This window comes from Trachypithecus francoisi, unplaced genomic scaffold (assembly GCF_009764315.1).
Source record: "Trachypithecus francoisi isolate TF-2019V2 unplaced genomic scaffold, Tfra_2.0 Lachesis_group5, whole genome shotgun sequence".
Classification (NCBI taxonomy): Eukaryota; Metazoa; Chordata; class Mammalia; order Primates; family Cercopithecidae; genus Trachypithecus; species Trachypithecus francoisi.
The window spans coordinates 41973422-42261779 of NW_022681470.1; the positions used below are offsets into that span (position 1 = coordinate 41973422).

Here is a 288358-nt window from a genome sequence, read left to right on the forward strand (position 1 = left end):
AATAGAGGGCAACTTCAACTTGACAAACAGCATCTACAAAAAAACCTATGGCTAACATTATATTTAATTGTGAAACACTTCAGTTCTCCCTGTGATTGTGAACAAGTATGCTGTCATTACTTATTCATCATGGAAATTCTAAACAAGAGAATAAAGAAAGAAAAAAAGAAAATGCATACAGATCAAAAAGGAAAAAACTATCCCTATTTGCAGATAGTTTTGTCTACATATAAAATCAGAAATTTGTAGAAACACTTCTAGAACTAATAAGTAAATTCAGCAAGGTTGAAAGATACTAGATAAACATAGAAAAAATAGTATTTCTATATATTAGTGATTAACACATGGACACTGAAATTTTAAAATATTACATAGCTTTTTTTTTTTTTTAAAGACTTCTTTGTAAATATACAAGTTAAAAGAAAAAAAAAAAGTAGCTTTTATCCCAGGAATGCAAGGTTGGTTCAACAAACAAATCAACTGATGTAATATACCAATAAAGTACAAAACTGACATAATCGTCCATTACAGATCCAGAAAAGCATTTGAAAAAAAACTTCAACCTTTTGTGACTAAAAAAAAACCTCAACAAAAGAGGAATAAAAGGAAACGTACTAAAAAAGGCATTTAAGAAAAAACACACAGCTAATTTCATACTTAATGGTGGTAGAATGAATGTTTATACCCTATCTTAATTTTCCAAGGTTTTCATAACAAATTATTCCAAACTTGGTGGCTTAAATTTGTTCTCACAGTTCTGGAGGCCAGAAATCTGAAATCAAGGTGTCAGTAGGGTGGATTTCTTATGGAAGCTGTGAGGGAGAATCCATTCCATTACACTGTCCTAGCTTCTTGTGGCTACTGGCAATTTGTGGCATTCCTTAACTTTTGGATGTATCATTCCAGTCTTTGCCTCCATTCTTTTTTTTTTTTTTTTTTTTTTAAGATGGAGTGTTGCTCTGTTGCTCAGGCTGGAGTGCAGTGGCGTAATCTCGGCTCACTGCAGCCTCTGCCTCCCAGGTTCAAGCAATTCTCCTGCCTCAGCCTCCTGAGTAGTTGAGACTACAGGCATGTGCCACCATGCCCAGCTAATTTTTTGTACTTTTAGTAGAGATGGGGTTTCACCATGTTGGCCAGGCTGGTCTCAAACTCCTGACCTCAGGTGATCCACCAGCCTCAGCCTCCCAAAGTGCTGGGATTACAGGCATGAGCCACCATGCCCAGACTTTGCCTTCATCTTCACGTGGCCTTCCCCTCTGTGTCTGTGTCTTCTTTTCTAAGGACCCCTGTCATTGGATTTAGGACCCACCTTAATCCAGGATGATTTCATCTCAAGATCCTTAATTACATTTGTAAAGACCCTTATTCTGAATAAGGTCATTCTGAAGTCTGAGTAGGCATGTCTTTTGAGGGCCACTATTCAAGTTGTTATAGTACACTCTCAGATCCCTCAAAATTCAAGTCTGTCCCACATGCAAAATACCTTCATTCAATCCAACATCCCCCTTAATCAACCTATTCCAGCATCAACCTGTACATCTAATACTTCTTGTAAATATTTTTAACCCACAAAGCCCCAAATCTTATCTAAATCAGGTACGGGTGATACTCTTGGGTATGATCCATCCTAGGGCATAATTCCTTTCTATCTGTAGACCTGTGGACTAGAAAACCAACTATCTGCTCCCTAAATACAATGGTGGGACAAGCATTGGATAGCCAGTCCCATTCCCAAAGGGAGGAGGAGGAATGAATAAAGGTATCACAGATCCCAAAGAAGTTCAAAACCCAGCAGAGAAAATTCCATTAGGTTTGACAGCTTGAGAATTACCCTCTGCAGCTTAATGCTCTGCTCTCCGGAGTCATAGTGTTCCACACTCTGGGTCTATGGAGGCTCCTTTGGCTCTCCAGAGGGGGCCACCTGTCTGCCCTCTGCTTCTGCACCTGTGCCTCTGCTTTTGGAGTCATTCTTCTTTTCTCTCAAAAGGTAGCACATGTTTGCAGTTGAGTAGCCCTATCAGCCTGTTCCCTGCCTGTAGAATTTTGAGAATCCAACAACCTTTTGCATTTTGTATAGTCTCTGTCCCTTTCATTCTAAGCCGGGCAATGTTTCTGCTGCTATAACATTCTCAAAATCCTTGTCTGTCTCCCATGTCTCATCCCATGGAGGTCCTTGCCATTAGACAAGAGAGATCTTGTCTTGATAGATAGACCTATCTCTTGATAGATCCTTCCTGGATAACCCCATCTCTATTTCTGGCTTTTGCTAAGACAGTTGATTACATCCACGAGTCACACACCTAATTTCTTCAGCAAAAGGTTGTCCAGCCGCTCCCTTGGCCCTCTCTCCACAGCATGCCTTTCCAACAGTATATTTGTTACTTAGCATCCTCTGCAATCAGGATAGGATGAGACTCTCGAAAATCTTCAAGTGCTGGTTGCTTTTTGCCTAATAGTTACCTCCTCAATTTATCTCTTTCCTCTAACATTTTATTCTAAGCAGCAAGGAGAAATCAGGCTGAGTCTTCAACACTTGTTACTTGAAAATCTCAGTTAAATATCCAAGTTTGTGGCTTATAATTTCTAATTTTTAACCAACAGTAAAACATAACTTAGTGGGTTGACACGGAGTCTCGCTCTGTCACCCAGGCTAGAGTGCAGTGGCATGATCTCAGCTCACTGCAACCTCTGCATCCTGGGTTCAAACAATTCTCCTGCCTCTGCCTCCCAAGTAGCTGGGACTATAGGTGCACAGAACCACACCCGGCTAATTTTTTGTATTTTAGTAGAGACAGGGAGAGCTCAGGCAATCTCCCGCCTCGGCCTCCCAAAGTGCTGGGATTACAGACGTGAGCCACCATGCCCGGCCCTGTTTTTTTTTTGGTTTTTTTTTTTAAAGAGGGTCTCACTATGGTCTCTCTTAACTATAACTCCTGTGCAGTAGCTATTCACAGGCATGATCATGGCACACTGCAGCCTCAAACTCCTGGGCTCAAGTGATCCTCCTGCCTCAGTCTTCTGAGTAGCTGGGATACAGGTGCATACCATCATGGCCCACTAATACAGCCAAGTTTTATGCCACTTTATATCAAGGATTGCCTTTTCTCCAGTTTCCACTGTTAGGTTCTTCATCAAAGACCTCACCAGAAGCATTTATTAATATTCATATTTCTACCAACATTCTGTTCATGAGAATATATTCTCTTAAGACAAAAGCTTTCTATAACATGTACTTCACTTCCTTTTTAGCCCTCTCAAGAGTCACATTTAACATCCATATTCCAATTTTTTCTGTCTTCAAGGCAATGTAGGTGGGAATTCAAGTCCAGACTGAGCAACATAGTGATACCCTGTTTCTACAAAAAATAAAAAATTTAGCCATATATGGTGGTGCACACCTATAGTTCTAGAACAAAAGCAAGCAAAACTCAAAATGGATTCAAGACTTAAGACCTGAAACTATAAAACTGAACTGAACTACCTGAAACTGTAAAACTAGTAAAAATAAAACACAGGGAAAAAGTTTTTTGACACTGCTCTGGGCAATTATTTTGTTTGATATGACCTCAAAAGCACAGGCAACAAAAGTGAAAATAGACAAATGTGATTGCATCAAACTAAAATGCTTCTGATACAGCAAAGGAAACAATCCACAGAGTGAAAAGACAACCTACAGAATGGGAGAAAATATCTGCAAACCACACATCTAACAAGGAGTCAATATCCAAAACATACAAGGAATTCGAAAAACTCAAAAGCAAGCAAACAATCTGATTAAAAAATGGGCAAAGGACTTGAATAGACATTTCTCAAAAGAATACATACAAGTGGGCAATAGGTATATGAAAAAATGCTGAATATTACTAATCAGGAAAATGCAAATGAGATCACCTCACATTTGTTAGAATGGCTATTGTGCAAAAGAGATAAATATGGGCAAGGGTATGGAGAAGGAACCCTTGTACACTGTTAGTGGGAATGTAAATTAGTATAACCCTTATGGAAAACAATATGGAGGTTCCCTAAAAAATAACAATAAAGCTGGGTTTGGTGGCTCATGCCTGTAATCTCAGAACTTTGGGAGGCTGAGGCAGGAGGACTGCTTGAGGCCAGAAGTTCGACGCAACAGTGAATCATGATTGTGCCCCTTCATCCCAGCCTGAATGACAGAGCGAGACCCTATCTCTAACAAAACTATATGATCCAGCAACTTCACTCTTGGTATTTATCCAAAGAAAATGAAATCATCCTGTCAAAGAGATATCTGCACTCCTATGTTTATTGCAGCCACTCCAATTTTGTTGCAGCATTATTCACAATAACTAAGATATGAAATCAACATAAGTGTCCAATGATGGATGACTGGATTAAGAAAATGTGTATATATACAACGGAACACTATTCAGCCATTTGAAAGGGGAATTCTGTCATTTGTGACAACGTGGATGAAACTGAAGAACATTATGCTAAGTGAAATAGGCCAGACATAAACGAATACTACATGTTCTCACTTACATGTGAAATATGAAACAGTCAAACTCATAGAATCAGAAGAACAGTGGTTGCCTGGGGCTAGGGGTTGAGTATAGAGAGGGATTGGGAGATGCTGTCAAAGGGTATAATTAAAAATTTTTTTAAAAACAAAGATGCAAAGATGAAAGAGATAATGCAATGCCATGGACTAAATGTTTGTGTTCCCCCAAATTCCTATGTGAAAATCTAAGCTCCAATATGACAGTATTTGGAGTTGGGGGCCTCTGGGAAGTGATTACACATTGTATATACATGTATCAAAATATCCCATGTACCCCCAAAATACGTACAATTATGATATATCAATTAAAAAATACAAAATAACCCTAACAGAAGTACTAGAATGTAATGTGAAATGTATATCACAGAAAGTAATAAAGGCCAGGTGTGGTGGCTCACGCCTATAATCCTAGCATTTTGGAAGGCTGAGTCAGGAAGACTGCTTGAGCCCAGGAGTTCAAGACCAGCCTAGGCAACATAGGGAGACCTCATCTCTACAAAAAATTTAAAAATTAGCCAAGTGTGGTGACTCAGGCCTGTGGTCCCAGCTACTCAGGACGCTGAGGTGGGAGGATCACCTGAGCCCGGAAAATCAAGGCTGCAGTGAGCTGTGATTGCACCACTGCACTCCAGCCTGGGAGACAGAGCAAGACTTCATGTCAAAAAAAAAAAAAAAAGTAATAAAAAGATGGAAATAGAGTAAAAAATAATAATTAAACAAATCTACCCAGAAGGTCTGAAATCTGAAGGTTTCAGGAAGAGAAAGATGGAATGAAGGAAAGAAAATTATTAAACAATGTAAGAAAATTACTCTGAAGTGAAGGACTTGAATTTCTTAATTTCTTTTCTTTTCTCTTTTCTTTTTTTTTTTTTTTTTGGAGAGGGAGTCTCGCTCTGTCACCCAGGCTGGAGTGCAATGGTGCAATCTTGGCTCACTACAACCTCTGCCTCCGGGGTTCAACCTCCACCTTCAGGATTCTCCTGCCTCAGCCTCCCAAGTAGCTGGGACTACAGGCACGTGCCACCACACCTGGCTAATTTTTTGTATTTTTAGTAGAGACGGGGTTTCACTGTGTTAGCCAGGATGGTCTCGATCTCCTGACTTCGTGATCCGTCTGCCTTGGCCTCCCAAAGTGCTGGGATTACAGGTGTGAGCCACCACGCCTGGCCAGGACTTGAACTTCTAAAGAACCCAGGGAATGCCTAGCACAAATAATTTTTTTAAAAGATGCACATCAAGCATAATATAGGATAAAAAGATACTAAAATTTCCAGAAAGTGCACGCGCGCGCACACACACACACACACACACATACACTCACACTCCCTCTCTTCTGTCAAAAAGATCAGAAAATCATAGAATGGATGTCTCAAAAATTGTTTAAGAAAATTAAATCATCTGTATCTTCTGTAGATTTTTTTTTTTTTTTTTTTGAGACAGAATTTTGCTCGTTACCCAGGCTGCAGTGCAGTTGCACAATTTCGGCTCACTGCAACTTATGCCTCCCAGGTTCAAGAGATTCTCCTTCCTCAGCCTTCCCAGTAGCTGGGATTACAGGCATGTGCCATCATGCCTGGCTAATTTTTGTACTTTATTAGTAGAGATGGGGTTTCACCATGTTGGTCAGGCTGGTCTTGAACTCCTGACCTCAGGTGATCCACCCGCCTTGGCCTCCCAAAGTGCTGGGATTACAAGCGTGAGCCACTGTGCCTGGCCTTCTGTAGTTAGAATTTAATAGATAATGCCTAAAATGGAATACAGGAATACTATTGAATACTATTGGTATATTATTTTCTTTTGCTTTTTTTTTTTTTTTTTTTAAGAGAACGGAGTCTCATTCTGTTGCCCAGGCTGAAGTGCAGTGGCGTGATCCGGGCTCACTGCACCCTCCGTCTCCCGGGTTCTAGCAATTCTCCTGCCTTAGCCTCCCATGTAGCTGGGATTTCAGGCACATGCTGCCATGTCCAGCTAATTTTTTGTATTTTAGTAGAGATGGGGTTTCACCGTGTTGCCCAGGCTGGTCTTGAACCCCTGAGGTCAGGCAATCCACCTGCCTCTGCCTCCCAAAGCGTTAGGATTACAGGCGTGAGACATCGCGCCCAGCCTGGTATATTATTTTCAAATAGTAAGTAGATTCTTAGTTTACCTCTTTCACTCCTAAGAATTAACTGGACTTGCTAAATAATGTATATATATTGCTTTGGCAAAACTAAACCAAAACTAGATGAAAATAAAACACTTGCACTCTTGGCTCATTTCTGTACCTAAATATGGTGTAATCTTGGCCAAATATCTTAGTTCTTTAACCCCATTAGCAGTGTTTTCTCTGATGGAGGGGTTGATGTTGTCTATGGTTCTTTCTATCTGTAAAACATGAATTGCTTTATCTTTGAAAGTACAGCAGGTCCTCAAAAAAATGTTTTGTTAAAATGTTGATGACCAAAAAATAATCACTTCCCTGGTGGCACCGCTGTCTGTGTGGAGTCTGCCTGCTCTCCCCACATCTATGTGGGGTTTCTCCTGGTGCTCCAACTTCCTCCGACGTCTCAAAGATGCCCATATTGGGTCACTGATGTGTCTACATGTGCCAGTGTGAATAAGTGTGAGTGTGTGTGTGAGTGCACCTTGCCGTGGGATGGGCATCCTGTCTAGGGCTGGTTCCTGCCTTGTGCCCTGAGCTGCTGGGACAGGCTCTGGCCATCTGCTACCCTGAACTGGAATAAGCAGGTTGGAAAATGAGTAAATGAACACAAATTCTTGTAAAATAAAAATTTGTGAAGTAAATAATAATCATAAAGGTGTCTATGACAAAAAAAAAAGATGCAGTACAACAGTGCTCAGCGAGCCCACCATATTTGTTATTGTGTTTGAACTGTGCAGTGGTAGGAAGTGCTCCTTATAATTTTTGCTTTGTAAACATTTATTACTCAATGTAAACCCCCCACCATTACAATTGCTGTCACTCAGATTTACCAAAACTTGGGTAAATAATTATGTTGTTTTTATTGATCTTTCTTAGATCTATGCATGACTCACATGTATTTCAGTGTTTAGTATTAGAAGTGTTTGGGGTCTCTACTTAGAAGTTTGGTGATGTTTTTGTGACCAGGAATGTGGTGTAGGAACTTAATTCTTTTTTGTATTAATTATCCTATGGTTAAGTTGGTTTCATTATAAGTCATTTTGTTTAAAGCCACGTTTCCAAGAGCCTATCAGCAGCAGTGAGTGAGACTTACTGTATGTAACAAAATCTTTACGGATTTGGACTTCAGAGAGTAGATTCTCACCAAATGTACTGAGATTTTCAAGTTGTAACTGATTATTGAGAGAGATCTGGAGTTCAATGGGCTTTTATCTTTTAGCTTCAAAAGGTTGAATTTGCAGTGATTTTTCTATTAATCTAAAACGAAAGCTCTGGAACAATACTGACCATAGGAAATGAGAAGGAAGTTGAGGACAGTGTTTTCTATGTAGGCATAGATTATAAAGTATAGTGGTTAAGAGGTTTTAGAAATGGAAAATGTACAGTAGGGCAGTGGTTAACTATTCTTTTGTAATTCTGTTCCATAAGTTTCTACCAGACTGCCTTTGGCCAAATAAGTATGAATCTTCTATTTTACATACATCTTTATGTTGTTATTCAGTAAAGGAAGATTACCAAGTGGCTAAAGCATGAGCTCTGAAGTTGGCCTGGGATTGGATCCTGGCTCTTTTACTAGCCAGTTTTAGAGTGGCACTGGATAAATAAGTTAATCTTGTTTAGCTTGAGTTTCTTTTTCTATGAAGTGGGGATGATCCTAACTACTGCTATGGATTTTATAATCTATGTAAAGACAGCACTGTGTAGTACTAAGTCTCATATAAATATAAGCTATTACAATTACTATTCCAATTCCTAGGGAATGTTTTTCCTAGGATTCTGCAAGCTGGCAGAATCCCTATCTTGTTGGGTCTTACAAGAGTAGGGAAACTGGTCAGGAAAAAGTTGTATTCTGAGAATAAGAGTTTTGGGAAGACTTCGATGAGTTGAGTATCCTAAATCCCAAACTCCCCACTTGAAGATGAAGGAACCCCTTAGATATGCTTGTTACCTTGGCCGACCAATCCCTTAATAACCTCACTTAAAGGAGTTAGTTACCTTGCACAAAGAAGCCCATATGCCCTATCCCTACAACCCCTCATTCTTTCCAGGACACAGTTTGAGTCAGATCCCAGCATGTCCCAGGGAGACAAATACTGAGTGTGGTCTGAAAGAGTCTTGTTTTGGATCTTAATATTGATAGGTGGAGAATATCTGTGGAAATAGATTCTGAGTATGTAGGACCTTGAAAGAAAGGACATAAATTGGGTCAAATGATTATTATGGGTAAACCTATAGCAGAGATTTTGGCTCAGTCTATCAGACTGAACAGCTTGAAGTAGTCCTTTTTACTTGGTGGAAAGGTATTTTGACTCAGCAGTGGCTCATCTAAATTAGAGATGATATGCCAGAAACTCCTTGATATGATGTAGAGAAAAGAAATCAAAGAAGAGGAGCCATGTTGGGGAGGATTTCATATGAGTGATCCTCTAACTGTATCCCTCAGAAGAGTCTAGTCAACTCTCTTTACCAAGGCATTGAGAAAAACACTTGGTGAGCAGATCACCAGCACTCCTGAAAAGCTGTCTAGTCTGTCTGTAGGCCAGAGATGCCACTGGGAGATGCCTCAGTGGAAATGCACTCCATGATTCAATGCGCATTTTCAAGACTGTATTGTGTCAGAGACAAAGTAGTGCATTTCATTGCTAGACGAGAAAGGTGGGCATGGTTACTGTAATAGCAGGAACCACAGGATAATCAGTATAGTCTAACATGAGGTCTGGCTTTGGCTTAAGGATCATGTAATCTAAAGAACGAAAATGGATAGTCCTATTTGGTTTATGTTACTAAAAACTGTCTGACTTGAGCCACTATAGTAATCATGAGCCCTTATCTAATTTTCAGGTCTGATTTAATTCAATTTCTGGAGGCCTTGGAGAAAGGACTCTGATATATCACAAGTATGTATTATGTATCTCTTAGCATTCTCCAGAGTAATCTGGGGCCATTTACCAGAGCAGTTATACAGTGCAGAAAGAAATTCCTGGACCTTTTGGGCACACCAAATGTGTTGAATTAGTTCTAATTTTGGGCAACCAGAATATCACACATTTATTCAGAGTGGAGTCTTGTGGAAGTCAGTATAAGTGGAGTTTTGCCCCAAGTTCACCACAGTGACCCCCAAACCCATCCCTTGGTTACCTCTCCCATTTCCTGAGTGTATGGCTAGAGAATTAACATTAGCAACTAGCAGAGTCAACACACTGGTTTCCTTAACTGGTTCTTTTGTTTATCAAGTTTTAATGAAAGGATACAACTGATGTAACTTTACAACGTGATAAACATTTGCAGTGTCCCAAATTACTACTATTGTTATGAGAATAAGATTGCTCAGGTTGCTAAATGGAATTTTTAAAGTATTTCCTCTTTTGGTTGATGTAGTACCCGCTCACAGAGTTCTAAACTACCTCCTATCAAATTTTTCTTTGAAAAATCTGCCTTTATATGTGAAATTAATATACACATATTTTAGATAACAGTAATTTACAGGTTTTTAAAATTAGGATCTTTGCATTAAGCCCTACTCATCATTGATCAACATATATCATACTGATAAGCATTTAGCAAAATTTGGGACTGATACTCAATAATATGTATTAAATCAGATAATCTGAGTGCTAGGATAGTTTGCCTCCTGGATTTATACTAATTTTTATTTTTAATAATATGAACAAAAAACCCATTCTGCTCTTTTGTAGGTTATAATTTTAACTGGCAAGAATTACAGAGCAGAATGTTTTTAATGGTCATTATAGAAACTAGCTTGCATTTCACCTATTTCTTGATTTTACTGAAATTTATGACCACATTAATTGGAGAAAGGAAAATAAACTGTCTTGGGAATATGCTGTAATAGCACAGAGATTTTCCTTCATTTCTGCAAAATTAATATTCTATATTCATCTAATGCCCATCCACCAGATTTTTTTTGTATATGTCACAGAAGTGCTTTTTTCTTAGGTAGTATATTTAAACCTTTCAGTTATAATAATTACCACCCCCTCCTCCCCCTACCCCTGACTTAATGTTTGTAAAAAGTTACATCCCTTAAGAAATATTTATGGATAAATATGGATTAAATCCCGAGACAAAAACCCAAACTTTAAACCAAATCCTTTCATCCAAAATCTTATATTCAAATGAAGTGAGAATTCCATTAAGGAAACAATATATTTTTTTCAACTAATTTTTATAGTTACATCATCAGCCTGGGCTAATTATACAAAAAATTTATACAAATACAAAACCAAAAATACCAAACCAAACAACAACAAAAAAACAATCCCCAAACCCAAAAACTCTCACTCCATAAGGTGACAAATTTTACTTCTGAGAGGTAGTACAACCAACCAAATGAATACTGTACGTGCATTAACTGAGGCACTTAAGATCACCCAACCTGTTTAATTTATAACCAAATCTCCCCTCTTCAGGATTTCAGTGCTCATGAACAGGTATTAGAACAATGGTCTCAATTTATTTTGACAAAATCTTACTTTGAAGTTTATTCATTTAGACCCTAAAGTTATAAAAATAAAGTATTTCTATCTCAGGCAAGTATTTAATTTCTCAAAAGCTAGTAAGAAATGAAAAGATCAATGTGGGGAGAAGTATGATTTCTTAAAAATGGGTACACATTTTAGTTTTCTAATTGTGAAAAACATTTATGACCTGTAACAACATTGTTCCTCCTATTCTATTCAGGGTCATTTTAATATGTGAGCCTTCACCTTCATTTTGTACACTACAAACAGGAAAACATAAATATCATGAATCAGTTTAAGCAGAGATGTGAGTAAGAATTGTAAAAGATGGCTTTCATACATACATAAAATTCCAAACACTTTGCATGTGAAGATTTTCCGAATTATTAAGCAGTAGGGTGATCTCAGTGAGACTTGGCTTCATATGAAATGTTTCCATTAAAATTTTAAGTTTGCCTTAAAACAAAAAGAACTTGGAAAGCAAAGCTCCCAAACCAGCTAAGTTAGAAACTGCTCAGTTTCTGAATGAAAATGACAGTTTTTTTTTTTATTTTTACTCTACTGAATTGAAAGAATAGAAAAAGAACTACAGTTGGTATAGAGAACTATTAGGCCATCTATACAGACACCTGAGAACCAACTCTTCTCTACGTTTACCATCTTCTGCAGCCACTTGCTTCTGCTTTGTCATTCACTGACATTTCAACTCTTTCAGTTACTGTATCTTCAGATGCTGACTGGACAAGGCTTTCTGACTGTCCTCCAGTGTAGGTGGGGGTGCTGTACTTTAAAAGGATAGATTTAAACTGCATCAGAGGTGCATCTGTGCGTACACCCATTGGGTCAAAATGAGTTCGGCTTACTCGAAAGCCTGCTTGAGATAAATAGCACAAAAACTTCTTTAACCTGCAACAAGGAAAGAAAAGAAAAAATAATCACGTTTTTGTATTTTTATTTAAATCACAATATTATTAAAATATAAAATATATACTTGGTCATTCACTGGGTGTCTTACTTTGGCATATTCATTCCTTTAATGCTGTGTCTGTGAATGTTGTAATAAAAGGGAGGATGTTCAGTACTGACATCAGTCTTCTGCTTCTTGCCTAAATTTGTGATCATTTCATTACTTTTTCTCTTTCCTGCAACATACACGTACAAAGTTAGCATGCTCTTAAAAAATTACAAGCCAAATACTTTTATAACTGTATATTTGTCTCAAGTCTAAATCCTGACACATTATTTCAACCTGTATATTTGTCTCAAGTCTAAATCCTGACACATTATTTCAACCTGTCTCTCCAATCTTAATTCTTATATTCTATTTTCACTGTCCTTCACTTATTCACTTATGTAATTTTCTTTTTTTTTTTTTTTGAGACGGAGTCTCGCTCTGTCGCCCAGGCTGGAGTGCAGTGGCGCTATCTCGGCTCACTGCAAACTCCACCTCCCGGGTTCACGCCATTCTCCTGCCTCAGCCTCCCGAGTAGCTGGGACTACAGGCGCCCGCCACTGCGCCCGGCCAATTTTTTGTATTTTTTTAGTAGAGACGGGGTTTCACCGTGGTCTCGACCTCCTGATCTCGTGATCCACCCACCTCGGCCTCCCAAAGTGCTGGGATTACAGGCGTGAGCCACCACACCTGGCGTAATTTTCATATTTAACTGTCTGCTGAATCAGAACTTGCTTTCTATCTTCTTCAACTTCAAGTCACACTCTATTTTGTTTCCTGTAGGAAGCCATCTGTGAATTTGGGGCCAGTCCCTTCACAGATTTCATTGTTGGTTATACTACACTACACTACTCAGAGTTTGATTAAGTTCTGTCATTTTTTTCTTTTCTTATAGTTCCTTAATATGTGTAAAAGTCCTTTCTCCCCAAGTTATATTCTAAGTTCTTAAGGACAATGTCTTTCATTTTTATACCTGTATTTCTACTGAGTGCTCAGTATTGGATACATAGTGGGTCTTCAGTAATCACAAAACAAAGAAAAACAACACAGTCTTCTTCAGAGCTTGGACACAGAAACTGATAAAAGGTCAATGTTATTATCTCATTGCCTATTTCTCATCACAGCACTTAGTTTTTTCATTTTGAATGAATGGAAGCCAGCAAGTAAGATTTTAGAACTGTATCCTTCCAAAAATCACAACATGAAAACAACTGAGATAGATATCCAATATTATAATGAGATTTTGCCTGGTGTTCAATCCTTGATTATTTATATATGAATGTTACGGTCAAACCGTAGCTCCTCTGGGAAAGTAATTAACATCTGCGTAAGGAAAATATTAGAAGGTGCCAGGGGCATTGACCTACACCTGTAGTCCCAGCTACTTGGGAGGCTGATGTGGCAGGATCGCTTGAGCCCAGGAGTTTGAGTCTAGCCTGGGCAACATAACAACACCCTGTCTCTTAAAAAAAAAAAGTATTAAAAAGGCAAAGTTGATACATAAAATGATAAATTACATTCAAAATAAATATAAATTATTGCTGAATTGTTGCCTTTTTACATAAAAACATAAAGCAAAAAGGACAACCTGGGATCCATCCATCAAATCAGAATTATAATTTGAAATCTAAAATTTGAAATTGCATGAAATCTAATGAGGCACCTAGTCAAAGGATAGATACCCAGATTTAGTACAAGTTTTAGGAGCATCTGAGGCAAAAAATCTGATGTAATACCTTAATAGTGACTATCATCAGCAGTATACAGATTATTTTTTTTTGGCCCAGTAATTTCTTCCTTTTTAAAAAATAATTTCAACTTTCCTTATCAATTAAAGGGTATATCTGTAGGTTTGTTACATGGGTAAACTGTGTAACGCTGGGGCTTGGAGTCCCAACACCAGCACCCAGGCAGTGGGCATAATACCCAGCAGGTGGTTCTTCAGTCCAGGCCCCAACCCATCCCTCCTCCATTTAGTAGTCCCCAGTGTCTATTATTCCCATCTGATGTCCATGAGTACCCAAAGTTTAGCTCCCACTTATAAGTGAGAGCATGGGGCTTTGGTTTTCTGTTCTTGCATTAGTTTTATTAAGATAATAGCCTAGAGCTCCATCCATGTTGCTGCAAAGAGCATGATTTTGTTCTTTTTTATGGCTGCATAGTATTCCATAGTACATATGTACATTTTCTTTATCCAGTCCATTGATGATGGGCACTTAGGTTGATTCTATGTCTTTGCTATTGCGAATAGCACTGCAATCAACATATCTTTGACAGAATGAATTATTTTCCTTTGAGTTTGCATAGTACTATCATTTTAAGATTTTATGTGTTGACCAGTGGCCTTAGAATACCCATATAATTTAAGAGTTATAGAAGAGCCCACAAAAATTAGTCTAATTTCCTTAATTTATATACGAGAAAGGCTCACAGATTAAAAATATACATATATATTTTTTAAAGATGGAGTCTGGCTATGTTGCCCAGGCTCACACAATCCTCACACTATCCTCCCACTTCAGCCTCCTGAGTAGCTGAGATTACAGGTGTGTGCTACTGTGCTTTGGCTTTTGAAAATATTTTTAAAGCTTATTTGTTTTACTTTATCCTAAAAAGGATTTAAGACAATTTTGCTGGAGGGGAGGGACCTGGCTGAGTTTATATAACAGCGCCTGCAGTAGGATAATAATCTTAAATCTAATTTTTTTTTTTTTTTTCAGATAGTCTTGATCTGTCACCCAGGCTAGAGTGCAGTGGTGCAATCTTGGCTCACTGCAGCCTCTGCCTCCCAAGTTCAAGCAATTTTCCCACCTCAGCCTCTCAAGTAGCTTGGATTACAGGCTTGCACCGACACACCTGGCTAATTTTTGTGTTTTCAGTAGAGACGGGGTTTCACCATGTTGGCAAGGCTGGTCTTGAACTCTGACCTCAAGTGATCTGCCCATCTCGACCTCCCAAAGTGCTGGGATTATAGGCATGAGCCACTATGCCCAGCAAATCTAATATTCTTTACAGTGTATCATAATGCTTCTTTGTCTTCCCTCCACCAGAGAAATTAGGTAGAATATATCAATTTAAGTTATCAAATTAGTTGAAGATGCCAAATGAACATGGCTGTTGGAAAGAGTATGCAGTAGTTATTTAAACTATACACTATTAAAAGGAATTTAAGTTTCCTTTCTTTGAAGGTCAACACTAAACTGTTGAGCAACTAATAAAAAATTACAGCTTATAACTAAAGGCCACCGCTCTTTCAAACTTAACACTCTACAGTCTTCATCTGTATTCAAAAACACATCTGGAATCTAAAGTTTTTTAAAAAGCAAAACAAAACCTTAGACATTAAGGCACTGATATTTTAAATCTTAACGTCCTTTTAATATGAATTTACAGTGCCTAACACAGTTATATTTAAAGTATACACATATCCGAAATTATATGAAAGGCCATATAATAAATTCTTTTGGCTGGAGAATGAGGTCTTCTGGTTAAATGGAATTGCTATAAATCATATATTAATCAGCAATTTTAAAAAGAATTAGAATAAAATTTTATCTTAACTATAAAATTATATATAACTTTATCATATCTAATTTGATCTTATTTTATTCACATGGTTCAAGATCATACAGTTCGTGCAAAGGGATAACCATATATTACAGATGTGAACAAAGCATATGTTAACAGTAATTTCCAATGTGTGAATGTTGATAAACAAGTTTTACTACAGTTTTGTTGTCATAAAATATGAAATGTATTTTTAAGTAGGCTACCATGGCAATCTCTTTTCTTCCTACCCTTTTGCTATATGCCGTTTTGACCTGATATGTACAAATGTACACACATATATGCATACATACCTTGTGCAATGTAATTATCTGTTGCGGTGTCATCTGTAGTTTTAATAAATACACCATTTTCTTCTAAAAAAAAAAGCAAATGGGAAAAGAAAATATTTTATAGAATGACATAAAGCAACTCAACTCAAAGTTTAAATAAAACTTTATGAAATTCCATCCACACTGTTTTCATGAATAGGCAAGAGATTCTGTGGCCAAACTGAACTGCAAAAATTACATTATTTAACCCTCTATAATAGCAGCTTCTAATTATTTATGAGAACACTAGGATATTCAATAGGCTCACCTTATATAAATAGTCAAGATACAACTACAAAATTGGCTGTTTGTACTAAAGAGAAAAAAACACATAGCTTTACTGAATGAGAAGTATAAATCTAGTTTCTGTGTCTCCATAGATATTATAATTTTTGGCCACATCACTTCTAAAATTACCTAAAGTTTCTTTTTCTAGAAAGCAGATCTAGGGTAATAAAAATCCAAGGAACTTTAGGTTTTTTTTTTTTCTTAATTCTTTTTAAAAAATCTAGTAAAATTAAAAATACACAAAAAAGGGAGGTTATCTTAAAAAAAATTGTCAGCGCATGGTGGTTCATGCCTGTAATCCCAGCCACTTTGGGAGGCCAAGGTGGGAGGATTGCTTGAGCCCAGAAGTTTGAGATCAGCCTGGACAATACGGTGAGACCCCATCTCTACAAAATTATTAGCCAGGTGTGGTGGTGCATGCTTGTGGTTCCAGCTACACAGGAGGTTGAGGCTGAGGCAAGAGGATTGCCTGAGTCCAGGAGGTTGAGACTGCAGTGAGCCATGTTTGTGCCACTTGCATTCCAGCTTGGGTGAAAAAGTGAGACCCAGTATCCAAAAAAAACGCAACAAAACCAACAACACTATTCATCATTCATCTATTCATCTCAGGCCTGATTATAAGCCTGAAGAAAACTATCTAATTTAAAAAAACCTTAACCAGATTATGATTAGACTCATTAGAGAGGATTTACTAAAAACATACTATAATTATATTGCTTTTATTATAACATCAAATACAATTGAAAAAGATACAGTATTTTTGGTAAGTAAATTAAAGCTAGTAAGCTAGTATTCAATTAGTCACCTTGCTTGTTGAGATTTGAAGGTGTATGAATTGAAAACTGACTTTGAGGCGTACACTCTGATTCAAAGATTAATGTCTTTATTAGGGTCTGAATGTCATCCAAACCATGGTGAAGAGATTCAAATAGCATTCTTTTGAGGAATCCAGTATTGAAAAGGGAACTTGACCTGAAAAGAAAAGAACATACAGAGAGAACTGGGTTTGAGAAATATTTCTCTTTAAAAAAAAAGTCTTCACAATTTAAGTAAGACATATAATTAATTATATGACAGAGTAATACTTAAAAAATAATTTATGATTTAATTTAAAACTGTTTATTATTATTATTATTATTATTTTTGAGAGTCCCCTCCTGTTGCCTAGGCTGGAGTATTTTTTTATTTTTTAATAGAGATGGGGTCTCATCATGTTGCCCAGGCTGATCTCAAACTACTGAGCTCAAGGGATCCTCCTACCTTGGCTTCCCAAAATGCTGGGATTACAGGTGTGAGATACCACATGCCTGGCCTAAAACTTTTTATTTTCTATTTGCCACTCATTTTATCATATCAGTTCTCTAAACTAGTAGCATTAGTCAAGGAAACTTAAGTCAGTAAGAATCTATTAAGGCTGGGAAGGGGAGAAGGGAAAGGGTGATGAAGAGGGGTAAAAGAATATAAATGTATTTATTATCATTGAAGTATATAGTTAAAAATGGTAAAGAAGGAAAATGTTATATGTGTATGTTACCTTAATAAAAAAAATAATTTATTGAGCTTTCATAAGGTATATAGTACTGTGGTACATAAAAGGTGTGTGGAGGATATACCAAAATAAAATATACAATGTTGACCTTACAAAAGCCTATAAATCTAGACAGGAAAATAGAGCAATGAAAAGGTTTTCACAATGCACATTCTAGTCACTAATAGAAAATCTTAATTCTGGTGTGTTTATGGTGGCAGGGTGGGGCAGGACAGGGCAGGGGAGCACATATATGAGAATTATATGTGGTGATGGTATGGTTCAAAAATGGTCTGGGGTGAATCTGATATGCTTCCCATTTGAGAATCACAGGTATAATGGACAAAATATGATATTCTGAGTAAGATAAACTGGATTCCAATCCTGGCTCCACTACTTACTAGTTATGTAATCTTTTTAGTAAGAGACAGGGTCTCACTATGCTGCCCAGGCTGAACTTGAATTCCTGGGCTCAAGGGATCCTCCTGCCTCAGCCTCCTGAGTAGGTGGGACTATAGATGTGTGCAACTGTGCTGGGCTAGCTATATAATCTTGAGTAATTACTACTTTTGAGTCTTATATTCCTCATCATGAAATGTAAAATAAAACTTCTTTTTCTTTTTTGAGACAGAGTCTCGCTCTGTTGCCCAGGCTAGAGTGCAGTGATGCAATCTTGGCCCACTGCAAACTCTGCCTCCTGGGTTCACGCCACTCTCCTGCCTCAGCCTCCCAAAGTGCTGAGATTACAGGCATGAGCCACCGTGCCTGGCCAAAAATAACACTTCTCTATATATCCTCAATGTATGGTAGTTACTATTGTTAGGGTTAGCAAATATATATGAAAGAATATATGATCTTAAATTATCAAATATGTGATCAATAGAAGATATACTAAAGGGAATTTAGAGATTATATTGGGTTGAAGCACTAAGGAGAGACTTCAAAAAGAAAGTACAATTTGAATTGGAGGTGGTAGAGAGGGGGAAGGTATTCTCATGAGTGTAAAGACATGAACGCAATAGCTTTCATGTGGAAATCATAAGGTTTTATTTAGAATTCAGGCTGGGCGTGGTGGCTGACGCCTGTAATCCCAGCACTTCAGGAGGCTGAGGTGGGCGGAGTCAGGAGTTCAAGACCAGCCTGGCCAACATAGTGAAACCCCATCTCTATTAAAAATACAAAAATTAGCTGGGTGCAGTGGCACACGCCTGTAGTCCCAGCTACTCGGGAGGCTGAGTCAGGAGAATCGCTTGAACCCAAAAGGCGGAGGTTGCAGTAAGCCAAGATCACGCCATTGTACTTCAGCCTGGGCAACAAAGTGGGGCTCTGGGGACTCTGTCTCAAAAATAAAAAATAAAAAAAGAATTCAGTCCTGGGAGTCAGAAAACCTAAGTTCTAGCCTTGGCTGTGGTACGAATTTTTTTGGTCAGTTTTAGCAAGCACTTAAAAAATAGTTTCCTCATATATAAAATAAGGCAGTTAGGCTAGAAATCTTCCTTCTGGATCCAGTAACCTGCTATTTTTAATTTCCTCAGTTCTGAATCAGTGAGTAGGATCAATGTAGCAGATGCTATAGGTGAGAACTAGTTTTAGAAGAACTAGAAGGTAGGGTTGGCTAGGTCTTTCTTAATCTATGAGTATTTAATAAGATGAAGATAAAATAATGAGCATCAGCACAAAGACATTTACCATTTGGGTCGATTTCTAGGTTTAGTAGGTGCTTAAGCCTTGATCTTATAAAGTAATGAGAAGAAATTTGCAATTCTTGTCACAATGTTGTTAGGAATCTTGAATTTCTGTAAGAATCTTGGCCGGGTGCGGTAGCTCATGCCTGTAATCCCCAGCACTTTGGGAGGCCAAGGCAGGTGGATCACTTGAGGTTGGGAGTTCGATATCAACCTGACCAACATGGAGAAACCTGGTCTCTACTAAAAAAATAAAAAATTAGCTGGGCATGGTGGCACATGCCTGTACCTGGCTACTCAGGAGGCTGAGGTAGGAAAATTGCTTGAACCTGGGAGGCAGTGGTTGCGGTGAGCCGAGATAGCGCCATTGCACTCCAGCCTGGGCAACAAGAGCGAAACTGTCCCAAAAAAAAAAAAAAAAAAAGAATCTCTAGTAACAAACTTAAGGTAAGGATTGTGATTAAAAATAATTCGGCCGAGTGTGGTGGCTCACACCTGTAATCCTAGTACTTTGGGAGGCCGAGGCAGGCAGACCACCTGAGATCAGGAGTTGGAGAAAAGCCTGGCAAACATGGCGAAACCCAGTCTCTAATAAAAGTACAAAAATTAGCCAGGTATGGTGGCGGGTGCCTGTAATCCCAGCTACTCAGGAGGCTGAGGCAGGAAAATCGCTTTAACCTGGGAGGGGGAGGTTGCAGTGAGTTGAGATTGTGCCACTGCACTCCAGCCTGGGAAACGAGCGAGACTCTGTCTCAAACAAACAAAAAAAACCCAATTCAACTTTAAGGTACAATTAGCTGTTACCAATGATGCAAAAGCATATACACATTAAATATTTCCAATTGTGTACCATTTAAATAACTTTACCTAAAACAAAGGCAGACACTTTCACATGCCTTTCTCACTTAAAATTAATTCTTCTAGGACCTTTTACATGAGTTGGCTCTTCTATAAAAAGTTATTGTGATCATTTAAAAATCACATGCTAGATCTACAATGATCAATTTTAAAAAGCTTCTTTCTTACTATTCAGAAATGAATTATCTAGTTTCCAGATCATCCAGGCTTCTCTTTTATCTCCATTGCCTCTTAGTTCTGTCACAAACTAGAGAGAATAATGGTAGAGAAAAATCTCAAAATATTAAACACCTCGGGTTCATAGGAGGAGAAGAGTCATAATTATTTGCCTAGATTTAACAATTGAATTTAAATGTGTTTTTTACCACACATAAATCAGCAATTTATCAGTCAATAAATCAAATTTTAGTATGTTCTTATGGCTGGTTACATACCACAGAGGTCCAAGTTCTATTGCTGTCTTTCCAGGCATGCTTCCATGACAGTTACAAGGCAGCTGTCTATATGGGTTTTCTGTAAAAAGATAATAAAAGGAGAAGTCAAAGGAGAAGTGACTAATACAAATAGTAGTAATTGTTATATTAATATATTAATAATAATTTGCAGCTACTATATACTGAGGATCTACTATGTGCCAGGTATTATGCTAAGTATTTTATGTATGCATATATATGTATGTACATATATATACACGCACACACATATATATTTTTATATATTTTATGTATGCATATATATGTACATATATATACGCACATACACATATATATATTTTTTAATTTAAGTCCTTACAACTCTCTGAAGTAGGTATGTTAAAATCTCAATTATACAGATCAGAGGATTAAAGCTTGAGAGAGGTTGTGGAAATCCATGTCAAATGGCTTATTAGAGGCGTAACTGATATTTACTTACTATACTACATGAAATAATATAAAGAAGGAAAGTCTTACAAAGTTTACAAGAGATTCATATTTCAAAACTAACTGATTAAGATATAATTTATGTGCAATAAAATATGTATTTTTTATATAAAATGGCTGATGAGTTTTAACAAATATATACACCCACATAACCAACATCCCAATCAAAATGTAGATATTTCTCGTAAGTTAACTCTTCTGAATTTGGAAAGAAAATGAATTACTCTATTCCTTATGCTTGATTCATATTCAGCCTTCAAATGTAGGCTAGAATCTAATTTGGTTTAAAAAGCAATGAATGAGAGGCCTGATATAATCACAAGGAAATTGGGGAGATACTAGCACTATTCTTAGTTTTCAAAATGGGCTAATATTTGACTATGGAACTTTTAAATGCACTCAAGGCTCACACAGTCATTTTATATCAGAAATTCTCCAACTAATTTCCTCCACTCCAGGCCACTCCTGGGTTGATCATGCACTTTCTTGGAATGAACTGATCTAATCAATCAGTCCCAGATATATTCAGAACCAAAGAACAGTGGCAGGAACACAGGTCAATAGCCTCTTGCTAGCTGATAATATCACTCTGCTATTCAATACAATTATTGGTATAATGCATAGTTATGAGATCTTATTTTACATTTACTTAAAAGTGTCCTTCACTGCTCCTAGGTCTACTTTTCAGTATTATTTAACTCTAAGCCTTGATGAAAGGGTGTGGTTAGCACTGATCTAAGTTTTGTTGAGAACTATGGTCCTCAAATATGAGTACACTTAAGAAGTCTTCTCTTGAACCATTACATCACTAAACTACAAATACTTATAAGCAGGCATCATCCAATTCAAGATGGCAATTTATACTATAGTTGTCAGCTACACTCACTTACCGCAGGCAGACAGCATAAATGAATTATTAATCAGCTTGTATCTTCATGCACTTTGCAAAATAATCTTATCATACAAACCTGTCTTTTCCCAAGCCTCTTTGCTAGGATTTCTCAGATCTAAATTAGCATCAGCAAATTTCCTCTCTGAGGGCCAAGGCTATCAATTCAAGTTACCAGCAGCAAATAATGAAGCGGTAAAGAAGAAAGAAAACTAATATTTCCATGTTACCGGTATATAAGCGAGGATGGCAATACCAGATGAGGAATTAAAAAGTATTCGGAGACTTTTATTTAAATGCAATAGATTAAACATGCACTCTATCTCTGCTGTTTCTTAACGCTTAAATGACAGCAAGGAACAAAAATTAAACTACAAGAATAAATAAGAATAAATAAAATGGGAGAGGAGGTAACAAAAGATAAGAGATGCCAATAAAATTTCAGAAGCAGGTATCACATACACAATGGGGTAACTGATTATCAGACCAGAAAAATCTAAAGCGTAAGCCTGAAATGGATAGATGGGCAACCAACAAAACACAAAGTTCCTTAGTGTTGTGGGACCCTGCAACTGTTTGAAAACGGAGGGTAATGACTGTCTCTGAAGATGACTGTAGAGAGGTATTGCAAAAAAGAGGTCTGGTTACAACTTTTTTAAGGGTTCAGTTAAAACTCCAGATCTTCTTTAATACAATCAAGCTTCTGTGTCTTCCACATTCCAAAAGATGAAGTTAATCTTTGGTGAGTCTAAGCTACTGAGGATATGAAACCATTAGTTTTAGTTACAGTTGAGAGTGAGATGTCCGAAAACAGAGGGATTCAGTAAAAATCTGCTTTCCAGTCTCTGTCCCCAGTGTGGCTCCCCCAGGGCTGCTAAAAGATTGGTTGATTCCTCTCTGGAAAAATTTACCAATCCAAGAGAAAAGATTTATATATACTTGTTGGCATTTGGGGGTGTTTTACTAAAAAAAGCAGACTGGTATCTTATCACAGTAAAATCCATTGGTTTATTTTTATTTTTATTTTGAGACGGAGTCTCCCTCTGTCACCTAGGTTGGAGTGGAGTGGTGCGATCTCGGCTTACTGCAAGCTCCGCCCTCCCGGGTTCACTCCAGTCTCCTGCCTCAGCCTCCTGAGTAGCTGGGACTACAGGCGCCCGCCACTATGCCCGGCTAATTTTTTGTATTTTTAGTACAGACGGGGTTTCACCGTGTAGCCGGGATGGTCTCGATCTCCTGACCTCACGATCTGCCTGCCTCAGCCTCCCAAAGTGCTGGGATTACAGGCATGAGCCACTATGCCTGGCCAAATCTGTTGGTTTATAAGCTCTGCCCCAAGTGCTTCAAAACAATTTTTCACTGTGGACAACCGAAGACCACAAGACATTTGAGATCTATCATAACAGAGAACAAAACTACAAAACAGAAAAAGAAAGTTAAAAAACAGGCAAACTGAACAACAGCAGCAACAATATAAAACAAACAAAAAACCCCTATTCTCCCCTAAATATAAAATATACCCAAGTATAATCAATTCTTAGAAAGGTAAGAAATTTTGTATCCCTGAAACAATAATATGACACTATTAAAAAAGGAACAATAATCACTTGACTAGCCTAAATAAAAAAAAAGGAACAGTGAAAAAAATATAAAATAACTCTTAGAAATGAACAAAATATGACAGAAATTTAAATAAGAGTTGGAAAATAAAAATTAAGGAAAAAGTATAAAGTAGAAACTAGAACTTTGTCAAAGAGATGAACAGTATAGATATTTTTAAAAATTAGAGGATTAATTTAGAAGATCCAAAATATAAACTAAACAGAGTTCCTGAAAGAGACAACAGATACAATTTGAAAGGCAAAACTTGTCAAAGAAGTAACACCCCTCCAGGGCCAGGTGTGGTGGCTCATGCCTGTAATCCTAGCACTTTGGGGAGATGAGGTAGGCCTCATCTCAAGATCACTTGAGGTCAGGAGATTGAGACCAGCCTGACAAAACATGCTGAAACCCTGTCACTACTAAACATACAAAAATTAGCTGGGAGTGGTGGCACAGGCCTGTAGTCCCAGCCACTCAGTAAGCTGAGGCAGGAGAATCGCTTGAACCTGGGAGGCAGAGGTTACAGTGAGCCAAGATTGCACCATTGCACTCCAGCCTGGACAACAGAGCGAGACTCCGTCTTAAAAAAAAGAAACAGAAAAAGAAAAAATTACCTCCCTTGACCCCAAAATTTATCAGAGCTGAAGAGCTCAAGTTTCTGACTTAAAAGAACTCAGAGGCTAGGTGCAATGGTTCATGCCTGTAATCCCAGCACTTTGGGAGGCCAAGGAGGGTGGATCACTTGAGGTCAGGAGTTCGAGACCAGCCTGGCCAACATGGTGAGAGCCTGTCTCTACTAAAAAATACAAAAGTTAGCTGAGCGTGGTGGCATGTGCCTGTAATCCCAGCTACTCAGGAGGCTGAGTCACGAGAACTGCTTGAACCTAGGAGGTGAAGGTTGCAGTGAGTTGAGATCGTGCCACTGCACTCCAGCCTGGGTGACTGAGTGAGATTCCACCTCAAATAAATAAATAAATAAATAGAACTCAGAGATTATCCAGTAAAATGAATTTAAAAAGATGAATTCATACACATATTATCTCAAAATTATTTTGGAATATTGGGTTTTCTTAGAAGAGATATTTTAAGAGCATTCGGAGAAAAAAAAATATAACAGACTAGACAAAAACAGCAGCAGACTTCTCACTGGAAACTAGAAGACAATGGAATAATACCTTGAACATTTTGAGGAAAAAATGATTTCCATCCTAGAATTCTGTACTTAGCCATGCAACACTTCTCCGCAGTCTATAGGAAAAAGTGTCCACTCAAAATGAAGAAGTAAACAAGGAAAGTGGGAAAATACAAAGGATCTGTGATACGAGATTTATCACAAAAAGAAAGTCAAAGACAATTTCCAGGATGATGGTTAAATAGAAGCCCTTGGACAACAGATTTCAGCAGATACAGAAAACAAACAATCCAAACTACAACACGAGGGCTGTCTCCAGGGGAGTGAAATTTATAGCCAAAGATTACCTAATGTGCTTAACTATGCTGAAAGAAGCATTGAAAATGTAGCAAAGAGTTTAGGGATGGATTATAAAAAGTATTTTTTTAAAAAAGGTAACAGGCATAGTAAGTATTAATTCCAGAGTTACCAAAGAATTGTATAAGAAAGGAAACATTATTATAGCATATTATATGAATCAGCTTTTATTTTTATTTTTGTAGAGACAGGGTCTTGCTATGTTGCTCAGGCTGGTCTTGAACTCCTGACCTCAGGCAATCCTACCTTGGCTCCTGAAGTGCTGGGATTACAGGTATGAGCCACCATGCTCAGATTCATATGGTTTATCTGTGCTGTAGCAGCCTTCCAAAATGATCAGCAATAATCCCTGCCTCTTGGTATTCATACCCTTATGTAATACCCTTCCCCTGAGTACCCACTGGTTTTAGAGACAAATTTCTAACAACTAGAATATGGCAAAAGTAATGGAGTATTACTTTGAGATTAGGTTACAAAAGACCTCTTCTATCTTGCTGGCACTCACTCACTCTCTGGTTCTTCTGACTTGCTTTTTTTTTTTTTTTTTTAAGAGATGGCATCTTGGTCTGTCACCCAGGCAGCTCACTGCAGCCTGAACTACTGGGTTCAAGTGATCCTCCTGCCTCAGCCTCCCAAGTAGCTGGGACTAAGGGCACACACCACTGACCAACACCTTGATCTGTGGCCTTGTGAGAGACCCCAAGCTAGTGGACCCAGCTAAGCCATGCCTAGATTCTTGACTCATAGAAACTATGGGATAGTAAATGTTGTTTAAAGCCAATAATTTTGGAGTGATTTGTTACACAGCAATAGATAGCAAATAAAATTTGCAAACAATATTTATCTATTTATAAAAATGCAAACATTAAATATTGATGTAGTCCAAAGTGGAGAGGGGAAAAGCATGCATGTGACTGGATTGGTTTAAAAAGTCAAATACTCTTTTTCCATGGAAGGAAGTTAGATGCATTATAAACAAGTTATTTAGAAATATGAATGTAAGCATTAGAAGAAACAGCTGTGAGATTTTAACTGTTTAGGGAGTCAGGCAGAGATTATTATTTTTATTAATAAGACTTATGGAACTATTTGACTTTTCTTTCTTTTTTTGAGATGGAGTCTTGCTCTGTCACCCAGGCTGGAGTGCAGTGGCATGATCTCAGCTCACTGCAACCTCTGCCTCCTGGGTTCAAGTGGTGATTCTCCTGCCTCAGCCTCCTGAGTAGCCAGGATTACAGGTGCCTGCCACCATGCCCAGCTAATTTTTGTACTTTTAGTAGAGACAGGGTTTCACCATGTTGGTCAGTTTCGAACTCCTGACCTCAGGTGGTCCGTCCACCCTAGCCTCCCAAAGTGCTGGGATTTACAGGCGTGAGCCACTGCACCCAGCTATTTGACTTTTTAAACTATGTATTACAAATTGATAAAAATTCTGAATGAGATGACTTCTTTGTAGGACATACTTGTTTATTCTAAGTTCTGTATGATTCCAAATAAAATGCAAAAATAAATCATTGCTTTATAGTTATCACTTATCAAGTCAAATATTCTTTAAAATGTTTGATTAATGTCACATATATAAGAAGGAAAAATTATAAGAACTATAAGGCACTCAAATTCTTTAGACTCTTTAAGTATACAGGCTATTGGACATGCTTTGGGGAAAGAAAAGCTTTGAACATGAAGGAAACAAAGTAGTATTTTTCTCATGAGCTCTACTGAGTAAACTGAGAAAGTTAAATTTAACCAAATAAGAGATGACTATAGAAATTACGGCAAAAAGAATGATGACATACACATAATATTTTTATATGTAGAGATTAATCTGGCAAAACAGAATGTTAAGTGTTACACATTCTAATAACATAGAGACGGTATAACAAACAAAAATTAGGAAGGGAAAAATGGAAAACAGGAAGCTAATTATCATTTGTGGTATCAAGGAGCCAAAGGATATTACTTAGAACTGATAAATCCAAATTACAGAAGTATATACATATTTACTACTAAAAGTAGACATTAAGAAAAATAAACAGGCTGCGCGCGATGGCTCACGCTTGTAATCCCAGCGCTTTGGGAGGCCAAGGTGGGCGGATTGCCTGAGCTCAGGAGTTTGCGACCAGCCTGGGCAACATGGTGAAACCTTGTCTCTACTAAAATAGAAAAAATTAGCCAGGCGTGGTGCCGTGCGCCTGTAGTCACAGCTACTTGGGAGGCCGAGGCAGGAAAACTGCTTGAACCCGAGAGACGGAAGTTGCAGTAAGCCGAGATCGCGCCACTGCACTCCAGCCTGGGAGACAGAAAGAGACTCTGTCACACACACACACACAAAAGAAAGCAAACAATTACAATAAAATATATAAACTAGCCTCTTATCTAGTCAAGAAAAATGGAAGAAAGAATAAATAAATGAAAGTATATAAGGGGACTATGACCACAGGAACTAAGGAGATTAAAAGGAATTATTAGACAACACTTAGCTCAACCCTATGTAAATAAAACAGAAATGCTGGGTGAATATTACTAAACCTTTAAGGAACACATAATTCCAATACTAGTTAAACTAGTTCTTAAGAACTAGTTTTTTAAAAAAAAAATCAGTTTTCAATTCCAAGAATTGAAAAAAGGGAAGCATTCCAAATTATTTTTGAAGGGAGTGTAAAGTGATAGATCAAAGCCCACCTAAAATTATGCTACAAAACTATATACCATCTCATTTATAAATACTGAAACAAAAAATCCTTTAAAAATTAGCAAATAAAATATAGCAACATATTAAAAAAATACTACCTGACAACAGTTTATTCTACAAAATCCAGTTTGGTTCTATATTGGAATCTTCTATTACAATTAATCAAATTAGTAAACCTAAAGAGAAAAACCATATAATCATCTCCACAGATGCTGAAAATGCATTATGACAAAATTCAACATCTTGACAAAATACAATAAAAATGGAAATGAAGTATTCTTCCTTAATGTGATAAATCATACGTATTGCAGATGAAAAGCCAGTATTATGCTTGAATCAGAAAGCACTAGAGGTTGGGTGCAGAGGCTCAGGCCTGTAATCCCAGCACTTTGGGAGGATGAGGTGGGCAGATTACTAGAGGTCAGGAGTTTCAGACCAGCCAGCAAACATGGTGAAACCTTGTCTCTACTAAAAATGCAAAAAGTAGCTGGGTGTGGTGGTGTACGCCTGTAGTCCCAGGTACTTGGGAGGCTGAGGCAGGAGAACTACTTGAGCCTGGGAGGCAGAGGTTGCAGTGGGCCGAGATCGCACAACTGAACTCCAGCCTGAGTAACAGAGCAAGACTCCATCGGAAAAAAAATAAAAAAAATAAAAAGCACTAGAGGAAACCAAAAGTAAGGCACATGACAGAATGCCCTCTATTACCACTACCAGTTAACATTATACTAAAGTACTTGAACAAATGAAAAGCATATTATATTTGTAGGAAGCTTCAAAAATCACAGTATCTATTCTCCCCAATTTAATGTGATCAAAATAATATGCCAACTGGGTTATTATTTACTTTTATATTTAAGGGGTTAACAAAAGATCAATACAGGAACACTGAAAACAAAGAGCTCTGAGTAGGGATTGCCATCACAGATATTAAACGACACTGAAAAGCCTCTGTAGTCAAAACAGTATGATAGACGTGTATGAATAAATATCCAACCACTGGAACAGAATAGAAAATCTAGAAACAAACTCAAATACATGTGGAATTTTAGTATAACATAAAGAAGGTATTCTCAAATCAGTGGAGGAAAGGTGTACTATTCAATACAACCTAATCTACTTTGAATAGTCTAGGAATAGGAAAGCTCTTTCTAACTACAGGCGAAATCCAGACTATATAAACATTCAATTAACAATGAAAAACTTCTGCAAGACAGATTTAAAAAAAAAATTTTGACAAAATGAGAAAAAAATCTGCAACTTAACATAGTAAGTGCTAAACTCAAAAATTCTTATTAAAAAATACCAAGAACCTAACACAAAACAATGAGCAACTGTTTCCATGTCCCAGAACTGAAACAAACAGAAACAGCTTTACGAAGGCATAAACTACAGCTTTTTCCTTGTTTTCCCATCCCCAGGCCTGGCATATAGTAGAGGCTCAATAAATGTTTATTGAATGCATTTTATAACTGATGGCTTTTATACACAGCCAGAAACATGAAAAATTATTATTATTATTATTATTTTTCTTTTTTTTTTTTTGAGACAGAGTCTGGCTCTGTCGCCCAGGCTGGAGTGCAGTGGCCGGATCTCAGCTCACTGCAAGCTCCGCCTCCCGGGTTTACGCCATTCTCCTGGCTCAGCCTCCCGAGTAGCTGGGACTACAGGCGCCGCCACCTCGCCCGGCTAGTTTTTTGTATTTTTAGTAGAGACGAGGTTTCACCGTGTTACCCAGGATGGTCTCGATCTCCTGACCTCGTGATCCACCCGTCTCGGCCTCCCAAAGTGCTGGGATTACAGGCTTGAGCCACCGCGCCCGGCCGAAAAATTATTTTTATAAAATTAATGATTTGTAACAGTCTGGAAAAAAGGAAATCTGACTTACGTTCCTAAAATTAGTTGAGAGTGGAAACTAAGTTATTTCTAGATGTTTCGATAGAAGGCAGAGCTAGAAAGCATACATTGTACAGCATGAGTAAATAACTTTAATAAACTCACACGAATGTCTTGTCTGTTGACGAAAGGAAATCCAGTATGGGAAATAACAAAGTTAGCACTGTAATCTTTAAAATCAAAGGACAATAATATGTATAATTAGGGATGTGATAAAGGCTTATTCAGTGGAGGATTATAGATAAATTAAACATAATATATAACTTGAATTTACCTTCTACCATATTACCATCCTTCTGAAAAATTCTCTCTTCACACCACTGACAATGGATCAGGTACTGAATCTTCTTGGCTGTTTCATCTGCTGAAGTAGGTCCCCTCAAAACTCTCACAACTACCAACACAAAATGTTCCAGAGCCACTGCAAACAGTACTTCTATGCCTTTGTTGCATCGGGCTGCAGCTCTATAATAAATTTTTTAAAGTTATTTTGTGGGCTTATCATTTTCCCTTGTTTGGCATTATACTGACAAATATAAACCTGGACAATAGACTATGGGTAAGTTATGGGACATCAAGAAAAATTCAATTCTCATTAGCAGTGCTTTTAAAAGATCATTACTATAACTTTTACAGAAATTGAAACACAGGAAATAAAAGATGCTTGGGAGGGTCTTCAGTTTCTAGATATTTTCCCTTATGATATCCTCTCAATAGGGCAATATTTTTTGATTTTCAGTCATTTTCACTTTGTTTCTTATCATCACCACCACATTTCTTCCTTTTTATCTATTTTATTTCCTATAAAATCTTCTTCAAAACAGTATGTATTTATTGAGTAATGACTATATGCAGGAGAGTATGCTAGCTACTGAAAATTGAGTGAAAAAAGAATAGTCAAAGTCCTTTCCACCATTAATTTTATAGACTTTTTGGATTAAGCTCGACTATATACCATTTATGTACTCTGCAGTCACATACTAAAATTTAATTTATATATATATTACTCTGAATTTGCTGATATTACATTATAAACATTTTTAAGAATGTGCAGTAAGTCCTTAGCATGCATAAAGTAAACATCAGTTTTCAGGTAATTAGAAACAACCCTGAAGGTCTGTGAAGTCTAATAATCTGTATTTATGCTGAGGTACAAATTTCCACTTAAACGCTCTGAAACTAGTATTAGGGCTGGCAAGTGAGCTAGCTGATCATCCATTATCTATATTCACAATGTCCATTTATATTATATTATTCTAGCATAATCTGCATATAGTAAGTGCTCCAAAAAAGTCACCCTTTCAAAAATAACTGTTTTCAAATTCTGTTTGGAAATCCTGGTGAGAAATGGAGAGAACTTCCCATTTTGTAAGATGATTTTGGAGAATCAAGTTTGTAAGCCATCATTTTATTCAAACTATATAAATAAAGAAGAAAAAATAGAATGGATATAAAAGAAATGACTTTCTTTCTGAGGCAGAGTCTCACTCTGTTGCCCAGGCTGGAGTGCAGTGGAGCAACCTTGGCTCACTGCAGCATCTGGCTCCTGGGTTCAAGTGATTCTAGTGCCTCAACCTGTAATCGTAGCTGCGATTACAGGTGTGTACCACCATGCCCAGCTAATTTTTGTATTTTTAGTAGAGACGAGGTTTCACCATGTTGGCCAGGAGGCTTGTTTCATCCTGGGCAACACGGTGAAAAAACAAAACAAAACAATTTTTGCTTTTCCTTTCATATTGCTATCCTTTATCCTACATTGTTCAAATAAACTGGAAATTAACTTTCACTTTAATCTTTTCTTTCTTACTACTTTATTTCAATAACATTTTAATTGCAGAGTAAACTGAATATTTCAGGCATAAGCTTTTAAATAAAATTACAACAGATACCATGTAAAATTAGAAACCAGTATTACAGATAAGGAATACAGGATTTATATTTTGTGCATGTTTTGAGTAATAAGTACTTCTTGTAATATTATCTCTTTTTATCAAATACTAAAACACACTAAGTACACCGTTGGCGATTTGGTACCTTGCCACTGCAGCTACAACAATTCTGGCTGCTAGTTCCTTGTAATATTCAGTTCGGACAATGTTACATCCGTAGTGACGCCGGGCAACATGCTGTGCCTTGGCATATAAAGAACTGATATCTGTAGAAGTCACTGACACTATGCCAAGGTTTCTTATATTTCTGAATGCAGAATCTAGATAATTCACTGATGTTCCAAAAGGGTCTAGATGTCTAAAATCAGAAAGCATATAGATATATTTTAAAGTCATATTAGTAACAAAAATTATACCATTGTAATTATTTCTAATTATAAAATTCCATGAATTTAAAAGGACATTGCAAATCTATTTTAAGTACATAATTCTGTTTTGAAATTAAGTAATAAAATGATAGTATGATGTATGAGACATGTAAAAATAAATTTGGGTTAGAGGAAAAGTGACATGCCCAGGCATTTTATTTCAAATACTAGAAAATTTTCATACTGCATACCTTAGGCCAAAAAATGGCATTAATTTAAATAAACAAACAACAACAAACTGTCTTAATTTTTAACTACCACTCGTCCCCAAAATTCCAGATAAGTTTAGAAAGTGACATGGCAAGTCTTTTTCTACTTACATGAAATCAAAAGATCTCAAATGCATCAGTACATTGGCATCCATTTTGGTCACCTTAATATTACCAATATTTTTCTCTCCTTCTTCAAGAATATCATCACTCTTTTCCTTTTCCTTACTGTCCACCACCACTTTCAATTTGTTTAAATGACAGTTTTCCTGAATCAATGTCACAGAGTTTTCATTCAAGTCATTGATTGTAACTTTGACTGCATTTCCAAGATGTTTTGCCCACTGTAATCCCATTATCCCTTAGGAAAAATGGGGAAGAAAATGAGTTTTATAATAATAATAATTTTAAAGAATAAAACCAGTATAATGACAACACACAGTTTTATAAGTAACAAATTATTTCAAAATTTAATGTTTTCATGAGTCTTATTCTTTCTTACTACAAAGCTTCTCAAGAAAGGTTATAACTAAAAATATGTCTAACAGATTTTCACTAATACTTCTTATAAACGTTTTTTATGATCCTTGTATAATAAAATATGTATTTTTTTTATTTTGTTGAATAGTGGAAAATGTTTTCTTTTTTGCTTTTTTTCTGACCATGGAATACTTGATACAAATGGGATTACTCTGCTTGAAGGGAGGATAAGAAGTTGGAATTCCTTCTGCTGAAGTTTACCATTATGGACCAAAATATGAAAAACTTTTCTAGACTAACACTTTTCAAACACCGCATAACACTGTTGTGAATTAAAAAAAAAAAAAAAAAATTGTGGCCGGGTGTGATGGCTCACACATGTAATCTCTGCACTTTGGGAGGCTGAGGCGGGTGGATCACCTGAGTCCAGGATTTTGAGACCAGTGTGGGCAACATAGCAAAACCCTATCTCTACAGAAAAACACAAAAATTAGCTGGGCATGGTGGCGCACGCTTGTGGTCCCTGCTGCTTTCTGGAGGATGAGGTGGGAAGATCACCCGAGCCTAGGAGGTCCAGACTGCAGTGAGCCGAGATGGTGCCAAGACCCTATCTCAAAGCTGAGACCCTATCTCAAAAACAAAACAAAACCAAAAAACCAAATTTGTAAGCAAATGATTAGGAAGAATTTCTAATCATCTAAAAGGAAGACCAAAAGTGCCCCTTTTCACAGTTTTTCCCTATCTACTAAAGTCATAAGGGACATTCATTACAAAATGAGAGATGGCAACACAAGCCCAGCCAACACAGATTATTAAACCCCTTATGTATTGGAAATACTGACCATCTTTTCCATACACGTGTCTCAGAAATGGAAAAATACCATGTGTTATGGACTTCATATATATGTATTTTTCATATTTTCACAACACGCTTGTGAGGTAAGTTCTCACATCCTCATTTTAGGAATGGCAAAACATGCACAATGACTGCTCCAGACCTGATCTAAGTTTACAAAGGCACATTAAAAGAAGAGGCTGGAAATATATTCCTTACATATTAGCTTTAATGACTTCAGATTTATAAAAGAGTAAAGAGGCTGGGTGCGGTGGCTCACGCCTATAATCCCAGCACTTTGGGAGGCTGAGGCAGGTGGATCACCTGAGGTCAGGAGTTTGAGACCAGCTTGGCCAACATGGCGAAGTCCTGTCTCTACTAAAAATACAAAAATCAACCAGGCGTGGTGGTAGGCGCCTGTCATCTCAGCTACTCGGGAAGCTGAGGCAGGAGAAGTGCTTGAACCTGGGAGGCAGAGGTTGCAGCGAGCCAAGATAGATGGCACCACTGCACTCCAGCCTGGGTGACAGAGCGAAACTCTTGTCTCAAAAGAGTAAAGTAAAAGGATATGGTGAAAAATACTGAGAAATAAATTTGGACAAGCAGGTTAGAATCAGATACGGAAGATATTAAATGTAGTCTGAGAACTTTGGACTCTAGGCAATAAAGATGAATGACTTTTTTGATTGGTAAGTAACAATGTGGTGCTTCAGAGGAATAGCTGTTTAGCAGTAACAGGCAAGACAAATTGGAGGAGAGAAATGACTGGAAACAAGGGTACTATTTAGAGGCTACTGAAATAGGCTTGCTATGAAATCATTAAATTGGTGGATATGGAATGGAAAATGTGAGTTATATTGGAAAAGAAAAATTAGAACAGACCTAGTGGCTGAGTAGATATGGGAAGAGTAACAGGAAAACAAGGAGTAAAAACATGATTCAAATTTCAAATCCAAGTGACTTGGGAAATAATCAGAAAAATCACCTCATCACTTTTACCACATTTATACTGACACAGTACTAATGCTGATCATCATGGTGGCGGCAGGAGTCTCCTCTTTCAATAGATGAGCAAACTGAGGCAAAATTTCCTGTGGTCATACAATTATCAAGTGATAAAGCTGGGATTTGAAATCAGGCAGTCTGGTTCTGCAGTCCATGCTTTTAACCACTACTTTTCCCTGAGGAGAGTTTAGGAAGGAGAGCTAACTAATGCTTTCACTCTTTTGGCACAAACTCCCCAAAAGTGTATTCCTATAATCTTTATGAAGAAAGACTTGGTTGGGTACGGAGGCTTCTTAGAAATTTTCTACTGTTTCTATTTTCTTTTGTCTACTATAAAGTCTTTTGAGAAAAATATTCTCAATGTTTAAAATTTCACTTTATTCCACTGTCTAAAGGCTAGGCAGTGATCATCACAACACAAAAAAGAGACACAACCAGACATCAGGTGCTGCCTGATTGCAGTAAACAAGTATTACTGCAAAACAAAAAACAAAACAAAACAAAACAAACAAACAAAAAATTGTATTTGAATCTAATCAAATGGCCAATTTACAAAAATACAGGAGATAGAAGAACACGTTATATGAACCATAACAATACAATCAGGAAAAATCTAGACTGCGGGAAACTCTATAGGTCAAAAGACATGTTAAGTCAACAAATAATTATCACACACACAGAAAATGATAGAAGGAACCATAGATTTAAAAGAGACTTAGACATATCAAACAATTGAAATACAGTTTTTGTCTGCATTCTGATTTGATTTTAAAAACATATTATGAGATAATTGGGCATATCTAAACAATTTATATTAAAGAATTATTCTTAATTTTTTAAAGTATGATAGTATAGTGGTTTTATTTTTTAAAAATCTTTACCTTTTAGAGATTCAACTGAAATACAGATGAAACGATGTATCTGTTATTTGTTTCAAATTAATGAATATCAAAAGACTATGACATGAGGTATGAAGACAATGACAAAACGACTGAGCATGAACCACTAATTTTTGAAGTAAGCGATGGATACACAGGACTCACTTACTATAGTCTTTTATATTTAAAATTTTTCACAATAAAAAATTAAAAATTTTGTCTTGGATCTTTACTTTTTTACATCACTACCCATATACATTTTCTAAGAAAAGATACTGTAAAATCGAATAAATAAAATGTGGTTCTAAAAAAGTGTCCTCACTTACCAGTGGCTCCAAAAGCATCTAGACATTCCAAGGGTTTTCGTTCCTCAGCCAAAGCAGCCAATGTACAGAATATTAGCTGCCTAGAAGGAAATCATAATCTGAAATAACTTTACTTTACCATGCTTCACCATCATAGATTTTATTTCATTTAAGAATAGTGAATTGAAGTGCCTAGTTACTTACAAACTATTTCAAAAGGAGATCTAAAAACATATTCCTAATACTATAAGAACTAAAAATACGTGAAATTAAACTATGAATCCAGTTGGATTCTATTAATAAGTATTTATTTATTTATAAACAAAACTTGCTCACAAAAGTACCAGCTTGTTCAGTAATTATATAAAGTTAGGCCTATTTTATTCTCTAATAAAGACACTGGCTTGGTAGAAAAAAAGAAACAATCCTTCTGTGAAAAATGTTAAGATAGATGATTTTTATTCTGCACCTAGTTCTAAATTTTAACATATTAGAACATAAAGGTTAAGAGAAGGTACATTTACAATAATTTGAAACATCCCATAACCCTATTTTCAATTTAGCTTACCGATTTAGTTTCATTTTGGGATTAAAATAGGAATCTGTTTTCTGAGGTATAGAATAGTTGGGACAAACTTGTACATCCGTGTCTGCCTCTTTTAAAATTTCCTTAGGTGGTTTAGCAGTGGAAGCTAAGACAGAAAAAAGAAAAGATTTCCAGGGCAACACAAAATAATTCCAAACAAAAGATTTCCAAGAAAACACAAAATAATTCTAAACATCTAGAACAATATACATTTTGAAAAATAACTTTATATTATTTTGTGTTAATGCAAACGGTTGGGCAGATGTAAAACAACCAAAACCAAAGAACTGATTCATTCAGCACTCTCTGCAAAAGAGTAACACTCAGTTAAACATCTCATTAATGAAAGTTAATTTACTATCTTGACTGTCTAGCACATCAATACATCTGTATTATGATACCTAAGAAAAATCACCCTAGGAAAGCACAAAATCCTAAAACACCTTTGTGTTTCATCAAACACTACATTGTTTGCTACATATATTTTACTATGGTATAATTGTTAGAAAATGAATATCTCCATATGGCTGCATTCCATTAGCTAGCAAGGCTTACTAAGAATCACTCTATTTCCTGAACATGGGAGACTTCAGAATATTTTCTTATAATGATTTCAAGTCACAAATTACATTGAAATGGCTATAATGAAAAAATGATTTTACATTTAATATGTTAGAATCGTTTTGCTATAAACTGATGAAACACTGATGTGTTTATATGCGTATATGTTTTAAATATTTAAGAAATGAGATATGTGATGTGTCAGAGAGTTGAGATCCTTTATGTTTGGATTTCTTGATAACATTACAGTCAGAATGTTAACTAAATGACAACTATATATTTCTTTCTAAAATGCCAAATAATAGTATCTTTCTCTAGCACTGTGTTACATATCCTTTTCTACCCAGTGAGGAGGTATGTCGCATATCTCACAAGATCAGCCTTTCTCAATTTAGGTTCTGTGAGAAAATCAAGCTTTATAGAAATTAATTCAGTGACTATTTTTTTTGCAGTTCTTAAAGGAATGGTACATAGTGCCATTCTAGACATAGAGAAGTTATTCATTACATATAATACATGCTTTGGGCCATTAGTGCTTAATTTAATTCTTGAGAAGGGCTCTCTAAGTAGTAACAAGCTATTAATAATTTCATGTCACTAATAGTCTTTATTTCACTGTATCTTTTTTCTAGTGTTTTCCAACAATACATACATGACAGTTAAGGGTATAAAAGCTGTCACTGGGAAGACAATTCTATAATCTTTCATTAAAATATCTATAGTCACTTGAGTGTCACTTACTTTTTCTACACCATTTATTAAATATATATGTTGAGAATGTTAAAATGTTTTTGGAGACCTTACAGAAAGAAACCAAAATTTGATGTAATGGACTAGTGAATTAAATCATTTGGTTAAATCAGCATTATTTTATCTGCCTGATGTCTGAAAATAATAACTGGACCATTATTTAAGGATTTACACATTAATATGTTAATGAGATTGCTCAACTTACCTGCAATATAACTAGATTTAGTCTCTCCTTTATTCATATGGCGCCTAACATGTCCTAGCATATCAGTTCTTCTGGTGATTGTTGCTGAACAAATGATACAATGATAATGGGCTCCCATTTTACTGGATATCTATCAAACAGAGTATTTAATTTAAATAAGTTACTAAGACAACGAAATAGAAGTTTGCAAATTTAAGTATATTAGTGTCTTGGATTTAATGGTATAGAAGATATTTTTAATTTTGCCATGTGACTTTGAAAGGATCTTAATTTCCTTACCTGTATTTATATATACATTTAAACCTTACTTTACAATAGGCCAGAAATTTAATTTCCTAGCTTTTCCCATTCATTCCAATCAGAAAATAATTGTATTTTCTATAAGTTGCATTTAAAAATGGCGTAATGTTAGGAGTGGTGTGCTGGTAAATGTTTATTAACTGGCTCTCCAGGAAAATAAAGCCCCGATTTGTAGTATTTGCAGATTTCTGTGGCATAAATACTCTGCCATAGCCAATTTCAAGCTACAACTCTCATAGATTTTAAGTTATCAGTGTAACATCACTGAATGTGAATTTAGGAAGAGATGTGCATTATTATACCATTACAGAGCACTGCCACCCAGCAGACATAATAGATGTAAATAACTGTAAGTGCACAGATAATATTAAAATGCAGCAGAACAATGATAAAGGTGAATATTCATTATCTTTGTTTTTCAATATAACTCATTCATTTTTAGGTTTATATAACTTAATTTTTAATGGTGGCCATACTAAACAACCAGCTTGAAAGATTTCTGAAAATTTGAGCCAGCTCCAGTACCCCATTGAATGTTAAGAGACATACTTAGAAGCGTACTTTTCTAAGTAAAAAATTTCTCACTTCATAATTTCTCCTTTAGCTGAGAACAAAAAGACTGCTTCAATGGCTCTTTCCTAGTTTTGATGCCTTTTACTCTTAGTGCTGCTACCTCCTTTTTACTTGGGACCTTACAGCAAATAGAAAACCGTCAAGCACATTACTCAAGGTTCCTTGTGGTACTGTGATTATCATATTCAAATATGGACTTGGACTAGGTTGATGGACCAGAAACTGTTTTGACTACTACTTACAGAATATTTTCCTTTTTGTCAACACTATACTGCTTTTAGTGACTCAAAATAAAATTTAATAATGAGAACTCATTACGCGAATATGCATTCAGGATAGTGTCACTAAAAAATTTTATAGTTTGTATTTCCCTTAGGTCAAATCTACCCTAAAAATAAAACACATGTATTTTTTAAAAAGTTACTAAGATTTCAGAAAGTTTCTTGATTCTCTAAGATTGAACTTAAAAGGAAGGATTTGGGGAAGATGAATGAAATCAAAACACACTAAGATATTTACTAAATCACAGAAATTGAAGCTTCTATTCCATGACCAAAATTTTAAGAGAAAAAACTACTCTCTAAATTTTCCATTCCAAAATTAGTAAATGAGTTAATTTTCATTTTGAACACAAAGAAGCAATTTATCTGACTTAAACTAAAAATTATAAAATGAGAACTTCAATATAGCAATTTTTTTCATACTGTGACAGTTTCACACTATGATAGTTTTCCTATTATGATAATCTGAAAGGACTCAGACACAGAATTTTAGAGTAAACTACACTGCTGAACATACACATTTTAGTTCCATAGTAAGTAAAAATTACGCTTTCTTTAAAAAGGCCTACATTTAAAAATAAAACAATCTAGTATCTGATCACCTGTTCTCCAATAATGTTTGGTTTCACTGGTCGACAAGGTAAGTGACAGATGCACATCCTGTAACCTAGAATAAAGAACAGCTGGTTATCATATCACTATTCATTAAATATTCAATTATCAAAAATTATAAGCAAGTTTTATAAGAATTGGAACTAACCTTATATTCGTAATGTCATAATTATTCAAATGAGATTGCTTTAGTTTATACAATTGTTATGCATGAGATACATGTGTATGTATACATACTTACGTATATGTAACTATATACACACATACAGAGGGATCCAGGTTTGAATTCTGGTTCCACCATGACTATCTGTTGTATCTTGATTAGTCGTTTAGTGTCTCTGGGACTCAGCTTTATCCTATTCTCTGCCACCTTGACTTTTTCTTAGGCTTCATCTTTGCCTCATGCTATTGATAATTTGCCATTATACAGACCCTTCTTCATCTACGACATGGTACTATCTTGGTTTTCTTCCCACCCTTCTTCATCTTCTTTACAGGTCCTCTTCTTTCTCTCATGCCCTAAAATGTAGATATTCCATAGGCTTGGGTGGCTAAGGGACTTTTTTCTCATCTCCTTGGCAACTTAAGCTCCTTTCACGATTCCAATTAAAGGAATCCCAAATTATAGCTCTAGTTACTAATTCACTCCTAAGAGCCAGATCCCTATTTCCAATTGCCTATTAAGGATATGTAACTGGTTATCTAGTCAGCATCTCAAAACCTACTTGTCAAGACTAAACTGATAATTTATCTTACATCAGGTCTCTTTACTTTTTTTAAACGATAATGCCTTACAGTTGCTCTTAACTCAAAGCCTGTAAGTCATCTCTAATGCCTTTTTTCTTTTTTTCTTTTTTTTTTTTTTTTTGAGACGGAGTCTCGCTCTGTCGCCCGGGCTGGAGCGCAGTGGCCGGATCTCAGCTCACTGCAAGCTCCACCTCCCGGGTTTACGCCATTCTCCTGCCTCAGCCTCCTGAGTAGCTGGGACTACAGGCGCCCACCACCTCGCCCGGCTAGTTTTTTGTATTTCTTAGTAGAGACGGGGTTTCACCGTGTTAGCCAGGATGGTCTCGATCTTCTGACCTCGTGATCCGCCCGTCTCGGCCTCCCAAAGTGCTGGGATTACAGGCTTGAGCCACCGCGCCCGGCCTGCCTTTTTTTCTTATACCTCAGATCAGATCATTTCTTACTTGTATATGCTGAAGTGCTCCAAGATTTAGTTCTGGATGACTTCTTTTTTCCATCAATATGTAGTCTTTTAGTTACTTATCTGATCTTATGGCTTTAAATACCATCTGCCTTCTGGCAACTCCCAAATGCATATCTTTTGCCTCATATTCTTCCTGAACTCCAGATTCATATAACCTATGGGCTACCTGACATCTCCACTTAGATGCATCCCATCCTTTAAATTCCAAAATTTCTGGTTCTGGCCTTCTTTCCCACACTTGATCCTAATGCACTCTTCTGCAGCTCAGTAAAGGCCAACTCCATTTCTCTACTTGCTCAAGTCCCAAACCCAAGCATTCTTGGCTCGTTCTCTCACACCTCACATCCATTCCTTTAGCAGATCTTGTTGTTTCTACCTTCAATTATTTGTCAACTACTTTGAAACCTGCTCACCGAGACAAAAAAATTATCATATCTTCACCATCTACCAGATCAATACCATGTGAAAGAACCCAACAGTCTAATGTACATGAGAGACCCACATCCATAAGTAAAGAAATACCACAAGAAACTATTTAAGAAAAGAGAGTAACTTGGAGGAGGGAGACCAAACCTAAAGGCTAAACAATGACCTAAATGAGGCTGGGGGCGGTGGCTCGTGCCTGTAAACCCGGCACTTTCGGGGGCTCGGGTGGGTGGATCACAAGGTCAGGAGTTTGAGACCAGCTTGACCAACATGGTGAAACCCCGTCTCTACTAAATATACAAAAATTAGCCGGGTGTGGTGACACATGCCCGTAATGCCAGTTACTCAGGAGGCTGAGGCAGGAGAACCGCTTGAACCCGGGAGGCTGAGGTTGCGGTGAGTCGAGATTGCACCACTGCACTCCAGCCTGGGCAACACAGCGAGACTCCATCTCAAAAAAACCCACAAAAAACAAACAAAACACACAATAAAATAAGTAAAGAATATGAAAGAGATCCTTTTAATTGAAATGAGAGCTTTTTTTTTCATAAGAAGTCAGTATGGTTTATCATACATTCTTTTTTTTTTTTTTTTTTTGAGACACAGTCTTGCTCTGTCACCCAGGCTGGAGTGCAGTGGCTGGATCTCAGCTCACTGCAAGCCCCGCCTCCCAGGTTTACGCCATTCTCCTGCCTCAGCCTCCCAAGTAGCTGGGACTACAGGCGCCCGCCACCTCACCCGGCTAGTTTTTTGTATTTTTTAGTAGAGATGGGGTTTTACCGCGTTAGCCAGGATGGTCTCGATCTCCTGACCTCGTGATCTGCCCGTCTCGGCCTCCCAAAGTGCTGGGATTATAGGCTTGAGCCACCGCGCCCGGCCGGTTTATCATACATTCTTATATAGAATTAAACTTAAAAGACAGGATGGCCCCCAAATTAGCTCTAATTCCCCTTTCCCTAAATAACTAGTGATAATCTTTTTAGCAGTACTACTAACGAAATAGTTCCAGCATAGTTCTGACTTCTTTTCTGGGTGTTTCTTACTAGCTGCTTTATCAAGGCTGGTTGACACTCCAACCATACTTTACAATTTCTGTGCTCACATAATCATATACAAATATAAACGTATATATGTTTAAGATTGATACTTACGTTTCTTTTGAGGGTGGGACTTTTTGTTTTATCCAAATGGAATATTATAACATCTTCCGTATATATTGCTGTTTTCATTAGTAGTTGACCATGGAAATACTTCTAAGTTACCTGGTATATATCTAATATACTCATTTCAATGGTTACATAATATTTCATGGTATGTACCATAATTTATTCAATCATCTCTTTTAATTCTAAGTTTTTGTTACTAATATTGCAATGAATATCCTTCTACATTTATCCGTGCCTGTTGATTCTTTTACTTCTTCGTCTTTTTTTTGTTAAGAAACAGAGTCTCACTCTGTTGCCCAGGCTGGAGTACAGTGGCACAATTATGGCACTGCAGACTCAAGTTTCTGGACTCAAGCAACCCTACCACCTGAGCCACTCTAGCAGTTGGGACTACAGCTGTCCAAAATACAGAGTGATGCTCTCAGTGGCAGAAAATTTGGCCAGAAGGATATCATACAGTTTATCACTTCTTCAACCTCTTTGTTCCCAGTAACAACAAACACATCAGCTAGCCACAGAGAGGAAAATTTTAGGGTGAAAAAACAACCACTTATCATGTGCTACAACAATTACTGTGAACTATCTCCTGGGTCAAGAGTAATGACTTCTCCCTAAAGTTAACAAAGACTTTAAGGAGGGGGAGACCCCATACAGCCACTTCGCCTGGTTAATTTTTTTACTTTTTATAGAGACAGGGTCTTACTGTGTTGCTCAGGCTGGTCTTGAACTTACGGCCGCAAGTGATCTTCCTGCCTCAGCCTTGCAAAGTGCTCAGATTACAGGTATGAGCCACTGTGTCCAACCTCAATTCTTTTACTTCTAAGGCACTCCTAGCAGAGGAACTGAGTGGTGGACGGATATGTGTATTTTTTATTTTAAAAGATGTTGTCAGATCTTTCCCCAAAAATGCTATAATAATTCACATAATTCACTTAGGAAGCCCTTTAACTTGAAAAGTTCTCGTTTTCTGTCCTTTGATTTTATTCTTTTCATGATGAGTCATCTTGTTGAACTTATTCCCTCAAATTGTGTCATTTTTATCATTATTATAACTGATATATTTGTTTGTTTCCATTTATCTGAAGTAGAAAATGGCTATGATTTCTGAATTATCTTGTATCCCACCACCATTCTGAATTCTCTTAACTCTAGTAGATTTTTTTAAGCCATCGGCAGAAAAAGAGATATTATCTTGTATTTTCCAATATTCACACAAATTATTTTATTTTCTTGTTTTACTATGTACTATACCTTCCAAAATATGTGTAAAATAAAAGGAAAACTTATTAAAACATTGTTCAAGAAGCAAAATGGACTCCCAGGGCCAGAGTACTCAGTATACAACAGATGCATAATAAATGTTTGCTGAACTAAACTGTGTCATATAGATCTCTACTGCCTATAAAGCTATATGGTGTTTTATTAAATACATTAGAAATGAGGGCATTAAACCCCTCACATTTTAAACTGAAAATATTTGATTATATTCATGATAAAATGCCAAAACTGGTAATAAATGTTGAATTTCATATATATTACTTCTTTGCCAGCACAAAAATACTAACCTTCAAATTCAACTGAGACTTTCCAGTGTAAATTCTGGAGGTGACGACGAAGCTTATGGCTATTACAAGCTCTGAATTTTTCCTTAGGGCACAATGGACAAGCCTGTCTGTTGCCTTAAAAAGAAAAAAGAATCAGTAAACCACAGAATATTCTAGTTATTAATGCCTGGATTCAGCTACAAAGAGGTTAATGGGGTCTCCCCCTCCTACTTCTTAAAGTCTTTGTTAACTTTAGGGAGAAGTCATTACTCTTGACCCAGGAGATAGTTCACAGTAATTGTTGTAGCACATGATAAGTGGTTGTTTTTTCACCCTAAAATTTTCCTCTCTGTGGCTAGCTGATGTGTTTGTTGTTACTGGGAACAAAGAGGTTGAAGATGTGATAAACTGTATGATATCCTTCTGGTCAAATTTTCTGCCACTGAAAGCATCACTCTGTATTTTGGACAGCTGAAAGGACGGCAGTTACACTCCCAAAAGGACAGGAATTGGACAAAGAGCAAAAGTATCTGCTGTGGTATTCCTCTACTAAACTGGCAGCAACAAAAACAGTTAATATGTGGAGTTAGAAAAATGGAAGAAGGAAGTGGAAGGAATAGATGGGATCTGATATAACTGCTGTTCTGAGACTGGGCGCATAGTTACAGTCACCGTATCCATTACTGAATTTACAAGTTCTTCCTTGTTTATTAACATATTTTCAAAAAGATTATGTATCATCAAAATGTCTTAATTAGAAATATAATGTATCTCAAATAAAAACTTTGATAGTATAGATGAAAGAATTAAATTTCAAATTCAGGTTTAAAACAATAAAATATACAGCAAGAATCAATATCAACACATTTAGTAATCTTTTTCTTATCATACCTGTCAGCTCATATTAATAATTTTTAACCCAACAAATATCTTTCACATATAGTGTAATACAGTATATGTACAATTTTTATTTTTACACTGCCTACTTTAGAAAAACCAAGTAGTCAGTGATCTTGAGGATGCAAACCAAGCACTGAGGAGAGTAGAGCAGAAAGAGAGCAGTGTGGGGCACTGATAATGCGGGACTCTCACAAGAGCCCTAAATTGCCTATCTTGGGACTTCATTTACCTGGCAGGATATTAACCTTTTAAGACACTGTTTTTTGGGACGTCTGTTACTTGTAGCCAAATGCAATTCCTAACTTGCTGAATAGACAGCCCTTAGACATCTGTGAAACTGTAATTGTCTTGAGGAGTTGTAAAATAACTTATTTCCATAGCAAATTTGCACATAAGCGGCTGACAATTTCCTAAATAAAAAACTGTATTTTACCACTGTCCTAGTTCAGTAAGAATAAACAAGTCTACTCTTACCAAACTTATTTTCGTGAATGCAAAGATGATAAATTATTAGAAATTAAGGAAAAAAAAAAACTCAAACATGGAAATACCTGCATCAAGATTATCTGAGTCCAATGAGCTGGCAGAGTCAAAATTTCCTTCAGTTACAAAAGCTAACTTCTCTAGATCAGGAAGCTGCCTTTGAATTGAGATGTGTCTCTCTGAAAAAAAAAAAAAATGAGAAGATTATGCTTTGTTTGTATTCTAGTTCCATTTTTATTGATCATGTCATATAGAAGTTTATTTCCTATAACACAGTGTTATGGACCTAGATGGGGAATATTGCCACAACTTGGTTTATAAAATAACAAGTGTGCTTCAGAATGAAAAGTTGGGGGGGAACCCCATTGTATAAATTTAGTTTGAAAATTTTATCTAATTAGTCAAAATAATTCTATGAAAAATGTTTCTCTCCTATACAAAATACTGAAGAAGGAAACGTAAGCCATGTTTTCTATCTTCAAAGAACTTTCAGTCAGGTGGGAAAAGTCAATATGTCAACTTCTATCATATGAGATAGGATGAAATGAACACTAGATGTCATATGATGCAGGCATACAGAAGAAGGAACAATTAATTTTAACAAGTAACTCTGAGAATATCTTTATTGAAGTGCCACTTGACTGAGACTTCAGGTATGAATAGAATTTCAGTAAGTAGAGATTTGCTAACTGGCCTCATAAACTGAAGTAACCTCATGAACAAATGCATGTGGTATAAAACATACAACCATGCCACCCCACCCTTGATTGGAATGTGGTACATTTGGGGGGATAGAGTCAGTAGAAATATGTGCAGCCAAAGATGCAGTACAGACCAAGGAGAGCAGAAATTCCATGCAAGTTAGTTTGAAGTTTATTCTTCAGGTAATGGTAAGTCTCTGCAGGTTTTTGAGGAAGTGAATTATACAATCTGAATGAATTTCAGGAGGTTATCTCACCAGTAACACCAAAGATCAGTCACAGAGAAAATTAGCAATTGGAAGAAACAGAATAAAAAGTTAAAAAAAAAAAAAAAAAAGCAACAGAACTTGGGATATGAGACGTAAAGGTGAAGGATAAAATCAAAGATGATTCTAAGATTTTGAGTTTATGTGGTTGAGAATAATGGTACTATTAAGCAAACAAGATAGAAGAAACTCTTTTGGCAGAAAGGAAGAGGAAAAGAGAAAGGAAAATGTAGTTTTTGACATAGTGTGTTTGATGTACTACTGGAACAGTATTCCAGTAATAATGTACAATAGGCAGCTGGCGATTTGTTTTTGGAGCTCAGGAGGAATTCTGGAGATACAAAATCGTTAAGTAACACGTTAGGTGAAACTATGAGAATAAATAAGAAAGCCTAAGAAAAAAAGTGTGAAAAATAGGAGAAAAAGCCACAACCCAATCTTATCCAGTTGACTGATTTCAAACAACTAGGCTATATAAAATTAATTTTAAAACGTGATTTATATTTTAATTCTAATGCATTTCAGATTTCTCAGTCATTACGTATTTGTCCCACTAATGCATTTTCAGGTTTCTCAAGCATTACACACTCTTCAAATTAAAATGCTTGTAAATTTGGAAATAACATGCATAAGTCTAAAATATGTTTAACACGTTCTGATCGGGGTGGGTAGGGGATACATTTCTCAATGTTGCTGAACCCGCTACTGATTATTATAGATAAATAAAATCTGGTAGTGAGGTATGAGAGATGTAGATATTTATAAGAAAAATTAAGTAGAAGGAATCAGGAAAGTAGATTCAGAAAGAATAAATGGTAAGGGGAGTCAAGATAATGCAGAAGCCAAGGCAGAAGAGTCTATAAACACAAAACGTTCAACAAAGTATCACAAACAGTTGTAGAGATCAAGAAAGCAAGTCTGGAGACCTTTAAGAAAGCAGGTTCAGTGAGGTGTTTTGGAGTAGAAACAATTGGAAGGGGAAAGGAAATACAGAAAATTAGGTTTTTCTTTTTTTGAGAAGTTTGATGGTATAAAAAAGGAAATGAATGAGACTGTAACTTGCTTTTTTTTAAAAGTATGGGGAACCTGAATATATGTGCATTCCAAGGGAAAGGAACAATTACAAAGTGGGGACTGAATATATATTAAGATTAGGAGAAACTGATAGGTAAAGAGCCCAAGGAGACAGGAGATGGTGGGATAAACCACAGGGCCCTCTAACATTATGTTATTAGGTTATACAATTTAAAACTTTGAGACTTTAAAATTCAATTCTTGATATTAGCATCATCTTGCCTACTTCTCTCTGAGCTTCACTATCAGTTCATTTGTTTACCCATTTGTATAATTTGTGTCCTTGTTCACTTTCCCCACAAATAAGCAACAGGAAGACAAGGCTTATTTCTTGCTCATCTTTCTGATGGCCAAGTGCCTAATGCAGTAATTTGCAGATAGGCAGCACTAAAGTTTGTTAAACAAGAAGTTAAAAAAATCGTTAGACTTTTTGGATGTAGTAGCACACTGTGTCAATAATTTTGGAATCCAATTCAGCACCATCAGACATTCCTGCTCAAATTTATTAAAGGGCAATTTTTCATATGATTATTATTTAGAGATAGAGTCTTGCTCTGTCACCCAGCCTCCATGGAATGTAGTGGCTCAATCATAGCTCAGTGCAGCCTCAAACTCCTGGGCTCAAGCAGTACTTCTGCCTCAGCCTCCTGAGTATCTGGGGGTATAGGCTTGTGCCTGGTTATTCACTTTATTTTTAAAGCAGCAACAAACAATATTGGTTAATTTTTTATATTAGATACTGGTCAAAAGAGTTATAATGAGATATAATTTCTATAAACGGGTAAAACTTTTTCATCTTTCATAAAAATCTTTTGCTAGGTCAGACAGTAACATTCCAGAAATGAATCCGTGTGTACAAACTAACCTATCTAACTTGTAACCATAAAGGCTTTCAGTTCCAGAGTTCAAAGATCTGAGTACGTGAAACAAGATAAACAGCAATCAATAAAGACGTGCCTATTGAAATTATTCTATTAAATAACACAAAATAAGAGAAAGGAGTTTAAGTTAGAAAACTAAAAATCCTGCGGTCCACTACCAAAGAAACTCTTGGAGATCTAAAAAGTCATGATATGCCTATAAACATCTCTGAAATCACCTTCTGGTTTAAGACAATATGTATCAGACAATCTGTATGCAAAATACTCAATCTGCTTTTTGTAACACACTATTAATCCAGAAGTCAACAGGCAAACCTCTTGTTAAATTAGATGTCTCCAAGATGCGAGGAGGGTCTTTTACAACTTCTTCTATTACTTTTTCCTCAATTTTCAATTCTATTTCGGATAGGTTACCTTCATCTTACCTAGTTATGACTGATTTCAAAGGACTAATTAGACCAACTAAAAATAATTTTTTAAAATGTGATTAATATATGTATTAGTTCTAATGCATTTCAGACTTCTCAATCATTACATATTTGTCCTACTAATGCATTTTCAGTTTCCCATACGGTATGCATTCCTCAAATTACATATTTGTAAATTTTGGAATATATAGGTAAGTCTTTACTATGTTTAATATATTTTTGATGGTGGGGAGGTGGAGAATGCATGCATTTCCTAAAGCTGCTGAACCACTTCTGACTCATATAAACAAATACAACCTGGAAGTGAGGTAGGAGGCTACTTTGGAGACTAGAACCCCCTCAGCTCCCCATACCTCCCCTATCCCTACCCACTGTAGTTGAAGAAACAACTGGCCTTATTTTGTACCTACAAGCTCTGATCTTATATTATGAGAAGGGGCTTACCTGAAGCATCCTGGCTTTGTCTTTCCTGTGATTAGCCCTACTCTGAAATCTATAACAATTTGTATGTTGTTTGAAAACTGCAAAATAATCCTATCTATATCCAATGTTTTATAAATATTAAACTCAAAACTGGCCTAGAAGTAGGAAAAATAATGAATTAAAGATTATTTTAAATTCCAATTCAGAAAGCACATAAAGGTCAATTTATGACCACAAACTAAATGTTAAAATAACTTACATTGTCTTTCTTAGACCTTACATTTTAAAATGTTAGAAGATCCTTAAGAAAGTGTTACTCATCAATCTTTTAAATTCCTATATGGTCCAATAAACCACCACTTAGAAAACATGCAGGCACATTAAGAAGCACAATAATATGGGCCATTAATTCTCAACAGTCTATTTCTGATGGAATGGAGTACAAAACTCAATTGGTATTTATGTATGGGTGAAAACGTCCATAAATTTAGTCCATTCTTTCCTAAACTACTACTCAGCCTCAAAATCTCTTCGGAAGCAAGCTGCCCATAGGGGGAAAAAAACTGAAATGAGAAAAACTCATCTCCTTGTGTATGTCGAAGCAGAAAAGCTAGTTGACAGTAATGGTTTATAAATGTTGGCAGCTAGGATCTACTACCGTAAACAGGTTGCCTCGGTTACTATGTCACATTTGAAAGAACTTACTTAACCACGGTAGACTGGACTGTGGGAAACTACCAAATTATGTGTAACTTCCTATTTTTGTACCTTAAAAAGATTCCCTTTTACGAAAAAGCCCTTAACCTCATTATTTCCTTCTATCTGCAGCATTCCTGCCCTTCGCATATCCCTCACCGTGACATCCTCAAGGCTTATGAAAATGCCGTCTCCCACTCTGTACCCTTGCTTTAGTCGCTACACGGGCCTCTCTTCCCTCCCCTCCATTTTCCTAAACCTGCCTTGCCCCATAAAAACCATCCCGGTGAAGAAGGGTCTCCCCTACTTCCCAGCAAGGCGCACTTTCTCTCTTCTGCGGCAGAAAGATCTGGGCCTCCTGCACTTACTGCTTTTAGCCTCCTCAGGGGCAGAGGCTAGGGACGGGGACAGGGCCGGAGCCTGGGCCAGGGCAGGGGCTGGGGCTGGAGCCGAGGCCGGAGTCGGAGCCGAGTCCAGAGCCGAATCCGGGGCCGGAAGTGGGACCCCAGCCGAGTCCCGGGCCGGGGTCGGGACCTGGACCTGGGCCACCTCCACCTCCTCCTTCTCCAGGGGCAGCAGCTCCTCCTCCGCCATATTCTCCATAGTTACCGCCTCCGTGCCAGGCCCGCCCGGGGACCCGGAGCGGGGCTCACGGCGGGGTCAGAGAACTGACGTGAATGCCCACAGGGCTGGATCCAAGGAGTAGGGAAGCAAGTGGGGAGGGCGGGATGCGTGCAACAGACAAAAGATGAAGAACCAGTGACCAAATCCTGTTAGCAGAAAATAGAAAGCCAGAGGCAGCCACTCCAGATGCCGTCCGCTTCCCTTTCCCCGAGGCGTTACGACGCCACCACAAACTGCGCAGAAGCGTACTGGGGACGGCGTCCAATTGGGTAAGAGGGTTCAGTTTCTACGGTGCGTCTCCTTCCCACCGGCCAACCACCAGACCCAACAAAGACTACAGCACCCAGAGTACACTGCGCAGCCTGGGGGCGGGGCCGGTCAGCAAGCCTTGCAGGAAGTAAATGCAAATCTAAGCAAAAGCTGCGGAGCGGTGGGTAGGCAGTCTGGATCCGGGCGCAGAACTACGTTTCCCAGCGGGCATACGGTTGGTGGGGCGGGGTGTGTCGGGGGAGGGGTGTGGGGGGTCCCTCTCCTTTGGCCTGGGGCTTCGGAGTCGGCACCGCAGCCAGCGCTGGTAAGGTAGGAACCTGGGGGGGGGGGGGTGCGTTGACGTTTTGCTGGGCAGGTTCCCGCTGGTCCCCCGCCCCAAGTATCCCGGCCGGTGGGCGGCCGGCCGGGCTGGGCACTCAGAAGTCACCCGGACCTGGGCGGGGCGACTCTGTGGGCGGATCCGGACGAGCCAGCTCCGTGGAGGGTGTGGTTCTGGCCTGGCTTGCCTCCGGGGCTGCCCCTTGCCCGGTGTTGGGGTCTGGTCGGTTCGTGCGGAGCCCGCGGGCCGCGGCGGTTTACTAGCAGCTGACGAGCTTGCCTGTCCTTCCAGCTGACTTGGAATTAGGGTCTGTTTTTCATTTCGCACCCTCATCTACACCGTGACCTGAACGCTGTTTTCCTTTGTTTTTATTTTTGCTTTAGTCTTCCTGTTGCCAATATCAGCAGTTCTGCGGTGTGGCCAGTGGATAGAAATTAGTTATTTTGCTCTATTTTGCCTTGTTTTCAGGCTTTTAGTAACCAGAGCTCTGAGTGGGTAGAGCTTCGGGGCATTTGATTTTGATGCGTCTCAGATCCCCAAAGCATATGCTAGTGAGTCCCCTGTCCCCCATACTTCTCTCTGCTTCACTCTTAGTGCCTACTTGACATTCGAGGCTGTCTCGTTCCTTTCTTCTGTCCCCCCGATAAATCCACTGGGACAGGAAAGAGAAAAACGTGAACTTTCTGGCTCCTCTGCTTGGATTTGGTCCGAACCTTCTAGGCAGCAGGGCAGGAGAGGGAAGCCCAATTTAGTCTCAAGAACAAGACGCGCGCTTGCAGTTAGCTTTTCTTAGTTAATGAAGTTGATAAACGCCAGTCTTCTTGGTCTATTTGTTACCTACTTGTTTCAGAACCCCGGGGAAGAGAGAGCATCATTTTTTGGCACTTGGAAGCACTAACTGGAAGTTAACTCCTCCCCCCTGTAGTTTAAGAAGTATATATATGGAGGGGTGTGTGTGTGCGTTTAACCTCTCCCCAGTTTAGTGGGAACAGATTATCCCCTTGAAGCTTCTGTGAGTTATAGGCCTAAATCCCTTTTACTGATCTTCCCGCACAGCTTTTATCTAGTATTCCTGAATGTATAGTTGACTTATGGCTCAACAGTCAATTAAAAACGGGATAACACTGACTACAACTTACGGATATGCTAACTATGTCTGTGCATCATCCAATAATTCTTGTTCTCATTTCTTTCTTTCTTTTTTTTTTTTTTACTGTCGTTCATGATGATTTTTTATTTCTAAATGACTAGATGGTTAACTGAAAGCTGGATTCAGTATGTTAATGTCATTTAATACCAGCGGGAAACCAGATTAAAAGGGTTAGATTTTGGTATGTGGATTCTGTGGGAATTTTTGTTAAGAATTTCTAAGCATGGTCTCTGCTTGTAAGACATCCTGAAGAAGGAATCTTCAATGTTTGAAGAATTAAAAAAAAATGTTATTCATCTATTGCTGCTGCATAAGTTATACCAAAACACAGTAGCTTAAAACAACAATAAACATTTGTTACTCCACAGTTTCTGTGGGTCAGGAACTCAGAAACGACTTTCTGGGTTGATCTGGCTTTAGGTCTCATGAGGTTGCAGTGAAGGTGTATGCCAAGGTTGCTGTCATGTCACTTGATTAGGGGTGCAGGATCATCAGCTTCATAGGTAGTGCACTCATGTGCCTGGACGTTAGTTGGTTCTGGTTGTTGGCAAGAGGCCAGTAGTTCTTCTCTTGTGAGCCTTTCCATGGGCTGTTTGAGTGTCCTCATGACACTCTGGCTTTCCCTAGAGTGAGCAGTCCAAGACAGGACAAGGTAGAAGTCATGATGTCTTATGTGATTTAGCCACATACTACTATGTAGCAATATCTTATTGGTTACACAGGTCACCCCTATTCATTGTGGTAGGGGATTACGTAAGTGTGTGATTACCAAGCATCAGGAATCATCAGGAGCCATCCAGCAGGAGACTGGCCAGCACAGGAAGTCTCCCCTCATTTAGTTTATGTTTTGATTTGCATAAAATCAGTAGGAGTTTCACACTAGTACAAATATAAAACATTTGTCTGAATAAGCATAAGTGTTTTTCTGGGATAGCCCACAATACTGTCATCCACTGACAGTATTTACTTGGTCCACAGCAGGGCTGGAAAAATGAGACTGGGATGGGAAGTGAACAGAGGAACTACAGTGAGTGAATTGGAAGTGGTTCAGAATGAAAGAGTTAATATTCCAAGGAAGAAGAATTCACTCATTTATTCACTCAGTAGGCATTTATGAGCACCTAAGTTTTTGGTACAGCATACTCAAGGAGCTCAGGGTCTAGTAGAAAGACAATCATACAAGCAAGTATATATGTAGACCTTACTGTGTACCAACCTATACAAGATGTGTGTGTGTATATATATATATATGTATATTTATGTTTTTTAAATTTTGAGATGGAGTTTTGCACTTGTCACCCAGGCTGGAGTGCCGTGGTGCGATCTCGACTCACTACAACCTCCACCTCCCAGGTTCAAGCGATTCACCTCCCTCAGCCTCTGATTATAGGCATGCACCACCACACCTGGCTAATTTTGTATTTTTAGTAAAGATGAGGTTTCATGATGTTGGCCATGCTGGTGTTGAACTCCTGACTTCAGGTGATCTGCCTGTCTTGGCCTCCCAAAGTGTTGGGATTACAGTGAGCCAAGGTGCCCGGCCACAAGATATGTTTTACATCCGTTGTTTGAGTACCTCAAAAACCCCGTAGAATGGGTTATCTATTTTATGAGTAATGACACCAAGACTCAAAAAAGTGTGTGATTTGCCAAAGTCTTGTGCAATGAATGACTGAAGGTGTTTCAGGAAAATGAAACGTATGACTAATTGGCTTTGAAATGTAGGTGGTGCAGAATACAGCAGTCCTGGAGTCAGTTGAAAATGGTGATCTGATGCTTATGTGAGAAGTCAGGGATCAAGGCATGGTTTGAGACTCCTTCCTGGAAAGGTGATAGATGAAGCTGAAGGAGAGGAATGGGTAATTTTGAAGGAGAATGTAAGTGAAGAAAAGTGGAACAGTGAGAGAATCTTGTCATTTTAGGAATGGTTAAAAAATAGTAATCATAGTGCTGGAAGTGGTGGCTCACACCGGTAATCCCAGCACTTTGGGAGGTGGGCGGATCACAAGGTCAGGAGGTTGAGACCAGCCTGACCAACATGGTGAAACCTCGTCTCTACTAAAAATACAAAAATTAGCAGGGCATGGGGCACATGCCTGTAATCTCAGCTACTCAGGAGACTGAGGCAGGAGAATTGCTTGAACCCGGTAGGCAGAGGTTGCAGTGAGCTGAGATCATGCCACTGCACTTCAGCTTGGGCGACAGAGCGAGACTCCGCCTCAAAAAAAAAAAAGTGATCATTTTGTAAAACTCCAATCTTTATGTAACTGAAAGAAGACAAATTTCTATTTTCTTTTTTATTGCAAAAAAAATACTGTATTTTTAATGTTTATGTTAGCTTTTCAGGATGTCCAGCAAAGAATCCTGTGGGAAAAAAGAGATGTCTCAGAGGAAGGATACCACCACTTCATCACCCAATTTTGGTGAAAAAGTAAGAATTTTGATTTACTGACCTAGAGATACATTTCTTTTTTAACAATTTATTTTTGTTTAATGAAAAAAATACGCCTTACTACTATAATGATTTATGTAAATATTTTGTTCTGCCCGGCTGATCCAGGAAAAGTCATTTGCTTTTCCTGTTTTTTACTTGCATTGTTTTATTTATTCCTCACAACTGTATGAGGTGGGTACTGTTATTTCCAATTACACAGATGAAGAAACTGAGGCTTAGAGAGTAGTTATATAGAGATAAGTAATTTGCTTAGGTATTCCTGACTTCAATTCTAAGCCCCCTCATTCTTAGCAATAACTCAACATTGAACCATTTTCTATGTTTTCTCCTTTTTCAGTTTCCTCACCGTTGGCTAGGATTGCATTCTCATCAGTCAGAATGGTCAGCGCTATGTGGCTGAGGCTAATAGTGGGGAAGACATACTTACCATGTCTTTATTCTCTCAGAAACTACCTTAAGAAGTGTTTTGGGGCTGAGTGTGGTGAATCATACCTGTATGATTTTGGGAGGCGGAGGCAGGAGGACCACTTGAGCCCAGGAGTTTAAGACCAGCCTAGGCAACCGGGTGAGACCCTGTCTCTCAAAAAAAAAAAAAAAAAAAAAAAAAAAAAATCAGACGTGATGGTGTGCACCTGTGTTCTCAGCTACTCAGGAAGCTGAGGTGGGAAGAGAATTGCTTGAGCCACAGAGACCAAGGCTGAAGTGAGCTATGTTCGTACCACTGCACTCCAGTCTGGCTGACAGAGTGAGATCCTGTCTCAAGAAAGAAAAAAAGTAGTAGTGTTTTGGTAGATGAAATTTAGGATATCTCATTAAATGAGCTGGGTATTGTCTCCAGGAAGCAAAAGTGCAAAACAAACAAAAAACCATGTAATCGGTTTTATTATATACTCTCTGAATGGTCTGGATAGTTGATCATCAGTATTAAAGAGTGTTGATGCTGTGTTACATCCAAGATGAGAGACTAATCTGGCAAAGGTGAATATTCACAAAGAAAGTGATTTCTGTGGTAGCAGGTTAGTTCATATGACTTTTTCATGACCTGGATGAAGTTCCAGATAGTGTACTTTTTGGTGTTTGTTCCTTGCTTACTTACTAACTTTCTGATTACTAATTTGGTCTCGTAGGTATAGCAGTAGTTGGAAAGGTAACCCTGAAGCATGGCCATACAGTACTCTGTGTAATTTATATACTTCCCATCTCCATTTGCCGTTATTAACTGGCATGCTGTTTGCAATTAACCCCTCATTCCCTCTTAAACCTACTCTAGTCAGACTTTTTCTATCACTCCTATAGCAGTGGTTTCTGTATTGCTAAATCCATCGGTCATTTCTAAGACCTCATCTGACTTGGCATATCAGCAGTGTTTAATGTAGCTGATTACACCTTCTCCTCGAAACACTTTCATGAAGCTTTTTGTTTTTCTCTGAGTCTGCTTGCTATGGAATTCACCTGGCTTTAGAGGTACCATATTCTCCTGATTTTCCTCCTTATTGGTGACTGCTTCTCAGTGTCCTTTGCTAGTTCCTCCTCATCTTATTAAACTGTAATCTTTCAGGTACCCAGGCTTTGTTTTCCCAGTTTACTAAATTGTGATTCCATTCTTTGAGTTGCTTAGGCTGAAATCCTTGTGATTGTGCTCTACCTGCACCTATCAGCAAATTCTATGAGCTTTGTTTTTATAATAGGCATACCTTGGAGATATTTTGGGTTCAGTTCCAGACCAGTGCAGTAAAGCAAATATTGCAGTAAAGTGAGTCACATGAATTTTTTGTTTTCCCAGTACATATAAAAATTACATTTATACTGTACTGTAGTCTATTAAGTGTACAATGGCATTATGTCTAAAAAAAGTGCATATGTTAATTTAAAAATACTATAGGCTCAAGCAGGAGGATCCCTTGAGCCCAAGAGTTTGAAGCTCAAGGGATCCTCCTGCCTGAGAATTGTGCCACTGCACATCACCCTGAGCAACAGAGCAAGAGCCCATCTCTAAAAGTAGTAATAATAAATTTAAAAAATACTTCATTGCTAAAAAAATGCTAACGATCATTTGAGTCTTCAGTGAGTTATAATCTTTGCTGCTAGAGGGACTTGCCTTGATGTTGATGGCTGCTGACTGATCAGAGTAGTGATTACTGAAGGATGGGGTGCTGTGGATGAAGTTTGCCACATTGACCCTCCTTTAAAAGATTTCTCTGTAGCATGCAATTTGGTTTGACAACATTTTACTCACAGCAGAACTTTCAAAATTGGAGTTAATCTCTCAAACCCTACCACTGCTTTATCAATTAAGTTAATGTAATATTATTCTAATCATTTGTTCTCATTTCAACAGTGTGCACAGCATCTTCACCAGGAGTAGAAATCAATCTCAAGAAACCAGTTTCATTGCTCATTTACAAGAAGCAACTCCTAATCCATTAAAGCTTTTTTTTTTTTTTTCAAACAGAGTCTTACTGTGTCGCGATCTTGGCCCACTGCAACCTCCGCCTCCTGGGTTCAGGCGATTCTCCTGCCTCAGCCTCCCAAGTAGATGGGACTACAGGCACCCGCCACCATGCCTGGCTAACTTTTTTATATTTTTAGTAGAGATGGGGTTTCACTGTTTTGGCCAGGCTGGTCTTGAACTCCTGACCTTGTGATCCGCCCAACTTGGCCTCCCAAAGTGCTGAGATTACAGGCATGAGCGTCCTCACCCGGCCCCCATTAAAGTTTTATCATGAGATAGTAGCAATTCAGGCACATTTTCAACCTCTCCTTCAAATTCTAGTTCTCTTGCAGTTATTTTCTCCGCTGAAGTCTTAATCTGCTCAAAGTCATTCATGAGGTTTGGAATCGACTTTTCCAAACTCCTGTTAATGTTGCTATTTTGACCTACTGCCATGAATCTTGAGTGTTCTAAATGACATCTAGAATGGGGAATCCTTTCTAGAAGGTTTTCAATTTACTTTGTCTGGATCCATCAGAGGAATCACTGTCTATGGCAGCTATATAGCCTTACAAAATGTATTTTTTAAATAATAAGATGTGAAAGTTGAAGTTACTCCTTGATCTATATGGACTGCAGAATAGATGTTGCATTAGCAGGCATGAAAACAACATTCATCTCTTTGTACATCTCCGTCAGAGCTCTTGGATGACCAGATGCATTACCAGTGAGCAGTAATATTTTGAAAGGAATCTTTTTTTTTTTTTTTCCTGAACAGTAGATTTCAGCAGTGAGCTTAAGGTATTCAGTAAATCATGCTGTAAATACATGTACTGTCATCCAGGCTTTGTTGTTTCATTTCTAGAACACAGGCAGAGCAGATTTAACATCATTCTTAAGGTACCTAGGATTTTCTGAATGATGAGTATTGGCTTCAACTGAAAGTTGCCAATTGCATTAGCCCCTAACCAGAGTCAGCCTGTCCGTTGAAGCCAGGCATTGACATCTCCCTAGCTATGAAAGTCCTAAATGGCATCATCTTTCAATATAAGACTGTTTGTCTATGTTGAAAATCTGTTTAGTGTAGCAACCACCTTCATCAATGATCTCAACTAGGTTTTCTTGATAACTTGCTGTAGCTTCTACATTAGCACTTGCTGTTTCACCTTGTACTTTTATGTTACAGAGATTACTTCATTCCTTAAACTTCAGGAACCAACCTCTGCTAGCTTTCAACTTTTCTTCTGAAGCTTCCTCATATCTGTCAGCCTTCATACTGTTGAATAGAGTTAGGGCCTAGCTCTGGATTAGGCTTTGGTTAAAGGGAACATTGTGGCTGGTTTGATTTTCTATCCAAACCACTCAAAACTTGCCCAATATCAGTAATAGGGCTGTTTTGCTTTCTTATCATTTATTTGTTCACTGGAGTAGTGCTTTTAATTTCCTTCAATAACTTTCCCTTTGCATTCATAACTTGTCTAATTGTTTGGCACAAGATTAGCCTTCAGCCTGCGTTGGCTTTTGACATACCTTCCACAGTCAGCATAATCCGTTCTAGCTTTTGATTTAAAGTGAGAGACATATACTTCTTCCTTTCACTTGAACACTTAGAGGTCATTGTTGGGTCGTTAATAGGCTTAATTTCAATATTCTTGTGTCTCTGGGACTAGGAGGCCTGAGGAGAGGGAGAGAGACTGGCGAATGGGTGATTGGTGAAACAGAACACACGCAACATTTATCAGTGAAGTTTGCCATCTCATATGGGCAGTTTGTGGCACCCCAAAGCAACTATAATAATAACATTAAAGATCGTTGAACACAGGTCCCATAGCAATATAACAACAATGAAAACATTTGAAATATTATGAGAATTACCGAAGTGTGACACAGAGACATGAAGTGAGCACATACTGTTGGAGAAATGGTGCTAATGGACTTGCCACAAACCTTCAATTTGTAAATAATGCAATTTTCTTTTTTTTTTTTTTTTATATTGACAATTGGGGTTTTATTTTATTTTATTTTTATTTTTTATTATACTTTAAGTTCTAGGGTACATGTGCATAACGTGCAGGTTTGTTACATATGTATATTTGTGCCATGTTGGTGTGCTGCACCCATCAACTCGTCAGCACCCATCAATTCATCATTTATATCATGTATAATTCCCCAATGCAATCCCTCCCCCCACCCCCCTCCCCATGATAGGCCCCAGTGTGTGATGTTCCCCTTCCCGAGTCCAAGTGATCTCATTGTTCAGTTCCCACCTATGAGTGAGAACATGCGGTGTTTGGTTTTCTCTTCTTGTGATAGTTTGCTAAGAATGATGGTTTCCAGCTGCATCCATGTCCCTACAAAGGACGCAAACTCATCCTTTTTTATGGCTGCATAGTATTCCATGGTGTATATGTGCCACATTTTCTTAATCCAGTCTGTCACAGATGGATATTTGGGTTGATTCCAAGTCTTTGCTATTGTGAATAGTGCTGCAATAAACATACGTGTGCATGTGTCTTTGTAGTAGAATAATTTATAATCCTTTGGGTATATGCCCAGTATTGGGATGGCTGGGTCATATGGTACATCTAGTTCTAGATCCTTGAGGAATTGCCATACTGTTTTCCATAATGGTTGAACTAGTTTACATTCCCACCAACAGTGTAAAAGTGTTCCTATTTCTCCACATCCTCTCCAACAACTGTTGTTTCCTGATTTTTTATTTTATTTTTATTTTTTTTATTTTTTATTTTTTATTTATTTATTTCTTTTATGAGGCAGAGTCTCGCTCTGTCTCCTGGACTGGAGTGCAGTGGCCGGATCTCAGCTCACTGCAAGCTCCGCCTCCCGGGTTTACGCCATTCTCCTGCCTCAGCCTCCCGAGTAGCTGGGACTACAGGCGCCCGCCACCTTGCCCAGCTAGTTTTTTTTTGTATTTTTAGTAGAGATGCGGTTTCACCGTGTTAGCCAGGATGGTCTCGATCTCCTGACCTCGTGATCCGCCCGTCTCGGCCTCCCAAAGTGCTGGGATTACAGGCTTGAGCCACCGCGCCCGGCCGTTTCCTGATTTTTTAATGATTGCCATTCTAACTGGTGTGAGATGATATCTCATTGTGGTTTTGATTTGCATTTCTCTGATGGCGAGTGATGATGAGCATTTTTTCATGTGTCTGTTGGCTCTATGAATGTCTTCTTTTGAGAAATGTCTGTTCATATCCTTTGCCCACTTTTTGATGGGGTTGTTTGTTTTTTTCTTGTATATTTGTTTGAGTTCTTTGTAGATTCTGGATGTTAGCCCTTTGTCAGATGAGTAGATTGCAAAAACGTTCTCCCATTCTGTAGGTTGCCTGTTCACTCTGATGGTAGTTTCTTTTGCTGTGCAGAAGCTCTTTAGTTTAATTAGATCCCATGTGTCAATTTTGGCTTTTGCTGCCGTTGCTTTTGGTGTTTTAGACATGAAGTCCTTGCCCACGCCTATGTCCTGAATGGTACTACCTAGGTTTTCTTCTAGGGTTTTGATGGTATTAGGTCTAACATTTAAGTCTCTAATCCATCTTGAATTAATCTTCGTATAAGGAGTAAGGAAAGGATCCAGTTTCAGCTTTCTACTTATGGCTAGCCAATTTTCCCAGCACCATTTATTAAATAGGGAATCCTTTCCCCATTTCTTGTTTCTCTCAGGTTTGTCAAAGATCAGATGGCTGTAGATGTGTGGTATTATTTCTGAGGACTCTGTTCTGTTCCATTGGTCTATATCTCTGTTTTGGTACCAGTACCATGCTGTTTTGGTTACTGTAGCCTTGTAGTATAGTTTGAAGTCAGGTAGCGTGACGCCTCCAGCTTTGTCCTTTTGACTTAGGATTGTCTTGGCAATGCGGGCTCTTTTTTGGTTCCATATGAACTTTAAAGCCGTTTTTTCCAATTCTGTGAAGAAAGTCATTGGTAGCTTGATGGGGATGGCATTGAATCTATAAATCACCTTGGGCAGTATGGCCATTTTCACGATATTGATTCTTCCTATCATGAGCATGGTATGTTCTTCCATTTGTTTGTGTCCTCTTTGATTTCACTGAGCAGTGGTTTGTAGTTCTCCTTGAAGAGGTCCTTTACATCCCTTGTAAGTTGGATTCCTAGGTATTTTATTCTCTTTGAAGCAATTGTGAATGGAAGTTCATTCATGATTTGGCTCTCTGCTTGTCTGTTACTGGTGTATAAGAATGCTTGTGATTTTTGCACATTAATTTTGTATCCTGATTAAGGAGCTTTTGGGCTGAGACAATGGGGTTTTCTAAATATACAATCATGTCATCTGCAAACAGGGACAATTTGACTTCTTCTTTTCCTAAGTGAATACCCTTGATTTCTTTCTCTTGCCTGATTGCCCTAGCCAGAACTTCCAACACTATGTTGAATAGGAGTGGTGAGAGAGGGCATCCCTGTCTTGTGCCAGTTTTCAAAGGGAATTTTTCCAGTTTTTGCCCATTCAGTATGATATTGGCTGTGGGTTTGTCATAAATAGCTCTTATTATTTTGAGGTACCTTCCATCAATACCGAATTTATTGAGCATTTTTAGCATGAAGGGCTGTTGAATTTTGTCAAAAGCCTTTTCTGCATCTATTGAGATAATCATGTGGTTCTTGACTTTGGTTCTGTTTATATGCTGGATTATGTTTATTGATTTGCGAATGTTGAACCAGCCTTGCATCCCAGGGATGAAGCCCACTTGATCATGGTGGATAAGCTTTTTGATGTGCTGCAGAATCCGGTTTGCCAGTATTTTATTGAGGATTTTTGCATCGATGTTCATCAGGGATATTGGTCTAAAATTCTCTTTTTTTGTTGTGTCTCTGCCAGGCTTTGCTATCAGGATGATGTTGGCCTCATAAAATGAGTTAGGGAGGATTCCCTCTTTTTCTATTGCTTGGAATAGTTTCAGAAGGAATGGTACCAGCTCCTCCTTGTACCTCTGGTAGAATTCAGCTGTGAATCCATCTGGTCCTGGACTTTTTTTGGTGGGTAGGCTATTAATTGTTGCCTCAATTTCAGAGCCTGCTATTGGTCTATTCAGGGATTCAACTTCTTCCTGGTTTAGTCTTGGGAGAGTGTAAGTGTCCAGGAAGTTATCCATTTCTTCTAGATTTTCTAGTTGATTTGCGTAGAGGCATTTATAGTATTCTCTGATGGTAGTTTGTATTTCTGTGGGGTCGGTGGTGATATCCCCTTTATCATTTTTAATTGCGTCTATTTGATTCTTCTCTCTTTTCTTCTTTATTAGTCTTGCTAGCGGTCTGTCAATTTTGTTGATCTTTTCAAAAAACCAACTTCTGGATTCATTGATTTTTTGGAGGGTTTTTTGTGTCTCTATCTCCTTCAGTTCTGCTCTGATCTTAGTTATTTCTTGCCTTCTGCTAGCTTTTGAATGTGTTTGCTCTTGCCTCTCTAGTTCTTTTAATTGTGATGTTAGAGTGTCAATTTTAGATCTTTCCTGCTTTCTCTTGTGGGCATTTAGTGCTATAAATTTCCCTCTACACACTGCTTTAAATGTGTCCCAGAGATTCTGGTATGTTGTATCTTTGTTCTCATTGGTTTCAAAGAACATCTTTATTTCTGCCTTCATTTCTTTATGTACCCAGTAGTCATTCAGGAGCAGGTTGTTCAGTTTCCATGTAGTTGAGCGGTTTTGATTGAGTTTCTTAGTCCTGAGTTCTAGTTTGATTGCACTGTGGTCTGAGAGACAGTTTGTTATAATTTCTGTTCTTGCACATTTGCTGAGGAGTGCTTTACTTCCAATTATGTGGTCAATTTTGGAATAAGTGCGATGTGGTGCTGAGAAGAATGTATATTCTGTTGATTTGGGGTGGAGAGTTCTATAGATGTCTATTAGGTCCGCTTGGTGCAGAGATGAGTTCAATTCCTGGATATCCTTGTTAACTTTCTGTCTCGTTGATCTGTCTAATGTTGACAGTGGAGTGTTGAAGTCTCCCATTATTATTGTATGAGAGTCTAAGTCTCTTTGTAAGTCTCTAAGGACTTGCTTTATGAATCTGGGTGCTCCTGTATTGGGTGCATATATATTTAGGAGAGTTAGCTCTTCCTGATGAATTGATCCCTTTACCATTATGTAATGGCCTTCTTTGTCTCTTTTGATCTTTGATGTTTAAAGTCTGTTTTATCAGAGACTAGGATTGCAACCCCTGCTTTTTTTGTTCTCCATTTGCTTGGTAGATCTTCCTCCATCCCTTTATTTTGAGCCTATGTATGTCTCTGCATGTGAGATGGGTCTCCTGAATACAGCAGACTGATGGGTCTTGACTCTATCCAGTTTGCCAGTCTGTGTCTTTTAATTGGAGCATTTAGTCCATTTACATTTAAGGTTAATATTGTTATGTGTGAACTTGATCCTGCCATTATGATATTAACTGGTTATTTTGCTCGTTAGTTGATGCAGTGTCTTCCTAGCCTCGATGGTCTTTACATTTTGGCATGTTTTTGCAATGGCTGGTACCGGTTGTTCCTTTCCATGTTTAGGGCTTCCTTCAGGGTCTCTTGTAAGGCAGGCCTGGTGGTGACAAAATCTCTAAGCATTTGCTTATCTGTAAAGGATTTTATTTCTCCTTCACTGATGAAACTTAGTTTGGCTGGATATGAAATTCTGGGTTGAAAATTCTTTTCTTTAAGAATGTTGAATATTGGCCCACATTCTCTTCTGGCTTGTAGAGTTTCTGCCGAGAGGTCTGCTGTTAGTCTGATGGGCTTCCCTTTGTGGGTAACCCGACCTTTCTCTCTGGCTGCCCTTAAGATTTTTTCCTTCATTTCAACTTTGGTGAATCTGGCAATTATGTGTCTTGGAGTTGCTCTTCTCGAGGAGTATCTTTGTGGTGTTCTCTGTATTTCCTGAATTTGAATGTTGGCCTGCCCTACTAGGTTGGGGAAGTTCTCCTGGATGATATCCTGAAGAGTGTTTTCCAACTTGGTTCCATTTTCCCCCTCACTTTCAGGCACCCCAATCAGATGTAGATTTGGTCTTTTTACATAATCCCATACTTCTTGCAGACTTTGTTCATTTCTTTTTCTTCTTTTTTCTTTTGGTTTCTCTTCTCACTTCATTTCATTCATTTGATCCTCAATCGCTGATACTCTTTCTTCCAGTTGATCGAGTCGGTTACTGTAGCTTGTGGATTTGTCACGTATTTCTCGTGTCATGGTTTTCATCTCTGTCATTTCGTTTATGACCTTCTCTGCCTTAATTATTCTAGCTATCAATCCTTCCACTCTTTTTTCAAGATTTTTAGTTTCTTTGCGCTGGATACGTAATTCCTCCTTTAGCTCTGAGAAGTTTGATGGACTGAAGCCTTCTTCTCTCATCTCGTCAAAGTCATTCTCTGACCAGCTTTGATCCGTTGCTGGCGATGAGCTGTGCTCCTTTGCAGGGGGAGATGCGCTCTTGTTTTTTGAATTTCCAGCTTTTCTGCCCTGCTTCTTCCCCATCTTTGTGGTTTTATCTGCCTCTGGTCTTTGATGATGGTGACGTACTGATGGGGTTTTGGTATAGGTGTTCTTCCTGTTTGATAGTTTTCCTTCTAATAGTCAGGACCCTCAGCTGTAGGTCTGTTGGAGACTGCTTGAGGTCCACTCCAGACCCTGTTTGCCTGGGTATCAGCAGCAGAGGTTGCAGAAGATAGAATATTGCTGAACAGCGAGCGTACCTGTCTGATTCTTACTTTGGAAGCTTCCTCTCAGGGGTGTACTCCACCCTGTGAGGTGTGGGGTGTCAGACTGCCCCCAGTGGGGGATGTCTCCCAGTTAGGCTACTCAGGGGTCAGGGACCTACTTTAGCAGACAGTCTCTCTGTTCTCAGATCTCAACCTCCGTGTTGGGAGATCCACTGCTCTCTTCAAAGCTGTCAGACAGAGTCGTTCGCGTCTGCACAGGCCTCTTCTGCTTCCCGTATTGTTGTTTAGATGTCCCCTGTCCCCAGAGGTGGAGTCTACAGAGACAGGCAGGTTTCCTTGAGCTGCTGTGAGCTCCACCCAGTTCGAGCTTCCCAGCGGCTTTGTTTACCTACTGAAGCCTCAGCAATGGCGGGTTCCCCTTTCCCAGCCTCACTGCTGCCTTGCTGTTAGATCAGACTGCTGTGCTAGCAATGAGGGAGGCTCCGTGGGCGTGGGACCCTCCCGGCCAGGTGTGGGTATAATTTCCTGGTGTGCCCGTTTGCTTAAAGCACAGTATTGGGGTGGGAATTACCCGATTTTCCAGGTGTTGTGTGTCTCAGTTCCCCTGCCTAGGAAAAGGGATTCCCTTCCCCCTTGCGCTTCCCAGGTGAGGCGATGCCTCGCCCTGCTTCAGCTCTCGCTGGTCGGGCTGCAGCAGCTGACCAGCACTGATTGTCCGGCACTCCCCAGTGAGATGACCCCAGTACCTCAGTTGAAAATGCAGAAATCACCAGTCTTCTGTGTCGCTCGCACTGGGAGTTGGAGACTGGAGCTGTTCCTATTCGGCCATCTTGATTCTTGATCTCCCTCAATATTCTAATGGTTTGTTTCTTCACTTCATTTAGGTCTCCATTCAGATGTCAACTCGTAAGTGGGGTTTGACTACTCTGTTTAAAATGGCGTATCTTCCCCACTCCTGACTCCCAGCCTTGCCTGTTTCCTTTTTCTGCTTTACTGACTCCCAGCCCTTTCTGTTTCCTTTCTCTGCTTTATTTTTTCCATAGCATCACCTGACACACTAAATATATTACTTGTTTATTTGTAAATTCCTGTACTAGATTTTGACCTTCATGAAGAACTGTTACTATTTTTTCATTCATTTCTCTCCACTGTCTAGAATGTCTTTGGTATGTGGTAGGTACTTCAAACAAGTTTGTCCCAGGTCTGTTGAATTCAGAATCCAGTGAAAAATAAGTGCATGTGTGGTTTTGCGTTGTAGAAGACTGACTCTCACCATAGCAGTGCCACCTCACAACAACCTTATCTGAGCTGTCAACGGGCTTCCTGCTCTGACACCTGTATCCTATCTCATCTCTATTTTGTGAGCATTTAGGGGTTCTGACTTCTAGTTGAATCCCCCTTCCTTTTACCAAAGTTTGTGTATCTGTAAACATTGTTCCCCACCAAAGTTCATTATTGAATGTCAATGTTGATTCATAATACTAGTGATGAAATAGTTCTGTGTATACTGTGCTTTATTTTGTGCTTTTTAAAATTTGTTTTCTTTACGGCATTCTTAGGACAAGAAAGAGAGAAAAACCTCAGCAAGTTCTACTAGTTCATCTTCTATAAGATCAGTTTCATCAGAAAAGAGAAAACGGGTGAGTTTTTAGATACCATAACTAACTAAAAGTTATTTGTAGTGAAGTTTTAATTGACAGGGGATTTGTGGTATAAATTCCTCCTATACTTTTTCATAGCCAATAGAAAGTCAGTGTTGTTTTCTTTCTTCTCACCAAACCATTTGTCAAGTTTTTTATTTCTTGTGCTGTTAGGCCCTACCATGTGGGATAAGACAACATGGCTATAAATTTAGACAGTTTTTAAGTCTTCTCACATATATGGTTATATTTGTCTTTTTTTTTTTTTTTTTTTTTTTTTTTTGAGACAGAGTCTTGCTCTGTTGCCCCGGACTGGAGTGCAGTGGTGCCACCTCAGCTCACTGCAACCTCTACCACCCATGTTCAAGCGATTCTCCTGCCTCAGGCTCCTTAATAGCTGGGATTATAGGCGTGCACTGCCACGCCTATCTAATTTTTGTATTTTTAGTAGAGGCAGGGTTTTACCTTGTTGGCCAGGATGGTCTCAAACTCCTGACCTTGAGTGATCCACCTGCCTCAGCCTCCAAAAGGTTATATTTGTCTCCTTTTGAGGTAGCCGAGGCTGATACATTGTTTGCATTTTCAGATTCAGAAACTGAAATCTAGAAGGTTAAGTGACTTTTTCAAGGCCACATAATTGTGTACAGCAACAGAACCAAGTCCAGAGTTCTTTCTCCACTGTCATACAAATAATTAGAAACATTGACGCAGGTTAAATACAATAAACTAATTCATGGGTTAGTGGTAATGTACTTACCACATTCAAGTTGAAGTTACGTACGTATCCAGCTTAGCTACGTAGTTGTGGTGGGTATAAGATAAGGTAGTGGAAGTTCCAGGGATGCAGAATTGTGTTTTAAGAATTTACTTGTTTTCATATAATTAAGCTGGGTTTCTATTTATTTTTGCAGCATTAACCTTCTTAAAACACCGATTTCATCCCATTTCTCCTCTGCTGAAAATCTTTACTCACTGTTTGCCATTCAAATTTGCTCTCTCAAATTTGTTCGTACCTTAACTATCCAGTTTTTTGTTGTTGTTGTTTTCCGTTCTTCCTTGAAAGAGGCCCTCTTTTCTAGGCTTTTTTTTCCTTTCTGCTGAATTTATACCAGTTATCCTCAGTTTCTTAGAATGCCTTCTTCTTTTACCCATCTCTCAAGCTTTATTATTTATGGTTATTTTGTCCACCTGTTTTCCTAGGTACCTTTCCTCTTTAGGTGGTTGATATTTTGAACTGTTTTAGCTCTTTTTGACTCTTCTGCTTTGACACTTAGTTACATCATTGTAGTAGGTTATTTGTACATGTTCGACTTCTCTTGTCTTTATTGTTTTATGTAAAACCATAAGCTCTAAGCTCTTTAGGACATGGATTATATTTTGTGTCTCTCTTATCTTTCTTGTGCTTGGCCCTGTTTCCTCAGAGTACGTAGAGAGACAGGATGGTAGTGCAGAGAGAGTCAGACAGATCTAGTTTCAGATAACTGCTCTGCTGTGGACTTGCTCTGTGACTTTAAGGAAGATACCTACCTCTGTTTGAGTTTTGTGAAATGAGGATGATGATAATATCTGTCTCACCAAAATATTGGAAGGATTAATTAAAAGTATTGTGTCAGCCTATTCACTGTTATAAACTGTGGGAAAAAATATGTACCAGTGCACATTTTATGTTTCCTAAGTGATAGACCTTTTTTTTTAAATTTCAGAAATCAGATCATATAGATGTTCTGTACTGTAATATAAAAAGAAGACAAGAACAGAAAAGGTAAATTTCTTCTTTTTAATTTTACTCTTTTGGTTTAGAATTATGAGACTAAATATTCAGATTAAAAAATTTTTTAATTTACTCTGAAGAGGACTGTTTTGCATGCAAATATCTCTAGCTATATCACTGATTATGATTATAGAATTCTCTTAATATTACTATAAATTTAAGAAAGAGTTGGGTGAAATAAAAGTCTATGAAAACTATTATGTAAATGACATTCAAATGTACATTTTTTATCTCAAGTGATTTGATCTTGGCACATGATTATAAGATGCATAACTTCGTTGCATACGATAGTGAAGTAAGTTATGAGGCTAATTTAGAGATTTTGGATAAATTATTTTCACATATTACCCATGAAGAGAGTATGTATCTTACAGAATTGATATGGCTTTAAAACCATGTTTATTAACCAGTATGTGGTTATAGCTAGAGAAGTTGGGGAATGATGGTCAGAATAATGGAAATTATTATTCTTTAATTTCTGCACTGTTTGAATAAAAATTTCAGTGAAATTTTGATGCAGAAAGTACTTGCTGCTAATGGGGTAAATAAGTATACAAAGTTATAAACGTGCGATAAAACTTGGTAAGATCAAGGTTTCTCCAAAAATAAGAAGTTAAGGGAAAACAAGATAGCATTAAATATTATAAATAAAAGTTCTGCCTCCCAACAGTCTCAGTTAGTGTTTGCTAAAAACAAAAAACAAAAACAAAAAAAATTCAACTCGCCTCTGTTTTTTCTTCAGTTTTTCTTCTGAATCATCTCCTGTTTTTTGGTGATACTTTGCTTCTGTGTTATTCTCTGTTGAAGTATATTCTTGCACTAATTTCATATTTTGTTGACTATCCCCTGCTACATTTTTTGAACTATTTTAAGGCCTTTTACACTGATATCCTCCTTTTTTTAAAATTTTAATTTCTAAAACACTATTTGACTTCAAACTAGTTACCTTTTGTTTAAGGGCACATTTTTTGGCCCTTGATATTATATTGATACGTAAGAGGGTAAAATATAAAATGTTTTGTAGAAATCTCCCTGTTAATTCAACTCTAGAGAAGTTTCTGAAATTGGTGTGCAAATAGTGAAAGCCATAATACAGATGAAAAATTAGAGATAATTTTATCATTGAGAAAGGCAGTTACAGCACACCATTACTGTAATTCCTGTTCCATGGTTTGAATACGTAGAAATGTGTTAGCAATAAAAATAAAAGCAAGAAGGCGGTGCTTGCCGTGAGCGGAGATGGCGCCACTGCACTCCAGCCTGGGGGACACAGCGAGACTCCGTCTCAAAAAAAAAAAAAAAAAAAAATATATATATATATATATGTATATGACCCACTGGGCACAGTGGGTCATACTTGTATTCCCAGCTCTTTGGGAGGCCGAGGTGGGAGGAAGACTTGAGGCCAGGAGTTTGAGACCAGCCTGGGCGATGTAGTGAGACCCCATCTCTACACACACACATTGTGTTTTCCTTTTTTTATTTTTCAGCCCAGGATTAATTTTTTTTACAACTAAACTAAAAATTACTACATGGGAGCGTCAGTGCAACACACAAGTAAAATTTGTAAACTCAAGGCACAAACTTATAGTTAATGATCTTGGTGAGGAACATTGCCAAAGAGCTATTGATGCCTCAGTGAAGTTTAAAAGAAATTGCCTTCTCTGAAGGCAGAGAAGAAATATGCAAGCAATTATGCTTCAAAGAAATTTGCACAGAAAGGGAAAATGCTAGAGCTGTTACCACAAGTGAAATTGTAAAGCCTCAGCATGTTCAACTCAATCCACAAAGCACCAAATGTTAAATTGGAGCCAAGGTAGAATTTGAACATCGAATTTTCAGCTATGCAACTCTCAGAGCACAGCAATTTCAGGTGTGGAAACTAACTGTAGGCAAGCTCTTTTAAAAACATGAATTTTATACACCGTAAATTCTAAAACAGAGCATACACTTCTGCGTTATCGTTCAGATTTCTGAAGGGCACCACAAGCCATCAGGGTCTCTTTCAAAGTCACTCACTGCAACAATTCTGTCTTCCTAACTTTGGTAGCCCCCTCTGGTGGTTCTCTAGCCTCTGCATGCACTGAGGCACACCACTATTTGTACAATGATTTCTGACATTAAATCTAGTCATGGCCTAAGTAGCATGAAGCAACTGTTTCCTGGGCACCTCCTGTCTCCTTGGCATGGGAGGTTTCCCAGTCACTTCTTCGTGCCACCCCATTCAGGAGAGCCTCCAGAGCTCTCAGCCTGAAGGGCCCCTAACTCTGGGCCCCACACTGGAGGCCACATCTGGAAGCTCTAGTCCTCTGGCTCCCTCTGCTGGAAACCAAAGTGACAGTTGGTTGCAAAGACTTGTAGAAACAGATTATGTGTAAATTCATTCTTGTACATATTTACTTAATTTAGAACCTGGGACTTTTCAGTCTCTCTCCAAACCTTTTATGGTGGGTGATGGACTATGCAGCAGTGCTGAAGGAGCACAGTTTCTTTCTTTAGGAAGAAAAGGATTAGCATACATAATTGTGTACATCAAGACAAATTTGTAATAAAAAAATGAAAATAAGATGAAGGGCCCAGAAACCTGCATTTTATTGACACTGTTATTTTCCACAGGGAATCTTAGACAGATGTCACCTGTTTTCTTTTAAGTAATGAGAGAAGCCCACTTGTATTCCTGAATCATTTTTTTTGAGAAAAGCACCAGAGACAATTGACAGTCACACTTTTTAAAATAAAACAGTGACTACCTGCAGCCTACGTCTCCACACCCTTATCTACTGCCCAGTGGTTGTCAGTTCCCTTGAAGTCACCATCTCCTTCTATTCTGGTATTACCATGAGAATTGAAATTTTCAAACAAAAAAAAAATCTAGTTACAAATGAGTGCGTGGCAGCCCAAATGAAGCCCTTTGACTGTGATTTCTAATTTTCTGTTCAATCCATACTGCAGAGATACAAGGATGAACCACCATTTTGGTTCCCAAGTTTTATTCAAGAACTCATATAAAATATTCCACGTAAATGAATTTTAATCCTCATCTTCCTCCTCTTGTTCGTCCTGGTTAATTTGGAAGTAACGTAATTCATAACCCTTTTTGCTGTTAGCAGTTACGCACATCTAATCACGTAGATTGTTCTTCTTCAAATATTTCTTATTTCAAATACCTTTTAGGAAGAGGCATCTCAGAAGTCATGGTGATCTTGCCCTTGCTCCTTTTGATCACAACCCCTCCACCGACATTCCTAACTTTTCTGTTCACTTTGATCCTCTCTTGCAAAAACTGCTCAAAATTGGCAGCATCCATGATTCCATCTTCCATGGGGTGGATGCAATCAAGAGGGAACTTTGGAACCTGCTTCTTTTTTTTTTGGCGCCCCTTTACCACAAGGTTTTTCATGGGTGCCATGGTGGCAGTGAAGGCAGAGAGGGCATTTTTTTTTTTTTTTTTGACACAGGGTCTCACTCTGTTGCCTAGGCTGGAGTGCAGTGGCACAATCTCGGCTCACTGCAGCCTCCAACTCCTGGGCTTAAGTGATCCTCCCACCTCAGCCTCCCAAGTAACTGGGACTACAGTCGCATGCCACCACTGAACTTCAGCCTGGGTGATAGATTGAGACTCTGTCAAACAAGCAAAGACATACTTACATTCATGCGTGCATATATGATGGAAACTCAGGTGAAACTCTTATAAAAACCCTGTTTATGGTTTGCTCTTACATAATTAATTATTTGAGAAGTCACTTGTTAAGTGTATCACTCTTACTGGGCTCTAACCTAATTGAGGGTAAAGACTCTATCTGCTGTGTCCTCTACTGCCTCTTGGGTGCCTGCCAGAGTGATGGCACTGAAAAGGCACAGATTTACTGATATAAATTAATAGATTGTGTTTGATATTTTTCCCCTTTTTTTCTGACTACAAAGTAATATCTACTTTTATTAAGCAGGAAAACATAATTATCACCTCTAGCTATTGCTGTTTCTAACATTTTAGCACCTTTCTCTCTGGCGTTTTTACTACACTTGTTTAAGGTGTTGAGACCATATTATATGTACAGATTTGTATCCTGCTTGTTTTTGATTTTCAATATGTTTTATGTCACAGAAGACTTTTCATAAACATCCTTTTAAAAAAACTATAGTATTCCATCATACGAATATATCACTTTTTAAAGTCATTTCCAAAATTTTAGCAGTTACTTTGTACCTGATTGTTTTGCTGTTATAAGTAATCCTGAATATTTTTTTCATTTCTGGTTTTTTTCACCTTGGTATAAGTTTCTAAAATGGGAATTTCAGACGTAAAAAAATGACCATTTTTGGAATTTTTAGTTTATATTCAGATTTCTTTGTGGGACTGTTATGTTGTTTTACATTTCTACCAGCAACATGTGAGAGTGTCCATTTTACAACCCCTTGTCAGTATTTGATGTTATTATAAAATCTTTGCTAATTTGATAGAAGGAAATGGTATGGGCCAGCTGTGGTGGCTCACACCCAATCCAAGCACTTTGGGAGGCCGAGGTAGGCAGATCACGAGGTCAGATCGAGACCATCCTGGCCAACATGGTGAAACCCCGTCTCTACTAAAATATAAAAAACTAGCCGGGCATGATGGTGTGTGCCTGTAGTCCCAGCTACTTGGGAGGCTGAGGCAGTGGAATCGCTTGAACCTGGGAGGCAGAGGTTGTGGTAAGCCAAGATTGCACCACTGCACCCAGCCTGGTGGCAAAGTGAGACTCTGTCTCAAAAAAAAAAAAAAAAAAAAAAGAAGGAGAAAATGGTATGTTATTGTTATTATTAGCATGTCTGTGATTATTAGAGAAGTCAAACTTTTAAAAAATGTTTATTAGCCATTTTCTTTTATTAATTTTCTGTTTATGCCCTATTCTAGAATCTTAGTAGTTTTGGACAAACTTTTTATTTACTAAGGCTAGTAAGCTTATTAACATATTATTTTGCTAGAAGTTAGTACATCTAACAAATACCATTTCCTAGTTCTTAACATTTTTATTAATTTTTAATATGCTAAGGTTTTAAAGTAAATAGTCACATATTATCAGTGTTTTCCTTTGTTATTTCTCCCACTGTTTTTAAGTTTGGGAAGTTCTCTATTAAGAAATCAGGCTGGGCGTAGTGGCTCATGCCTATAGCCTCAGCACACTGGGGAGGCTAAGGTGGGCAGATCACTTGAGCCCAGGAGTTCGACCAGCCTGGGCAACATGGCAAAACCCTGTCTCTACATTAAAAAAAAAACAAAAATTAGCCAGATGTGGTAGTGTACACCTGTACAGCCCCAGCTACTCAGGGGGCTGAGGCGGGAGGATCTCTTGAGCCTGGTATGTTGAGTTTGGAGTGAGCTGAGATCGCACCACTGCACTCCAGCCTGGGTGACAAAGTGAGATGCTGTCTCAAAAAAAGAAAAAGAGAAATTGGATAGGCCGGGGTACAGTGGCTCACACCTGTAATCCCAGCGCCTTGGGAGGCCAAGGCAAGTGGATCTCTTGGGCCCAGGAGTTCGAGACCAGCCTGGGCAACATAGCAAAACTTTGTCGCTACAAAAAAATTACAAAATTAGCTAGGCATGGTGGCATGCTCCTGTAGTCCCAGTTACGTGGTAGTCTGGGAGATAGGAGGATTGCCTGAGCCTGGGAGGTTGAAGCTGCAGTGAGCCATGTTTGCATCACTGTACTCTAGCCTAGGCAGCAGAGTGAGAACCTGTCTCAAAAAAAAAAAAAAAAAGAAATCAAACATACATTCTGTTTTTACTCACTGATTTTTAAGGGTTTAATATGAAGTACAAAATTATTATGATAATAATAATTATTTTACACTTAAATATTTAATCCATTTGGAATTTATGTTGTTTGGTACTATTTAAAGTTGTAATTTTTTTTGCAAATAGCAAACTAATTATTCTAACACCATTAAGTGAGTAATCTTTTCCACTTCATTCTTAATGTAGCTATTTCTTACTTTTTATGAAGCTTAATGTCAGCCCAATTCTGTTATTCTAACTAAAATGATAGTGTGTAACATTATGTATAATTATAATTAACCTAGGTTTCTGTGCTGCTTTACAGATTGAGTGTAGAAATTGACACTCTCAGAAGGAGACCAAAAATCAGTTCTTCATCCCAAAGACCTGTTAAACTCCAAGAAGCATCATATTCAAATGATAATCAAATTATTTCACAGAGTCCTTCTTCAAATGGAACTAAAAAAGACATACATAAATGTGTAGACTTTAAACATAAAGATATCAAATTGACAAATGCTAGGAGCAAGCTTGACCATGGAATTAAAAGCCTTAGTAGTCCTAAGATTGCCAGTGATATGAAACTTAAAGCCGAAGGCCAGGCAAGTGAAAATAAATGGTCTCATTTACTTGTTCAGAGAGAGAAGATGAAAGAACTCAAGAAAGAAAGAAACAATAAATTTAGAGACAATTCTGAAAAATGTGTCTTAGAGAAATGGAAGAGAAATCAATTTTCTCAGGATTATAACTCCAACAAGATAATGAAGGAACCCTTGGAATCTAGAAGACAGAAGATCAGTTTCAAAGTCCCTATAAAATCTCGTGACACCCTCCAGAAACTTGTAGAGGAAAATGTCTTCAATTTAGATTCTAACAAGTTGAAGACTAAGCAAGAAGAAAAAGAATACCTGGAAAGCTCCCAGGTTTCATTAAATGTAACTAGGCAGAAAACTGAACATTTACTTTCAGATTTCGCATATAAGCGGACTGTTCATGAGTGGAAACGAAAACATCATTATGACCATCAAGAAAGTAATGATTCACATTCTAGTGAAAACCTAACCCAGGTAAGGTGGTAAAAAATGAAGAATATAGGTTTTAACTGAGAGTTTATTAATATAGTTACGTTTTTTCTATATTTCTATATTTTTTCTTTTTTTGTTTTTTGTTTTTGAGACAGGGTCTCACTCTGTTGCCCAAGCTGGAGTGCAGTGGCACGATCCTGGCTTATTGCAGCCTTGACCTCCTGGGTTCAAGCAATCCTCCTGCCTCAGCCTCCCTAGTAGCTGGGACGATAGACACATATCACCACACTGGGCTAACTTTGGTGTTTTTTGTAGAGATGAGGTTTCACCATGTTGCTTAGGCTGGTCTTGAACTCCTGGGCTGAAGCAGTTCACCCCTTGTCAGCCTCCCAAAGTGCAGGGATTACAGACGTGAGCCACTGCACATGGCCTTTTTAGTTGTTTCTATTACTGATGATAATCATAGATGGCTGATTCAAATTTATTCATGAAGATATATGTTGGTTCCTTTATTTTACTCTCTTTAATTCCAACTTTTTTAGACAGATATTTTGGCAGGTATCAAGGATTCATAATAGAAGGGATTGTGTAAAAATGTGGTGAGAAGCAGTTACAGATAGTCCTTTGAAAAAAGCATTGTATGCTGGAGAACACTCAGGGGACAATATCCTGAATAGTCTTTAAACAGATTATTTTTTTCAGTGTCACCATGTACCAGGTACTGCAATAAAATAGCTTGTAAGAGATAACACAGTCTGTTTCCAGGGACTGATTCAAGTGAAGAGAGACACAAGCAATTTCCTTAAATATGATAAGTAAAATACCTATCACTTAAGAGAATACACAGCAGGGGATTAATATAGCTTTAGTACATCATGAAAGAATTAGTTTAGAAAGGTATACTGGAAGGGATTGGGTACAGTGGCTCACGCCTGTAATTCCAGTGTTTTGGGAGGCCCAGGCAGGCAGATTGTCTGAGGCCGGGAATTCAAGACCAGCCTGGGCAACATACCGAGTCGGGTCTCTACAAAAAAATAAAAATTAGCTGGGTGTGGTGGTGTGAGTCTGTGGTCCCAGTTATTCAGGTGACTGAGGTGGGAGGATCACTTGAGCCCAGGAGTTCAAGGTTATGGTGAGCCGATCGTGCAACTGCACTCCAACCTAGATGACAGAAAGAGACCTTGTCTCAAAAAAAAAAAAAAAAGGTTTACTGGAGGCTAGAGGGAGTAACATTTAAACAGACCTAAAGAATGAGTAGAAGTTACTCAGGTGAAGGTGAAGGTGAAGTGAGGTAGAATGGGAGAAGCAGGGATGTTTTAGGCAGAGGGAGCTACATGAGCAGGGATCTAGGCTAGAAAGCTTGGCACATCTATTTTGCTTTAAAATTATGTAATGTAATTGGCATTTATGGACTACTTTGAGAACCTAATCTCTATAATTTTGTTTCTATGGCAAATAAAGTTACTTATCTTCAAGAGAACTTTTAGAACTATGGAACCTTGGAACTTTAGAACTTCAGAAATTCTGATATGTAGAGACCACTGATAAACAGGGATGGGTAAGCCTACCTGCTTTTAGGTATTAAGACTGTGGACTGTGGCCAGGCCCGGTGGCTCACGCCTGTAATCCTAGCACTTTGGGAGGCCGAGGTGGGCACATTACAAGGTCAGGAGATTGAGACCATCCTGGCTAACACAGTGACACCCATCTCTACTAAAAATACAAAAAATTAGCCAGGTGCGGTGGCGGGCGCCTGTAGTCCCAGCTACTTGGGAGGTTGAGACAGAAGAATGGCGTGAACCTGGGAGGCAGCGCTTGCAGTGAGCCGAGATTACACCACTGCACTCCAGCCTGGGTGACAGAGCAAGACTCCGTCTCAAAAAAAAAAAAAAAAGTGTGGATTGCAATGGTAAGCTATTTCTTATGAAAAATGGAGGAATTATAACTAAGGAGGCCAGAAGAGGTTGGGGATGAGTATTTTTAGGTTAAGTGAACTGGAAGGGGCCCCAAGAGGGCAAGAATTGAGTTTGAATTGAGTTTGTTTTCACTGCTTTCTTAAAGGAAAAACCTCCAGTTTTTCTTCTTGTGTTATAACCATTTCTCTAGAGTAGAATGAAAGAAAGGAACTTGAAGTTGCCAGTATGTTCAGTGATCATCATTGTGTCATTGCCTGGTTTTCCTGTTGTGCTATGCATCTAAGGAATAGTATGAGAAATCTCTGCAGTGTGTCATGTAGTTTCTTTTGGTCTCTATGTAGAGTTACTACACAAACCAAAGGAGGTACATAGCAAGAATATTAAGTTGCAGAAGAAGCAGTTTTTGCATAACCACTTTGCAGTTATTGGAATTTAGACTCTTTAAAAACTGTTCTCTGATAGCAGTATTATCAGGCTTAAAGTCATTTAGACACAGAAACAGCAAGTAAATATTATCCTTATCTTGTGTATATTATCTTCAGCATATTATTGACAGCAGATAATCATCTTAATACCCTGTTTGTTTTTATGTTTTACCCACTAATTCCTCAATAGATAATTGTTTTCCTAAAATAATGAGTGTACTTTACAAGGAAAATAATTGTATTTTCTGGATTTAGTAATTCTGTTATGCTTTCTAAAGAAAAAAATAACTTCTTTTGTTTCTTAGGTTTTATAGTTCTTTGATACAGACCCCTCTCAAATTGCAAACCTCCCCCTCATTGAAAATTAATGTCCTAGAGATTTATGGTTTATGGTCTACTTTTAAAAACAACATCACATTTAATTCTTACAAGACTATAAAGTAGGAGTTCATTTATCAAACATCTATTAAAGGTACCTATTATTTTTCTAGGTACTAGGGATTTAGAGATAAGTAAGATGATTGTTAGCCTCAGGAAGTTCCCAGGGAGGCAGACTAGTAAGTACAAAAATATGATTGTACTATAGTGAAGTAAATATCAGAGTCCTAAGAGTTGGGTGTGATGTTAGTACAAATCTGCGGGTGAATTAAAGAAGGGCTCACTAACGTGGTGGTTCTAAAGCCTCATCTTGAAGGACATGTCAGGTGAGGACTAGAAGTGCTGTCCAGCTAGGGTAGAGGGCCAGTGTGTGTAATGGCACGGAGTTGTAAAATTGCATGGAAGGAAGGTACATGAGCACATAGGTTGTCAGTATGACTAAAGTCAAGATGGGTAGAGAATCTGTAGGAAAGCAAGTTGGGAGAGAAAGCCAGGGTCTCTAGACAATGGATGATTTTGTATCATGGGAAAGATTGGTTTTTATCTCATATCTTGTAGATGGAAGACAGCCACTGAACCACAGTCAAGGAAATAATATAATTGTGTTTTCCATTTCTAATCACTTTGGTAGATAGAACCATTATTATCTTCGTTACCATTTTCCCTTTTGTCATCCTCAGGAAAGTCTTTATCCCAACCTATGTATTTAATAAGGCATGGTGGGGGAGGCAAACAGTTAAATGCATGAACTTTTCTGGATTGTTTGGTGGTAGAAAATTCATTGAAGTCACTGTAGGTGGCCCATGAACAGAGAAAGCAAAGGGTAATAGTAACCAAAGGAAGAGAATAAAGAGATGTACAATGTCAAAAACCACAAGAAGTTCTGATAATAATCTCTGGCTTGTTTGGCACTTCTTGTTTTTTTTTTGTTTTTTTGTTTTTTTTTTTTAAGACGGAGTCTGGCTCTGTCACCCAGGCTGGAGTGCAGTGGCCGGATCTCAGCTCACTGCAAGCTCCGCTTCCCGGGTTCATGCCATTCTCCTGCCTCAGCCTCCTGAGTAGCTGGGACTACAGGCGCCCACCACCTCGCCCAGCTAGTTTTTTGTATTTTTTTAGTAGAGACGGGGTTTCACCATGTTAGCCAGGATGGTCTCGATCTCCTGACCTCGTGATCCGCCCGTCTCGGCCTCCCAAAGTGCTGGGATTACAGGCGTGAGCCACCGCGCCTGGCACTGTTTGGCATTTCTTAAAGAGAATTTTAAAGATCAGTAAGATTTAAAGTTATATGGAGAAGGGGATTCTGAATCTCAGGGTCATGAAATAGTAAAACTATGATGAACCTATGTTTGTGAAGTGTGTGTTATTATATCATGTGAAGTTTGATGTTGGGTGGAAGCTGAATTCCCAGTAAAGCATTTAGCTGGAAAGTTAGGGTGGAAGCTGAATTCTCGGTAAAGCATTTTTACATATGATACGACTTAATATTCTTGCTATGTACCTCTTTTGGTTTGTGTAGTAATTCTACATAGAGACCAAAAGAAACTATACGACACGCTGCAGAGATTTCTCATATGATGTACATTTCTACATATGATGTATGTTTGTGTGGGCGCAGTGGCTTGTGCCTATAATCCCAGCACTTTGGGAGGCTCAGGTGGGCAGATCACTTGGGGTCAGGAGTTTGAGACCAGCTTGGCCAACATGGTGAAACTCTGTCTCTACTAAAAATACAAAAATGAGCCGGGTGTGATGGCGGGCACCTGTAGTCCCAGCTACTTGGGAGGCTGAGGCAGAAGAATCTTGAACTGCGGAGGTGGAGGTTGTAGTGACCTGAGATCATGCCACTACAGCCTGGGCAACAGAATGAGACTCTGTCTCAAACAAAGAAAAGAAGAGCGTTTGTAGTTCATAGCAGAAATAGCTTTCCATAAAATACATGTTAGTTTTGCGTTATCTTGGAGAATTCTTAGAAGATTATTTAGTTCAATTGTTCTTTTGCTGAGCTTCCTGTCACCTGTATGTAGAGTCAGGTGGGTCTCATCCACTCGGAAGAAATGCCAGTGGAAAATTGGAATTTGGAGAGAGATTTTTCAAACTTTGTTTGAAGACAAAAAATAAAACACAAACCCCTGGTGCTCTAACTACATATAATATAATTGTGCATTTTTCAGCTTTTCCTTTTTAGCCTTATTTTAATCCTCAAGTTCCTTCTGTTGTTTTATCATGTCACTTGTAGAATTGGCTTAGTTACTCCTGGATGAAAATTTTTCACCACTGAAGGCCAACTTGTTTACTTTTGCATTCATTATTTCCCTTTTTTTAGGGTGGCATGTAATTTTATTCTTAGAATATAGTATTTTTATGAATCTGTATATGAAGAATTCTACCATGTTTCATGACTTGATAGAATGGGGCTTCTCTGTTCTAGGGGCACTTTCTCATCTGGAGGCAATTTTGCCCCTCAGGAGACATTTGGCAATGCCAGGAGACATTTTTGATTGTCCAGATTGAGGGTGGGGATGGCACTGTGGCTCAGGCCTATAATCCCAGCACTTTGGGAAGCTGAGGCGGGTGGATCACTTGAGCTCAGGAGTTTTGAGACCAGACTGGGCAACATGACAAAACCCCATCTTTACAAAATATACAAAAATTAGCCAGGTGTGTTGGTGTGCCTGTGGTCCCAGCTACTCAGGTGGCTGAGGTGGGAGGATCACTTGAGTCCAGGAGGTTGAGGCTGCAGTGAACCGTAATCATGCCATTGAACTCCAGTTTGGGTGACAGAGTGAGACCCTGTCTTTAAAAAAAAAAAAAAAAAAAAGTTTGGGAGTAGGGGTAGGTGGGTAGTACTGCTGACATTCTGGAGGATAGAGGTCACTGATGCTGCTAAACATCCTACAATGCACAGGGCAACCCCTAAAGTGAATTATCTGACCCTCAAGGTTAATAGTGACAAGGTTGAAAAACGCTATTTAGGTTACGCTTTATTCTTAGCTAATGAAATTACTTTCATTTCAGAGTTTTGAAGCACCATGTTCTTCAGTGTCATCTGAAAGTATCCAGGATACAGATCAAGAGGTTACTGATATTCTTATTTACTTTGAAATTTTTAGTGAAATTAAGGCGAACAGTTCCTACTTTTAATAAAAAATAATGACTGTAGAAACCTTGATAATATGAAAATACAATGATGTCTCTATTGAAATCAATATGTAAGGTTTTATGAAGTCATGCAAAACTATTCAGAAAAGTATACTTTAGTACTTTTTACTTTTGTTTCTAGTAAGGTTATCTGTTGTGAACAAAGAGCGTGAAACCAGTGGCCCACAAGTAATCTGAATTTTGATTTAATTTTATGACACTTTCCCTGTTTATGCCTAGGGTTGCCAAAATGCAGTAGGATATTAACATGTTTTTACTTCATTTTAAAAATCGTAAGATGAAAACATTATTCAATGAAAATGAGAGTACATGAGTGTTTACCTAAAAAGGTTGCTTCATTTCCCAACCAGACTCCCCTGACTGATCTTTTTATGTTCACTTGTCCTAAGTTAAGATGAGATTCGTGGAACACTTTGTAATTGTCTATTTAAAGACTTTCAGGCTGGGCACGGTGGCTGAAGCCTGTAATCCCAGCACTTTGGGAGGCCAAAGCGGGAGGATCACCTGAGGTCAGGAGTTTGAGACCAGCCTGGCCAACATGGCGAAACCCTGTCTCTACTAAAAATGCAAAAATTAGCTGGGCGTGGTGGTGCACGCCTATAATCCCAGCTACTCAAGAGGCTGAGGCAGGAGACTTACTTGAGCCTGGGAGATGGAGGTTGCAGTGAGCCAAGATTGTGCCTCTGCACTTCGGCCTGGGTGACAGAGCAAGACTCTGTCTCAAAACAAAACAAAACAAAACAAAAAACTCTCAAACTATATTAATTGATTTTTATTTGTGACAGTCAATTATATTTTTCTGTTTTGAGGTGCTCCTTGATAGAAGAAAGATGTCTCATCTCTGATCTAAAGCTAGACTGTATTTCATTTCTTTGTGTCAAAATAACATCAGAGAAATATTTCTGTGAAGTGAGAATGGTTTTAAGATCTAGATTTCAGTTTATGATGATTCATAAATAATCTTAGAAATCTCAAGAAGAATGCTCACTGTCATGATAAAAAAATTTTGACTCCTAAAATGAAGTGAGAATTGGAGTGAGAATGAACTTACTTTCATGTCTAGGTATTTGACTCTGTGCAAGGAGCTTCACATAGCTTATTTCGTTTGTTCCTCACAAAAATCCTAAAGGAAATAGATATTAAAGATTCCTATTTTGTGAATTAACAAACTGAGATCCAAAGTTGTTAAATAATTTGTTTGCATAAGGTTGCGGAGGTAAGAAGAAAACTGTTTTGAAAACCATGTGTGTGTTTATTAATCTTTATTGTTTTACTATGCTGCCTTCAGAGTTTTATAAAATTTTTCTTTCCATAAACCATCTCAAGTGAATTAAGAATTAATTGCTTTCTTCTCTTGTCAATCTGCAAAGTAACTCAAAATATTTCACTGGGGTCTTTTACAATTTAGATGCAGATAGTAGAAGAGCTTCATGCTGCACGTGTGGGAAAAAGTGTGGATTTACCTGGAGAGTTAATGAGTATGGAAATTGACTTAGAAGATGATGTACATTCTTCCTCTGGTATACCCTATATGTTGATGTTTATGCTCTCCTATGCTTTCCTAAAAATTAATGTGCCAATATTCAGTTTTTATAATATTTAGATGAAAAATGTTAAAATATTCTCACTTGAAATGAATGATAAAGTAATAGTTTATTTTTTTAGCTACAGGAATTAGATCCGATATTTGTCTTATTGGTTTTACATATTTCATATTATTAGATAGTTAGATATATTTTCTCTTTTTCTGTCAAGAGGTAGTAATTAGGATTATGAGTTGTCTTTTTTTCTTGCTGTTATAACTTTAACGGTTTCAGCTATGTAAAGCACTGATCAGAAATAATGCAGAATAGCTGGTACAGTTGCTCACGCCTGTAATTCCAGCATTTTGGAAGGCTGAGATGGGAGGATTGCCCAAACCCAGGAGTTCTGCAAGGCCAGCCTGGGCGACATAGTGAGACTTCGTTCATGTCTACAGAAATTAAAGTTAGCTAGGCGTGATGGCATGCGCCTGTAGTCTCAGCTACTCAGGAGGCTGAGGTGGGAGGATTGCTTGAGCCTGGGAGGTTGAGGCTGCAGTGTGCCAAGATTGCGCCACCGCATTCCAGCCTGGGTGACAGAACAAGACCCTCTCTCAAAAAAAAAAAAAAAAAAAGAAAGAATGCAGATTGCTTGAAGGTATTATATTTATTGATTTCTTGTTCATGTTGTAAAAATTTGATTTTTTTTTTTTTTTGCTACTGGGAGAAGGTAATGATAGAGATTATCCAAAATCTGTCAGTGTACTATTTCAAATTCTGTTTTTAAAAATGGTAATGCTGACCATGCACAGTGGCTCACACCTGTAATCCCAGCACTTTGGGAGGCTGAGGCGAGTGGATCACCTGAGGTCAGGAGTTCGAGACCAGTCTGTCCAACATGGTGAAACCCCATCTCTACTGAAAATATGAAAAAATTAGCTGGGCATGGTGACCCATGCCTGTATTCCCAGATACTCAGGAGGCTGAGACAGGAGAATGGCTTGAACCCGGGAAGCAGAGGTTGCAGTGAGCCAAGATTGAGCTACTGCACTCCAGCCTGGGCACCAACAGCAAAACTCCATCTCAAAAAAAAAAAAAAAAAAAAATAGTAATGCTACCTTTACATTCACATTGCAGTTTTCATCTTTCAAGTGTTTTCCTGTGTGTTAAGTTATCTGAACCTTAAAATGATCCTATGCAATAACAATGCTAGTATTATTATGTATTTTCTTTTTTTGTTTGTTTGTGTTTTTGTTTTTGTTTTTTTTTTTTGAGATGGAGTCTCCCTGTGTCGCCCAGGCTGAAGTGCGTCGGAGCTATCTCTGCTTACTGCAACCTGTGCCTTCTGCATTCAAGCCATTCTCCTGCCTCAGCCTCCCGAGTAGCTGGGACTACAGGCGTGTGTGCCACCATGCCTAGCTAATTTTTGTATTTTCAGTAGAGATGGGGTTTCACTATGTTGGCCAGGCTGATCTTGAACTCTTGACCTCAGGTGATCCGCCCGCCTCGGCGTCCCAAAGTGCTGGGATTACAGGCGTGAGCCACCAAACCTGGCATGTATTTTCTTTTACACATATTTATCTTTCGATTATATTTACTCAGGATATGTTAAAATTAGCGTATAATTACTAAGTGCACAGCTACCAGTGATCCATGACAGAAGTTAGAAACATAATTACTTCCCAGGCTAGTCAGTTCATAATTTAAAATCCACCTACAAGCAATTTATACTGTTCTGCTGGTGGGCGATTAAACATTGATTACTATTCTGTCTCTTAAGAATTGAAGTAAAAGCAATTTTGTTTTTATTATCTAAAGGACTTCTCTTAAGAATGCTATCAAAAACATTCTCCATGACTGGTTTTTCACAGTCTTGGCCCCAGGTTTCCCGTGTATTTCTGCTTTGCCAACCCTTACCTTCTCTGCCCACTTTGACTTAGATGATTCTCCACCCCACTCCCACTCCAAACAGTGGTTGCAGTTCCTATCCAGAGGACCCTTAACTGATTGGGGAGAAATTTACTTGGCAACAAAGATACGGACCAGATAGATAGCAACTTGAGAGTCTAGCCAACTGTGTAAATCTCTGATATAGTTAAGACAAAGAGGCGTTTTAAATTTAATTGAATTTTCAATGCTTCTATGATACCAAAATTTTAGACATTATATAAGTCTATTATCAAATATCATGAAATCTTTGCTCTTTTTCTCTAGCAAATAATACTTCAGACAGAAAACTTCTAATTGTTATTGACACAAATATTCTGATGAATCATCTCAAATTTGTTAGAATTCTGAAGGCAACAGACGTACCAGGTATTTACAGAACATATTTAAAGATTCTGATTTTCTTCCTTGAGTTGATATTTTATATTAACAGTGATGTGGCTTTTTTTCCCATGAATATGTCTCCATTTGGATATGCTATATATTAAGCATGTTCAGTGTTATAAGTTTAAAAAAAGCCTTTACAGGTTAAACTAGCAATCTGAACTCACTCTTTTTTTGATCTCCAAGAGTGCTTATTTTTTTAACATTCTTTTGACACATTATTCTCTTTTTAATTTTTGTTTTTTAATATATTGTCTCTCAATTTATTCTGAATTTCTCAAAGGTAGGGAGGACTGTGTGCTTTAAAACTTTCACCTCTTGGACAGTAATTCGATTTAGTAGCTCAATAAATGTTTGTTAAATTCTAAGAAATCTTTTTATTTTTTAGGTTTTGAAAAACTTATGTTAATAATTCCCTGGGTCGTTATGCAAGAGCTAGATCGTATGAAGGAAGGAAAACTACTAAAACATGCCCAGCACAAAGCTATACCTGCAGTTCATTTCATCAATGAGAGTCTCAGAAATCAAGATAGAAAGCTATGGGGTCAATCAATACAACTTGCATCCCAAAAACATTGTAAGTATTGTTCTTTTAGGGTGCCTCCTGATTAATACTTGTTTGGCTGCAGACTCATTATTGGAGGGAAATGGTATAAAACTTTTAAAACATTTAAACCCATTGGAATGTGAAATGGAAGGGGCATTGTGATGGTTTGTGGCTTAGTTTAGGAGTCTTTGATTTTTATTTTTCTGCTTCTCCTAGACGTTCTTACATTATGTCTATATTTCACAGATAGTGACTATATAGTTGTGTATGCATACTTGTCTACATCACAGAATCTCGGACTCCTTTTTAAAAAATACTGTCGCTGAGTGATGCAGTCTGTAAGTGATCTAGGTTTCTAGTCTGTTAATATCACCGTATGCAGTTAATGTACCATGGAGATGATGATCTTTTCCTGTGGTTTGTCAGAATCAGTAATAATGAATGAGGTGTTTTTACAGTAAAGGTTTATAGATTTTCCCCTCATTGAATTTTTTTCTATGAGGTCATTTAAAAATTGCTTTAGTCTTAGAAGTTAAGTATGTTCTTTATGTTTTATGTAATTTGCTGGAAAAATATCTATATGTAAAGGAACACTTATTTCAGTGGAGTTTATACATATATTTAGAAGATTTATTTTCTTTAAGAATTCATTTCTTCCCAGCTCAGAATTATTTATTTAGGTAAACTTATATTATTTTAAATACCATGGATTTGTACTGTCCACTGTACCCATATTCACTGTAAGATTTGAAAGAATCCATCTTAAGAGGAATCCAATCCAATCCAATTATGGATCCAATCCAATCCAATATTAACTATGAGAAGACTTTAAAAAACATGATTAGATTCATCTTAAGATGAACTACTTTAGTCTAAAATTTTTGTTTAGACTTAAAATTTTGAAGAAAAAGGGTCTCTACCATTCATTCATTATCTAAATAAATATTTATTAGCTCTTAATATGTTCCAGATATAATGCTTATGAATTTTGAGTGAAGATGGTCCATGTCGAGTAGCTTTAGTTGACTATAATTTTAGCCTTGTCCTTAACTATTTCCAAAATTATATTTATTTGATATAGTATTTATCTACTATAGTGAGAGGAACATAGGATTTGAAATATGATCAACCTGGGTTTATAGCATAACCTGGGGAAAGTTAAAGGTGAAGAAACTGAATAAATGAAATGAAATGAAATAACTTCCATGTCATAAAATGGTTATGAAGATTGGTTAATATGTTAAACTACCTAATAGCTTATGGTCAGAATAGGTGATAATTCTCTTGTGCTCATTATATGAAAGGCTCATACAGATTGATAAGACTCATCTCTCATTTTTTAAAAATATCTGATTTATTTTTATCTCTTCTAGGTTTAGAAAGTTACTCTCTCCCAACTCGCTAGGAAGATTCACAGCACTGCACTGCTGTGAGACTATGAATTGGTAACTTTGTAGAAGAGCAATATTTAGCAATGTGCTTGAGTAAGCCTAAGGATAATAACTGTCTTTCTAGAAATGTATCCTAAAAAAAGTGAGAGATGCAGGCAGTGATTTATATAAATAGTGTTCATTATAGCATTATTTATGTAACAAAAAAAGTAGCATCAACCGGTATAACATTTGGAGAAGTTACATTCCTGTAGCCATATGAGGGGACATTATATTTGGAAAAGCATTAATGACATAATTTTAAATAAAAACAAACATAAGATTAAAAAATATGTGAAGTATAATTCTAAATTTATTTAATTATGTATATATACTTATTAGTGATGAATAGAGGTGATATTTACCTGATGGGTTTATCAGTTATTTTGATTTTCTTTATATTTTCTGAATTTTCCAGATTTTTAATTACTTTTGTCTTTTTTTGAGATGGAGTCTCGCTTCCATCACACAGGTTGGAGTGCAATGGCGTGATCTCAGCTCACTGCAACCTCCACCTCCTGGGTTCAAACGATTCTTCCTCAGCCTCCTGAGTAGCTGGGATTACAGGCGTGTGCCACCATGCCTGGCTAATTTTTATATTTTCAGTAGAGACAGAGTTTCACCATGTTGGCCAGGCTGGTCTCTAACTCCTGACCTTAGGTGATCCACCCGCCTTGGCCTCCCAAAGTGCTAAGATTACAGGCATGAGCCACCATGCCTGGCTTTTTTTTTTTTTAAAGACAGAGTCTTGCTTTGTCTCCCAGGCTGGAGTGCAATGGTGTGATCTCAGCTCACTGCAACCTCCATCTCCTACCTCCACCTTCAAGCGCTTCTCGTGCCTCAGCCTCCTAGAGTAGCTAGGATTACAGGTGTGAGCCACCTCGCCCAGCTGAGTTTTGTACTTTTAGTAGAGATGGCATTTGTCATGTTGGCCAGGCTGGTCTTGAACTCCTGACCTCAGGTGATCCACCTGCCTCATCCTCCCTCGGCTCACAGGCGTGAGCCACTGTGCCCGGCCAATAAAATTATATATTTTTTATAATAAGGTAAAAATAATTAAAGGCAACAAATAGTTATCTGCCACTCCCCCAATCAGACATTTGTTCTGTATTTTTATATTTTTCATTGTATTTTTATTGATTCATTTGTTTGCCAAGTATTTGTACCAGACACTGTTCCAAGTGTTGGGCCTGTAACAGTGAATGAGAAAGAGAAACCCTGTTGTTGAGGAGGTTAAATTCTATTAGGTATTAAACATCTTAATAACTATAATTTATATAGAATTTTTTATTCTTTGTGTGAGTAGAAGTCATTGATGTTGAGGTACCATTTAAGCTGACTCTTTAATTTTTTTTTTTTTTTGAGATGGAGTTTTGCTCTTGTTGCCCAGGCTGGAATGCAATGCTGTAATCTCGGCTCACTGCAATCTCTGCCTCCCGGGTTCAAGTGAGCGATTCTCCTGCCTCAGCCTCCTGAGTAACTGGGATTACAAGCGTGTGCCACCATGCCCGGCTAATTTTTAAAAAAAATTTTTTAGAGATGGGGTTTCACCATGTTGGTCAGGCTGGTCTCGATCTCCTGACCTCAAGTGATCTGTCCGCCTCAGCTTCCCAAAGTGCTGGAATTACAGGTGTGAGCCACTGCGCCTGGCCAAGCTAAATCTTAAGTAATAAATACATGGTACTTTTAAGCATTCACTATTGCCATACACTGGACTAAATACTTTATATACGTTCTCATTTACTCCTCATGATTAGAAACTTCGCCCGAGGATACATATCTAGTAAGTGGGAAAACAAGGATTCATACCCAGACTGGTCTGTTTCCAGAGTCTTTATTTTGTTCACTTTTGAACAGTACATGTACAGGTGCTCAAAAGTATTTGTTGAATAACTAAATATTTCATGAATAGTCTTACAGTTTATTTTTCAGCTCCATATATCTTAGAAAAAGTGGCACTACTGATAATCTTGAATTTGATACCTTTAGAACAGTGCACTTACTTTTAAGCCTCGTTTTATCTGCTGAATTGAATTGTTTAAAGTTAACTAATGATTTTGAGTTACACATTTTGCACTATTCATGGCATTTACCCTCTGAATTTAAGGGAAATTGGCTACTGTGATATATTTCTGTCTGGCTCACTGGTCATCAAGAAATTTAATCATATCTTCCTCATACTGATGTCCTGATATAGTTGAGCTCTGTCTAGATTTCACCAATATGAACTCCTAAATAGTTTTTCTTTGCATATCCATCTGGTTAGCATGGGAACCTGGCACAAATTAAGCCCTATGTAAATATTTATTGCATGAATGAATGAGTTTTCTAATTTGAAGGATTCAAGGACTAAGTAATATAGGCCAGAAGTTGAGAGAAAAATGATTATAAACTGGGAAAGAGGTTGAGACTAATTGGCTGGTATGTCTTAAATTTTAATGTATACGAGACAGGCCAAGAGCTTAAATTAGTGTCTGGGTCCAGGCTTCAAAGATTCTTACCCAGAAATATATTTGGGGTGTGGTTCTGTATTCTGTATTATTAATAAGTACTCTAGGGAGTTCTCAGGTAGGTAGTGTATGGACTTGTGGGAAACATTATCTTTGGTCCAATTTCTACACATTGCATTATTATTATTATTATTATTTTGTTCTTAATTTTTTTAGAGACAAGGTCTCATCCTGTCACCCAGACTGGAGTGCAGTGACATGATCATAGCTCACTGTAGACTTGAACTCCTAAGCTCAAGCGATTGTCCCTCCTCAGCCTCCTGAGTAGCTGGAACTACAGGACTACAGGAGTGTGCCACCGAGCCTGGCTAATTTTCTTGTTTTTTTGTAGAGGCAGAGTCTTGCCATGTTGCCCAGGCTGATCTTGAAATGCTGACTTCAAGCGATCCCTCTGCCTCAGCCTCTCAGAATGTTGGGATCGCAGGCACTGACCACCTGGCCTGCATTATTTTTACAAAAACGGAATTTTTGCTACATGTTTTGAGGCTTAGAGAATGCCAGAGGGTACCCTGTCAGCAACTGATTAACAGTTGTTAGGAATTACTTTTCGTGTTACCTTCCTAGGGCCCATATTTCCTTCTCCTGTATATCTCTAATTGTGTTGCTTTAGAGATTAAGGAAGAGCGCACACAGGAAAGTAGTTTAGTTACTGGTAGGACAGTTGCTTATTAGTTCACAGACTTCTTAAGCTGAGAAAATGTTAAGTTACTTATAATCTGTGACTGAATTGATAATAGAATTCATGGTTTTTGGTTTCTAGTCTGACATTTAGCCTTCTGATCACATTTCTTTCCTTTGAGTTTGCTAATAGCCATATCCTAGACCATTTTAATAGTGAACTAACCACATTAAATCCACAACTATATGCTATGTAAATTCTAGATTCAGAGTTTTTTAAAAATTATTTTACTTTCTTGTCTTTTTATTTAAAAAGTTTTCTTTCTTTTATATGCATATATAAAATAAATATATGAAATATATATTTCTTATATATGTTTATTATATATGTATATATTTATACATATATGTATATATACTTTAAAATTTTTTTTTGAGATGGTGTCTCACTCTGTTGTCCAGCGTGGAGTGCAGTGGCACGATCTCAGCTCACTACAACCTCTGCCTCCTGGGTTCAACGGATTCTTCTGCCTCAGATTCCAAGTAGCTGGGATTACAGTCACCTGTCACAACGCCTGGCTAAGTTTTGTATTGTTAATAGGGGTTTTACCTTGTTGGCCAGGCTGGTCTCGAACTCCTGACCTCAAGTGATCTGCCCACCTCGGCGTCCCAAAGTGCTGGGATTATAGGCGTGAGCCACCATGCCCAGCTGAGATATATTTATTAATAGAGTTTTTGAGGGTAGTTTTAGTTTCACGGGAAAATTGCACAAAAGACAACAAGATTTCCCACATACTTCCTGCCCCACACAAGCATAGCTTCCCCATTATCAATATCCTTTGCTGGAGTGGTACCTTTGTTATAGTTGATGAACCTCCATTGACATCATTATCACTCTGAGTACATAGTTTACATTAGGTTCACTCTTGGCTTTGTACACTCTGTGGATTTGGACAAATGTGTAATGACGTGTGTCCACCATCATAGTGTCATACCTTAACTACCTTAAATCTCGTAGATATTTTCATTTTGTAAATACAGCCTAGATTATTTCTGTGGCACCCACATTTCTAGGGTACTTATTGACCGTTGCCTTTACTAAATTTGCAGATGGATTGAGTGATGAGAACAATGATGATCGAGTACTAAAATGCTGTCTCCAGCACCAGGAATTATTCCCTTGTTCTTTTGTTATTCTGTGCACGTGAGTTTCATAGTCATTTTACTTTTTATTTTTAAAAAATAAGCCAACTAATAAAAAAAAACATACTGTATCCAGCATACCAAGGTTCAAAAACATACATAATTTTCCAAATCTGCCAGTAAGCATACCCACTTATATCTGATAGTCTTATAATGTATGAGCTCTAGAGGAATGAGATCTCAACTAGATGAAGTTTCATTTCAATTTAATTTTTATGCAATTCAGAAAACTTGGAAAAAGCAGGGGAAAAGGCACTTAATATCCCTCCAAAATAGTTTAAGAATCAGAATCTGACAGGATGTCTGACAGGATGAGATAAGAAATTTATTTACTTACCTATCGGTGAGGTGAAGATAGGGTGGTTTATGTTGGAGTTGTGTGCTGGGTGCCTGTTACAGAGTTAGACTGCCTGGCTTGGAGTCCTGGATCTATCATTTATCAGCGTTGTGACCCTGGACAAGTTGCCTAACTTAGTTTCGTCATGTGAAATAAACAGGAAGAATAATATTACCTGCCTCATGAGATTATTGTATTTAATCTGTTAATATATGTAAAGGACGTAGAATAGTGCCTAATATATAGTAGGATCTCAGTAAGAGTTTTCTCCCTCCTTCTCCCTTCCCCCTGCTTCTTCCCTCTCTGCTGATATTTCCATAACTTAGTTCAAAGATAAAACTAAGATAATACTAAACAAAATTGTATTCATCATGTATGAGAAAAGGTTCTGAAGGGACAGAAGAGCAATTTTAATTTGCAGTTTTTTGGTTTTTTTTTAATCAGTCTACATGCTTTGAAATTTGCAGTTTTAATCTGTATTTTATTCACTTATGATCATGCTCAAATTCTTTCTGTGAAATGGAGCTATTACAGAAATCAGCAGCCCTAAGATGCTTCTTGCAAACATTCTGGTCGGTGTTATTATTTTAGCTCTCTTCAAAGATAATGTGATTCTTTTTGCTATTAAAGGAAATATTAGAGATTTCTATCTTTAGATTTTAAATTATATTTTGATCTAGGACATATTACTTTGGAGTTTGTTGAAGGCTGAAATAGAATTAATAATATATAAATCATTTTGAATTTGAGATAAATTTGAGAAGTAATTCTTTGTTGTGTAATTATTTTTTTAGTTCAGCTTAGAATGAAAATTAAATTGACGAAACTTTATTGATTCTCCATTATTTATACATGCACTGTTTTTTTGGGATTAACAGATATATTACTTTTTAGTGACTGAAAATTTATAGTCCAACTTTGCTTTTAATTCTGGCATAGTCATGTTCCAAGTGGTGAGCCTGTTTTTCTCTCTCTCTTTTTTTGGTTGGTTTGTTTGCATTTTCTTTAAATAGTGATAATCATGTGTATTGTATAAGTCATACCTACTATCGTGAGGACATATTTATATTACTTAAAATGGATGATGATGATGTCAATTGATAGTGATAGTAATCAGAAAAACTTTTGTAACACTTATATACTATGCATCATTCTAAGTGCTTGCATTTACAATCCTAAGTCTGGGCCAGCAACACAATTAATATCGTCAATTCATATTGCTCTTCTAAACTCCAGGCTAATATATTCAACTATTTATTTGATATCTCTTGGATGTTTCATGGATGTCTGAAACCTATCATCTCCGTAAATGAACTCTTGAGGTTTTCTTTTCAACTCTTCTACACCTGAATAAAAACGGTCACCTCCCACCCATTTGCTAAAGCCAGAAACCAGGGAGTAAATTTTGATGCCTGCCTTTTCTTTATGATCTATATACAGTGAATTAGCCAATTCTGTGTTGTCTTCTTTAATTTTATGTTTTAGAAACAGGGTCTTGCTATGTTGCCCAGGCTGGTGTCAAACTCCTGGGCTCAAGCGATCCTCCTTCCTCAGCCCCCCAAGTAGCTGAGGAAATGCACAAATCTTAACTATACAATGTTGACAAATGGTTGCACTGGTGTAGCTCACATCCTGTCAATATATAGAACACGTCTGTAACTCCTGTTTTTTTTTTTTTTTTTTTTGAGACAGAGTCTCACTCTGTCACCCACGATGGAGTGCAGTGGCGCCATCTTGGCTCACTGCAGTCTCCACCTCTCGGGTTCAAGTGATTCTTCTGTCTCAGCCTCCCAAGAAGCTGGGATTACAAGTAGGTGCCACCACACGTGACTAATTTTTGTATTTTTAGTAGAGATGGGATTTCACCATATTGGTCAGGCTGGTCTCGAACTCCTGACCTCAGATGATCCGGCCCCCTTGGCCTCCCAAAGTGCTGGAATTATAGGTGTGAGCCACCGCACCTGACCCAGAAAGTACTCTCTTGCCCTTTTTGCTCTTTTTTTTCTTGTTTCTTAAGGTGGAAACTTAGATCACTTATTTGTTACTGCTGTGAATGTCCTCTAAGCACTTCTGCAGTTGTGTCCCACAAATTTTAATATGTTGTGTTTTCATTTTCATTCTATTCAATATACTTTATAATTTCCCTTGTGACTCTTTCTCTGACCCAAAGGTTATTTAGACGTTTGTTGCCTGATTGTAAGTATTTGCAAAATTTTCAGATACTTTTTTTTTTTTTTACTGAATTGTAGTTTAATTTCTTTATGAATTGAGAACATAATTTACATGGTTTCTGTTCTTTTAAATTTGTTAAAGTTTGTTTTGTGGCCAAGAATATGGTCTGTTTTAGTGAGTGTTTTCTGTGTATTTGAACAGAATGTGTATTCTGCCCTTATGGGTGGAGTATTCTATAAATTTCAATTAGGTCAAATTGGTTGATAGTGTTCTTCAGGTCTTCTGTAACCTTTGTGGCCTACTTTTTCTTTTCTTTTCTTTTGTTTTTTATTTTTTACTTTTTTTTTTTTGAGATGGAGTCTCACTCTGTCGCCCAGGCTGGAGTACGGTGGTGCAGTCTTGGCTCACTGCACCCTCTGCCTCCCGGGTTCAAGCAGTTCTCCTGCCTCAGTCTCCCAAGTAGCTGGGACTACAGTTGCATGCTGCCACTCCTGGCTAATTTTTGTATTTTTAGTAGAGACAGAGTTTCACCATGTTGGCCAGGATGATCTTGATCTCCTGACCTCGTGATCCTCCCACCTCAGCCTCCCCAAAGTGCTGGGATTACAGGCATTAGCCACCTTGCCCAGGCTGGTTGCCTACTTTTTCTATGATCATTGTGAAAGGAGTATTGAAGTCTCCAACTATAATTGTGGGTTTGTCTATTTCTCCTTTCAGTTCTATTTGTTTTGCTTCATGTATTGTGAAAGCCACTAAAGCTATGGCTTTCTGTTGTGGTAAAGCCATTGATGAATTGGAGAATTCCCTCAGGCCAAAAGATAGAAACTTGTAGTAAGATGCATATACATCTAAGATTCTTTATGCTTGTGTTCTTGAAGAAGTGCTTCTTTTATAATTATATAATGTCCTTTTTGGTTCTGACATTATTCCTGGTTCTAAAGCCTTCTTTGTCTAGTATTAATGCAACTATTCCAACTTTCTTTTGCTTAGTATTTATGTGATATATCTTTTTGTATCATTTTACTTTTAGCCCATCTATGCCTGTATATTTAAAGTAAGTTTCTTGTAGACATCATGTGGTTGGTTCTTTTTTGAACAGTCTGACAATTTCTGTCTTTTAACTGTTAAGTTTAGACCATACGTATTTAATTTGTTGGATTAAAATCTACCATTTTGCAAATTATTTTCTATTTGTTTTGTTCCATCTGTGTGGTTTTTCCTTTTTCTCTTTTCGATTAATTGTTCATTTTTAATGATACCGTTTTGTCTCCATTATTTACTTATTTATACTTTTTTGAAAAAACTTCTTATGGTTGTTTTAGTGTTTACAATATACATCTTTACTTATCAAAGCCTACCTTCAAATATTATACTGCTTCACAGGTAGTATAAGGATATTACTGTTGTATATATTGTCCCATAGCTCTTGGATACTTTTTTTTTTTTTTTAAATCTTTTTATTATCTTTTTGTTTAAGTTTGGGTAATTTCTTTTGACTTCCCTTCGGGTTTGTTGATTCTTTCCTTGCCTTTGTCAAGTCTGTTGACAAGCCTGTTCAAGGCATTCTTCATTTTTGTTACTGTGTTTTTTATTGCTAGGATTTCCATTTTATTCTTATGGTTTTCATCTCTGCAAAACTGCTTGATTTTCCCTTCTTCCACCTTTTCCATTAGAGGCTTTAACATATTAATGAAAATTAGTTTAAATTTGCTGTCAGATAGCTTCAGTATCTGTGTTGTATCCAAGTCTAGTTCTGTTGATTACTTTGACTCTTGGCAGTATGTTGTTTTTCTCTGGGCATACTTTGTATGTAGATTTTTGAGCTCACTTGCTCTGTGGTTTCTTTTATTCAGTTTCTCCTTAACTTTATTATTATTTTTATTAGACTTTAAGTTCTGGGATACATACGCAGAGCGTGCAGGTTTGTTACATTGGTATACACATGCCATGGTGATTTGCTACACCCATCAACCTGTCATCTGCATTAGGTATTTCTCCTAATGCTATCCCTCCCCTATCCCTCAATCCCCCAACAGGCCCTGGTGTGTGGTGTTCCCCTCCCTGTGTCCATGTGTTCTCATTGTTCAACTCCCACTTATGAATGAGGACATGCAGTGTGTGGTTTTCTGTTCCTGTGTTAGTTTGCTGAGGATGATGGCTTCCAGTGTCATCTAGGTCCCTGCAAAGGACATGAACTCATCCTTTTTTATGGCTGGATAGTTTTCGATGGTGTATATGTGCCACATTTTCCTTATCCAGTCTATCATTGATGGACGTTTGGGTTGGTTCCAAGTCTTTGCTATGGTGGATAGTGCTACAGTAAACATACGTGTGCATGTGTCTTTATAGCAGCATGGCTTATAATACTTTGGGTATATACCCAGTAATGGGATTGCTAGGTTAAATGGTATTTCTGGTTCTAGATCTGTGAGGAATCACCACACTGTCTTCCACAGTGGTGAACTAATTTACACTCCCACCGACGGTGTAAAAGTGTTCCTATTTCTCCACATTCTCTCCAGCATCTGTTGTTTCTTGACTTTTTAATGATCGCCATTCTAACTGGCGTGAGATGGTATCTCATTGTAGTTTTGACAGAATCTCACAGCATTTGCTTGTCTGTAAAGGATTTTATTTCTCCTTCCCTTATGAAGCTTAGTTTGGCTGAATATGAAAGTCTGGGTTGAAAATTCTTTTCTTTAAAATTGTTAAATATTGGCCCCTCACTCTCTTCTGGCTTGTAGGGTTTCTGCCGAGAGATCTGCTGTTAGTTTGATGGGCTTCCCTTTGTGGGTAACCCGACCTTTCTTTCTGCCTGCCCTTAACATTTTTTTCCTTCATTTCAATCTTGGTGAATGTGATGATTATGTGTCTTGGGGTTACTCTTCTTGAGGAGTATCTTTGTGATGTTCTCTGTATATTCTGAATTTGAATGTTGACCTTTCTTGCTAGGTTGGGGATGTTCTCCTGGATAATATCCTGAAGTGTGTTTTCCAACTTGGTTCCATTCTCCCTGCCACTTTCAGATAAACCAATCAAATGTAGGTTTGGTCTTTTCACATCGTTCCATATTTCTTGGAGGCTTTGTTCATTCCTTTTCATTCTTTTTTCTCTAATCTTGTCTTCAGGCTTTATTTCATTAAGTTGATCTTCAGTCTATGATATCCTTTCTTTTGCTTGATCGATTTGGCTATTGATACTTGTGTATGCTTTACGAAGTTCTCGTGCTGTGTTTTTCAGCTCCGTTAGGTCATTTATCTTTTTCTCTAAACTGGTTATTCTAGTTAGCAATTCATCTAACCTTTTTTTTTTTCAAGGTTCTTAGCTTCCTTGCATTGAGTTAGAACATGCTTCTTTAGCTCGGAGGAGTTTGTTATTACCCACCTTCTGAAGCCTACTTCTGTCAGTTTGTCAATTCATTCTGTGTCCAGTTTTGTTCCCTTGCTAGTGAGGAGTTGTGATCCTTTGGAGGAGAAAAGGTGTTCTGGTTTTGGAATTATCAGCCTTTTTGGGTTGTTTTTTCCTCATCTTCATGGATTTATCTACGTTTGTTCTTTGATGTTGGTGACCTTCGGATAGGGTTTCTGTGTGGACGCCCTTTTTGTTGATGTTGATGCTATTCATTTCTGTTTGTTGATTTTCCTTCTAGCAGTCAGGCACCTCTGCTGCAGGTCTGCTGGAGTTTGCTGGAGGTCCACTCCAGACCCTGTTTGCCTGGGTATCACCAGCAGAGGCTGCAGAGCAGCAAAGATTGCTGCCTGTTCCTTCTTCTGGAACCTTCATCCCGGAGGGGCACCCGCCAGATGCCAGCTGGAGCTCTCCTGTATGAGAGATCTGTCGACCCCTGTTCGAGGTGTCTCTTAGGGGGCACGAGGGTCAAGGACCCACATGAGGAGGCAGTCTGTCTCTTCTGTCTCTTAGCAGAGCTCAAGCACTGTGCTGGGAGATCCACTGCTCTCTTCAGAGCCGGCAGGCAGGAACGCTTAAGTCTGCTGAAGCTGTGTCCACAGCCACTGCTTCCCCAGGGTTCTCTGCCCCAGGGAGATGAGAGTTTTATCTACAAGTTCCTGATTGGGACTGCTGCCTTTCTTTCAGAGATACCCTGCCCAGAGAGGAGGAATCTAGAGAGTCAATCTGGCTACAGCAGCTTTGGGGTGCTGTGGTGGACTCTGCCGAGTCTAAACTTCCTGGGTGCTTTGTTTACACTGTTAGGGTAAAACCACCTACTCAAGCCTCAGTAATGGCAGATGTCCCTACCCCACTGAGCTCGAGCGTCCCAGGTCGACTTCAGACTGCTGTGCTGGCAGCGAGAATTTCAAGCCAGTGGATCTTAGCTTGCTAGGCTTTGTGGGGCTGGGATCTACTGAGCTAGACCACTTGGCTCCCTGGCTTCAGCCCCCATTCTAGGGGAGTGAATGGTTCTGTCTTGCTGGTGTTCCAGGAGCCACTGGGGTATGAAAAAAACCTCCTGCAGCTAGCTCAGTGTCTGCCTAAATGGCCGCCCAGTTTTGTGCTTGAAACCCAGGGCCCTAGAGATGTAGGCACCTAAGGGAATCTCCTGGTCTGTGGGTTGCGAAGACCATGGGAAAAGTGTAGTATCTGGGCTGGAGTGCACCGTTCCTCAGGGCACAGTCCCTCACAGTGTCCCTTGGCTGGTGGGGGAGTTCCCTGACCTCTTGCACTTCCTGGGTGAGTGGACGCCCCACCCTGCTTCAGCTTGCCTTCCGAGGGCTGCACCCTTTGTCTACCCAGTGCCAGTGAGATGAGTTGGGTACCTCAGTTGGAAATGCAGAAATCACCTGCCTTCTGCGTTGATCTTGCTGGAAGCTGCATACCGGAGCTGTTCCTATTCAGCTGTCTTACCAACCACCGATCCAGAGCACTCTCTCCCTTAACTTTCCAGCTGCTCTGGTCAACCTTGAACATGGTTCTTTGACGTTTCAAGTCACTACTACTTGTCACACTTGATGGATTGGGAAGTACCCTGAGGTAAAAAGAGACTTATAGTTCTCACTATGCATTTTCTGTGTCTTCAGGGTAGATCCCACTCCAGCTTCTGCCTACATTCTGTTGCTCTCTAGTGCCTTCAAATAGTTAATTTTTTTTTTTGGTTTAGATTTTATAATTTCATTCATAGTAGGGTTAGTGTGACCAAACTACTCTGCCATTTACAGAAGTTGGAAGCCTACTGGCCTCTAAAACAATTTAATAAACACAGATAAGATCATGTCATTTCCCCACTGAAGCCCTTAAATTTCCTGTTTTTTAATGCCCTTGTCTTCCTCTGTAACCTCATAAACTGGTCTCATGCACTATGTTCTAATCATATTGATTTCTTTCAGCAAACAGCAAGTTTGTGCTATTTGTCTTATGCTTAATCTGAGTAAATTTGTACTTGTCTGCCCACTGTAAATTATTTCTCATACATAGCTCTCTGTTTCTCTTTGGATAGTCACATTCCTGTATTCAAATCCAGCTCCTACTTACTGGGTATAACTTCGGACAAGTTCCCCATCTGTGGAATGGGAGTAAAGTTAATACTACTCCTACCTCAGAAGTTTGTTGTGAGGATTAAATAGCTTTATATATATATAAAGCACTTTAGAATGGTGCCTAGTACCCAAAGCTCATATTTTTTTAAAAAAAGTTGTTAATCTTTCGTAATGTATTGGCTGAGAATCACCTGCCTCTGACTAGATCTCATGTGTTTTGATTTGCCCTGTGGTTTACCTTATAAAAAAATATTTTTTCCTCCTAATCCCAACCTCCCAACCTTAGGGATGATAGAAACTTAAGAAGCAAAGGCCTAATAAGTGGTGTGAAGTCACTCAGTAAAGAAGAATTGAGTGCAGAGTTATTACACTTATCTCTGAACACAGATGTGTGTCATCAGCCTTGTATTCCTAAGCAACAGTTGAAAGCAGGTAGTATTTTTACTGTAAATAACTAGAGATATATCTTATTTTATACACTAAGATTATTTATAACATTAGAATCGGTAGTAAATTTTTATTTTGTACATTTAAAATAACATCATTTGGAATACTTACTGGCACGTAAATCATTGAATAAATGAAAGTTATGATGGTAATCCAAAAGAAAACATGATTAACATTATTACCTTCCGTATGGACTTTTACAAATTAATTTGATGTTTTTGTCTGCATGCTCACATACGTTTTTACATTATAATCACTGTGTACATGCTAATATGTACCTTGGAGAGTATACCTTTATTTTTCACCTTCATTTTCTTCAAATGAAACAAAGTATTCCTTTTAAATTAATAGCAGTTATAGGAGATATTAATTGACATAGAGATAATTTTTTAGTTTCTTTTTTAAGTTGGCTTTCTATTTATAGCCTTCTATTAATATGGTAAAAACTCAGCTAACAATAGAGAAACTTGTTGGAATCTGGTAATAGTTTTCTTTTTTAAAATTTTAAACTAATAATTAAGAAGTAACAGGCTGGGTACGCTGATTCACGCCTGTAATCCCAGCACTTTGGGAGGCCGAGGTGAGTGGATCACGTGAGGATTTCGAGAGCAGCCTGGCCAACATAGGGAAACCCTGTCTGTACTAAAAATACAAAAAGATTTGCTGGGTGTGGTGGTGGGCGCCTGCAATCCCAGCTATTCGGGAGGCTGAGGCAGGAGAATCACTTGAACCCGGGAGGTGGAGGTTGCAGTGAGCCAAGATTGTGCCATTGTACTTCAGCCTGGGGAACAAGAGCAAAACTCTGTCTCAGAAATAAAAAAAAAAGAAGGGCAATACTATTATTTCATTTTTTTTCCACCAGAATAATCTATTCTGTAGCTTGATATTTGAAGAAATATTATATTAAATCTGACATTATTTATAGGTACATCCCACCTTTTCCCTCTTTGGGGAAAATGATTATTGAAGTCTCTAATATATGTGCATTTTACATATAGTTGTGTAAATAGTCATATATACATATATACTACTTATTTACCCTTTTTGGAAATAATGTTTTTGTCATAATATTCAAAATGGCCTTTGAAGGAATAACAGGATATTCTAGTTTACAGTTTTTCAAGGGTAGTGTGCCTTTAGCTTGTCCACTTTGTAGAGATAAGCCACTTAATATTTTTAATTTTGCCATAAGAAAATTACAGTTGTTTTCAAGTATCTAAAAAGTAATGTTATTGCAATGATAGCACTTAAAATAATAAAAGTTCTGTTTAAAAGAGGAGGGCATGAAGGTAGTTAAGCTGGAAATTTATTGATGTAGGCTGAGTTTAGAAAAATATTCCATTTTTGCCAGCTACTCGGGATGCTGAGGCAAGAGAATCGCTTGAACCCAGGAGACAGAGGTTTCAGTGAGCCGAGATCGTGCCACTGCATTCCAGCCTGGGCGACAGAGCGAGACTGTCTCAAAAGAAAAAAAAAAAAAAAGAAAAATATTCCATTTTTGGGAAAAAACCCATTTTGATCCATAGTTCTTGGTTTTTTGTTGTGAATAAATCTAAGGCATTCTTGTAACTCTTTTTGGAATATAATAAAATTAAATTGTAGTTCAAATATCACATAAATTTCTTACATTTTTATTTGAATAAAAATATTTTATTTTGCCTGTTAAAAAGATAAAACGTTTGTTAAAGTAATATATTTATGTTGCATCTAAAGCAGCTATAGTAGAAATACATGTTTCTAAATATTGTTTTGAAAATAAAGTATTGGTTTGTTTTATATATAATTCAAATATCATATACATAAAATGTTTACTGTATAATATATATATTATACATATAATTGGTATAATATACCAATTATATGTATAATATTTACTGTTAGCATTCTAAATAAAGTCTGTAACTATTTGTTTTAAAGAAACAGCACCCTTGAAAGAGAGCTATAAGGAGGAATCTATAAATTCTGGACTGGCCATTCTACTTGAGAGCATTGTATCTGATCTTGAAAAATCTCTTGGAACAGGTTTATCTTCAATATTAGAAACAGAAATGAAAATTGCTTTTGGAAGCCTTTGGATGGAGGTGATTAGTTGAACTCTTTTAGTTGAAAATTTCTTTTTTATTGCTGAAGATTTGTTATTTTAAGAAATATTACTTGTGTAAAATGCATAAGCTTCATTGAATAATCTGTGTCATGTTACATTTTTCAAGTTTTTGAAATAGTTTTTTGACAGTTAAACGATGAACATTTCTTAAATGTTAAGAATATATGTTATTCTTTTTTTTGAGTCAAGAGGTATTTATTTTCCAGCTGCTGTGTGTCAGATGCACTGTCCCATGGTGCTTAAATTGAATTTTAAAAAAACATCTATTTAATTTGAGTCAAAATGTCTAATATAAGGAATCTCCCTAGCAATATGTATTCAGAAAAAGAAGTATATATTTTTGCTTGTGCCATGTAAATGTAAGCATCAGAGTATAAGTTGATTGTATTAGCAAGATATTCTGAATTTTCTTTGGATTCACACCTTTTCAACAATCAGTAAAACTCCACATTTAACAATAATGGTTTCAGAATTTCAATGTTTGTTTTGTTTTGAGATGGTGTCTCGCTCTTACTGCCCAGGCCTGAGTACAATGGCATGATCTTGGCTCACTGCAACCTCTGCCTCCCAGATTAAAGTGATTCTCCTGCCTTAGCCCCGCAAGCAGCTGGGATTACAGGCATGTGACACCACACCCAGCTAATTTTTGTAATTTTAGTAGAGACGAGGTTTCACCATGTTGGTCAGGCTGGTCTTGAACTGCTGTCCTCAAGTGATCCTTCTGTCTCAGCCTCCCAAAGTGCTGGGATTACAGGCGTGAGCATTTATAGATAGAAGAAACATGATTTCCCATCAATCATAGCTTGTATCTATTCCAGCTATTCAGTGAGATTCTAATATTTGCCAGAACGGTGTATTTGCTACTTGATTATGTTATCAAAGTTGAACCAAAATGATGACGAATTATCAGAAGATACTAGGAGTGTTGATGTATCATAGTAGAGATAAGGCAAGTAATTGTATATATGTGAATGATTCAGAAAGGGAAGTGTTGACATCTTACAGAATTAAATGATCAATGTTTTTAATAGGCATGTCTTCGCAAGAGTGTAGCAACTGACAATTATAATTGACATTTTTTTCTTTTCTTTTCTTTTTTTTTTTGAGATGTAATTTGGCTGGAGTGCAGTTGCGTGATCTTGGCTCACTGCAGCCTCCTCCTTCTGGTTTCAAGTAATTCTCCTGCCTCATCCTCCCAAGTAGCTGGGAATACAGGTGTCTGCCACCACGCCCAGCTAATTTTTGTATTTTTAGTAGATATGGGGTTTCACCGTGTTGGCCAGGCTGGTCTCGAACTCCTGAACTTGTGGTCCACCCGCATCGGTCTCCCAAAGTGCTAGGATTACAGGCATGAGCCACTGGACATCTTTTTTCTATATGGATTATCCCCCAGTTATATGAAATAATTAGATTTTCTTATAAAGATGACTGTTGACACGTAGATTGAAGGACCTTTGCTGATAAAACTATGTTTCCTCTGATTAGAACTATGTTTTCTTTTTTGCACACACAGTTTCTGAAACAATACAGATTAATACTAATATGAATTTTACAAAAGCAATTTGCAGTGGAATTAGCATTTTAATTTTGTTATGATTGACTTTACATCTTTTAATTTAAAAAGAATCCAACTAACTATATTTTGCTTAGAAATATATGTAGGAATTCCTAAATAGGTACTTTTTAATAATAGGAATAATAAATCTAGAGATGTTAATTTTTTTCTACATGCTCTTTAGATCCTGTACCTGAAACCTCCATGGACTCTACTACATTTACTACAGTGCTTTAAAAAACACTGGTTGGCTGTATTTGGATTAGTTATGGAAAAGAACTTGCTTTTAACTATTGAGAGCCTATATAAAAATCTCTGTAAAGGTATGAATCTTTTATTTTTCTCTTTAGCAGTGTGGTATTAAGTTAGACTAGCAGATATATTCCATGGAATGTGAAGATAAATTAATGAAGAATTTGTTAATTAGTTCTTAGTTATACTTCTAATTTCTAAAGGTATATGTGGAAACTGGATGAATAGATGCAGCTCATAGAGCTTGTGACTGTAAATGGTATTGTTGTTGATATTTCAAGATATTGTGAATATATAATTTTTGATGATGTTTACTTTGAAAACTTTTAAAACCATGTTTTATAGTCTATTCAGGTACACCGATAGAATTCATTAGACTTTTTTTATTTCTAATAGTGTGTAACACAAACTTTGAGCACATTTCATTTACTGATTTTCAAAATAGTATGTCAAGGTTTCTATTTAAACTATATGAATAAGGAACAAGAAACCTTTGGCTTTGGTGTATAGTGAATTTTAGAACTGGAAGAGACCACAGTGAACAACTTAGTTGGTTTTTAAGTTATATTGAACAGAACTTTCGACTTCTTGAAGTGCCTCTGCTGCCACAGATGGGTGATGGATAGATTGAAGGGGAGCCCGGTAGGTGGTGCCTTTGGCCCTTAACCCCAACTTTAGCCAGAGCAGCTTTTAAAAATGTCTATATATGGAGGTTCTATATAGGACTTGGAAAAAAGATTATCTGCTATGAGGAAAAAAAATGCGAGAAAAACTGATCTAATGTTATTAAAGCCTGTATTTTATGATCGAGGAAACTAGTCTTGAAACAGTAGGTGACTTGTTTCAAAATCAAATAACTAGATTTGTCTTGTTATGCCTTTAAAAGGCAAAGGCTGGGCATGGTGGCTCATGCCTGTAATCTCAGCACTTTGGGAGGCCAAGGTGGGTGAATTGCTTGACCCCAGGAGTTCAAGGCCAGCCTGGGCAACATGGCAAAACTCCCTTTCTACCAAAAATACAAAAATTAGTCAGGTGTGGTGGTGCATGCCTGTAGACCCAGCTACTTGGGAGGCTGAGGTGGGAGGATCATCTTAGCCTGAGAGGCGGAGGTTGCGGTGAGCCAAGATGGTGCCACTGCATTCCAGCCTGGGCAACAGAATGAGACCCTGTCTCAAAAAACATATAAAAAAGCAAAGTGTGATTATTATTACGGGTTCAGTTGGTACTTTGCTTTTTTCAAACTCCTCACATGAAGTAATGTGTTTATTATTTCATATATTAGTTATATCCAGCCTACTTCTGAAACATAACTGTGATGCCTTAGTACCCTTGTACTTGAGTACAAGAGGGCTGTTAAGTAATTAAATTATTAAAGGCACCAAGGCCAGATAATGAAGACTAGGAGATGATTAATTATGAATCATATGCAAATAATTATTGCAGCACTTGAACCCCGATTTTAACCTTAAAATCGTCATAGAAGCTAGGACAAAAAGGAAAAAATTGCATATTCTACCATAGGTGTACCTTATTCTCTGTCTTTTCCTTGAAGTGTAAACTCTGAAAATGAGTTGTTCTCAGAGGAGTAAAAAGTAGAATAGTGATTACCAGAGGATGGTGAAGGTGCAGTGGTAGGGGATGGTAAGAGATTGATCAATATAAAAAGCTACAGTTAGATAGGAGGAATAAGTTCTGGTGTTCTGCTGCATTGCAGGATGACTAGAATTAACAGTTACGTATTGCATATTTCAAAATAGGTATAAGAGAATGTTCTTATCACAAAGAAATGATAAATGCTTAAGGTCATAGATATGCTAATTACCCTGATTTAATTGTTACACAATTTATATATGTGTCAAAACATCACATCATACTCCATAAGTATGTACAATTATTATGTGTCAACCATAAATAAAATAAGTCAATAAATAAATATTTCCCCTAGGGGATTTAAAGGACCTAGTCATTTCCTTATGTCTCATCCATGGTAGATGTTCGATGAATATCTTTTTTTTCCCGACCTTCTAACGTGATGAATTTACTCAGGAGTAAGGAAAAAGGATTATAATCTAGGATGCATAGCTATGGCAAGCCACAGGTGCACCTGAAGAGGAGAGATGAAGGGAAAGCTTTTATTGGCAAAAAGAAGTTCATACAAGCTGCTTAAAAACAGAGTTTATTGGTTCCTGAGGCTCAAAGCCAGAGTTGGCGTTAGTTCATTGGTGTAGATACTGTTACTGGGCAAATGTTTTTTCAAGAGAGTCTTATCTGAACTGCTGTAGTCCTAAAGAATGTCTAGTGATAAACCCGGTTTAGAAATATGTGCATACATGAAAGACATGGATCATGAAAAGCATAAGATACATGAAGGTTGTGGAGGAATTTCTTGCGGGATTTTTTAAAGAAAATCCTTGAGACAGTTGTTATCTCAGAAATGCAAGCGTGAGCTCCCCTCCTTCATGCTATCCTGGCTCCAATTATTTATTTATTTATTATTAGATGTTAAGCTCTGGGGTACATGTGCAGAACATGCAGGTTTGTTACATAGGTATACATGTGCCATGGTGATTTGCTGCGCCCATCAACCCATCATCTACGTTAGGTATTTCTCCTAATGCTATCCCTCCCCTAGCCCCCCCCCCCCGACAGGCCTTGGTGTGTGATGTTCCCCTCCGTGTCCATGTGTTCTCATTGTTCACCTCCCACTTATGAGTGAGAACATGTGGTGTTTTGTTTTCTGTTCTTGTGTTAGTTTGCTAAGAATGATGGTTTCCACCTTCATCCATGTACCTGTAAAGGAGATGAATTCATCCTTTTTTATGGCTGCATAGTATTCCATGGTGTATATGTGCCACATTTTCTTTACCCACTCTATCATTGATGGGCATTTGGGTTGGTTCCAACTGTTTGCTATTGTGAACAGTGCCGCAGTAAACATACGTGTGCATGTGTCTTTATAGTACAGTGATTTATAATCCTTTGGGTATATACTGAATAATGGGATTGCTGAGTCAAATGGTATTTCTAGCTCTAGATCCTTGAGGAATCACCACACTGTCTTCCGCAATGGTTGAACTAATGAACACTCCCACCAACAGTGTAAAAGTGTTCCTATTTCTCCACATCCTCGCCAGCATCTGTTGTTTCTTGACTTTTTAATGATCGCCATTCTAACTGGCATGAGATGGTATCTCATTGTGCTTTTGATTTGCATTTCTCTAATGACCAATGATGATGAGCTTTCTTTCGTGTGTTTGTTGGCTGCATAAATGTCTTCTTTTGAGACGTGTCTGTTCATATCCCTTGCGCACTTTTTGATGGGGTTGTTTTTTTCTTGTAAATCTATTTAAGTTCTTTGTATATTCTGGATATTAGTCATTTGTCAGATGGATAGATTGCAAAAATTTTCTCCCATTCTGTAGGTTGCCTGTTCACTCCGATGATAGTTTCTTTTACTGTGCAAAGGCACTTTAGTTTAATAGATCCCATTTGTCAATTTTGGCTTTTGCAGCCATTGCTTTTGGTGTTTTAGTCATGAAGTCTTTGCCCATGCCTGTCCTGAATGGTATTGCCTAGGTTTTCTTCTAGGGTTTTTATAGTTTTAGGTGTTATGTTTAAGTCTTTAATTCATCTTGAGTTAATTTTTGTATAAGGTGTAAGGAAGGGATCCAGTTTCAGTTTTCTGCATATGGCTAGACCGTTTTCCTAACACCATTTACTTGGACAAAATTCAACAGCCCTTCAAGCTAAAAACTCTCAAGAAACTAGATATTGATGTAACATATCTCAAAATAAGTAAATAGCTCTTAAGCTGTGTATGACAAACCCAAAGCCAATATCACACTGGGCAAAAGATGGAAGCATTCCCTTTGAAAACCAGCACAGGACAAGAATGCCCTCTCTCACCACTCCTATTGAACATAGTATTGGAAGTTCTGGCCAGGGCAGTCAGACAAGAGAAATAAATAAAGGGTATTAAGTTAGGAAAAGGGGAAGTCAAATTGTCTCTGTTTGCAGATGACATGATCGGTATTTAGAAAACCGCGTCATCTCATCCCCAAATCTCCTTAAGCTGATAAGCAACTTCAGCAAAGTCTCAGGATACAAAATCAATGTGCAAAAATCACAAGCATTCCAATAAACCAGGAACAGACAAACAGCCAAATCATGAGTGAACTCCCATTCACAATTGCTAAACAGACAATAAAATACCTAGGAATACAACTTACAAGGGATGTGAAAGAACTCTTCAAGAACTACAAACCACTGCTCAAGGAAGTAAGAGAGGACACAAACAAATGGAAGAACATTCCATGCTCATGGATGAGAAGAATCAATATTGTGAAAATAATCATACTGTCCAAAGTAATTTATAGATTCCATGATATCCCCATCAAGCTACCATTGACTTTCTTCACAGAATTGGAAAAAACTACTTTAAATTTCATATGGAACCAAAAAAGAGCCCACATAGCCAAGATGATCCTAAGCAAGAAGAACAAAACTGGAAGCATCAGACTACCTGACTTCAAACTATACTACAAGACTACAGTAACAAAAACAGCATGGTACTGGTACTAAAACAAGTATATATATACCAATGGAACTGAACAGAGGCCTCAGAAATAACACCACACATCTACAACCATCTGAATATCTATTTTTAATAAGTTACCAGTTTTTTAAGGTATGACACTTTCCCGTCATTGCCTTTAGTTGTAGAAGTTGCTTATTAGTGATATGAGTATATGAAGGACATGGAACCACATATTGGACATCTCTCCAAAGCAGTTTTATAAAGCATGTAGAACCTTTTTTCGTATCTTTTATCAGGGTCATAATTTAGTCGATCTTTTAAAAGAGAAAGTCTGTAAACTATGTGTAATCTCAAAGTTAGTTTAGTGTAAAAAATGAGGCATCTAGTTACCATCTTCCATCTGTTTTTCCTGGCAGGGGGATCTGCTCTTAGATGCAGCTGAGAGGTGGTAGGTGGCAGCTCTAACTGACAATAAGGAGAGAAGTGAAGATGTGATTACTGTATCTTCTGCTGAAAAATCAGTTTTGCAGTCATTATGTGCATAGTTTCTTGGTCTTTGATGTCAAAGAATCTGATGCCTAACGTTTAATGAGCTAAGAATATGTCATGGGATTATAAAAGTACCTCTTGCCAGGAGTTCATTGCCAGCCTGGCCAACATGGTGAAACCCTATCTTTACTAAAAATACAAAAAAATTAGCTGGGTGTGGTGGTGGGTGCCTATAATCCCAGGTATTCAGGAGGCTGAGGGAGGAGAATCACTTGAACCCGGAAGATGGAGGTTGCAGTGAGCCGAGATTACGCCATTGCACTCCACCCTGGGCAACAAGAGTGAAACTCTGTCTCAAAAAAAAAAAAAAAAAAAGTTCCAGGGCGGAGCAAGATGGCCAAATAGGAACAGCTCCAGTCTCCAACTCCCAGCGTGAGCGACACAGGAGACCGGTGATTTCTGCATTTTCAACTGAGGTACTGGGGTCAGCTCACTAGGAAGGGCCGGACAATGGGTGCTGGTCAGCTGCTGCAGCCTGACCAGCGAGAGCTGAAGCAGGGCGAGGCATCGCCTCACCTGGGAAGCACAAGGGGGAAGGGAATCCCTTTTCCTAGCCAGGGGAACTGAGACACACAACACCTGGAAAATCGGGTAACTCCCACCCCAATACTGCGCTTTAAGCAAACGGGCACACCAGGAGATTATATCCCACACCTGGCCGGGAGGGTCCCATGCCCACGGAGCCTCCCTCGTTGCTAGCACAACAGTCTGCGATCTAACCGCAAGGCAGCAGCGAGGCTGGGGGAGGGGCGCCTGCCATTGCTGAGGCTTAAGTAGGTAAACAAAGCTGCTGGGAAGCTCAAACTGGGTGGAGCTCACAGCAGCTCAAGGAAGCCTGCCTGTCTCTGTAGACTCCACCTCTGGGGACAGGGCACAGCTAAACAACAACAACAACAACAAAAGCAGCAAAAACCTCTGCAGATGCAAATGACTCTGTCTGACAGCTTAGAAGAGAGCAGTGGATCTCCCAACATGGAGGTTGAGATCTGAGAACGGACAGACTGCCTGCTCAAGTGGGTCCCTGACCCTGAGTAGCCTAACTGGGAGACATCCCCCACTAAGGGCAGACTGACACCCCACACCTCACAGGGTGGAGTACGCCCCTGAGAGGAAGCTTCCAAAGTAAGAATCAGACAGATACACTCGCTGTTCAGCAATATTCTATCTTCTGCAGCCTCTGCTGCTGATACCCAGGCAAACAGGGTCTGGAGTGGACCTCAAGCAATCTCCAACAGACCTACAGCTGAGGGTCCTGACTGTTAGAAGGAAAACTATCGAAGAGGAAGGACATCTACACCAAAACCCAATCAGTATGTCACCATCATCAATGACCAGAGGCAGATAAAACCACAAAGATGGGGAAAAAGCAGGGCAGAAAAGCTGGAAATTCAAAACATAAGAACGCATCTCCCCCTGCAAAGGAGCGCAGCTCATCGCCAGCAATGGATCAAAGCTGGACAGAGAATGACTTTGACGAGATGAGAGAAGAAGGCTTCAGTCCATCAAACTTAGAGCTAAAGGAGGAATTACGTACCCAGTGCAAAGAAACTAAAAATCTTGAAAAAAGAGTGGAAGAATTGATAGCTAGAATAATTAAGGCAGAGGAGGTCATAAACAAAATGACAGAGATGAAAACCATGACACGAGAAATACGTGACAAATGCACAAGCTTCAGTAACCGACTCAATCAACTGGAAGAAAGAGTATCAGCGATTGAGGATCAAATGAATGAAATGAAGCGAGAAGAGAAACCAAAAGAAAAAAGAGGAAAAAGAAATGAACAAAGCCTGCAAGAAGTATGGGATTATGTAAAAAGACCAAATCTACGTCTGATTGGGGTGCCTGAAAGTGAGGGGGAAAATGGAACCAAGTTGGAAAACACTCTTCAGGATATCATCCAGGAGAACTTCCCCAACCTAGTAGGGCAGGCCAACATTCAAATTCAGGAAATACAGAGAACGCCACAAAGATACGCCTCGAGGAGAGCAACGCCAAGACACATAATTGCCAGATTCACCAAAGTTGAAATGAAGGAAAAAATCTTAAGGGCAGCCAGAGAGAAAGGTCGGGTTACCCACAAAGGGAAGCCCAACAGACTAACAGCAGATCTCTCGGCAGAAACTCTCCAAGCCAGAAGAGAGTGGGGGCCAATATTCAACATTCTTAAAGAAAAGAATTTTCAACCCAGAATTTCATATCCAGCCAAACTAAGTTTCATCAGTGAAGGAGAAATAAAATCCTTCACAGATAAGCAAATGCTTAGAGATTTTATCACCACCAGGCCTGCCTTACAAGAGACCCTGAAGGAAGCCCTAAACATGGAATGGAACAACCGGTACCAGCCATTGCAAAAACATGCCAAAATGTAAGGACCATCGAGGCTAGGAAGAAACTGCATGAACTAACGAGCAAAATAACCAGTTATTATCAAAATGGCAGGATCAAGTTCACACATAACAATATTAACCTTAAATGTAAATGGACTAAATGCTCCAATTAAAAGACACAGACTGGCAAACTGGATAAAGAGTCAAGACCCATCAGTCTGCTGTATTCAGGAGACCCATCTCACATGCAGAGACATACATAGGCTCAAAATAAAGGGATGGAGGAAGATCTACCAAGCAAATGGAGAACCAAAAAAAGCAGGGGTTGCAATCCTAGTCTCTGATAAAACAGACTTTAAACCATCAAAGATCAAAAGAGACAAAGAAGGCCATTGCATAATGGTAAAGGGATCAATTCAACAGGAAGAGCTAACTCTCCTAAATATATATGCACCCAATACAGGAGCACCCAGATTCATAAAGCAAGTCCTTAGAGACTTACAAAGAGACTTAGACTCCCATACAATAATAATGGGAGACTTCAACACTCCACTGTCAATATTAGATCAACGAGACAGAAAGTTAACAAAGGATATCCAGGAATTGAACTCATCTCTGCACCAAGCGGACCTAATAGACATCTATAGAACTCTCCACCCCAAATCAACAGAATATACATTCTTCTCAGCACCACATCACACTTATTCCAAAATTGACCACATAATTGGAAGTAAAGCACTCCTCAGCAAATGTGCAAGAACAGAAATTATAACAAACTGTCTCTCAGACCACAGTGCAATCAAACTAGAACTCAGGACTAAGAAACTCAATCAAAACCGCTCAACTACATGGAAACTGAACAACCTGCTCCTGAATGACTACTGGGTACATAACGAAATGAAGGCAGAAATAAAGATGTTCTTTGAAACCAATGAGAACAAAGATACAACATACCAGAATCTCTGGGACACATTTAAAGCAGTGTGTAGAGGGAATTTATAGCACTAAATGCCCACAAGAGAAAGCAGGAAAGATCTAAAATTGACACTCTAACATCACAATTAAAAGAACTAGAGAAGCAAGAGCAAACACATTCAAAAGCTAGCAGAAGGCAAGAAATAACTAAGATCGGAGCAGAACTGAAGGAGATAGAGACACAAAAAACCCTCCAAAAAATCAATGAATCCAGGAGTTGGTTTTTTGAAAAGATCAACAAAATTGACAGACCGCTAGCAAGACTAATAAAGAAGAAAAGAGAGAAGAATCAAATAGACGCAATTAAAAATGATAAAGGGGATATCACCACCGACCCCACAGAAATACAAACTACCATCAGAGAATCCTATAAACGCCTCTACGCAAATCAACTAGAAAATCTAGAAGAAATGGATAATTTCCTGGACACTTACACTCTCACAAGACTAAACCAGGAAGAAGTTGAATCCCTGAATAGACCAATAGCAGGCTCTGAACTTGAGGCAATAATTAATAGCCTACCAACCAAAAAAAGTCCAGGACCAGATGGATTCACAGCTGAATTCTACCAGAGGTACAAGGAGGAGCTGGTACCATTCCTTCTGAAACGATTCCAATCAATAGAAAAAGAGGGAATCCTCCCTAACTCATTTTATGAGGCCAACATCATCCTGATACCAAAGCCTGGCAGAGACACAACAAAAAAAGAGAATTTTAGACCAATGTCCCTGATGAACATCGATGCAAAAATCCTCAATAAAATACTGGCAAACCGGATTCAGCAGCACATCAAAAAGCTTATCCACCATGATCAAGTGGGCTTCATCCCTGGGATGCAAGGCTGGTTCAGCATTCGCAAATCAATAAACGTAATCCAGCATATAAACAGAACCAAAGACAAGAACCACATGATTATCTCAATAGATGCAGAAAAGGCCTTTGACAAAATTCAGCAGCCCTTCATCCTAAAAACACTCAATAAATTCGGTATTGATGGACGTACCTCAAAATAATAAGAGCTATTTATGACAAACCCACAGCCAATATCATACTGAATGGGCAAAAACTGGAAAAATTCCCTTTGAAAACTGGCACAAGACAGGGATGCCCTCTCTCACCACTCCTATTCAACATAGTATTTGAAGTTCTGGCTAGGGCAATCAGGCAAGAGAAAGAAATCAAGGGTATTCACTTAGGAAAAGAAGAAGTCAAATTGTCCCTGTTTGCAGATGACATGATTGTATATTTAGAAAACCCCATTGTCTCAGCCCAAAATCTCTTTAAGCTGATAAGCAACTTCAACAAAGTCTCAGGATACAAAATTAGTGTGCAAAAATCACAAGCATTCTTATACACCAGTAACAGACAAACAGAGAGCCAAATCAGGAATGAACTTCCATTCACAATTGCTTCAAAGAGAATAAAATACCTAGGAATCCAACTTGCAAGGGATGTAAAGGAGCTCTTCAAGGAGAACTAGAAACCACTGCTCAGTGAAATAAAAGAGGACACAAACAAATGGAAGAACATACCATGCTCATGGATAGGAAGAATCAATATCGTGAAAATGGCCATACTGCCCAAGGTGATTTATAGATTCAATGCCATCCCCATCAAGCTACCAATGAGTTTCTTCACAGAATTGGAAAAAACGGCTTTAAAGTTCATATGGAACCAAAAAAGAGCCCGCCTTGCCAAGACAATCCTAAGTCAAAAGAACAAAGCTGGAGGCGTCACGCTACCTGACTTCAAACTATACTACAAGGCTACAGTAACCAAAACAGCATGGTACTGGTACCAAAACAGAGCTATAGACCAATGGAACAGAACAGAGTCCTCAGAAATAATACCACACATCTACAGCCATCTGATCTTTGACAAACCTGAGAGAAACAAGAAATGGGGAAAGGATTCCCTATTTTATAAATGGTGCTGGGAAAATTGGCTAGCCATAAGTAGAAAGCTGAAACTGGATCCTTTCCTTACTCCTTATACGAAGATTAATTCAAGATGGATTAGAGACTTAAATGTTAGACCTAATACCATCAAAACCCTAGAAGAAAACCTAGGTAGTACCATTCAGGACATAGGCGTGGGCAAGGACTTCATGTCTAAAACACCAAAAGCAACGGCAGCAAAAGCCAAAATTGACAAGTGGGATCTAATTAAACTAAAGAGCTTCTGCACAGCAAAAGAAACTACCATCAGAGTGAACAGGCAACCTACAGAATGGGAGAACATTTTTACAATCTACTCATCTGTCAAAGGGCTAATATCCAGAACCTACAAAGAGCTCAAACAAATTTACAAGAAAAAAACAAACAACCCCATCAAAAAGTGGGCAAAGGATATGAACAGACATTTCTCAAAAGAAGACATTCATACAGCCAACAGACACATGAAAAAATGCTCATCATCACTGGCCATCAGAGAATGCAAATCAAAACCACAATGAGATACCATCTCACACCAGTTAGAATGGCAATCATTAAAAAGTCAGGAAACAACAGATGCTGGAGAGGATGTGGAGAAATAGGAACACTTTTACACTGTTGGTGGGATTGTAAACTAGTTCAACCATTATGGAAAACAGTATGGCGATTCCTCAAGGATCTAGAACTAGATGTACCATATGACCCAGCCATCCCATTACTGGGCATATACCCAAAGGGTCATAAATCATGCTGCTATAAAGACACATGCACACGTATGTTTATTGCGGCACTATTCACAATAGCAAAGACTTGGAATCAACCCAAATGTCCATCTGTGACAGACTGGATTAAGAAAATGTGGCACATATACACCATGGAATATTATGCAGCCATAAAAAAGGATGAGTTTGTGTCCTTTGTAGGGACATGGATGCAGCTGGAAACCATCATTCTTAGCAAACTATCACAAGAAGAGAAAACCAAACACTGCATGTTCTCACTCATAGGTGTGAACTGAACAATGAGATCACTTGGACTCGGGAAGGGGAACATCACACACCGGGGCCTATCGCGGGGAGAGGGGAGGGATTGCATTGGGAGTTATACCTGATGTAAATGAGGAATTGATGGGTGCTGACGAGTTGATGGGTGCAGCACACCAACATGGCACAAGTATACATATGTGACAAACCTGCACGTTATGCACATGTACCCTAGAACTTAAAGTATAATAATAATTATAATAATAAAAGAAACTTCCAAAATAGGTGAATCTATAGAAAACTGAATTACCAGGGAATAAGAGGGTGAGTGATGGAGAGTAATTGCTTTGTATGTACAGGTGTACAGGGTCACCTTTTAGCACAATAAAAATGTTTTGGAACTTAAAAAAAAAATGCCTCGTTCTCTAAAATAATTTTGAATTAGAAAAATCACAATTTATGTTCTTATTTACTATCTTTTAATAATACCTTCAGCTTTTGAATTATATATTTGTTTAACTTCAGAATACCAAGCATGTATATCCTTAGATTAGTTCATAAAAAATTGTGTGGAAAATGACTAGTAACTTTTATGACTTTGTTACCCATATTAGCTTTAAATAATTATTGGCCTTATATAAGCATTAGACTATTTCATTAATGTAGATTTCCTTTTTTGTTGTGTCTGTGTACTTGATTTATATTCCTCATAACCTTAGGAACTTTTGTAAGACAGAAATAAAATGATTAATTCTTATCTATGAGCATCATTAAACATACCTTACATTGGAAAAGCACCCTTAAAAGAAGTTGTGTCCAATTATATCTTCCTCAGGGGATTTACTAAGTTCATCAAATCTACAGTCTGTCCTGTGTGTAGCATCTCTTATTATCCACAGGAATTTAAACTAGTCATTGGCTTTACAAAGAGGTGAAAGTTTTCCTATAAGGAAATACATTGACTTGCTTTATTATTATTTTTTATATTTTTGGATAAAGGAGAAGCCAGAGGCTTGGCTATAACCATTAGATTAGAGTTTCTGAATATTGTGGAATTAATTATTAAGATACAGTTTTTATTTCACTTGACCCTTCACAATTTCACAAGCAAGTTCTTGTGTAAGAGATACAGAGGAACTCCTTATTGTTTTTTAAACTCATAGTGCCAATGAAAAGCCATGCTGATGTTTCAGAATACAATAGAGTCTCTGAAACTGTGAACATAAAAACAAAAAGTAAACAACAGTGTAGCATGGTTATTTTGAAAACCGTTAGGTAGCATTCTGCTTTAATAATGGAAATATTTTTTCTGTTCTGAGTTTTATGACATTATTACTTCATTTTATTTTTTATTACTTTTGAAATTTTTGAAATTATTGTCACCAGCTTTCCCAACTAGTTTGAGAATTTAATGTAATTAGTTTTAGTTCCTTGAGAGAAAATTGTTATACCTTTAAATTATTGTTTGTAGATTATCTCACTTTTAATTTACAGAAAAAAAATTCTGCAGGCTTCTGCTTCTCACTGTTGCCCAAACTTTTTTTCTCTCCTGAAGTTGTGTTGTACATATAGAGATAACTCATTGTTTTTAGTAAACATAGTATTAAGTTTCATGTAATGGAGTTGAAGATAAATCACTATGTAGATAGATGATTAGAGGTGCCATATGTAGCTGACATGCTTACCAGTACAGTCTGACTCTTCTGAGCTCTCCATAGTACTCTTATGTGAATCACCTCAGCACTGAAATCTGTGGTTTGACTTGTGTCTTTGGTGATTTTCTCTTTTTTCTGAGAAGTGTAATATTCTTTAATTTTATTTTTACTTTGAAGTTGACCGCGCTGAGAGAACTCCTGAAATCTGAATTCAGAATACCAGAATCAACTCAAAGGACTTTATAACTATATCTATTTAATTATTGCTTTTTGTACCAGAGGGATAACTTAGGAGTGGCATATAGGTGTAAATGTATACTCTTCTTAAATTTCAAAATTAATATTAGTGTTCCAAAGACATTTTTATGATGTATACTCATTCTTCCGTATTTTTCTGTCTTAATTTTCTATTACCAGCTAATAAGGCAGTGGATTTTGCAACAGTCAAATTCTTGCTTCAGGATTCTAGAACTTTGTTACATGCTTTCAGTACAAGGTCAAATTATGATGGTATTCTTCCACAGACCTTTGCTCAAGTAAACAAACTCCTTCAGACATTTGCAGAGGTAAGATGCCTTTGGAATGCCAATTAGAGTAGCTAATTATATATGTTCTGAAAATGTGTTTAGCAGACAACAGTAGGTAAAGGGTAATTCTAACTTATTCTAACATACTAGAGGCATTAAGTAAATGTTACGTGAATTGAATAGAGAGTAAGCAACTCTTACAAGTTATAAAACACACATCCTTTTATGGAAGCGGTGTCACAGCAGTTGTTGTTATTTTATATTATTTTCACTTATGGATGGAAGAAAGCTATGCATTGCTATTTGATTGTTCATTTACAGTGCCCTAGGCCAGTGGATCTCACATACATAAAAAATACCTAGAAAATTGTTTTTTTTTTTTTTTTTTTTTTTTTTTTTTTGAGACGGAGTCTTGCTCTGTCGCCCAGGCTGGAGTACAGTGGCCGGATCTCAGCTCACTGCAAGCTCCGCCTCCCAGGTTTACGCCATTCTCCTGCCTCGGCCTCCTGAGTAGCTGGGACTACAGGCGCACGCCACCTCGCCCGGCTAGTTTTTTGTACTTTTTAGTAGAGACGGGGTTTCACCGTGTTAGCCAGGATGGTCTCGATCTCCTGACCTCGTGATCCGCCCGTCTCGGCCTCCCAAAGTGCTGGGATTACAGGCTTGAGCCACCGCGCCCGGCCAGAAAATTGTTTTAAACATACAGATGCCAAGACTCTCTCAAACCCTATTGAATCTATTTTTTGACAGTGTTACTTGGTAATGTTGTCCTTGTTTTACTTTTTATTTTGAAATAATTTCAAACTTATAAAAAGGTTACAAGAACAGTACAGTCAATCCCCATATATATTATTTACCCTGATTCTCCAAATGTTAGTATTTTGTCACGTTTGCTTTATTGTTTTCTTTCTCTACCTACCCACCTGTCTGTCTGTCCATCTATCTACCTATCTATATTTTTTTCTGAACTATTTGATAGTATGTTGCAGATAGTATGTTGCACTTTTTCCCCTAGGTGCCCTTTTTCCCCTGGATATTTCCATCTGCATTTTCTAAAAATAAGGATATCCTATGTAACTACAGTTTTTAGTCAGTTTCATGTAATTCTTATGCAGCCATCTTAGCTGATGCCTTTTTATCTCTTTTGAACTTAACTCTGTAATTTTTGTCCCCAGTATTACAGTCTTCTAATTTTTTATTTTTTTGACACAGGGTTTTACTCTGTCACCCTGGCACGATCAGGGCTCACTGCAACCTCCACCTCCTGGGTTTAAGTGCTTCTCGCACCTCAGCCTCCCGAATAGCTGGGTCTACAGGCATGCAGCACCACACCTGGCTAATTGTTCATATTTTTAGTAGAGGCAGAGTTTTGCCCTAATACCTAGGCTGGTCTTGACTCCTGGACTCAAGCAATCCTCCTGCCTCAGCCTCCCAAAGTGTTGGGAATACAGTTGTGAGGTACTGTGCCTGGCTGTAATTTCAAGTCTAGAAAAATCTGAGAGTTTTATGTAGCATAAACAGCTCAAAAAACTTCAGTTATCACTACTACTAGAAGAGATATTAATGTAACTTTTATCCAGTATAGATATTATGGTCTCTTTTTTCTCGGAGGAACTGAATTGTCCAGGTTTTTCTCATTGATTTTTCATATCAAATAGGTCCCCTACCTATGAAGTAATCAAAGGATTAGATGATACTAACTAACATTAATCATAGTTGATGAGGAAAGCACTTCCTTGCTGAGAGAATACTTCATGGAGTAAAGGAAGCAGCTTTTTAAATAAACTGAGTAGAATTATGTGATCATTCTTGAGGAAAGAATGTATTTGAGGGGTGAAATGATCTTTTGGTTTGGGGTGACCAAAACATTGGTAGTTTTATTTTTTTAATGGCAAGCATGATTTTTATAACTATTAGTAGGAAAGAATGTATTTGAGGGGTGAAATGATCTTTTGGTTTGGGGTGACCAAAACATTGGTAGTTTTATTTTTTTAATGGCAAGCATGATTTTTAGAACTATTAGTAGGAAAAAATGGGCCTAGGGATTTAGAGGGTTATAGCGTGAGTATTGTACCTTGATTGTGTTGGAAAAGATGTGTTCTCCTTTACTGTCACAAAATTGAGTCCTAAATCATATCCTTAGTGAAAAAAATGAAAGATAAAAAGATGGAAAGTGCAGGATACTTAAAGTCTTAACAGTCTTTTAATTAAGATTATTGAGAATAAAACAAAATTTAGGATTAATTGAAATAAAAAAATGTGTAGTTTTTAATCCTTTTCATCAATAAAAACCTACAGATGGGAGGTAACATGAAAATATGATGTTAAAATTTTGTGTTGTTAGATAATGATATGCCTACTGCATATATGTTGCCCATTGCATACATAAAACTATTGACTTGACTGGACGTGGTGACTCATGCCTGTAATCCCAGCACTTTGGGAGGCTGAGGTGGGAGGATCACCTGAGGGCAGGAGTTCAAGACCAGCCTGGCCTAACATGGCAAAACACCGTCTCTGCTAAAAATACAAAAATTAACCAGGCATGGTGGCACATACCTGTAGTCCCAGCTACTCGGGAGGCTGAGGCAGGAGAATCACCTGAACCCAGGAGGCAAAGGTTGCAGTGAGCCGAGATTGTGCCATTGCACTCCAGCCTAGGAGACAGAGCGAGACTCCACTTCAAAAAAACAAAAACAAAAGACCATTGACTTGTTAATAAATTATTTATTTCTGGATCTCGAGTTTCATTTGCTACATTAACAAGAGATTCATGAAGATGAGTAGCAAAGAATCCAGCGTCCTCATGGTGCTTTTCCCTCAACATTTGGCTTTAGTGTGATTACTCGAAACCGTCCATGTTGTTTCCAGGATTAGAACTCTGAAGTGTTGCACCTTTATTTTTGTGTTAGAAACAGTTCATTGTCTGAGTAAACCAAGAACTTTATGATTTAGTATAGTACTTTAAAACAGAGGTCCCCAGCTCCTGGGCCATGACTGGTATTGGCATAGCAGGAGGTGAGCAGCAGGCAAGCAAGCAAACTTAATCTATATTTACCGTCGCTCTCCATCACTCACATTACTGTCTGAGCCCCGCCTTTTGTCAGATCAGCAGTGGGATTAGATTCTTATAGGAGCATGAACCCTGTCGTGAACTGTGCATACAAGGGATCTGGGTTGTATGTTCCTTATGAGAATCTAATGCCTGATGATCTGTCACTGTCTCCCGTCACCCCAGATGGGACTGTCTAGTTGCAGGAAAACAAGGTCAGGGCTCCCACTGATTCTACATTATGGTGAGTTGTATAATTATTTCTTTCCTTCCTTCCTTCCTTCCTTCTTTCTTTTCTTTTCTTTTCCTTTCTTTCTTTTTCTTTTCTTTTCTTTTTTTTTGATAGGGAGTTTCTCTCTTGTTGCCCAGGCTGGAGTGCGATGGCACGATCCCAGCTCACTGCAACCTCCACCTCCCGGGTTCAAGTGATTCTTCTGCCTCAGCCTCCCAAGTAGCTGGGATTACAGGTGCCTGCCACCACAGCTGGCTGATTTTTGTGTTTTTAGTAGAGATGGAGTTTCACCATGTTGACCAGGCTGGTCTCGAACTCCTACCCTCAGGTGATCCACCCACCTCAGCCTCCCAAAGTTCTGGGATTATGGACGTGAGCCACCACACCCAGCCAATTATTTCATTATATATTACAATGTAATGATAATAGAAATAAAGTGCACAATAAATGGACTGTGTTTGAATCATCCTGAAACCCATCTTCCCACTCACCAGTGCATGCAAAAATTATCTTCCGTGAAACCAGTCTTGGTTGCCAAAAAGGTTGGGGACTGATGCTTTAAAATATACTTTTAACAGGAGTTGTTTTATAGAATATATTAGATTTTAGATATGTCTTATATATTTGGTCATGTCTCAGTAACTTGAGCAACAAATAGATTACCTCCAAAGATGCGGTATCTCCTAGTAACTGTAAAAACTACCTAATCTTTATTAAGTGTAGAAAATCAGAAGAAGAGGAACGTTCATTATTTGATTGCTTCTGAGAAACTAAAATGGAGATAAACTATCATTTTTCAGATTTATTTTTGGAGACAGGGTCTCGCTTTGTAGCCCAGGCCTGAGTGCAGAGTTGTGATCATAGCTCTCTCTGACCTTGACCTCGTGTCAAATGATCCTCCAGCCTCAGCCTCCTGAATAGCTGGAACCACAGGCATGCGCCACCATGCTGAGCTAAGTTTTAAATTTTTTTGTAGAGACTACGTCTCACTTTGTTGCCCAGGCTGGTCTTGAACTCTTGGCCTCAAGCAATCTTCCCGCCTCAGCCTCCCAAATTACTAGGATTACAGGCATGAACCATTGTGCCCTGCCTTTTCCAGATTTTCATATAAGAGGGGAGAAATAGGAAAAGGATAGGTGCATTTTTATTTTATGGGCCTTCTAACCACTTAAAAAAAAAAAGGACTTGCTTTTTACTAAGATGATAGAGTAATTAAAATCAATCTTGTTAATAAACTTTAGATTTATGTGCCTTAGGGTCCTGAGTTGTGGTGTTTTTAACCTCTAATTAAACTCTTTGGACCTTATTTCTCTCTTTTGTAAAATGAGTGTAATAATAATGCTGGCCTTAGAATTATCGTGTGAATTAACAAGTTAATATTTGTGGAGACCTTAATGTCTAGCATGTAGTAAGTTCTATGTAGTGTTTGATAAAGAAATCCACTTGCGTAGTGTATATACTACTGTTTAAGAGCTAAAGCAAGAGGCATTAGGTAAATGCTGGGCTGTATTTTAAATATATTTGGTGATAAAAAATTATCTCAGGATAAAATGTCTTTTCATTTTGTCTATTTATTAAGTTCAGAATTTAATGTAAACGGGCAAAAATGGGAAGAATCATCTTTTTAATTTTTATTCTTGCCCAAGAAGGTAAAGAAGGGTAACATTTACTTTTACAGATGGAGAGAGTTCATAACCTCATTCTAGTCAGATTGCTGAAGGTCAAATCCTGTTCATGCCTCTTGTCATCTCTGTGACCTTGGATGAGTTAATTAACCTTTCTATGCCTCAGTTTCCTTGATTATAAAATATGGATCATCATAGTATCTGTTTTATAGGTAGTTGTTAGGATTAAATGAGCTAATAAATATGAAATTCTGAGAAAGTACATAACAAACGCTCAATAAATATTAACTGTTATTACTGATAGTATTGGAAATTGTATTAAAAAAATTTAATATGTATTAAATTAGCAATCCATGGAACTAATCCTTTGAAATCATCATTTTATCAGAGGGAACTTAAGCCTAGAGAAACGGAGTGATTTTATTTAAGTTTACAAAACGTATTTATATGCTTTGTGTATGTATATAGAGCAAAGACCAAAAAACTAAGTTTTTAAACTTACAGTTAAAATGTACATTCTGTTAGGTACTTTTCTTTTCCTGTTTTCCTCCATGTGATATATATATATATATATATATATATTTTTTTTTTTTTTGTTTGTTTGTTTGTTTTAAACTGGAATAAATTGTATATCTCTTATACTATGCTTTAAAATATGCTTAGATCTTTTCCATTCTTAAATACCGTACTTTTCATTGGCCATTCTATTTACTGCACTATCCTTCCATCAACTACCAAACTTCTTAAAAGAGCAATTTATGGCCAGGCATGGTGGCTTATACCTGTAATCCAAGCACTTTGGAAGGCCAAGGTGGGTGGATTGGTTGAGCCACAACCAATCTGGGCAACCAGCCAGCCTGGGCAACATGGCGAAACTCTGTCTCTACAACAAATAACAAAATTAGCTGGGCCTGATGGCTTGCACCTCTGGTCCCAGCTACTGGGGAGGGCAGAGGTGGAAGGATCCCCTGAGTCCTAGAGGCAGAGGTTGCAGTGAGCCGAGATCACGCCACTGCACTCCAACCTGGGTGACAGAGTGATACCCTGTCTCAAAAAAAAAAAAAAAACAAACAAACAAAAAGCAATTTCTAACCATTGTTTTCATTTTTGCACTCTTTTTTTTGTTTGTTTTATTTTCTTGTCTCTTTTTTCTTTTCTTTCTTTCTTTTTTTTTTTTTGCCAACTAAACAAGGCCAGAGCACTCACTTACCCCTTAATCCTTTACAGTAGAATTTTATCTCCACACTCCACTGAAAGAAACCATAGGTTGTCGTTTGCTTACTGATTATCAAACTTACTCTTTTCTCCTTCTTCTCCTCCTCCTCCTTCTCAGTCCTTCTTCAGCACTTGGTGGTGTCTATCCTTTCTTTCCTGAAACTTGACTCCTTTGGCTTCTATTGTTATTGCATACTGATTCTTCCCCTCTTATTTTTGCTAGTTCCTACTTTTCCCCCTTCAGTTTGTCTATTTCATCTCCTAAGGCTTGTCTCCATGAGAATGACCCTCAGCTGTATTTTTAAGCTGCAGATCTACATGTCCAATTACTTGCTAGCTATCTTTACCTGGATAATTTTTTATACCTCAAACTCAACATATACATAAAAAACAAACTTATATTCTCTTCATCCAAAGAAGATTCTTATTTGCAAGCAGCCTCTTTTCTTAGCTTTACAACAAGAGGCCCTGAAATTTGGAAACATAGACAAATACTCACTACAATTTATTGCTACTACACTGTAATACCTGATATGTTTAGTGTATTGTCCATCATTAGCAATGCATAAGTTAATGTGATGTTTAAAATTGCAGTGATTGTGGAACATCAAATAGCATTTCCATCAATTCCTGTATAAAGTATTTGTTTGACGTACTGACTAAAACTGTATACATTCCTCTGCAGAAGTAATCAAGAAGGTTCAACCTACTCAGTGCACGCACACGCACGCGCGCATACACACACACACACACACTTCTAGATTTATGACCACCCTAAGTTCCTATTATTTGTATCATTCTTCTAACTCATCTAGGTTAAAGAATGTCTTAGGGTCTCCCTCACTCCCTGGATCTAGTCTTTGGCCAAATCTTTATATTTCTTGCATGCATTTTATTTTTCTTTTCATTCTGCTGCCTTTTTATAGCTAATCCATGTTCTCAGGACTCTCCTCTTGGATTATTTCAGTAACCTTCTAACCAGTTTTCTTTCCTCCTCTTTCTCCTGTTTTAGTTTATCTTAGAGTGCACTTCTGAGTATATCACTGCCTAAGATAGAAACCTTCAGTGGTTCACCATTACCCATAACCTGAGGTTTAAATTATCTCTTGATTTTTTTAAAACAACCCTTTGCAGCCCCTTACATTTTCTTAATCCTGGATTGTAAGGTGATTCAAGGCTTGATTGTACCTCTATACTTTGTATTCTAGGAGTCCTGTATCTCTTTCAGTACTACATATGTAGAAGTGTTCAAGCAGTATTCTGAAATTGACATTAGCATGTTAACTAAACAAATCATTATAAGTAGATTGGAAATATTGTTTGATTTAAATGGAAAAGGAAAATATCTTTTCTAGCTCTTATGCCTTTCTGAGAATATTATGTACATAATAAAAGAAAAAGAATTGCCACTACTTCTCAGAAAGCTAAAACATTTGTAAGCACAGTTGCCATTCTTTTTTTCTCATCTACAAATGAAGAACTAACTGCATTTTATATAATTCTTATTTTCCCAGGTCAAGACAAAACTTAAGCCAAGTTCTTCAGAAAACACAGTGACTAAAAAGCAGGAAGGTACTTCATTGATGAAGTCTCATAATCAAGAAATCACTGTTTTCTCGAGTTCTCATCTTCCCCAAGCCAGCAGACATCAAGAAATCTGGTCTATCCTAGAGAATGTTTGGATTACAATATATCAGAACAGGTACTAAATTTGGGGGAATTTTTTTTTAATTTATTTTTTTAATTGACATTATAATTGTACATATTTACGGGGTGCATTTAGATGTTTCAATAGATATATGTAATATATAATCAAATCAGGCTAATGAGCATGATGAATACCTCATGCATTTTAAGTGTTAAGTGGAAAAAAAAAAAGCTTTTTTCACTTAACAGGATATTCTCCAGGTTTATGCACGTTGTCACAAATGACAGAATAGCATTCTTTTTTATGGATGAAAAGTATTCCATTGTGTATATGTACCACGTTTCCTTTATGTGTTCATCGTTACTGGACACTTAGTTTGATTTCATATCTTGGCTATTGTAATGCATTTATCATGCATTTTTCATGAGGTATTCATCAGCTCATGCATTTATCATGATCTTCTTTGTGATAAGAACCTTCAGGCCAGGCGTGGTAGCTCACACCCATAATCCCAGCACTTTGGGAGGCAGAAGCGAATGTATCACTTGAGGTCAGTAGTTTGAAACCAGCCTGGCCAACATGGTGAAACCCCATCTCTACTAAAAAAAAAAAAAATACAAAAATAAACTGGGTGTGGTGGCGTGTGCCTGTTGTCCCAGCTGTTCAGGAGGCTGAGGCAGGAGAATCGCTTGAATCTGGGAGGTGGAGGTTGCAGTGAGCTGATTGTAACACTGCACTCCAGCCTGGGTGACAAAGCAGGACTCCATCTCAAAAAAAAAAAAAAAAAACAACATTCAAAAGCCTCTCTTCTAGCTATTTTGTAATGTGCAATACTTTACTTTGAGCCATAGTCACTCTGCTATGCAATAGAACACCAGAACTTATTCCACCTATCTAATTGTAACTTTGTACATGTTGACCAACCTCTCCTCATTCTCCTCTCTCTGTTCTCTAGTGACCACTGTTCTACTCTGCCTCTGTGAGATAAACGTTTTTTGTTTTTGTTTTTGTTTTGATTCTACATATGAGTGAGATCATGCATTGTTAGTATGTCTGGCTTTTTTCACTTAACATGATATTCTCCAGATTTATCCACATTGTCACAAATGACAGAATAGCATTCTTTTTATGGATGAAAAGTATTCCATTGTGTATATGATGTACCACATTTCCTTTATGCATTCATCCATTATTGGACACTTACATTGATTGCATATCTTGGCTATTGTAAATACTGCTACAGCAGACACAGGAGTGCAGGCATCTCTTTGACATACTCATTTCATTTCCTTTGGATGAATAACCAGTAATGGGATTGCTGGATCAGACAGTAGTTCAGTTTTTAATTTTTTGGGGAACCTCTGTACTATTTTACATAATGGCACCAATAATTTACAAATCCCACTAACTGTGTATAAAGTGTTCCCTTTTCTGCACATCATTGCCAACACCGGTTTTTTTGTTTGTTTGGTTTTTTGAGGCAGGGTCTCACTCTGTCACACAGGTGGTAATACAGTGGTATGATCACGGCTCACTGCAGTGACCTCTTGGGCTCAAACGATCCTCCCACCTCATTTTTTTATTATTATTATTTTTTTGTAGAGATGATGTCTCACTGTGTTGCCCAGGTCGGTCTCAAACTCCTGCAAACTCCTGGGCTTAAGCAGTCCTCTTGCCTTGATTTCCCAAAGGGTTACAGGTGTGAGCCATCACACCTGGCCAACACTTTTCTTCTTTTTGATAATAGCCACTCTAACTGGAGTGAGGTGGTGTCTCATTGTGGTTTTGATTTGCATTTCCCTGATGATTAGTGATGTCAAGCATTTTTCATACACCTGGTGGCCATTCAAATGTCTTCTTATGAAAAATTTATGTTAAAGTCTTTTGTCCATTTTTTAAACTTTAAGTTCAGGGGTACATATGCAAGTTTATTTTATCGGTGAACTTGTGTCATGGGAGTTTGTTGGACAGATTATTTCATGACCCAGGCATTAAGCCTAGTACCCATTAATTGTTTTCCCTGATCCTCTCGCTCCTCCCACCTTCCACCCTCCAGTGGGCCCCAGTGTCCATTGTTCCCCTCCTTGTGTCCTTGTGTTCTCATCATTTAGCTCCCACTTATAACTGAGCACATGCGGTATTTGGTTTTTTGTTCCTGCATTAGTTTGCTAAGGATAATGCCCTATATACCCCATGGAGTATTAAGCATCCATAAGAAAGAATGAGTTCATGTCCTTTGCAGGAACATGGATGGAGCTGAAGGCCATTTATCCTTTTGCCCATTTTTAACTGGGTTATCTTGTTTTCTTGCTGTTAGTTTCTTACATATTCTGGATATTAATCCCTTGTAAGATATATAGTTTGTGTATATTTCCTCCCATTCTCTTGGTTGTCTTTTCACTATGTTGTTTCCTTCACTGTGTAAAAACTTTTTAGTTTGATGTAGTTCCATTTGTCTGTTTTTGGTTTTGTTGCCTGTGCTTTTGGAGGTCTTATTAAAATTCTTGCCCAATCCAGTGGCCTGAAGCATTTCCCTTACGTTTTCTTCTAGGAGTGTCATAGTTTTGAGTTTTATACTTAAATCTTCAATTCATTTTGAGTTGGTTTTTCTATATGGTAAGAGGTAGGGGTCTAGTTTCATTCTTCTGCATGTGGATATCCAGTTTTCCCAGCACCATTTATTGAAGAGACTTTTTCCCAACGTGTGTTCTTGGTACCTGTGTCAAAAATCAGATGGCTTAGATGGCTTTGGGTATGTTAATTTATTTCTAGGCTCTCTATTCTGTTCCATTGGTTTATGTGTCTGTCTTATGCCAGCCAGTACCATGCTGTTTTGGTTACTGTAGCTTTGTGGTATATTTTATTGTTTGTTTTTCTCTTGGTTAATTTTTGGTTGTTTGTGGTATATTTTGAAATCAGGTAGTATGATGCCTCCAGCTTTGTTCTTTTTGCTCAGGGATTGCTTTGGCTATTCAAATTTGGCATGCGAAATTTGTGATTTTTTTTTTTTGAAGAGTGACACTGGAATTTTGATAGGGATTGCATTAAATCTGTAGATCACGTTGGAAAGTATGATTATTTTGATGATGTTAATTCTTCCAATACATGAACATGAGACATCTTTCCATTTATTGTATCCCCTTCTATTTCTTTCATCCATGTTTTAGAGTTTTCAGCATAAGATCTTTCACCTCCTTGATTAGGTTTGCTTTTTTGGTAGCTATTATAAATTGAATTGTTTTCTTGTTTTCTTTTTCAGATAGTTCATCATTAGCATATAGAAATACCATTGACTTTTGTATGTTGATTAGTGTCCTGCAACTTTATTGAATTCATTTATTATCTCAAAGAGATTTTTGGTGGAGTCTTAAGGGTTTTCCATATATACGATCATGTTGTCTGCAAACAGGGATAATTTGACTTCCTTCTTTCCAATTTGGATGCCCTTCATTTCTTTTTCTTGCCTAATTGCTCTAATACTTCCAGTACAATGTTGAATACAAGTGGTAAAAGTGGATGTTCTTGTTCCTTCAGTGTGATGTTAGCTATGGGTTTGTCATATATGGCCTTTATTGCATTGAGGTACGCTCCTTCTGTATCTAATTTTTTGGGAGTTTTTAATCATGAAGGGATGTTGAATTTTGTCAAATGCTTTTTCTGCATCTATTGAAATGATCCTATCATTTTTGGTTTTGATTTTGTTAATGTGGTTTATCACATTTATTGATTTGTGTATTTTGAACCATTCTTGCATCCCTGAGATGGATCCCACTTGATCACAGTGAACTTTTTAACGTGTGGTTGGATTCAGTTTGCTAGCATCTTGTTGAGAATTTTCGTACCTATGTTTATCAAGGATATTGGTCTGTAGTTTTCTTTTCTTACCGTGTCCTTGTCTAGTTTTGAAATTGGTAATGTTGGCCTCATATAATGAGTTTGCAAGTATTCCCGCTTCTTCAGTTTTCTAGAATCATTTGAGGAAAATTGGTATTAATTTTTCTTTAAATATTTGTTAGAATTCAGCAATGATGCCATCAGGTCCTGGAATTTTCATTGATGGAAAATTTTATTACTGATTAAATTTCCTCACTTGTTATGGGTTTGTTCAGATTTCCTGTTTCTTCATAATTGAATCCTGGTAGATTGTATGTGTCCAATAATTTATCAGTTTCTTCTGTGTTATCAAACTTGTTATTGTAGTTATTCATTAATGGCTATTCATAATAGTTTCTTATGATTCTTCATATTTCTGTGGTAATGTCCTTTTCATCTCTGATTTGCGTATTCACTCCTCTTTTTTTTGTCTAGCTAAAGTTTTGTCATTTTTTTTTAGCACTTTCATTACAACATTTTGGTCAACAGTGGAATATGTATGACAGTAGTCTCATAAAATTATAATACCGTATCTTTTACTGTACTTTTCCTATGCTTACATATGTTTCAATACCCAAATAGTTAACATTGTGTTACAGCTGCCTGCAGTATTCAGTATAGTAATATCCTGTACCAGTTTGTAGCTAAGGAGCAATAGGCTATACCATACAGCATAGACGTCTAGTAAGTCATACCATCTAGGTTTATGTAAATACCCTCTAAGATGTTTGCATAACAATGAAATTGCCCAGCAGTGCATTTCTCAGAATGTATTCTCATTGTCTTAAGTGATGCATGACTGTGTTACTGTTATTCATTGTAAGATTTTGTTAAAAGAAGATAAATACTTTTGTTTAAAAGGAAGAAATACTTCTAGTACTTTAGTGTACATTAAAGAAACTACTGGCTTTATAACCTGTCACGCTAAAGAAATAACAATAAATGGCATGAGAACTAACAATAATATTTACAAATTTATATTTTCATATAAAGCAAAGGTTTTTTTTGTTTCAATCTTAACGTATTTTTAAGGTTTTGGCTAATCAGACATTCTGGTTAGCAGAAAGTTACCACATAACCCTGACAGGGATTACCACTTTCAAAATAAAATAGATTAAAACTATATCTAAGATATTTTAGCTGTCCTTTCTTAGAGTTCATCTATAATGCACATGAATTTGTGTTGGATACTAGAGAGTTTTGCGTAGTTTCTGGATAATAGACTTTAATAGCATTTCAGCAAGACAAAAATGCTTATATTGCCTTATTAATACATATGTATTTAGGCCTACTTTACTGTTTCTCAAGCCTGGTTATGTACCAGACACATTATAGAAGTTTTTCAACATAATTGTTCATGGGCCTTTCATGTAAAGATGCTTATTTGGAAGTCTGGTAGGATCTGTGCACAATTAGTCATATAAAACTACTAGAGTGAGGCTGGGAACAGTGGCTTATACCTGTAATCCCAGCACTTTGGGAGACTGAGGTGGGAGGATCAGTTGAGGCCAAATGTTTGAGACCAGCCTGGGCAACACAATAAGACCCTCCCTTTAAAAATCAGTTGCAGATTTGTAGCTCATCAGGTCAGGTTTTTGGTGTCTTTTCTACTTACAAGGAATTTGGATAAGTGTTAGATACTACTACTAATTCAAGTTAAAACAAACAAAAACAAACAAACAAAAAAGCAACTTCTCTGCTGTTTCTCATTTAAGCTTCTGAGACTTTTTTTTTTTTTTTGCTATCCGTAAGTGTATTTTCTTTATCTCCAAAATCCTTATAGAAAATTGTTTGGTTTGGCTCTCAGCAGCCTGCTCCTGAGCTCTGAGGAAGCTTGCCTTCTTTTGAGCTATCTGATCTTTCTTCTGAGCAATGGACATTTTGGAACAATTTCACCTCTTCTTCTTCTTTTTTTATTTGTTTAAGTTCTAGGTTACATATGCACAACGTGCAGGTTTGTTACATATGTATCCATGTGCCATGTTGGTTTGCTGCACCCATTAACTCGTCATTTACATTAGGTATATCTCCTAATGCTATCCCTTCCCCCTCCCCCAACCCCATGACAGGCCCCAGTGTGTGATGTTCCCCTTCCTGTGTCCAATTGGTCTCATTGTTCAATTCCCCCCTATGAGTGAGAGCATGCGGTGTTTGGTTTTCTGTTCTTGCGATAGTTTGCTGAGAATGATGGTTTCCAGCTGCATCCATGTCCCTACAAAGGACACAAACTCATCCTTTTTTATGGCTGCATAGTATTCCATGGTATATATGTGCCACATTTTCTTAATTCAGTCTATCATTGATGGACATTTGGGTTGGTTCCAAGTCTTTGCAATTGTGAATAGTGCCACAATAAACATATCTGTGCATGTGTTTTTATAGCAAAATGATTTATAATCCTTTGGGTATATACCCAGTAATGGGATGGCTGGGTCAAATGGTATTTCTAGTTCTAGATCCTTGAGGAATTGCCGCACTGTCTTCCACAATGGTTGAACTAGTTTATAGTCCCACCAACAATGTAAAAGTGTTCCTATTTCTCCATGTCCTCTCTAGCACCTGTTTTTAACTTCTTTCTTGGGCGTCTTTTCATACACTGGATTCTCTTGTATGGCAGCATGAGCTTTCTTATACATCTCCTCCATCATGTCTGGAGTTACATTGTTCTTTATGTATTGAGAGAACTATTTCTTGTAAGCATCATTATCTTCTTCCATTAAGTAGCACATGTAATCTGCAACATTCTGGCCCATAATGTGCTTCCAGTGTACTTCTGCATTAAATTCCTTGCTTTCAGAATCATAACCAGAGAATTGTTTGGTACTGTGAAGGATAGACAAGCCTCCAACCACAGCTCCCATCAGGGTGCCGAAAACTTCATTGCCAGCAGATGTTCTGGCAAGACCTGTGTCCAAATAGCAGTTAAAGGCACCTGGCTGACCATCAATGCTTTCCACATTGTATTCATCGCCAGTCTCCTCCACTTGGCCTTCATAGATCTTGTCCATGCCAAACCTATTGAGTAGCCTGCAGGCCAGCAGCAGGCCAGTACAATATGCTGCAGCATAATTTCTCAGGCCAACCTTCTCCCCATTATTTTGGCAGTTCGTTTGCATATGCTGTACAGAGTATCATATCCCCCTCTATATGAGCAAAAGCAATCTGACGAATGATATCTCTGTTTGTTACGTGAACTATTATCCTGTATTTGGATGTGTTGTATTTATTTTTATCCTATATCCCCAAGCATTTCCAAATATAGTAATCATTTTTACCCTCTCGTCATCTTCTACATTTCACTTGGTATCTCTTAAAGTAGGCCTTACTCTTAACAATTTTAACAAACCCCATCCTGCAGAACAGAGACCTGTGTCCGCGGCTTGACAGAGACCTGCGCCCAGCAGCATTAGTGGGGGGAAAAAGGCGAGACATTTTTAAAAATGTGTATCCTGAGGCCAGGCATGATGGCTCATGCCTATAATCCCAGCACTTTGAGAGGCAGAGGTAGGAGGATCGCTTGAGCTGAGGAGTTTGAGACAAGCCTAGGCAACATGGTGAGATTTTGTCTCTACAAAAAAAAAGTTAAAAATTAGCTGGCCATAGTGGCATGCACCTGTGGTCCCAGCTACTCAGGAGGCTGAAGTGGGACAATCACTTGAGTCCGGGAGGTAGAAGCTGCAGTGAGCTGTAATTGTGCCATTGCACTCCAGCCTGGATGACAGAGTGAGACCCTATCTCAAAAAGAAAGGATATCAAAAAAGTTTGGGAACCTGTGGTAAACATCTTTAAACAGTATGTCACATTAAAATATATATCCACACACTCAGTATGTTTTTCTTCAACCTTAAGATACATTTTCTACCAGATGCAGTGGTTCACTCCCATAATCCCAGCACTTTGGGAGGCTGAGGCAAGAGGATCGTCTGATCTCAGGAGTTTGAGACCAGCCTGGGCAATGTAGCGAGACCTCATCTTTACTAGAAATCAGAAAAGTTGGCCTTGTGTGGTAGCCATCGCCTGTAGTGCCAGCTACTCAGGAGGCTAAAGTGAGAGGATTGCTTGAGCTCAGGAGATCAAGGCTACAGTGAGCTGTGATCGCACCACCATACTCTAGCCTGGGCAATTGAGCAAGACCCTGTCTCAAAAAAAAAATACATTTTCAAGTGAAGGACCTCTAAATTTTAGCCATGGATCCAATAGTTAATACATTCCACAGTGTCTATAAAAGTCTAGAATCAAGGGAAAATGGTGTATTTATTGTATTTTTTTCATACTTTCAGGCACTTGGTAGTAGGTCATTTGATCATGACACCTTAAGAGGAAAGAAGAAATGGAGGAATAGTAACATGGATTTAGGAAGGAGGAGTGGTAGTTACAGTGTTAGAGAGTGTTCAAGAAAACCTTCATTTAAAAAATGACATTTGGGGGGGCGGAGCAAGATGGCCGAATAGGAACAGCTCCAGTCTCCAACTCCCAGCGCGAGCAACACAGAAGACTGGTGATTTCTGCATTTTCAACTGAGGTACTGGGGTCATCTCACTAGGGAGTGCCGGACAATCGGTGCTGGTCAGCTGCTGCAGCCCGACCAGTGAGAGCTGAAGCAGGGCGAGGCATTACCTCACCTGGGAAGCGCAAGGGGGAAGGGAATCCCTTTTCCTAGGCAGGGGAGCTGAGACACACAACACCTGGAAAATCAGGTAATTCCCACCTCAATACTGCACTTTAAGCAAATGGGCACACCAGGAGATTATACCAACACCTGGCCGGGAGGGTCCCACAGCCACGGAGCCTCCCTCATTGCTAGCACAGCAGTCTGCGATCTAACCGCAAGGCAGCAGCGGGGCTGGGGGAGGGGCACCCGCCATTGCTGAGGCTTAAGTAGGTAAACAAAGCCGCTAGGAAGCTCGAACTGGGTGGAGCTCACAGCAGCTCAAGGAAACCTGCCTGTCTCTGTAGACTCCACCTCTGGGGACAGGGCACAGCTAAACAACAACAACATAAAAAGCAGCAGAAACCTGTGCAGATGCAAATGACTCTTGTCTGACAGCTTTGAAGAGAGCAGTGGATCTCCCAACACGGAGGTTGAGATCTGAGAACAGAGAGACTGCCTGCTAAAGTGGGTCCCTGACCCTGAGTAGCCTAACTGGGAGACATCCCCCACTAGGGGCAGTCTGACACCCCACACCTCACAGGGTGGAGTACACCCCTGAGAGGAAGCTTCCAAAGTAAGAACCAGACAGGTACACTCGCTTTCAGCAATATTCTATCTTCTGCAACATCTGCTGCTGATACCCAGGCAAACGGTCTGGAGTGGACCTCAAGCAATATCCAACAGACCTACAGCTGAGGGTCCTGACTATTAGAAGGAAAACTATCAAACAGGAAGAACACCTATACCAAAACCCCATGAGTAGGTCACCATCATCAAAGACCAGAGGCAGATAAAACCACAAAGATGGGGAAAAAGCAGGGCAGAAAAGCTGGAAATTCAAAAAATGAGAATGCATCTCCCCCCTGCAAAGGAGCGCAGCTCATCGCCAGCAATGGATCAAAGCTGGTCAGAGAATGACTTTGACGAGATGAGAGAAGAAGGCTTCAGTCCATCAAACTTCTCAGAGCTAAAGGAGGAATTACGTACCCAGCGCAAAGAAACTAAAAATCTTGAAAAAAGAGTGGAAGAATTGATAGCTAGAATAATTAATGCAGAGAAGGTCATAAACGAAATGACAGAGATGAAAACCATGACACGAGAAATATGTGACAAATGCACAAGCTTCAGTAACTGACTCGATCAACTGGAAGAAAGAGTATGAGCGATTGAGGATCAAATGAATGAAATGAAGCGAGAAGAGAAACCAAAAAAAAAAAAGAAGAAAAAGAAATGAACAAAGCCTGCAAGAAGTACAGGATTATGTAAAAAGACCAAATCTACATCTGATTGGGGTGCCTGAAAGTGAGGGGGAAAATGGAACCAAGTTGGAAAACACTCTTCAGGATATCATCCAGGAGAACTTCCCCAACCTAGTAGGACAGGCCAACATTCAAATTCAGGAAATACAGAGAACACCACAAAGATACTCCTCGAGAAGAGCAACTCCAAGACACATAATTGCCAGATTCACCAAAGTTGAAATGAAGGAAAAAATGTTAAGGGCAGCCAGAGAGAAAGGTCGGGTTACCCACAAAGGGAAGCACATCAGACTAACAGCAGATCTCTCGGCAGAAACTCTCCGAGCCAGAAGAGAGTGGGGGCCAATATTCAACATTCTTAAAGAAAAGAATTTTCAACCCAGAATTTCATATCCAGCCAAACTAAGTTTCATCAGTGAAGGAGAAATAAAATCCTTTACAGATAAGCAAATGCTTAGAGATTTTGTCACCACCAGGCCTGCCTTACAAGAGACCTGAAGGAAACCCTAAACATGGAAAGGAACAACCGGTACCAGCCATTGCAAAAACATGCCAAAATGTAAAGACCATCGAGGCTAGGAAGAAACTGCATCAACTAACGAGCAAAATAACCAGTTAATATCATAATGGCAGGATCAAGTTCACACATAACAATATTAACCTTAAATGTAAATGGACTAAATGCTCCAATTAAAAGACACAGACTGGCAAACTGGATAGAGTCAAGACCCATCAGTCTGCTGTATTCAGGAGACCCTCTCACATGCAGAGACATACATAGGCTCAAAATAAAGGGATGGAGGAAGATCTACCAAGCAAATGGAGAACAAAAAAAAGCAGGGGTTGCAATCCTAGTCTCTGATAAAACAGACTTTAAACCATCAAAGATCAAAAGAGACAAAGAAGGCCATTACATAATGGTAAAGGGATCAATTCAACAGGAAGAGCTAACTCTCCTAAATATATATGCACCCAATACAGGAGCACCCAGATTCATAAAGCAAGTCCTTAGAGACTTACAAAGAGACTTAGACTCCCATACAATAATGGGAGATTTCAACACTCCACTGTCAATATTAGAGCAACGAGACAGTTAACAAGGATATCCAGGAATTGAACTCATCTCTGCACCAAGCGGACCTAATAGACATCTATAGAACTCTCCACCCCAAATCAACAGAATATACATTCTTCTCAGCACCACATCGCACTTATTCCAAAATTGACCACATAATTGGAAGTAAAGCACTCCTCAGCAAATGTGCAAGAACAGAAATTATAACAAACTGTCTCTCAGACCACAGTGCAATCAAACTAGAACTCAGGACTAAGAAACTCAATCAAAACCACTCTACTACATGGAAACTGAACAACCTGCTCCTGAATGACTACTGGGTACATAACGAAATGAAGGCAGAAATAAAGATGTTCTTTGAAACCAATGAGAACAAAGATACAACATACCAGAATCTCTGGGACACATTTAAAGCAGTGTGTAGAGGGAAATTTATAGCACTAAATGCCCACAAGAGAAAGCTGGAAAGATCTAAAATTGATACTCTAACATCACAATTAAAAGAACTGGGGAAGCAAGAGCAAACACATTCAAAAGCTAGCAGAAGGCAAGAAATAACTAAGATCGGAGCAGAACTGAAGGAGATAGAGACACAAAAAACACTCCAAAAAATCAATGAATCCAGGAGTTGGTTTTTTGAAAAGATCAACAAAATTGACAGACCGCTAGCAAGGCTAATAAAGAAGAAAAGAGAGAAGAATCAAATAGACACAATAAAGAACGATAAAGGGGATATTACCACCGACCCCACAGAAATGCAAACTACCATCAGAGAATACTATAAACACCTCTACGCAAATCAACTAGAAAATCTAGAAGAAATGGATAATTTCCTGGACACTTACACTCTTCCAAGACTAAACTAGGAAGAAGTTGAATCCCTGAATAGACCAATAGCAGGCTCTGAACTTGAGGCAATAATTAATAGCCTACCAACCAAAAAAAGTCCAGGACCAGATGGATTCACAGCTGAATTCTACCAGAGGTACAAGGAGGAGCTGGTACCCATTCCTTCTGAAACGATTCCAATCAATAGAAAAAGAGGGAATCCTCCCTAACTCATTTTATGAGGCCAACATCATCCTGATAGCAAAGCCTGGCAGAGACACAACAAAAAAAGAGAATTTTAGACCAATATCCCTGATGAACATGGATGCAAAAATCCTCAATAAAGTACTGGCAAACCGGATTCAGCAGCACATCCAGAGGCTTTTCCACCATGATCAAGTGGGCTTCATCCCTGGGATGCAAGGCTGGTTCAACATTCGCAAATCAATAAACGTAATCCAGCATATAAACAGAACCAAAGACAAGAACCACATGATTATCTCAATAGATGCAGAAAAGGCTTTTGACATAATTCAACATCCCTTCATGCTAAAAACGCTGAAGAAATTCGGTATTGATGGAACGTACCTCAAAATAATAAGAGCTGTTTATGACAAACCCACAGCCAATATCATACTGAATGGGCAAAAACTGGAAAAATTCCCTTTGAAAACTGGCACAAGACAGGGATGCCCTCTCTCACCACTCCTATTCAACATAGTGTTGGAAGTTCTGGCTAGGGCAATCAGGCAAGAGAAAGAAATCAAGGGTATCCAGTTAGGAAAAGAAGAAGTCAAATTGTCCTGTTTGCAGATGACATGATTGTATATTTAGAAAACCCCATTGTCTCAGCCCAAAATCTCCTTAAGCTGATAAGCAACTTCAACAAAGTCTCAGGATACAAAATAATGTGCAAAAATCACAAGCATTCTTATACACCAGTAACAGACAAACAGAGAGCCAAATCAGGAATGAACTTCCATTCACAATTGCTTCAAAGAGAATAAAATACCTAGGAATCCAACTTGCAAGGGATGTAAAGGAGCTCTTCAAGGAGAACTAGAAACCACTGCTCAGTGAAATAAAAGAGGACACAAACAAATGGAAGAACATACCATGCTCGGATAGGAAGAATCAATATCGTGAAAATGGCCATACTGCCCAGGTGATTTATAGATTCAATGCCATCCCCATCAAGCTACCAATGAGTTTCTTCACAGAATTGGAAAAAAACGGCTTTAAAGTTCATATGGAACCAAAAAAGAGCCCGCCTTGCCAAGACAATCCTAAGTCAAAAGAACAAAGCTGGAGGCATCACGCTACCTGACTTCAAACTATACTACAAGGCTACAGTAACCAAAACAGCATGGTACTGGTACCAAAACAGAGCTATAGACCAATGGAACAGAACAGAGTCCTCAGAAATATACCACACATCTACAGCCATCTGATCTTTGACAAACGTGAGAGAAACAAGAAATGGGGAAAGGATTCCCTATTAATAAATGGTGCTGGGAAAACTGGCTAGCCATAAGTAGAAAGCTGAAATGGATCCTTTCCTTACTCCTTATACGAAAATTAATTCAAGATGGATTAGAGACTTAAATGTTAGACCTAATACCATCAAACCCTAGAAGAAAACCTAGGTAGTACCATTCAGGACATAGGCATGGGCAAGGACTTCATGTCTAAAACACCAAAAGCAACGGCAGCAAAAGCCAAAATTGACACATGGGATCTAATTAAACTAAAGAGCTTCTGCACAGCAAAAGAACTACCATCAGAGTGAACAGGCAATCTACAGAATGGGAGAAAATTTTTACAATCTACTCATCTGACAAAGGGCTAATATCCAGAACCTACAAAGAACTCAAACAAATTTACAAGAAAAAACAACCCCATCAAAAAGTGGGCAAAGGATATGAACAGACATTTCTCAAAAGAAGACATTCATACAGCCAACAGACACATGAAAAAATGCTCATCATCACTGGCCATCAGAGAAATGCAAATCAAAACCACAATGAGATACCATCTCACACCAGTTAGAATGGCAATCATTAAAAAGTCAGGAAACAACAGGTGCTGGAGAGGATGTGGAGAAATAGGAACACTTTTACACTGTTGGTGGGATTGTAAACTAGTTCAACCATTATGGAAAACAGTATGGCGATTCCTCAAGGATCTAGAACTAGATGATGTGTACCATATGACCCAGCCATCCCACTACTGGGTATATACCCAAAGGGTCATAAATCATGCTGCTATAAAGACACGTGCACACGTATGTTTATTGTGGCACTATTCACAATAGCAAAGACTTGAAATCAACCCAAATGTCCATCTGTGACAGACTGGATTAAGAAAATGTGGCACATATACACCATGGAATATTATGCAGCCATAAAACAGGATGAGTTTGCGTCCTTTGTAGGGACATGGTTGCAGCTGGAAACCATCATTCTTAGCAAACTATCACAAGAAGAGAAAACCAAACACCGCATGTTCTCACTCATAGGTGTGAACTGAACAATGACATCACTTGGACTCGGGAAGGGGAACATCACACATCGGGGCCTATCATGGGGAGGGGGGAGGGGGGAGGGATTGCATTGGGAGTTATACCTGATGTAAATGAGGAATTGATGGGTGCTGACGAGTTGATGGGTGCAGCACACCAACATGGCACAAGTATACATATGTAACAAATCTGCACATTATGCACATGTACCCTAGAACTTAAAGTATAATAAAAAAATAAATAAATAAAAAATAAAAAATGACATTTGTACTGTCTTGAAGTAGGTGAGGATGGGAGCATATAGTTATTTACAGGTAAAGCGTTTCAGATAGAGGAAGAGAAATTACAAAGAGCTTGAAAGAACATGTCTAATACGTTGGGTGAACTGAAAGAAGGCCGGTGTGGCTGGAGCAAGGGGGCACAGTAGGAGGAGATGAAGTGGGGAGGGACAGTGTGCTGATTGTTTGGGGCTAGTAAGCCATTGTGAGAATTTAGGGCTTTTACTCTTAGCAAAAGCTACAGCACAATTTTAAGCAAAGAAATGACAAGATCAGGCCTGTATTTTAAAAAAGATTGGTCTGCCTCGTTGAGAGCAGGCTGTGAAGTGATGACGGTGAGGCAGGAAGAGGACAAGATACCAGTTAGGTGTCTACTGTGATAATCCAGGTGGAAAATGATGATTTGGGTCAGGGCAGTTGTGGGAGAGATGTTAAGAATTGGTCAAATGCTGGATATATTTTAAAGGTAAATCAAGATTTGCCGATACATCTCAAGAGACAGGAGCAAAAATAGTAGTACCCACAGCAAAAGATGATTGTACCTGCCGATCCTATGACTGGTATGGTTATTTTCATTCTCATCTCATGCTCATTTCTCCCACATTTTGTCATTTAGGATAAAGCCTGGAGGAAGGGCTTTTAGTGCCCTCATCCTTTTACCTAAATTGTATAAATCTATATAAAAATTATAATGGAAGTTTTTGGAATGATGGTATCTAGTATATAGTACTTTGATTTACTGATGGCTTTCCTAATAGATGTTGTTTCCTGTTTTCTCTCTCAGTCTCCTCCTGCCTCCCCAACCACTGTCTCACAACCATACCTCCACACACACAATTTGCTTGTATATCCAGAAAAAGATGAAGAAAGAACCATGTATGTTAGTAATGCTTATCTCTGGTTGGTAGACTGTGGGTATTACATATTCTCTTTTTAGGCTTTAAATGTAGAAAAAAATTTTAATTGTAAATATTTTAAAATAAAATAAATTTGGTTTTATCTAAAAAATAACAAATGCACCACACAAATACCCGGAATAGGTAAATCCATGGAGACAGAAAGCAGAGTGGTGGTTGCAGGGGTTTGGCGGAGCAAGAGGAGAATCCTGGGGAGTAACCACCCGGATTCAGTTTCCTTTTCAGGTAAGGAAATGTTCTGTAACTAGATAGTGGTGATGGTTACAGAGCATTGTGAGTGTACTAAATGCCACTGAATTATATGCTTCAGAATGTTCAAAGTGGTGAATTTTATGTTAAGTGTGTTTTACGACAGTTATAAAAGGAATAGTTTGGAAAGTATAAAGTAGGGAAGGAAATTCCTTTGAGTGCTGCTGCCTAAAGTCTACTGTAGTCAACACTGTGAATTTATTAAGCACACTCAGCCTTGTTTTTAAGGAATATTATTAGTTTCCTACAGCTGCTCTAGCAAAGTATCACAAACTGGCTGACCCAAAACAGCAGAAATATATTCGCTCACAGACCTGGAGGCCAAACATTTGAAATCCAAGTGTCTGCAGGCTTGGTTCTTCTGGAGTTTCTGAGGGAGGATCTGTTTCATGTCTTTCTCTTTTCTTCTGGTAGTTGCCAGAAGTCCTTGCCTTGTAGCTGTATCACTCCCATCTCTGCCTTTTTCTTCACATAGAGTAGGGCCCGTTCTAATCCAGCATGAACTCATTTTAACTTAACTAGTTACATCTCAAAGATCCTGTTTCAAAGAAGGTAACATTCTGAGGTTCTGGGTGAATATAGGAATTATGGGGGGACACTATTCAAACCAAGCACGAAGTGTTTTGGATTTTTACATTGTTGTCCTTATGTTATAAAGTAAATTTTCTCTACTTTCATTTTTCTATTTCGTAGGTGGCATAAGCATCGTTTTCGTAGTTTGGTGTTTTGTGTGTGTGTGTGTGTGTGTGTGTGTGTGTGTTTTGTTTTGAGACAGAGTCTCACTTTGTTGCCCAGGCTGGAATGCAGTGGCACGATGACAGCTTTCTGAAGCCTCGAACTCCTGGGTTCAAGTGATCCTCCTACCTTAGCCTCCCAAGTGGATGGGACTACAGGCAGTGCCACCACGCCTGGCTACTTTTTAAATTTTTTTCTAGAGACAAGGTCTAACGATGTTGCCCAGGCAGTTCTCAAACTTCTGGCCTCAAGTGATCCTCCCTTCTCGGCCTTTCAAAGTGTTGAGATTACATGGGTGAGCCATCATGCCCAGCCTAGTTTGGTATTTTATCAAGTGGCCAACTTACTGATTTTTTAACGCTGTTTATATTGTTATACATTTAAGATGTTACTAATTGTTGCCTGATTGTGAATAACTACTATTAATTTATGATAAATTTCTACAAGTGAAATTACTAGGGTAAACTTCTAGTTTCAACTGGAATAATCTGATCTCTAATTTTTTTCTTCATCCTTCTCATCCTGAGTACTGACTTGAATGCATATTGATAGCATCTCTTCTCCTCTATCTCTTGTGGTCTCTTAGAATGAAACAATATCACACAACTTTCATAGTATTACTTTAGATTAGACCTGTATAGTGTCTGAACTAGATCCTTTACGTGAATATTATCCCAGACTTTCATATTTCACTTTTACTTCTAATTAAATAGATCAGCATTCTGAGAGATTAATGATAATAAATACTACTTTATACATTTGCAACAGAAATACTTGAATTACGTTAAATATGTATGTATACCTATGAGTATCTTTTTTTCTCTATTTTAGCATGGATGTATTTCAGAGATTGGGCTCAAATTCAGCTCTAACTACTTCAAATATAGCATCATTTGAAGAAGCTTTTATGTATCTTCAAAAGTTAATGGCAGCTGTGAGGGATATTCTTGAAGGAATTCAAAGGTAAACACTTTATTAATTTTAAAGTGTTACTTACTTCTTACTTTTCTCTTTCTCCTAGGCTTACCAACTTTTTCAGAGTTGCTAGGAGTCACCTAGCAAATTTTATAAACTAATGGCTTTTAGATTCAACTGTTTCTCCTTCTTCTGCCAATAATCCCTATTTCTAGTTGAGATCACAAGAATGTTTCCACCTTTTCTCTTTCTAGAAAAAATATACCAGCTTGTAAACTTCATTAACTTTTTCATTATTATGTAACTATAACTCCTAGAACAGGGCCTGTCATGTAATGGGCACTCCATAATTACTTATGGAATAAATATATGTTAAGGTAATTATCATTGCTCTTGAAAACAAATATGTTAATATTTTTAATGCGATTTTTTTCTTTTTTTTTTTTTTTTTTTTTTTTTTGAGGCGGAGTCTCGCTCTGTCTCCCGGACTGGAGTGCAGTGGCCGGATCTCAGCTCACTGCAAGCTCCGCCTCCCGGGTTTACGCCATTCTCCTGCCTCAGCCTCCCGAGTAGCTGGGACTACAGGCGCCCGCCACCTCGCCCGGCTAGTTTTTTTGTATTTTTAGTAGAAACGGGGTTTCACCGTGTTCGCCAGGATGGTCTCGATCTCCTGACCTCGTGATCCGCCCGTCTCGGCCTCCCAAAGTGCTGGGATTACAGGCTTGAGCCACCGCGCCCGGCCGATTTTTTTCTTTCAATATAGTTTTACAGAACTACAAACTGAAATAAGTTTGAAAAGCAACATAGTTGCTGGGCTTGGTGGCTCACACCTGTAATCCCAGCACATTGGGAGGCTGAGGCGGGTGGATCACTTGAAGTCAGGAGTTTGAGACCAGCCTTGCCAACATAGTGAAACCCTGGCTTTACTAAAAATACAAAAAATTAGCCGGGCATTGTGGCAGACACCTGTAATCCTAGCTACTTGGGAGGCTGAGGCAGGAGAATCGCTTGAAGCTGGGAGGCAGAGGTTTCAGTGAGCCGAGATCACGCCATTGCACTCCAGCCTGGGCAACAAGAGTGAAACTCCATCTCAAAAAAAAAAAAAAAAAAAAAAAGGCAATATAGTCTTATGATGCTTTGAAATTTATACACATGTGATTATTTAAAATATTTCTGATGCATATGGAAAATATAGTGCCAGAAAGCTATAGAATAGACCTTGGCACTTTATAGCATGAAATCAAGTGCTTTCTTTTGTGGCACTAAAGGAGGATACTTCTAACCTTTGTAGATTTATTATGTACCAAGATTGTTTGACCTGAATTAGATATACAGGTTGATAACACAAAAATACTGTTCTTTATAAATTAAAACAAAAACAAAACTGAGTTGATTTTGCTATGTTCAAGTTTGAGAAACTTGAATTTTCAGAAGTTTTTTTTTTTTTTTCATTTCTCTTTAATGGTTTTTGGAAACTATTGTTAATATACAAGACATTTTTGTCTTGTTAATCTAGAAGGCATTTTTGCCTCTTTTTGGATCACAGTTGGCCTAAATAATTCTCAAAATAAAAAGTTACCTAAACCGTCTGCCACCCTTAAGTTATTAATGAATTTAAAGTATGGCAGATCCTAATACAAGTTAAATGTTACCTCTAAATGCAACTAGTCCCTTTATAGTTTAAAGCCTTGTTAAAATAAGAGTGGCTCTATAAGGGTGAACTATTCAGTTCTGATTTTAGCTATGTAAAAACTTTTGTTCACTCTAGATTGCATAAAAGCCATCCTTGACAGTGTATTTTCTACAGAAAGTAAGGCTGTAAATCTGTATTTAATAAATCAGCAGATGTTCATTGAGCACCTGCTATACTTGGTGTCATGCTAGGCACTGGGGACCAAAGAGAAATAAGATGTGACCTCTGACTCCAAACAGCTGTAGAAATAATTCAATCATTTTAAAACAGATCTTGCAATCAAAAGATATTAGTATTTTAATAGGAATATATATATATATATATATATATATATATATATATGCAGTGGCGGGAGGAAGAGTTGGCAAAAGATGAGGCTGGATTGAGGTTGGAGGATCGTGTCTCAAGCCATGCAAAGCAGTTTCCATTTTATCTGATAGGCCAGTATTTTGGACATTCAGAGCTGTTAATTATGTGCCAGAAGTGTTTCTGGTTCAAAAAACTTTGGAAATAGTGTGTACTATACCACCTTCTGGGGAAATCACTTGTATTATTAGCATATTAATGGCTTTGTAAACCTCTGCTGTAAGGAAATCTTTTTAATTTTAGGAACTTTAAAACATATTGATGCCTGGATCCTCCACCCCAGAGATTCATATATAATTAGTCTGGGGTGTACCTGGCAATCAAGATTTAAAAAATTTCCCCAGGTAATTCATATGTGTCAGTAAGGTTGAGAACCTCTAGCCAATATGCTTATTTAGTGGTTCTCAAAGTGTAATCACAAGACCAGCATCGTCACCACATCTAACTTGTTAAAAGTGCAGATTTTCAGGCCCTCTCAGATTTATTCAGTCAGAAACTCTGGGCATGAGACCTATAGGTCTGTGTTCTCTAGGTGATTCCATTCAAGCTGAAGGCTGAGCATCACTGGCCCAAGTGATTCTCAGCCCTAGTGGCAGACTATAGTCACCTGGGAGTTTAAAAAAATAACAGTGATCTTTTCAAAAAAACCAACTCCTGGATTCATTGAGTTTTTGAAGGGTTTCTCGCGTCTCTGTCTCCTTCAGTTCTGCTCTGATCTTAGGTATTTCTTGTCTTCTGCTAGCTGTTGAATTTGTTTGCTCTTGCATCTCTACTTCTTTTAATTGTAATGTAATTTAATTGGGTGTCAATTTTAGATCTTTCCTGCTTTCTCTTGTGGGCATTTAGTGCTACAAATTTCCCTCTCCACACTGCTTTAAATGTGTCCCAGAGATTCTGATATGTTGTGTCTTTGTTCTCATTGGTTTCAAAGAACATCTTTTTCTGCCTTCATTTCATTATTTACCCAGTAGTCATTCAGGAGCAGGTTGTTCAGTTTCCATGTAGTTGTGCAGTTTTGAGTGAGTTTCTTAATCCTGAATTCTAATTTGATTGCACTGTGGTCTGAGAGACTGTTTGTTATGATTTCCATTCTTTTGCATTTGCTGAGGAGTGTTTTACTTCGAATTATGTGGTCAGTTTTAAAATAAGTGCAGTATGGTGCTGAGAAGAATGTATATTCTGTTGATTTGGGGTGGAGAGTTCTACTAGATGTCTATTAGGTCTGCTTGGTCCAGAGCTGAGTTCAGGTCCTGGCTATCCTTGTTAGTTTTCTATCTCATTGATCTGTCTAATATTGACAATGGGGTGGTAAAGTCTCCCACTATTATTGTGTGGGAGTCTAAGTCTCTTTGTAGGTCTCTAAGAACTTGCTTTATGAATCTAGGTACTCCTGTATTGGATGCATATGTATTCAGGATAGTTAGCTCTTCTTATTGCATTGGTTCCTTTAGCATTATGTAATGCCTTTCTTTGTCTCTTTTGATCTTTGTTTGTTTAAAGTCTGTTTTATCAGAGGCTAGGATTCCAACCCCTGCTTTTTTTTTTTCTATTTGCTTCACAAATATTCTTCCATCCCTTTATTTTGAGCCTGTGTGTGTCTCTGTAAATGAGATGGGTCTCCTGAATACAGCACACCAATGGGTCTTGATTCTTCTATTAGCCAGTCTGTGTCTTTTAATTGGGGAATTTGCCCATTTATATTTAAGGTTAATATCGTTATGTGTGAATTTGATCCTGCCAGTATGATGCTAGCTGGTTTTCTTTGCCTGTTAGTTGACGCAGTTTCTTCATAGCGTTGATGGTCTTTACATACAATTTGTATGTTTTTGCAGTGGCTGGTACCGGTTGTTCCTTTCTGTGTTTAGTGCTTCTTTCAGGAGCTCTTGTATGGCAGGCAACTAGCTAGACTAATAAGAAAAGAGAGAAGAATAAAAAAATGCGATAAAAAATGATAAAGGGTATATCACCACCCATCCCACAGAAATACAAACTACCATCAGAGACTACTTATAAACACCTCTATGCAAATAAACTAGAAAATCTAAAAGAATTGGATAAGTTTCTGGACACATATACCCTCCCAAGACTAAACCAGGAAGAAGTTGAATCCCTCAATAGACCAGTAACAAGTTCTGAAATTGAGGTAGCAATTAATAGCCTACCAACCAAAAAAAGTCCGGGGCCAGACGGATTCACAGCTGAATTCTATCAGAGGTACAAAGAGGAGCTGGTACCATTCCTTCTGAAACTATTCTAAACAATAGAAAAAGAGGGAGTCCTCCCTAATGCATTTTATGAGGCCAGCATCATCCTGATACCAAAACCTGGCAGAAACACAACAAAAAAGAAAGTTTCAGGCCAATATCCCTGATGAATATCAATGCGAAAATCCTAATAAAATACTAGCACACCAAATCCAGCAGCACATCAAAAAGCTTATCCACCATGATCAAGTCGGCTTCATCCCTGAGATGCAAGGCTGGTTCAACATATGCAAATCAATCAGTATAATCCATCACATGAACAGAACCAATGACAAAAATCACATGATTATCTCAATAGATGCAGAAAAGGCCTTCGACAACATTCAACAGCCCTTCATACTAAAAACTCTCAATGTAACTCAGTATTGATATAACGTATCTCAAAATAATAAGAGCTGTTTATGACAAACCCACAGCCAGTATCATACTGAATGGGCAAAAACTGGAAGCATTCCTGGCACAAGACAAGGATGCCCTCTCTCACCACTCCTATTCAACATAGTGTTGGAAGTTCTGGCCAGGGCAATCAGGCAGGAAAAAGAAATAAAGGGTATTCAAATAGGAAGAGAAGAGGTCAAATTGTCTCTGTTTACAGATGACATGATTGTATATTTAGAAAATCCCATCGTCTCAGCCCAAAATCTCCTTAAGCTGATAAGCAACTTCAGCAAAAAAAAAAGAAGTCTCAGGATACAGAATCAATGTGCAAAAATCGCAAACATTCCTTTACAACAAAAACAGAGAGCCAAATCAAGAGTAAACTCCCATTCACAATTGCTACAAAGACAATAAAATACCTAGGAATCCAACTTACAAGGGATGTGAAGGACCTCTTCAAGGAGAACTGCAAACCACTGCTCAAAGAAGTAAGAGAGGACACAAACAAATGGAAAAACATTCCATGCTCATGGATGGGAAGAATCAATATCATCAAAATGGCCATACTGCCCAAAGTAATTTATAGATTCAGTGCTATCCCGATCAAGCTACCATTGACTTTCTTCACAGAATTGGAAAAAAGGACTTTAAACTTCATATGGAACCTAAAAAGAGTCTGCATAGCCAAGACAATCCTAAGCAAAAAACAAAACAAAACAAAAACCTAAACAGTCCTAACAGAGCTGGAGGCATCACGCTACCTGACTTCAAACTATACTAGAAGGCTACAGTAACAAAAACAGCATAGTACTGGTACCAAAACAGAGATATAGACCAATGGAACAGAACAGAGGCCTCAGAAATAACACCACACATCTACAACCATTTGATCTTTGACAAACCTGACAAAAACAAGCAATGGGGGAAGGACTCCCCATTTAATAAATTGTGTTGGGAAAACTGGCTAGCCATATGCAGAAAGCTGAAACTAGATTCCTTCCTTACACCTTACACAAAAATTAACTCAAGATGGATTTAAGACTTAAACGTAAGACCTAAAACCATAAAAACTTTAGAACAAAACCTAGGCAGTACCATTCAGGACATAGGCGTGGGCAAAGACTTCATAATTAAAACACCAAAAGCAATGGCAACAAAAGCCAGAATAGACAAATGGAATCTGATTAAACTAAAGAGCTTCTGCACAGCCAAAGAAACTATCATCAGAGTGAACAGGCAACATACAGAATGGGAGAAAATTTTTGCAACCTATCCATATGACAAAGGGCTAATATCCAGAATATGCAAACAAGAATAAAACAACCCCATCAAAAAGCGGATGAAGGATATGAACAGACACGTCTCAAAAGAAGACATTTATGCAGCCAACAAACGTGAAAAAAAGCTAACCGTCCCAGGTCATTAGAGAAATGCAGATCAAAAGCACAGTGAGATACCATCTCATGCCAGTTAGAATGGTGATTGTTAAAAAGTCAGGAAGCAACAGATGCTGGAGAGGATGTGGAGAAATAGGAATGCTTTTTCACTGTTGGTGGCAATTAGCTCAACCATTGTGGAAGGAAGTGTGGCGATTCCTCAAGGATCTACATCTAGAAATACCATTTGCCCCAGCAATCCCATTCCTGGGCATATATCCAAAGGATTATAAATCATTCCACTATAAAGACACATGCACACATGTGTTTATTGCAGTAGTGTTCACAATAGCAAAGACTCGAAACCAACCCTAATGCGTATCAGTGGTAGACTGGATAAAGAAAATGTGGCACATATACACCATGGAATACTATGCAGCCATAAAAAAGGATGAGTTCATGTCCTCTGCAGGGAGATGGATGACTCTGGGAACCATCATTCTCAGCAAACTAATACAAGAACAGAAAACCAAACACCACATGTTCTCACTCATAAGTGGGAATTTAACAATGAAAATGCGTGGACACAGGGAGGGGAACATCACACAGTGGGGCTTGTTGGGGGGTGGGGTGTAGGGGAGGGATGGCATTAGGAGAAATACCTAATGTAGATGACAGGTTAATGGGTGTAGCAGACCACCATGGCACGTGTATGCCTGTGTAAGAAAACTACCCGTTCTGCACATGTACCCCAGAACTTAAAGTATAATAAATAATATAATAATAATAATAACAGTATTCAGGCCCTACCTTAATCCTATTAAATCTGAATCTGAGAATGGGACCTGGTCAGACATTTCTACAGACTCCCCAAGTGATGTGGGCGGAACCAGGGTTAAGAAGGTTTAGCATGTATTGCTTACATAAGCGGTATCTAAAAGAAATAATTACTTGAATTTTAAGGCTAATATAATTTGTTTCTCTTTCATCTTAAGGACACCTAGCACTAGGGATAAGAAAAGATTGGTAGCTCTGCTACCTTTTAGCATGTGACCTGGGGTAATTTTTTTTTAGACAGAATGTTACTCTGTTTCCCAGGCTGGAGTATAGTAGAGTGATCATGGCCCACTGTAACCTCAAATTCCTGAACTCAGGCAATCTAACTTAAATAAAAATATCTCTAGGTATTTGTGTAGAGCAAGGAGGTTGTATTTTTAAGCTTTCCAGGGGATTTGTGTGCAGGTGGTGGGAGATCACATTTAATAAAACTAATGCAATTTTTTGTAATGTTACATTAGAGAATGCTTTTCTCTTGAGCTACCAGTAGGGGGCATTGTGAATTAACTGGTTTGCTTATCTCACCATTCACTTAATAGGAAACTACAAAATTGTGAAGTTTTTTGGTTTGTTTTTTAACCCTGATAATAGGCATTTAAATTAAAATTTAATAGAAGTTAATAATTATTTTTTCAAGTGTGCATGTAGTGCTTAAAATCTTTCAAGAAAGAAAATCATGTTAAAAGAAGCTCAGTTTAAAAATTTATTTTTGCTAAATATTGATTTAAAATTTTGTAAATATTGAAATTGCATGCAATTTATAGTGACTGAAAATTATCATTTTTGATGCTTGCTAAAATGACCTAGTTTCATTTGGTTATGAGATATATGTTCCGGGATTATATGTTAGCTCTATTCCCTTCTGTTTTAAAAATAGTAGATCATATATATTGTTACATTGGGGCTCAATAATCAGGTGACCTTTAGCTTGGCCTTTCAGTTAAAGAAGTGAATTAAAATATATTTGATAGACTAACAGCTTTGGGTTCTAGTTCTAGATTTATCCCCTTGTAGCTGACTTTGGGCATGTCATTTTACCCTCTAAGTCACAGTTCCTTTCCTTGTTAAATGAGAATCCTGGTACCTTCTTTAGAAGAGTGTATGAAATGATGTATGTGAAAATACTTTCTAACTATGTTTACATGCCCTAATCTTGCTTTTTCCTTAAAGCTGATATGTTAAGTTTGAAATGTTTAAAATGTGTATTTCAGTTTTAAGAAAGCTCTAAACATGATTGTGGTTAAGATTGAAAATATTAGTGGAGCAGTTGTTGGTACAGGTATACATTTCACAGCAAAATACCTAATTTTGCAAAGTTTGAAAAAGGGTGAGGATGTTGCAAATTCCTGTATTTTCTGAACACTTTCTTTCTGGGTAGGAGAAGAACTTTAATTAGCTTATTTGCTATTCGTTTATAAATTGCTTCTCTACTCATCTTTTCTTTTATATGTATTAATTTGAGGACTTTTGTTAATAGTTTTCTTATCTAACCACTAGATAGCCAAGGACAATGTTGATAATTTTTTTTTCAGATAGACAAAAGTGTTTTAAGATTTATTTTTGGTCAGTACTACATAGTCTTAATTTTGTAAACTTATGTCTAGATTGATCAAGTAACTCTTAAGACCACAGAAACCTTTTGCTTAGTATATAAACATGATAAAGTTTCATTTGGAACAAAAATTAATTGGAGAGTTGTATTGCAAATTTCTAAAAATAGGGAAAGTTCTACTTTGTGTATCGATCAAAAAACATTGTCTACATGTATTTTTGCTTAAACTGTCATCTTTACAGAGTTAACTAAACAGGTCATGTAATCCAACTCTGAGGCGCACTGTAAATGCGTGCAGCTTCAAGTTGAAAGCTAACATTCAAAGCAACAGTACAAGTGTTTTAGATATGTTTCTGTGTCTGTGAAATAGATAATGAACTGCCTGATTTAGAAGCTGAGAAGAAGGAGGGTGAAGGTGAGAAACTTGAACTTGCTTAGGTTCTATGTTTGTATTTCATCTTTATAAAATAAGGTTGAAATTATTTTTAAAAAACAAAAGGTAGTATTTTAAATCCAAAAATATACTAGTTTATGCCCAAATATGTTTGGTTTAACATGTAAAACTTTGCATATGTGAGTTTCATGAACTTAAGTAGTTTTATTTGAAATGTTTGAGATAATGAGTGGTTTCTTGGTTTATTATTTTGAATCATATATGGGGTGGGAAAGAGGCAGAGGGAATTTCTATTCCTTTAAAATAACTAGGCACATTTTGAGGACATGCTTTTATATTAAAAGATATCTCAAGTGTATATAGCTTAGTTTCTTTTCTAGCTGTCATTTTGTTTGGTCGTATTTAAATTTAGCAATAAATGACTGCTAACTGTTGTGTTTGGACATGATCATATGCTGCATGGGCATTTGTACTTCATCATAGAACAGGATTTTGGAAAATAAAACCTCAGTTTCGATTTAGGAAAGGAAAATGATTAATTTTTATTGAGTTTCATCTTCAAAGTTTTAATAACCTCTATCGCGTTCTTGTGGCTTTAGTTTGAAATACTTTAGACAGCTGTTTTCTAAAATAATTGCAGTCATGAAGTTGGGGGTTTTTTGGTGTGATTTACATATATTTTCTGTTTTATTATTAAACCTATAAAAATTAATTTTCCTATTAATCCCCTACCCCATTTTTACACAAGAACAGACCATATATGGTAAATTTATGGATTATTTCTGGGAAAAGAAACCTTAAAATCACAGTAGCTTTTCAGATCCACTAATATGCTTCAAAGATCCTAATTTTTGCTTTTGAGATAAAATGTTATTAACTTAGCCTCTTTAACTTACTGTAAATGTTGATAGTTGACCTCTTAAGATTTTAGAAAAGGTTATTTAGAATTGGTCATCCTTTAGTTTACACAAAGGTAACAGACTTTAGGCTACTTCTTTAGTTGTTGAAACTAAAGTTTCTGTCAGAGGCATACTAATGTGTAGAAAATAAAGACCTTAAAAACTTCATCCTTTGAAGTTTAGAAGTGATTTTTTAAACTCTGAACTCATTGCAAATGTGTGCAAAATATTCAGCCATCATTATCTAGAGTGGAGGGGTTTATTCATGTTTGTGTCTGACCTGCTTTCTTTGAGGCTTGGCCTTTTCACCTTTAGATAATTAGGCTTCACCTCCCACCCTTCCGCTAGGGTTTCACGGCTCCTCAGATGTCACTGCATTACTTTCTCAGACTTTCAACACACTCCTTGTCCTTTCACCACCAAGTATATCAGTTGCTTTGTAGAGTAAGAAAAAATAATACAATTTATTGTTTAAAAATGAAAATACTTTGTTGCTTCATCCTTCATGCCACCATTTTGTAAAAAATAATTTTATTTTTTATAATTTATTTTATAATCAGCTCCCTAATACTTTGAATGCCTCTAGCACAGAAACCATCTTACTTTTCTGTATCTGGAGCCTTGTACAGGTAATGACACGTAGTAGATGGTCAGTAAGTGATTACTGAATGAGTGTTTTATAGTCTTTGTGATAGAAGGCGACTTCTTTTAAGGCTGAATGCTAATTGTACTACATTATGACATTAGATGAATAGTTAATGTAGAGGTTTTAAAAGAGGTATAGAAGAGAGATGAGCAAGCTATGAAAGGTTAAAGAATAAGAAAATCAATCAGGAGGAAGGAGAAAGACTGGGAGACAGAGAGATTAAGGAGATTAAAAAGGCATTTATGTCTAGAGCAGATGATGGAGCCTCCAGTAATTCACCCAAATGTCTCTTCGGATTACATTGTTATCCTTGATTACTTTATCAAGGATAGATTATTACTTATAGATTACTCTCTAGATCAACTATGTAAATTAGGGCTAGTAGAAGGAAAGATAGTATCTAGAAAGAGTTAGACTCAAGGAATATAAGCAGACAGTTCTTTTTATAAGGTATTATAGACTTATATAACATCATATATGTAAAATATAGACAGTTATCTTATTAATAGCTTTTGTGGTATTATATTGCAGTTTGACAAACGCAGTTAATGTGTATATCAAATTTTATATGTAATGTGTAACAAAATTTTTATTAAAGTAGCTGATAAAATATGTGGCATTCATGTATCAGTCGGACTGAATTTTTCAGTAACCACTTGATTTTTTTAAACCTGGCTCTGTATGTTACTGAAGATAACAGGTCACTATGACTTAATTTTTAGAATAACTGGATTTCATTTTACATATCTAAAACTCTTGTCTGTGTGTCCCAGCATTTGTCATTCAAGAATTGGAAATAAAGACCTTTTATTTACCCTAAATATCAGTGGAGAAATGTCGTAGTTATTCCCACTGCCCCTAGAGTGGACTTAGGTGTTAGTGTTCCCTTGGCCAGTATAATTCGGTTTTGGATGACAAAGTTAAATGTATCCCATCATAAATTCTCAAATCACATCCAAATTAAGCAATTGAATATAATATGAAGATTACTTCTTGAAGATAACATATTTTAACTTGTTTATGGAGTTTTTATTCATACTCTATTCTTTTATTTAAATTTACCTCTTGTTTTATACCTGACTAATTCTACCTAATGACTTATTTTTCTGATATTTAATTAAAATTCCTTGCTATTAAGTCTCGTTCTAAGAAACACTAAAACCACCAGGTGGAATAAATGACCTAATAAGTCAGTGATGTTAAACACCAGTAAAAGAAATGAAATTAGGGAGAAATCAATTGAAGGTTCTGAATAAGGGCTATCATAATAATTTTAACTTAAATAACAAGTATATAGTAAGGATATGGGGTAAAGCCAGATGATCAGTTCTAATTCCTTCTTACAAAGCAGTTATATAAAAGGGGTAAAGGTAGAGTTTCACTCTGATGCCCGGGCTGGAGGGCAGTGCTGTGATCTCAGTTCACTGCAGCCTCCACCTCCTGGGCTCAGGTAATCCTCCCACCTCAGCCTGTGGAGTACTTGGGACTACAAGCATGTACCAGCACACGCTGCTTATTTTTTGCACTTTTTGTGGGGACAGGGTTTCTTCATGTTGCCTAGGCTGGTCTCAATCTCCTGGACTTAAGCAATGAACCTTCCTCAGCCTCCCAAATTGCTGGGATTACAGGTGTGAGCCACCACGTCTGGCCTAGGATTAATTTTATCTATTTTGGGAAATATACACTTGTGCCTCTAAAGAACTTTTAGCACCACAGTAGGCCAACCAGCTGCCAGTAGTGAGAGGTGATACAGTATCCTCAAGGGTGTTTTCCAATAATATGAAAAGGTTGATTCTAACTCAGGACAGTGTTTTCCACATAGAGGGTACTCAGTAAATACTTAACTGTGTATCAGAAACCTCTGGAATTATTAAACATTTTGATGCGCCAATCCCTGTTAAAAAGGCATATTAAACCTTTTTAGAATCAACAGATACACTTACTCTTAACAATAAGGTAACTGGAACTATAAGTTTAAATTGTCACTTTTTTTTTGGCTAACATTAAGCTAGTTTATTACTGTTTAAATATGTAATTAATGTATTATTTTTGACAGCATGTAGCTATATATTTTCCCCAGCCAAATTGTTGAACTAAGACAAATAAGTAAAATAATCAAAATTATGTTTATTATTAAAGATAGTGACTTACACAGATTTTATATAAACCTTATTGATAATATTGATTGAAAATATCAGCAGTTTTGTATACTATTGGAGTGTAAAATAGTATAGAGTGTATTGACCAGCCTTCTTTAATGGACTTTCATCCATTTACCATGCTGCCTATATTCTAGAGAAAGGGAAATACACTCATACATCTCTCTCTCTCTTTTAATATATATAAATTTTTTTCTTTAAAAAAAATAGAAATGGGGTCTCACTATGTTGGCCAGACTGGTCTTGAACTCCTGTCTTCATGCAGTCCTCCCACCTCAGCCTCCTAAAGTGCTGGGATAACAGATATGAGCCGCCGCCCCCAGCTAGTCATACATCTCTCAATGATGGGGATGCATGTTCTTGTGTGAACTTCATATAGTGTACTTATACAAATCCAGATGGAATAGCCCGCTACACACTTAGGCTATATGGTAAATGGCCTATTGCTCCTGGATTGCAAACCTGTATGGCATGCTACTGTGCATACTATAGGCAATTGTAACACAATGGTAAGTATTTGTGTACCTGAACATATATAAACATAGAAAAGGTATGGTTAAAAATATGGTATAAAAGATAAAAAAATGGTATACCTGTATAGGACACTTACCACGGTGGAGCTTGCAGGAGTGGAAGTGCTCTGGGTGAGTCAGTGGGTGAGTGGTGAGTGAATGTGAAGGCCTTGGATATTACACTACTATAGACTACAAGCACTGTACACTTAGACTCCACTCAATTAAAAAACGTTTTGTTTCTTCAGTAATAAACCTTAGGTTATTATAACTTTTTAATTTTATAAACTTTTGTTTTTTTAATACTTTTTGACTCTTTTCCAATAACCACTTAACTTAGAACACAAACAATGGCCAGGCATGGTGGCCGATACCTGTTATTCCAGCACTTTGGGAGGCCAAGGCAGGAGCATTGCTTGAAGCCAGGAGTTCGAGACTAGTCTAGGTAACATAGTGAGACACTGTCTCTGCAAAAAAGTAAAATTAGCTGGGCATGGTGGTGTGTGCCTGTAGTCTCAGCTACTTGGGTGGCTGAGGCAGGAGGATTGCTTGAGCGCCCCCCAAGCATTCAAGGTTATAGTGAGCTATGATTGCATAACTGCATTCCAGCTTGGGCAACAGAGTGAGACCCTGTCTCTAAAAACAATTTTTTTAATTTAAAAATACAATTAAAAAAGGACCACCCCTTTCAAATTTATGCTTCCTAGAAAACAAACAAACACACACATTGTACAGCTGTATAAAATAATTTCTTTCTTGATATCCTTTCTCTGTAGCTTTTTTCTTTTTATAAAAATTTTTATGTACTTTTTACTTTTTAAGCTTTTTTGTTAAAAACTAATACACAAAACATACACATTATCCTAGGCCTACACAGGGTCAGGATCATCAGTGTCACTGTCTTCCACCGCCATGTTTTGTCCCACTGGAAGGTCTTCAGAGACAGTAACACACATGGAGCTGTCTCCTATGATAACAATGCCTTCTTCTGGAATACCTTTCGAAGAACCTACCTGAGTCTCTTTTTTGTTAGCTTTTTTAATAAGTAGAAGAAGTATACCCTAAAATAATGATAAAAAGTGTAGTATAGTAAATACAGAAAAAACCAGTAATGTAGTTATTTATTATTATTAAGTATGATGTGCTGTACTTAATTGTATGTGCTATACTTTTAGAGAACTGGCATTGCGGTAGGTTTATTTATGCCAGCATCACCACAATCACATGAGTAATGAGTTGTGCTAGTAGGAAGTTACTAAGTGATAGGAATTTTTTGGTTCCAGTATACTTTTTTTTCTACTCTTGCTGATAATCTTACATTATAATCTTTTTTTTTTTTGAGACGGAGTCTCACTCTGTTGTCCGGGCTGGAGCACAGTGGCGGGATCTCGGCTCACTGCAACCTCTGCCTCCCAGGTTCAAGTGATTCTCCCACCTCAGCCTCCCAAGTAGCTGGGATTACAGGCACCCACCAGCATGCCCGGCTAATTTTTGTATTTTTGTAGAGACGGGGTTTCACCATGTTAGCCAGACTGGTCTTGAATTCCTGACCTCAGGTGATCTGCCCACCTTGGCCTCTCAAAGTGCTGGGATTACAGGTGTGAGCCACCATGCCCAGTCTTACATTATAATCTATGGGACCACTGTCATATATGTGGTCCATTGTTGACCAAAATGTCATTGTGCAGTACATAACTGTACTTAGACGTTTTAGGGGATTACTACATACTGACTCTGAGTTAATGCTAATCTCTACGGGCCTAAAATGCCAGTGTAGTTGGAGAAATGGCCAGAGGGACAGATCTATCCTGATTAGTATCACATCCTTCAAATTTTTATTTTTTCTTTTCTTAGAGTCTTACTCTGTTCCTCAGGCTGCAGTCCGGTGGCATCATCACGGCTCACTGCAACCTCCACTTCATGGCTCATGTGATTCTCCCACCTCAGCCTCCCAAGTAGCTGGGACTATAGGCCTACCCTACCATGCCCAGCTAACTTTTGTATTTTTTGTAGAGACCGGGTCTTGCCGTGTTGCACAGGCTGGTCTCAAACTCCTGGGCTCAAGCTATCCACCCTCCTCAGTCTCTCAAAGTGTTAGGATTAGAGGCATGAGCCACTGCACCTGGCCATATCCTTTAATTTGTATATCTTATGTTAATATTTTGGAGAGCTTTTTTTTTTTTTTTTAAAATAGATGGGGTCTCACTTTGTCATCCAGGCTGTGGTGCAGTTGTGTGATCATAGCTCACTGCAGCCTGGAACTCATGGGTTCAGGTGAGTCTCCTGCCTCAGACCCCCGAGTAGGAAGGACTACAGACGCACTCCACCATGCCTGGCTAATATTTTAAATTTTTGGTAGATGGGATCTCACTGTGTCCTCCAGGCTGGTCTTGAATTCCTGGCCTCAAGTGATCTTCTACCTCAGCTTCTTCAAGTGTTAGCATTACAGGTGTGAGCCACCATGCCTGACCAGGGGCTAATTTTTAAAAGATCATCTAAGATCATTTTTCTTTACATTCTGTTGTGACTGGTAAACGCTCAAACTAGAAATAGTAGCATCAGCTCTTTTCTTGTTGATTCCGTGTGATTGCCTTATCATTATTACCTTCAGTCCTTAGGTTTCTTGTTGGAATCCTTGAAACTGTTACCCATTTGATGAAGGTTAATTGGATAAGTAATATAATCTGTAAATCATCTAACCAGACATACGTAAAATGCAGTGCCTTGAAGAACATCGAAAGCCAATAAATCAGCCCACACCTCTCCATTCCTCCCTAATGCAGAACTCCCACCTTATCTTCTGGATACTTCAACATGTGTGACCTGGGGTTGTCTGACATATGGATTAAACTAAAGGCACAAGTTCAGAGAGGATAGAAGAAAGGGGAAGACAGAATGTTAGGAAAGTAGAGCCAGAGCAGTTGGAAATACTGGAGGTTAAATAGTGGGATGTGTAACTGGACAAATGAACTGTTGATGCTTTAGGCTTTCTCTAGACTTATTTCTGCTCTTTCATTTTTTGCATTGAAAGTTGTTTAGGAAAAAAGTTGTTTAGCTATTTAATTTCTCAGTGAGATTCGTATTTATGTATCATAAAGATGAAGCTACCTCAGTTATAAGGGAAATTTTGTTGTACTGAAACTTAATACATGGAAATTTTCAGTTTGGCTCAGTAGAGGTCTGTCTGGATTCTCAGGGTGACATAGGGGAAAGCATAAAGAAGGCTGAGTGCATTGTTCTCCAGACCTGCACTCTGCTTCAGTATGTATGGCTCTCCTTTGTCTGTTTTAGAAATAAATGAGATTTCTGGGTAAGCTTTCATTTAGGTTTCAACAAACTCTGCTACAAAATAAAAATAGAATATTTCAGTCATGGAACTAAATTTTATTTAATTTGCTTCTAGAAGTGTTTTGTTTTGTTTTGTTTTGTTTTGTTTTTTTCCTTCCTAAAAAGCAGACTATTTGTTTATTTGCTATTACAGTATGAGTTGGTGACAGTGCTTTCTTTCTCTTCTTCCTTTGCCTAAATTAATAGTTATTTCAGGCTTTTTTGCGTTTTGAAACTTTCTGCATTCATGGTGCTTTGTTAGGATTCCCTCTGCAGTACAGGATCATAGTACATGATTACTATGGTTATTTTCAAAAAGTCAACAGTTCCTTCAGATTGCTTGGAAACAGTTGTGAACAATTAAGAGAAGTGGATATGACCCTGTAATATATTTCCCATATAGAAGCAGAGGGCATCTTTAGTTCAGTGTGTTTCCACCAATTAAACTGTAATTGTACTCTTTCCTTACATGTTTAATCTTAGGGACTAACATGCAAACAACAATGTTCTCACACAAAACAAAACTCAACTTACGTTCAATACAATTAACCAATAATTAATTTTTTCATAAATACATGGATTTTCAGAGAAGTTGCAGGGATAGGATTTTATGATCCAGGCCAACATATTTTTCATATCATACATTTTCAGCTTTATATTGAAAGTCATTCTAAATAGAAGTCCATGTTCAGAAATTTAATATGTTAATTATTCAACTTAGAAACTTCTGTGCTGGAATGATTCACCTGGGGAGGAACCATTGTTTACATACCCTATTTATTCCTTTTGGATTTCTGCACTCCACCTCTGGTCTGTGTCTTTCATTGGGTCTGGGGTGATTTTGGTTCCTGCTGTCACTGTCATATCTGTCTACACCAATGGAGATACTGATCTCCCTCCTCTCTTCATACTGAGATATGGAAAATATCCTTCATTTAACTACATGCAGTAGAACTTTCACTAAAAGGATCCTTCACTAAAAAGCTAGTGAAGGTATGACTAAGCAAAAAAATATATATATATAAAGACAAAAGCGGTTCAGCAGTTTTTTTGTGTTAAACCAATCAAAAGATTAGCTGTAAAAGAAATTACATACCATATGGCTTAGCTAGCTAATGACTGATTTCCCTTACCTCTACTCTCATGTTCTGGTATCTATTGCTGTATAACAAATCACCCCAAAACTTATTGGCTTAAAACAGTAACAACCAATTATTTGTTTTTCGTAATGTTTGGGGAGTTGACTAGACTCATCTTGGAAATTCTCACTTGAGATTTCTTGTGTAGCTGCATTCAGATAGTGTCTGGAGATATCTCTGAGGCTGGCTGATGCTGCCTCTCAAGCAAAACGCCAATATGGGGCATCTTCATGTAGCCTGAGCTTCCTTACAGGCTGCAGGCTGGTTTCCAAGAGTGTCCCACAATATGAGGTGGAAGCTATGTTGCCTGTTTTGGTGTTGCCTCAGAAATCATATAGTGTCATTTCCTCTACAGTCACAGACCTGCCTAGGTTGAGGGGCCTGCCTGTTGATAGGAATGCCAGTGTTACCTTGTAAGAACATGTGGGATGAGAGATCTTGTGTGGCCATCTTGGAAAATACAGTCTCCCCTGAGGTCACAGCAGTTTACATCCCTCCAACTTACAAGACCTGTGCATCCCCAAGTCTTATCCCTTTATAGGATTAGGTTAAAGTCCAGAATCTCATTATTTGAATCAGGTCCAGGTGTGGTTGAGGTGAGGCTCCTTAGGTGTGGCTCCTTCAGCAGAGCTCCTTGAATACCGTTCCTCTAGATGGGAAGTACTGTGAACTAGAGACACACTAATACCCCACCACCTACCCCGTAGTTTATAAATACTCTCAACATTCGTATTCCAAAAGGGGAGCACAGGAAATCACTAGCAATTCTAAAATCCAGTCATGCACATGTTGCATGTACTTTATAAGGGCTCAACCTGACTGCCTGGCAATTATTCACCTCTGCTGTTGTCTCTGCTCTCTGGGCTCTTGGTTTTGGCTTCTGATTTACTTTTCCGTAAGAAAAGGAAGCTGCAGTTGAGGAGCCTCCTCAAGCTGCGTCCTTCCCATAAAAGGTAGGGATTCCAAAGACCTTTTTCATTCTGTATTATTTCTGTCTCTTTTATTCCAAGTGGTAGTACTTTTACCAGAACAATCCTGTAAAGCTATTTGTTTTCTATGAATCTTTATTGATATTCACTGTGTTAGACAAAAGTCACAACCACAAATCTCTTTGAGATAAACCACCCTCTCATCTTGGGCTCCGTTTGAACCTGTATGGGCATTGCTCTTAGGATTTTGTTTTATTTATTTTTAAAGACTGGTGTCTCACTCTATCATCCAGGCTGGGTTGCAGTGGTGCGATCATAGCTCACTGCATAACTCTCTTAGGCTGAAGTGATCTTCCCGCCTCAGCCTCCCTAGTAGCTGTCACCATAAGAATGTGAGAGGCACACAATCTTAAGATGCTTAAAAGGCCTTTTGTGTATCTGAATGATTCTAAGAGGCACTTTAGCTCTTTCTGAGTCTCAACAAAAGGTTTTACAGTAAAGCTATTGTCTTCATCTTTAGACCATGTTTTCCTGCCATTCCTGTTAATGGTAAATATTAAATAGTTCTTACACTGCTAAGTGAAGAAAATTTTGGAACATTTCCTACACGTATCACCAGATGTAGTCTAGCACTCCTCTTCCTCTCTATACTCCGCTCTCCCTTTGTGAGGTCATCTCAACTCCTTCGTGCCCATTACTTGGTTCAGTTGTGAATTTTCAGCTTAGACTCCAAAAGTCTAAAACTAAACTCATAATTAATTTAATTTAATTTAAATTTAATTTAATTTATTTTTTTGAGATGGAGTCTCACTCTGTCACCCATGCTGGAGTGCAGTGGTGCAGTCTCGGCTTACTGCAACCTCCACCTCCCGGGTTCTAGTGATTATTCTTTCTCAAACTCCCAAGTAGCTGGGACTACAGGCATGTACCACCACGCCCAGCTAACTTTTGTATTTTTAGTAGAAATGGGGTTTCGCCATGTTGGCCAGGCAGGTCTCAAACTCCTGACCTCAGGTTATCTGCCCTCCTTGGCCTCCCAAAGTGCTAGGATTACAGGCATGAGCCACCGCGCCCGGCCTGAAAGTATTTTTTTTGTTTAACATGGTTGATATACTTAAATATAGGCTATCTCTAGTAAATCTAAATTCTTGAAACTAAAAAATCATCCTTTTATGGCTTTAGAAGTTAGTGATTTAATGATGCTCTTCCTAATGGTGGTGTGCATGGAAAAGTTTTTTATTTAAGAGCATATGTGATTTGAATTTGCAAGATGCAAATACCAGACTCCAAGAAAACCTAAAAAAAGTAAATAAATAAACCCACAACAACCTGAAGTGGTGCCACCTAACTGCTTTCTGTTTTTTCCTTTTATTTTTTTATAAAGCTACATCAATTCTAAATGTGTCCATTAGATCAAATTTGTTCAGGCTGGTCTGAGTGCAGTGGTGTTTACAACTAATTGATCACAGACAGTTACAGATTTCTTTGTTCCTTCTCCACTCCCACTGCTTCACTTTAGCCTAAAGAAAAAAACTGATTTTATGTTGTCCATATTATTATATACTTGCTGAGTTTTTTCTCTTTGATCAGTTTTATGATTTATTTGATCAGATTTATGTTAAAAATTTCCTACTGTAATTGTGGGATTTTCAGTTTCTTATTGTAATGCTGTCAATTTTTGCTCTGCATATTTTGAGGTTAAATCTTTCTGGTGAATTGATCCTCTTTACTACTAGTGAGACTTTCTGCCTTTAAGTTTGTTTTGTTATATATTAATACTGCTAGACCAGCTTTTTGTTGTTATTAGTATTTTTTCTTTCCTTTATTGTCAACCATTTGGAGTCATTATTTTCTCTAGCTAGATTTTATCTATCCAATCTGACAATTTGTTTTTTGTTTGATAAGTAAAACAATTTATATATTTTTATTGTGATTATTGGTATATTGTATTTGGACTAATTTCTACTATTTTAAAAATCTTTCCTCTTGTTTTTATTTTATTATTTTAATTTTTTAAAAGTTTAGTCAAGTGAAGCAGTGGGAGTGGAGAAAGAACAAAGAAATCTATTGTAACTGGTTGTGGTCAATTAGTTGTAAACACCACTACACTTGAATCAGCCTGTCTTTCCTCTTTATCATACTTTTTCTTTGTTCTTTTTGCCTTTTATTAGATTGGTCAAGATATACTGTTGTTAGTTTTTCTAATTCTCCTTTTTATCCCTCTACTAGTTTGGAGGTTGTACCTTTTGTTTGTTTCATTATTATTGTTACTCTTAACTTAATAAATGTGTACTCGATTTATAAAGTCTAAAGTGTCAGTATTGTTCAGATCCTGAATATAGCAAGCATCTTAGAACACTTTGAGTTCTGGCCGGGCGCGGTGGCTCAAGCCTGTAATCCCAGCACTTTGGGAGGCCGAGACGGGCGGATCACGAGGTCAGGAGATCAAGACCATCCTGCCTAACACGGTGAAACCCCGTCTCTACTAAAAATACAAAAACTAGCCGGGCGAGGTGGCGGGCGCCTGTAGTCCCAGCTACTCGGGAGGCTGAGGCAGGAGAATGGCGTAAACCCGGGAGGCGGAGCTTGCAGTGAGCTGAGATCCGGCCACTGCACTCCAGTCCGGGCAACAGAGCGAGACTCCGCCTCAAAAAAAAAAAAAAAAAAAAAGAACACTTTGAGTTCTGATCTCCCTCCTGTCATCTTTCCTGTCTTTATTTTCTAGCATTATATAATGTTCCATGTTGTTTTAAATCACCACCCCAAATTATTTGTTACTATATAAAATAGTTTTTGTTGTGTTTAGCTTTGTCATGCTTATTTATCATGCTTTATTAGTTTTTTAAAAAATTTCCCTTGCTTCCTTCATTTTACTCGTCTTCCGGGATTCAGCTTCCTATTCAATGAAGCAAAATTTTAGTAGTTCTTTCAGTGAAGATCTGTTAATGGTAAATATTCTTATTCTGACTGACGTGTTTTTATTTTGCTTTCATTCTTGATTGATAATTTTGCTGGGTATGGATTCTAGATTGACTATTATTTTCCCTGAGTAGTTTGAAAATATAATTTTATTATCTTCTGTCATCTTGGAAATGGGAAGTCTGCTGTCAGCATATTGCTTTTTTGGGTAGCTAATGCCATCTTTTCTCCTGAATGCTTTCAAGATGTTTCTCTATATCTTTTATGTTTACAATCCTGTCACACTATATCTGGGTATGGATTTTGTTTTGTTTATCTCTCTTGAGATGTGGTATGCTTTTTTCAGTCTGAAGACACATCTTCAGTTCTGGAAATTCTCACTCTTCATCTCTCCAAATATTACCTCTCTCTCATACTCCTTAATTCTCTTATATGGAATTCCTATTCCTGGCTGTCCGCATTCTATCAGCCATATTTCTTGACTGTTGTTTTTTTCATCTCTTTTATTCTTTGATGTTTCTTTCTGAATAATTTCCTCAGGCTTATTTTCTGATTCACTAAATCTCTACCCAATTAAAAAAAGTTTTTGATCACTTAAAATGTACATAATACCTTTATGTTATTTTAAAATAAAAGGTGAAAAATAAAAGGTGAAAGTTTTTCTTTTCACCCTTTTTACTTCAGCTCCCTGTTCTCCTCCTCAAAGTCAGCCAATATTAATCAATTTCATGTGCTGCCTTTCTCTTGTTTATGTTACCTGTTTTAAAGACAGACTACCCTGGAAGCTCTTTAATGGAAGGAAATATTTTGCTTTTTGATATATTCCCATCTCACACAGTAGTTAACATGCAATCAGCAATCAATACGTGCAGGAATAAATAGAGAGGAAGAAACTACGTGGTCATTTGAATCTTCATACCATAATTGCAGAGTCATAGGTACAGAGTTTAGTCCCCAGATTTGCAAGTTTAGGAATTGTATTTTACCAGTTTACTGAGAACTTAGATTCACAATGGTCAGATTTGAACAGAATGAGGCTGATACATCAGAATGCCCACTTACTTTTATGTTGAGATTAGTAACTGCCAACTGAACCAAAATATTTATAAATTGAGTGACTTCTAGAGGGAAGTTTACACTGCAAACTAGATTACTATCAAAGTTTTCTTGCTGACTCCTGGGGACATTGACCTCAAGCTAAAGTACTCTCTTTTCTACTATAAAACTTTATTTGCCAAATAGGGCAGCCTTTTTCCTATATAGGGAAATTCTTGTTCTTGATCCCTTTTTCTATGTAGACCACTTCTTGTCAATTATGTCAGCTTAGTAAAGTTATCTAAAACATAATTGGACAGATTTCAAGATTCTTTATAGCACTTACATTACATTCATATTTCCCTAAAGAGATACCCTGATGACCTTGATTAGAAGTGGATAGTCACTAAGGTTCTATCAGCAGTACATCTGTAAGCCATCTCTTAGAGTGGGTATTAATCTAATCTGTTATACAGCAAGAGGCATGGGTGAGTACTTTAGAAATGCCGTGGAACTTACAAAGCATACTTGTTTTTAAGCTTAGGATGGGAAAGGAAAACAATGGTTATTTATTTTAGAGGATGAGTGCACATGATGGCTTAGTGCACATGATGGTAGTACCAAAGAGATGCTAAAGATATGGGAAATCATCCTGTAGCCCAAGGGGCAAATGTGATGCCAGAAATTTGAGGTAAAAACCAGGAAGGAGTCTAGAAGACACTGGAAAGGATTGGAGAACAAAGGATAAGGGTAGGTACAGGATGAGAGGACCCAAGACATTTATCTTTAAATGGTGCTAGAGTACTCATGCTTTTATTTTACTGGTCAATGGCTGTGCAGTGTAGGTAAATTAATCCAGTTTAATACTATAGAACTAGTAATGAGGATTGAAGAGGAGGAGTAGAAGGAAAAGTTTATGAGATTAGCTTCACAAATGTCAAGGAAAGAATAAGTTCCAAAAGAAAATGAATCTTTTTTTTTTTTTTTTTTGGAGACGGAGTCTCGCTCTGTCACCCAGGCTGGAGTGCAGTGGCCGGATCTCAGCTCACTGCAAGCTCCGCCTCCCGGGTTCACGCCATTCTCCTGCCTCAGCCTCCCGAGTAGCTGGGACTACAGGCGCCGCCACCTCGCCCGGCTAGTTTTTTTTAAATATTTTTTAATAGAGATGGGGTTTCACCGTGTTAGCCAGGATGGTCTCGATCTCCTGACCTTGTGATCCGCCCGTCTCGGCCTCCCAAAGTGCTGGGATTACAGGCTTGAGCCACCGCGCCTGGCCGAAAATGAATCTTTAACAGCATCATGCTACTACTGAGAGGCCAAATAAGATATGGTTTAAAAGTGTCCATTAGATTGAAAAACACAGAAGTCATTGGTGAATTTGGTGGTGGCAGTTTCATGAGAATGTTGGGGCAAATGTTAGATAGTAGGCCAAGGAGTGACTTGGAGGTGAGGAAGTAGAAATAGCAAAAGAACATAATTGTAGCTAGAGGAGATCACAAGGTCGAGTGAAAGGGTTGTGTTTATGAATATGTGTATTAGACTTATTTGGAAAAACAAAGGGTCCAGTCAGTAGTATAAATGTTTCTTAGATTATACATGAAAAGATAAAATCATTCATAATAATATAAATACTAGAGCAAAAGTGATTCTGTAATAATGACACATGAAATTTTTCTTGACTCTTTCCCCACAGTAATTCTACGAAGTCTTTGGTTCCTTAAAAACCTCCTTATTTTCTTTTATCAAGAAATTATTTTCCTTATTCTCCCTCCTTAAAAAAATGTAATATTTAAAATTTTTAATTGTGGTAAAATGCATATAACTTACAGTTTATCTTCTTAACTACTTTTAAGTGTACAGTTTAGTGGCATTGAGAACATTCCTGCTCTTGTGCTACCGTCACCACTGTCTATCCACAGAATTCTTTTCATCTTGTAAAACTGAAATTCTGTAACCATTGCATTAACTCCCCAGTTTTCCGTCCACTTCAGCCCTTGGCAACCACCTGAATTTGACTACTCTAGGTACCTAATAAGAGTAAAATCATACACTATTTGTTCTTTTGTGACTGGCTTATTTCACTTAGTGTAATGTTTTGAATATTCATCCATGTTGTGGTATATGTGAGAATTTCCTTCCTTTTTAAAGCTTACTATATTCCATTATATGTGTATATCACATTTTTTCACCATTCATGCATCAGTGGACCCTTAGTTTGCTTCCACCCCTTGACTATTGTGAATAATACTGCTATGAACATGGATAAACAAATACCTATTTGAGTCCTTGCTTTTAATTTTTTATGTGTATAGCCAGAAGTACACTGGACCATGTGGTAATCCTATTTTTAATATTGTGAGAAACTGCCATATTATTTTCCATCACAGCTGGCTGTACATTTTAATTTCCAACAACAGTACTCCACATCCTAACCAACGCCTGTGATTTTATGCTTTTTTTTTTTAACTAGTAGTCATCATTATGGGTATGGGGTAGTATGTTGTGATTTGGTTTGTCCTGTTTTTATGAAAAGTCTAATATATAAAACTGTACACTTTCAAAGTTGATCAATTAAATGTGTAAATAAAAGGATTTTTCTTATGCTTCAAAATTTTTTTCCTCGAGGTTCTTCTAAATAGAACATTTCTTTAATGTTGTTGATGTATTGTCAACAGTCTCTGCATCTAGTGAGGTATGCTTGTAATGAGGCAGTAATAAGCTTGTGTCTGGGCCCTGATTGGGTATATTGAGATCTTAATGGCAGTATGAATAAATGGTGGAAGGATATGATTTTTTGTTTCTTTTACTGTCAGCTCTTATCTTCAGTTGCTCCTTCCTTATTAACTAGAGTGATCCTATTTGTCGTATTACAGTGGAAAAATAGTAGATACCTGATAGTGAGGTAGGATTAATCAATTAGAGAGGAACATTCATAGAGTATTAGGAGAATCGTGAGTATTGTGTAGATTTAGCTGGCACTATCTGGTTTCATAGAGGGCACAGGACTCATTGAGGACCTGTTTGAATCTCACTGGAGCCTCACTAAGTAGAAAAGAAATGAACCCACTTGTCATACTTGTTTCTGGCTCCCTTTAGTACATGGTTAATCCTGATCATAGAACTGGCCTCCAGCAGTACCAGCATCCTAAGTACTAAGATTATCATCCAAGGAAGCATAATGCTAGAAAGCAAAGCAAAGAAAGTATTTAACAACTGACTACTCAGTGAATTCCACATCATTCTCATATTCTGGGACATGCTCCATCTTGCTTCTAATCATGAGGTACATGGCTCCCCAAAGCTGGGCCACCAGTATCTGTGGATAGCAGCTGTATATTAGTTAGCTAGAGCCACCATAATAAAATACCACAGACTGAATGGCTTAAACAACAGATGTTATTTTCTTGTAGTTCTAGAAACCTAAGTCCAGGATTAAGGTGCTAGCAGGGTTGGTTTCCTCTGAGGCCTCTCTCCTTGGCTTGTGCTTGGCTGACTATTCACATGATTGTTCTGTGCACATGTATCCTTGGTGTCACTTTATCCAAATTTCCTCTTTCTTTTTTTTGAGACAGGATCTCACTCTCTGTGCCCAGGCTGAAGTGCAGTGGCCTGATCTCAGCTCACTGCAGCCTCAACCTCCCCAAGCTCAGGTGATTCTCCTATCTCAGCCTGCTGAGTAGCTGGGACTACAGGTGTGTGCCACCACACCTGGCTAATTTTTGCATTTGTTTTGTAGAGATGGGGTTTCACCATGTTGCCCAGGCTGGTCTGAAACTCTTGGGCTCAAGCAATTCACCTGCCTCAGCCTTCCAAAGTGCTGGCATTACAGGCATGAGCCACAGTGCCAGGCCCAAATTTTCCCTTCTTATTAGGACACCATTCAGATTGTATTAGGGCTCATGCCAATGGCTTCATTTACTCTCAGTTACCTTTCTAAAGCCCTTATCTCCTAATAGATCCACATTCTGGGGTATTGGAGGTTAGGGCTTCAGCATACACATTTTTGGGGAACACAGTTCAGCCCATAACAACAGCCAATACCCAGTAACGAAAACAACAAAAAAGTGCTGGATTTGAAGAAACTCAGAGTGTTGTGATGAACTCTTGGGGTGCGTTGTGGCTGGTGTTTTTCAGAATTTCCTTAATAATGATGTTAGGACCCCATGATCCCCTGGCCTAACTCTACCAGCTCATCTCAGATCACTTTGCCAAAAATGCCTCTTTAGTCATGAATGAGAATCCATCCTTCGCTTGCCCAGTATATCACAGAAGAGGCTTGAAAACACCTTATCTACATGGACTCATTAGCTAAGATAAGAATATGCTGTTTTGTAGACAGTTTTAAGATTTTTTGAAGATGGTTTCAACTGAGCACTAAACCAAATTAATGAGATGGATTTTTGATAACACAGGCTGTCTTTTCATCAGTCAGAGATTTCCAAATATTTCCAGTCCACTTCTCATGACTTTTCTAACAATAAATCGTGGCATTGATTTCAGTTCCCATAGATTGACCCAAAGTCACATAAAGATGAAACTGGAACTAGAATTTTGCATCTTTTACCCTGGCAGAAGATTGTATTAGGGCCCATGCCAATGGCTTCCTTTACTCTAAATTACCTCTGTAAAACCCTTTATCTCCAAATACATCCACATCTTGGGGTACTGGAGGTTAGGGCTTCAACATATCGATATTGGAGGAACACACTTCAGCCCATAACAACAGCCACCATCACAACTCAGCAAAGTTCGGTAATATGGCTGCAGCTAATTATCAGAGTATCACCTTTTACCTCTGGGTGTGCTCCTGGATTCTGGTAATGTGAAACAGTCTTTCCTCACCTAGATGGTAGCCAGTGGGTAGGACATAGTTCCTGTGTTCCCTCCTGTCCATAAAATATTTCACAGACTGGGTTCTCTACTGATAACACTGATAACAATCATGGTTTTGTTCACACTTGGCTCCTTTTTTTTTTTTTTTTAACCTTTTTTCCAATAATCAATAGGGATTAAAAATGTGGTTAAGTATATAGCGACATCTTTTGCCTTTCACTTTTCTTGATTTCTCCTATTGATGTTTATTGTCAATATCAGGACTAAGGAGAGAAGCCCATTACTATTCATATGAATGATGTAAAAATTCACTGCTGGAGATGCCTTACGAGAAGAGAACAAGTCCCCAAACAGCTTGAATTGAATGTTCATTTGGTTCTTAGTTGACAAGCTATGTGATAATTTGTGGTGTTTTCAAAGATAAGAAATAAAATAATAATAGTAGTAGCTAATATTTTATTGGCCAAGTATTGTTCCAAGTGTGTTACTTATGTTAACTCATTTAATCATCTTAATAGCCCTGTGACATAAGTACTATTGTTGTCCCTGTTTTACAAATGAGAAATGAAGCATAGTGAGGTAAAATAAGTTATCTGATATCACTTAGCTGGAAAACAGTAAACCTCTGATTTTAACTCTGGCTGGCTGGCTCCAGAGAGACTGTGATCACAACCATTATATTATTATGTTTCAATGCTAATGAAGAAAATACAGGAGAGGAATAGGCTGGTGACCCAAGATAAAAGACAGGATTGGTTGAAGTTTTTATGGTATATATCGTGTTTTAACTCTTCTGCAAAATTAACAGAAAGCTGTAGTATTTATTAGTATATTCTAATTGTATGTATGTTTATGTCTAACAAACATTAAGACATATCTGTTCTTTTAACTATCAAATGATATTTTCCTACTCTAGAATTGCTTTTTAAGTTAATTTGAAATATAGTCATTAAAATTACCTATAATTTTATACCTATAAAATTACCTATAATTTTATACCTATAAAATTACCTATAATTTTATACCTATAAAATTACCTATAATTTTATACCTATAAAATTACCTGTAATTCCTATTCCCACCACCAACTTAAAAAATAAAAGATTTCTAGTATTCTGAGTAGATCAAATTTTAATTCTGAACTTTGTCCAAACTTTTGTCAAAAGTTTTTATGTTTAATACTTATATGTAATTAGTATAGTCAACCTATATGTAATTAGTATAATAAGCTTACAAATTTTTATCTTTGAAGGAAAAATAGAAACATAAAGTTTTAACAATTAATTTTGCTTAAATTGTTTAATTGCTCATTGACCATTTTAACTATATATGGCATTTTTTTTCAAAATCTAGGACTGATGGCTAGCTCTCATTTGCATAGCTGATTTTCCAAATTAACTATAGAAAATGTATAATTTTAGTTTTACTTGAAATAAATAATCCCCCCTAAAAGTGCTCTGAGATCCAAGACTTTTTTCCTTAGTGTTTCCTCATTGTGGATTTGATAAATTTTCACTGAGTTTATCAGCAACATAACTTAAATTCATCATCAGCAAAATCCAATTTGATAATATTGTTCAGGCATGTCACTGTATTAAAATGAGAAGAACAGAGCTTTGAGCCTCAGAGTGGTCTGAAGTTGAATTCTGGTTCCATCCATTCACCGGCTTTGTTACCTAGATAATGATTAGCCTTTTCTGTGTTTGTTTCCTAATATGGAGTTGAAAGAGTTGCTTTATTAAATTATAGAGATTAAAGGAGATAGCATTTATTCAGTCCTTTGCACTTAGTGGATGCTCAATAAATGATTTTGTTATCCTCAATAACAATGTAAGTGCTTCATAATATTTAAACTTTGACTCATTTATTAGCTATAGAGAATATAAAAGTGAGTTTTTAAAATAGTAAACATTTCCACTTCTTGCAATTCCTTTTAAAACTTCAATTTTTTTCACACTCTCTAAAACTATTTTAAATATTATATTAATGTAAATCATTGTCTTGCCAGAAGGGACCTCAATTTATTCAGTTCTGTGGGTTGTAAGTTGTTATTTATAAATGTCCAAGAATATATTTCACTTTTTTGAATTTCTAGAATTAAATGTTAAACTGGAATATTTTAGATTTATTTCCTTGTTCCTGAGTCTGCAACTTTATTTTTTCTAAATAGGAGATAAGTTTTATTTGAATTTTTAAAATTCAAATGGAAAATTTAGTCCATTTTAATGCATCATTTAAGAATTTTAGTCAGGTTATTCTCTTTTGTCTGTAAAAACTTGAGTGGCGGTTTATCACAACCAGTTACAGATTTCTTCTCCACTCCCACTGCTTCCCTTGACTGGTATTTGGGGGAAAATTTTTTTTTAAACCTTGAGTGGCATGGTCTTTTTTTTTTCTTGAAGAGATGTATTGATTTTTATCTGATATTGAGTTATATAGAAATGAAATTCGTTTAATTCAGATTAACATTAATGCTAATTGTTCATGGATAAATAGAATATTCACAGTACCTGTGTGACTGAGTCAGGACCTCTAGTGAGTGTCAGTTCTGTTAACCAACTTGCTTTGTGGCTCTGATCAAGATAAAACAACTACATTAGTGTTTGAACATACGTGAAATAATTTGCCAGAAGCATTTGATAAAAGGCAGCTTTTTTTTTTTTTTTGCTTACATATAAAAGCAATACTTTAACTATTTTAAATGGACTTTATTTCATTTGATTTTGTAAAATAATTTAAAGGCAAGAAAATGGTGTTGGTTGTCCTTTTATTGGTGGGAAAAGTATGAGTCCTAGAATCAAACCCAAGGAGATTTGAATATTTACCACCACTCACTGTGTAATCTTGGGCAAGTATCTTAAAATGTTGGACCTTGGTTTCTATATCTGAAAAGTGATTATTATATAACAGCTAATATTTACTGAGTATGTACTGTGTGCGCTAAACACTGTAGATGCATTACTTAATTTGTACGGTAACTTTATGGGGTTAACACTACTTTATCCCCATTTCACAGGTAAGGAGCCGAGATACAGAAAAGCAGGCAACTTGATCAAGATCGCAAAACCAAATTTAGGGTGTTAAAGCTGGGCTACATAATTAAATTCAAGGAGATGGTGTATGTAAAGCAGGGTCAGACTTATGTGTTTAGTAACTCATTATGTGTTGTTATTGATACTGTTGTAAAGGAAACCAGAGCATATCCAGCTGTGAGCTGCGGATTACATCCTGCTTCAACATCTGTTTCCAAAAACTCATTCCAGAATTTAAGAGTGAAATTTTAAGATTATAAACCACTTGAGGATAATGGACCATATCTTATTTTTAAAATATTTCATAGCTTGATATGCATTTGAGCAAATATGCATTTAATATATACTTAATGTGATTGTTATGAATTTCTTTTTAAATGACAAATGTGAATATATTTATAAATTTAAAAAATGGTCATTGTCTAAGAAATATTTTCCCCAAGGGCTAATTTCTTGATTCCACCATTCTTTTAAAGAGTTGCCATTGAAGGGTGATTTTAGGACTTTCATTCAAAAAGCCTTTTGTCTTCATACTGGTATAAGAAAAAAAGAATGAGAAAACTTTAGAGAAGGCTGACCTCTCAAGAATTTTTGTGTGGGGAATTACTAAGGCATTTTCTCTATTTTATTTTCTATGTCTTTTCAACAAGCTGTATTTCTAGTGAGTAAAAGTTTGCAATTTTTTGTGCCAGGCCACATTCCATTCTCTCATATTCAGAGTTCATAGGATGTAATGAAGTCTAAATTCAACCGCAAGTTGACTGCATTTTAATAAAGTTGTTCAGTCCATTCTGGGCTCAGTTTACCTCCAACCATCTTTCAAAATAAAAAATCTTATCACATATCCTATAATATATATCCTTGTTTTAAAAAGTAACATATATAGTTTTTATCTGATTATAAAAGTAATATATCTGAATGACAGTGAGATCCCAATAAGCCTTTTTTCTTTTTTTTTTTTTTTTTTTTTTTTTTTTTTGAGGCGGAGTCTCGCTCTGTCGCCCGGACTGGAGTGCAGTGGCCAGATCTCAGCTCACTGCAAGCTCCGCCTCCCGGGTTTACGCCATTCTCCTGCCTCAGCCTCCCGAGTAGCTGGGACTACAGACGCCCGCCACCTCGCCCGGCTAGTTTTTTTTTTTTGTATTTTTTTAGTAGAGACGGGGTTTCACCATGTTAGCCAGGATGGTCTCGATCTCCTGACCTTGTGATCCGCCCGTCTCGGCCTCCCAAAGTGCTGGGATTACAGGCTTGAGCCACCGCGCCCGGCCGCCTTTTTTCATTAGAATACAATTCTGTGATATTTTGTGAAATAACTATTTACATTTAGAACAAATTACTTCTTTCTTAGAAACTTAAAATTCCTGTGTTTCTTAATCTGTTTACAAGCAGCCATTGAAAAGTTGGAAGAGATGACCAAATGGACAAGAATGAGATATTTTTCTTCCTTTATTATCTCCCTGTGTCTGGTCAGGATTTGTTTCTTTCATGTGCTCTTTAGAACTATGAGGCTTTGGGCTACTCTGGATCGTTCAGCGTTGTATCCAGGGGCCCAGGTCTCAAAGAGTTGTTGAATGAGAAAATAAAGAGTCCCTTGTTCTGATCTGGGCATCTTGAGTACATATTTTACATTTTTATTTACTCATCAAATACACTGTGAGGGTTGGACGTTATTCACTAGAGTTTGTCTCGTCCTCTGGAGTCTAATATAGTATGTTAAACTTACTAGCCTCTTAATATAGAACATCTTGTTTTATCTAATTTTCTCACCCTCTTTTATGGACACTTCAGATTATTTCTAAAGCCATACAAAAGAATAGGTATAAATTATTCCACATGACTGATAGTTTGTTTTCACTTGGTTATCAAGTTAGAACACACTAGTTTGTTTCCCATTGCCTTTCTAAAGGATTGGTTTAACTTATCTAGAGAACTTTGTCTTCATGTTTTAAGCAAATTATGTATGGATCCTTCTCCATATGTATTACCCAAGCAAATTATGTATGGACCCTTCTCCTTATGTGGTATTCCTCAGGGCTTTTTTGGGGGGTTGAAAGGTTGTGTGTGTGTGTGTGTGTGTGTATTTTAAAATTACTTGTTGGAAGAAAAACTTTTTCTATGAAATAGTATTCTTATGGAGGTTGTTGCATATTCTTAAAGATGTTCTGTATGTATGCCCCCTCCAAGGGACCTTTAAAAATCTGACTATGTCCCGAAAAACAATTTATAAAAGCTCTCCCACAAGTATAATAAAGGCCAAATAGTCTAAGGATATAATTAAGATTATTGAGAACAGTTAATTATCACGTCTGACAGAATCAAGTATTGGCAAGGACATAAAGACCTGGAGACAGTGTTAAAAGCCATTAGGAATTTAAAAATTAACCAAGGTGGCTTGATTTCTCATTAGTTATATCAATGTTTATGTATTTTATGGCTTGAAACTACAGATGGTTTCCAGTTTATAATGGTTTGTTTTAGGATTTTTCAATTCTATGATGGTGCAAAGCATTTAGTACAATCCTTGACTTACCATGGGGTTAGGGTTATCTTCTGATAAACTTGTCATAAACTGAAAATATTACAAGTCAAAATGCACTCCTACTTAGGATGTTTTCAATTGACGATGGGTTTTTCTGGGTATAGCCCCATTATAAGTCAAGGAGCACCTGTATTAGATGATGATGATAGTTGTTACTGTCACTGTTATAATTGACATATACTATATAGTACTTGCTGTATTCCATATGCTGTTATAATGACTTTTCTTCTAGTAACTCATTTAATTCTTGCAGTAGCCCTATGAAGTAGGGATAGTTATCCTAATTTAACAGATAAGAAGATAAATCACATAGAAGTTGAGTAACTCCCCAGAGGTCACACAGCTAGACAAAGCTCACACAGCTGAGGCAGACAGTACTCACAGGCACTACACTGTACCAAAATGACAAGCTGGTTTACTTCCCTTTTTTTTTTTCTGAAAAGAAAAACAGTATTCATGCTGAAAGGATGGAAAAAATATTTAGTATAAGAAAATGAGAATTAATACTTTACTACTAGAAGGAAAAATATGTTCTTCCCTTCTTTATTTTTATGGCCTGGTGCTGTGGCTCACACCTATAATCCCAGAACTTTGGGAGCCTGAAGTGGGAGGATCCCTTGAGCCCAGACATTCGAGACCAGACTGGGCAACATAGGGAGACCTCATCTCTACAAAACTGATTTTTTAAAATATTAGCCCAACTTGGTGGCGCTTGCCTGTAGTCCCAGCTACTTGGGAGTCTGAGGTGGAAGGATCCCTTGAGCCCAGGGGATTGAAGCTGCATTGAGCCGTGATTACACCACTGCCCTCCAGCCTGGGCGACAGAGTGAGACCTGGTCTCAACAAAGTAAATTTTAAAAGTTGTTTTATTTCTGTTTCTGTCATTTGTTATTTTTTTGTAAATAAGTGTTATCTTCAACAATTTATATAATCTATTGATTTTTCGTGGAGCTGTAGGCTGATAGTTAAAGCAATGTTATTTGAATTTAATCAAGATCTTTTATTAGGATGTCTTTTAAGTGGCTGATTTCATCAGTTGTCTGTCTGGACTGGTTGAACATTTCTGTGGGAAATACTCAAGCTTTGTCTGGAGCTTAACAGATATGAAGTATAAATGCACTTCACATTTCTATCTATGCGTAGACTGTATAAATGCACTTCACATTTCTATTCTATGCATAGACTGTATAAATGCACTTCACATTTCTATTGTTTGAGAAATCTGTATTATTGTAACTTAAAATGTGAACTATAACTTCACGTGTAAGAATGCTTATAGTTGTTGATTAATTGATGTTATAAGTATGAATTTAAATAAGCAAAAACATTTTAATAAGTTGACCTGTGTTGAATTAAGTTTCTGGTTTTATAATTTTTAATTGATTTTTAAAAATATTATAAACCTTTAAGCTTATCAAACGGTAAGTTATCTCTCATGGGATGGGTATGTTTTGGGAGAAAGTTCAAGGTCTTGGTTTTTTCTGAAATCATTTATTCCCCCCCACCTTTGTTTTTATTTTATTTTTTAGGATTTTGGCCCCAAACAGTAATTATCAAGATGTTGAGACCCTCTATAACTTCCTAATCAACTATGAGGTATGGGAAATATTTTTAAATATTTATCACATTTCTACTTTAAACAAGTTTTAATGTAAATAAACATAGTAGGAGTTCTAAAACATAATGATATGCCATTTAATTGATATTTGCTTTAAATTATTGAATGCCATAAAAGTTTGTCAGTGACATATTCTTTTTTCTCCCTTTTAAAAACCTATATTTAAGGTGTATAGCATGATGTTTTGATATGTTATACATAGTGAAATGGTTTCTGTAGGTAAGTAAATAAACATATCAATTATCTCACAGTTACCCCTTTTTGTGTGTGTGACAAGAGCACCTAAAATGTACTCTTTTAGCAAAACTTTCGAATATAATGCAGTCTTATTAACTATAGACCTCGTGTTGTATGATCTGTAGGCTTGTTCATCCTACATATCTGCAACTTCCTATCCTGTGACCTACAACTGTCCATTTCCTCCCCTCCTCCCTGCCAGTGACATAGTCAATTTTTTCTTTCATTCCCTAAGTAAAAATATGAGAGTCCTAAAATAACACACTTTCTCCAGTGCGAAATTGTTTCTCATCAGGGGTGCTACAGGCATTTTGGACAGGTCAATTCTTCGTTGTGTGGATGTTTAAAATGCAGGATGTTTAACATCCCTGTACATCAGGTACTAAATGCCTGTAGCTATCCCAGTTGTGACAACCAAAAGTATTCCATCTCTCCATCCAACTTACATACCCAGAATACCTCAGAAAGGAAGAACTCCTGGTTGAGAAATACTTATTACTGGAAAGAAAAGCTATAATTTAGTTTCCTTTATAGTGGCAACATAAACCCTGGAGGTAGAACTAAATGAGGCTTCAGTGTATTTTGTAAATTAACCTGCGTGCTCTCCTTATCATTACTGAACCGAAGCGGGTATTCTGTTGATTGTCAATTTCTAGTTGCTTAATGCTCTTTGTTCATGTTTCCTCTAACATTATTACTTTCAATTTTGTGTGTGTATGTGTTTAATTTTTAAAACATTCTAAATGAAGGAATGTGGCATATATTCAGGTCTCACATTTCTTATGAAGTCAAACTCCTTTAAGTATATTTCTTCACTTTTATTCCTAGTTAGCTCTTCGTAACTTTTTGTGTGCCACATCTTCCATTAAGAAGCCAGTGATTAAGAACACAGACTCTGAGGTCAAACTACCTGTGCTTAAATGTTGGTTCTTCTACTTATTAACTAGGAAGAGTTATTTAATTCTCCTTGTCTCAATTTCTTCATCTATAAAATGAGAGTAACAATAGTAGGTAAATTATTTGTATTCTGCAAAGATTCAGTAATGTAAAATATGTAAAGTGCTCCAAACAGTACCAGGCACAGATGAGTGTTTGATAAGTGTTAAGTAGGTAAGAACCAGGCTCGGTGATTCACGCCTGTAATCCTAGCACTTTGGGAGGCTGAGGTCAGTGGATCGCTTGAACCCAGGAGTTCATGACCAGTCTTGGCAACACAGCGAGACCCCATCTCTCTAAAAAACAAACAAAATTAGCCAGAATGGTGGCATGCACCTGTGGTCCCAGCTCCTTGGGAGGCTGAGGCGAGAAGATTGTCTGAGTCCGGGAGGTCAAGGCTGCAGTGAGCCATGTTCATACCACTGCACTCCAGCCTGGTTGACAGAGCAAGACCCTATCTCAAAAAAAAAGGGGGAGGGTGATGGTTAACTAGTTTTAGTTAAGCAACCAATGGTGTTTATATGGGCTTTGTAGGAGTCAGCCTTAATTCAGCCGGGAGCCGTGGCTCACATCTATAATCTCAGCACTTTTGAAGGCTGAGGCAGATGGATCACTTGAGGTCAGGAGTTTGAGACCAGGCTGGCCAACATGATGAAACCCCATCTTTACTAAAAATACAAAAATTAGCTAGGAGTGGTGGCGAGGGCCTGCAATCCCAGCTACTCATAAGGCTGAGAGGCGCTTGAACCCAGGAGGCGGAGGTTACAGAGAGCCAAGATCGTGCCGCTGCACTCCAGCCTGGGTGACAATATGAGACTCCGTCTCAAATAAATAAATAAATAAGAGCCTTATTAATTCTTTATTACCACATTATATGATTATTAAGAGAACTTCCTCTTTTGAGATGATTCATATAATTATTTCATCTTATTTTCTGAATTGCTGGAGAATTGCTTGAACCAGGAGGTGGAGGTTGCCGTGAGCCGAGATTGCACCACTGCACTACAGCCTGGCTGACACAGTGAGACTCTTGTCTCAAAAAAGTTAAAATACGCCGGGCACAGTGGCTCATGCCTGTAATCCCAGCACTTTGGGAGGCTGAGGCGGGCAGATCATGAGGTCAGGAGTTCAAGACCAGCCTGGCCAACATAGTGAAACTCTGTCTCTACTAAAAATACAAAAAAATTAGCCGGGCATGGTGGTGGATGCCTGTAATCTCAGCTACTCAGGAGACTGAGGCAGGAGAACGGCTTGAACCCAGGAGGCAGAGGTTACAGAGAGCCAAGATTGCGCCACTACACTCCAGCCCTGGCAACAGTGTGAGACTCTGTCTCAAATAAATAAGTAAATAAATAAATAAATAAGAGCCTTAATTCTTTATCACCACATTATATGATTATTAAGAAAACTTCCTCTTTTGAGATGATTCATATAATTATTTCATCTTACTTTCTGAATTTCAAATCAAAACCTTAAGTCTAACAAAAATATATATGTGGAACTGGGCATGGTGGCTGTAATCCCAGCATCTCAGGAGGCTGGAGGTGGGAGGATCACTTGAGGCCAGGTGTTCAAGGCTGCAGTGAGCCATGATCATGCCACTGCACTCCAGACTGGGTGACACAGCAAGACTCCAGCTCTAAAATATATATGAACAATAGGATTTTAAAATTACATACGCTGGAAAATTCTGGGGCATAGTTCTTTATAATTTAGTACTTTCTATTGCCAAGAGTATTAGAAGAAAGTACCTAACTTATTAATTATAAGAATATATGGATCTGTTGCTTGATGATATCTTGTGATATAAACAAAGAAATTTAAAAATTAAAAAAGAATATGTAGATCTAAGAATCATATATATATATATGTCAGATATATATATAATATATATTAGAGACAGGGTCTTAGTGTGTTGCCCAGGCTGGGGTGCAGTGGCTGTTCACAGGCACAGTCATGACACACTAGATCCTTGAACTCCTAGGCTCAAGCAATCTTCCTACCTCAGCATCCCAGGTAGCTGGGACTAGGGGCACACACCATTGTGCCTGACTGATTCACAGATTTTAAAAATCATTTCTCTTAAAAGAATTACTTTTCCTACATCAGTTACTACATTGGATATATTTGTCTAATATAAAAAACAATGGTAGGACTGTAAATCTTTTAAGGAATTTGACTATTTTTATACTTCTCCTTTGCCTTTTCTTGAATTTTTAAATTAAAAATAAGCCATTTCTAACATCTGGCTTTTATTGTAAGTAGCACAATTAAAAAGTAATGATACCCATTTCACAATTCACTTTATAGTCACAACTCTAATGTTTGCTAACAGTGGCATCTTTTAGCTATTTTTTCCCCTGGAAATTAAAATTGTTCATTTAACCATGGAGGTGATATTTAACAGTTGTAATTTCAAATGTCTCAATATGGGTAAGTGAAAATGTCTTCGTAGTCAAAATTAATTAATATGGTGAAGCAGACCATCATGAGACTGTGCTTCAGTTTTTCTTTATTAGTAAAGTAACTACCTACTTTGTAAATTATCTGCTGTAACCTGGAATTATGTCACCTTTATACTTCCAGCTGTGTTCTTGGATAAATGTCTAAATGTATGTGGATGGTTGCTTTTACAACTAAAGATAAATCTAGATATTTTTTTAAAAAATCTATTAAAAGCTTAACATAAATTATTTTATATTCATATTTAACAGATTCAAAGTCAGTTTTTCAGCTGATTTTTCTCAACAGTTGATAGAAAATGGATCATTCCCTTCATCCTCTGACCAAATATCTGCAATGTGTTGACATTTGGTGGCCTGTGTTCTGATACATTGTAGGTCCCGTAATGTGTGGCTATGGTGAAAATATCAGCGGCCCTTAGGAGAAGGCAGAACATGTAAAGAAGGAAGAAGTGGACTGGTTGATAGTTTAAATGAATATTTTATAATATTTTTAGAAGATTCTTTTAATAAAAATTGTGGTAAATTGTATACCAATTTCATATAATCATTAAATATGATATCAAATATTATATAAATACTAGTAAATATATAAATATATGCTAACGTTAAGCAAAATATCCATATTATATTCATTTAAATATTTGGAAAACCATATATATGTGTGTGTGTATATAAATATATAATTTTTTTTTTAATAGAGACAGGGTGTCATATGTTGCTCAGGCTAGTCTCAAACTCCTGGGTTCAAATGATCCTCACACCTTGACCTTCCAAAGTGCTGGGATTACAGACGTGAGCTGTTACATCTGGCCAAAAAACTGCATATTTTTAAACTTTCAGTGAATGAAACGTTTTCTATACAAATATGGTAAACTTTCTATGAAAACATTGAAGAAAGTCATGGAGTTTTTACCAATAAGCAATACATTGAATCGTATAGAAGACTTTTATGATATGAATCTTTAAATTAGTAGTAATTAAATCAGGGTGGTATCATTCTTCCTCACCAAAAAATGCATGCCAGCTAGCAACACTTAGAAATATTTTTTTAAGTAAATTGAATAGAAATTAGCCTTATTGTTTCCTTTTACTAATTCTAAATTTCTGAAAATTTAGGCTGATCAAAATAATTTTTCTCTGCAAGTTTTCAGATTCTCCCTTGTAGATAAATAGGAATGTTGTCTAAATCTATAGTAAGTTTCAAGAAATAAAAGATTCCTTCACTGTATCTTCCATATGTGTGCCACAGCTAGTTTTTATATGATGAAATATTTTTATATTTGTGGTATTATAAATTATATCTCTGAATTACAGATATTTATTAACTTAAACCTATAAGTTTAAACATGTAGACTCCAATAATCTGAAAAATATATTTCTTTAGAAAATGTCTATAAATAAGACTTTTTCCTAAACCAGATAGAACTGTCTGCTGTTTATAATCTTATTTGTGTTTTTCTGTCCATTTGATCTCTACTATGTCTAGGTCCATCTCACCTCTGCTGGTTCTACTAACAGATTAAGTTGTAACAGTGGGATTCATATTTTTGCACACAGTTCCATGTTAGCATTATGGTCATTGCACTTCTTATTGTTACCGTTTAATCCTTTTTATGCAGTAACTAGAAATTTGAACTTTCCTCTCAGAATATGGGCTACTCTAATTTTGCTGCCATCACTCATTTTATTTAATATAATTTTTAATAACTATATCTTGGTTCCTTTCAGGTAAATAAAAATGTCAAATTTACTGCCCAGGAACTTTATGATTGTGTCTCTCAGACTGAATATAGGTAAGCCATATCTATACATAGGTAGAAACCATTGTAACAAGCTTTTCCATATACAGCAGCACTTGGTGGTGGTGGTGATGTGTTTTTTCATTGTCTTTTCACTACACTATGTTTTTTTTTAACTTTACTAATATGAAATATTTCCTACATACAAAAAGTCATGTGTTGTGTGTTTATCAGCTGTAAGGTTTAAAGTGGTTCTCAAATTTTTTGACCTCAAGATTCTGTTACATTTTTTAAAATTATAGGAGATCCCAAAGAGCTTTTCTTTATATGGTTCATTATCTAGCTATATTTGCTGAATTAAAACTTAGAACTGAAAATTTTAAAATGTTTATTAATTCATTAAAAAACAACCACATGTTAAGATAAATAACATATTATGAAAATATTAAAAGTAACATTGTTGTACATTTTTGCAAATCTTTTAATGACTGACTTAATAGAAGGCAGCGGGATTCTTATAACTGCTTTTGCGTTCAATCTGTTGTGATAAGCATGGCTAGATTGCTGGAAAACTACTGTTCACTTTTGTGAGAACAAGAGTGCAAAAGACAAATCACATCTTAGTCTTTATTTATTTGTTTGTTTGTTTATTTTTTTCTTTGAGATGGAGTTTTGCTCTTGTCGCCCAGGCTGGAGTGCAATGGTGCGATCTCAGCTCACTGCATCCTCCGCCTCCCAGGTTCAAGCGATTCTCCTGCCTCAGTCTCCTGAGTAGCTGGGATTACAGGCACCCACCACCACGCCCAGCTAATTTTTTATATTTTTAGTAGAGACAGGGTTTAACCATGTTGGCCAGGCTGGTCTTGAACTCCTGAGCTCAGTTGATTCGCCCACCTCAGCCTCCCAAAGTGCTGGGATTACAGGCATGAGCCACCGCGCCCAGCCACATCTTAGTCTTTTTATGGAAATAGCTTTGACTTCTTTGACCTCGCATACCCTCTGAAAGAGTCTTAGATTCCCTGTGGTCCCCAGACCATGTTTTGAAGAACAACTGATATAAAAAATACCCATCTGCCTACCATTCAACTAACAAACTTGAATTTTACCCATTTCTAGCTGTAATCTCCCTTCTATTCTCTCTCGAGGGATTGTATCTTTATAGTTCTCATCTTTTTTTTAATGGTCTTACTGAGTATTATAACAAAAATATGTTGATTTATTTTGCTGATTTTTGAACTTAAATATATCACACTATATACTTTTTTCCCCCAAATAATTTGTTTTATAGCACTCATACATAACAAAAAGGGCAAGTATTATAAATCCAATTCTTTTTTTTAATCTTCTTTTTTTTATTTTTTAATGAGACAGGGTCTCACTATGTTGCCCAGGGTGGTCTCGAACTCCTGGACTCAAACAATCCTCCTGTCCCGGCTTCCCAAAGTACAGGGATTGATTACAGGCATGAGCCACCATGCCCAGCCACAAATCCAATTCTTATATACACAGGGTATAGTTGTGAAGCCTTTGCTGTAGGCTAAATGTGTACCCTCCAAACTCATACATTGAAATCTAATCCCCAGTGTGATAGTATCAGAAGATGGGGCCTTTGAGAATTGGATTAGTGCCTTTATAAAAGAGATTTCAGAGCATTAGCTAATTCCTTCCCTTCTGCCATGTGAGGACACATAGAAGGCACCATCTGTGAGGAAGAGCACCCTCACCAGACACCAAATCTGCTAGTGCTTTGATCTTGAACTTCCCAACTTCCAGATCTGTGAGAAATTTATCTTGTTTATAAGCTGTCCAATCTAAGATATTTTGTTATGGCAGCCTGGACAGTCTAAGATATCCTTCTAATTCTAGGCCCAGGCAAATTTATAAGGAGCTAAAACTGTTTAACTCCTTCACTGTTGCCTTCCAATACCCTCCACCACTACATATGCCATTTTAGCTTAACATCAGGATTCATCCATGTTGATACATGGGGCAGTAGTTGGTTTTCAGTGAGTTCTATTATAACACGACACGTGCATTTGTAAATGTCGCCACTGCATTGTATAGTCATGCAATAAAAACCACAAGGCTTATGGGAAAAATCAGATTAGGAGCATAACATTTAACCTCATTTGGGACACATTTTTAAAAAGATAGGAACTTAATAAAAGTATCACTAAACCACAGTTCATTTGCTATTTATAACTTACATATGTACCTGTGTGGCTACAAAATATTATGAGCAGGCCTAGTGACAAAATTAACTATCAAAATGCTTCTATTAAAGCTCCAGACTGATAAATTTGTTGGAGGATATCAGATGTAGGATTGATAGTCATACATAAATGTTTCAACACAACTATGAAAGTTCACCAACTCATTAGATCAAAATAAGTTTTTCAAGAAAATCAGAAGCCATTTGGCATATACAAATCTGTTATAGTTGGGGGAGAAAATGATTTCTTGCCCTAATCTTCAGATTATCAGTGAATTGGTTGTACTCATATAGATTTTTACATATAATCCACAAAGTATTGTGTGAGATGTGTCAAAAACATAACATCTTCCAACTTTAGCCATATTTTTTAGTGTAAAAAGCTTATTGTAGATACATGGAAGCCACGTTCTCTTGAAGCATGATCCTAGTAGACATCTAGAATTATTTTGATTTTAGCATACTTTTGGAGTAGTTAGCAGGGTTTTTACTGGGGAGAAGTTCAGGAGTCAGGTCAAATGTTCATAGTTAAAGTAGTTGTAGTATTTTTTTTTCTTTGTTTTCTTTCCATTTACTGTGTCAGGGATTTAAACTATGAAGTTAATCAGCAAACCCTCTTTTATATGCAGAAGGGTGATTTTAAAGAGAAATCAAATATATTTAATATCTTGAAGGCATTAAAAAATGGTAATTGCTGCTCAGCAAGCTTTCAGTTAATAGCATTTAGAACTTCTGGGTTTTTTGTGAAATTATTTGCCGGTATATTTGCCAGTATCTTCCATATTCGTCTCTGGGGTGCTCCACAGCTTAAAATTTTTTCGAATAAGCTGCCAAAAGAGAGAGGGTTTTTTGGTTTCACTGGTTTGTACTAGATATGGGGCTAGTTGTGGCAGATGAAAGGTGACACCATTTTCCTGTAACTCAGAGATGAAAACAGAAGAATGATTTAACTTGAACATAGATGACTCCCTTTGGGAATGTGAAGGACAGTTACTTAATGTTTAAGACAACTATTTAAATTGTCTGAATTTGATAATCTTTGTTTTTTTTAAAGCATTAGTTGTAAACAAGGAAACTGTTGATGTGCCACACCATACTTATTGCAATAAGGAGATGTGAAATAATGAGAAATTTCTCTATGCCCTGATATGGTTAGGTTTTGTGTCTCCACCCAAATCTCATCTTGAATTATAATGCCTGTAATCCCTATAATTCCTACAGTTTGAGGGAGAGGCCAGGTGAAGGTAATTGAATCATGAGAGCAGTTTCCCCCATGCTGTTCTCATGATAGTGAGTGAGTTCTCATGAAATCTGATGGTTTTATAAGAGACTCTTCCCACTTCACTCAGCACTTCTCATTCCTGCTGCCTTGTGAAGAAAGTGCCTTGCTTCCCCTTCCGCCTGAGGCCTCCCCAGCCATGCTGAATGAACTGTGAGTCAGCTAAAACTCCTTTATAAATTACCCAGTTTGGGGCAGTTCTTTGTAGCAGTATGAAAACGGACTAATGACAGTCGCTGACTGGTTCCTGAGACAGAGGTCCTAAAACCCTTAAAAACCTAAAACCTAAAACCAGATAGGATTTCTGGGAGAGTCTTTTGTTCTAATCTTTGGTCTTTAACCTGGGCTCCTGACACAGAGCTCCTAAATCTCTTGGAATTTCCTAAGTGATAGAAGCATTGTTTGCTCTAATGAGGCAACTCTTGGTGGGCTCCTGGATGGGGCTGGTCACCAGAAGGACCAAGCCATGATTAGAAGCTTAACACATTCAGCTCTACCCGCTATCCTCTGGGAAGAGGAGTGGGGCTGGAAGTTGAGTTAATAAATCCATCATGCCTATTGGATGAAGCCTCCTCCATGAAAGTTCCTGAACTGGCAGCAGCTGCCAAACTGGAATAAGAGAAGCTGGGACTGGAGGAGCTGCAGGAGTCCTTGCCGCTATCGGTGTTTGTGAGTGGCAGGGAGCCAGGCCTTGAGGGATGGGGTGTGCTGTGATGCCAGAGCTGGTGGTGCAGAAGGTGGTGTCTACCCCTGTTGCTGCTCAGTGTGGTGGATCAATTCAACTGATTTGGCGAGGCTGGAAACCAGAAGCAAGCTACTGGGGTCATGGCAAAAGAAAATACTTGATGTGTCCAAGAGTTTTGCAGTCCCTTTTTATGATAATGACTAAGTCCTTTTTTATGAAGATGACAAAGATGATTCTGTCTGATTTTTAGACCAAGATTAATTGGAAAACATGTATGGAATGTTTAAGAAGGTAAATGCCAGAGAAAGAATATTTGAGTGGCACCACACAGGCCATAAACTTTACAAGAATGCCATTGCCATCAATGAAGTAATGAAATGATACTGCCCTAACTCTTGTTTTGCTCATTATTGATGTGAAACCCAAGGACCTGAGCCTGCCAACAGAAGCATAGATTTCAGTGGAAGAAGTTCATGTGGATAGAACTACAACCATAAAAACATTTGAGCTTGTGACCAGTGAAACCAGAGCAGAGGAAACTGAGGCAGTCAGAGTCAAATGCTTCTTATGAGACATCAAAGACACTACCGTGGGCACTCTTTCTCAGCAGATTATAAAAAGTCTCTGCATGGCTTAAAGGGACTGAACTCCAAGCTTCTGGATATCAGGAGCTACCAGGTAAAAGTAGTGACAGGCAGGCTACCCATAGACCATCAGATCATCTACCTGCTGTAGGATGTCTTCAGCCTGCTGCCAGATGTCAGCCCTGATGAGTTTGTCAAGGCCTTTCACCTGAAGACTGACAACCACATGGAGGTGATATACGTGGCCTTGCTGGTCTGTTTTTGGCTGCCCTGCACAGCCTTATCAACAACAAGATTGCCAACCAGGATGCAGAGAAGAAAGAAGGACAGGAAAAGGAGAGAGCAAAAAGGATAGAAAAGATGACGGAGAGAAAGGTAAAGATAAAGAAAACATAAAGAGTGATATAAAGGAAGAAGAGGAAAAGGAGAAAAAGTGAAAATGTAGCTTTTAAAATTTGTAAATTAACCTTATAAAGTAAATCAGTGTGCTGCTAGAAGGTTCTTGCTTGCTTTTAGTGCTTTTTGAAAAGCTGTTCTATTGACAGCCCTCTGCTTCTGGCCACCCTTGCTTTGGCATTACATGGAAGCAAATGGATAGAGGGACTGGTCTTGTACCTAATACTGCAGTTTCAACTGCTGTGAGTTGCGTATATAATAGCTCCGGCTTCAGATTGTGTGACAAAAATTAAGAGAAGTGAACATAACATTTTTGGTACTCTTCATTCTTTACCTGTAAAACCAAGAGTTGAATTTTCCCCCACCTTAAAAGACTCTTGGGGTCTATTTCTGGTAATTTACAAAATTCCTGAATGGAGTGCATGAATTCCACCCGTTCTCTGCCTTTTAACGCTTTTGAATTCTGACCCTTTTGAACTCTGTTGAGAAAATCACACCACATTTTGGATCTACATATAGTTCTGGCATTCTTAGGGCTTGGGATCCAGCTTTATATTTTGTTTACCTTCAAAGAAAATTAAATGGTTTGCTTAAAAAAAAAAAAAAAAAACTTCCTGAACTACCAGGTTCAGAGAGCTTCCAGGTTGTTGGACTCATGGAGTTGCTTGGGGGGTGCCACACACAGAGAAGTCATGGAAGCTCCAGCCCCTTCCAACATATACGTGGTAATATCAAGTATTTTATTAAAAAAATGAGTAAAACATAAATGTTTCTTTGAGTTCTGTAAGCTGTCCTAGCAAACTGAATCTGAGGAGAGAGTTGTTGTGGGACCCTCCTGATTTATAAGCCAGTTGTTCGGAAGTATAGGTGACACTGTTACTTGTAGTTGTTGTCTGAAGTGGGGGGCAGTCTTGTTTGACGAGCCCGCAACCTGTGGGAGTTGACTCTGACTCCAGGTAGTGTCAAAATTGAATTGAATTGTAGTACACCGAGTTGGTGTTCACTGGAGAATTGCTTGCCATGTGGAGAAAACCCCACACACACCTGGGGTCAGAATTGTTGAGTGGAGTATATGAGAGTATAGTAGGAAACCCCACAATCTCCAGGTCGACCAACTGGCTATAAATTGGGGGTTCCCATGACTCCCTCTTCAGGTTCAATTAATTTGCTAGAGTGGCTCATAGCACTCAGGGAAACATTTTACTTACATTTACCCATTTATTGTGAAGGATAAATTAAAGGATACAATTGAACAGGTAGATGAAGAGAGATACATAGAGTAAGGTTCAGGAAAGTCCCAAACATAGGAGCCTCTGTCCCCATGGAGTTAGGTGTGCCACCCTCCTGGCATATGGATATAATTAAGTAGCTCAAGAACATAAAACTGTTTGATGGGTTCTAATAAAGCAAGGAATTAAGGTTTTATATTAAAGTAGCTTTAATGAAAAGTGAATTCCATAAGATACAGAAGAACCTTGGTGCTTATATCTGCAATTCAGCTGGTGTTTTCTCTTCTCCAGTTTTTAGACTCTTTGAAGTAGCTTTTGCTCTTGCCAGTGGAGTGTCTGAGCACTGCTCACCCTGAGCAGATGAGAAGTTTGCTTCAAATCCAAGATGGTAAATTAAGGAGATTATCAAACAAATCTCTTGTGTGGTATCTTCTATCTTTATGAGAAATTAGTTAGGTACAGCATTTAATTCACTTTTTTTCTGTCTTGTAAGTTCTTGACAAAGTGTTTTGACATGTTTGTTAGGCGAGTTTCTAAGGTTTTTTTTTTTTTTTTTTTTTTCACTTTATGAGATGATAAACTAGTTTGTGACATCAGCCTCAAAGTACATGACTGTATGAGATGGATACCAAACCAAACTGTTTTTCTTGCTCTGAAACTCATCACAACACACTTCTGACACCAGGCAATCAGATGTACCCCATCTCCAACATATCACATGTGACCTTTGTATCTCTCTTTTCTCACTTAGCATAATGTTTTTGAGGTTCATTCACATTTTAGCATATATCAATATTTCATTCCTTTTTGGGGCTGAATAAGATTCCATCACACACACACATATACACACACCACATTTTGTTTATTCATTCATCTCTTGATGGACATTTGGGTTCTTTCCACTTTTTGACTATTATAAATAGTATTGCTCTTTGTGTATAAATATTGGAATTCTTATAATTCTTTTCCATTTTAAGTCATGTACCTAGGAGTAGAATTCCTGGGTGAGATTTGAATTCTCAGAAGCTACACTATTTTACATTTCCACTAACAAAATACAACAGTTCCAATTTCTCTTCATCTTGGACAACACTTGTTATTTTCCCTTTTTTTGGTTTTGGTTAGTTATTGCCATCCTGATGAGTATGAAATTGTATCTCATTGTGATTTCAATTTGTATTTCTCTAATATTAATTAGGGAAGGGGCTGAACTTCTTTTCCTGTGCTATTTGGCCATTTGTGTATCTTCTTTGGAGAAATGTCTGTTCAAGCCCTTTGCTCATTTTCAGTGGGTTGGTTTTCTTTCTGTTATTAGAATTCTTTATGAGGAATTTGGCCCCAGGCCAAGATCTTACATGTGATGTTTGAGCCCACTATAGACAATTACAAGGCTTTATCTGACAAACTCAATGGGGGAAGCTGTTTTCCTCATACCTAAGGAAATGTTGACCTAAAAGGAAGAGTTGAGGCATAAAATAGAATTTAAAGAGTTTACTTGAGCCAGAGTGAAGACAGCTGCCCCTGATATGTGTTTAAGTTGCCTTGAGGAGTGTACCCTCAGCTCTTGTTACGAGCAAATTTTTAAAGGCAGGGAGAACAAGGAGTGGGCTGATACAAAGTTATTTGACAGAAATTCTCAGTAGTTGACAGGGATATCATTGTTCAGTGGTTGGCTATACATTGTTGAATTAGAGGGTATGAGTTAGGGTGTCCAGCATATGGCAGTTATGGCTTCTTCTTGTCAGTTAGCCTAGAGCCCACATAGCAAGTGGCTTCAAGAGATAATTATTTAGCTCAAGGCGGAGTGATGTGACTGCTCTTTCATTCCAGTGCCTCTCTGGACCTGATAGCTTAAATGGGCTTGCATTCCTCAGTTAAATTTCTTTTTTTTTTTCCATGCCAGTGTATGCTATTTTCTGGAGGTACTTACTGGCAGTGACTGAGACTCCCTGCAGCCACGCTCACACATTCCTAGCTCAGGTGACTGGAGGCCTTCTTATGAGGAGATGGGGGAGTTGGCTGAGGCACTTCCCAGGTACCTTCACTGAGGCTTCCTTTGGGAGGCTTTGACTAAGGTATTTCTCTCTGATCTGACTCAGTATTTTTCCACTTCTAGCCCTTCCTCCTCTGCTCCCCGTGGACCCCTGGGTTCATAAAGATGCAGAGAGGAAGCAGGCTTCTTCAGGGCTTCTCAGCAGTGCGACAGTGTGCCCCACCCCGACAACCCTGCAGCGCATATTTATCTGACCCTTTCCTAGGGAAGTAATGAAACACTGGAGAACTAGCACCTCTCATTTTGCCCCTTGCTTATACTGTGGCAATAAGTGAATAAGGACTTGATTGTTACTTTTAGTTTGCCTTGTCCTTATTAACCACATCAACACCTGGCAGCTCAACGTGTTATATATTCTTGATAGTAGACCCTTATCAGATACATAATTTGCACATATTTTCTCCCACTCTGTAAGTTGTCTTCACTTTTTGGTAGTATCCTTTGGTGCACAAAAGTTTTAAATTTTGATTATTTGTGTATTTTTTCTTGCATTGCCCATGCTTTTAAGACTACTTAAGAATTCACTGCCAAACCTAAGGTTATGAAGATTTATCCCAGTGTTTTCTTCTAACATTTTTATAGTTTTAGCTCTTACATTTAGGCCATTGATCCATTTTGAGTTAATTTTTGTATATGGTGTAAGGTAAGGGGTCCAGCTTCACTCATGCATTCATCCATCCATATACATGCATGTGGATATCAAGTTTTCCTAGTAGCATTATTGTTGAAGAGACCATTCTTTCTCCGTTGGATGGTCTTGGCATCCTTGATGAAAATCAGTTGACCATATATGTGAGGGTTTATTTCAGAACTTTCAGTTCTGATCCATTGAATGTCTGTCTATCTGCTCATACCAAACTATTTTGGTAACAGTTCCTTTGTAGTGAGTTTTGAAATTGACAAGTGTTTTAAGTCCTCTAACATTTTCCTTTTTCAAGATTTTGTTATTTGGGATGCCTTGCAATTCTATCTGAATTTTAGGATCAGCTTTTCTGTTTCTATAAAAAAGGTTGTTGGGATTTTGATAGAAATTGCATTGACAATGTAGATCGGTTTGGGGAGTATTACCATCTTACTAAATATTACAGTCCATTAACATAGGATGCCTTTTCTCTGATTTAGATATTCTTTAATTTCTTTTAGCAATGTTTTTTGGTTTTTTTGTTTCTTTGGTTTTTTTTTTTTTTTTTTGAGACAGTCTCACTCTGTCACCCAGGCTGGAGTGCAGTGGCACAATCTCGGCTCACTGCAACCTCTGCCTCCTGGGTTCAAGCAATTTTCCTGCCTCAGCCTCCTGAGTAGGTCGGATTACAGGCACACACCACCAGGCCCGACTAATTTTTGTATGTTGTTAGTAGAGACGGGGTTTCACCATGTTGGCCAGGCCAGTCTTGAACTCCTGATCTTGTAATCTGCCCTCCTCAGCCTCCCAAAGTGCTGGGATTACAGGCATGAGCCACCACATCTGGCCAGTGTACAAGTCTTATACCTCTTTGATTAAATTGATTCCCAAGTATTTTATTACTTTTTATGCTATCATAAGTGGAATTGTTTTATTTCCTTTTCTACTTGTTCATTGCTAATGTATAGGAATACAATTGATTTTTTGTGTTGATCTTTTACATTGCAACTTTGCTGAATTAATTTATTAGATCTAATAGTTATTTTGTGACTTCTTTAGGATCTACAAATAGAAATTATTCTGTTTCTTTGTTTCCAATTTGGATCCCTTTTATTTCTTATTCATGCCTAATTGCTGTGGCTAGAACTTATAGTACAAAGTTGTACAAAGTTGAACAGTGAAAGAAGCCTTCCTTGTCGTGTTCTTGATCTGAGGAGGAAAGCATTCATTCTTTTACCATTGATGTTAGCTATTATATACTGCTTTTATATTTATATTTTATATATTACATTGTATTCCATTTTTCTTTTATTTGTGATACACACTGCAAATGTATAGAAAACTTCAGAGGGTTGTAAAACACGTATCCATTATAGACCTCATTCTTGGATTTTGGAAAAATTGCATCAGACATTGGAATTAGATCATGTAAATTCACTAGTACCATGCCATTTTGACCAAATTGGTTATGGGAAGGGAATCACAAAACTGTGTGGAATTATTTTTAAATTGATTTGATAAAATTTCTACTTATTTTGATCTGAGATTTGGTCAAAGCAAATTTGATACCATTAATAGGAAAATCTAGAGAAATAGTGGCTGTTGTTTTGCAGAATCTCATGAATTGCAGAACTAGAAGCAATCTCCAGTTTTGAGCTCTATTCTCGAAAGGATCAGGAATTGGAATCATTTCACTTGGAAAAAGAGAAATGGGAACATAAAATATTTGTACTATCAGAGGAAGAAGGGAAAGAGAGTTTTTGTTTTAATTTAGGCAGACTCAGGTCAGCTAGATGGTTTTAATAGGCCCAATATAAAGCAAGAACTATCTATCAGTGAACTGCCTCTCACAGTAGTGAGTGTCCCATCACCAGGAGGGAAAAGCTGAGGTGAGATGACTCACTGGAGATGCTGCAGAATGACAAGCAGAGGTGTTAAGGTGCCCCTGCAGCCAGTGTTCTCTCATTCTACAGATTAACCACCAGGAAAAGGAACTTAAGAATGCCTATCATCATGATCTAATAAAAAGCATAGGCCAAGCAGACACTATGAAAAACAGCCAATACTTTTCTCAGCTAGTGATGACAGAACTTGCTACAGCAAAATCTGTAGGTGATAATCCATTGTCAGAATACTGGCTCACGTGAATTAAGAAACAAATACCACTAGGAGGAAAAGAGAAGACAGAGCTCACCTCGTAATTACAAGGGGTGAGGGGAAGAAAAAGATAAGATACAGAAATAGATTCAAAAGTCTAGTTACTGAAAGATATTTTTTTCACATGTGGAATAAATCAGGACAGGAATAGGGGCCTATCCTTTTAGTTTGTTTCATTTTTAAGTTTATAAAAAAACATTTGTATCTCTGCTATTTTGAATCTCGAGTGTTTCAAAATCGTTTTTTTGAGTAGTTGTGAAGAATTGGCAGTGCCATAGCACTATTTTTAAGCTTTAAATGTAGAAAATGAGATTAGGGTTACACAAAGCTGTAAGTCAGATTTAAATAATTATTATTATTATTATTATTATTTTTAGGGAGCAGGTCATTACTGTATTGCTTAGGCTGCTCTCAAACTCCTGGTCTTTAGTGATCCTCCTGCCTCACCCTTCTGAGTTGCTAGGATTACAGATGCGAGCCACCCAAAAGTCAGGCTTTAATCGGTCTCAGAGAAACCACATATTGTCAAGAAGTGAGATTATTCCAAATACGGTACATTTACTTTATTATTATTTACTTTGGTGGTGTCACTACTCCTTCTTGTCCTGTCCCAAGTTCTGATCGTCCCCTGAGTTCTTCTTCCTTTGTACCCTCCATCAAGCGATCTGTCATGTGGGAGGGGCAGTGGGAGAGGTAGCTAGTGGTTCTCTCCAATGCCATGAATATGGCAGAGCTATCTCAGAAGCCAAGGAAGTAATGACAGTCTAACTGTTACAATAAAAATGACTGCCAATTTTGAATACCTAACATGCCAGATACTATACTAGGTGTTTGGTGCTCTTTGTGAACTTATATAGACCATCTCCCAGTAGATGAAAAGAGTTATTTACGGGATTGAATTCTTTGACACTTTGAATTCTAGATGCTAGATATAATGGATTGGTGTCCTACAGTTTGGGATCCCACAATTTGTAGGCTCATGTTAGCTTTCGAGAGCCTGGCTGGCTTTGCCTGAAGTAAAATTGTGAAGTAGATATGGCACATGTTAAGCACTCTCTGCTTCCCCACCCTTGGTTTAGGGTTACTAACATTCCTTTGGTAACTGCTACGTAACTTGTCTCAGCAATCTTTTCTAAGAATTGAAACTCTGTCAACTTCCTTACCCCTCTCAAGTATCTGTTCCTTTCAGGAGGTACATCCTCTTAATATCCTCCAGTCCGCCTCTACTTGACTCTCAAGCCAAATAAGAGAAAAATAAAAAATTTTAATACAATGGACTATACTGGCATTTGAAATACATTCTTTGATGTTTGAGGTGAAATACCATCAATTATGATTTATTAGCACAAACAACGTTGGAATATAAAAGCACTTAGTTGCACAAATTCTTACATAGCCAACAGGAAGACAACCTTGGTATGATTCCTAGAATTCAGGAATAAGGGCTTCTTCCGTGGTGGACCTGCAACCAACAGGCAAAGCTGGATGCCTAAGCATAGCCTTTTATATAATGGGCTGGGTTGAACAATCTAGTTCTACCTTATTCTCTGAAGGACCTCTCTTAGTAGGAAATGGGCTTATGTTAAGATGTTGTAATCCAAGGGGTAAGCCACGCAGTTGGAATAGAATTTTTAATATATCCAAAGGAAATGAAGTCATTATGTCAAAAAGATATCTGCACTCCAGTGTTCGTTGCAGCACTATTCACAATAGCCAAGATATGGAATCTACCTAAATGTCCATCAGTAAACGAATGGATAGAGAGAATGTGGGATATATACACAGTGGAATACTATTCACTCTTAAAAAAAGAAGAAAATCTGTCGTTTGGAACAACATGGATGAACCTAAAAGACATAAGTTAAATAAACCAGGCACAGAAAGACAAATACCCACATGTTCTCACTGATATGTGGAATCTAAAAAAGTATGAGTAGAGAATAAAATGGTGGTTACCAGGGGCTAGGAGGATGGGGGACTTTGGGGAGATGGTGGTGAAAGGACACAAAATTTCAGTTAGATAGGAGAAATAAGTTCAGAGATCTATTGTACAACATGGCGACTTTAGTTGATGACAATGTATTGTATTTTGAAAATCACTAAGAAAGTAGACTTTGGCTACTTTCAGATGCACTGGCTCATGCCTGCAATCCCAACACTTTTGGAGGCCAACGTGGGAGAATTGCTTGAGCCCAGGAATGAGACCAGGCAGGGCAACATACTGAGACCCTGTCTCTACCAAAAGAAACAAAACAAAACAAAATTAGGTGTGGTTGTGTGTACCAGTGGTCCCAGCTACTTGGGAGGCTAAGGTTAGAGGATCACTTGAGCCTAGGAAGTTGAGGCTATGGTGGGCTGTGATGGCACCACCGTACTCCAGCCTGGACAACAGGAGTGAGACCCTGGCTTTTAAAAATAATAATTAAGGCTGGGCATGGTGGCTCACACATGTAATCCTAGCACTTTAGGAGGCCATAGTGGGAGGATCTCTTGAGCTCAGGAGTTGGAGACCAGCCTGGGCAGGATGCTGAGACTCCATCTCTAAAAAAAAGGGTTTTTTTTTTTTTTTTTTAATAGTAATTTTAAAAATGTAGATTTTACACGTCCTCACAACAAAAATAAGTGTGTGGAATAATGCATATGTTATTTAGCTTGATTGAGCCATTCCATAATATATACCTAGTTCAGAATATCATGTTATACATAATAAATATATAACTTTTATTTGTCTATTAAAAGTGTAAAATAAAAGAAAATGAAAAAGAATTTTTATTTCTCTGACTAGCTGTCTTGCAATGATTTAACATTTCTTTTTCTCCTAGGGAAAAGTTAACCATTGGATGCCACCAGCTGGTTGAGATGGCGTATACCATGCAGCAGTGCAATGCATCTGTTTATATGGAGGCCAAAAACAGGGGATGGTGTGAAGACATGCTGAACTATAGGATATAAGTACTGATTTGTAACTTTAAAGGAATTGCATTTGTCCTTAAGAATAACAAAGTAGTTTTCAATCTGGTCAGTCTTTTGGGCCAAACCCAAGAGAATTTTAAGAAATGTTTCATAGGTACAAAAAAGTGATCGCCTATTACTGACAATCTTGTTGAAGCTCTAAAAAGCCTAATGTGTCCACTATGGAATAAACTCCATAGACTCCTCTCTTGTGGAGTTCGCAATGCCTCCCTACCTCTACTCTTGATAGTGAGCCGGTATCTCTAAGGAAAGGAGAGATGTATTTTTAGTCATCCTGGGGCAGAGCCACTGTGGCATCTGAGGAAGACCCAGAGTACAGTATTAGCATTTCTCTCAACCCTAGGTATGGGCATGTGACCAGAGACACTGCCAAACCCTAAGAAATCATTAGGACATGATCATGCTCACTATATTCCACAAATGAAATCTTATTGTGGGCCGTTTTTTGTGATCAAACTGTCATCCATGTTGACCTGGTGAAAATAACACCCTCCTTCACCTCCCTCAAGGTAATGAAAGTAGAAATTTGACTTAAGCTCCTACTTTCTTATACAGCCTTTCCTTCTGTGGGCTTGTCACTTTTCAGTGCATTTCTAGTGGGGAAGAGCAGGGCGACCCCTCTGCTGAGTTTCTCCTTAAATGTGAAGCCTAATAGCTTTATGTAATAGAATTTGGTGGCAGTGACTGATGTTTGCCTCTAGCTAAAACCAACTGTTAAGTTGACTTTTTAGTTATGGGATAAGTTGGAAATCCTTGTTTACTGGAATGTATTATGCTTTTGTTAACACATTAGATTAAATCAAATTTGGTATTCTATTATAAATGTTTATTTTTCAAAGCAATAAATAACTTATTTTTGGTAAGATTTGGCTTTTTACTTTTAAATTGTTTCTGATATGTATATAAGGTATGATTATAAAAGTGACTCTCTCCAATAAAAGAGAACTTGTTCAGGATATTCACTAGTTGGTGTAGGACCTGTTAAGCTTTGGGTTTGCCAGATTAGGAAACCACACCACCAGCTGCACAGATGGGGCTCCAAGTGCCGTCAGAGATACGAGCTTCTGGGCAAATGGAGAAACTTTAAGAGGGCATCTCTGCTCTCTGCCTCTTTCCTTTTCTTTCCTGAGAAGCCAAATATACATTCATCTGTTGCCTGCACACTCCCACAAAAAGAACTTTTTTTCAAATCTTTATCCCTCAACTTCTAGTTGTTATTGATGGGTTTTTGTTTTTCCTTGTTCTGGTACCTCCTCCTTTTTTTTTTTTTTTTTTTGTTATCTCTTTGATATAGGTTAATCCTTTCCATAAAATTTCTTTTCAGTCCTATCACATATTTCAGTCTTTATTTAAAAACTTTTTCAGTGTTATTGAGATGTGAAGGTGTCTTTTCTATTTGTTGTCCTAATCATGTTGAGAGTTCCTTTACATTAATGGTTTGCAGCTTACTTTTTTTTTTTTTTTTTTTTTTTGAGGCAGAGTCTCACTCTGTCACCCAGGCTGGAGTGTAGTGGCTTGATCTCGGCTCACTGCAACCTCTGCCTCTCGAGTTCAATCAATTCTCATACCTCAGCTTCCCAAGTAGCTGGGATTACAGGCATGCGCCATTACTCCTGGCTAATTTTTTCTGTATTTTTAGTAGACACGGGATCTCGCCGTGTTTGCCAAGCTGGTCTCGAACTCCTGACCTCAAGTTATCTACCTACTTTCGCCTCCCAAAGTGCTGGGATCACAGGCATGAGCCACCACACTTGGCCTTTGAAACTTACTTTTACAAAAGATAGTTTATTTCTCTCCTGGGAAGACCAGGGAACATCCTCTGGTTTGGCGGGTCTCCAGCTCTCTCCATATTCTGAGCCAAGGAACAGCTGGCTAAAGAATTGAAGTCTGTTGTGTGCCCACAGGGTCCTCTTGTTAAGACCTGCAGTGGTCAGTTGTGACCGCACAGATTAGAACTTGACAGATGGGTTAATCCCACTTTCATATTGTGGATCTTTGTCACATGAAAGACCAGGTGACACAAGAAAGATCTGAAGCTCTATGTCCTTGATATTTTGAACATCATTTTAAGGGAGAGCAAAAGTCCTTTCATTATCAATCCAGGTTTATTTAGATGGTATCTTGGTCAGCTTTCAGAGCCTAGGTCACGTTGTTCATATTCTTGACTTTTTGCTCCCTTAGCTAGTATGACAGGTTGGGATGAATTTTCCTCTTTCCTCAAAGGGTGGTGACTACATCCAGCCTCTCAGAATATAATACTATCCATGGCCCTTTTCTGACCTCAAGATTGGACAGGCCAGTCACACTCCTATTTATTGGGTATTTTGCTAATAAAACTCACTCCAGTGAATAGAACTGAGCTCCATGAAGGCAGGAACTACACTGTGTCTAGTGTCTCATAGTTGTGGTTAGTTAATATTTTTGACAAATTGACCTGCAGGCTCACCTACTTTAAAAAAAAAAAAGACATACTTTACCTTTGCCTACCAAAGTCTGACTTGAAAGCTTCTAAGTTTGTCTGGTCTGTCAGGTGAAAAGCCACTCAGTAAAGTCAAACAGATATACCTCTTTTAGATCTTGGAATATGCCCCATAGAAATGGATTCTTCTGGAGCCAGAGTACCTCGAGGTATTGGCTTTCCTGAGGGTTTTAGTATTAATTACATATACTTGTATTTTAAAAAATCCATCTCTATATTCATGGAATTCTTTAATATCTTTGGCTGTTGTTAAAAGCAAGAATTGGCCCCCCTGAGGGTTTGTAGACTAGTTTTGGCCTGTGACAGGAATCCTTCTTAATTCTGATCTAGCTTTGTTTATGAACTAGGTGTAGTTTGTCTCAAATTAATTCTGGATGTTGAAAACCCTGAGGACAGATTCTTGAGCAGAATTACCAATTATAAACCTGGAAGGTGAAGTGGTGGACACCCAGATCTGAGCTACTAGCTTGGTTCAGTCTTCTTGAAGCACAAACCATTTTCAACATCCTGTTCTTTATTTCTAATGAGGTAAAATATGGACATGTTCTAGCCCGTCTTCTAAGCTTGATATTTTAAAGGTTTAGTACCACTTTGGTTAAGCTAGAAAAACAAAACTTTTTTTCCTTCTTAAGTGTAGAGTTCTGTGAGTTCTGTCAAACATGTAATCATCAAGTCAAGATACTAAAGTCACACCACCCCTAAATATTCCCTCATTTCCCTTTGTAATTAACTCCCATCCCCATCTCAGGAGGCCATTGATGTGTTTGCCATCCCTGTAGTTTTTCCATTCCTGAATGCTATATAAATGGGGACTGTTTGTTTGTTTTAAGAGACAGGGTCTTGCTATGTTGCCCAAGGCTTGAGTGCAGTGGCTGTTCACAGATATTATAGCATACTACAGCCTTGAACTCCTGGGCTCAGGCAATCGTCTCACCTCAGCCTCCTGAGTAGCTGGGATTACAGGTACATGCCACCATGCCCACTAATGGAGGCTTTTGAGTCTGGCTTTTCATTTGGCATGATGCTTGAGACTTACCCATATCAGTAGTTCATTCTTTTATTCCCAAGAAGTATTGCATTGCCATGGATGTACAAATTTATTCATTCACCAGGTGGAAGGCTACTTCATTGAATTCAGTTTTTGGTGTTTATGAATAAGGCTGCTATCTTCACATACAGGTTTGTGTGAATATTTTCCTTCACTTGCGTACTATGAATGGGATTGCTTTGTCACAGATTAGAAAGTGGATAGATCGTTTTTAAAACTGCCTGTGCACCTTTGCTGTTCCTCCAGCAATGTATAAGAGTTCAAGTTGCTCTGCAACCTAAGCAGAATTTGGTATATTCAGTTTCAATAGATGTATGCCATTTTGGTTTTAATTTACATTTTCTTAATGACTGATTTATGATAGTATCTTTCTGTGTTCTTAGAGGCATCCACTTATTTTGCAAAGTGTTTTCAAATATTTTACCCATTTAAAAATTGTTTTCACAGATCTCATCTTATTACCTTGCTGGATATTTCAGTTCATCTCAGTAGTTTCATTACTCCAAGTTAGGTCTTTCTGTGTGTCTTTTTTTTCTGGCTAAAATTATGTTACTCCCTTTGGTCATCCTGAGCAAATGTGTAGCCTCTATTCATATATGCCTCTGTTAAAGGCATTACACACAGATCCAGCATAATGATTGAGTTTGCTTCTCACCTTTGTTCAATCCCCAGTAAGGTGTGGAGCTATTAAGAGTATTTTATTGGCCAAGATTATTGGTGCTCATAGGTTGAAGAACCCAGGACATTCACATGAGTTTGTATGTTCCTCTTTATAAACTCTACTTGTTGTTCAAAGTGTCATTAATACTCTTGAGAAACTTGCAGTTTTGTTATGAAGGATATCTGCAATTCATAGCAATTACTCCTTTTTAACCTAGAGACACTGATTTAACTTAATAAAACCTGTTTACAGGACCAAATTTGTAGCTCAGCCTTACCAAGGATTTAAGGATTCATATATGAGTGTTTTTCTTTCTCCCTTACAACTAATTAACCTTGTATTTTATGTCTCACTTGCTGACTCGTCAGATCTTTGCAACAAAAAGCAGCTGCGTGTAAATTACAACAACTGAGTTTTTCACTCCTCTGAAGGCAATGCTGCAGTTACAGAAATGTCCTACTGGGGCTCCTCCTTTGCCTTCTTCAATTTTAAGAATTCTGAGGTGAGGAGAGGTAATAAGGTACACACCTAATTTGTTAATTAAGCAAGGATTCTAGTGATATATCACATACCCAAATCCTGGATTTTCCCTAAAATATGATTATTATATTGGGAATTTGAAAACACGCTGAGCAGTGGTAAAGTACATGACACACTAGAAGCCAACAATCAGAACCCTACATTTAAAGTTCATAATAAAAGATCCATGCCTGAGTATAACCAATAATATTTGGTTAATTTTAGATATTTTATAGTTTTGCTACCTTTTAAGGAGATTTAGAGTGTTTTATTAAAATTGACCAGAAGTGTGGTATTACCATATTATTTTGAAACTATTCAAAAATTCCTACTGGTTAAAAAGTTTTTTTTTTTAATTGTGCTGAGGCTATGCCATTTTCTCCCTCTCTGAAGAAAGGATGTACCTTTTAGATACGGATTAACAGTAACAAATGGCCATTGAGTACTGTTTTTTCTTTTTTTCATTTACGGAAACTTCTCATCTTCACGAAGACTGGCTACAACAGCCCCTTAAAAAAGATACTTTTTGGCCACCAAAGTACCTCTTTGGCATCCAAAGTAATGCAGGAAAACTTTGACCCAAAGTATTCGCATATATTATTTGCATTAAGCATGTCACTTATGAAATGAGAAGTGATCTCAAGGATTTTAGGCTGAATCCTCAACTAAAATTTTATTTCCTTGTGCCGAATAGAACACATACAGATCCATATTAAAAACAGTCATCATATTAGGCAAATTCAATCTGTCAATGTAGTTTTAGTCCAGAACCAAACCAGTGATAGTTAGGAACTACAGAGTTACCAACCAAACTGATTTCCTTTCCTGGTGGTTCTTTGTGTAACAGATGAGAGAAATAAAGTGGCAGAGTACCAGTGAACATTTGGAGAAAATACCTAATTATTTTCTTCCTAACCCAATTTAGCCACTGAATAGTCATCTCAGAATAGTCATCACTGAATAGTCATCTCATCCCAGTTGGCCCATTAGGTTCCTGTGTGCCTCATCTTCTGTGAGAAAAAAAAAACCTTATATCATTCCTTATTTCAGATGTAAGATGCCGGGTGAGTTATTTTCCCCAAATTTCTTAAGCTCATTACTGGAAAAAAATTTCTCAAAACTTTTAGTAATGAATGAGTGTACAAGCAGCAATTGGATATTAATCCCATGGTGCAAGGATTTCCTGCAAAGTACCTTTAATGTGTTTGCATCAGCAGCAAGCATTAGGACATGCTATTTTGGCACCGTAAGTTAGGTGTGTAGCACTACACATTACAGACCAAGTCATCCGAACCAATATTTATCCATATGAACAGATAAACTGAACAAAAACATAGTTCTGATAAAACCTGCATTCACAACCTAATGTAGTTTAAAATAATTTTTTTCACAATTGAGGGCTGCTATTTAGGATTGTTAATAATAAAAACAGGGATTATATAGAAGATAAAACACCATTTTTTACTGCTATATGTCTTGCTATATAAAACCCTCAACAAGTCAAAATATTTAAAACCAGTGTTTCAAATACCAAAAATCACAGCTATGTTACTGTTCAGTAACTCCACTCAAATAAATGTTAGTACTGCATTCTTGAAGGAAAAAACTGCAGCTGAGGCAAGAGCTCTGAAGTTTGCACTCAGAGAATTTAAAAGACCCCTACTCTGCAAACTTGAAGACTGCCACTCTGCTTCAATAACTCCAACCTGCCACATTTTACTTCAATAGGTAAAGCACTCTGCTGAGAATATAAAAAGTTATAAAAAGGCAATCATAAAAGATTAAATATTGGTAGTCATGTCAGCTTCCTTTTAATAAAAACAAAAATAGTCAATGTCATCTATTTAAATAAGTATCCTTTGTTATAGAGTGTTCCAGTTATTGAAAAAGGGCCCTTAAAAAACCCAACTGTCTACATCTTTAAACCCTATCCCTCTTATCCCATAATACACATTTGAGGGAAGAGTCATTTAATGTGCAAATTGGCAAAACAAATGTGGAGGAGAGGGGACTTCTTGAAATGATGTGCCCAATCAATTCTCGGTTTATTCTTTTCCAAAAAGTAAAATAACCAAAGTCTTAAAAATACACAAAACAGACCTTCATCTTTGCATTCCTTTCCAAATAAACACAAAAAGTATGTACAGCATGTTTAATAATATGCAATATGCAAAAGCTTTGTGTTGCTGTTAGCAACATCTATACCCACCCACCCTCCTTATTCACAAGTGTACCTCTACTAAACACAATTACATCACTAAGCCTGTTAGTTTGAGAGGGTCTTAAATTTGTTAGAACTGGAAAATCTTTGTATAGGGGCTCCATTCATTTGACTCAAGGTTGTAGACTTCCACCGTATTCAGAAATTCATTGCCATCGAATCCTCCCACTGCATAAATGGTGTTCCCTACAGTTGCAATCCCAGCATTGCTCCTTGGTGAAGTCATATTTCCCATCATCTTCCATTCATTTCTAGTTGGATCATACATTTCCACACAACTGATGGCATGAGAACCATCAAAGCCACCACATACAAACAGTTTTCCTAAAAGAGAAATGACATGGGGTAAATCCAGAGACTAAAGTATAATAAGGTAAAACTCCCCTAAATCTGTCTTTTGCTTAAAAATCAGTGGTTTTTAAAATAGAATTGCCTGTTCATTCTGTCAAAAAGAATTTATTAAATGCTACTAATATGGCAAATACTCTCTAAGAGCTGGGAATCAAATCAATAAAAAAACCATTCCAACATGGAACTTAGGCAACTTAAAAGGGGAAGGGAGAGGAAGCAGTAGCAGCATCTAAATAAAGTACAATTTTCACAAAAACTCTGTGGTAGTAGTTACTACTATTACTTCAAAGAAGAAAAGAAGCAGGAAGAAGCTGGTCAATTATCCTACAGATGCAGCTACTAAGTAGCAAACCAGAATAGTTCTGTGCACTGGACTTTATATCAGCCCAATGTACAGAATTAAGACTCAGAAGAGATTATAGGAAAGCAGAAAAATATTTTAGGGCTTTCCAACTGTATAAAATGATTTTGGGGCCAGGTGCGGTAGCTCATGCCTATAATCCCAATACTATGAAAGCCCAAGGTGGGAGGACTGCATGAGCCCAGGGGTTCAAGACCAGCCTGGGCAACACAGTGAGACTATGTCTCAATTAAAAAAAATAAATAAAATGAATGATTGTGGTACAGAAATTTCTTCTGGAAACAGAGTTATGACTATTTTCAAATAGATAAAATGTTAGCAATAAATACTCTGTAGCTTAGAAAAAATTTTATTACTGATTCTCAAATTCATTATTTTTTCATTTGACTATCACTTAACCAGCTTGCATTCTATGTATCTGTAAACCACACTGACAAAGCTCTAGGCCAGTAGGCTGTGTCTACCCTTAAGCTTTCACCAGTTGAGCCGTAAGCCTACTAAAATTCAGCCTGGTACCAAAAACAATGCTAACTTTTAAATTATGATTATATAATTAGACATTAAATAAAAGTCAATAAAATGGATGTGGAAAGAAAGCTATGTCTACATTTTAAAAGTTTAATACTTTGGAAACTTGTTAAAATAGTCTAAAGGTTATATTTCCAATTAGGTATGGAGTAGACAGTTGGAAAAGACTAGGGATTTGCATTTACTTTGTTTTGCAGATCAGATTCTTTAAATTCTGGCTCTCTGGGAAACTCAAAATCCAAGATGATGCATTATGGATATGTTTTATAGAAGAAAATGACTTGGAAATTCACTCAGTGCACCCATCAAAAGACTGGTGAATTAATTTAAGTTATATATCAAGTATTATAAGTCTTTGATTAGCAAATGTATTTCTAAAGGACAAATCACCCTAATCTGCATTGCATCACCAGAGATGACTGCTTCTGAATTTTTAACTGTACAACTATAGTTATCATTGACCTTTTCTCTCAGAGTTTTAGAACAAAGTCTTGCCACTATCTACTCTTCACTTCTCCAAATCCCAACACTCACCATTAAGAACAGCCACTCCAGCTCCTCGTCTAGCCACATTCATGGGTGCAATTAAAGTCCAGGTGTTATTTTCAGGATTGTATCGTTCTACTGTGTTCAGACAATTCCAAGATTCTGCACCTCCGATTATGTACAAATAACCACCAAGCTCACAGACTGCAGACTGGTGTCTCCCTACAAGAAAAGTCAAGTCAAGATTATTGCTATTATCTCCCAGACTTTAAGTGTGTACTACACATACTGTTAATTTAAAGGTCTTAAAAAAAAAAAAGAAAAAAGGAAAAAAATCAACTTACGAATGTTAAGAGGAGCACAGCTCGTCCACAACTTTGTTACAGGATCAAATACATCACAATTTTTCAGTCCTTTTTGACCATATGGATCAGAGCCACCAACGATGTATAATTTTCCATCCAGAGCACACACTCCTATGTAAGTATAAAATAAAGTTATATATTGATAATTTAATTATCATATTTAACTACTGGATATCTCAGGAGAAAATTATTATTACCTGCATTACAACGGTTAGTTCTCAATTCTGGAACAGGAATCCAGTCATCTATGTTTGAATCATACATCTCTCCACAACTCAGGTCATCTGAGTGGCCATTTGATCCACCTACCACATAGAGCTGGCCCTATGCCAAAAGTGAGAGATGAGAATTTCCAACATCCTGAAGTTATGAGGAAAAAGCTAAATATAGGTTGCTCCTGCAACATAATGCGCTTACCATGAGTACAGCCATTTGAAATCGGGCTCTTGGTGTTCTCATGGGAGCAAGAAAGGACCAATGATCTGTATGTGGATCATAGCATTCGACTGTTCGAAGACATTCCTCTCTGTTATAGCCACCTGGTAAAAAAATAAAACCATATATACTTATGTTTAAAGTATTAAACTGGGCCATGGTTTCTAGTCCTGTAAGTTTAAGAAATCTGCACAATGAGAAAAAGTATTAAAACTTTTTAAGGATGCCTTAGTTGATCTTTTAAGTTAAGTGCTTGTAATAGCTAAAAAAATAACATTATCAGTATAAGTAAACTGCTTAAGTCTTGGCTTGAAAATTAGAAAAATTGAGCCACGACATAATTTTTTTTAAAATTAGAGACAGACATTGAACTGAAGGTTAACCATATTCAATAGTATTGTTATTTCCCTGTCTTATTGGATTGCCATGAAAGATAGCATATTAAACCCTCTCTTTGAAAGTTTGCATGTCACAAAAATGCCCATCTACATGCTTAGCCAGTTGACTGCTTCTGTTATGTCACTCATCCTTCTGTTCTTACCTGCAGCTATGAGTTTGCCATTCATCTCTGCTGTTCCTAGACCAGATCGTGCGTACTGCATAGGAGACATGGGCTTTTCGATTAGCTCATCTTGTTGCATCTCAAAGCTTAAACTCTTACTTAGTTTTGGAGTACTTGTTGGTGAGCTCTGTGGGCTGTTTCTCCCATGAAGAAAAATGACACAGAATATACCATCCAGCACAGCCAGGCACAAGTAAGTGTTATCTGTAAGCACAAGAATTCCAGGTTTAAGATGTAATTATTACTTTTGGTTGGTGTATATGATCCTGAATTGGACTCCACAGTCTCCACATCCCAGAATGGAACAATCTGCTCTCGTTTTCCAAATTTAATTGCTTCTGAGTTTTTTCCTCGAGTAGTCAATTTAAAAGGTATTAAATTGGCAACACTCCTTCTTAAACATAGGTAAGCTGAAAACAATGCTGAAAACAATCTGGCAAGTGTCATATACTTACTTGAAGTCTTTTCTGAAGCAACGATTTTCCACTCATGCTTAGGGCTTTGTACTGTAGCATTTGGAGAAGAGAGACATCCAGTTGAACTGCTACTTATCTGCTTATGGCCATTCTCACGTGGTGGCTTTTTCTGCAAAATCAAAAGGTAGCTACAGAAACCTAGCCAAAGACCACATCTGATGTACCTTTGTTCCTGAGCTATTCCACAACACTGAGTATCCTTCACCTACATATGACATTTATAGGACACTAACTTTAACTCAAGCCAGCACTTTCCAAATGACACAAATTACTGGCATACTTCCACCTCCACTTAATGATGAGACAACTACACCTACACAATTAGCCTAGGTAAGAAAAAGCTCAATTTTAACAATTTGAAAAACATGTTGCAAATCAAGACCTCAATAGAAGAAAGAAAAAAACCAATCTATAATTGATATAAGCTCACAGATTTTTATATTAAGTATAGAATCTTCTAAAAGAATGTTGTAAATTTAAAATAGTATGAATTAACAGAGAATACATTTAACCCACTATTTTCATGAAACTGTCAAACCTAACTAAATCATATGTACAGGTATCCTTCATACAATGCCAGCAAAACGTAAGCAGACATAGATTCATCCGGTTTCTCTGAAAGTACCTTACAGGAAAAAAGTGGCAATTACAAGAAACACTTAAAAGAATATTTCTTTAGGTATTATAGAGTGGTTTTCTAGACAAAATTACATCAAAACACAAACAGTAATCAGAAATGAAACATTACTAAAAACAACCAAATATTCACAAAAGTAGAATATACAGGAACACTAAAGAGGGAGAAATGAACAAAGCTGCCAATATCCAAATGATTGTAAGAGAACTACTTTACACATGTGTTCTCATATATGAATTTTCCTTGATGGTTTCCTTCCAATTACTTTAGCCTTTGCCACTTCCAAAGGATATGATCTTTTGGAATTGGAAGAGTAAAGACTACTCTGAGAGGAACTGCCAAATGAACAGGTAGCACCTTCAGCTCCTGGCCTAGTTTGCTCATCCCACTTGTGCTGGTCCAGACGGCCAGACCACAAGGATAGGTAAAATTTCTAATGGAAATTTCTGTTGCTAGTGGAAGCAAAAAGCCACATAACAAGTAATAGAGAAAAAGATTTTGGTAACTACTTGAAGCTATAAGAAAAAGCTATATCAAAAGTTAGGCCTGAGTGTGGTTACAACATACATAGGCTATTTTGAGAAAAGACAGGGAATATATCATTATCAATGGTTATCATTAAATTCCACTTAGATGTTTATTATGTACCTAGGTATTACTAGATACTTTATTTACATCATCTTTTTTAGTCCAGTGAGGGTGATATTATCTACCCATTTTATAGATAAAAATATTGAAACTCAAGAAGATATGCACTGCCCAAGGCAATACAGCTAAAAGAAAGACTAGGACTTATGAAGATAAACCCCACCCTTTTTATACTATGACAAGTTACGTCATAGTATGAAACAGATTTACACTATGACAGGCTGTTTTCCAGTTTTTCACTGTTACTAAAGTTGTGAATGCATCTGTTCATACCACTTTTATACTATGAATATTAAGAATAAAAAATAAGGTTAGACTTATCTAACCTTATCTATTATTATGAATTACAAAGTACATAAAACCTCATCCCAACCTATGGGAAGAAGGGATCCAAATATCACAAATGGATGATGCTTACATTGAGGCTGTATTGGGGTAAGAAAATTGTTCTAATATACAAACTATAATTAAGAGAAAATGACTGTGGAAGAGAAAGGCCCTATAGCAATGCCTCATAACAATGCCTAATAACAAACATAATATAGAAATGCTGGTTAAATCCTTTATATGTAAAGGATATATCCCTAAACCTTATTTTACATGACCTCCCAGAGGATTTGACAGTGTACAGTTTAGTCCTCCTTCAAATTTTCTTCTCCTACCTTAGGCAGCTTTTACAACATGATTAGATTCTTATTGTCCTGTAACTTTTCTAATGGCTTCTTCTCTATGTTCTTTTTCTTTTCTTGAAGTCTAACATGTGTCCCTCTCATCCTCTTCAATTCATGATCTCTATTCATGGCATCACATTCTAATGAGTCACACGTCAGAATCCCACTTACTCTCAAATTCTTCCTTTTCCCTCATCTTGCTAAACAATCACTAAGGCCTGGTAAGTCAACCTTTGTTAATATAAATGTCTACTTACAGACATACATAAAAAATCCATCCTTTCTCCTTCATACCCATAGATTAAGCCCTCATCGTTTTTTTAAAACCTGAACTACTACTGGCAATAGTCTATAAACTGGGCTCAAACTTTTATTGATCTTCTGCATCTGGTTATAAAAACAGGAAGGGTCCAACGCAACAATTTTAGAAAATAAAAAACCAGAAATCAGTTGGGATATCCCAGCCCAGAGACTGCCACCTAATAGACTGTTCCCCAGTTTTTCACTATTACTAAAGTTGTGAATGCATAACTTTAATATCACTGTAGTCTTACCTAAGGCTTCCCACTGCCTATAGGATAAAGTATAAGCCCCATTCAGGGAGAATTTACCTACTTTCCCAGTCTTATGACCTGCAGTTCCAAGAGTATCATCCTTGCAGATACTCTTTGCTATCTAACATTTCTCCCTTTATCTGCTATGCAGACTCCTCTAAATCCTAAGACTGCTCAAAAGTTACCTCTTGTGTGAAATATCCCTGGCTTCTCTCCTGTCTCATTGTGTCCTCCCCTTTAGGCCTTTCATAGCTACCTCTTATAAGCCTGTATTGTTTTGCCCGCTCTTAGAAGGTCCTACAAGCAGAAACTGTCTCTTAGACACATTTTTGTGTTGCCATACCGAACGTTATGGCCTGCCATTTATTGAGCACTCAACCTCTCTGCATGTTAAAAACGTACTTTTAAAATGTTAACTCGAAATGTTTATAGAGTTAAGGGGGAAAATATCCTCAATATATTCAAAATGAACAAACATAAGTTCTCAACTAATTCAAATTCCAAAACTTTTAGAAAATAAAGATATTCACCCACTATTGCCACAGGACACCAGAGAGCTAACACCTGATAATTTGTAACCATATAGGCTACTACTAAGTCTACCACTTACCCTCTGATTTTTAAAGAAAAGCATTCCTCAGTCTGGGTTGAGTCAACTACTTTATAGCTTGTCCCTCAAAAACGTAATTTGAGCTAAAGGCCAAATAAAAAGAGGCAAGAGAAAGGCTGACAGGATGCTAGAAACCTTCTCTTCTTGACTTGGGTAGTGTTTACACTGGTAGGTTCACTGTGTGGCAATTATGACTTGTGTACTTTTCTGTATTTGTCCATAAACTTAAAAAGTTTAGACCTGAGAAGTTTGTTCTCTAGTAATTGTTGATAATGTGTCTGAATAATTATGTGTTTACCCGTAGGGGAAAAATGAAATTGGATTTTATAAAATGCAAAGTAACTCAATCGGCACAGTGGAACTCTACTATATTTTAATTCATTTTGGTTAAGAAACATCTAGATCAGGTTGTAACATATGATCAACCACTTTTAAACTTATTACATTGTATAGTCCATCTTAACTATACCATTTCTAATTTCCAGTAAGACAGCTCAGTAGTTAACATCCAAAATTTCTTTCATAGCCATCAACAACTTAAGTCCCCCTGCCCCTTTTTTAAAAAAACTGAGTTTATCAGTCATGCCTGCCACAAACAACCACTTTTCATAATCTTCCCAAATAATTTCTATATTGTTCCATCTTATTGGTCTTTACTATTTGTAATTCCTGCTTTATGAGAAAAAAATTTCAATAGGGTTTCCTAATTCGTTAATATCTTTTCATGTGGCAAAAATACTAACTCTAAGATATGCTTGTTTTCTCCCAAAAATGTTTCTGTCCAGTTTTACCAATGAAATTGGTCTACTTTCCTTTATTAAAGGAAAATTTAAGTATGCTATCAAATTCTCTAGTCAAATTTTAACCTGAGGTTACCTCAGACTGTGCAATGTGTACCTGCACAAACTGAATGTGGTCATCATCACTGCCAAACACCTCAGCCTGTCCATCTAGTAGGTTCCCATCAAGCAGCTTGTGATCAGCTGAGTAGTACAAGGTTTGAACCTGCAAAACAGCAACAGAACACCCATGTGGCTACGGTCACCATGGCTACTCCACTAGTATGCAGATTACACAAACGCCTCAAGGTAACCTCCAGTGTGCTTCTTGAACTTCTTGACATATTACTCTGGCAGGATCCGGAGGTAAAGAAAAATACATGTCATGGTGGTAAAAATTAAAAAAAAAACAAAAACGAAAAACCAAAATCAAATACAAAATCTTCCAATACTGGCTGAAGAGTCGTTGGCTTGATTGGCTTGAAAGAAATCTTCATTTTTTTCATAGCTTCTATCATATAACAGTAAGAAAAAAAGCACTAGTACAATATATACTCTTAAATAATATACATATTTACAATAAAATACTGAATATAGTTTACACCTTTGCAGATAAGTGGTCTGGTTTGCATAAACATATTTCCTTCCTGTAAGCAATGTCAAGAAAAACAAAGAGAAAACAAATGCAAAATTTCAAGCAAGCTGTAGAGTTATCTCCATTGACAGACGCAAATATATAGCAAATGCATCTGACTTTCAAGTGGGAATCATAGAATTTAAAGATAATCTGTTAGCCCTTTTAGAACATAATGATGACAGTGTTTCTGCAGGCCTAACAGATTCGGTAAGCTCTCAAAGGAACTCTGGAAGGTTTAAGTGGAGAGAGAAACTCAAGGTTACTCCACTGCTCCACCTGCGTGTTTTCAATTCCCACCATTTCTCTATCAATTTTGTTTATCTTGTATATTTTTTTTAAAAGTAGCCCAAGTTAAGTGAGTGACTATATGTATGAACAACACCATTGAAAAACACACAGCTTTAAAGACAAGAATCCTGTAAAGGAGTAAACACCATTAAATCATCATCGTTCTCTGCCCACAGCGGATTTTTCTTAGGAGAACTGGGGCAGGACTGCTGCTTCTTTACGTGTCAATACACTTGAGGTTTCTTCTTGTTTCTTCAGTCTTGGGTATCCTAGTTTTGTTAATAAACCTATGGGGAGATAAATCAATGGGGAGGAACAACCATTAGAAGCTTTTACCTACTTGTCAAATTTAAAGCAAAAACCTGTGAAGAAAAATTAAGAATCTACAGAAAATTTCAGTACCACTTCCCATTTCTAAAGCAAATTACAAGCTACTTTAAAGAAAGTTAACAGCACATAATAAGCAAAGAAATAAAAAAAGAAAAGCAGAAGACCAAACTGAACAGTTCATTCAGCTCACCTGGACACCCCCCCTGTTTCTCAGCTTAGGGGTACCTATAGCAAAATTTAAATTCTTTAGGGTCATGGTTATAAAATAAAAGTGAAAGGGAATCCTTCATGTTATAGCAAAATAATTTTTAAAAGTGGTTGAATCCCATTTACTTTAAAACTAACCTCTTCCATCAGCTCTTCCAGACTGTCTCCATTCTCCCAGATGCTACGCTGCACCCAGTTGATTACCTTTGTATACAATTTGCCATTGCTGGGCAAGCAAACATTATCTTCAAGCATTACCTCCAACTAGAATTGGAAAAAACAATGACATGGATCAGTGTTGGGCTTCTAGTTCTCAGCTTAATTCCCAATTTCATAACAAAGTTGTCATAGATGCACAATTCATTGCATACATTTACTCTAATTTGTAAGGAACCAGTTTATCAAAAACAAAGTAAACAAACTGGTAGGTAGAAACTCATTACACTGCTAAGAATAACAGTAATTTCGATGTATCATTTCATAATCATTACTCACTTGCTTGAAACACAGACCAAGATTCCATGCCTGGAACTAGATAGTATACATCTGTTTATAGAGTTCACTCCTTACCTTTAGCCTTGGAAGCTTAAGAAACTCCTCCTCTTCCGAAATTTGTAACAAATGCTCCTGAATATAAGCATCAACTTTATTCAACAAACGGGAGTCTCCCATACAACTTGCAAAATTTCGGTAAGAGATGCAGCTGGTAACATCCATTCTTGATAGTAAATAATCACCACAAACCTTGGAAAAGAAATATATGAGTGCCAACACTTACTTATCTTTTATTCAACAAATATTTAATGTTCAGTGTGGTAAACACTATATGAAGATACAAAGATGAAGCAAAAATCACTGTCTTAATACAACAAATGTAATAGTGGTAATAACATGTATACAAATGATAAACATCAAATTATGCTATACAGATACATAAGTTTTAGTTTAAGGAGAGATGCAACAAATTGAAATGCTATGTAAGTTCACATAAGTATTTTCAAGTAGAATAATTTGGTAAGGCTTCATGAAACAATATCTGAACTGGGCTCTACAGGAGAGATGATGTTGATATTGAATGCATACAGAAGTAGAGAAGATGCTGCAAACAGTTTAATTTGGTTGGAGAAAAGATAACTAGGAAATAGTTTTGGAAAAACAGCAACTATATTAGGGAAAATCTAGAATACTAAATTCGGGGATACGTGCTGTAAATTAAGGAGGAATTTTTGAGCAAAGGAGTGATATTAGAAGAAGGGCTAGCAAATCAAACTTTTTCTTAAAGGGCCAGATAGTAAAAGCATTTTAGGCTTGTAGGCCATACTGTTTGTCACAACTGCTCAATTCCGTCATTGTAGCTGGAAAGCAGCCTAGACCATATGTAAATGAACATACATGGTTGTGTTGGAATAAAACTTGATAAAAATAGGCAGCTGGCCGGTAGGCCTTAAGTTTACTGACCCCTATACATTAGGGGATTAAATGCCTGTTTTCCAAAAGTACTTTTTACTATTGAATTCTAGAAGGAATACTTTTAGAGAGCACAGGAAGTTTAGGAGAACACTGAATTGAGGACATAAGTTATGTGATTAACTCTTAAGAAAAACATTTATTTTAATTCATGCTATCAAAGGCTGACATAGCCACCCTACCAGAGAAGACTGCTGAAAGGGTAAGACTTTAGCCCAAGTTATCTGAGAAGTGTGATCTTGCTACACTATTATAGCCAAACAGTTAAAATAACATATTGACTATTCTGAGGGAAAAAAGGGACATTTTCAATTCCTTGAGGCTAACAAGATGTTTCATGACAAATTCAGCATTGCGATCACACAAAATAAGACTCCATAAGTGATTTTATTTACTTCTGATACTCTACCTGCTTTACTCGATCCATCTTCAGCTTTTTTGCTGCAGAATAAACATCTTTTACCAATTCCTTATCTGCTTTCAACCTATTAAAAAAAAGTTATTTATGATACCAAAGCCTTAAAACACTTAATTTAAATATATGTAGCAAGACTTGGAATTTTCTGAAGATATTCCCTAATTATATGGTTTACTTCAAATGTACTTACTGAGCAGTGTAGGCATAATTCAACAAGACTTCAACAGCTTCTGGATTGAGATCATCAAATTTAACATGAGAAATTCCATGAGGATCACTATCACTATTAAAGATTTCAAATAAATAGGGACTGCAGCAAGCTAGCACTGCTCTGTGTGCTAACATTTCATGGCCACAGACCTGAAATTATGAAGAATTATAATTATAAGTAGTGTGGATTATGTGCTTCTCTAGCTAATTACTACATCAGATTCCTTTATTTTACATTTCTCAGTATTCTTTTAAAAAATAATTTCATTAAATGCCTATGTAAAAGAAAATAAGCAAATCTAAGAAATTATGGCTTTTAGTAATAAAAAATTCTATAAATTTTGAATTAAGTTTTAAATACCTGAAGTCGAACATCACAGAACTGGCCACTTTTCCTCAGGGCATTTAATTTGGCAACAGAAGACTCAATAAAATTTTCATCCTCAAACATCAAATATCCATTGGGAATCATTTTTCCTTATAAATTTGGCTAAATGAAAAGAAAGCCGAGTTATTTTACTTGCAAATAATGGTTTTAAAAATATAATGCTAAAGAGTAATACAGTCTCTTTATTCTCAAATTCCATCCTATAAACGATACATAAAAATTTCATCACACAAAAACTTAGCTGAAACAACACCTGTGCTGAATGTCCAAGTCTTTGTTCCCTAATACTTTGGTCATAAGACTTTCAAAAGATTCAAACAGTAGCAGCTATCTCAACAATTTTGGCTGGGTTCCCATGCCTATTAAGCAAATTGATTCTGAAGGGAAGGAAATGAAACTCCATCCTGCCCAAACCCATATAACAACCTAAAAGCCTGAAAGGATGAAATAGCCAGTACATATAGGTTTCCTTGGATTTGGGCTCCTGTCATTCCTTTACCCACAAATGAGAAAAACTGTTATTTATCCTAATCCTACCCCTTTTCAGTTTCCTTAAAGGGCCCCCAATTTGCTCCTAGTCTTCAAAATTATATACAGTCAAGAGTTATATGCAGAAAATTGCCTAATTTCTTCCTCCCTTGCCATATACACAAACTTAAAAAGTCTGATTAGTCTTGTCACTGTATCTACAAAATGATTTTTATAAATGTTTTGAAACATAAGTGATTTAAAATGAACTTATATTCTGTTCCTTTCATATATTCTAAATCACTTATCTCATCAGATTATATAAATATAAATGGGAACTTAAAACTTTTTTGCATTTTACCATTACCTATAAACAACTGACTAATGACTACACAAAATGCATAATTAAAAAACAGTAATAGGCCAGGCGCTATGGCTTACACCTGTAATCCCAGCACTTTGGGAGGCCGAGATGGTGTATCATTTGAAGTCAGGAGTTCAAGACCAGCCTGGCCAACATGGTGAAATCCTGTCTCTACTAAAAATACAAAATTTAGCCAGGAGTGGTGGCGGGTGCCTGTAATCCCAGCTACTTGTGGGGGCTGAGGCAGGAGAATCGCTTGAACCCAGGAGGCAAATGTTGCAGTGAGCCGAGATCGTGCCACTGCACTCCAGCGTGGACAACAGAGAGACTCCATCTCAAAAAATAAAATAAAGAACAGTAATAGGGAGGCCAAGGCAAGCAGATTGCTTGAGCCCAGGGGTTTGAGACCAGTCTGGGAAACACAGTGAAATCTTCTCTCTACAGAAAATGTAAAAACTAGCCAGTCATGGTGGTGGCGCACACCTGTAGTCTCAGTTACTAGGAAGGCTGAGTCAGGAGAATCACTTGAGCGCAGGAGTTCCAGGCTGCAGTGAGCTATGATCCCACCACTGCACTCCAGCCTGGGCAACAGAGTGAGACCCTATCTCTCTAATTTAAAAAAAAAAAAAAAGACAGTAAGAAATTTTACTTTGAAGTCAAAATATAGAAAAGAAAAATATGAAAATGTTTTTTATACTCAAATGATTACTGACTTCTCTGCCTTTAAAAAAAAAGTATGAAAGGTTTACTGTACTCGACATATCGTCTTCAGAAAAACAATGTGTCTTAATACTGGACTAAGCAGAGAACATTCACTTACCTACTCTCTTGGTGGCAAATGTATTTCTGGGAACTCTTAAGTAATCCAAGGACAAAGGAGTGTTAAAAGGCGCACTTCGTCAGGGTATGAAGACAGGTGGTTGAAGTGAAGGCAGATGTGTCTTAAGCTCTAATGGTGATTCCAAAACTATCAGGCTTGAAAATGATGTAATCAAGTCCTTAAAAGCTATAGACACGAATTTCTTCTGTGATAATGGTGCATCATAATCTATAACAATGATAAATTTAAGTTATTCAGAATGATTAAAGACTCATTGATCTAGGTAGAGCAGATCATGTAAAACAAGTCCTGATCTTCAAGAGATTTGAGCTAAATGGCAAAAATATTCCCATTACATAAAAAAAGAACACAAATGCAATTCCACATAAACATTTTTCATTTAAGTTGTAACAACCCAAGTGATCTAAAAAAAAAAAAGCCGGTCCTTTCCCAAAGACTGGGGACTAATGACGTGTTTATGAGAAATATAAAAGCACAAGACTTACAGAACAAATGTCAATACTGTTTAATATTCTTTACTATTAATTTCCAACTAATATGCCAACATGTGATCTGTTTTGAGCCAGCAAGCAACCTTAGGCATTATTCCCAAGCATATATACTATGTTACTGTTCCTGAAAATGAACTCTGCACTTCCCAGACTCTGTTAACTTTGTTCAAGTTCTTCTCTCTACCTGGAAGGCCCTTAACCCAACCTATGCCAGAGGAAATTTTACAGCCATAGAGCCTCTGCCAAATGCTCCCAGTTGGGAAGCAGTTTCTCCTCATGTTCCACATATAGAACCCTCTCTGAGAGGTATTTATGATCTTCCAGCTGGTCTATTTCATGCTGTATTTATATATACTTGTTTATCTTCCTTGACTCATGGGCAAAGCTTCTGTCTTGTTCATCTTTTGTATCCATCCCATCTCCTCTCTACCAGGACTAGCCTAAAAACTTGAACATAAAGATGAGTAATTTGTTAGAACAAACTAAACAGAAGGGAAAATACTGATGCCTGTGCTTTGTATGATCATTTTTCTCATATACCGTAATAAACTACCAATGGAATCATTCTGGTTCAAACCTAATCTTCAAGGTAATCAGTCCTCCTACCTATTCTCCCTCCCTTGTTTTCACATCATCAATTACTAGTGTCAAATTCAGATGGTACTTATGTTTTAATCACCTGAACTGCTATTACACCACTATTAATTCTGGAAACCAGAACTAAGAAATAACTTACCTGAAATATGTGCAAATATATTCATTTTTATGGATATATTATCTGTCTTATACATCAGTACAACAATTCTAAATCTAACAATTACGTCAAAGTGAATAATCACTTACCACAGGACTCCACTGCAGACTGGTCCAGTTCAAATTCAACAAACCTACTATGTTTAGTTCAACATGTGTCCTAACAAGTTTCTCTGTAACAGGTTTCATTTCAAGGAAACCCAAGAATGCCAATTCAGGTTGGGATTGTTATGAATGCTTACCCCTGCATCAAAACTGTATCACAGCATTAGGTAATATTGATTTCCTCTGCTCTACCTTTTATCTAGGTTAGTTAATTTGGCTTTTCTCAAGAAACTAGTTCTAGCAAATGTTTTCCAAATATACACAATTCTTTGTACACAGAGAGAACACACTATCCTAAAGAAACCTTCAAACATTTTCAGCCAAGACCTGGCTCAAACTAAGAAAATTTTCATATATATATGATACATACTGGCATGGTCAACTCACAGGCATAGTTGGCAACTCCTAACTTCAGTTTCATAAACTGCTCTTAAAATAAAAGTAAGAGGAAGGAGTCCCCATGCAAATTGTTATATTAAAATGCATCCTCTGAAAAGCCAAAAACATTATAATATGAAGGTACTATTGTAAACTTTGACCAGTTTTATTCATTTTTTACTTGTAAACTTGATCTAACCAAAAACAAAAATGGTATCCATTTACTATATTTGACAAATTGAATGTTCTACCTAAAATTTATTTTGGAAAAAAATGGTTAAAATTACCACAGCCCTTGGAGAAAACACTGGAGAATTTTTGGGGCGATTTGCATCAGACAAATTTGTACAATATTATTATGAGTTTTGTAGTAAAATGAATCCTATATTTAGTACTTAATTTTTATTTATTTTTTACTCTAATTCCATGACAGATTATTAGTACCTGATTTTTACTACATCAAGGTCATAATATGAACCTCATCTCTTTAATATCTACTGATCAGAGTACAAAGCTACCTGATTTTAAAAGCCAGCCCAAATCTAGATGACATTTAAGTTAATGCAAACTTATTTTATTTAATTATTGTCCTCATACACTATATTCCTACTTCCCACCCACCTCAAGGATCAGATCAATTTTGGAGGGGATCAGATCAATTCCTGTTGTAAACCGTGTTTTTGAAAGTTCACATTTACTTTCATTAAAGTGAGCTAGGGCAAATCAAGAGTTTTAAACTCCCCAAACTGACAGGGGATCTTGTTTGGTCTATAAAACTCAAGCATGATAACTACTGGAATTTAAAAAATGGGGAAAATTGTTTTCTTTGAAAATCCAAACCAAAAGTCCAAACATCCCAGAGTCATATAAGAATATAAAACATAGAATTATTTGGTATTTAAAATACACTTTCAACTAAATCTACACCTAGGTCACTATTCTTACACACTGAAAATTAAAACAAGGATCAAATGCAATATATTCAGATAAATTCAGCATACTTCTATGGCCACTGCAAGGGATATCGAAGACTCATAAATGAGTAATTAAACTGCTTTAATAACACCCAGAAGTTCACAGCCCAGAAAGATTAGCTTAACTGAAATACAATTCAACAGGCCTTATCAAAGTTGTTAAAAAGGCACAATATGTCCTCTGCTAACATTTTTCTCTGGCCTTCAGTAAGAGCAAGATAAAGCCAAAGGCAATCGTTTGAGGGCAGTCAGCTCCCACCAAGTAGCCATCAACTGCAATTTTAAAGGAAAGACTTTATAATACAAAGTAAATCAACAGATCTTTTTAAAACCAGAAGTTACAGCTTTCCAATGTAACATCTAAAACCACCATCACTCACCATCCATGTATATGAAAACTAACTGAACTCATTCATTCCATCCATGCTCATAGTTTTGTAATTCTTTCACTACAACACAAACATATTTGCACCAAACGTGAAGGCACAAACTGAAATGGAATGCTCGTATCATAACACAATAAAAGTTAACTCAGTTCTCTAACCTTGAACACTTCACAGGGCAGTCAGAAAGATAAAACAAGCTATGAAAATAGCTTGAACAGAAAGGAAAAAAGATACGATAGCAAATATATTCCAGAAATGGCAGCTATTTCAGTTTCAATAGATTGTAGATTTGCAGGATGCATATGGTGATAGTGGGCGAGGAAGTAAGACAGCCTAATTCCAAGGTTTAAACAATGCTAAGCATGGAAAGCAGATGAAGGATTTAAACAAGGAAGCATAGGGCATCCTAGCAGAAATGTTGGGGATGGTCTAAAGGAATGAGTAAAGCATGGAAACAGGGCAGTTAAGATTCTGTACACCCGTGCTCCTTTAAGGCAGTGAGGACTTAAGATATTTTATCTTAGATATGTGGAATCCTTATTAAAATCAATGATCAAAATTAAGATATGTGGTATCCTTATTAAAATCAGTTACCAAAAAGCATAACACAAAGTCGTTTGTAGTTTGTTACATGGAGAAGGGAAGGAAAGGAAGAATTTGGTTTGAGACGTTCTAATGCTGAGGTATCTGCATGTTAATAACAAAAATATAATAGTATGATGTTAAGTATAGGTTCAGAAACATTTACAAGATACACAACTTGTAGTTTACAAGTGTGTATTTTCTGTTGTTCTAACAAAAACCCGGAAATCACTCTCTTACTCACAATACTTCAATTTACACACACACACTAGAACATGACATGGTGGGAAGACCCCCAACCTTTAAGACTTCCTATTTGCAGGATTTGACTATACAATCGCACTGCTAAAAAGTGGATGAAATGACTTAGAGTTACTTCATCTTAATATCAATTATTAAGATATTTCCTTAACAGGAAAACATATTTAGAAACGTATTTGCAAAACTACATTTAATTACCATCTAACAAATTATTCAAGCAAGAAAAACAAAATCCCACCTTCCAAAACCAAGTAGCCAAAAAGACTAATTTAAAACTAAGACTAAAACCTGAAATGTTTTGTCTTGGGGGAAAGCTAGAAAATCAACTACAAATTACTGACCATAGAAATTAGTATCTATCAGTTAACTAGAGATTTCATTTATTAGGAAAACACAGGAAAACCATTCCAGGGCTCTCTTTGGTCAGTGGCTCAAGTTCCATTTACCTCTGGCTACCAAATTATGGACTTGATAAGTAGCCTGCCAGCTGGCATTAAATGATACTAGTCTCAATCCAATTCTAAAGTCCGTGTTTACCTCACGTCCAGACTTAACAAGTACTGATACTCCTTCAGTATCTTTAAGACAGAAGTGTCAGTAGGCTTTAGCCTAAAAGTAATCATCAGTATTTTGTTTTTCCTAAATCAATCACTGGTGCTAGAATTATTAAAAGAAAGATGGCCTGTGGCAGTCTAGTCCGTGCTGTATTTTTTATCTGTTAAGAGTGGTATTAGGCTTCCAGAATTGTCATCTATTAGTAGACAGAAGATCACAACACACTCAACGACTAGCTTGACGCCAAGGTGTTCTAACGCTCCATCACTGCAACAGACATTAAGAAACAAAAATGCGCCCTTCTGGACATCTGATTTCTCCTTGAAATGTCAGCTGCCTCAAACCAATAGATATGTCCACTATGGAGTGTGGGGGGGGGGGAGTAAATGTAGTTCTCAACTAGTGATTCAAGTTACCCTAGGTTCAACCCTCAGCCTGATACCTTCCTATCATCAAGAGCTTATAATCAGAGACACTTAACCAAAAGCGTGGAGGGACGGAAAAAGAGCAAATCTTGCCACTTATTTCTTTCATAAAAAAGAAAAAGCGTCCCAGGCCTTCCTCCGCGCGCGGTCAGGCCCGCGCCCACTCCGAAGGCTGCGAAGCGAGGCCCCCAGCGCCCGCACACCCCCGCCCGGGATTGGCCAGCCCCGCAGTCACTCAGTATCGACACGTCAGGGCAGCCGCTCCCTCCCTCTTCCCGCCCCCTTCTCCCCGCGCTTGGCAAGAAAAGCGGGCAACGTGGAGCGGGAACAAAGGACCCCGCGGCCCACGGCGATCGGGGACTCCGTGCCACCCTACTCTAGGCCCGGGGTTGGCTGCCCGCCCACACGCGCCAAGTCCCGGGAGCTCTTCCAGAAGAGAATCCCACACCCCAGGCAAACCCAAGGAGAGGCGTCCGTTCCTGACAGCAAGAACGGGGAGTCCCGCGCCCTCCTTCCGGCTGGTCATCCCTTCCCGGCGGCGCCCTAATCAGGGCCCCAAAACCCTTCGAGCAAAAAAACTCTCGTTCCTCCCAGCCTTCCTCCCCCGCGCTAGTGCAGAAAAGGGGTTCGAGCCTCCGCGCTCTCCGAGGCGGCCAGCGCCCGCTCTCGGCCGCCAACGCGACTCGGCAACCATGGCAGCGCTGGAGCGCCGGCCCAGCGCGGCGCGGGCTTCGTCCCAGAGGGCGGCGGCGGCGGCGGCGGCGGCGGCCGCTTGGGGCTGCCTCCCCTAACGAGGACACCGCTTCCGCGCCTCCTACCCTCTTCCCATCCGCCGGCGCCATCCCCTTATCTCGGATTTTAGCCGCGCCCTCTCCCTCATCTGCCGTTCGTAGAACCAGCGCGTATTACCTGGTTCATCTCTGAAGAGATGGAAACATTCATCTCTAGAGCTTCGATGGGAAGCAGGAGGAAGCGGGCGGGAATCAGCCCAACGGAAAGCGCCAGGAGGCGGCGGAAGGGGGGAGCGGTCAAGTAGAAGGACAAGGGTCCAGTCCGTGGAGACTGAGAGGAGTGGGGAGCGCCACCGAGAACTCGCGGGAACTCGCTCGCTCGCCGACACAGCCGCGCCGAAGCAGCAGGCGCAGAAACTGCGCTCAGCAGCTCTGAGCTACCGACCTCCACGCGCCACCGGGAGACACTGCCTCCGCCGCCGCTAACCACTCGCGCCGCACCCCCTTGCACGTCACCACGTGCGCCGTCGCCGCCAACACCTCCCAGCCCGCTTCCGTCTCGAATCCATCTGCAAATCGCAAGCGAACCCCATAAAGATCCCGCCCTAGGCCCCGCCCCCACCCGCGGCCCCGCCCACATCCCGCCCCGCCCTCCTCCCTCTTCGACTCGGGTTCCTTCCTTCTCGGTGCAAGTAGGTCAGCGCAAGGTGATCTGAGGAGATAGGCGGCGCTCGGGGGGCGCCCTCGTTCTTTATCGCGCCTTTGTCCCTCCCTCCGTTCCTTGCCCCGCACCCTCACTTCGTCCAGTGCGTTGCCTGTCCCGGAACTGGTTGCCTCCAGCCGCCCTCACCTGTTCTGACTTCCCCTCGAGGCACAATAGCCTGAGAGATCAGACGTGGGAGATTAGATTGCTCGGCGTCAGACCTACTTCTAGGCAACCCCCCTAGACTGCAGCTGCTCGCCGTGGACATTAGGATCTAGCTGGGCATGAGCCCTTAACTTTGGGGTCGGGGGGGAAGTGGCGTGTGCGGGGAGGAGGCTTGCAGAGTGTGAGAAAGAAGAGAGGCACTCTCAGAAGAAGTCGAACAACTAACCCCTCATTTGACCTGGTTTGGGTGAGAAGATTGAGTCACTTGGGGAAAAAAACAATTGGAGAAGTCAGAGAGGGTATAATACTATCAGTGGTGCCACAAACACCAGTTTACTTCCAGTTTTCACCCCCCGGGTTTGTTTTGTCTGCGTGCAGCTCTCCTTTTGTTGGAGACGCTGAGTCAGTTCTCTACTGGTCTTGCCCTCTTCCGGAAAAACAAAACAGGCCTGAGAAGTGGTAGTTCCTATCCTAACCTCCTGGGGCCTTTTAGACCAGGTGCCAAACTTCATTATCCACCCCACCACCTTGCCCAGGAGGGAGATCTGTGAAAGCGAAACGTGATTTAAGCTGGGATCTGGCAGCAACTTCGTGGACTCTGAAGGGCAGGCAGTAAAGGTTTTTTGATTGAAAGTGCGGGATTTAGTGAGGTAAAATTATATCCAAATTAGAATTTGGTAAAGGCTTCCAGGTTAATGTCCTGTTACGCTTATCCTGATTTGTGGAGGACACTTAAGCTGTCTAGGCCTAACTTTGTGTTTGATCACTCACCTTAATTTGTAGACATTCTAGGAGCTCTTTGTCAATGCCTCTTCCCGTTTTTATCTTTATTTATGCTTATGGAAGCAGGAAAAATAAATTTTGGGGGCCTTCATCTGCAATAGAAGGTTTACAACTTTTTATTCTAAAATCTTGAGGCAAGGAGACTTATTCCCCTGCCCCTTTTTTCCTCACAGATTTCTTGCATGTCTCCCCCGACCCCACCACTGAGAATTCAATTGTAGGATGAAACAAGAACTAAGATGTCTATTAGTGTGATTTTTATATCTTTCTTAAAGACTGACATTTGACACTGCGCTCTTGTTTTGTCTTGCTGATAATAACTGACAGCAATGTTTACTTTTATTACAAATGAAACTATCAGGGTACGTACCTTTTAAGCTCTTTTAATACAATGGGTTTCATCCTTCCAGTGGGAGAGTATGAATTGCCCACTCTGGGTAGGCACATGACTGCATGGCCTGTTGGATACATGGTCACACTTGCTGTACTCTAAATAGTGCCTTTGTGACCTGAAACAGTCAACACTCTTCTTAAAGCTACAGTGTGCCCACACTCGTTGTATTTTTGCTTTGTATGGAATTTCAAATTTACTTATTACCTTCTCTATGAATAATGGCATAACAGTAACAAATTATGTTGTAAGATTTTGCTCTTAATGTAGCAGTCCCCCTTATCCTTGGTTTCACTTTCCAAGATTTTGTCAACCATGGCCCCAAAATATTACTTCACTACTCTTGCATTTGGGGGGTACTATTACATAAAATGATAGTTATATGAACACAAGCACTGTCACACTGCAACAGTCTGACAACCTAGACAGCAACTGGCTAATGGCAGTCTGGGCAGGGACAGAGTGGACTGTGCTCCTCAGAATGGTGCACAATTTAAAACTTATGAGTTATTTCTGGAATTTTTTATTTATGTCACAATACTTACGTCATTTACCTCACTTCATCTCATCATGTAGGTATTTTATCATCTCACATCACAAGAAGGAGAAGGGTGAGTTCAGTACACTAAGATGTTTTGAGAGGGAGACCATACATAACTTTTATTACGGTATACTCTTAAAATTGTTCTATTTTATTTTATTTTATTTTTTTGAGACAGAGTTTTGCTCCTATCTCCCAACCAGGAGTATAATGGCACAATTTCAGTTCACTGCAACCTCGGCCTCCAGGGTTCAAGCAATTCTCCTGCCTCAGCCTCCCGAGTAGCTGGGATTACAAGTGCCTGCCACCACACCCAGCTAATTTTTGTATTTTTAGTAGAGATAGGGTTTTGGCATGTTGGCCAATCTGGTCTCGAACTCCTGACCCCAGGTGATCTGCCCACCTCAGCCTCCCAAAGTGCTGGGATTACAGGCATCAGCCACAGTGCCCAGCCTGTTCTATTTTTATTATTAAGTTATTGTTAATCTCTTACTTTGCCTAATTTATAAGTGAAACTTTATCATAGGTACTTATGTATAGGAAAAAACATAGTGCATTTACAGTTCGATACTATCTGAGGTTTCAGGCATCCACTGAGGGTCTTGGAACATAACCACCAGGCATAAGGGGGTGGGGGTGACTACTGTACGTAGGTAAGCTTTATTTGGAAAGTGCTTAATAAAAATAAAATGTATAAATTTCTTGAGTACCTATTTTGTGTCAGGTCCTGAGAAAGATAAATTAGGAATTGGTGTCAACCTGCCATCTTTTCCTTGTTCACCCTGATCCTGCTTCAGATGTTGTCTCTGTCCTTAACTGACTTGTGTTTTGTTTATTCTTGATGTATTAGTTTGCTAGGGCTGCCATAACAGACTGAGTGGCTTAAACAACAGAAAGTTGTCAAGCATGATGGCTCACACCTATAATCCTAGCTACTGATGGCGGTGAGAGGATCACTTGAGCCCAGGAATTCAAGACTGCAGTGAGCTGTAATCGTGCCACTGCATTCAGGCAACAGAGTAAGACCTTGTCTCTAAAAAACAAAAACAAAAATCCTCCAGAAATTTGTTGTACAGTTCTGAAGGCTAGAAGTCTGAGATCAAGGTATTGTCAGGGCCCTATTTCCTCTGAAGGCTCTAGACGACTCTCCTAACTTCTGGTAGTTCCTTGGCTTGTCAAGATAACTCCAGTTTTCACATGATGTTCTCCCTGTCTGAGTGTCTGTTGTTCAAATTTTCCCTTTTTATATGGATACCAGGGTTAATTGGATTAGGGACCCACCTTACTCCAGTATGACGTCATTTTAACTCAATCTGCAACTACTCTGTTTCCAGATAAGGTCACATTTTGAGGTACTAGGGGTTAGGACTTTAACATGCAAATGTTGAGGGAACACAGTTCAACTCATAAAACCTTAGTTCATTGTTTCTTAAGTGTGGTCCACTGACCACATTTGTTGGAATCACCTGTGTATTCTTACTAGAAACGCAGGTCCTTAGGCTTTACCCTAGACTAATGATTTTCAAAGGAAGAGAGTAATTTTCCCCTGGGGAATATTTGGCAATCCCTGGAAACATGACTGGGGGAGACGTGCTACAGGTATCTAGTGGACCTGGAATGCTGCTGAGCATCCTACAAGGCACAGGACACTGTCCCACAACAAAAAAATGATTCCACCTGAAATGTCAGTCGTGCCAGGATTGAGAAACCCTGTCCTAAAATTGGTAAGTTTAGTCTCTGGGAAAGTGACCTGGAAACCTACATTTTGACAAACACCCTAGCATCTTGTACCCCTACTGAAGCCGGAAAACCACTGCAAATACAAAAGCCTTTTCTAGGCATGTGAACATGCTCCATTTCTCCTCATATATTGGTCATCTCTCTTATTTATTAACAATGCTAATGATGATAAGCTGATTTTATTCAATACTACTACTTAGCAATTCAGTTTACCAGTCATAGTCTTAATTTCAGTTGGAATCTTATTTACATTTTAAAACTTCTATGCCACATTACATTATTTTTGGTCAACTGTCTGTATTTTCTGGGTGTCATTTGCTTAATGAAAAACTGTTGCCAATTTGTGACTTGGCAAAGAAAGCAATGCTTTGCCTGCCTCCTCCAGTCTGCTAGTTTCTCCTGTACTCTTAAGTGACTGACTCTTCTGTCATATGTTTCTTTCATCCCTTGCAGTCAGTGCTGCTGTTCTCAATTTCTTTCTCTTCTTTCCTTTTGGCACTTGAAAATATTTTTAGGTTATATTAATGGTGTCTTAAGAGCCGAAACAAGGAAATGGTAGTGTCATAAAAGGCACAAAAAGCCTAGGGAAAAGTCTTAAGACTTCCATACTTACTTCCACTAAAGTAGGTCATTGGAAATTGTGTTACAATGTATAACAAATTGAGAACTTGATGCCTCTGTAAAAAAAAAAAAAAAAAAAAAAGAAAGAAAAAAATGGCTTTTTAAATTAGTATTTCCTTTCAGAGAAAATCTTCCATTTTCCAGATAAGGCTTCCATAGATACCTCATCAGAATAAGGCAAACTGTGAGTACTTAAAAAAAAAAAAAATCCAAGGATTTGGGCAAGGTGGCACCTGCCTGCAACCCCAGCTATTAGGGAGGCTGAGGCAGGAGGATCTCTTGAGCCCAGGAATTCAAGACCAGCCTGGGCAACATAGTGAGACCCCCTTTCTAAAAAATAAAAAATCCAAGAGTTATAATTCTCCAAATACGTGCCTCAGAATACTTTAGTCTTGAATTATTCCTGGCAGCTATTACATTATCCCAGCAAACTATTTTACTAATGACTTTTTGCCAGTTTTCTGAAGTAATTTCTGTTAAAATTTTTGAGAACAATTCTAGCCTCCTCATCCAACAACCAGGATTCCCTAATAGTTTCTCTTTCAACAGTTTCTTAGGAATTAAAACTTCTTATGTCATTCAAACATGTATCCTCTAACATTGTATAACCTTCAAGCCTGCTCTATCTTTGGACATGTCATATTCAGCCATGAACTCTGATGTATAACCTGGGCTTCAATCAAAAAAACTTTAATCAACTTGATTGCTGAGAATGAGCAAGGCATGGAATAAGCAGCCTTTATCCTAAGCTGAGTTTTTAATGTAGTCACTAAATTAAATGTATAAACAAAAGTGTGGTAACATATAGCACAATCTATACAGTTCAGTTCAGAAAGAGATCTTTTGTTGTGATGACATTCAAAACTGGATATCTGGTGAATGAAAGTTACCCAATATAATTCAGTTGGACTATTCAGGAAGTAGTGCTACAGGAAACAAAAACAAAAAGAATAATAATTTAATTGGACTAGCTAGCCAACTGTTGCCTGTGTAAAGTGATCACTCAACATGAAGTCAAGAGACTACTTCAATGAAAAAAAAAACAGAAAGCACAGAGCGGTTGGGTTGTAAACATGAGTTCTCCTTTTTTGTATTCTTATTGTCTAAAGAGGAGCAAAGTACAAGGAGAAAATCATGTTTTATAAGAGTCGAGTGAACTGGACTTTCTTCTTTTTTTTTCTATTTCTTTTTTCTTTCTTTTTTTCTTTTTTTTGAGATAGGGTCTCATTCCAGTCACCTAGGCTAGAGTGCAGTGGCACAATCACAGTTCACTGCAGCCTCGACTTCCCTGTAGCTGGGACTATAGGCATGTGCCACCATCCCCTGCTAATTTTTGTATTTTTTGTAGAGACAGGGTTCTGCCATGTTGCCCTTGAACTCCTGAGCTCAAGCAATCTACACACCTTGGCCTCTCAAAGTGCCTGGATTATAGACATGAACCAGGGCACCCGGCCTGAATTAAGCTTTCTAACTATGAAAGAAAGTCACAAAACCGTTAGCTAGAAGTTCCTGCGCCTTGAAAATAATTCCTCCTACTGTACTACTCCAAAATCGATACCACTGGGGGAAGAATTATTGAGTGAAATGTTTTCTTTCCCAACCATCTCCAATATCTTACTAAAAAGAAAAATGTGAAAGGAAAACTGTTGCGGCAAGATATTGTACCAACAGGCCTTATTTGGGTCACTATGCCTTAGTCACCCTTGTCCCACAATAGCACTTCTCTGTTCTCAATACCTTGCTCCTGTCCTTTTAGACCCAGTTAGTGCCTTTTCACTGCCAAGAAGTGGGCTAGTGTAATGGAAAGAATGCTAGGCTTGAAGCCTATTCTCAAATCTTGGCTCTGTTACTCAACTACCTAAGTCAGATCTCTTGTCTTCTTGGTGATCGTTTTCTATACTTTAAAATGGGAGCAATAAAACTTATCTCACAGAATTAAAGTTGGTGCAAATGTTTACTTCTAATGGCCAAAACTGCAATTACTTTTGCACCAACCTATATATACTTGGCATATAGTGTTATGAGTAAATATTTGTTTACTTATTTATTTTAAGGCTTCTTCCAATTACTCCAGCATATATAGCTTTTCTTCCAAATCTGTGAACCCTGACACATCATTAGTAACAGTTATTTGATACTTAATCCAATGCAGGGTACTTTTTTACTTACAAATTTAAGAATTAAGTGAGGCCAGGCTCCGTGGCTCACACCTGTAATCCTAGCACTTTGGGAGGCCAAGGTGAGTGGATCACGAGGTCAGGAGATCGAGACTATCCTGGCTAACATGGTAAAACCTCGTCTCTACTAAAAATACAAAAATTAGCTGGGCGTGGTGGCACATGCTTGTAGTCCCAGCTACTTGAGAGGCTGAGACAGGAGAATCACTTGAACCCAGGAAGCAGAGGTTACAGTGAGCCAAGATCATGCCACTGCACTCCAGCCTGGGCTACAGAGGGAGACTTCGTCTCAAAAAAAAAAAAAAAGAAGAAGCGATTACAATCTTTGAGTACATGGCAGCAGTCCAGACTTCTAAGTGGGCTGTGCCTCAGATCTCAGAAGTGTTGATTGAATTCATGTCTTAATCGCCTGTGCCTCTTGTACCTCTCTCTGTTAATAGGAAACTATTGTGGGAATGAAAAGGGAAATGTATTTTGTTTTGTGCTCTATGGGGATAAAGACCATGGTTCATTTTGCATCTAACCATAGTTTTTATCCCAGTGTTTTGCACGTAATTTTTATCTTCTAAAAAAAATCGACACATTGAACTTTTAGAAGTGATTTTCTTTCTAATTTTTTTTTTTTTTTTTTTTTTTTTTGGAGACGGAGTCTTGCTTTGTCACCATGCTGGAGTGCAGTGGTGTGACCTCAGCTCACTGCAACCTCTGCCTCCTGGGTTCTAGCAATCCTCCTGCCTCAGTCTCCCTAGTAGCTGGGACTACAGGCACCTGCCCCCACGCCCCACTAATTTTTGTGTTTTTAGTAGAGACGGGGTTTCCCCATGTTGACAAGGATGGTCTCGATCTCCCAACCTCGTGATCTGCCCGCTTCGGCCTCCCAAAGTGCTGGGATTACAGGCGTGCACCACCGTGCCCAGCCTAGAAGTGATTTTGTTTATTTCAATTGAATAGGAAATTTCCTTTTCTGCAAAGAACTAATATTTTCTTTGCTTTTAAGGGGATCCTGTCAAATTTTAAAACGCTTTCTTCAAGAACTTATAGTGTCTTAAATGATTCAGGATCTACTGAGTCATAAAACTTTTATTAGTTTTACTCTATCTGGAATGAATTTTATTAGTTTTACTCTATCTGGAATGAATTTATGGATGTCCAATTTGCATGTTAAGTATAAATGAAAGAGAAAAATATTTTATATATGTTTTTTAAAGTACCAGATTGTCTACTGGGAAATTAGCTTCATTAATTGACCATATTGTCACTACTGTATATAGAAATTTCTAGATAATTTCTTATTGGTCTCCCTAAGTTTAAAGCATGATGCCCCCTCACCCAATGGAACAGTAATGTAGACATGCCTTAGAAAAGCCAGTTACATATAGGTTAAGAAAATCTTCAAAGATCCCGAAGAACCATGGTCATTTCTTTGCCATACTTAAAGTGGTATAAAGAATGAAATTCAAGTTATTGAAAGGTTAGGCCAATCAGAATGAATTGAAAGCTTTTTAGAATATTTGTTTTACAAACAAAAGGGTACAGTGCTTCCTGTGTTACTTCCAAATGAGCTGATAGACTTAGAAAAAGTGTCTCGAATTCAAGTTACCATTTTAGACCATGAGGTGACACACCAAGGATGATCCGAGAAGTGCCATAGAACAAATCTAGCTCCCAGTGACCTTTGAGCTGCCATACATGCTCTGGACTCCCAAACTCTAGACTTCCTCTATGTGAAAAGGAAACAAACTTTGATTTAAGTCAAAAATGGAAATGGAAATAGCCAATTTAGTGATCTCTGTCACTTTTTAGAAGTATCCTTTTTGTATCCTATCCTTTCTGTTCAAGTTATTTCATTTTATAATACACTAGCTGTTTGTATTTCCTTGAGTCCACACTGTGCGTTTGAAGCTAGCAAATTGCAAACATAGTTTCAGTGCTAAAGATTGGTTACTCATTCTATCAAGTTTGCAGTAACTTGTTTGTAGGTGACTCTAATTAAAAGTCAAGACCATATGCAAAGTCTACAATCTCAGATTTTAAACTTTGCAATTTAGAAGGTTAAGCCCTACCCCACCTCTCTCTTATCTGACCACTAATCTAATACCACATCATTTTTGCTCTCCCAAATGACATATTAGACTACTTGATGGGCTACAGCAAATATTTACTGAGTGTCTGTTTTGTGTGAAGCATTGTGCTGAATACTGTGAAGTTTACAGATGTGTTGTGAAGTTTTTGATTTATTAGAAAGTAACCAATTTATTGAATAGGGTAGAATCTGTGGGGTACAAATGGGGAGCGGGTTTATTTTTTTCTGATCTTCAAACATTCACTGATAACTCTCATTCTTGCCTTATAGATAACCCTTACGATCCCAACATTTTTTTTCATTTTCAGATAGTAAAAGAAAAACAAATACAGTTAGGTCTAAATCAAGACTTTAATCTCACGTGTAATTCAAAGTTGTCCCTGGCCTCCCCCACCTCCCAAGGCTCAGGCACCCACAGTGGGCATGGGGAGTGTGATCTTTCTCTGACTTTTAATTTACTCTTTACCACATAGTAGTAAATGGCAACTCCATTTTAATCTATCTTCTTAATTCCTGCCACTTTCCTTGCTGCTCATTTCTTTCCAGTTCCAGTGCCTTTCTTTCAATCCCAGAATATAATAACCATGTTCCAAGAACCTTTGGATTTACTCTTCTTTCTGCTTAAAGCTTTTCCCTCCAGCTAGCCGCGTGGCTTGCTCCCTCACTTTTAAGCCTCTGCTCAAATATTGCCTTATCAGCAAGGCCTTCCCTAAGTACCCTGTCTCAAGTGGCTATGCCCACAACCATCATTTCCTTACTCTGCTTTATTTTTCTCATCTCACCATCTGATAAATTATACTTCTGCTGGGAAGTTAGGTGTCTGTTTCACCTTCTGCAGGTGCCTCCCATCTTTATGAGGGAGGCTGGGAGATAACACACTGTGTTAGTCCGTTTTCAAACGGCCATAAAGAACTGCCTGAGACTGGGTAATTTGTAAAGGAAAGAGGTTTCATTGACTCACGGTTCAGCATGGCTCAGGAGGCCTCAGGAAACTTTCAATCATGGCAGAAGGCGAAGAAGAAGCAAGTCACCTTTTTCACAAGGTGGCAGGAAGGAGAAGTGCTGAGTGAATCAGGAAGAGCCCCTTACAAAACCATCAGATCTTGTGATAACTCACTGTCACGAGAACAGCATGGTGGAAACCGCCCCCATGATTCAGTTGCCTCCACCTGGTCTCTCGCTTGACACGTGGGGATTATGGGAATTATAATTCAAGATGAGATTTGGGTGGGGACACAAAGCCTAACCATATCCCCCTTCTCCCCTCTATGAGGAGGGGTGAAAAAAGGCCAACACATTCTTTACTCTTGAATTCCTGTTCTCTTTGACTTTGGCATATAGAATCTGTAGGTAAGAGTTTTATAAATACTAGACTGATCTGGCTTTTTATACTAAGTAGCGTGAATGTGTCAGACACTTCTCTTTAGAATATGGGGATAATTGTCTCTTATTTTCAGCTTTGAGACTTAGGCTAAAATATAAAGAAAACAAAACTTCATGCAGCATGCTGTTGAATAAGAACCTTCTCACAAATAAAGCTAGCATGCTTTAATTGTCACAAAGAGAACACTTGAATTTGAGATAACCATGATGATATGACAGATGGCTCCATGAATTCAGGATGTCTAATTTTTAAGAACTAGGATCTGAGGTATTTACACAGCTCAAAAGCAACATAAAATTTGTTATGCAGTTACCATGGTGGAAATTTATTGTTTCTGGCTGTCTGGCATTCACTCCTCTTTTGGGGACCACAACCCTTTGGCCACAGTGAATGTTCGTTAATGGATATGTGACCAAAATTGATGCAATTAGAATGAATCCTTGCACATTGACTGGACAGGAATCTGGGAGATATATGCCTGGTGTTGCTGGGGCCATAATGTGGAGAGAAGCTGCCTTTGAGTAAAGCAATGAAGAGGAAAGGGGTTGTGAGATGAAGAGAGGCCAAGGCCAAGGTACAGTGACATTGGTCCTGGATCCAGTCATGAAGTCAATGCTCACTTATACTTACATAAGTCAATTAACTTCCTTTTTCTTTTTCTTTCTTTCTTTCTTTTTTTTTTTTTAAGTGAAGTCACTTGGCTTTTCATCACTTGTAACCCAATAGTCCTGGCTGTTGCCATGCATCTCACTTCTCAACTTAAACTGTTGCCTGTGGTGCATTGTCATCAGAACTGCTATGTTCTTGGCATATTTTCTCAAGATGGACTTATTCCAGTGAGTGCTGATAATTGAAAGAATTTATTAATGTCCCATTCTGGGATTCTCCTGGTTACTGGGAACAACAAATATATATATAGTTAATTGTTTTGAGAAATTCACCAACATTATGTTTGGATGCATGGTTATGTTTGTGATTCTGAATTTTACTGTTCTATATATATGGCTGGAGAAATTTTCTTATTCATTTTCCATAATAATCCAAAATAGCAGGTTTGGCTGGGTACGGTGGCTCACACCTATAATACCAGCACTTTGGGAGACTGAGGAGGGTGGATCATTTGAGGTCAGTAGTTTGAGACCAGCCTGACCAACATAGTGAAATCCCATCTCCACTAAAAATACAAAAAAATTAGCTGGGCATGGTGATGCATGCCTGTAGTCCCAGCTACTCGGGAGGCTAAGGCAGGGGAATCACTTGAACCTGGGAGGTGGAGGTTGGAGTGAGCCAAGATCACACAACTGCACTTCAGCCTGGGCAACAGAACAAGACTCTGTCTCAAAAAAAAAAAGTAGGTTTGCTTTATTTATTTATTTATTTATTTAGTGACAGGGCCTGGCTCTGTTACCCAGGCTGGGGTGCAGTGGCACAATCTTGGCTCACTGCATCCTCTACCACCCGGGCTCAAACCATCTTCCACCTCAGCCTCCTGAGTAGTTGGGATCACAGGTGCACACCACCACGCCCAGCTAATTTTTGTATTTTTTTTAGAGATGGAGTTTCACCATGTTGCCCAGACTGGTTTCCAACTCATGAGCTCAAGCAATCCTCCTGCCTTGGCCTCTCAAACTGCTGGGATTACAGGCATAAGCCACCATGCCCAGCCTACATTATTTTTAGTAATGATTTTCACTAGTCTTTATAAAGTATGTGACTATCCTTATTAATGTTTTATGTTCTGATATATGTTATATACCTAACTGTAAAGGTGCTAAAAACATTTTCTTTTACAGAACCCAAAGTCCTTCAACATTAAAAAGAATGTGTTCCTCCTAGTGCCTGAAACATAGTTCTCTAATAAAAAGAGTTCTAAAGTAATAGCCCAGTCAAAATGGTTTACATCTTTGAGAATTCTTAGCAATGCTACTATTGGGAGACTTTTCTGGAAGATGTCTGAAATTATCACTAATACTGTGACTTTATACAACCACCAAAGTTCTGACATTATTTTTTTGACGGTTGTGCCTTTAGTGACTCTATTTCATTAAAAAATACTTGTTTGAAAGATCCTATAAATGACTGCCCACTGATGTGGGATAGAGGTCACCTCTCAACATAGTATTTTTTTTTTTTTAAGCAGTATTTCTTATAGGAGTCTTATTGATCACATAGTAGTTACAAGAATGTCAGATGTGATGACATATACAATCTAAACCAGACAGGCTGATTAAGAATCTACATAATGTCGGCTGGGCGCGGTGGCTCACACCTGAAATCCCAGCACTTTGGGAGGCCGACGCGGGCAGGTCACCTGAGGTAGGGAGTTTGAGACCAGCCTGACCAACACGGAGAAACCCTGTCTCTACCAAAAATATATAATTAGCCAGGTGTGGTGGTGCATGCATGTAATCCCAGGTACTTGGGAGGCTGAGGCAGGAGAATTGCTTGAACCCAGGAGGCAGAGGTTGCGGTGAGCTGAGATTGTGCCATTACACTCCAGCCTGGGCAACAAGAGTGAAACGCCGTCACAAAACAACAACAACAACAACAAAACAACAAAATACATAATGTAGAAGTATAGTCCATATCGAAAGTGAGACATGGACAGACAGCTGCAGTGGGGAGAGTAGGTGATGGGAATCCCTTTAATGATCACTTGAGGGCTCATGTACAGTTATGTTGCTTTTCCCCGTTCCATCACGGAAAATAATTTTCACTAACAGATACAGGTATTCCGTACACATTCAGTACACAGAGTAAATTATGACCTGCTACATGTACAACCTAAAGTGGTATAACTGTGATCTTTCTGTGATACTCCCAAGAAAATAGTGAATAGTGAACCCCATGTAGGCAGTGGGAAGCACTGGTCGCTTATTCTAGTGTGAGCTTGGAAGATGTTTAACTCTTGACATTAATATTTGTAAAGAGCATATTTCCTTTTGCTATGTTTTCCTCACAACTGACCTGCACTCAGAGTGGGGGAAATTTTTTTACTTTTTTATTTCCATAGGTTTTGGGGGGAACAGATGATGTTTGGTTACTTGAGTAAGTTTTTAGTGGTGATTTGTGAGATTTTGGTGCAGCCATCACCCAAGCAGTGTACATTAAACCCAATTTGTAGTCTTTTATCAGAATGGATAATTTTGATAGTTGTTTGACCTAAAAGTAATAACTGAACTGCTTTTTTTTTTTTTTTTTTGAGGCGGAGTCTCGCTCTGTCGCCAGGACTGGAGTGCAGTGGCCAGATCTCAGCTCACTGCAAGCTCCGCCTCCCGGGTTTACACCATTCTCCTGCCTCAGCCTCCCTAGTAGCTGGGACTACAGGTGCCCGCCACATCGCCCGGCTAGTTTTTTGTATTTTTTTAGTAGAGACGGGGTTTCACCGTATTAGCCAGGATGGTCTCGATCTCCTGACCTCGTGATCCACTCGTCTCGGCCTCCCAAAGTGCTGGGATTACAGGCTTGAGCCACCGCGCCCGGCCTGAAATGCTTTTTAATAATATATTTTAGTCACATACTTTACACAAAATGTGGGTCATCTATAACTTTGTGCTAAGAGGTAGAAAGGAATGTATCTACATTTTAATGATTTTAGTTTTCATTTTCTGTAGTTTCTAATACTGTCCTAAAGAATGAAATGGATACAACTGCTTCTTCATTTACCAAAGCAGGCAATAGTTTGAGCTCTTAGATTACAGAAAATACAAAACAAGAAATGCCCCTCTTTTTCTCTAGGGCTTTTAAAGAAACTAGACCAAATTTATAAATTATTCAAAGTTCATATAGAGTAGTGGTGTTCTTCTGTGTAACTGTCTAAAGAGCAAATCAAATAAGAAATTTCTAACACTGCAAGAGCGTTGCCTTTTGGTATATTTCTACTAAGAATTAGGAATCTTTAACAGCAGTTCACAGTCAGTCTCGTTTTCTTATATGCCCCCATTTTCCCTGTTTTGTGCTTATGGCATATGTATTTTGGAGCGGGTTGCTGGACAATTTATGCTTAGAGATCTTCTTAAGCAGATTTCTCTAGTTAGGTAAGAACCCTTCTGATAAAACGTGGCAGGTTCTATGAACCTAAAGAGAAGACTCGATGTCTCTCTGAATGCCTTTAAGTTACTGCTCAAATTACAAGTGCCTATTTGGGGGTGGAAAAAAAGGAGCATTAAAAGAACTTGAAGAATTATTTCACTGGCAACTTAGAATGCAAAATATTTTATTTTTGAACTTTTAAAATTTGGAAACAAGATAGCCTAGGTTAAATAATATAGTTTTCTAAAATTGATTGTGCTCATTAAGAGCTCAGTTTTTCTGCTTTAAATACAAACACAACTTTCTAAACTCCTAGGTGGCAACACTGCTGTTTTGATGATCTGTGATTAGATGAACTGATCAGTCTCAATTGGTAACATCCCCTTTTTTATCCTTCCCCCGCCCCCAACTCTGGGAAGGATTTAAACATTCTAGAATAGATGCATTTTGTGTGTGTGTGTGTTTCTAGTCTTATACTGATAGCTTCACTCCAAATGTCTCTCTAGAGGTATATACTGTCACATATAGGAATCCGTCTTCATCCTTCTCACCTTCATACACTTCAGAAATCAGCATGGAAATACTCACCAAGCTGTCTCTGCTCACCACTAGGAAGAGGGCTTGATTACCATCGAGCTGTAAGGGCGTTCTAATTATCTTGACGAGTTTACTCATGTTGACCTGATCACGTACAAAATTACTTGGTTTTCCAGGCCAGGAAGCTGCTCCTCACCTCTGTGTCATTCTTTTGCCACTGGGATTTTGGTAAGACGCTGCTGTCAGGTAAGTGGGATATCTACTCTTTGTTTAAAGGAGTGGCACTGCTTGAAGGTCTTCTCCAATCTCATGCCACGCAAGGCTGGCAAGGGCTGTGGCCTAGCAGAGGACCCTGGCCACTCCGGGTGGCGACAGCAACTGCTGCAGACCTGACTTGGGCAACAGAAGCTTCCTTTGTCCAAAGTTCTAACTTCAATTTCCTGCTTTTATTTTTAAAATGAAATGTTTGTGGGAAGAAATACCAAAATTTGATAATGAGTTTTGAAATGAAATTCATTGTAGATTCAGTCAGAGGGAAAAACCTTGAGGCTCCAGATACCGTAAAATACGCACAGGGTCACGTTTTGGGTTCCTTCTCATAGGAATGTGGAGAAATCAGAGAGGTTCCTAGTAAAATATTACCAGGTAGAAAATAGGATAAATAAGGAAAGTCCTCATGGTTCCTTTGCTAAAAAAGGAAAAGTTGATCCCAAAGTCTCAAGTCTGCTTGTTTAATTCCTTAAGCAAATGTTGATTACATGCTTATCATACACCAGGTACTGTGGTAAGGTTTTGTCCTATGGAGTCAAAGTTAGATATTGAAATATATCTAATATGTATTAGATACACATGTGATATGCTGAGGGAAGATAGATTCCAAATGCTATTGGAGCCTGGAAGAAGGGCAGCTGAGCCAGTGTTCAGGGAAGATTCCAGAGAAGGTGGGGTTTGACATGAGACTTAAAGATGGGTGTGAGTTTACCTGGTGGATAGGGGAAGGCATTTTAGAAAACATGTGCAAAATAAAAACAGTATATTTGAACGCTCCTAAATAGAGTATGATGGAGAGAGGGTAAGAAGAAAGCAGGTTGGACACCAAAGAAAGAGAGGGGAAGTTGGCACAGTAGTGCATGCCTGTAATCTCAGCTACTCAGGAGGCTGAGACAGGAAAACTGCTTGAGCCTAGAAGTTCCAGATCAGCCTGGGTGACATAGCAAGACCCTGTCTCTTAAAACAAAATAAAACAAAAACGAAGGTGAACAGGGAAAAGGGTGCCTTGCTTGCAACTGTTATTCCTTAGAATTTGAATTGTCTTATTATTATTATTATTTTCACTTTTTAGAATCAGGCAACAACCCATTCTATGAAATAGAAAGGGCAGTCCCAGCATTTGGATTGTCTTAAAGGCAATGAGAAACTAATTAATCTAGGGAGGAATATTCTCATATTTGCTTTTTTTTTTTTAAGCCTTTGTGGATGGTTTTCTTAAAGAGAAGACTGTTGACTTCTCCATATCCACAAGGGAGAGGGTAAGAGGGAAAAGATAACATGCAGGGAATGAATTGTTGCAAGAGAGAGTTCGATTAGACAAAGGAAGAACTTGACCCTGTGGGGTTAAACAGAGGTTATGAAGGGAGTTGGTAGCCTTTTCAGACCTGAGGATGTTTTATAAAGGGTGGTCGTTGTCTTTCACATTGTAAGTTTTGTTTCTGGTTGAGGCAAGAGGTTGGACGTATTCAGACTTCCTACAGCATGTTCTTTAGAAGAGTCATTCCATCTGTTAACAGATAACAGAAAACAAAGTTTCAGTGCTCCCCAGAAGTTTGGCTTAGGCACAACTGAATAGGCCTATCTATTTACTGCACTATTTTTTTAAACGACATTTAATGTGATAATGTAAACTGAATATTTGAGTAGAACATTGGATTCAGGGTCTCCAAACTTGATTACAGGATCCCTTTTATATAGGGTCTTACGGTCTTCTGTTCTAAAGAGCACTTTTGGTAAAATACTGAACCAGATACATTTGATTCTGTTACAAACTCTAAGATTCTTCCTTAGGTTCTGAAATCCTAAAAAAAAATATAAGATTTGGATTTACTTTTCCATAATGCTTATTCATCATGAAATTATGCTCATTCATTCAATATCTGCCTTCTCTGGGGCATATATAAGCTCTCAAGTCTGTTGATATTTAATAATAACTATGCAGTGACTATTTTTCAGAGTCCTGAAGGATGGATAAGTCAGATAAAATATGAACAGATATAATGTCCACCTTAAACTCAATCAAACTAAAATCCTAAGGGCCAACTTAGTAGAAAGTTTGGGAAACAGCAGGTCTACTCACTTCAAAGAATGAAAGGAAAAGAGGGAATAGATAAACCATCCCTTATCTCCACACCTGAAGATATTTCTTGGTACATGTCAAAACTCAGGAGGTTAGAATTCTAATGTGTATTCAAAGAGAGATGGAACTTTGGAGTCATCTAAAGAATGTTGCCATTGGGAATGTAACATTTAAGTGCCAGGAATAGCATTTGGGATCCTCAACAAACTCCAAGGCCAGTGCAGTGGCACATGCCTGTAATCCCAACTATTTGGGATGCTGAGGCAGGAGGATTGCTTGAGCCCAGGAGTTCAAGGGCAAAATGGTGAGCCCTCGTCTTCAAAAAGAAAAAAAAACCAAAAAACCCAAATACAAAAAACCCTCAAGAACTACTTTTCGGTGATTAAATCTAATCCTGGGGTCGAAAATAGGTTTTTTCTTCTGTGCATATGCTTACCCAAGGAAATAGATTTTAATTGAGATATTTAGATGTCAATTCTAATTAGTTGTCAGTGTTGCATGGAGTATTAGGGCGAGAAGAATTGAGACTGAACCTCAACTGAATCCATGAAACAAATGTGGCAATTGATGAGCAATATCTGCCTTATCTGGGGGAAGTGTGTGAAGCTCCCCATCCTTGTAGTTGCCATCTCCTTTCTAAGTTATACTTGGAAGTATGTTAGGTTGTAAAGGGTGCTATGAGCTGGATTGGATCAGAAACAAAAATTTGAGAAATAGAATGTTTCACAAGATCTTGTCAAATCATGCAGAATGTATATAACTCTATAGGTCTAGAAGAAACTGGTATACAAGGGAGCCAAATAACATTGATTTAGATTAGAAGTGTGAACTTTGCAGAAATATGGTACAACCTGGGACCCCATAGAAAGGAGTCCTTGACAAAGAAGTTTACAAATATCTTTTAGCACATGAAATGTACGTCTTCAAATTTTGTATAGTGTCTGTATGAGAATTTCTGCTGGAGATTGTATACTTGGTCTTTCCTATGAATACATCAAATTCATGTTAATATCTGTACTTTGCCAAGCAGTACTGAAAATTCTTGATGAAGTTCTCTACATAAATAATTTTCTTTCCTTTTGCAAATGGGGCCTCTGTTACCCGTAGGGATCCCCCAGAGTCCAACAACAGGTGACACTATCAAGAGGAGGTATACTAGACTGGGAATGAAGGAAGAAAACTAGTACTTATTGTGTCGTCATTGATCACACAGCATCCATACAAATCCCTGCCACCATCTCCTAGTAGGGCTTGTCCTATTGATGGGTGAGCTGCCACCCAGGTGGAGTGGTGCACCTGGTGAGTCAGGAAGAGTTACAACTTCACACCCAGCTTGTTGTCCCACATCCAATTCTGTTTCTTAGCCAAATGACATAAAAAACAACTTGAGAAAAATACAAAGTAATGTCCTTCTGAGAGTTTACTTGCAGTAGTGTCTGGTTTGTGGCTAGAATTCTGGACTTGAAATTAGGAGAGCTGAGCAGAAACAGAAATGGAAATGTCTGTGTTCCTTTCTCAGTTTGACCAGGCACTGCTTCAGAACTTTTGACAATTCAACTTTGCTGGGCCTCAGTTTCCTCATATTTGATTGGGAAGAGAGGGAGGCTAGGGGCGGAGACAAGAAAGGGATTGTCTATTTAATGACTTCTAGACATTTTATCTAAAGTGTTACCTGCATTTCCCCAGGCCATGCCCAATGAGCTCTCAAGAGCAGCGATGAGATGCTGATCCTACAGATTGGATGAAATGGAGGGAGCTAGAACCACATACATCCCACTCCCCGCAACTTCTCCCAACTAATGTAGAAGGTTCCCAAGGTTTGTCAGACAGCGATTTGAATTTCTGTAGTCTCTCTGGCTACCTTGTGGTATTTCTGGTGCCCTGTGGCTGTTGACATAGGTACTATAATGAAGCTAGTACTTCACCCCTCATTTGTCTGTCTTAAAACTGTGCTGGTTTGAGCTGTTTCCCACAGATATCTGGGTGATGTGGCTCCATGTTATTTACCAGCCCTATTTGTAAGCCTATTTTCCCCTGAAATGGACACAAGTTCCTGAGGATTGGGCTGGGAATAATCTAACTCCATTCAAAGTCACTTTTCCTTAAGAAGACCTGTGCCTGTCATTAAATCGTATGTATAAGCTGGCGTAGACCTTTCAGTTAAGTTCCTTAGACCAATAGTCTTCAAAGTTTTTCCTCTCAAAAGCTTTAAAAGACTTATAAAACTTAATATCTCTTTGCACATTTTCAAGTCAACATGAACATATTGTATAAAGGATCTATTTTGTGTTGTCAACAGACAAAATTACAACAAACAGTTTAAATAGCTCAGTTGGCTGTATTGTGGTTCTAGAATTGGGCAACACTTCATACCATAAAAATATAATAAGTGTTCTGATGAGCTGAGCAGAAGGAGTTAGCTTTGTAGGCAGAGGACGCCTGAAGAAAGCAGAAGCAAAGAGAGCAAAGAGTATATTAGTCATTCCACAGCTATTTTTCTGTAAGGCAGAATAGAGAAACAGAATAATAGAAAAAAATGTGGCTTCCATCTGTAATCCCAGCTACTCAGGAGGTTGAGGTGCCAAGAGTTCTAGGCTGCAGCAATCTATGATCGTGTCACTGCACTCCAGCCTGTGTGACAGAGCAAGAACCCCTCTTAAAAAAAAAAAAAAAAAAAGACACACAGAGAGACATAACTGATTAGTTAACATCAGGCTACTTCTTTTGTGTTTTTTTTTTCAAATTTATTAAGTAATGAAACAAAAGATTGAACAGTTCTTACATAGGCTTTATTTAAAAAAGAAAAAAAGAAAAATTGTCTTGAAACTACACCTAAGTATTTTGAAAAACTACCTTTTAAAAGAAGCTGGCCAAGAATCCAGAAAAACTTTTCGTTTTAGAGAATCTCTCTCCCTCTTGTTTTTCTGTTTTCTTACCTGATATCAGTCATTGTATTTGTTTTTCCTCGGCAGTCAGAAATCAGATTTTACTTTGAAACTAAGACACTCATTTTTTTGTCTTTAAAAAATGTTAATTATATTGTTTGGTTTTGGGTACTATCTTTAGGTAAGTTGACAATTTCTACATTTTTTGTTAATTAAAAATTATTAGTTTTACTGCCTCTATATCCACTTGTGTAAAAAAGGATAGTATCTAATTATATTTTAACTTACCACTTTTTAAAACTTTTAACTGTTTATATGTTTAATGATTTAAGTAGAAGTTTTTCATGCTGATTGAAGATTTAAACTGGCTTTTTTGGAAAATCAGCTGTTATCTCTTTCTCCCGATTTCTCAGAAGGTCAAATAAATACTTAGAGGTTGGTATAGGGGAACTTTAGTATGAGTGATCCCATTATGATTTTTTGTCTGGTCTGTTGAGGCCTGGTGCAGAAACTTAGTCCGAAACAATGGCCTCCTGTGATTTTTATTTAGCAGTATTATCTTCATGCTTTAAATACCTTTTCCTTAAAATCACAGAGTTTCAGATTTGTTTCAGGTCAGGAATTGTTCATAGAGCAAATTATCCGATCAAATTAGACTGGCTGTTTCCGTCAGGAAAAAGTTGACTTTATTGATTTATTTTTACTGAAAATGAATGTGATTACATGCATGTCTGTGCAACCTCACTTCTGAATATAAGAGACACAATGTTTGGGAGGGTAGGAGAGAGAATGAGGGAAAAGGCATGGAGCCTTGCTGCGGCTTTCTTCACCTTGCCCTACCTCTCCCAAAATCTCCATTCCCTGGTCCCTCTGCTTGGTGGCCCAGAGGTGTTTACCCCTGGAGCAAGCACACAGGAAGCTTAGGTCCCAGTGGGGCTTTGCCTTCACTTTCTTTTACAAAGTGGTTGCAGAGCCTTTGGTTGGCAGAGAGGATGTGGGAAAGGGAACCACAAGCTGCTGCAGACTTCTCTTCTGTAGAGCAGTGTTATGAGAGGACACGTGGGAACTGAGGATTTGAACATTGATTCTGTTAAAGCTACTCATGCCTGTGAACCCTTGGGAAGTCTTTATATTCCCAGAGTTATGAGTACCCCAGTTTGAAGACCACTTCTTTAGACCCCACCACTTACTCCAGTTGAGTCTGGGACATGTCCAGGAAGATCTGATTGCAGCTCTTAGATGAGGCCTTCATGTTTGTTAAATATTTACAATGTACCAAGCAGCTTACCTTTATAAGTTTGTCTTCCTGAAGACCTTGTTACAGATAACTGTGTCATCCAAACTCAGGTAGCAGAAGACCCAGGAGCCAGACTGGGGTACTCCTAGGGCCTAAATCAACTTTTGTTCCTGCCACAAAAACTTGCTTAGTTGCGTAAGACATGGTCAGCTGAGCTTGTGGATTAAAAGGAGGATCTGAAAGGAAACCTCAGCTTTTGTAGACCATTTCCTGCTTGTGGTTTCCAACTTAAGGAGAGAAACTGCCTTTTTACAGCTATATCTGTAACAGTGCCTTTTTAGGGCTGTATCTGTGCTACTGAATCTCCCCTTGACCAAACCTTAGTCAGGCCTCTACGGCCTTGGGCAAGTCCCCCAGGTGTCCAATTTTAGCAAGAATCCTGCTGAATCAGTTTAGCCAGAATTTCCCACCTTAATATCTGATCATCCTCAAAATCTGATCAACATTCTCATCCTCCACCATGCACTACGTAACATCAGATCACCCTGACCTGCCTTCAGCAAGAATCCCATTATGTTTGTTTAACCAGCAAATCCCCTTACCCTTGATGCTTTCTCTTGGCAGTTTTCCATCCACCTACTCCTGCACTGTGCTCCTTGTCTATAAATTCCCCCTTTTTCTTGTACTTGGAGTTGAACCTGATCTCGTTCCCCTGATAACAAAAACCTCATTGTAATAGTGCCCCCCACCCCACCCCGCTTGAATAAAGTCTTCCTTACCATCTTTAATAAGTGTCATGATTTTTTTTTTCTTTAACACTCTAGTAGGGCTTTAGATAACCTTGGAAGCAATTTGATTTACTCAGATCTGCATATTATTTTGATGTGGTAATTTATAAAACACAGACTTGGTATCTTTGTGTTTCTGTAAAGCAATACCTAAGGCAGGATAATGTATAAAGAGGTTTATTTGGTTCACGGTTCTGCAGACAATACAAGAATCATGGCGGCAGCATCTGCTTCTGATTAGGGCCTCAAGGAACTTCCACTCATGGTGCAAGGTGAAGGGGAGCTGCCATGTAGAGATAATATGGTGAAGAGGAAGCAAGAGAAAGGGAGAAGGTGCTAGGCCCTTTTCTAACAGTTAGCTCTTGGGGGAACTCTTGGGGGAATTCTTGTAGTAACTAATAGAAGAACTCACTCCTGTGAGGATGGCACCAAGCCATTCATGAGGGATCCATCTCCATGACCCAAATACCTCCCATTAGGCCCCACTCTGACGGCGGGGTGGCGGTGGGGGCGGGTGGGGATCGAATTTCAGTATGAGGTTTCGAGGGTCAAGCATTCAAACGATAGCACTTGGTAATTCATAAAACAATTTTCTAGTTTTTTTAAATTTACTAAGTAATGGAACAAAAGATCCAACAGTTCTTACATAGCCTTTATTTTAAAAATTGTCTTAAAATTACTCCTAAGGATTTTGAAAATCATTTCCCTTTAAAAATAGCTGGCCAGGCCAGGCGCGGTGGCTCAAGCCTGTAATCCCAGCACTTTGGGAGGCCGAGATGGGCGGATCACGAGGTCAGCAGATCGAGACCATCTTGGCTAACACGGTGAAACCCCGTCTCTACTAAAAAGTACAAAAAACTAGCCAGGCGAGGTGGCGGGCGCCTGCAGTCCCAGCTACTCCGGAGGCTGAGGCAGGAGAATGGCATAAACCCGGGAGGCGGAGCTTGCAGTGAGCTGAGATCCGGCCACAGCACTCCAGCCTGGGCGACAGAGCGAGACTCCCTCTCAAAAAAAAAAAAAAAAAAAAAAAAAAAAAGCTGGCCAAGAATCCAGGAAACCTTTTCATTTTAGAGACTCTCCCCCATCTTGCTTTTCTGTTTTCTTACCTGATGTCAGTCATTTTATTTGTTTTTCCTGGGCAGTCAGAAATCAGTTTTTACTCTGAAATTAAGACATTCATTCTTTTGTCTTTAAAAAAAAATGTTAATTATATTGTTTGGTTTGGGGTAGTATCTTAGGTTAACTTGACAATTTCTAGGTTTGTTAATTAAAAAGTAGTGATTTTACTGCCTCTATCCACTTGCATAAAAAAGGATGATATTTAATTACATTTTAGCTTCCCCCTTTTTAAAACTTTTAACTGTTATTTTATTTTACTTTTTCTGATTTTTTTTTTTTTTTTTTTTTGAGACAGAGTCTCGCTCAGTCACTCAGGCTGGAGTGCAGTGGTGCAATCAGCCAGGATGGTCTCTATCTCTTGACCTCGTGATCCACCCGTCTCGGCCTCCCAAAGTGCTGGGATTACAGGCTTGAGCCACCGCACCCGGCCTTTTTATTTTACTTTTAAAGGTGAGTCTGTTGTGCGGACTAACGTGCAGTGGCTATTCACGGTGTGATCATAGTGCTCTATAATTTCAAATTCCTGAGTTCAATTGATCTTCCTGCCTCAGCCTCCTGAGAAGCTGGTACTACAGACACATACTACCAAGCCTATCTTTATTTTTTAACCACTTTTTAAAAATTGAAATATAACTCACATAGGATTAAACCTTTTAAAATGTACAATTTGGTGGTTTTAGTATACTGACTTTCTTTTAATATAGCATTGTCAAAGACAAAATTTCGACAAATTTAAATGATCAAATTGGCTTTTATTTGCAATTCTTGAATCAGGTGATATCTCATCTAAAAATAGATGCTAAGCTGGGCAAGGCAGAAAGATCTGTTTTTATAAAGGTAGTTTGAGCAGGAACAAGGAAACAGCATAATAAAACTCAGACTCATAGGTTAACACCAGATTACTTCAGATTAGGGCCTCAGGAAACTTTGAGAAGAGTTAAAAATAGGGGATTTCCTTATTATGCTGGCTAAAACTGGCCTGTTTGGGAATTTGGCTATTCTTCCTCTCTCTCTCCTGATTTCTCTGAAGGTCAGATAAGCAACTTAGTTTTGATTTGGTGGCATGGAACTTTAGCATGAATGACTCCATTTTGGTTTGGTCTGTTGGGGCCTACTGCAGGAACTTAGCCCAAAACAATGGTCTTCCATGAATTTTGTTTAATAGCACCTAGGACTAGTGTTTAAAAGTGTGGATTTCTGCAATACAGTTCTTTACATATGTAGGGGCAGAAAGAGAGCTTCCTTTTCACCCACTGAAAGTTTGCTGAAAATGAACAGACAAAAGTCAGAATAGGAGAAAAAGGCATACAAAATTCATTTGACATGCATAAACATGGAAGCCAAACACACAGTATGAGACTCAAAGAGGGGGCCAGATGGTTGAGGCTTAAATACTCTCTTCATAGGGCAGTGATGTATGAACCCAGGAGGCAGACGTTATTTTGTAAATGATACTCTTTGGAAGCTAGATGGCACAAGTTATGGGAAAGTGAGGGCAGAACTACACAGGTACAAAGTTTGTCTTATGCAGATAAAGTGCCCCAGGTAATTGCTAGGAACTGCCTCAGAAGAGTAGGTTAAAAGTCTGTCTGGTCATGGTGACAATTCCCACTGTTTTCTTTTCTCTTTGGTGGTTGAGATTGATTTTTCCTGGTTATTTGATGAGATTCCTAGGGAGGAGGTCTTAAGACAATTTTTGGAAAGCTGTTGGAAAGAAGCTTTCTTAGATAAGAAAATTCCTCTGGAAGTACCTCCTGGTGCTTTGGGAGGGAAGATCAGAAAGATTCAGAGGTGGGAATGTCTGACAGAAACCTCAGTTCTGAGGCTTACTTCTGAGGCTTATTTCTGAAGCCTTTCCATTTTCAAAGCACTCAGCATGTCCAAGCACTATGTTTTGGGGAATCATTTTCTGTGCCCCAACAGAATGGCCTTTTCTATTCTTGAAGCACAAGTGCCATCACAGTGCATATGGTCCTATTGTAGATATAACTTTCCTTCAGGAAAATGTTTAAACCACACACCTTCTCAATACGTAGACCCATGATTTTAGCTATTTGGTTTAAAAAAAAAAAAAAAAGCTACAGAAAAACAAAATAAAAATAAATTCCACATATCAAAACTTGGCTCTCAGTAGGTATGTACTGAATGAATGGAAGAATTGAAATGGCCACTTTTGGTTACTGAGTTGCTGTTGGCAGATTAAAGATGAAAAGCTTGAATACTTTCAGCATCCTCTTGAACATGCTGACTGGCTACCTTGGACTCTTCACCTCGCCTCACTTTGTGAAGAGAAAACAGGACCCCGACTAGCATTACTGCCCTTACTGAAATTACATTTGAATCTGAGTGTTGAAGATGTCATGTGATTAAATGACAGATGTCATTCATGTTTTTTAAATCATGTTTCTATTGCACATCTATTTACAAGTTTTTAAAAATTCTTTTGCCATTGTAGACATTTCTGCTCATGGAACTTGGGCCTGCAAAAACCAAGATACTGTCATTGTGGGACCTGCCAGTCCCCTTTGAGAATGCATCCATATGTGCAATTGTTTGCTCTTTTTTTTTCCCCCCCAGGAGCCTTCTGGAGACAGAGCCCAGGGACAGTGAGGTCTTTAGTGTTTGCTGATAGATCAAGGCCATGGAATTCCATTTATAGTGTGTATTATATGAAACTTCAGGGCAGTAGGAGCACAGCTGCCCTGAAAGAAGAAAATATTATGTATTTTGAAATGGTTTTGATATGTAGCATTTATTTTTATTTTGTTTTTCCATGGCTTTCTTTTTTAACCAAATAACTAAAATCATGGGTTTACACATTGAGAATGTGTGTGGTTTAAACATTTCCTGAAGGAAAGTTATATCTACAATAGGACCATTCAGTTTCTGTTTTTATGTCAAGTTCAACACTGTAAACAAGTTCTATTGAAGTGAAAAACACAAACGGAACTTTCTTCCCACAGTTAAGTCCCTTTAGGACAGCCCAACCAGCTCTCAATTCCCTCTCTAGCGTGACGTGTTCTGTGAGAATCTGCAATAGCAGACAGCAGGGCCCATCATGCTTCTGAGCCCCATAGCTGGAGCCAGCCACACACTCCAAGACCCCAGGTATACATCCCGACCCTGACAGAGAGGTAGTCTATAGAATGGCATTGTGCCTATAAATAATTTAAAAGTTAATCATTTAAATTTACATTTGAGAATTTGGGTTTATACATTTGTGTATATAAAGCAAGCAGGCCAGGCACAGAGGCTTACATCTGTAATCTCGGAACTTTGGGAGGCTGAGGCGGGAGAATCGCTTGAGGCCAGGAGTTTGTGATCAGCCCAGGTAGTATAGTAAGGCCCTGTCACTACCAAGAAAATAAATAAATAAACATTTAAAAAAGGCCAAGTGTGTTGGCGTGTGCCTATAGTGCTAGTAAATCAGGAAGCTGAGGCAGGAGAATGACTTGAGCCCAGGAGCTCATGGATGCAGTGAGCTGTGATCACCTACTGCACTCCAGCCTTGGTGGCAGAGGAAGACCCAGTCTCTTAAAAAATGTCAAGCAAAGAATTCCTATGAAACTCTAGTTTTAGTGTTTTCTTCCCTCTTGCCTGGATTGTAGTCATTCTCTCCTAACTGATATGTCTACCACTGTTCTCAGGGGACTTGAACTCTAAGATTGCCGGATAAAATACAGGATGCTCTATTAAATATGAATTCAGATATACCACCAATTTTTTAAAGTATAAATTTCTCCCAAAATATTACATGGGATGACTACAATGTTATATGAAATAAATTGTCATGAAATCCTTAAAAAATTTGTTTCACAGTTAATGCTGACCACTTCCAAATCTCAGTATCCAGCCTCATCATGTGTGTTAAACTGAAAATCTCCATTGTGAAGTCTTGCAGGCAACATGCTGAAAATTCAACTCATCGTTTCCCCCGCCTGTCTTCTCAATTTCAGTGATGTTGCCTCCATCCATCCAGTTCTTAAAACTGCCCTTGACCTTTCCCTTTGCCCCACATCCATTAGGTGGGCCCTTTTGCTTCTCTCCCTATTTAGTCTCAGCAGCCAGCAATACCTTTACTAAAGTTACAGCACAGTCTCTACTGCTTTCCTCTTCTGTAGGTCCTTCCTTCTAACCAAAGTGACTTCAAACTTCAGACATATGTATATATACAGAATCAAGTTCCCTGCAAACTATACTTACCTCACAGCTTGCGGGATATTCTGATGTTATCTAATGTTTCATTTTTTTTTTTAAAAAAAAGCTAGTTGGTAACCTCTTGCATTGATGAGTGATGACCTGCAATTTAAAAACACCGCCTATTCCATTTTATAAAAAACAATCAGTGTCTATAAACCCTGGGCAGATTATGTCACTCTCTTGCTTAAAACCCTTCAATAATTTCATACTCATTACTCTTAGCAGATGAATTATAAGATGCTTATCATGACTTTAAAATCCTTCCACTTGCTCTGTTCTCCCTTCCATTAGATAGTCCTCTTAGCCAGAGAGTGCTCCTCCCTTTTCCTTAGAACTGATTTCCCACAGTGGACAAGTTCTTCAGGTCTCGATGTCATTTCTTCAGGGAGGCCTTCATGGACCTCTTAGTGGAGGGAAATCGCTTTACTGGATGTTCTTCCACACTCAGTGCTTTCATGGTAAAAAGAAAGTTCTAAAGTATTAGTGAGCTGCTCAACTGCTCAAAATCCTCCCAAGGCTCTCTATTTCATTCAGACTAAAATCCAGTCTTTACAGTGGCCTGTGTGGTCCTACATGAGCTACTCCCATTTCTTTGACCTTGTCTTCTACTAATTTTTCTCTTTGTTTACTCTTCTGCAGCCACCCTGGCCTCCTTGTTATTCCTAAAGGTAGCAGCACTCTCCCCTACCCTAGGACCTTTGTACCTGTTAATTCTCTGACTGGAGCCACCACCCCCCAATATCCATGGCGGTCTCTCATTTCTGTCACTTTCCTAAAATGTGTTCTTGGCCGTGAGGCCTTCTCTGATCCCCCTATTTAAAATTGCATCCCTCATTCTGGCACTCCCCATTTGCTGCTCTGCTTTGTATTTATTTATTTTACTTATTTTTTTATTTTGCTTATTATCTATCTCTTTCTATTAGGATGTAGCATTTGTGATGACAAGGATTTTTCTCTACCTTATTGAGTGCCAAATCCCTAGCACCTAGAATAGTGCTTAGTTTGTAGAAGGCATTCAATAAATGTGTTTTTTGTGTAAATGTATGAGTAACTAGATGAATCTTGTTAGTTTTCTTATGACAGAAAATGCCTATTCTGTTTACAATGTATCTACCTTAGTGCCTAGCACGTAAGAAGGTCTCAAAAATAATTTTTTGATTTAAATTCATTTAAATTTCAAGTGGTAACAATGGAGAGAGAAGAGTGTGTATAACCTTAAAAATAGTAAGGCCCTGTCACTACTAAAAAAAAAACACACACACACACACATACAAAAAAACACCAAGTGTGTTGGCTTGTGCCCATTAGTGCTAGTAAATCAGGAAGCTGAGGCAGGAGAATGACTTGAGCCCAGGAGCTCATGGATGCAGTGAGCTGTGATCCCCCACTGCACTCCAGCCTTGGTGAGTTCTTCTCACTTCCTTCTGTTTATATTCATAGTGTTTTTAACCCTGATGTTACTACTGTGTACACAATCCTTCTTAAAAGAGAAACCTATTCGTATGATGCATTCACTTGTTTACTGGAATTAATGTTAGGCTTTTAGTGTTTGCAAACACTAAAAAACTGAAGGTGGGGGATTATTATGTGAGAATGTCATGGAAAAAAGAATTCACCCATTTCAAAGTAGTGGCGCCTGCATATTTCCTCTTTTGCTGTAACCATAATCAAATGGAACATAGGTTTATAGTTCCCTATTGAAAACCTTTGGGACCAGCTGTGTTCAGAATTCCGATTTCTTTTCTTCAGGTTTTAGAAGGCAGTGCATGAACTCCAATTTGTTACACACTCAGCAGACTTTAGGGTAGTGCCCTGTACTCAAACATGCCAACACTTCTGCAGCAAAAGTGTGAATAGCCACACTAGGTGGGTAAAGGCAGCGAATCGCCCACATCAGTTGCATTCAGGGTTTTCCACAACAATGAGTTTTAGAGCCAAAAGCGTGGAAAACTCTCAGTTTTCAGAGCTTCTGAGTTGATTTTGTGGCTAGAAGTGTTACTGCTGAGTGGCGATTCTCAGGGCTGCATGACCCAGAGGACAGCTGGCTTTAGGAAAGTTCCTGTTCCTGTTCTCAGTTCCAGCCCCAGTGATAGGATGGATGACACATGATTCTGATTGAATGACAACTCTGTGCCACAAAACCAATTATTTCATCTACAATAATTCAAACAAATAGATGCAAGAAGAAAAAATGTCCTTTTCTAGTCAATATCTCAGACCCATAACTAAAACTTGTTGACATCATTCATTATGCAGGAACCAAGGATTTTATTTGATTTGCTTGCAGAGTTTGAAATTCTTAAAGTAGGGGCTCTCAAAGTTTAGTGTTTAGGCTCTAAAGCATGGGTTGACAAACTTTTTCTGTCAAGGACCGGATAGAAAATGTTTTAGGCTTTGTGGGTTACATATTATTGGTATATGTGTGTCTTCTCAATACCTCTTCCACTTGACCACCTCCCCTCCCTGCCCAGAGGAGAATGTTTGATGCTGGAATTGTCAGCATGCTAAGATAGAAGTGTCAAAGGAAAATCCTGTTGGCATTTGGATTTATAAAGTGTTTTGTAGGAGTTACCCTTGATCACATAAGTGCTCTTCTCATCCCAACAGACAATAATCAAATCATTTCTTGCTAGTGAGAAAATAGTTTCTCAATGAAAAAGCATTCCTTGGGAGAGGGCCCTCTGGAAGGGGATGGTCCCTGATGAAGGTGGCCAGTGAGGGGCTGGGTGATGTTATAACTTCATCTGTGGCTTCTAAATTGTTACAATTTAGATTTCCTTTGTTAGATCTGTAGCAGGTAACTAAGCACAATTCTGTGTGTGTGGTTTTTGTTTTTGTTTTTTTCACTTACTAAAAGTTAACTACCAGCCTAGGATATTTGTGTTAAAAGGTACTTTTTAAAATAGAAAATATTTCTGTTAAAACAACTAAATAAAGTATACTTAGAGCAAAAGCTAACATTGTGCCATTCACTATGCTAAGCACTTTATATCCATTTTCTATTTACTCCCCACCACAACTCTGTGAAACAGGTGCTTTTAGGAAACCAAGACCTAGATTAAGTAACTGGTCTGAGGTCACCTAGCTGGTGTCAAAGCTGAGCTTTCAACTCAGGTCTTGCAGAGTCAGCCCTCAGACTCTTGAATATTATTGAATATAGCCATATAGATATAGATATAGATATAGATACATTTTTACGTGCGAAGAGGAAGGGCTTATTTGTCATGTCAGGTATTATGTAGATGATCCTACCATGAGAAGCATTTAAAAATTGTTTTGCCTTGAGTGTAATCGATGTCATTCTTTTTGTCTCAGAATGATGGCACGAATCTTTTCTTTTTAGGGATATTGGCTCTTTGCTTTTTAGCAAAATCTTCCAACAGATTGTTGTTGATTTTTTTAAACTGTATTTAAAAAAATTTAGCTTGAATTTTGTCACAAAAGAAAGATGTTATTTCCAAGGGAAAGTTAAAACTCCCATGACATTTTTTTCATTCTAACTCATTAAGACTGTTTTAATAAGATTTGAATCATCCCTAACATGCATACAAAATTACGAAGAAATAAAAAAAGTTAACTTAGCATCTACATTATACTTTATGATTAAAGGCTTTACATTTCTTGTTCCTTAGGTTTTCTATATCTAAAGTAGAGAAATGACACCAGTACTAATTATTTTAAGTTCACTGAAGTCTTCAGAGTCTATGTTTTATCATGAGTGCATGGGTTAAAGACAGTTTTTCTCATTATATCAGTGAAGGTTGTTTATTACTAGAAGAGTAATAAACATCTCTTCGGAGACCTACTCCTAAGAGAGGAGGTGAGAAATTGAATTTTAAAGATTGTACAGTGATAAATAATGCTGTTGGAGAAAGTGATGAAAGAAAAAGAAAAAGCATCTGTACCCCTTTTGCCTTTTGCACCAGATATAGGGAAAGAATTCCAGGTATCAAAATCAACAGAAAGTATTTTCAATTTTTTTTTTTTTTTTTTTTTTGAGACAGGATCTTGCTCTCTGTCACCCAGGCTGGAGTGCAGTGACAAAATCACTGCTTACTGCAGCCTTGACCTCCTAGGTTCAAACAATCCTTCCACCTCAGCCTCCTGAGCAGCTGGGAGTACAGGCATGTGCCACCATGCCCAGCCAATTAAAAAAATTTCTTTTACAGATAGGGCCTCCCTATATTGCCAAGGCTGGTCTTGAACTCCTGGGCTGAAGCGATTCTCCCACCTTGGCCTCCCACAGAGTTGGGATTACTGGTGAGGGAGTGAGGGAGCCACTGTGTCCAGCAGAAAGCACTTTCTTATAGGATCTTGGGAATGATCTTCTTTAGAATCATATTCTTTTCAATAAAGGTGATTTATTCAATAGTTAACTTTTTTTTTAACATTATACTTCTAACAGACATTTTCTATAATACATTCACAGCTCTGAAAAAACTCATTGTCAGATTTCACCTCTCAGTTTATGGTTGTAAAAATATGGCACTTATGTATTTTATGTGATATGTTAAGCAATTTTACTTGTGAAGCTGGGAGCTAAAATATAACTTTGGTAACTATTCTGCTTCAAAAAAGTCAGAGCTACTTAATGTTTTATATTTGGTGTCATCTTAATTTGTAGAGCACATTCTACATATATTTCCTTTTAGACTAGTTCCTATTTGTTTTTAATCAAAGACCTAGTTAAACTATTAATAATAACTCAAGATAAAAGGCCTGGGTAAATGTTTGATGAGACTGCTCTAGGAAGGGGGATAGGTAGGAGTTGTATATCTACCTTGCCTGACCAATGCCAGGCAGATTTCTACCTAGTGGTAGCCTTTTGCCAATCTCTCTCTTTCTCTCTCCCCACTCTTTTGTTTCCTCTCTCTCCTCTTCCCTTTTCCCTCCCCATTTCTCTCCTTCAAGCATAAATAATTTTTTTTTTTGAGACAAGGTGTCACTCTGTCACCCAGGTTGGAGTGCAGTAATGTGATGTTGGCTCACTACCAAGGTTCAAGCTATTCTCCTGTCTCAGCCTCCCAAGTAGCTGGGGTTACAGGTGCATGCCACCATGCCCAGCTAATTTTTGTATTTTTAGTAGAGATGGGGTTTTGCCATGTTGACCAGGCTGGTGTGTCTCCCTGGTCAAGTGATCTGCCTGTCTCAACCTCTCAAAGTGCTAGGATTACAGGTGGGAGCTATAAGCATAGAAGAAAAAAATGATCATTCAAACTATGTAAAAGCATAGTCAATGAAAATAAACATCTCATTCCTCAGGAACCCCTTCTAACCAAGTGTTCTCTTATAGAGGCAGCGATTTTAAGCTCTGCCAAATTCTCATTCGTGATTTATCACCTCAGGGCAATATCTCTTGACTCCCTGATGTAGAGAATGGGAAGCATCCTCATAGAACCCTGTACCTAAATTACTGTCTTTTACCTTCTCATATTTGTCAGGTCTAGCTTATTCATTTTGTCTACTGGTTGTGTCTTATGACTGCATAATACAGATGGCCTCTATTTTCTAACTGATTTTTAGATATACCTATTGACTTCTTGCTATGAAAACTGAGCACATGAGCACATGTATCCATTGTTTCACTCTCTTCTAATTTTTTTAGTTATATTTTTATTTGTATGTTGGCATGACTTATAACATTCACATTTATAACATGCTTCATTGTCTTCTGGCATCTCTGTCAGTTACCAGTTGCTCTCAGGATAAAGTCCACATTTTCTACATGTAAATAAAATCCCAGCTTCCCAGCCCCATCCTGTCTCCCTGGCCTAATCTGAAGTACAAAGAGTTCTCGCTGACCTCATATGTATGTCTTCCTGGGACTTTGTACATATTATTAACTCTCTAGCAAATGTGTTCTCATGCTTCAAGACCTAGATCTCATTTTCCTACGTGGTCAATCCATCCCCACAGGTTCCCACTACCCTCTTTCTACCTCCATTAGGAGGCTTTACATTAAGCTGCAATTTCATGTTTATATACATTTCTGCTGCTTCTCAAGTGTGAATATAGGAGTGTGCATTTTATTTCTGTGTCTCCAGTGTCCAGGGAAGTGTCCTAACACAGCATGAATGACTGAATGAACACAAAAATGTTCTAACAAAGAGATTTACCAGCGTATTTGGCATTTTACGTCTTTCCTAAATTTATTTTAATCAGCAAAGTTTTCAGTGGTCTTTTTCCAGTCTGATTTATATTTTTCTTTGTTTGAATACCTTATCTGCCTCCGTGGGGGAATAATTTAAGGAGAAAATAATTTCGGCCTCTATTGCTGTTAAACACTCATCTTTTCTACATTGATCCCAAAAGTGAGAAAGAAGAGAAACTTATATACCAGAACATGGCTTTTTATTAATTTGTATCACTTTAGAAATTTAAATAACAATATAAAGGGAGGGTAAAGTTACTTTAAAGGATACTTGTTATCAAGTACTCTAAATGAAAATAATGTTTATTTATTTAGAAATATGGACATTTTTAATGAATTTATAGGGGAATCTCTGTCACTCAGAACGTTTCACCTCCAATACACACTGGACATCTCTTCTCTCCTGTCAGTTACCCTGTCTCCTTTTCTTTCAATCTTTTTCCAAACTTAAAAAAATCTACATTTTATCCAACATTCTTCTGTGTGTAGCTAGACCACAGGTATGCAAATCCTTGTCAGCCTAAACTCTAAGCAGACAAAATAGAACACTTTCTGAACAAACGATTGGCTCTCATTAAGATGGTATCTCACTCTAGCTGCTAAGAATAATAATGTTTGTCTTATATTCTTTTTTTGTATACTAAGTACATTTTGAAAAGAAATCACTAAATATACCTTTAAGAAGAAAATCAATTCCAGAAATGGTATTTATTTAAAGAGATTCCTTAGAAACTTCTGTAGCTGCATGATCTATTTTGAGTAAGTGTAGCATGTGGCCACAGGTTCCGTTGATTTGGCACAATTTTAGTTCTCTGTTGACTGAATCAATCCACATGTTGATCTTCATCACTCCTCCCATTTCTGTTACGCTCTTAATTCCTGCTGGTGTGAAACTGATTAAAGCCAGTGGTGAAAAGCTGCTAATGAATTAAGCACCCAGAGATAACTATAATTCTGTGTGTCCTGGGGCAGTATAATTTTTTAAGAAAGTATTGAAGCAATATGGGAACCACCTTGTAAAAGGCAGAACAGTGAAGTGGTGAAGACCTGGAGCCTCACTGCTTGAGTTCAAATACTGGCTCTGCAGCTTCTTAGATTCATGACTTTGAGCAAGTTATATAACCTCTCCGAGGCTTTGTCCTCATCTGCCAAATGGGGAATATTAATGCAAGTTAATATGTACATTGAGCTTAGAACAGTGCCTAGTACTTTGTAAACACCCAATAATTACTAGCAGTTATTATTTTCTTTGTGAAGAATACATAGATATGAAAGGGAATGGTCATTTGCCTGTGGTAGTCACTATTAACCACTCAGACTATATCTTTCCAGAGCATTAAATACATATGTAGTTTTTACAGAGACAGCAGTAGTGCAACAGGAACGTTAATGCTACTTTAAGAATGACTTGGTTCAACAAAACCTAACTGTACAATTTACAAACAGTTTTTTAAAAGAAATTTGCTTTAAAATCCTGATTTCCATGTTACTCCACAGTTTTTCAGTAGTGAGGAACAAGGAACATACTGGAAGAAAATACAAAATACTATAGTTATGCAAGGATTCATACATCAAATGTATCCAGAATTCACAAAGTGTCATCATGAATTCAATATTCATGACAAGAATTCTGGGCAAATAGCCAAACTATGGGACATGTGCCCTCTTTAACTTCATATATGTGTATATTATATTTTTTTTAATTGACCTTCTATGTATTCTATTTCTGGTTGTTGAGGGAAAAGCTGTTGCTTAGCAACCAGTTGTTTCCACTTGGCTGATGTGTAAAATGGAAAAGGGTGCAAATCAGAGGCAAATAATTCTGTGCATTAGGAGTGCTAACTTACTGGTTTTAACTATTAAATTGTTTCCCAATTTGGTTTAGCGTTCCTAGTGTGGAAAAGATAAAATCTGAAGCTGTGCCATGATATTTACTAATTATTTTAAAGAATACAGATTAATTCAGAAGATGTAAATTAGTATATAAAAAAAGAATAATTCAGGGACTTAAAAAAGTTACTTAAGTGTTACAGTACATGTTAAAATTTTCAGATTGGGCACACGTGGTAGCTCATCCCTGTAATCCCAGCACTTTGGGAGGCCAAGGCAGGTGGATCACCTGAGGTCAGGAGTTCAAGACCAGCCTGGCCAACATGGTGAAACCCTGTCTCTACTAAAAATATAAAATTAATTGGGCATGATGGTGTGTGCCTGTAGTCCCAGCTACTTGGGAGGGTGAGGCAGGAGAATTGCTTGAACCCAGAACGGGGAGGTTGCAGTAAGCCAAGATCATGCCACTACACTCCAGTCTGGGCCACAGAGCAAGACTTTGTCTAAAAAAAAAAAAAAGTTTCAGGCAGAAAGTATTTTTATCTTAAAGGGGAAAAAACTAAAATACACATACCAAATTCTTGAATTGTATCCAACAAAACATAGACATATACCCTATAAAACTTTTTCACATAATTTTATATATATTCACTTATTTAGGTTTTTAACAAAGAGTACTCGCTAGAGAATGTGAAGTTGTATAATGATGAGAATCCTTGGCTGTTGCTAACAAAAACTGACCAACTGAAGCTAAAGAATATTTATAGCATGAAAGATTTGGTGCCGGTGGTGTTGTGCTTAAAATTGATGGGATATTGGAGAGCCAGGTTTGGAAATAGGCCGGAACCTTGGGCACTCAAAAAGAATTCTTGAGGTCAGAGCCACAGCTGTTTCCTTGTGTCTCTCTCAAGTTTCAAAAGGCCAGGGGAGAGCATTGCCTGGCTGATTCCTCATTGCCTGCTCCTTGGCCGAGGTGAGTCAGGGGCCAGGGAGGATATGGTCCCTTCCATTTCCATGGAGACATGCATCTGCATTTACAGGATGGAACACTGCCTAGGGGGTTTCCTTTCTCCAAAAGGAATTCGGAGTGCTATTAGAAAGAAAGAAATGGATGCTAGAGATATATAGCTGGAGAGATAGATATACAGTGTGGAGATATTACATACAGTTGACCCTTGAGCAATGTAAGGGTTAGGGATGCCGATGCCCCTGCGGTCAAAAATTCTCCTATAAGTTTTGACTCCCCAAAAACTTAACTACTGCTAACCTACCGTGAGCCTTACCAATAACATAAACAGTTGCTTAACACATTTCGTATGTTATGTTATATGCTGTCATCTTACAATAAAGTGAGCTAGAGAAAAGGTCATTAAGAAAATCATAAAGAAGATAAATATGTTTATGGTACCATTCTGTGTTTATTAAGTTTATGTCTTCTGTTTCCAAGATGAATCCTTTGTCGAAATGGCAGCCACTGCAGCTGCAGATCTCAAGTTACGGTACATATCAAGCAATTCAACTTCTTCTTGTCATGTCATGACTTTCTCTGATTCTTGGGAGCACTTCCAGCGTCATTGGTGGCATTCGTATGGGTCCCTTGGTGTTATTCAAGTTTGAGGTATTTCACTAAGCACGGTGAAAAATAGGCAAGAACTGTGAGAGATACTTTTTACTGCAATTCTACTGGAAAGACAAATGGCTCACGTGGAGATAATTATCATCACACGGTGTTTTAAGCAGATACTGCAACACTTGAACTCATAGCAGTAGCAACAGGAGGTGGCCACAAAATTATTACAGCAGTATAGTATTTGCTGCAGTTAATTTTGTGCAGTTTTAAGTGAATACTGCATTTCTGTTTGTTTACATTTCTCTCAACTACAAATGAGGCCATAAATGGTCTGTGTGTGTAAGTTTTGATAAATTTTAACTTTTTGTAATAGACTTTTATATATTTTGTGACAGTAAATGATCCATAGACTAGTATCTACATATATTTTATGCATGTATGACATACCTAATTTTTTTCTTAATTTTTTGATATTTCTAGGCTGCACATTTTGTCTGCAAGTTTTTTCAAATTGTTGCAAATCTCCAAAAAATGTTCCAATATATTTATGGAAAAACCTCTGTTGGCTGGGCATGGTGGTGCATACCTATAATCACAGCACTTTGGGAGGCCAGGGCGGGCAGACACTTGAGTCCAGGAGTTTGAAACCAGCCTGGGCAACATGGTGAAACCCTGTCTCTACAAAAACAAAACAAAACACGAATTAGCCAGATATGGTGGCACATGCCTGTACTCCCAGTTACTCAGGAGGCTGAGGTGGGAGGATCACTTCAGCCTGGGAGGCTGAGGCTGCAGTGGGCTGTGATCGTGCCACTGCTCTCCAGCCTGGGTGACAGGGTGAGACCCTGTCTCAAAAAAAAAAAAAAAAAAATCTGTGTATAAGTGGACCCATGCAGTTCAAACCTGTGTTGTTCAGTGGCCAACTGTATATCAAGATCTCCATTTTAGTAAATCTTTAGTGTCTACCAATCAACTCATTTGTGACCTAATTGCTTTTTTCTTCTCATGTTCCTCACCTCTAACGTGGATATAAATATCATCAACTTCATGTATTTACTAAATACTATAAAAATTATCATTTAGTTAGTGGTATCTAGATCTTTTTAGCCTGTGAGGTAATATGTAAGTATGGTTAGAATTTTTAAAACAGTGATGTTTGCATGTTTTCATATGCAGTTTGAGTTATTTTATTTTATTTTTTTTTTTGAGACGGAGTCTCGCTCTGTCGCCCAGGCTGGAGTGCTGTGGCCGGATCTCAGCTCACTGCAAGCTCCGCCTCCCGGGTTCACGCCATTCTCCTGCCTCAGCCTCCGGAGTAGCTGGGACTACAGGCGCCCGCCACCGCGCCCGGCTAGTTTTTTTGTATTTTTTTAGTAGAGACGGGGTTTCACCGTATTAGCCAGCATGGTCTCGATCTCCTGACCTCGTGATCCGCCCGTCTCGGCCTCCCAAAGTGCTGGGATTACAGGCTTGAGCCACCGCGCCCGGCCCAGTTTGAGTTAATTTTTATGATTTGAAGCTTTATCTTTATAATATACCTGAATATGAAAGACAATGGGGAAATCTATAGAATCACCAAGAACTATATCAAAAAGAGACCAAAGCCATGGAGTCTAAGTTTTCACTCACTACAGAGCAAGCCCAAAAGTCAGTGAACCAAATCATTCCTTTTATATACTGTAAGTGGATTTTAGTTTCAAAGGAAAAAACTTTTTAAATAGTGAAATAATTTGTACCTATTTCTTAGTAAAATATTTTGGCTTTCACTTACTTGACTGTCAACAATATTCCTTGTCATTTAACCTGAAAAAATCTTCGTTACAATTTGAATCTGCCACATGGAATATTCTGGTAGTGGCCGGTGGAAATAAATGGTCAAACTCCTCAAATCTTCTGTGTTGGGATACCAGGTCAGCTCCTGAAACATGTGTCAGACAAATGGAAGGTTTTTTCTTTCTCACAAAATAGTAGAGCTTAAATAGACTACAGCTGATATGGCCATTTCATAGTGCAAGGGATCAATCAGGCTCTTTCCATCTGGGTGCTCTGCCATTCTCAACATGAAGTTTCCATCTTGTGGTCTAATGTAGCTGCTCCTGCAATTGCCGCCATCTGCATTCCAACCAGTGGGAAGAGGAGAAGGGCCGAGGAGAGGGCTCATATCCTTGCAGCTTGCATATCATTGGCCAGTGCCAAGTCACATGGCCACCCCTTGTTGTAACCAAAATGGAAAGTATAGCTCTTAGCTGTTGTAGACTGGTAGAGTGGAAGTTTGCTGACATACCATCCCATTACAAACTTGCTACTATCTTATTGTGCTAAACCAGAAAATGTCTACTTATTAAAACATAGCAATAGCAACCCAAATGTCAATCCAAAGAAACAAACCCTAAATCAATTAACTAACATTAGAAAATAGTGAGAAAATTCTTGTAGCGTGTATTCTGTACATATAAACTAAACTGTTGTCTTTCAGACTCTCAGGGTAATACATAATATACTAATAAATAATCAGGGCCAGGCACAATGGCTCACATCTGTAATCCCAGCACTCTAGGAGGCTGAGATGGGAGGATTACTTGAGCCCAGGAGTTCAAGACCAGGCTGGGCAGCATAGGGAGACCCTGTCCCTACAAGAAAATAAGACAATTAGACAGGCATGGTGGCATGTACCTGTAATCCCAGCTACTCAGAAGGCTGAGAATAAAAGGGTCACTTGAGCCCAGGAGGTCAAGGTTGCAGTGAGCCATGATTGTACCACTGCACTCCAGCCTTGGTGACAGAACAAGGCCCTGTCAAAAAAAAAAAAGGATTGACCTGCTGGCACCTCAGAGTTATCCTCTGAAAGTGAATGATTAAGGGCATCTTTAAGTGTAGTTCTGCCACTTTCAGACTCTATATTTCACTGGCATGTTGCTGAATTTCTATACAAGTGTTTCAAAGGGTCCTCAGAAAAATATAGGGTCTTATATCGAAAGCTTTACAAATGTACACTCCCTTTGACCCCCAAATACTACAAAAACAAAACACTATTTTTAGGAGTTTGTCCTAAGGAAAACATTGAGGAAGAAGGAAATGATTCATAAAGATATTTATTGCAAAGTAGTTTGTTGTCATGAAAGATTAAAAATAATCTATATATCCTAAAAAAGAAAACTGTACATAAGTTTCATCAACACAACAGAATGTCTCACTGCCATTAACAATGATAGGTAGGCCAGGTGTGGTGGCTCACGCCTATAATCCCACCACTTTGGGAGGCTGAGGTGAGTGGATTGCTTGAGCTTAGGAGTTTGATACAAGCCTGGGTGACATGGCAAAACCCCATCTCTGCAAAAAAATACAAAAATTAGCCTGGCATTGTGGTGTGCACCTGTAGGTGCAGCTACTTGTGGGGCAGAGGCAGGAGGATTGCTTGAGCCTGGGAGATAGAGGCTGCAGTGAGTCATGATCACAGCGCTGCACTCCAGCCTGGGTGACAAAGTGAGACCCTGTCTCAAAAACAAAATAAAACAAAACAAAAAACAAAAAAACAAACAGATAGGTACAGAAATATTGACTATTGACATGGAAAGATGCTCAAAATACATCATTAAGTGAAATATATATATTTGAAATAATAATAAAAAAAGAAATAGTATGATTCAAAGTGTATAAATTAAAGCTATGAGTATTCTTTTATTTTGTTTATAATTGACACATAATAATCGTGTGTGTTTATGGGGTACAATGTGATGTTTCAATACCTGTATATATGGTAAAATGATTAAATCAGTGTAGTTAGCATGTAGCACGTTCATCACCTCAAACCTTTATCATTTCCTTATGGTGAAAACTTTCAATATCCTCTTTTCCAGCTATCTTGAAATGTATAATACACTGTTTTTTGTTGTTGTTTTTTTTTTGACACGGAGTCTTGCTCAGTCGCCCAGGTTGGAGTGCAATGGTGTGAACTCAGCTCACTGCAAGCTCCGCCTCCCAGGTTCACGCCATTCTTCTGCCTCAGCCTCCCAAGTAGCTGGGACTACAGGCACCCACCACCACACCCAGCTAATTTTTTTTGTATTTTTAGTAGAGACGGAGTTTCATCGTGTTAGCCAGGATGGTCTCATCTCCTGATCTCGTGATCCACCCGCCTCGGCCTCCCAAGGTGCTGGGATTACAGGTGTGAGCCATTGCGCCTGGCCATACAATATACTGTTATTAGCTATGGCCACTCTACTATGTAACAGAAGATAGAACTTATTCTTCCTAACTATAATTTTATACCCCTTGGCTGACCTCTCCTGATCTTCCCCATCCTTTTCCCACCAAGAGAGACCAGACCATCAAGTAGACAAGCACACTCCAAACAGATCTTTGGAAAGAAGGCATTGAGAATGGACAGAGGGAGGATGCAGACTCTGGGGCTGAAAGGAGAGAAAGTTGGGAATCCTGCACAGGGTTGCCAAGCACTGGAACTCAATCCTGACCACAAGTGGCTCTTAGGGAAGTGGTAAGTGGAATAGGCATGGAGCAGCCCATTCTCACTGTGGACCTCCAGGATCCTAACCATGGGAGACCCCATGACCCTGATGGACAGATATTTGAGTTGGCAGGGAGAACTGCCCAGAGAATTGGCAGAGACAGAGCTCTAGCTTGCACAGAACCCAGAGGGTTTGGTGTGAGAATGTCTGCACTGGAACATAACCTTGGAGTACTCATCCTCCAAGGCTTGCCATACTCCTCTAGGTGGCTGTAAACTTTGTTAGCTGCCAGATTTGGAGAGAGCAGGGCAGTCTTGCCTGTGGGATAGGGTTAGTATGATCTGAATACCTTCCTGTCTGCTGGTCTCTCCTAGGGTCGAGGCCTGGACACATCCACTTGTAACAGGCCTCAGCTGCCCTGCTGAAATGCTTGGCAGCAGCCATGTTCCCATTGGAGCACTTTTGCAGACACCCCAGCTGGCAGACACCTGCCTGCAGCCTCCCCCAGCTACCCTACCAGTGCACAGTCCCATTGAGACCCACCACCATCCTGCCAGTGTGCGAATGTGTGTGGACTGCTGCCACCTCACCACTGTGCCCATGCCCATACCCTCCCTCTGCCATACTGTCCTGCTGCTGCTCACTCCCCCGTGGCCTCTGCACTGCAGCACACTCTCCTGCACTCCCCCACCCGCTACTGCCCCATCAAAGGCTTTTGCTGGCAGTCCTTATGGGCCTATTGTTGCCACTGGACTAGAACACCTTGGCCCTTCCAGCACAGCAGTGCTTAATCTCAAGAAACCAGAGAACAAAGCCACAGGCCCAGTCTCAGCCCCACAGAATTAGAACATGCAGCCCAGGAGTGTTGAGCTGACCCTTGGGCCCCTAAAAGTATCCAGAAAGGAAGCCAATTGAGTAAACCCAACTTATACCAAAGTCAAACCCTCAAGGGCATCAAAAAATATAAAAGCAAAAAGACACATTCAAGGACAGCAACTTCAAAGATTAAAGGAACATCAGCCCACACAGATGAGAAAGAACCAGCACAAAAATTCTGACAACTGTAACAGTCAGAGTGTCTTCTTACCTCCAGATGACCACACTAACTACCCAGAAATGGTTCTTAACAAGATTGAAATGGCTGAAATGACAAACATAGAATTCAGAATGTGCATGGCAAGGAAGCTCAACAAGATACCAGAGAAGGTTGAAACCCAGTCCAAGGAAACCAGTAAAATGATCCAATAGTTGAAAGATGAAGCCATTTAAAAATTTAAAAAAAATTTTAAGCTTTTGATTTTTTGTGCATACATAGTAGCTATATATATTTCTGGAATACATGAGATATTTTGATACAGGTATGCAATGGGTAATAACCACATCATGGAAAATTGGGTATCTATCCCCTCAAGCATTTATCCTTTCTGTTACAAACAATCCAATTATTCTCTTAGTTATTTTAAAATGTACAATTAAATTATTATTGACTATAGTCCCCCTGTTGTGCTATCAAATACTAGGTCTTATTCATCTTTTTTATTTTTTTGTACTCATTAACCATCCCTACCTCCTCCCAGCCCCACACTACCTCTCCCAGCCTCTGGTAAACATCCTTGTATCTTCTCTCTTCAGAAGTTCAATCATTTTGACTTTTAGATCCTATAAATGAGAATGCATGACGTTTGTCTTTCTGTGCCTGGCTTATTTCATTAGCATAATGATCTCCATTTCCAACCATGTTGCTGCAAATGACAGAATCCCATTCTTTTTATGGCTGAATAGTACTCTATTGTATATAAGTACCACATTTTCTTTATCCATTCATCTGTTGATGAACACTTAGGCTGCTTCCAAATCTAGCCATTTTAAGAAAGAATCAAACTGGGCTGGGCATGGTAGCTCATGCCTGTAATCCCAGCAATTTGGGAGGCTGAGGTGGGCAGAGCACCTGAGGTCAGGAGTTTGAGACCAGCCTGGCCAACATGGTAAAATCTCACCTCTGCTAAATATACAAAAAATTAGCCAGGCATGGTGGCCAGTGCCTGTAATCCCAGCTACTTGGGAGGCTGAGACAGGAGAATCACTTGAACCTGGGAGGCAGAGGTTTAGTGAGCTGATATTGTGCCATTGCCCTCCACAAGAGCAAAACTCCATCTGAAAAACAAAAAGAAAGAACCAAACTGAACTTCTGGAAATGAAAAATTTACTACAGGAATTTCATAATGCAACTGGAAGCATTAATAACAGACTAGACCAAGCTGAGGAAAGAATCTCAGAGTTTAAAGACCACTCTCTCAAATCAGTGCAGACAGACAGAAGTAAAAAAATAAATAATTTAAAAAAATGAACAAAACCTCTGAGAAATATGGAATTATGTAAAGAGACCAAACCTATGACTCATTGGCATTCCTGAAAGAGATAGAGAGAGAGTAAGCAACTTGGAAAACATATTTGAGGATATTGTCCATGAAAATTTCCCCAACCTTGCTGCAGAGGTTGACATGCAAATTCAGGAAGTTCAGAGAACCCCTGTAAGATACTATACAAGATGACCACCTCCAAGATACATAGTCATCAAATTCTGTAAGGTCAGTGTGAAATAAAAAAATCTTAAGGGCAGCCAGAGAGAAGGGACAGGTCATATACAAAGAGAACCCCATCAGATTAACAGTGGATCTTTCAGCAGAAACCTTACAAGCCAGAAGAGTTTAGGGGCCTACATAGAGCATCACTAAAGCACAGAAATTCCAAACAAGAATTTCATAGCCAGCCAAACTAAGCTGAATAAGCAAAGGAGAAATGAAATCCTTTTTAGACAAACACATGCTAAGGAAATTCATTACCATGAGACCTGCCTTACAAGAGTTTGTTAAGGGAGTGCTAAACATGGAAAGGAAAGACTGATACCTACCACGCATAAACACACTTAGGTACACAGCCCATTGACACTATAAAGCAGCTATGCAATCAAGTCTACATAACAACCAGCTAACAACAGGATGATAGGATCAAATTCTTACATATCAATATTGACCTTGAATGTAAATGGACTAAACACTCAACTTAAAGGGCACAGAGTGGCAAGTTGGATAAAGAAGCAAGATCTAACCATATGCTGTCTTCAAGAGACCCATCTATATCCGATGACTCCTATAGGCTCAAAATAAAAGGAAGAAGAAAGATCTATCAAGTAAATGAAAAACAAAAAAGAGCAGCGTTGCTATTCTTATTTCAGACAAAGCAGACTTAACCAACAATGATTAAAAAGGGCAAAGAAGGGCATTTCATACTACTAAAGGATTTAATTCAACAAGAAGATTTAACTGTCCTAAATATATATATGCACTCAACATTGGAGCACCCAGATTCATAAAAACAAATTCTTAGAGACCTATGAAGAAACTTAGATAACCACACAATAACAGTGGGAGACTTCAACACCCCACTGACAGTGTTAGATCATTGAGGTAGAAAACTAACAAAGATATTCAGGAGCAAAACTTGACACTTGACCAACAGACCTAACAGACATCTACAGAACACTCCACCCAACAATAAGAATATACATTATTCTCACCAGCATATACTTTAAGATGGACCATATGCTTGGCCATAAAGCAATTCCAAACAAATTTTTAAAAACCAAAATCATATCAACCACACTCTTGGGCCACAGAGCAGTAAAAATAGAAATCAATACAATGATCTCTCAAAACCACAAATTACATGGAAATTAAACAACTTCGTCCTGAATGATTTTGAATAAAGAATGAAATTAAGACGGACATCAAAAAATTCTTTAAACTAATGAAATTCTATTACTAGAATCTTTGTTTACTCAGAGATTCTAATGTAATGTTAAGAGGAAAGTTTATAGTGCTAAATTCCTATGTCAGAAAGTTAAGAAGATCCTCAAATTAACAACCTAACATCACACTTAGAGAAACTAGGAGAACAAAAGCAAACCAATCCCAAAACTAGTAGAAGAAAAGGAATAACCAAAATCAGAGCTGAACTGATTGAAATTGAGACACGAATTTGGTTTTTTGAAACAATAAACAAGATTGATAGAATACTAGCTAGATTAATAAAGAAAAAAGAGAAAGATCCAAATAAACACAAGCAGAAATAATAAAGGTGACATTACCACTGACCCCACAGAAATACAAAAAAAACTCTCAAGAGTCTATTATAAACACCTCTGTGCACACAAACTAGGAAACCTACAAGAAATGGATAAATTCCTAGAACATACAACCTCCCAAGATTGAACCAGGAAGAAATTGAAATCCTGAACAGACAAATAATGAGTTCTGAAACTGAGTCAGTAATTAAAAACTTAACCAACCAGAACAAGCTCTAGACCAGCAGGATTCACAGCCAAATTCCACTAGATGTACAAAGAAGAGCTAGTACCAATCCTACTGAAAATAGTCCAAAAAATTGAGGAGGAAGGATTCCTCCCTAACTTATTGTATGAGACCAACATCATTCTGGCACTGAAACCTGGCAGAGACACAATGAAAAAAGGAAACTTCAGGCCAAAATACCTTATAAACATAGATGCAAAAGTCTTCAACAAAGTACTAGCAAATCAAATCTAGCAGCACATCAAAAAGCTAATCCACTATGATCATGTAGGCTTTATCCCTGGGATGCAAGATTGGTTCAACATATTCAAATCACTTTTGTGTGATAAAAGTGATTCATCACATAAAACCAAAAACTACATGATAATCTCAATAGATACAGAAAAGGCTTTTTAATAAAATTCAGCATACATTTGTGTTAAAAACCCTCAACAAACTAGACATTGAAGGAACAAATCTCAAAATAATAAGAGCCATCTATGACAAATCCACAACCAACATCATGCTGAACAGGCAAAAGCTAGAAGCATTTCCTCTGAGAACTGAAACAAGACAAAGGATGCTGACTCTCACCACTCCTATTCAACATAGTGCTGGAAGTCCTAGTCAAAGCAGTCAGGCAAGAGAAAAAAACAAAAAGCACCCAAATAGGAAGAGAGGAAGCCAGACTATCTCCTTCCACTGATGATATGATTCTATACTAGAAAACTGCCCCCTAGCTTCTGCCCAAAGGCTCCTAGAACTAATAAACAACTTCAGTAACATTTCAGGATAGAAAATCAATGTACAGAAATCAGTAGCATTTCTTTATACCAATAATGTCCAAGCTAAGAGCCAAATCAAGAATGCAGCCCCATTCACAATAGCCACAGAAAAAAGAAAATACCTAAGAATGCAGCTAACCAGGGAGATGAAAGATCTGTACAACTAGAATCACAAAACGCTCCTGAAAGAAATAAGAGATGACACAAATGGAAAAACATCACATGCTCTTGGATAGGAAGAATCAATATTGTTAAAAAGGCCACAGTGCCTGAAGCAATGTACAGATTCAATACTACTCCTGTCAAACAACCAACATCATTTTTCATAGAATTAGAAAAAACTGTTCAAAAGTTTCACATGGAACAAAAAATGAGCCCAAATAGCCAAAGCAATCCTAAGCAAAAAGAACAAAGCCAGAGAACAAAACCAAGACAGCATGGTAGTTGTACAAAAAACAGACACATAAACCTATAGACAGGTTAGAGAACCCAGAAAGCAAGCTGCAGAGCTACACCCATCTGGTCTTCAACAAAGTGACAGTCACAAGCAACAGGGAAAGGACTCCCTATTCAATCAATCGTGTTGGGATAGCTGGCTGGTCATATGCAGAAGATTGAATCTGGACCTCTTCCTTTCACTATATACAAAAATCAACTCCAAATGGATTAAATACTTAAATACAAGACCTCAAATTAAAAACACCAGAAGAAAACCTAGGAAATATCATTCTGGACATAGACCTTGGCAAAGATTTCATGATAAAGACTCTAAAAGCAGTTGCAACAAAAATAAAAATTGACAAGTAGGACCTAATTAATGACCTTTTGCACAGCAAAAGAAACTATCAATACAGTAAACAGACAACCTACAGCAAGGGAGAAAATATTCTCGAACTTTACATGTAACAAAGGTCTAATACTAGAATTTATAAGGAACTTAAGCAAATCAACAGGTAAAAAACAACCCCATTTCAAAAAATAGGAAAAGGACATAAACAGACACTTCTCAAAAGGAGACACACATGCAGCCAACGAACATGAAAAAATGCTCAACATCACTAATTATTAGAGAAAATGCAAATCAAAACCACAATGAAATACCATCTCATACCAGTGAAAGCTATTATTAAACCAGAATGGGTGAGGTTGCAGAGGAAAGGGAACACTGATACACTGCTGGTGGGAATGTAAATTAGGTTAGTCACTGTGGAAAGCAGTTTGGAGATTTCTTTTTTTTTTCTGAGACGGAGTCTCGCGCTGTCACCCAGGCTGGAGTGCAGTGGCGCGATCTGGGCTCACTGCAAGCTCCGCCTCCTGGGTTCACACCATTCTCCTGCCTCAGCCTCCCGAGTAGCTGGGACTACAGGCGCCAGCCCCCATGCCCAGCTAATTTTTTTGTGTGTGTTCTTAGTAGAGACGGGGTTTTATCGTGTTCGCCAGGATGGTCTCTACCTCCTGACCTCGTGATCTGCCCACCTCGGACTCCCAAAGTGCTGGGAATTACAGGCCTGAGCCACCGTGTCCGGCCAGTTTGTAGATTTCTCAAAGAACTTAAAACAGAACTACCATTTGACCCAGCAGTTCCATTACTGGATATATAGCCAAAAGAAAACACATTGTTCTACCAAAAACAAAAACAGAGACAAAAAAACATCTAGCCATTGGAAAAATAAAGACTTTTTGAAAATTGCTATTTGTCTAGTTAAACTTCTTTGATATGTGTCTTTCTGATCTTCTAAATGTATTTATCTACCTACCATTCTTGGTTCTTTATTACCATTCTTTTAAGAGGAATCATTTCTTTTGTTATCTTTACATTGCATTATTAAAACCTATTGACTTCTCTGGGCTTTACCTGTTTAAGGTATCAAAAGTAAAAATAATAATATTTGCCTTCCTTACCAAGATTCCTGGAGATATTTCTCCTGAAAAAAAAAAAAAAAAAAAAGAGTTGGACTGTTTTTATTTTTCTGCTGTTATAGCTTCATAACAATTAATTATGCGTAAGTTTCCATTATACCTAATATCGTCACACACAGTGCATTATCTATATACACAAAGGGTTGGAAGCTCTCTATTGTGGTGTTTAGCCTCACACTCATCTGGACAATCTAAAAGGATAACAAGGATAATGATTTCTTCTACCCTTCACATGGATGATTAGATAGGACTCTTGACTGAAAGTGGCAGAATCTAACTTGAACCAGAGTAGGCAAAATGGCAACCGTATTAGCCCATAAAATGAAACTGCTGGAGATCTGATGGTGTAAGGACTCACATCTCCCTTCTTCTCATTATATATTCATCTCATTATCTGAAGACTGTTTTCCCCGAAAGGCCAACCTATTCCCAGCTGCTTCCATGAGAGGAAAGGGCTCATTTTCTCTAGAAGCCAAAGTAAAAAATGTAGGAAAGGGGCTCACATCTGTAGGAGAGATAGGGAGGAATATGGGTTATATGTGGGTTACTGTGATTGACAGTCATCGTCAGAACCACATTGCTGGAATGGGGTGGGAGGAGTTCCCCCAAAGTCGTGTGCTACAGGGTCACCAAAAAGACAACCATGACATCTGTGTGCCTCTTAACTGCAAAGAGGTTGGAGGAGATAAGAAGTGCTAAACAACAGACAAAATTCTTTTACCAATTTTACAAACATTTATCATTGCCACTCAAGAAATGAACATAAACAAAGAATAATCTTTATCCTAAAGAATTTTATAATCCATGGAGGGATTAGAAAGTGCACAGGTAATTACGATTCAAGAGAGACTATACTAATTATCACAAAAAGCTTACAAAAGGCTCTAGAGAGTTCAGTGCCAAGGGAGAGACCATATTAATTTGAATGGCAAAGGTTAGGCAGATGATTTGGGCTTTGGGACCTTGAGATTTTGATGGACAGAGCTGGCACTTTGAACAGTGATTAAAGGATATTCTACCTAGCTGAAGCTACATGAGGAAGTCTTCTATTCGAAGAGGAGTGCAGAGGGCATTTGGGGAGCTGCAAAGAATCTAGCTGCAAACCAAAGGTGGGGATTAAAGTTATGTTATGGAGGCCCTTGAATGTCAGGCTAAGGAATGTGTACTAATTATCCTGTGGTTTCTCTCGCAGAAACCAATGGTTGCATTAAATAAGTTTATAGAAGATTTTTCATCTCTGGACATGTCTAATTGCATAGCTCTAATTGGAGGAATGTGTGACAGTATCTGAAAGGAGAAAATAGGTGCTTGCTGCTTTGTTTCTGTCAAAACCTCTGATGTTAGAATATGTACAAAAAATGGGCACAAAAAGTTGGTAACATATAGCTTAAAGTGGGAAAAACAAGCAAGAAGATAATTATTACAGCTTCGATAAGCTAGTAGTTCTCCAAGTGTGGCCTCATGACCAGCAGCATCTGTCACTTGGAAATTTGTTAATAATTCAAAATCTTGAGCCCCACTCCAGACTTACTGAGTCAGAGGCTCTGGGAGTGGAGTCCAGCAACCAGTGTTTTAACAAGCCCTTCAGACAATGTTAATGAATGCTAAAGTTTGAGAACCACCGTTTGATAGGCTGAAAATGGCACCTCAAAAGACAGTGCATCTGAATCCCTGGAACTTATAAAATATTATCTTGTTTGGCAATAGGGTCTTTGCAGGTCTGATTAAAGATCTTAAAACAAGAAATTATCCCAGATTATCTGGATGAATCCTAAATATCGGCACAAGGACCCTTTTAAGAGAGAGGCAGAGGGAGAGTACACACATGGAAGAGGAGGAGTCAGTGTGATCACAGAGGCAGAGCCTAGAGTGACGCAGTAACAACCAGGGATGAGGGCAGCCACCGGAAGCTGGAAAAGGAAATGAATGGATTCTCCCCTACAGCATGTGGAAGGAACACAGGCGGCTTTGCTAACCTCTTGATTTCAGTCCAGTGAAACTGGCTTCAAATGTCCGAATCATAGTTCTGAATTAGAACTGTGAAAAAGTGAATTTCCGTTGTTTTAAGCTATCAAGTTTGTGGCAATTTGTTTCAGAGGCCACAGGAAACGTATACACTCCTCATAAGGAATGAGGAGATATATGCTAAACTACTTAAATATTTATTAGAGTCTTAGAAGAAAATATACTTTTATTATTTTTTAAATATCTAAAATTAGTGATCCTTTTGTAAAATTTGCCACTTCTTAAACATTTTTCCCAACACAACTTGCCATCAAATGTTAAAGTGTAATAATTTTCATAATGCTGGCATCAAAGATGGCCTTTATATATCGTAATTTTCATATGACAGCAAATCCCACAGGAAAGAAAATAAATTCTCTTGACACAAGGGGAAAAAAACAGGACATATTTTGCTTATAGGTGAGATTTGCATAGGTTTGAAAGCTGTCATAAAGCTTTTTTATGGTTAAGGAAATGTTTTGTGGGAAATAATATTGGCATTTATTTATGGGAAAATGTTTCACAATAAATATTAGAAGATAGTCTATATATAATCTATGCTACTTGATAAAATAGTCAAGCTTTTAAAAAGAGATCTGGAACACCTGGAACTTATAATAATTTGTCTTCTGCACAATGCTTCTCAGATCATTTATATATATATATGAATATATAAAAAAATATAAATATGTACCCATTTAATTCTTACAACTGCATACTATATGAGATGAGCAGGTCAAGTATTTTTATTTTTCTTATATTACAGTTTATTATTATTATTATTATTATTATTATTTTTTTTTTTTTTTTTGAGGCGGAGTCTCGCTCTGTCGCCCGGACTGGAGTGCAGTGGCCAGATCTCAGCTCACTGCAAGCTCCGCCTCCCGGGTTTACGCCATTCTCCTGCCTCAGCCTCCCGAGTAGCTGGGACTACAGGCGCCCGCCACCTCGCCCGGCTAGTTTTTGTATTTTTAGTAGAGACGGGGTTTCACCATGTTAGCCAGGATGGTCTCGATCTCCTGACCTCGTGATCCGCCCGTCTCGGCCTCCCAAAGTGCTGGGATTACAGGCTTGAGCCACCGCGCCCGGCCAATTACAGTTTAAAAAATGATGCTCAAAGAAGTTAAATAATCGGCTCAAAGTCACAAAAAATGGTAGATACTAGATTTGGTATTAGAAACTACCTAAATCTCCTGACAATGCCGTTTCCAGGGTTTCAGGTTTCCTCAGCTGACCTCAACTGGGCAAATTAATATTTGTGGTTAATTACACTCTGGTTTAGAGACACTGTGATCTATTTCAGCCAATTCAATAGGCATTGCTGAGCATCTATTGTGTGTCTGAAACTGTGCTAGTTCATCTAGGGGAACATAGAGAAAGTGCCAGACATATTACTGGTAGGGAGGAAATGCCTATGTAAATGAAACAAAGAAGAAGGAGAAAGAATAAAACCAAATGCCACAATCTGGGAGACTTCATGCAGAAAAACCTTGAAGAATGGATGTGATTCAGGAGGTGAAAGGTAGAAAAGCATTGCAGGAGGCAAAAGAGTGTGTCGGGGAGTGGCGGGAGTGGAACAGCATGATCAAAAGCGTAGAGACTGAAATAACAGTTGGGACCCAGAGGACGTGAAGTGATAACCTGAGGTGCCAGGAGCACCACATATATGTTGGTGAGTAGTGGGAGCTGGCTTCTCCGGGCCCGCCTGGCCTCAGACAGTCTCACAGCAACCAAGAATCTTTAGTATTTCCAGTGAATACACACCCTAGGAAAGTAAGGAAAAAGTAGTACTCATATGTAAAAATTAAAATGCATTTTTAAAACCTCACCTTTTGCCCAGCCCTACCATTCTTGTCCTGTGGGCCTACCCTCTGAAAGCTTGTACCTCTGCTCTTATGTTTTCTGGTGGTAAACAGGTACAGGTGTATGTCTGTGTAAATGTATTTGAACCATGGGCCATACATTTCCTCTTTGCAAAAGAGGTGTCTTTCTTTTTTTTTTTTTTTTAATTATACTTTAAGTTCTAGGGTACATGTGCATAACGTGCAGGTTTGTTACATATGTATACTTGTGCCATGTTGGTGCGCTGCACCCATCAACTCGTCAGCACCCATCAATTCATCATTTATATCATGTATAACTCCCCAATGCAATCCCTCCCTCCAAACATTTTCCTAAAGAAAGACACCTCTTAATCTGTGACAGACTGGATTAAGAGGTGTCTTTCTTTAGGAAAATGTTTTAAGAGTTCAAGGTGAGGACACAGTCTGCAAGGAGATGGGAAATCAAAATTACATTTACATGAAGTGACATGAATTAGGGAGAGAGGCTTAACTGGAGACAGAGGGGAGGGGAGGAAGCAGGAAATGAAGAAGTGGGCAGAGCAGGAGGCCAGAGCCTAAGGAGAAAGGACAACTGGTCAGAAACTTCTGGGGCCAGAGTGGTAGAAGGGCTTTGGAGAACAATGATATTTTAAATTATTTTTGGTGTTTCCATGTAAACCTTCTCCATTGCCCTGAATCTTCCATAAAAGTGAGTTACACCCAGAACCTGGAATGGGTGGTATTTTGGGGAAGTACCTAAAGTGAGGTGTGGATGTGTAGGACTCGGGGCCATGTCCAGCATGGACAACAGTAGTCATATTTATGCAAAGGCAACATGAACCACAGACCAGATGAAGTTCTCGCTTGATGACAAAGAGAAACTCAGATACATTGTCTTCTTTCCCCTGAGTTGCCGGAGAAAATGGGAAGCTTGTTGAGTTTTCCATTTCATGTAGGATAGGGTTTCAGCCAATTTCATTTGATCCATATAGGCCATGGTGACCCCTGCATAGATCTGGGTTACCCCAGCTCATTGTCATTACCTGCAGCCATGCTTTGGTCTCTGCTTCACTGTGCTAGTCTGCCACCATGGAAAGGCTTTCTGTTAGCTGAAAGTCACCAGGCAAGTGAGCCAGCTCCTGGAGGAGGAGGTAGAGCTAGATCGGCCAAATGTAGTCTCCAGGGAGTGACTCAAGTTTGGCTTCTCTTGGCTCCAGAGTCTATTTTCTGTTTACTAAGAGATTAATCATGGTTTCCAAATTGGTCTGCCAGGACGCCAGCAGGGCTGGTTAAAGCAGAGGTGCCGGGTTTGGGATTTTTCCATGCCCTGGTTGGTGATTTTCAGCAGGAAAATGAAGGGATGTGCTTCCTCCTTTATAGCTGCCTGAAAAATTATTGAAAGTCCCATAACTTATGTGATTCTGGTCACTTGTGTCAGTATAAACATACTAGATTTATAGCAACTGAGGTGAGATGCCTCACTTCTTTAGCATCTGAAGTGAGATGTGTAAATTCTTTTTCTTTTTTTGTCAGCATAAAGTGAGGTGTGGATGTGAAGGACTCAGGGCCATGTCCAGCATGGGCAACATCAATAGTAGCACTTATGCAATGGCAAGATGATCCACAGACCAGATGAAATTAAAGCCTTTGGTGAAAAAGATAAATCCAAGTATGTTGTCCTCCTTCCCCTGCAATTGCTGGTTTGAGTAACACAATTTGGTGGCGATTTGAATTAATGTAATACTTATTTAATAAATAACCAACATGTGCTAGGCTACAGAATCCCATATTTGATTTAGCATCTAGGGAAGTCAGGCAGGGTTTGGAGATACTGTGAACATATCTGTCTTTACTTTTTCTTTTTTCGAGATAGGGTCTTGCTCTGTCACCCAGGCTGGAGTGGCATGATCTTGACTCACTGCAACTTCCGCCTCCCAGGCTCCCAGGCTCAAGCGATCCTCCCACTCCAGTCCCCCGAAGCAACTGGGACCACAGGTGAGTGCCACCATGCCTGGCTAATTTCTTTTCTTTTCTTTTCTTTTTTTTTTTTTTGAGGTGGAGTCTTGTTCTGTCACCCAGGCAGGAGTGCCGTGGCACGATCTTGGCTCACTGCAACGTCTGCCTCCTGGGCTCAAGTGATTCTTCTGCCTCAGCCTCCCAAGTTGCTGGGACTATAGGCATGCGCCACCACGCCCAGCTAATTTTTGTATTTTTAGTAGAGACGGGGTTTCACCATGTTGGTCAGGATGGTCTCGATTTCTTGACCTCATGATTCGCCTGCCTCAGCCTTCCAGAGTGAAATTTTTGTATTCTTTGTAGAGATGGGATTTCACTATGTTGCCCAGGCTGGTCTCAAACTCCTAGGCCCAAGGGATATGTCTGCCTCGGCATCCCAAAGTGCTAGGATTACAGGCATGAGCCATTGTGCCTAGACGTATCTTTCATTCTTATAAAAGGGGCTTGAGCCTGTCTTTTTGCTAGATTCACGATAATCCTATTGGGATATGCCTTTTCAGTGTATTCAAGCAAAAGCAGTGAATCACCACAATGTCTTCTTGAGCCTGGTCGAATATCATGGGAGAAGACTTTTTAAAAGTTGGAGAATGGCTAACATGGTGAAACCCTGTCTCTACTAAAAAATACAACATATATTAGCCAGGCATGGTGGCGGGTGCCTGTAGTCCCAGCTACCTGGGAGACTGAGGCAGGAGAATGGCATGAACCCAGGAGGCAGAGCTTGCAGTGAGCTGAGATTGTGCCACTGCACTCCAGCCTGGGTGACACAGTGAGACTCCATCTCAAAAAAAGAAGAAAAAAAAGATTGAAGCAATAATTGATTTTGCTCTTATTTGTTGGATTGTTTAACATAAGAGGTGGCTTGATTATTCTGCACTGTAACTACTTCCACAGATGCCCACACTCATCATATTTTCCCAAGGATAATAAAGAGGCTCTTGAAAATATAATAAATAATTTTTAAATGGAGAACATGTTTTTCAATTAGCTGGAATTACTTTAAGTAATGTGTGATCACTATACTTTAGAATTTAATATATAGGGTATTTAGCTTTATGGTAATAAAAACAATAGCTGGAGAAATCTGCATTAATCTCACAAAAACACTTATATTGTTAGGTAGATTTGTGGAAAGAAACGTGACAGGTCTGTCATTTCTTTTTTTAGCTGTATCAATCTTTCAAAGTAGTAAAAACAATTAGAATAAAGAAACAGATTATCATAACGTATTGCTGTTTGAGTCCTGATTAATTTTGACACCTTCAACTGTTTGTTCTATACAAATTTGCATACACAGCACATAGGGACTAGCATTACTATGGTCTGGGTTGTGATTAGAACAGAAATAGATAGACAGACAACAATGAAACACTCTTAACTTGGTCCCCAAATCCCCTTGATGCCTGAAATCCCACTGCTGATGCCTGCCTCCCTAGTGTTAGGTATAGTCCTCCTCAGTAGCGTTTTGGGCATGTCCTTCAGAGAGTGAGGATGTTGCCTTAAGGAACACCAACAATCAAGAAGTGTGGCATACTCAATGGACATGTTTTCAACTCTTCTGCTACTTTTTCTTCTGTGCCACTAATCTGACGCATACAATTATTGAGAAAGAATGAAGCTAGCCAAAGTCCCTGCAATATTTCCCACTGATGAGATATAGAAAAAGGCAACAATGGCAAATATTAGGAAAATGATTCTCAGACTGTCTATTGTATCTGGAGAGACCAAGAGCACAGAGCAAGTGAGTGCAAAATTGACATAGAACTTAAATTTCTGTATCTGGAATTGAGAGTTGAAGAGTTCAGATGCCAACTACTTTGTGGTCTTCCTGAACCATGACCTTTTGTGATGACCAAGTAAAGTGAAGGTAGGATAATGTCAAAGTTAGAAGGTTCTAGGATGCATTCCTTAGAAGCTATAAGCTGGGGTGTTTCAATCAGGCTGTTTGGAAAAGCTCTTAGAGTTTCCTGCTATAGTGGCAGTGTCCACAGAGACAACAGCAAAATGGGGTTACCCAGCCAACCAATCCTTCTAAAAATCATTTTGAAACTTAGAGTCGGAAAGGGCCAAGAGGTCATCTGGTCTACCTTCCCAGCTGCTGTCTAACATCTCATAAGTGATTATCCACTTTCTGTCTGAACACCTCCATAATATGTAGTGCACTTAAATGCCCCATTTTGGTAGTAGCCTTTCTTGATGTATTTACTTATGCCCCAAAGATATCTATAATCTTCTAGGAATGTCCCCTTCAGTCTGGTAACCAAGTAACCTTCTCTTTCTAGCTATTAATATATGGGATTTCTCTGTTTTTATACAAAAGCACCACGTTAGATACTGTAAGGAAAGACTAGGATTCAATAATATATACTAGACTCTTGATATGAAGGACATTTCAGCCTAGTAGAGAAATTTAGACACAAGACACACATACATGTTGCCTGAGAGGAATGATCGGGGAAGTTTCAGGAAAGAGATAGTATGTGAACTTAGCCTTGAAGTGCGGGTAGAATTTGGAAAGACTTTTCCAAGAGTGGCCTAGAAAATAAGCAAAGTTGTATTACATGGGAAAATAATTCAATAAGATTCAGGTTACTTGCTTAAGAACCCCATTTCCCAGGAAACAACAGTGGAGAGTTAAAGACCTGCTTTGGAGATGTAGATTACTGCACGCTTTGATTTTCAGAAGATGCAGTTAGTATTTCTGTTTTTCAACAAATACAGTTTTCTTACTAAACCATATTTCCTGTTCCCAGAGTAATTTTATGCTGGTGGAAGCAAGGAAGTAAACAGAGTTCTGGAAAGCACTGCAAATACTCATTTTGAAAAACAAAACAAAACAAAAACAAAGGAGACATTTTAAAAGGTATTTTTATTCAGAAATTTTTAAAAAAGAAATAAGGAAAAAGATGAGCAACCCACAATTTGTCCTGTAGTGTATGAATGGCATCTAAGAGTGAGAACCTTGGCATACTTGAAAGCAGAGGTTTGAGGTCTGAGGTGCTTTGGTTCACGTTGTACCATATGGGCTACTCACCGTGTGAATGTACACTCTTGTTCATCTCTCCCTATGCTGAGCTAGTCCAGACCTGGGTCTGCTCTGCCTCTCTGGGTTTGCTTGCTGGGCACAGACGGCAAATACATGGTCAGTGGCTAAGCTGTGGATAGAATACCGTCTTTTCACCACTGACTCACAGGATGGCAGGGCCAGCTCACTTCCCCTTCTGATGTTTTTGTTCCTTTGTATACAGTGGGACCATAGCAGTCCTCGCCGTCTTTCTTCATTCCATGGAAATAAATGTGTATATTTGTGAGTGTGATTTGAGACAAGGATGAAAAGGAGATTAGTTCTTATCCTCTTCAGGGAAAGCACAGAATCACTCTCCCTTCTATTACTGTTAGCACCAACAACATTCACGGGTGATTCTGTCAGGGACACACAGCAGCTTTCTGAATGTTGTCTTGTTTATTGCAGGGTACGAATGAAATCTTGGGCTAACCAAGTTACATCCCCATGTTGACTCACTTCCTTACTTTCCTCCTAGCTGCTAAAGCAACAGGACCAGTTGCCAGAGAGCTTATTTTACCTCCCCAAAACAAGATTGGTGTTTCATCCTTCAGTTTAGTACACAGGATTGTTCTTATTCTTCTGTAGATAGAGAGGTGCACTGCTTTATGCTACAAGTTGTCTATAAGACAAGTTTTGTGAGTATCAAATATTTGTAAGCAAATCAAATTCCTCCCCCAGTTGAAATGATTATTTCAGAAGAATTTCTTCTTTGTTTTGAATTGGACTTCTGAGTTGGACTTCTTAGCATGATAAAGAAGAAAGAGCATTAGAATAAGAAAGGAGATTAAGCTTCTTGTTTTGATTGTGCCCATAATCAGCTGTGGGACCCCAGGCTAATGGTACTCCAAAGTCCTGCTCTTCTGTGACCTGGCTATGTGGGGCATCAGCCTCCTCATCTCTAATATTTTGGATTTAAATTAGTTGATTTTTATGGTCCTGCCATGGAATTCTTTAAACAACTCCACTAATCCATGATACTGTTGCTTTAAAAATCTTGGTTTTAGCTTTCCTCTAAGGAATTTATAGTAACAATTATGTACTTTTTTTCTTAAATAAAAATAGAGGTGGAGTTTTGACATGTTGCCCAGGCTGGTCTTGAACTATTGGGCTCAAGTGATCTGCCCATCTTGGCCTCCTAAAGTGCTGGGATGACAGGTGTGAGCCACTGCATCCTGCTAGACCATATGCCTCTAGCATTTTGATAACATTCTGTATAATCTGGGCACCGTGTAACTCCCCAGTCTTCAGACTACTACTCTCTATGCTCACTTCTTTGATGATTTTATGCTCCTTGCAACTTTAGATGCCATTTGTTTGTTGTTTCCAGTAGATTAGTATGTCCAACCCAGATTTTGGTAAACCCTAGACTCATTCTACAATCTGTGACATCTCCATTTGGATTTCTTATCAGCATCTCGGACTCCATATGTCTAACCTGGAATGCCTGATCTCCATCGCCTTTTAAACCAGCTTCTCTCACAGCTCTCCCATCTCAGGGCCCAGCATCTCAGACCTTTCCCTTGCTTACACCAGATATTTGGTTGTTATCTGTACCACCTCCTTCTCTTGCAGTCTACTTGATGCCACCCAGTTGGTATCCCTGCCTTCTGCCCTTGTTCTCTTATGAATCATTTTCCAAACAGCAGCCAAAGTGATCCTTTCAAAAATTGATTCAGAAATCATGTCACTGCTGTGCCCAAAGTTCCCGAATGACTTCCCGATCACTCAGAGCACAAGCTGAAGCTCGACACATCTGGGCCCCGTAAGCTTTTCATTTCTGCTCCTCCTCCTTTTGCTCACTCTGCCCCTGCCACATTGGTCTCCTGCTCTCCCGGAACTTGCCCAACATATTCCTCCCTCAGGGACTTCCCATTTGTCATTTCCTGCCCTATGATGCTCTTCCTGCAGATATCAACAGCAGCTCATTGCTGCTCCTTTTGCAGGTTTTTGTTCAGATGCCATCTTTCTGGTACGCTCTTCCCTGAACAGCTCCTCACCCCCTCCACCTTGCCCCCGGAAATCCCTTTGGCCTTTCTTGGATTGTTTTCCCTATAACTCTTGCCACCACCTCATACAGGGCTTCTCAAGCTTGGCATGATTTGCCAACTTTTGGGACAGTTCTTTGTTGCGGGGTATTATCCTGTGCCTGGCAGGATGTTTAGCAGCATCACCACCACCCTTGACCCACTCAATACCTGCAACTTTCCTCCCTAGGTTGGGACAGCGAGAAATGTCTCCAGACACTGCCAAATGTCTCCTGGGGGACAAATCCACCCCTGGTTGAGAATCATTGATCTAATGCAAATATGCATTTTACCTATGTATTTGTTTATTGTTTCTCCCTTCCCCACCAATAGAATATAATCTCCACGAGAACAGGAATTTTTGTGTCTATTTTCCACAGATATAATGAAGGCACCCTAAATAGTGTATGATGCATTGTAGGTGCTCGAATAGATACTTCCTTGGTGAATAAATGAAATGTGCTCTGACCTTGTTCCTCTGTGCTCATTAAGCTCTAGCCACACTGACCTTTCTTCCACCTCTCAGACATCTGGAGCTCCTTCTCACCTTTCAGCCTTTTTCTTTTAGATCTCACTCCTGGAAAGCTGTATTCACAGGTCTCTGTTTACTTGTTACTCAGGTCTCTGCTCAAATTACACCTGCTTAGAGAAACTTCCCTGATCACCATATCCTACATAACCCTCCCTGCCAGCCAGAGTCACTCTCTACATTGTTACTCTGTTTTAGTTTTGCATTACATTTGTCTTGGAGATTATCTTGTTTATGTCCACCCCGCTCCCTTAAATGAATGCTCCCTGACCACTCCACATTATCTGCTTTGTTTATTATGGCAGTAATCTAAAACAGTAGTCTAAAACAGTGCAAGGCCCATTGTTGATGTGCTGATTGAATAGGTATGTCTGTCTTTTAATCAATTCAGGGTGGAAGAGAGTCTCAAGGGTTTAAGGGTTGTGTCAAGGTCCAGAAGCCAAAAAAAAAAAAAAAAAAAAAAAAGGAGTCTACTCTAGCTAGTTTGAACAGAACGGGATTAATTAGAGAATGTGGTTCACCATCGAGAAGGCTGCAGCAACAGCCTCCACAGTGAGCTTTCAGGAACCACCTTGGAAACCACACCCTGACTGGGCCACCAAGTTAGAGACTGCTCTTCTTTGATTGGGAGAACTACAGCCAAGCTGGGACACTGAGGGGTCAGCTGCTGGCTCTGGGACCAAATGACCACTTCTGGAAAGAGAACACCTGCATGAAAAGGAGGTCAGCACTACTAGGAACTGACAAGATCAAGAAACTGGGATAAGACTGTATGTGGTTCTCCCCGTGTACACGTTAATAAAATTTATATCCCTTTTCTCCAATTAAAAAAAAAATTCCCTAGCAGGTTGACTCAGAAGAAATAAATACTCTCCAGAAACTGCCTCAAAAAAACCAGACACAACATTCTAGTGTTGGCTAACAGGAAGCACCAAAGCAGCGGAAGCTTATCTGTGTTGTCTTCTAGCTCTCATGCCAGTACACGTGATTGGTGGAACAAAACCTTGGCTACTAGGAAGTCTGGGAGATGTGGCTTTTAGCTTTCCAGTCTCTGCAGCATGGAGGGCACATTGGAAACAGGTTAGAATGGCTATGAGGTCTGCTACTCCACCATATGTAGGATGGACAGATGAGTGATTTTTAAAAAGTTAATGAATCTTCAAGTTCATATTTGCCAGGCAAGAAGGTCTCAGTAAAACAAAACCAAATAGGGCTGGGCGCTATTACGGGGCTCATGCCTGCAACTCCAGCACTTTGGAAGGCCGAGGTGGGTGGATCACCTGAGGTCAGGAGTTCAAGACAAGCCTGGCCAACATGGCAAAACCCTGTCTCTACTAAAAATACAAAAAAAAAAATAAAAATAAAAAAAAAATAAAAAAAAAGCCAGGCATAGTGGTGAGTGCCTGTAATCCCAGCTACTCAGGAGGCTGAGGCAGGGGAATTGCTTGAATCAGGGAGGAGGAGGTTGCAGTGAGCCGAGATCATTCCACTGCATTCCAGCCTGGATGACAGAGCAAGACTCAGTCTTAAAAAACAAAACAAAACAAAAAAACAACGACAACAACAAATAGTCAAGAGATTCTTCTACTTGATAACTGATGGACAGTGTACATACAATTTCGGGAATGATTACTTTTCCGCTAAGATGCAATAGCGTAAGTTTGTGACCATGAATGGCATCACCATTTCTAAAGTATCAGTCTCTGACAAACTGAACTCAATAAAGCCATGATCTGAGATCTCCTGGAGAGTGAAACTGTTTACCTCTTCTATCTTTACCAGAAAAGTATGAGATCAATCAGCCTAGGCATTGTTTTTCATAGCTGGTCATGTACATTTATTTCCAACATAAGGCAGTGGTTAAACTTAAGTCTTAAGGAGGGCTTTAATTGCACAGAAGCTGAGATTGGGAATTTTTGTATTGGCAAAAAAGAAATCCATTTCTTGATTTTATTTTTATTATTTGATATTCCTAAATGTTTATTTGTATGAATCTATTTATTATTTATTTTCATTTTTACTGGATCACATAATATAGAGTGTGTACGCATATATTAGAGGGATGAAAATACACAAATTATTTTCATTCTTTTTCATGTTTTAAGAGACAGGGTCTTGTTTTTGCCCAGGTTGGTCTTGACCTCCTGAGCTCAAACAATCCCCACTCTTCAGCCTCCCAAGTAAAATTTCTTTTATTCTTAATCTTGTATCTATGGGCTTTTTACTTAAAAAGCCCATTGCAATTATAGATATTGTTGGTTTATCTGTTTTACATATTTAAAACCTAACTTTAAATAGAATCAATATGAAATAATAATTGGGGAACCCCAGCTTATCAAAAAATATAGAAATATAGAAAAAACTAAACAAAATTTTAGAATGTGCTTTTTAAGAAGGTGATTTTATCAAAGTTAGGAAACTTAAAACTCTAAAACTTTTGCATTCTCCATTTTAAGCACTTCACACTTAGAGGTAGCTTAAGGATTTCTTTCTTTCATTTTTTTTTTTTTTTGTTTGTTTTTTGAGACAGGGTCTCACTCTGTCACTCAGGCTGGAGTGCAGTGGCACAGTCTCAGCTCACTGCAACCTCTGTCCTCTGGGCTCAAGTGATCCTCCAACCTCAGCCTCCCCAGTAGCTGGGACAACAGGTGTATGCCACCACACCCGGCTATTTTTTTATATTTGTAGTAGAGATGGAGTTTCGCCATGTTGCCCAGGTTGGTCTCGAACTCCTGAGCTCAAGCAATCTGCTCACCTTGGCCTCATAGAGTGCTGGGATTACAGGCGTGAGCCACCATGTCCTACTTCCCTGTGAATGACTTTTTAATTAGCTACTCTTTATTGGGTACCTCCTTTGTATGAGGCCTTGAACATTTTCTCATAGAATCTTCATAGTTTCCCTATGAGGCATAGATAGTATTATTTCTGTTAGGCCAATGTGGATACCGAGGCTCAGAGGAACTGCTTGTTCAAAGACATCTGGCAAGGGAAGGCAGAGCTGGGATTAATAACTAGGGTTTGAACTCATATCTTCGCAACCTCAAAGCCTACACCTTCTTCAGTAGCCATCATGGCCCTAATGAAAAAAAAAAAAAAAGGCCACCACCTTTTGCACCATTTATTTTTTCATTTGAGCATTCATTCATTTACTCATTCAGTTAGTCAATCAGTCAATGCTACTTGAATGCTTACTGTGGGCCAGGTATGTGCCAATATTAAAATGATGAGCCACAAAAAGGGCACCATCTCTGCTTCCACAGAGCTGAGAACATCGTTAGTTAATTGCTTTTTCAGTATTTACAGATGAAGATTAGCTCCCTGCAAACCCAGATAAGAATGTACAGTGAGGAAAAAGAATGTTTTCAATATAGGAGATGAACATTTTATAAATATTTCCATGTGAAAGAACATTAAAATCGATTACTAGGCATAGGTTATGTGTTTGACCAGAGTTCTTAATGACTTCAAGATGAATGAAGCACAGAAATTAATTAGAGGCTGAAACTCAAGAAATCCCTGGTGGGGAAGATAAAGCTGATCTGATTTTTACATGGAGTAGAAGCAAATGATAGAAACTGAATTCCTATTAGGAAGGACCAAGCGTTTAAGACCTTGCTTAATGATATTTCTGGAGTGCTAGCAGCCTGTGCGTGCTGGCCAACACTGCCAGATTTCTAAGTAAAGGTACCAACCTCACAAGCCATCAACTACAAATGACAGAACCCATGATGTGTGTCAGGACTTCCGTGCCCAGAGGGACCAGTAGGCTGCATACCCAGATACAGAGGGCCAGGACTATTAACAGGTAGGAATAGTCTTCATTTCTACATACATACAATATATTTTCTTCTATTGGTAGATCTTTCATTTTCCCCCTTGTGATAGAAACGTAGTTATAAGGAACCTCACTTTCTCCTTTACCATAAGAGAAACAGTAGCCAGAGAGCAATAATGAATGGTCGATGTTCCACCTCAGTCTGGGGGGCAGTATAAAGTGGCAGGGCCTGTGGGACTCTGGAAATAACATGACTTACCTAATGGGGCAGCTGCGACTCAGTTCCCGCTTATAGTTGCCGTGAAAGAGGGTCCAGTTGTGTCAGATATTTCCATTTTTAAAGAGAAGCCAGAAATCTGGATGTTTCTGTAAAATCATCTGTTATTTAAATATTGACAACCAATTTAAAATTAAAACAACAACAAAAGTCTTGGGCCAACATTTTAAATAGGTGACCAACCATTCAGGTTTTCCTGGGACTGAGGGGTTACCTGGGACATGGGTCTTTCAGCGCTAAAACAAGGAGAGTCCAGGCCAAACTGGAATGGTTGGTCCTCCTAGAATGTGGAGGAAAAACAAAACATCTATATGGGCCAAATAAAGTCTGCAGGTGGTCAGCCTGTGACCTCTGAGGAATAGGACAGCAAACCAGAATAGGACTGATACACATATTTTCTTTTCTTTTTTTTTCCCTTTTTTTTTTTTTTTTTTTGAGGTGAAGTTTCACTCTGGTCATCCAGGCTGGAGTGCAATGATGCAATCTCAGCTCATTGTAACCTCCGCCTCCTGGGTTCAAGCGATTCTCCTGCCTCAGCCTCCTGAGTAGCTGGGATTACAGGCGTGCGCCACCACATCTGGCTAACTTTTGTATTTTTAGTAGAGATAGGGTTTCACCATGTTGGCCAGGCTGGTCTTGAACTCCTGACCTCAGGTGATCCAGCCACCTCGGCCTCCCAAAGTGCTGGGATTATAGGTGTGAGCCACCGTGCCTGGCCACACAGACATATTTTCAAAGGAATGGAAAGATATTTGATTATGAGATAAAGACTACATATACATGGACCAAAGCACTGCCAGTGTGCTCACTTCTACTCTTCCCAGAATCCACATCTGATAGCCACAGCCAGATTACAAACAATTGGAATGAACAGGTTACAATGCTATAAGGTTGGTTTTTTTTTTTTTTTTTTAGCTGAACTTCAACCAAGGAACACACAGGGGAGAGAGCCTTTCTTTGGAGAGTGGGAGGTAAACAAAAGCAGAGGCTAAAAAGAACAGGCTGAGTGCTCTTAAAGGTTGTACACAATCCAAGGAAATGTTGGAAAGTTATATGGAATTGTCTTGAACCAGACTATTTTTAATGTACTTAAGTTTTGTAGCTGAGGTTGAAGGTCAATTTTTCACCAGCTTTGCTTTAAAAACACAAAAAACAAAACCCAGATTTTGTGTCCATAGAATATTACCATGAGAAGGGACCTTAATCACCGTGTCCAAATCTTCCCATATGAAGTTGGGGAAATTGAGGCTCGGTGTCCTGTAGGTAGTTAGTGGCAGAAGAGTTCAACCTGGCCTGTTCAGAATGGTGTAGCAGGGCACAAATAGAGTGATAAGGGAAGGTGACAGCTTCTCTAAGATGAATTTTCAGCATAAAAAATGTTTCATGGGACAAAGAAAAACAATTACTAAAATCTAAAACCAACAGAAGTTATTTCATACTCTGGTTTTTGTTTATGAAATCAAATGATAATAAACTACTGAATGCTTACATTGCTGAAACTCGATGCAAATTATGTCCTTCCACTGAAGGACAGTGGAACTGAATAAGGAAAATTTGTTATCAAAAAGGCTACTAGATAGTATCTGAGCCATTTCATTTGGTTGGTGCACATTTAGAAAATACCTATTACTTGCAAAACATAGCCAAAATATTAAAAACAACCTTTCCAACCATAGTTATCCACTGACACATATTTGGCTTTATTCTTCAGTTTCAACAGCATCACTTTTTCAAAACAGAATTCTCCTTGAAGTTAGAGAGTAAACTCTAGTGAGGCTATGCCCCAGGCACATAAGGAGCAAGTAAATGCAAGGGTGACTTTTATCTTATTACACTAGCATGCTGCACCAGCCAGAGAATTTACTGGTCATATTAACAGTCACAAAGAGGTATCATTAAGGTCCAAAGACACCAGTTTCTTGTTTGAATAATGAGAATCTTCTTTCATTTACGTTGCTCTTTCTTTGGGTCAAACATGGTTCATTTTTGACACCTGTTTGTGTAAATTCCTAGGAATCTCAACAGAGTAGGATAGAGGCAATGGCCTAATAGTGTAAATAGCATGTATGTCCTACTCACAGACCACATAGCCCAACCCAGTTTCCTTGAAAACTCTGAGAGGCTCCTAGAGACTGGAGATCAATGGAAGCTGTCTTTATTATGGGTAGAAAGCATGTAGTTGTAAGGCACTTAAATACAAGCTTGGTGAATAGCTCAGGATCAGAATGATCTGATATGAGTTGCCAGAACCTAACAAAGAGTTTATGGTTAAAAAAGCATACCCACACTGCCCCAGCACTTGCCATTCCCCTTCTGATTAGATCCAGGAAGGCTGCAGGATGGGAGGGGTGTGTTAATTCTTTTTTTGAGACATG

General features: G+C 38.2%; 3 protein-coding genes, 1 long non-coding RNA gene and 3 pseudogenes across 16 annotated transcripts; 3 read left to right on the forward strand and 4 right to left on the reverse strand.

Annotated features, from left to right (window-relative positions):
• Window positions 1-9897: 9897 nt before the first annotated feature.
• Window positions 9898-51360, reverse strand: TRMT1L (tRNA methyltransferase 1 like). 3 transcript variants are annotated; one of them, XM_033196729.1, is made up of 15 exons: window positions 51255-51360; window positions 45527-45637; window positions 44097-44210; window positions 39720-39784; window positions 37964-38093; window positions 36430-36553; window positions 35883-35962; window positions 32470-32719; window positions 31867-32079; window positions 30107-30297; window positions 20782-20860; window positions 17082-17248; window positions 15971-16033; window positions 12174-12300; window positions 9898-12064 (listed from the first exon to the last, which is right to left on the reverse strand). In XM_033196729.1, exons 4-15 carry the CDS (start codon window positions 39774-39776, stop codon window positions 11812-11814), a joined length of 1734 nt encoding a protein of 577 aa, XP_033052620.1. In that variant the 5' UTR covers window positions 39777-39784; window positions 44097-44210; window positions 45527-45637; window positions 51255-51360; the 3' UTR covers window positions 9898-11811. The 3 variants fall into 3 exon arrangements, with proteins under 3 accessions (XP_033052620.1, XP_033052618.1, XP_033052617.1); XM_033196727.1 differs by lacking the exon at window positions 51255-51360 and adding an exon at window positions 50801-50915; XM_033196726.1 differs by lacking the exon at window positions 51255-51360 and adding an exon at window positions 50296-50801.
• Window positions 50845-196967, forward strand: SWT1 (SWT1 RNA endoribonuclease homolog). 9 transcript variants are annotated; one of them, XM_033196718.1, is made up of 19 exons: window positions 50845-50981; window positions 54629-54721; window positions 66407-66487; window positions 68191-68249; window positions 74342-75083; window positions 80776-80835; window positions 82328-82439; window positions 84654-84755; window positions 85159-85347; window positions 90986-91079; window positions 99366-99511; window positions 101444-101607; window positions 103370-103508; window positions 116815-116963; window positions 124563-124750; window positions 141914-142045; window positions 176356-176422; window positions 181811-181875; window positions 195861-196967. In XM_033196718.1, exons 2-19 carry the CDS (start codon window positions 54638-54640, stop codon window positions 195988-195990), a joined length of 2703 nt encoding a protein of 900 aa, XP_033052609.1. In that variant the 5' UTR covers window positions 50845-50981; window positions 54629-54637; the 3' UTR covers window positions 195991-196967. The 9 variants fall into 9 exon arrangements, with proteins under 9 accessions (XP_033052609.1, XP_033052611.1, XP_033052610.1 ...); XM_033196720.1 differs by having other exon boundaries at window positions 50937-51035; window positions 195861-196951; XM_033196719.1 differs by having other exon boundaries at window positions 50970-51130; window positions 195861-196951.
• On the reverse strand, window positions 71289-71768 carry LOC117074836 (annotated as a pseudogene).
• Window positions 130276-131932, reverse strand: LOC117076007 (annotated as a pseudogene).
• LOC117074835 lies at window positions 185443-188758 on the forward strand (annotated as a pseudogene).
• A 548-nt stretch (window positions 196968-197515) lies between the features above and the next one.
• Window positions 197516-211425, forward strand: LOC117074838. Of its 2 annotated transcripts, XR_004433732.1 has the most exons (3): window positions 197516-199669; window positions 200568-200701; window positions 204377-211425. It is a non-coding gene; the product is annotated as an uncharacterized LOC117074838 (long non-coding RNA). The 2 variants fall into 2 exon arrangements; XR_004433731.1 differs by having other exon boundaries at window positions 197516-200701.
• IVNS1ABP (influenza virus NS1A binding protein) lies at window positions 201370-222229 on the reverse strand. Of its 2 annotated transcripts, none has more exons than XM_033196731.1 (15): window positions 221840-222229; window positions 216000-216227; window positions 214321-214449; window positions 213940-214109; window positions 213741-213816; window positions 212435-212608; window positions 212003-212128; window positions 210521-210628; window positions 206483-206612; window positions 206007-206231; window positions 205448-205569; window positions 205228-205354; window positions 205010-205141; window positions 204714-204887; window positions 201370-203263 (listed from the first exon to the last, which is right to left on the reverse strand). In XM_033196731.1, the coding sequence occupies exons 3-15, from the start codon at window positions 214429-214431 to the stop codon at window positions 203010-203012; spliced, it is 1929 nt and encodes a 642-aa protein (XP_033052622.1). In that variant the 5' UTR covers window positions 214432-214449; window positions 216000-216227; window positions 221840-222229; the 3' UTR covers window positions 201370-203009. The 2 variants fall into 2 exon arrangements, with proteins under 2 accessions (XP_033052622.1, XP_033052621.1); XM_033196730.1 differs by having other exon boundaries at window positions 210500-210628.
• Window positions 222230-288358: the final 66129 nt, after the last annotated feature.

Bases quoted from the DNA above. Each gene is read 5' to 3' on its own strand.
- TRMT1L (XM_033196726.1), bottom strand. From the start codon at position 50,530: ATGGAGAATATGGCGGAGGAGGAGCTGCTGCCCCTGGAGAAGGAGGAG. The intron at 39,785-44,096 runs GTTAGTATTTTT...TCTTTATTCTAG, and splicing joins AGTCTCAGTTGAATTTGAAG to GTTACAGGATGTGCATCTGT. The intron at 12,065-12,173 runs GTAAGACACCCA...TCCTTGTTGCAG, and splicing joins AAAGGAATGAATATGCCAAA to GTTAAAGAAGTTTTTGTGCT.
- IVNS1ABP (XM_033196730.1), bottom strand. From the start codon at position 214,431: ATGATTCCCAATGGATATTTGATGTTTGAGGATGAAAATTTTATTGAG. The intron at 212,609-213,740 runs GTAGAGTATCAG...TTCTTTTCCAAG, and splicing joins AGATGGATCGAGTAAAGCAG to GTTTGTGGTGATTATTTACT. The intron at 212,129-212,434 runs GTAAGGAGTGAA...TTCCAATTCTAG, and splicing joins TTAAGCTTCCAAGGCTAAAG to TTGGAGGTAATGCTTGAAGA.
- SWT1 (XM_033196718.1), top strand. From the start codon at position 54,638: ATGTCCAGCAAAGAATCCTGTGGGAAAAAAGAGATGTCTCAGAGGAAG. The intron at 84,756-85,158 runs GTATTTACAGAA...TTTATTTTTTAG, and splicing joins GAAGGCAACAGACGTACCAG to GTTTTGAAAAACTTATGTTA. The intron at 85,348-90,985 runs GTAAGTATTGTT...CTAAATTTGCAG, and splicing joins ACTTGCATCCCAAAAACATT to ATGGATTGAGTGATGAGAAC.